Source organism: Camponotus vicinus, unplaced genomic scaffold (assembly GCF_025532165.1).
Source record: "Camponotus vicinus isolate PSW18456_S1 unplaced genomic scaffold, iyCamVici1.0 SCAF_3, whole genome shotgun sequence".
In the NCBI taxonomy this organism is placed as follows: Eukaryota; Metazoa; Arthropoda; class Insecta; order Hymenoptera; family Formicidae; genus Camponotus; species Camponotus vicinus.
The window spans coordinates 3,483,708-3,700,255 of NW_028141967.1; the positions used below are offsets into that span (position 1 = coordinate 3,483,708).

Consider the following 216,548-nt stretch of genomic DNA (forward strand, 5'->3'; position numbering starts at 1 on the left):
CCAAGCATTTTTCTAATTACCCTAATTAAGTATTGGTATACGTATATGATTTCTTAAAAACTAAGCGTAATAAAAAAAATTTTGTAATTATTTTATTTGTCAAAGATTTTTATTTTGCGTTGACCATAGCTATTACACGAGTAGAATAAATTTTTAAAATCATTTGTTTCTTTATAAGAAAAAATACTCGTTTAATGCTAATAATAATAATAATAATAATAATAATAATAATAATAATAATAATAATAATAATAATACACGACGTGTTGCTGCATGTTCGCAGTAAAGGACAGAAGGAGATATTGGGAGATATATTGAAAACGTAGTAAAAAAAAGTACTCTGTGAATTTTTTTTAAGAAAAACTTGATATTTATTATTACATTTTATCGACGTACATTTATTGGTTTTCATAAAATTTTCGCTTCTGTAAAATCGCGCGAGAAATTTCATTAAATTTAAGCGAAAGTATCTCTACAAATACAATGCTGAAATATACATCTAAAAATGTTAAATTATTAATTTGAGTTCGGACACTTTGTTCGATTTCTTCATAATTTCCTTTAATTGTGAGTTTTATAATTTCACAATCTATGTACGATGAGGGAAGTTTTAATTCTATTTCGTTTATTATATAGTTAGCACATGTATTGACAGTATCAACGATATTAATTAATTGCGAGAAATGTATCTACGCATTTTATAATATTTTCCAAGACGAGGAAAGTAACTTTCTGCATCATGATAGCGGTGTTATAAGTTTTTCGTTTCTTCAACGGAGGTTGTTCTTCCTTCTCGCCATTAGTCGCTGAATATTCGGTGGTTTCCTTGTATGCCACTAGAATAGCCCTCGCGCCATAAGCGCTGGTAAAGTTGATGGTGATATTGTTAATAATAATCGGATTTAATCCCCCCGTTCTTTTTTGATCCTCGTTCAAATACTGCCTCATATGATCCATGTAGACTTGAAATTGCTGCCACGTGTCGGAGTCGAGACAAATCCCATCGGCATTATTGCTCGTTAATTTAACAATTGGAACGAAGCAGTCTTCCTTCGTCGATTGCAATCCCACTTGTATCTTCTTAGTGAAGGATGAATTAAGTCCATATGTTGTTGATAGCAACAAATGTCGGTTTCTTACACCGTTACCGATTTTATTGTCTCCATTTCCCGGCTCCTTAATATCGCAAACGTGCGCGGATTTCACAAAACTGGCTATTTCCGTCGTTCCTGCCATTACTATTAACTTTCGAGTGCACTATGTAAAAAGTAGTCACAACAACGATAGCGTATTTACGTAGAATTTTCTTCTTCGCTCGAGGCTTAACTTCTGTTAACGACGGAATTCGAATGAATACGCGGCTTGTCCTCGCGCTTATATTACTGCTTCTCCCCCTCAAAAAAAATCTAAAAAAGAGTGGGGAAAATAATATGCGCAGAAGTGAGCATAAATACGTGTTCAAACAAAATATTTTACACAATAATCATAGAAAAAATACCGAGAAACTTCTATAAACGTTTCTAGAAACTTCTAAAAATTTTCTCTAAGCTATATCTCGGTGATTCACCACGGGAAAAATATTTAACGATGTTTTATTAGGGAAGATTTTTTCATCATGAAAATATTTTTCTTAACCTTCTAAAATAATTAGAAAGAGTCTTGTAAATCTAAATGATAGATATTACGTGCGGGGGTATATCCGAATGTTTAATTTAAAAAATGTGAAATCTTATCAGATTTCTTAGTCGATACGGTATATATGCTGTTTCGGCATGAGAAAAAAATAGGTGGATTTAGGATGAGGGTCTCGCTAGGGTAGATTCAAGATGAAAATATTTTCCATATCTTCCTAAATTATTTAGAAAGAGAATTGTTTTCTTAATCACTATTGCAAATATAATAATAATCTATTTTAAAATAAAAACCATTCACGGTTATCTTAAGATGAGATTATTTTATTGGATGTCTCTAATTTTTTAACGTTTAGACTGTTTAGGCTTTTAAGAATCTCTAGACATTATTATTATATCACGAGGGATGATATTTGCCTGAGAGAGCTATCGGCTGACTCATAAAATACGTGTATATACAGGTATTTTATAACGTGTATATACAGGTATATTTTGTAATTTAGACGATACATCGATTTAAAATATATTTTCCAGAATTTAAGCATTTTATTTTTATACTATAAGCGTATATGGATAATCAATTATGAGCTCGTTAGCGTTGGTGCTCGCGAAAGTCGCCGATGCGAGCCTACCCTCGCGCGAATACGTTTACTCGCGGTCGCGCGCGACGTGTATCGGCTAATCAGCGGTGCTTTCCGCTCGCACGTGTAACAGAGAACGCTAGCGCGAGCACGCGGCCGCCGCGGATGGGGCCCCCGTGAATAAGCTTATTTTCTTCTTACATTCCTGCAAATAATATTCGAGGAGCATGCGCATTTTTTACTTAGGTTATTGTTGTTAAATATCATCGTTTACTTTTTTATTTATGAGATTGTTCCTAAACACGAAATCGATTACTTTGTGTAATGAACGTGCGCTGGAAACATCCTTGGACGTCGATCGTCTGCGGTCCTACGGGATGCGGGAAAACAATTTTCGTGAAAACATTTCTTCGACATTTATCCCGCATGTCCGATGTCCGATTCGAGAGAATTTTATTTTATTACGCCGAGTGGCAAGATGCGTATCAGTGCTTACATTGCGACACGGGTGAGAGAGAAGAAGAGAAAAAAAGCGAGAGCAAATATAGCGATAATGCTTTAGTAAAATCGAGGAAAAATATAATCGAATTTCACGAAGGGTTACCGCGCCCGGAGGATTATTCCAACGATCCGCTTTCTCCGAAATTGGTGATAATCGACGATCTTATGAGGGAATCATCTTCGTGCGACGCTATCGTGGATCTATTTACCAAAGGAAGTCATCATAAGAATCTCAGCGTTATACTCATTTCGCAAAATCTTTTCCATCAGGGACGTGGACAGCGCGACATATCTCTCAACACGAATTATATAGTAATTTTCAAAAATCCGCGCGATCGCGCGCAAATTCGTCATTTAGCACGCCAGGTATATCCCGACGATCCAAAATTTATGGAAGAAGCGTACTACGACGCTACCTCGAAGCCGCATGGATATTTATTGCTCGATTTGAAACAATCGACTCCAGACGAATACCGATTTCGCACGTGTATCTTTCCGGAGGATACTCTACATTACGTCTACATACCGCGTAAATCAGTCATTAGGAGCGGAAGCGTATAAAAGAACGGTATTCGCACCCGCGAGTTGTAGTTGCACGATTACGGCGCAATGGTGAAAAAAGCAGACCCTAACAAAACATCATCGACAGCGACAGCGAGGAATTTACCGAATAGCGCAATAAAGACTGCAAAACGTTGCATCGGAGAGAGGAACCTGTGTCTCTTAAAAACTCTATGCTATTTGAAAAAAAATCAAAGAGCGGCGTTCTTACGCGATGCCGACAATAAATTTGTAAAGTGTATTCAGGAGTGTATTTTCAATACGCTCGAAGGTAACGTACCGCTCGAATCTAGCGAAAAAAAGCGCTTGTCCAAGCATAAAACGACTTTACGGCGCATCGCGGCAAAGCGGGGTAATTTGAAGACTAAAAGAAAACTATTGGTACAACGCGGAGGATTTTTACCCTATATTATCGGTCCTATACTCGGAGCCTTTATTATCACGGATTATCGGCGAGTGAAAAGAAATACAATTCTTTATATTCTTTGTGAGGAAAAATAATAATATTTGGAAAAGTATTAAAAATGGAAAAGGCTAAAAAAATGGTTTTAATTTCTACGGAAAATCTCGAAAAAATGCAACGAATGCAGCAGCAGCAGCAGCAAAATCAACAGTCGGAAAATGTTAATAATACGGAAAATGATAATAATAAATCTGTACGGACACCGGAAACCCCTTTATCGCGACTCGATGCGGAGATGTGTCGTATTCTCAATCTCTCGACTCCCGCCGACGAGGGTGAAAGATGGAAAATGTATAAAGAAGTACTTCAACGTTATCTTTACTTTGTTCGGGATGCAAAAAAGCGTTTTCGCAAAGATTCGCGTGGGGCTTTAAACGGCGACGCCGATGATAAAACTGAGCAAGACGAGGACATGTACTTGGAAGATGACGATACCGAAGAATTTACGCGTACTTTAATTAGTAGCGTTGGAGATGGAGGAGGAGGTGACGCTAATAGTTTCGGGAAAAAACGCGATCAATCGACGGAAATGATTAAAAATATAATCGAAAGTGTGCCGAAAACTTATCGCTACAAAGCTCACATGCTATTGAAATATTTACTCGATGCCCCGTCGTTAAAGATCGGTTGGGATAGACAAGGACTCGTAACTATAAACGGTGCGGTTGTAACGGGTTCGAATATTAGCGATCTCATAAATGACGCGATACGCGAGAGAAAAACAGTAAAAGCAATCGGAAGAGTTCAGTTTGCGCGATTACTGCACAATATAAACACACCTTCCAGTCTCAGTAGGAAATCGTAGTTTTTTACACGCGGGCAAAATAGCACGTCGTATTAAAAGCAGCGAATTTAGCACCTGTTACTTCCACTCCGAAAACTCGTCGTTCACGCAGCAGGTTAAACGAGACGGTTGTATCCGAAGGAGATACGGTATTTATATCTGCCGATGAGGATGAGGATGAGGCCGATAAAACATTAGCAAGTAAGGACGAGAATTCCCCGACGAAGAAAGCAAGAGGTTTATTCGGTTGGAGCAAATTCTAATAAGATGGAACTCGAAAAATTATATTACGATCCTTCGCACTACGCGGGTTATTCAGCGACGGTCAATTTATCACGAGCGGCTAAGCCGAATTTCTCGCGTAACGAGGTTGTCGACTGGCTTAAATCGCAAGACGCGTACACACTGCATCGTCCAGTACGACGAAAATTTCCGCGTTTACATTATAACGTGACAAATATCGATGATTTATGGGAGGCTGATTTAATCGATCTTCGTAATCTTAAGAGTTATAACGACGGATATTCCTATCTACTGGTGGTTATCGATGTACTTAGCAAATTTGCTTGGATAGAACCTTTGCGCGATAAAACTTCGGCGTGCGTGATAAAGGCCTTTCAGAACATATTCTCGAGAAACAAAAAACGTTTACCCGTTTACCTACAAACCGACAAAGGTAAAAAATATATAGATAAAAAGGTAAAAAATTTATCGCCAGTGCTGTACAAAAATGTTTAAAAGAAAAAAACATCTGTTTTCGCGTAGCTCGTAATCCTGATATTAAAGCAGCTATAGTCGAGCGTTTCAATAGAACACTTAAGGAGAGGATGTGGCGTTATTTTACGCATAAAAATACTCGTCGTTACATCGATATTTTGCAGGATATTGTTCGCGCTTACAATCATACTCGTTATTCTAGCATTAAAATGCAACCCGCGGCCGTTACGTTGGAAAATGCGCGTATCGCTCGAGAAAATATGAATCGACGTTGGAATATCAATGATGATGATAATGCTGGAGGGAGAAAAAATCGCGGACGCAAACAAAAGTGTAAATGCAAAGCGGGCGAACTCGTACGCATCAGTAGAGCAAAAGCGGCGTTTGAGAAAGGATACGAGGCTGGATGGAGCGAAGAAATATTTCGAATTCATCGCGTTCTCGAATGGAGAAGACCTCCTGTATACGAACTAAGTGATTTACAGGGCGAGGTTATAGACGGGATTTTTTACGAGCAAGAATTAGCACATGTTATTAAAGACTTGCGAGAGGGAGAATTTATCGTAGACCGTGTGATAAAAACCAAGGGACGAGGTAACAATAAACAATTACTAGTTAGTTGGCGGGGATATCCTTCTAAATTCGATTCTTGGATACCAGCCTCGAGTTTAATATCAAAATGAGAGGGGAAGAATTTTACATAATCCTCCCGAGCAATAGTAGCATGCGAAACTTTCCGGAAAATAAAACGTGTTTCACCACCGAATTACCTCAACGTATAAACTTAAGCGGTCGTTGGGAAGTAGCGCTCACGGAGATCCAGTTTCCGTGTAGCTTTTTACATATACGCCCTGGAGAAGGCACATTACAATTCCTCAATGTTAGAAGGAAAAACGAAGAGAAAATTCCTGTAGACGATGCCGCAGTACCGCCAGGCGTTTATTCAAGTATACGCGATATTATAGAAACGATGAATTACGCGTCCAAATTGATAAACTCGCATATCGTTTGGGAATTAAAAGTCGGAGGTAGAGTTGTTATGAAACTTTCTTGTGTAGAAGAGAAGTGCGACATGGTCCATTACGTATATTTTTCCGACAAACTTTGTCGAATACTCGGTTTTGATATAGACGATAAAAAACGTTCACACTTTTGCACTCGAGGATGATATCGAGTATATAATAGCCGACAAACCAGCTAGCTTGATGCGAGGCATTCCCGACAAACTTTTCGTCTACTGTGACATTTGCGAGCTTTATATCACGGGTGATGTACAATCGCCTCTTCTTCGAATAGTCGCGCTCGACGCTCGAAATGATTATTCGTTTGCATCTAGCCAGATAAGCCATTTTTCGCCCGCACAATACATCGCTTTGCGTCAAACATGTTTCCGAACAATCGAAATAGATATAAGAGATCAACTGGGGGAAGGTATACCATTCGAATTCGGAACGTTGACTGTGACTTTGCACTTTAGACGTATCGATTAGATATTATAAAATACACGGAATCTGCGAAAGAGAAAAAGTGCATTTGACCGTTCATTATTATTATTATTAATGGACTATTACTCGGTATATCGCGACGAATTACAGAACGGAGGCGGTCGCGGCGGCGGAATCCCGCGCGTTTTCGTCGGATCGCCCTATCAACGCGGTCACGAAATCGGTAGTTTTCTCGGGGGATTATTCAGACGCGTACTACCATATTTAGGTAAAGCCGCACGAGCTGTGGGGAAAGAAGCTTTACGAGCCGGCGTTAATGTAATCGAAGACGTCGAAAACAATACGCCAATTAAGATAGCGGCCAAACACCGTTTTGAAGAATCGCGAGAAGGACTCCTCAAATCCCTGCCTCGGCATTTGTCCTCCGTCCCGCGGGAAAACCACGGCTCAAAAACCGCGGGCGAGGCAGCCTTCAATTGAAGATTTCTACTTCTGAAGTTTCGGCCAGATCACTCCGACGCGTCTCCAAAATTTTCTTCCCTTTAAATAAAAAACAGTAAAACGAGTAACTAGTAACACTAATTTTCATTAAGTTTCCCTTTTTATCTCTTTCGGGCCTCGGATGTAAAACCATTCCCTAATCAATTTACAATTTGCGAGTCCCTCCCACAATTCTTCGAAGATTACTCAACTATTACAAATACACGAATGCCCCTTACAAAAATATTCGGAATCAATACAACCATTTTCCTAATAAACACTAAAAAAACCGCAACGAATATTGCCGTCCAGGCATTCTAAGAATGAGGAATTACCCTTATTCGAGATACATCCGAGTCCGCACAAATTTTAAACACAACAGCTTATTCTTTAATAAGTTATATTCCGAAACAAAACATTTTTAACATAACGATTTTTTTATAAACCACGCGTGCCGATCTAACCGCGTGAAGCCGCTCTTACAGAATAACAATTATTCATAATATTGGAGCGACTTAGCTGGATCGTTTGCCTCCTCTCCTTCCTTTCTCGGAGCATTTCGCCGCAGCTGCTCCGTATACTCCGTCCGCTGCCGCATTCGTCCTTCACGGAGCGTTGCCATTTTTAACGCCAGGATGTTCTTTTTATTCTCGGGATTCTCAGATCCTTTCACTCCCGGGATTCTCAGATCCTTTCTCCCCGGGATTCTGGTATCCCGAACGAGCCCCCAAAATGTTGCGCCCGCGGAACGATATTTATCGAACGCGCGCGACACAACCGATCGGCACACGCTAATTACGCGGCACCCGCGCACTCGTAAATAATGACACGGTTTAAATGATTAAGAGAACTTTAATAACAGAACACAGAACTCAGAGAATACACAATAACGATATTAATAAGCCGCGGATCGTATAGCTCGACAGCTATTTTCCGACTCAGCTGACTCTCGTTGTTTATAAACAATTGACCACGGGATCCAGACAACGGCAGGGCCGCAACGACTCGGGCACGCGCGTAACAATATATATATATATATACAGGGTGTTTCATTTTAATCCGACCAGTCGAATATCTCGAAAACCAAGCCCGGGAGAGAAAAATATTTCAGACAAAAGTTGTTTGGTTTTGAGGGGGCCATAAGATGGTGACAATGATTTGACCTTGAACAGTCATTTGAAGGTCACATAAAGGTCACCTTAAATTTCTTAAATGGAACACCCTATATATTTTTGCACACTCTTGTAGCTTATCTCGAGAACTTTCCAAAACACTATAATTAAGTACCTTTTCGTTAAGTACTTTTTGAGTTATGAGGCTTGAAATAATTTCTTAATTTTACATAAACCGTAAATTATCTTGTAAAATATTCATTTTTCGATTATCTTACCTTAATACTTTTACGTACAAAATAATGAGAGGAATCAATTGGTGTAAAGAAAATACATAGTTGTTTTGAAGAAAAAATATGTAATTTGCAATTAACAATTCCATATTTTTTCTTAAAAACAACTATGTGTTTTCTTTACACCAATTGATTCCTCTCATTATTTTGTACGTAAAAGTATTAAGGTAAGATAATCAAAAAATGAATATTTTACTAGATATTTTACGGTTTATGTAGAATTAAGAAATTATTTCAAGCCTCATAACTCAAAAAGTACTTAACGAAAAGGTACTTAATTATAGTGTTTTGGAAAGCTCTCGATGTCAGCTACAAGAATGTGTAAAAATATATAGGGTATTCCATTTAAGAAATTTAAGGTGACCTTTATGTGACCTTCAAATGACTGTTCAAGGTCAAATCATTGTCACCATCTTATGGCCCCCTCGAAACCAAACAACTTTTGTCTGAAATATTTTTCTCTCCCGGGCTTGGTTTTCGAGATATTCGACTGGTCGGATTAAAATGAAACACCCTGTATATAGGGGAGACCGGGGACAAAAGTAACATTTTTTGTATTACAGATCACTAATTAATTATTGTTAGAGATATAACCAAAAAGATTATACATATGTTAAAAAACTCTATTTATTGTTCTATTATTATACCTGTGTATCAATCTCAAATGATAGATATTTAAAGAGCTACTATAGCTTTTCGCAAGTACGTTGATTGTTACTTTTATCCTGGGAGCCTGGGATGAAAGTAACATAGTCTGGGGATAAAAGTACCAGTTCTTATTTTCAGGAAAATAAAATAAATATGACTTTTATTAATAAAATAATATTACAATATAATAAAAATATAAAATAATATTACAATTGTACTGTTGTACTTTTGTACTTTGATCTAATTAAATTCACAATTCTCCGATAATGTTCCGATGAATTTTGCACTTACATATGATATATTGATTTAAATATGAAATGTACAATTTATATTGCATAATTCTACCTTGAAAAAGGCAAACATTGTTAGGTCAGTACGTATAACGTACCTATATAATATATGTGATGTATGTAGTATATAATGTATATGTGGTAATAACCATATCACGTTTGATTTGTAGATAGAGTAGTTTTGGACAGAAGAGGAATTTCCGTACGATTAAACATTGAGATTAATAATCAAACAATCAATACTCAATTAATAATTAAATTTAATTATGTATTGCGTTTGGGAATTGCGTAACATCTCTTGGAATATCTCTCCTCGTCGCGCATCTATTCTCGTGGATTTTTGTTAATTAATTTCTCATTAATTATTTTAAAAATCGCACAAAACGGTAGAGAGCTTCCTTATTTGATTTGATCCACTCTATCTGCACATGAAAGGTGATATGATTATTATCAGACATGTATGTGTACAAATAGATCTATCTTTTGCATTAAATGTTAATTCAATATTTAATGTAGAAAATTAATTTTGGCTGCTGCGAATTTCAAAAAGGTGTTTTACTTTTTAAAATCATTTTTTTTTAATTATATTATTATTTATAGGTATGTTTATATATTTTTTGATACTTTACATTTTACAACTGTACATATAAATTTGAATATAAAATTCATCTCGCATTTGAATATATTTTCTAAAAGCCGCGAATTAGTACAACGTAATAATCGCACTAGTATATTTTTTAAACCGCGTTTAAAACACTAACGTATTTGAAACTATAGCATTGCATAGTTCTACTTTGTGCATCCGTTGAACTTTGTGACATAATGCACGTGTTGAGTTCATTTTAATTGTAAAATTACACTGATTATACAAGTCTTTATTTTCCGGTCAGACTATTAAGATTATAAAGCTTATATATTGAATGGTTATCACACAGTTCATATCTGATTTAATAGTAAGACACGTTTTGCTCTATAATATGAGGTAGCCATTGTGATAGTCAGTTTTATAAAGTTGTGTTTTTATTAGAGTCACCGCGCGCTGCTAGTTTCATAAAAAAATTTTTTTTAATTTTTGAATGTGGTGAGTACAAATTCTTTTCTTACTCTTTTCTGTATACATTCTTTTTCAATTTTTGAGTAAATTATTTCGAAGATTATTTCTATATGACAACTATAAATTTCATTCTCTGTCTTTCTAATTATACATATATAATTCTGAAATAAAGTTCCAATATCTTTTTTTAGATTTATTAGAATTTGTAGAAAATGAATAATAATAAACGGTTCAATCCATATGTCAGTGTTGATGCAGAAGAAGAAATAGTTATCTCTGGTATCGCTGGACGATTTCCTAATTCTGATAATATAAAAGAATTTCAGGACAATCTTTTCAATAAAATGGATCTTGGTTCGGAGGATCACCAGCGCTGGAACAACTGTAATAATATATTTTTTCAAATTTTTTTTCTGTCTCGGGAAAAAGGTCTACACAATAATATATAATAAATAAAACAGATTAAAGTATATATGAAATATATCGATCTATGTTTTTATTTTTTTTTGTAAATCCTTATTTCTATATACAAAAATGAAGAATAAATTAAAAAATAATTATGATTTTTACATAAAAAATAAATAAAATTGAAAGAATTAAGGAAAAATGATCTATATATAATTATATAAAAAGAAAAAGAAAAAGTTGACTATATATGTGGGGACTTTTTTATTTCTTCAAATTTCATTTTTTCTAAAAGAAACAATGAAAAAATTATTCTTTTAATTATTCATCGATTATTCTCTTTATTATTTTTTCTATATATGTATGTTCGAGTTATCAAAAATCGATTTTTTGCTTTTAATTTGCTAGAACTATTAGTATATTTGATACAGAACTGCAGAACTATTGTAAAATAAACTACAACTCCGAAGAATAATTGATTTTACATAATTTGGTGCGATGCATGAACTTCAACGCACCATATTTTCGGATTCGATTTTTTTTGTATTTAATCATCAAAATTATTTTAAATGTTTACATACAACTCTAAAACTATTCAAAAGAATGTTAAGAATTCGAAAAAAAACTTTTAGATTTTTAGATACGGTGTTTACAAGTTTATAAGAATCATTTTTACTTCGTTTTTCGCTGCCACCCAATCTTCACCGTCGCGAGCAGTCGCAGGCGGTGGGCCGTCCTCGTTGGAATGGCCAACTGCCTAGCCACGTGGATCGCTCATTTATTGGCCGATCTTCTTTAATTAATACCTCGAAATTTTACATGGTTTTGTGCAAAATGGTGCAGGACTTTAATTCAGTTTAGCGAGCTCTACTTATAATTTTTTTTGGACGGAAGATACCTGGGACACCCTGTATATATATATACGTATATAAGTATATTTTATACATAATTTTATATAATTATATGTATATGTAATCTTTTTTCCAGGGTAAGAATACCATTGTTCTTTATATTTAAAAAGATAATACTTATTATTAATATCTCGTAAAACATATAATAATGATACTCACGAATTTGCAATATCTACGCGATTTACTTATAAATATAACATTAGAATTGATTAATATTCTATGTACAATTTGTACTTAAATAAATCATTTTTATTATAACATGTTCGCAAGTTTTTTGCGTTTGATGTTAAAATGAAAAATAATCAAAATATCGTCTATCCTTAAAAATATCTTGCCCACCTTTATGAATGCAATTCTTATTTATAATTTAAATATATGTTATTTTCATATAAATCTTTTTAAATTTTTTATTATTTAAATGTGTTATTTTTATATAAATCGTTTTAAATTTTGACAGGTATCTATAAAATTCCTCCTCGAATAGGAAAAATGAATAATATAGAAAAATTTGATGCAGAATTTTTTAATATATCGGCCGTAGAAGCTCATACGCTCGATCCTGGAATTAGAATATTGCTCGAAAACACCTATGCAGCAATTATTGACGCAGGTGTCAATCCCGCAGAACTGCAGGGAACAAGGACGGGAATTGTCACAGCAATGACAATTTCTGATACATGCATTAATATAATATACGAAAAGACTCATGTATGTTAATAATTTTATTATTCCAGACTCATGTATGTCAATAATTTAACTATTCAAAATCGATAAGAAAAACATGCATTCTTAAAACTGTACGAACATATTAATATGTATATACAAGGATATTGTAAAAAAATATTTTTAATATAAAAACTGTATCGTAATTAGATTGCTGGATTACCCATTCTTGGTTGCTTTAAAAATATGATGGCAAATAGAATTTCTTACTGGCTCAACGTTACTGGACCATCGTATAACATCGATACTGCATGTAGCTCGAGCCATTTCGCTATGGTGGAAGCTTACAATTTGATTCGATCTGGAATTTGCGACGCAGCTATTGTCGCTAGTGTCAATATATGCATTCATCCTCTTGTGACTCACCAGTTTTATTGTCTGGGTATGTGAAAAATAATATTATGTTCAAAAATGTTGTATTCAAGATTGTTAAATGGTAAAACTTATTTATTGATGCATTAATTAACACAATATTTGATCTAATAGTTTCTGAAAAGTTAAAATATATCAATATAATTGATTCGTTTATTTAATATATTTATCAAAGTTTTCAAATATTTTACATATTTATCAAAGTTTTCGCCAAAATATAACAATATAACTGATTTGCTTATTTTTTATACAGGGTGAGCCATTTTAATTAACGCACGCAATTATTTCGGAAACAAAGCATTTTAGAGAAAAATGTTTCAGACAAAAGTTTTATGGTTTCGAGGGGGCCATAAGATGGTATCATTGGTTTGACCTCGAAGAGTTATTTGAAGGTCACATGAAGGTCACCTTCAATTTCTTAAATGGAACCTACTATTTGTCATTGCCTATTCTTGTAGCTTATCTCGAGAGCTTTCCAAAACACTATAATTAAGTACCTTTTCGTTAAGTACTTTTTGAGTTATGAGGCTTGAAATAATTTCTTAATTTTACATAAATCGTAAAATATCTTGTAAAATATTCATTTTTCGATTATCTTATCTTAATACTTTTATGTACAAAATAATGAGAGGAATCAATTGGTGTAAAGAAAACACATAGTTGTTTTTAAGAAAAAATATGGAATTGTTAATTGCAAATTATATATTTTTTCTTCCAAACAACTATGTGTTTTCTTTACACCAGTTGATTCCTCTCATTATTTTGTACGTAAAAGTATTAAGGTAAGATAATCGAAAAATGAATATTTTACAAGATATTTTACGGTTTATGTAAAATTAAGAAATTATTTCAAGCCTCATAACTCAAAAAGTACTTAACGAAAAGGTACTTAATTATAGTGTTTTGGAAAGCTCTCGAGATAAGCTACAAGAATATGCAATGACAAATAGTAGGTTCCATTTAAGAAATTGAAGGTGACCTTCATGTGACCTTCAAATAACTCTTCAAGGTCAAACCAATGATACCATCTTATGGCCCCCTCGAAACCATAAAACTTTTGTCTGAAACATTTTTCTCTAAAATGCTTTGTTTCCGAAATAATTGCGTGCGTTAATTAAAATGGCTCACCCTGTATATTTATCAAAGTTTTCAAATACTTGATATATTATTTAAGAAACCGAGAATAAACAAGTAAATTACACTTTTTATATTCAATTGTAATAAATTATTGATATTATTTTAGGAATTTTATCTGAAGATGGCTACTGTAAACCCTACGATGAAGAAGGTGCCGGTTACATGCGTAGTGATGCGGCTGCAGTAGTATACCTGCAGAAAGCAAAGGATGCAAAAAGAATCTATGCGACTTTTGTTTATGGTAAAACCAACTGCGATGGTTTTAAAGAAGAAGGAGTTACTTTTCCATCATTAGATAAACAAAAAATATTATTGGAAGAATTTTACAAAGAATGTAACGTTTCACCTCTTGAGCTATCTTACATAGAAGCTCATGCAACTGGCACTCTAGCCGGCGATCCCGTGGAGCTTCAAGCAATCGACGAAACTTTATGCATCAACAGAGATTTTCCTCTATTAATAGGTTCAGTAAAATCGAATATTGGACATTCCGAAGCCACCAGCGGTCATTGTCAAATTGCAAAGGTAAAGTTTACAAGAAAGATTTAGAAAATAGAGTTAATACACTTATGTAATCTAATGCTATATATAAACTTATATATTTTTTTATGTAACTGTCATTTTTGGTTATAATTATTTATTATAATTATTATATTTATTGATTATTTATTACAATTGTAAGATATTATTATCTATGTGCAATATAACAAATATATTTTTAATAAATATATTTATCTTGTAAAGGTTTTAATAGCGATGGAAACTGGTGTAATCCCTCCTACTATACATTTTAAACATCCACGAAAGGATCTGACTGCTATCATTGAAGGAAGAGTAAAAGTAGTCACTGAGCCGACAGAATGGAAGGGTTGCTACATCGGTATTAATAATTTTGGATTTGGTGGTGCTAATTGTCATCTATTATTGAAATCAAATCCGAAAATTAAAGTCAATGAAACAAATAATAATTTACCTAAGCTTGTAGTCATATCTGGACGTACCGAAAAAGCAGTTAAATTCATATTAGATGACGTAAGTATATTTTACTACTAAATAACTTAACGCAAAGAATAAAAAATATATTAATATGAAATAAAAGGTAAAAATGATTTAAAAGATTGTTTAATAAAGAATTTTAAAATATCATTGTTATAATTTAAATTATATTTAATTATAGCATATTAATCATATTAAATTATTAATTTTAATAATGAGATCTAGATATAAAAATTATAGAGATAAATTCAAATTGGTTTTAGTCAATAAAAACGAAAAAAGAGTAAAATATTATATGCACAGGTCTAAGACATATTAAACTCGATTGTTCTCGAAACGCATCTTTTAATATATCTAGTTGGATAAAGTGACTAAATAATATCCAACATGGCAACGAAATAAATTATAGAATATTTTAAAAGAATTCAGATTTTTCAAAATCAAATATATAAAGCATTTGCTTAATTAACAATAAATTTTTAATTATAATTAACTTTAAAGAAGAATAATATATTAGAATGTTATAAGATAATTATGCTTTTATATAAAAGTATAATATTTAATATTTTTATTATTTTATTATTATTTTATATTATAATTATTTTTATATAAACCTTATCTTTTATTATTATTATTTTTATATAAAAGTATAATTATATTAAAGATATATTATAATTAATATATCTTTATAGATACAGAGTCGGTCAGTAGATGTAGAATATATATCTCTCCTGCATCGTATTCATAGCAGCAATATAAAAGATCATTCCTACAGGGGATACATAATTGCTGGATCCAAACTAACTGATAATGCAGTAATTAAAAGAAGATGCAATTTATATACGAAAAGACCGATTTGCTTCATATTTTCTGGAATTGGATCTCAGTGTTTTAATATGGGCAAGTAAATCAAATATATTATAATGTAATAATTATTATTAATACATACAATAAAATTAAAAATTAAAAATACTTATATACAATAAAATTAACAATTATAATATTTCCAGTTTGTAAATTTTTATTAAATAATTGCTTAAGTTACATTTAGATGTAAAAAATCTGTCCTATACGAACTAAACTAAAATATTATATAATAATATACTCAGAGTTGGGAAAGTTACTTTATAAAAGTAATTAGTTACAGTTACAGTTTTTTTAGTAAAAAATGTAATTAGTTACAGTTACAAGTTACCGATTCTGAAAAGTAACGCGTTACAGTTACAGTTACTTAAAAAGTAACGAGTCGTTAATTTGTAGTTACTTCCTTGGAATGGAAATAAAAATATTAAATCTGCACGCAGTAATAAAAATTTAATGACAATCTTATAAGATATTAATTTAATTCTTGCAAATTATAGGGAATTTTAGAATGGCATCACTTTAAAGAGAGAAATATATATTTTATTTTAATTTAAAAACAGCTGAATAAAAACAAAAATTTTTATTTAATGAAAAAGAAAACTTATAAAAAATATAATTTTATTGCATCGCTCTTATAATTTCATTATTTTAAGATAGATAGTATATGTATATAATTAATCTTTACTTTTTTACTATATTTTTTATATATGTATATATATATATATATATATATATATATATATATATATACATCACGAATAATCCAAATTACAAATATTTATTATTATATTTTTTTAGTTAGTTTTTTAATATTTATAACATACATGAAATACTCTACATATTATAATGATTAATACATATGTAACACATATCATGAAATACTAAGATATGTAACACATATTAATACATATGTAACACATATCATGAAATACTAAGATATGTAACACATATTAATACATATGTAACACATATCATGAAATACTAAGATATGTTAAATAATTTAATATGTTTAAAATTTTTATTAATAAAAAATGAGAGCATATGCATTGAATCATAAAGTATAGATAAAAGCGTTTATGCGCAAGTGCAAGGCGGTCCAATACGATTTGCAAAGATTTAAAATATATATATATATATATATATTTTAAATCTTTATATATTATATATTTTATATCTATTATATATTTTAAATCTTTATATATTATATATTTTATATCTTTATATATATTATATATACAGGGTGTCCTAGACCACACGTACACCCCTTTTCTTTCAAAAACTAAGCATTTTAGAGAAAAATGTTTCAGACAAAAGTTGTTTGGTTTCGAGGGGGCCATAAGATGGTACCATTGGTTTGACCTTGAAGAGTCATTTGAAGGTCACGTGAAGGTCACCACAATTTTTTTAAATGGAACACCCTATATATTTTTGCACATTCTTGTAGCTCATCTCGAGAGCTTTCCAAAACACTTTAATTAAGTTAGTTTTCATTAAGTACTTTCCGAGTTATGAGGCTTGAAATCATTTCTTAATTTTACATGAACCGTAAAATATCTTGTAAAATATTCATTTTTCGATTATCTTACCTTAATACTTTTATGTACAAAATAATGAGAGGAATCAACTGGTGTAAAGAAAACACATAATTGTTTCGAAAGAAAAAATGCAATTGTTAATCGCAAATTACATTTTTCTTTTCGAAACAATTATGTGTTTTCTTTACACCAATTGATTCCTCTCATTATTTTGTACATAAAAGTATTAAGGTAAGATAATCGAAAAATGAATATTTTACAAGATATTTTACGGTTCATGTAAAATTAAGAAATGACTTCAAGCCTCATAACTCGGAAAGTACTTAATGTAAACTAACTTAATTATAGTGTTTTGGAAAGCTCTCGGGATGAGCTACAAGAATGTGCAAAAATATATAGGGTGTTCCATTTAAAAAAATTGAATTGACCTTCACGTGACCTTCAAATGACTCTTCAGTGTCAAACCAATGATACCATCTTATGGCCCCCTCGAAACCATAAAACTTTTGTCTGAAACATTTTTCTCTAAAATGCTTTGTTTCCGAAATAATTGCGTGCGTTAATTAAAATGGCTCACCCTGTATATATATATATATATATATATATATATATATATATATATATATATATATTGATTGATTGTTTATTGCTGCCCCTCAGGGATTACAAGGCGCTTTTACAAGGAGCGTTCCCGAACCTTTCACAATCCAAAAAATTTACATCCCTCCGACCTGGCCCTTGTGCGACCGCTACATTATAATTTCCCACACCCTCCCTGCGTACCCTCCCCTTCCTTTCTTTCCATCCCTCACCCCCCTTTCCACTCTTCTGACTTTTCTCCTCCCAATCTATGCTTCCTCTCATGCCAGCACCGCTTTCCATCTTCCTCTTCCTCCTCTCCTTTTCTCCTGCGTTTTGCTTTTCCTATCCTGCCTTTCTTCCTTTCCTGTCTCCGTTTCCTTCTGCTCTAATCCTTCCTTTCCATTCTCCTCTCTTTTCCTTTTCCTTCCTGCACCGGACATGCCTGTACAAACTAGACAAAACAAAATTAGTCCAAAAAACAGCGGATATCAACTCCTCCTCTCTACACCCTCCCCTTCCACCCTTTCCCTACAGCCTTCTCTCCTATTTGTCCCCTTCCTCCCTTCTGTTGTATTTCCCTTTCCTACCTTTAACTCCTCCGCCTTCCTATCCTCCCCCCGGCCCTTCATTTTTCCGTCTATCTCCTTCATCCACTTCTTCTCCCCCCGCTTCCTTTCTTTCCCCCCCCTCTACACCTCTTCACACTATGTTCCTCCTTCTTTCCCTCCTCTTCTCCGCCTCCACCTCTCTCTCCCTTTCCTTTCTCTCTAACTCCTTCCTCTCTCTTTCCCTCTTTTCTTCAAATTTCCTCCATGCATCCTCTCCGGCCGTCCTCTTGCCCTCCCCCCGTAGAGCCTCTTCTTTCTCCCCTCCTCTTCCCTCCTCCGCCTTCTTCCTCTTCCTTCTCTCCTCCTGTTCCTCTTTCACCATCTTCCACCAATCTTCTTCTCTCTCTCTGTCCTCTGAACTCTCCTCTCCTCCACTTTCCCTTTCCTTCTCTACCCCCCTCTCCCCCTCCCTCTCTCCTGCCTCTTTCATCCTCTTCCCCTCCTCCCGTTTCTTTCCTTTCCCCCTTCTCTCCTGTGCCTTCTCCTTTTCTTCCTTCTTTTCTGTTCCTCTTCCTTCCTTCCCCCCCTCATTCCACTTGTTCCTCTTCTCCTTGTCTTCCACCCTCCCTCCGTCTCCTTTCTTCTCTCTTGCCTCCTTCCTCCCCTCTGATGTCTTCCCTTTCTCCATCTTCGGCTCCTCCACCTTCGCATCCTTCTCTCTTCTTTCTTCTTCCACTCCGCTTCCTTCCCCTCTCTTCTCTCTTGTCTCCCTTCTCCCCTCTGTCATCTTCCCTTTCCCTGTCCTTGACTCCTCTGCCTTCCTAACCTCCTCTCTTCCTCTTCTCTCTTCCTTTTCTCTCCTTTCTCCTTCCTCTCCTCTCTCCTCTCTCACACCTTCTCTCTCCTTTCTAACCTCCTCTCTTACGTGCTCACGACCGGCTTCCTCTCTTCTCTCCATCCCCCTCACCATCCTCCTCCACCAGCTCTCCACCTTCTGTCTTCCTTTCCATTACTCACTGTGACCCTCTATATATATATATATATATATATATATATATATATATATATATAAAGTAACTATTAAAGTAATTATTAAATTAGTTACTAGTTACCGAAAATATGTAGCTAAGTTAAGTTACAGTTACAAATTGAAAAAAAGGAACGAGTTAAGTTAGAGTTACCGAAAAAAAGTAACTATAACTGTAACTTCGTTACAAGTAACGAGTTACTTCCCAACCCTGAATATACTATATATATATATATATATATATATATATATATATATATATATATATATATGTATAGAAAGCGTGTGCAAAACAAAGATAAATGATTTCTAGAGATTTCATTTATGTATATATATATATATATATATATATATATATATATGTTTAGATAAATTATATAAAAATATTACATTATTTAAAATAATTTATCGACTACGTTATGTAATATAATTATATCCTTTTAAATATTAATACATATATGTATATAGGTCGAGTTTTAATGGAATTTCCAGTATTCGCTAAAGCAATCCAAAAATGCGATACTGTTTTGAAACCTTATGATATATTTGTCACAGATATTATAATAAATAAAGACACATATATTCTCAATAACGTAGTCAACTTATTTGTAGGCCTTATTGGATTACAGGTATGAAGAAAAATATATTGTCTATATATATCGCGGAATTATTTTGTATTATCTAATGAAGCGTCGTATTTTTAAAGTGCAGTATTTCATAAAAAATTCTAAATTCTTGTAAAAGAATTGAAATTAAAAAGAGCCTTTTATAATAGTATGCAGAAAGTTAAATTTGTGACCTTTTATAATATTACTTTTTATTTAAAAGAAAAATAGAAAGTATTGAAATATATAAAAAAAATTACGTATATTACAGATCGGAATAGTTGATCTCTTAATAAGTATTGATATCACTCCTGATATTATAATGGGTCATTCCATTGGCGAATTGGTTTGTGGATATGCCGATGGATGTTTGACAGCCGAAGAAACCATTATGTTGGCTTATTATGTCAGTTTAGCATTTCTTAATTCAAAAATAATAGGTGGTATGATGGCTGAAATTAATTTAGATTTTAAAACTATGAAGAATATGTGTCCATCGGATATCGATGTAGCTTGTTACAATACTTCGCATAATTATATTGTGAGTGGGCCAACAAGCTCTGTGAGAGCATTTCTCGCTAAGTTACAGGTTTGAAAACACTTAAGAAGTACAAATAATTTATATATGCTTATAATACGTTGAATTAAATAAATGAATTTATTTAAAAAATTTACTTCTGTTTAGAATGACAACGTTTCTGTAAAAGAAATTTCCTGTGGACATGTACCTTTTCATAGTCGTTACATCGAGCCTGCGAGAGTTAAACTTTTGGAATACTTGAATCAGATATTGCCACAAAAAGCCTCTCCGAGCTCAAAGTGGTTGAACATGTTGAACGAATCCTATGAATGGTTCAGCACATCTCCAAATATCTCGTATCTAGCAAAATATTATACAAATCATTTGTTAGCTCCGGTAGTATTTTCAGAAGCTGTGCGTTTTATTCCAAACGATGCGGTGACGATTGAGATAGCTCCGCACGACATTCTACAATACATTCTTAACGATTCGTTAAAGGAAACTCTGACAAATGTCGCGTTATACAAATTCTCTCACAAACCTAATGTTGAAATATTCTTACATGAAATTGGAAAACTTTATAATGAAGGATTACAGCTGCAAATCGCAAATTTATATCCAGAAGTTAAGTTTCCTGTGAGTCGTAATACACCGATGATTTCTCATCTTATAAGGTAAATTTTGCTTAATATAACATAAGATTCTTCAACGTTATGTTTATTACAAAAAAAATAGCAGAATTTAAAAAAACGGAAAATTAATTTGCATTATTTCTAACGACGTTAAACGCTAATAAGGCTAATGTTTTATATATTTTTAAATTAATAACACGTTTTACAGATGGGATCATTCCGAAGATTGGTATGTATACCATTATTTCGGACAAGGAAAACTTCACATTAGGGAAGCAAGTGTTACCATTAATTTACTCGATGAAGAATTTACATATATGACCGGGCATATTGTTAATAGAAAAAATTTATTACCGGCTGCAGGATATCTTTTCCTGATGTGGCAAATGATCGGCTGGTTAAAAAAGCAAAATGTTCTCGATGTACCAATTGTATTTGAAGATGTTAATTTCCTACGTGCTATAGTTCTGTCAAAGCAAAATCCAGTCGATTTAATTCTTATGATCCAAAAAGGTAACTTGTACAATTAAAATAATTTTGTGATCTAGAAATATAAAAAGATAAATGTTTTTTAAAACAAAATATGAATAAGCGAAAAGATTAAATTGAAAAAAATAAATTACGAAAATATTTGTATCTAATAAACAAATAATTAACAGTTTGCCAATAAAATAGCAGCAGATTTGGACAAAAATTGCAGTATATTGATACTGCATTAAGCTTGTATTCTGCTGAGTAAATAAACATAATCAAAAAATCTTAGTTTCTATTGTCAATTTACAGTAAAAAATATATTGTTAATTTTGTTGATTTGTTTGATTTTTATACATCTCATTTTTATTTTTAATTTTGCTATTTTAATTAATGTATTGCTAAAATCTATGCTCGAAAGATTGCAATTTAGAGATACCATAGCTAAGTTAATTTTCTGTAATTCATTAAAACTATTGGTTACTCAAAATATCTAAGTTTCTGACGCAAATGCATATCAGATCTACCGCGTATTTAATCATTAATAATGCTATGCAAACACTTTCATTAAAATTAAAATTTATTTTTATTCATTTAACTTGCAAATTGTATACAATTATTGGTATTTCCTTTCCACACTATTTCATTTCCACGGTTGAAGGCAGGCTGGAATTTATTCTTCGTTAAAAACATCCTCTCGTTATGAAACATAGCATAGAATTTCGTTATAAAACATGGAATAATATTCCCGTTTGTAAATTAAATATTCATACAAGGAATTGATAATTGTATTGTTATAGGTAGTGGTAAATTCGAAATAATCGAAGGGGACAATGCTGTTGTCACTGGAACAGTACGAATTCCAGGTAATATTGAAGACGAGAAAATATGTAGTACATTTGTTGATCGAAACGATAATGATAAAGAGGAGATGAATATAAAAGATATTTACAAAGAATTGAAACTTCGTGGTTATCATTATACCGGCCAATTTCGTGGATTAAGAAGCGCGTCAATCACAGGAAAGAATGGTCATATTGTCTGGACTGACAATTGGGTAACATTTATAGACAATATGTTACAGATGATGATTTTAGGGCAGGATTCGAGAAGCCTTTTTGTACCAACAAGAATTCGTAAAGCGGTAATCGATCCAAAATCTCACATAAAATATATTGAAAAATTTGCAAATAAAGAAAACCGTAAGTATACAGTATTATAAATGTAATTATATACATATTTAATCGAATATTATCTTTCGAAAAATATATATTTGATATGCTATTGTCTTTATATCCGCAGAAATCCTTATACAAAATTATAAACACTTAGATGTTTTGATATCTGGAGGAATAGAAATACACGGCCTTGTAGCTGCAGCTATATCTCGTCGACAAAATGTAACCAACCCCGTTTTCGAAGAGTATAAGTTTGTTGCTCATCGAGATCTAAATGTGATACCTTTGCAAGATGCAATAAGAATGTCGATGCATGTTGCACTTGAGTGCTACAACATGATAAACGTAAAAATCATCGAATTTATTGAAAATAGCGATCATGTGATGCCGGAGAATTTAAGTTCTTTACATGTTTATAAAATTTTAGACGACTTACCACAAATTAGTTACAATATCAAAATAGTAGCGATCAACGAAAGATTCAAAGATATCTCCTTGCCCAATAATATTTCTAGGATAGAATTTGAAAAACTGACAAAAAATGAAAATTGTTTGATGATCATAGGTTTCGGAATTTTAACAAAAAATAGAAACGATTTATACGAACAATTGTTGTCTGCTATAATGCCAAAGGGATTTCTTCTGACATTGGAAGAGTTAGATGCTATTTACGATTATTCATGTCTGGACAAATATGAATTAAAAGTAATTTTGGAAAAACGCACCAACGATAAAACAATTGTATTACTAAGAAAAATGCAAGATTTTAAAATGAATCAGCAGATTGTGCATGTAAACAATTACGAATTCTCGTGGGTAAATAAGATCAAATCATTCATGAACGTAGAAAATGACAACACAAATACGAGGATTATAATCGTCGCAGAAGGGGATTTTGAATGCGGTCTACTCGGCCTTGTCAATTGTTTGCAAAAAGAACCGGGTGGGGAAATGATTAGAAGTGTATTTATTCAAGATGAAGATGCGCCTGCCTTTTCATTGCAAGAATCGTTATACATGAGGCAGCTACAGCTGAATTTACCAATCAATGTTATACGTTCCGGCATTTGGGGATCCTACAGACACTTTCCATTACCATTATTAGAACCAAAACTGGTAGAGAGTGCTTATGTTTCTCAAATGGTACGATTTCAAAAAGATTCGGTATTTAGGAAAATTGAAATAGTGATAATTTGTGATACTTTCCTTCATAAATTAAGTAATAGTTTTTCTTAATGTAACTTTAAGGGGCTTAAAAAATAACTTGTCATATTTATTTATTTTAGGTGCGTGGTGATCTGAGTACTCTTTGTTGGATACAAAGTAGGATATCTTTCGTCAACAATAATGAAGAAAATCTAGTAAGAGTAGTCTACGCATCTATCAATTTTAGAGATATCATGATAGCTAGCGGTAGACTCACCACTGAATCTATTACAACCGAGCGAAATAATAATTCTTTAATTGGAATGGAATTTACTGGTTTTAATAAAATTGGGCAAAGAATAATGGGATTATGTTCAACAGGGTAAGTGAATATCAGATAAAAACTTCATAGTATCTTAATATGTATGTGAATAGAATCTTAATATACATATGTATGTGAATATATTCTTAGTAAAAATAAACAATATAAATTTCTTATATTTAAATTAGAAACATTTTTGATGAAATAAGAAATGAAAAAATTGCTTAATTTTACATGCTTCTTTTCATTCTTAACATATTATTCACAAAAAATATTTAAAAAATATTCCTTCGACTTAATTTTAACATAATATATTTTTATATGATTTTCTAAATTATATTATTTTCAGAGGAATGACAAATATTCTCATAACTGACAAATATCTTAGTTGGATTATACCTGACATGTGGACGATGGAAGACGCTGCGACGATTCCTTGTGTATATAGCACGTGTTATTACGCTTTGTATTTAAGCGGTAAAATGAAAAAAGACGATAAAGTGTTGATTCACTCTGGTACGGGAGGTGTTGGTCAAGCTGCCATTTATCTTGCCCTTTACGAGGGTTGCGAAGTGTTTACGACGGTTGGAAGTATCGAGAAACGAGACTTTATAAGAGAAACGTTTCCCTCTATTCCCGAGGATCACATCGGAAATTCTCGTGATACGAGTTTCGAACAAATGATTATTCAGGGAACGAGAGGTCGCGGAGTGAATATCGTATTGAATTCTTTAGCTGAAGAGAAACTGCAAGCGTCCGTCCGTTGCTTAGCAAAGGGTGGTCGTTTTCTCGAGATTGGAAAGTTTGATATGGTCTCCAATAGTCCTTTAGAAATATTTGCATTTTCAAAAGGCATTAGTTTTCATGGCATCTTATTGGATAAGTTATTTTCTGCAGAACCAGAGCGTAAGGCAATAATGTGGAATAAATTAAAAGAAGGCTTAAAGAATAGCGCCATCAAACCATTATGCAGAAAAGTCTTCGAAAAGGATGAAATAGAAACTGCTTTTAGATATATGGCTGCTGGAAAGCATATTGGAAAGGTATGATAGTTTCTTAGTGTACGTATAATGGAGCAAGTATAATTACAATTGAAATATTAAATTCTTAAAAAAATGCACACACTTTTTGTTTTCTTTGTATTATCTTTAATATTAGAATTATTTTAATATAAATAAAAATCACTCCTGTGTTTATATTTTGAAACACAAACATATCTATGCTAAGAATACTTCTGTCTATTTTCCTTAATTAAAATTTAATATTGAACATAAGTTGTGACGCAAACTTTTCCACTTTAAGTATTTTTATCAAGAGATTTTAAAATAAAAAAATTAAATAGCTTTTTCTGATGTATCTTCTTAATTATGTTGTAATATGTAAAAGTTATCCATTGTACTTCTTTTCTCTTTATGTTTGTTCCGTATGTTCCGACCGGAATCTAGATCGCGGAAGCCACCTATCGATCACGCAAGCCTCAGATGCTCGCGCGACCCCTCCGAAAACTCTATCATTCTTATCGTGATACATACAATTAGCGCCATCCCTTCGTCAACTGAAAAGTCCTGCGCCGTATTCTAACTGCGAGCTTGCGCCTAATTCCGGCGCGCAGGATCTATCGATCTGCCAATCCGCGATCGATTTATAACGCGTCAACAATTAATTGGTCCACGCAAGCAGGAAAAAAGCTTCCACCTTCTGCTCCGACTTGCGTGCCTTCTTCTTGTTCCGCCGTTCGTTGCTCCAACATCGCGCCGCTTCTCGGTGGTTGTTTTCTCGAAGTACCGCGAGTGAAATTTGCTGTGAGAGTTTCACGTTTCGCGTGTAATTAAAGTCGCAAATCAAAGGCGAGTTTCGTCTTGTTGATTCCGCGCGTGGTCAAATAAGGAAATCTTTCTCGCCGCGTGTGCGGATTCTCTGCCATCTTGGCCATCGTGGCACCGGCGAGAAATTCACGAGAGCATGTGCGAGAGAAATATTTTCCAACGGTCCGCGTAAGATCAATTGACTGTCGCGTGAATAATCAAATTCTGTGAACATTGTAAGTACGACTCCGAAATATATTTGTGACTCTTATAGTGAGAACAACTCTGATTCTTTCACGCCTTCCGCGTATCGGTTCCCAGTCGGGAGCGATCCCGCGCCTGATCCTGATTAATTATCCTAATTCCTATACAATGTTCATTTGGTAAAACTCTCCTTCTTTTAAAGATTTTTTATCAATTCTTTTAAATCTCTTTACAAATACATTTTATTTGATAATTTATTCATTTTTATAGGTTCTTATTTGTAATCTTCATTTTTCCTAATAGCTTCTTGTCTTTTGTATATTCTTCTTATTTCCTCTTTCTGACATTTCAAAATATAATATAATATTATTTACAGATAATGATAAAAATTCAAAAAGAAGATGAACTGGATGTACCTATACTTGCACATCCCCGGTACTACTGTCTGGAACATAAATGCTACATCGTTATAGGTGGTCTGGGTGGTTTCGGTCTAGAATTAATTGATTGGTTAATATTACGTGGCGCAAGGAACCTAGTGTTGACTTCGCGAACTGGGATAAAAAACGGTTATCAACGATCAAGAATAACGTTATGGCAATCCTACGGTGTGAATGTTCAAATCGTTGCAGCTGCTGATACTTCGAAATACGAAGACTGTAAATCTATATTACAATTTGCCGAAGAACAAGGTCCCGTGGATGCTATATTCAATCTCGCAGTTGTGTTAAAAGATGAAATATTCAAGAATCAATCCCCACAAACATTCGAAGATTCCTTTATATCAAAGGCATGGACGACGAAAAGGATGGACGAATTATCCAGAACAATTTGTCCCCAGCTCCGACATTTTGTCGTTTTTTCTTCCGTTTCATGTGGAAGAGGTAACGCGGGCCAAACAAATTACGGAATGGCAAATTCCGTAATGGAAAGAATTTGTGAAAGAAGAATGAAAGAAGGTTTACATGGTTTGGCTATACAGTGGGGCGCGATTGGTGACGTTGGACTTGTCGCAGATATGCAAGAAGACGACAAAGAACTTGTTATTGGTGGTACATTGCAACAAGAAATATCCTCCTGCTTGGACACATTAGAAGCATTCTTGCTACAAGATCGGTCAACCGTAAGCAGCATGGTTGTTGCTGAGAAAAAAAGAGATTCTGGCGAAGCAATGAATCCATTTGAAATGGTTGCATATATTATGGGTGAGTTTATATGTGTTATGTAAAAGATTCGCTTATACCAGAGCTGTCCACGTTTTGCACATTTCGGCCGATTTCCGTGAGTCAACGCCTATCGCCGCCCCCCTCCCCCCTTACCTCTCGAGATCTTAACAACGAGCCAACTAACAACCGTAATCAAGACGCGTGACACTTTACTTCAGGTACGATTCATCTATAACGCGATGTTGTTCCCTACGCCCCGTCTACCAAATGTTAATACTTTAAAAAAATACGCGAGTTCTTTAAAATCTTTTTAGATAATTAATTCAAAATGTATAACAAAGTTTCAATTTAAAGATTATTAATTACATTAATAATAAAATATTGACATTTGGCAGACGGAGTGTAGGGAACGGCATCGCGTTATAGATGCGCTGTACCTGAAGTGTCTTGGTTACGATTGTTAGCTGGCTCGTTGTCAAAATCTCGAGACGTAAGTGGGGGGCGATAGGCGTTAACTCACAGAAATCGACCGAAATGTGCAAAACGTGGACAGCTCTAGCTTATACAAAATAAATTTTTATTGCAAAAAATGTAAATTTTAATAATTATTATATTGCAGTTTTAAGATTAAATAAGATCCGATTAAAATCATGTGTAAATATTTAATTCTTTTTCTAACTTTTAAAATAGGATTGAAAAATTTAAACATGGCAGCGCCAAACATGTCATTAGCTGAACTAGGCATGGATTCAATGATGGCAGTGGAGATTAAACAGCGATTGGAGAGGGAATTCGATATTTTATTGACAGCACAAGATATTCGAAATCTCACTTTTGCAAAACTTAGAAAATTGACAAATACATCTGAACAAGAAAAGATGAACCAAAAAGATGACACGGAAGCTAATGTAAATGATTTGGACGGTTTAAAAATGTTGACTCGAAAACTTAACGATTCAAATTTTAGTCCAGACATTTATATAAAACTCGCTACAGAGAGGAAAGTTGCTGGGAGTGAAATATTTCTTATACCAGGAATCGACGGCTTTGCAAGTGTATATAAACTGATGGGATCGAAAATTAAATCTTCGGCAATATGTTTGCAACACGGTGTACTTAATATGCCAGGTGTTACTTCGTCAGTAATGAAATCAGCAGCATATCTTCTGCCTGTACGAAATTATAATATAATCTATTTGAAATCTTTATTTTAATTGCTGTATTTAAACTTTAAACAATGATATATATTTAATTATGCATACGCATACGCGCATGCATGCATGCGTGCCATTTTTACGTAGTTTCATACATGTTTGCTTATTTTTTTAGCACGTATTGGAGAAAATACAAAGTCAAAAAGAATTTCTAATTGTCGGTTATTCATTTGGATCTTTAATTGCCATCGAATTAGCGAGATTATTAGAAGCTAAGAATTTCTTCGGACGTTTAATACTTATAGATGGAGCTCCTGATCAAATGAAGTTCTTGCTTGAGAAATTTTTTTATCATACTACCGAACAAGAGCTACAAAATATCGTTTTACTTCATATAATAAGCTTGTATTTTGACTTTAACAATAAATTGGTTAGTCAATTATTAAAAATATATTATGACTTAATTAAATAAATAACTTTTTATTGGAAAAGTTACTTATATTTTTAGTTACTTATACTTTTAGTTACTTATTTAATTGAGTTTATATATGTACAGTTAATAGAATAGTATATAGTTAATAGAATGAGAGGAAAAATTATGAAATAATTTGTTAGAATATGCTTTAAAATTATAAAATAAACTAAACTTTTTTATTATATTATTTTATTATATTATTTTATATAATCTAAATTACAAAGTTTACAAAAAGGATTTTATAAAGTTTCTTTAACGTAATTTAGATTAGATGAAATAAGATAACATAATATAAGCATATTATTTTATCTCAGTTTAAAATGCAGATTGTCATTTTGTTATTATCATTTTGTTGTACTAATACAATATTATTATTTCCAGCTTACATTAGAACTAAATAAGTTCAATACGTGGGAAGAGAAATTTGAATTTCTTTCTGCTCGCTTTTCAAAGAATATCAATGAGTTAACTGTTGAAAATCAGAAATTGTTATGTTCGACGGTTTACGATCATATAATCGCTATACGAGATTATAATATAACATCATTGCCACGTCTTAAATCATCTATAACCTTATTAAAACCCACAATTACGTCTATCACTTTTACTGAAGAGGATTATGGTCTACATAAGGTAAATTTAATTAGAACGTAATATTTTGTCGTTTTTAAGATTATTTTTATAAATAAAAAATATTTTTAGATTACCGAAAGTGCAGTACAAATACATTACGTGGAAGGTACTCATGTCACAATAATGGATAATGACGAAGTAGTATCACTTATTAATGAATCATTGTAAATTATAAAAATATGAATAAGAAGAAAGAATGTATGTTTTCTTTTATTATTCTATTCTAACAATTAAATTCTTTTATTGTTGGAATGGAAGCTGCAAAAGATATACGTTCTATATAACGAACTTTATAATCTGTATATTTAATTTTTATTTTGTCATATTGGTATATTGTTATGGTATATTATGATATATTATGTAATTTTTATTATTATTTTTCTAATTTATGTTTATTATACATAATATATATTTTTTATGAATATATATATATATATATATATATATATATATATATATGTAGATGATAAAGTTATTTTTTTGAACATATATTCTTAAATATTTTCGTCATTCTCTGGATCCTACATATATAAAATAATAGATCAGTAATGCTAACAAATATTTCTTTTCAAATATTTCTAGTTATTACTCAATGTACAAAGAAATGAAAACTACGGTTATTTTTTCCAGAATTTCACTTATTCACATTTATTATCAATATTCCTCAAATTCTTGGTATTTAATTTCTGCAAGATGCTTTTAAATTTTTTTGCTAACATTTTCTTCAATAATCGTATAAAGTTATTTTTTTATATGTATAATGGCTTTATATTCATTTATTTTCCATATATGTATATATATATATATATATATATATATATATATATATATATACTGCTGCTTGGAAAATAAACGAATATAAAGCCATTATACATACAAAAAAATAACTTTATACGATTATTGAAGAAAATGTTAGCAAAAAAATTTAAAAGCATCTTGGAGAAATTAAATACCAAGATGACGAAAATACCTAAAAATATATGTTCTAGATAACAGATAAAACAGATATCCTAGTACACTAAATTCTGTATAATTTCGACGAACGCCATTTAAAATTTGTTTAGCTGCTTCTGCGGCAGACATTATACCTCGATGAAAGTAACTTGATATTCTGTGGAACCTATTTTAAGAAATTAAAAAATTAGAAAAATAATACAATATTTTTCTTCAGCAGGAATGAGAATTTATGTAACAAAAAATATTTCATTATAGAATATTACTCTGATTCCAATATATATTTTTCAACTGAAAATATTCTCCTCTCATCTTTACTTCTCTCATAGAAAGCCTTCAATTTAAACTAATAATTTATTTTTTAAGAATTTATTTAATTAGCTTAACATTGCAATTACTTGCTTACAGCATGGTTTCCTGCTTATATTAAAATTGCAGATACGACGCTATATTTGAATCAATAAAAGTAAAAAAGACTAATTAAATCTACTTAAAAAAATGATATAATTTCTAAAAACTTATCTTTTTAAAAATAGGTAAAAAAGGCGCAAGTTTATGCGACACACACAACAAATTATTTTAATATAATTATAATATATCCTACAAAACTAATGATATAAAAAAATTGCGCCAACTAAGGATGAAAACTTGCTACAAGTTTAAATAGAAATATTAATCGAAAACTCTGTTATACAAAATGGTTGTTTTAATTTCCAAAGATAATAATATTAACAAATTAAAAATTTATGTATAAATTGAAAACTAGAAATTAATATAAAACAAAAAAATAAAAATTTTCATTAAAAAAAATTTTAATTAAAAAATTTGGCGCTGCCAATAAAATATTGCATATTGTAATTAAATACATATTTAAAATTGGCACATATTCTAATTAAATACATATTTAAAAAATTGACATATGTATTTTAATTATTAATTCTAATTATTAGTCTAACATTTAAATTTAATTATTTAATTTCTTTAATTAATTTATGTTGATTTATATTTGGATAATTTTCTACGTGGGTTAACGTCTCATAGGAGCGGCGAGTGACTAAGGTGGCAAAGTATTTATCTGCTATATAAAGGATCTCGGATTCAAGTCCCGATATAGCATGAAGGTTTTTCTGTGATATAGCCACTTCACCTCCCCTTCCTCTTAAGAAGGAATAAGCAAATGAGTCAAAAACAGAAACACGTCTGTTTTAAAAAAAACAGGAACATATTCCTTATAGAAATTTTAAATCCTAATTTTAATTCTACATGTTTCATATAAAATTCTGTAAGAAACATGAGGACATGAAAAACCTCATGTTCCATATAGAATTTAGAATCTCTATAAGGGATACATGTTCTTGTTTTTTTTAAAACAGCTAAGATAACAGTATCAAGATTTGTTATTGATTTGTTAATATTTTTTGTTATGTAATTCTGACAGCTTTTTCAATTACTCGCATACCCTTATAAATATATCTTAAAATGATTAACTTATTCATTTGTCACAATTTGTCATCGGCCGCTTGCCAGCGGCAGGCTTGATAACGAGATGAGCATGACAGTATATGAGTACATAAGAGCGAGTGAAACAATAACAGAAGCGAACGAGATAGTAATAGGAGCGAGCGAGAGAGAAATAGTATGCCAGGCTGGAAGAAAGACTCGATTTCCGAGTCTTCGTTGCTCGTGCTATTGCTATCTCGCTCTCTCTTATTACCTTCTCGCTTGCTCACATAACTCCCGTATACGCTACACACACACACACACACGCACGCACGCACGCACGCACGCACGCACGCACACATATATCTTTGCTCACTTGAAATATCTACGCTATTTTTACAGATATGAAAAAATTGTAATTACGAAAATTGTACGATTAAAAGGACCATGATATGCTAGTAATATTGTTTTCGTAAGTGGAAGCGTTTCAGAGATTTCAAGATTATCTTCATATTTTTTAATGGAACCATCCTAATTTTTTTATATAAATCGATTCCTCGCAATATTCCGTGTAAAAAGTTATAAAGATAGGATAGTCAAAAATTGAATAGTTGACGAGATATTTGATTCTTTAAGTTGACATAATTTTATATAAATTATAAAATATCTGATAAAATGTTCATTTTTCAATTATTTTACTTTAATAATTTTATGCATAGAATAATAAGAGGAATCAGTTAATGTAAAGAAAACATGATTGTTCTTAAAAAATATGTCGCTGCTCATTGTATTTATAAAAAAAAATAATAAAATATATATATATATATATATATATATATATATATATATATATATATATATAGAGAGAGAGAGAGAGAGAGAGAGAGAGAGAGAGGATCGCAAATTCGGCATTTCTCATTTATATTAAAATTTATTTGATATACGTAAGCACCTTGCTGTACAGCACTGGTGCTACCGACATTTTGTGCACATAGCACGGAATAGAACCAGAAATTGTGCACCTTATATGTTACCCTCTGAGAACATTCGTGCACCTTGGCTTCGTAGTTTAGGTGCACGTTTTCAAGGTCCAGAGGGCGTATCGCTTTTAGGATCACCTAAAAGCGGGCCGTGACACCTCTCATTCTTCTCTCTGCCTACACGAAATATGGCTGCCATCCCCACCACCATTTGCACCTTGCATCACTTTTTCGAGTCATTTTATACCATGGACCTAAGAAGATATGGATGGAGTCTAAAGCGCTCATATGAGCGAGGGGGCTGTGAAATTTGCGGTAAGGGAGGTGTATAGCTCTGTCTCTTTCCAAAAGCAACCTTCGGGTGTTTCCGTCGCATATCCGATAATTCCCGAAAGGTTATATATCCCATATTAGCTAACTTTCGAATACATGTATTTTATGCGACGGAAACACCCGAAGGTTGCTTTTGGAAAGAGACAGAGCTATATACCCCCCTTACCGCAAATTTCACACCGCTCCGGCTCTAGACTCCATCCATATCTTCTTAGGTCCATGTTTTATACAGATGTTAGCAGTCTAGTATATTATAGAAGTCTGTGTTTTATACAGATGTTAGTAGTCTAGTGTATTATAGAAGTCTGTGGTCCCATCCCTCACTTGAGGATCCCTATTTACGATTTGACAACAGCGCCTCTTGCGACGCAATTGTAAATTATTTTATTTAGTAATTTGGAGTATTCCCCTCTTTATATTTTATCATCCCTGCTTGAAATCAAGCCGCATAACCTCTATAAATTTGTTTTGCTCCTTTTGCTCTTTGTTATTCAATTCTTTGCGGAAATTCTATTAAATAAAATTAAGATATACAAGTACATATAATTTCAGAAAAATGTCCTTATTTGCGAGGCGGATATTTTCCAATCGTAATTGTTTTGTTTTATTTTAAATTTAATGCGAAATATCATTAATTAAATTACGTATTTAACAATATTTTTTACTTGCAGTTTTGAGAGATTGGCAATGTTTGCAATCTGTCACCTGCAATTCCTATCTTCGATGCCAATTATCGACTCAGTCTCAACCGAATGTGAAAGAATCTGGTTTGTAGAAATATTTTTGCTCTGGTATTGTATTTTTCATATATCACATAAATCATTTTTATGAAGATATATCTCTATAATCTAACATGCTTTATTTTGTATACATAGATCTGTCCAATATTTCAGAGAACCCAGTGGTCACTACGTTAGATCCGCTAAAACATCCAGATTTTTTCCAAGTTCATAATATGTTCACTGTGAAGGATCTGTATGATGCAAGGGTACACTATGGCCACAAAATAACTTCAATGAATCAACACATGGAGACATTCATATTTGGTTCCAGATTAGATCACTTAATAATCGATTTAGATCAAACCGCTGAATTACTCAGACAAGCATTGAACTTCATCGCCCATGTCGCCTTTAAGGATGGTATAATTCTGTTCATTTCACGAAATCCTCAGACTACATATTTAGTGGACAAAACTGCCAAAGAGTGCAAGGAGTTTTCACAAACGAGATACTGGCGGATAGGCCTGTTTCCTAATTCGAAGAACCAGTTTAAGACCATGACACGACTGCCTGATCTATGCATCTTTCTTAGTACCCTTGACTCTGTCTTGGCTGAACATCCAGCGGTTAGACATTCGGCGAAGATGTGCATACCCAGCGTAGGTATAGTTGACACGAATTGTAATCCGAATCTTATAACATACCCTATCCCTGGAAACGACGACTCTCTATGTGCCATAGGACTCTATTGTTCATTATTCAAGGAAGCTATTCTAAGAGGTAAAAAAGCTCGAGAAACAATGAATTTTAAAGAATCGATATAAAACAATCTAGCAAGTAATTTGTGATATTAAACAAATATCATATTATATATGTACAAAACAGCAGATCGAAATATACATTTCTTTCTCTAAAATAAGGATATTATTATGAATAATGTAATGTTGTAAAAAATAGGTAATATAGACATATATAGAAATATTTAATATAACCATAGGAAATATACTCCTGGACAAAATTAACGCATAATTTTTTTTTTCGCTTTTTCTTTAAAATTTTTCGTTAAAATTTAAATATCAGCTTTTAAAGAAAAAGTGAAAAAAAATTATGTGTTAATTTTGTCCAGGAGAATATATATTAATACATTTTAAAGTATAATAAATAATCTCATATTACTCATAAGAGAAACTTTAGCAAAATACATAGAATATGAAAATATAAATACTAATTATCATTACGCTATTTTAAAGATGGCAATTAGTTCTGACTGGAAACCTTAGCATCCCGTAGTTTCATTAGATATTTTGCGCCTAGAGTCATCACCAACCTTTGTGGAAAATAATTTTATGCAATTATTAATTTAATGCAATTATATTAAAATCGATCAAAAGATTCATTTGGTTTTGTTTTTCTTTTTTTTTTTTTGGTTTTGTACCTGCAAATTTATTTTAAATAATTACTTTAATTGCAGTGTAATTCTATTTACGATTTTGTGCTATGTATTTTAAATATATTCATATTCTGCTTCTTCAAATGTTTTTTATATTACACAGCACATGAAATTACCAATAAAATTTTAAACCAAGTTTTGTTAGTAAATGAATAATCTAAGAGTAAGATTTAAAAACCGAATGAATTTTTTGATCAATTTAATTACATGCAAGTAAAATAATTATAAATGAAAGGGAGACATATATACCATTTTCCAACATTTGGGAAACAATAAAGTATGTAGAGCAATCGCAACACGGCCGGTTTGGCGATCCATACTTCGTCCAGCTTATTCGCAATCGCTACGCCCATTAAAGTTGCGCAACGTTTTGCGCTTACTTTATTTTTGTCTATTTCCGTCTTTAAACCGTATTTCTAAAAAATAACCAGATTACAACAATTGATTAAATATGTGTATACATTGTAATTAATTAACGCAAAACACGGAATGTTTCAAGAAACTCGAGAGAGAGCTTCACTAAAATACTTTCAGAAAAACGAGTGGAATTGTGAGTTTTATTCACTCTTTTTGTGCTATTATTTTTTATGGCAGTTACACCACCGTGATGTATTTTCGCATCTCGAATTTAAGATATACTCTCATAAACTTTGAAATGTGTTTCATGTAATACATACTACACCAGATTGTTCGGTAAAGCTTTTGGCCAGAAAATTTGTCTGTACCGGACCCGGACAAACAATTGTCACATCGATATTCCTAAAGTGTTCTAGCACTAAGGATTTAAAATAGCCCTGCGAATAATATAATGTTACTACCTACTTCTTTTAAAGATTTTCACAAAATTATTGCATTCGTTACGCCTTAAAAGTACTTACGTGTAACGCATGTTTAGTACCACTATAGGAACCTGACATAACTACCGGTAAAATTCCTGCGACGCTAGAGTTGATGACAATTTGGCCATTGCCTGTTTGTAGAAAATGTTTAACTGCTAGTCTACTTAAAGATACAATGGACAATACGTTCAATTCAAACATTTCTCTATCGACTTCTACTTGAATGTTTTCCCACTGCGCTCGTTGACTTCGACCAGCATTATTAACGAGGATATCCAACTGAAATGCATGTCGTAGTAAAATTCTTTTTTGATCAAATAAAAGCTAATAAGTAAAAATAGTTAAATAATAAATATTAATAAATATTATAATAATAAATATTAATATAATAAAAAATGACAAACATACATAAAAGAATCAATATGATTAATCATAAATACGTGAAATGTACTTTGCCAAATTTGTTGATCACGTGTAGGAACGCTTTTTCATGCGAGTCCAGATTAAGCACATCCAAAGGGTACACTTCCACATCGTCGTCGTTCAAATATTTGTTTTCTGAAGAGAAGAGAGTGAAACTTTTATAAAAATCTCAGCATATTTTTATACAATTTAATTTTAATTCTTTATACAATTTAATTTTAATTTTTAATATCTCAAATTATATGAAGAAAAATCATCGATTTATTGGAAGGAAATGTTCGATCTACCTTCCAGACATCTCTTCTTCACTTGTTCCAATTCAGCGACCCTTCGAGCGGACAAGATTAATTTACAGCCAGCTTTGGCTAACACGTAGGCTAATTGCTCTCCGATACCGCTGGATGCACCTGTTATCCATACGACTTTGCCTTTCAAAGAAGCTGTGGAACAAAATAAATTAATGTAGATTCATTTATATATTTATTACTTTATAAGCTTCTCTATTTTACACGATCCATATAAGTTACAACAGATTTTGCAATTTTTTTATATACAAAAATTTTTTTTAAATTTATGTAATTATGTTATAAAATATTATATATATAAAATATATAAAATGTTATAAAATATTATATATTATAAAAAAAAGAAAAATCTCTCTGGAATGCTTCTATTGCCATTTATATAAATTGTGTGCACAAACTATTCTTCTTTATTTATTTCGTCTAATTTACGTTATTTGAAGGAAAGTTTCTTGCCGCTTTTTATACTTTGTACTAAGTATAAATTTACTTACATATTGGCTTGCCGAGTATCTCCTTAAACCTGAGCAACAGGTCACAGTCCAAAATGGAGGAGAAAATTAGGTAGGCGATATAGTAGAATATAGTTAACAGTCCAACAGTTGCGAGAAAAGCCATATTATACGATTCGAAAAATAATATCTGTCAATAAACAAAGTGAAGTTATTATTACATGTATAGGTTACATATAGATTATATAGATTTTAAAATGTAATTGCGTTTTCTTGATCAAGAGACGTCTCGCATTTTTTCAATGTGTATTTCAATTGATATAAAGACTTTTATTATTCATTACAAACTCCTGGGATTTATATTCTTGAACAAGAAAATCATTAGTTGCGGAACGATATTATTATCTTATTTTTTTTTTCTTTTAATTTAACTTTTTCTTTAAATTTAATTTTTTTCTATTTTCGTAAGCAATATATAAATACATAAATATAAATATATATACATATATATATATATATATATATATATATATATACATATTACCGTAATAAATTATAATCACTATTTGCAAAGTCAGATCTAAAATTTCATATGATATGTACATATGAAATTAGAATTACGATTCTGAATAATCTTTAAAAGCTTTTAGTTATCGCTTATTCATTATTCATTATTCACAATTCATGTCATTATTTATTAAAAATTATTAACAAATAAAATTTCATCTTAATCTTCAATAAACAAAATAGTTTAATCAATTTTTCACACGAAGAAATAGTCTTAGATTATTATAATTTTTTTCGGGTCAAAAGTAAGTAGAAAGAAAAATGATTTTTAAACAATCGGTAAGATGGACTTTGTTCACGCGGACATATATGAAATTATATATTTATAAAATTTCATTAAAAATACGGGCATCTCTTTATATGAATAATCGCAAACAAATGCGACATTATATATTTATAAATTTCATTTATTAGTTTATTTTTTGTTCATTCTAGAGAGACAATATTCAATCAATCTTTTATTTGTTAATAAATAATTTATAATTCTTGACACTAATTTTTCGGAATATCACTTATCTGTTCTATTTTTATTCATGCGATATCTCTAAAAGTGACTATCACATTTTTACATTTTAATTTCAATAATCTGTCATGTATGTCCAATAAACTTGTTCTGATAAGAATATTCCTACATGAATTGCGATATTCTCTTTGTTTTTTACATACTTCGCGTTAAATTCAATATATCTTCAAAAATTATTTTATTTAAGTAAAAGTAAAATTACTTTCTTTCGATTTACCTCTGTATGTATTTCTCTTCTTTAGTACATCACTCGCTCTAATTAATGAAAAACCAATTCACTAAATGTGTGGAGGAGACACGCGATGCGGTGCGTGATCACTTCGTCGCAGGCCTTGGCGAGAATAATGCAGGAGAATCGAGCACGCTGAATAAGAATGGCAAGCGTGTGTTGATTTCAGCCATAGACTTGTGAAACTTGTAGATGGAGGCTTATACGCAAAAAAAATGACACTAAAATGCAATGTAAGCAAGACAAATATATTGACACTTCCAGATTGCTCTCCAAAATTTACTCCTTGAAATAATATTTAATTTACCAATCAGAGTAAAAAAATTTTTTTTTGCCAATTTTTTCCTTTGAAAATTTTTTCTGACTGGTCAATCTAACGTTCTCTAGTCCAAGAAATAAATTTTGGAACGTAACTCGATAATACAGCCTCTTTCGTATCTCGAGTTAAATTAAACTAAATCTTGTTGTAAACAAGCGAAAATCAACAGGTTTGACGTGATAACAAACTGAACTCAAGATGCATAAACTTTCGGGTAAATTGTAATAGTAACAGTATTGTAATTATAATAGTATTATTAACTCCCCGAAGAAAGATTTCAATTAAAAAATTGAAACTAGAAATCCTATATATCATTTTTCATTCACAACTTACATTATAGATTAATATCTTTTTAATTATAATATATTTCGTTGATTAAAGCAAATTCTTTTCGAATTATGCGATGTCGTAAGTGTGTTAAAATAATCGCAACGCACATACAGAAAGTTGCTAGCGTCGCACTTTATCGCGGACAATTGATAAGAATATGCAAAGAGCGACATTATTCTGAAGTCAATAGTTTTTGAAACAGAAAAGATTTGTTTTTTTTTTTCGTCCCTTAATATATTATTTCAATCTCTGAATTATTATATATTTTATTATATACGAGTATATAATATTCTCTGTAAAATCTTCCATTTTTCTAATAATATATAGTTTTTATTCTACACAGGAATTTAGAATCTAATACAAATATATGTGTATACGTAATTAGCAAAATCAAGAAGCGATATAATAAAAAATCGATCATTAATTATCGAGAATGATGTGCAGAGGAGTACGCTTTTCAATTTCACGTATTTATTGGAAATATGAGCAATAGAATATAATCGACTGACAAGTGGTTCTATTGATATATATATCAACGATACAACCTTGGCGCAATTCATCTAACGATATTAAAACAGAAAAAACGCACAAACATAAGTAGATATAAGAAAAAAAGTATTGATATAGTATATTCTTTTAATAAACATACATATATAAATTTATATATTTTTTTTCTCTATCATTTATATTTTATAAAAATGTTATATAATGTACATGTTATATATAATAATATTATATTTTTAATAAATGAAAAATACTAAAATAATGCATAATACAGAAATAAAAAAGTATTGATTGATTGTGTGTAGGATTTCAAAATATTGATGCGTATTTTTTTACGCGGATGATTTATTTGAAATTACGCTTCTTTATACATGCAACAGCCGCAGATATTGGATTGGTAGATATTACAAAGATTCCTTGACTATAAAATATATCGTATTTCAAAATTTGGTCCCATTAAACTAAAGTTTTCCTCCGCTATATCTATAAATAATCTATAAATGAAATTTAATATTATAATATTAATCATATATATTTATATATTTATTTAATATTAATTATATATATTCATATATTTATTTATTTATTTATTTATTTTTATCTTTCATAAGACAAGATTTTTTTTATTCATTTATATACATATTTTTTTCCCTCTTTCTCTCTTTTTTAGGCGATAAATTGAACACACATGCGTTAAATAACTATGAGTATTTAAATCAATTTAAACTGTTCGACACTGGCCAAGAATTGCGTATCAAATGTCGCGTTAAATTGTGTTCCTAAGTATATCGAGAATCCAGTCCACGGTGTTTGCAAGAGCGCTACGATAGAGCGTAATGATACGAGTGTAAATAAAATAAAAAATCGTTTGAAATGAAATGCACGAACATTAATCCAGAAATTGATTTCGTCGTGTTGCGGAACGAGACTCTCGTTAATCCATCAAATCCATAATTATGTAAAAGAAATTCAATTAATTAAATCCATAATTATGTAAACTATGTAAAAGAAATTCGATTAAACTATTATTGTTTCTATATCATTCTATATTAATTCTTGCAATTCGAGCAACGCTTTTGTCAAATGAAAAACGCCGATTATCTCGGCGTAAACTTGAAGATAATTATGCTCCTTTGGTCGATTATGATAACAATATAAATTTGACTAAAATACTATAAAGTGAATTACAAAATTTTCATTTATAAATATACATGTTCGAATATATCAATTGCGACGGGAATATATTATATAATAGTATAAAATAAGATAAACTGAAATAAAATATATAATTTACTACTTTTCTTTCTCCATTTAGTCGGTATAATCGACACGAATTACGATTCAAATCAATATAATCAACAGGAAAACAATCTCATGTTAATTTATTTTAATAATCTATAATTGCAGCAGAATTCTATTTATAATTTTATATTAATGTATTCTGTATCTTTACATGTTCCGTTTCTTTAAATGCTTTCTTATATTATGTTTTTTACATTATGCAATTATCAATAAAATATTAAGCTAACAATAAGTTTTGTTTGGCGAATAGCAAATCTAAAAACAGAAGAATTTAAAAAATTTAAACAAGAAACCGAATAGATATTTTGATCAATTTAATTATATGCATATAAAAAATTAAATGAAAGATATTTTTACTATTTTCCAAAATTCGAGAAACAGTAAAATATATAAATCAATCACAATATAATCGATTCGCCGATTTCGTCTAACTTATCGCATGCAATCGTTACGCTATTTTATAGATTCATATAAAAATAAATGAACTTATACACCTTAAAAGCGAGTAATAAATGACAGTCTAAAATTAAAGAAAAATCAATACAAAAAATAATAAAACTGAACAAAATTGTCTACCAAGTATTCTTTACAATTGATTATGCTGAATTAAATATTTTGTCACGTATTTGACGTCTCTTTCTAGCCAAAGGAACTAATTTTTATTTTACTAATAAAATTTTTACTTTTATTTTACTAATATAATCCAAAATTATCCCAAAGGAGTCCCACGTCAAGTTGAACCATTGACCAGCTTCAGCAGAACAATTATTGAGTAGTCGTCTTGTCAACACTCGACATTGATTTGTTGGTTCTAAAAGTAAGAGTCAATCATGTTCGAATTTTAGTCGCCCTTTTTTTTATCTGTATGTATTCTTCTTTTTTAATATACATTCGCTCTTCTAATTCGTGAAAGACCAATGCATTAAATATGTAGAAGAGACTCACACACAGCGAGTAATTGACCGCATTCGACGAACTCAATAGTTTCATATAAAAATGTAACAAATGAATTGTTGTTTATCTAAGATAAGATTGTCCAACTATCGAGTCCGCTGAATGCGGTCAATGATTCGTTCCGTTCTCCAGCGAGGTGAACGTAAGACTGGCCTGAAGAACCTATCCTACGTTCGCTATATAAGTGTAAAGGGAATTGTCCGAAGGAATTAGAGGATGCTAGTTAGAGGAACGAAACGAATCATTCAGCAAAACAAGCCGATTTGATAGCGATCGAACGTGATTGGCTTTACTTTTAGAACCAACAAATCAACATCGAATGTTGATAAGACGACAACAATTGTACTGATTATGCCCTCCACTAAAGGTTAGATATGCTATCGAGTAGCAGAATGTGGGCAGAATCAAACACAATTCGAAATATGGCAAGAATGTATTGACTTAAGACATAGACTTATTAAACTTGTAGACGGAGTCTTGTAGTAAAAGTAAAATTATAATAGCGGCAAAGAAGATAGTGTATTGACACTTTGGGATTACATTCCAAAATTTATTTATTGAAATAATATTTAATTGAACAGTCAGAATTAATTGAACAGTCAGAATTAAATTTTTTTCCTTTGTAAATTTTTTCGTTAAAAAAATTTTTTCTGGCTGGACAATTTAACGCTATTTTACTCCAAGAAGTAAATTTTGAAACGTAATTTGGATATACATTTCGAAATACATGCAATGTTCGAATTAAAACACGTATATATTAGATAAATATTGTTAAGTTTAATCGAAATGAATCGAAAACAATGGTTTCAAAATTTATAATAAAAATCAAGATTCCTTCTTATGCAATAAGGAATTCCTCTGTATCTGCATTAATACTATTTTTTTTTAACTGTAATTTAAATCCAAATAATACATAAGAAGAAACATATAATACATGTGATAATAAATCAAATAATAATATTATAAAGTTGCTATTTCGAAATTTAAAATTTTAATCGATCGATTTCTTATTTGCTTAAGTTCCCCTTCCGTCGCCTCGATGCAAATTCTTCCCTTTTTTTATTTTATTTTTTTAATATTTGATATAAATTGAAACAGAGCGTCTTCTGTCATTACTTTTCATTTTCTTTCATAGTGAAAGAGACAGAAGAAACGAATCGAAATAAGACCCGTGAATATGTATATCACAATTGAATATATGACTTTTAAGGGTATCTTTAATATACCCTCTTTTGCATCTCGAATGAAATTAAATTAAATATTGCTGCAAACAAGCGAAAGTCGACAGATTTGAGAAGATAATAAACTGAATTCGAAATATATCAATTTTCGGATAAATTAGTATTTTGTTATCTTCGAAGAAAGATTGGAAAATTAAAAAATTGACTACAAATTCTATATATCATTTCTAATTCGCAACTTATTTTCACGTTATAGTTTCACTAATCTTTTTAATTATATTATATTTTATTGATTGAAGCAAATCTTTTTCGAATTAAATCACATTCATAATTTAAAACTATCGCGACGCACGTTTATATATAGAAAATTGCTTATATTGTACTTTAATTCTCTCTTTAATTCATTCTTTACAAATACTTTATAATAGCTTCTCTCTTCTTTTAATAATACATAATTTTTATTTATTAATAATACATAATTTCCTGTGCGTATAAAGGAACAGATAAATCTAATACAAATATAAATATGTCTAAAGGAGATATGTGTTTTGAAGAGATTAAACTATTTGGACGTTTTTAGGAAAGAAATTTGCTTGTCATGCGAAATTTTACTTTAAAAATCAAAATTTTCCCATTGCTATTTCCTATTTTATTTTTATTTTGCAAACATTGCATTCGCATAGCAGACATATGCATATTTATGACGAGTATTTATTACATATACCCAATAAACACATGATGGAATATTAAACATTTATTAAACGTAAAGTTAGTATAAATGTGGTATAAGTATATCAGATAAACGTTTTAATTTTTATGATTTTTATACAATCGTATAATATACGATAATGATATCCGTTTTTATTATATTTGCAAAAAACAAAACGGATTTTATGCGTTGAAAAATATTATATAAGAATACGAAAAGAAACGTTTAATTTCTAGAATGTATCTGCGTCTTTTTTATTTCTTAAAATCGTATATTTATGTAATCGAAGAAACATTTATTGAAAACGTATATAATTTATGAGAAAAATCTCATTTATAAATGTTTACAAAATTCTATTCTATAAATGGTATAATCTAAGTCTATAAAACGTTAATAAATTGTTGCACGAATAATATATACACACCTGATTTTACAACTAAAATATTATACGACTAATAAACATTTTATTATTATATATATTTAACTCAAAATATGGTCAAATATATATAATAATAAAATATGTTTATTAGTCGTATAATATTTTAGTTGTAAAATCAGGTGTGTATATATTATTCGTGCAACAATTTATTAACGTTTTAAAGACTTAGATTATACCATTTATAGAATAGAATTTTGTAAACATTTATAAATGAGATTTTTGTCATAAATTATATACGTTTTCAATAAACGTTTCTTCGATTACATAAATATACGATTTTGAAAAATAAAATAGACGCAGATACATTCTAGAAATTAAACGTTTCTTTTCATATTCTTATATAATATTTTTCAACGCATAAAATCCGTTTTCTTTTATGCAAACGTAATAAAAACGGATATCATTATCGTATATTATACGATTGTATAAAAACCATAAAAATGATAAATTTTCAATATTTATAATAATTACACGAACTTCCTTTTATAAACGTATCAAGATATATATATATATATATATATATATATATATATATATATATATATATATGTATTGCATTATATATACAATAATTATCTCTATAATATACGTGCATGTTATATTGACATGCATATTTTGAATTTTGATTATAGTATTTAATAATTTTATGAATATTTTCCTTCCCCTGAAACTAATGTGACACATAATTTTATTGTTAGAATAATAATAGTAACGAAATAATAACGTCTTTATTTAACCGAGTTATTACAGTAAAATGATATACTCATAAGTATATCAGTACAAATTTTACTCATTGACTCACATGCTGGTGAATACATATTCTAATATACAGGGTGTTGAAAAAAAGGGTCACATATTTTGATAGCAGGTAGTATTGATCAAAACAAGAAGAAAAGGTCTAATTAACATGGGTCCTAAGACTAATATTTTCAAAGATACAAGCTATTTTGTTATTTGAGCTCTTTGTCATTTTCTTATTAGTCGTGTCATCTTTAGAATGTAATGAACAAAGGAGTAGGGGAGAGTGGGGTACAATGGGGATATCTTTTTTCTAGGTGCCTTAAAAAATAAAAAATAAACAAAGAGAGATAAAGAAACAATTTTTATTTTAATATGAAATGTAATCATTTATCTTCCATAAAAAAACTGAAGTAAAGAAACTGAATGTACTTCAATTTTTTTATGGAAGATAAATGATTACATTTCATATTAAAATAAAAATTGTTGTTTCTTTATCTCTCTTTGTTTATTTTTTATTTTTTAAGGCACCTAGAAAAAAGATATCCCCATTGTACCCCACTCTCCCCTACTCCTTTGTTCATTACATTCTAAAGATGACACGACTAATAAGAAAATGACAAAGAGCTCAAATAACAAAATAGCTTGTATCTTTGAAGATATTAGTCTTAGGACCCATGTTAATTAGACCTTTTCTTCTTGTTTTGATCAATACTACCTGCTATCAAAATATGTGACCCTTTTTTTTCAACACCCTGTATATAATGACTGTTTTACAGCTTGATAAGATATATTATTGCATTAAAATATAAATATTTTGACGATTTATAAAATATATTGCATGGCTTACATGCAATTACAGCTTATTGGAATAATCATTGCATTTTAATGTGTGTAAGTGTATTCTGAAGTGTATATGTTTCATTTTCTGTGAAGAAACATAAATTTATGGTTTAAGTGCATACACACACACACATATATATATTCAACGGTAAGTATTATATATAAATTTTAATATCAAAATATATTAAAATATTAATTTATTACTATACATACTATATAATATAAATTGTAAAGACGTCATTAAGATGTCTTTTATAGTATTATAACAGGTCTTTATTAAGAAGTCTTTAAGATATCTTTAAAACGTCCTATTATCCGTTTGTTCTGTTTGGAAGTATTGCCAGCATATGCAACAAAGAACGTTAATATTCGTCTTTTGTTAAAACAAACGCTCTCTCGACTCCGCGGTGAGCTGCTGCCGCGCCGTTGCTACATCACTTCACAGTGTCGACAGCTCCACACGGATCATAGCGTTCCTGCTTACTTATGCCGAAGCTAATACTCGTCTGGTCCGAAAGCTTAAAATCTTGTCGGATTTTAATATTTTACTTTAATTAATTATCGCGCAAATGTGTTTGTACGTTGATGGTGTTGTTGATCATTTCTTTTATTGACGATTCTGTGTGGCTTACAAAAATTGAATTTCGACAACGTTTTCAAAGGTAAAAATTTTATTATATTTTTATATTTTGTTTCTCTTCTTTTTTTCTATTCTTTGTGTATTTGCAGTAAAAGTGTTTATACATTAGTATTTCATATTAACAATTATAATGGTTTTAAGGTTTTCATTGTATTACATAAGAGAGTTTTTATAATTAATTTTTTTTAATAATTTAAAGATTTATTAGTTAGAAAGACTAAAATGTTTATTATGTGCATGTGCCATATTTGATTAAATTTTAAACATTAAAACACATTTACAAGTTCGCAGAAGATTAATGTAATAGTTTTTTTTCCTTTATCTTAAAATTATTGTGTTGCTTACAAATAATATGTAAATTGATTTTGTATTATTTACAGCTATATTATCTATAGTATTATATAGCTTTTCCTAAACAGTCTTGCTTATAATCGCGCTTTTATGGCCTCAATATATATAATTCTGTATTAATAATAGAGATTTTATATCTGCTCTTTTATTACATTTACTATTACATTTTGTTTTATTATAGATATTTTAAAAATTGTTTAGAGACGTAAATGTTACATTAAAAAATATCAGATCTCTTATTTTCAATATTTTATAATTGTTATTCACCGTTACATAAATCATTAAAATTAAAATTAAAATTAAAATTAAAAATGTGTGAGAATACGAAGCTTCTGAGCAATCGAGAGTTGCGTCGAAAGATAAATAATGCAGTGCAAAACATATTATTGTCTTTGTGCAAACAAATAATTCTAATTTAACTTTTACAAATACACAAAATTTATGTTCACCTACATGCTATACAATTGGGAATAATGAAAGTGTTGAAATCGCTGTAGATACAGTAAATGCTACTAATAAATCTCCTTCCACATCAATGCTCACAGAATTAAATTTTAATAACATAAATGATGAATATACATTATACATTGACGACAGTGACAGTTCTAGTGCTGAGAATAATGAAAATAATGATAACAGTCTCATAACACATACATTTGTAGTAAATCCAGTCAATTTTACAAATAATTTGCATAGGCTAGCAATCAATAATAATTTAACACACGCAGCGTTAAATATGATTTTAGAATTAATTAATCCAGCCTATCCATTTTTAACGCGTACTGTTAGAAATCTATTACGTACTCCTAGGAAATTGGAAACTATTTCTTTTGATAATGGCGAAATGTATTATTACGGTATTCAGACATGTTTGACACGTAAATTACAGAATGGCGGATTGAGGGGCGAAATTTCAATAATTAATTTAATTATAAACATTGATGGTTTACCCATATTCAAGAGTAGTAGAACTAATTTGTGGCCAATTTTAGCTCGTAGCGATGATATCGTAGATTCATGTCCATTTATGATTGCATGTTTTTGTGGCGAAGGAAAGCCAAAAAATCTTGAAGAATATCTAGAACTTTTCATTAAAGAAATAATTTCTTTACGAGAAAACGGGTTTCAATACAACGGGAAAATATTCTATGTTGAAATTGAGTGTTTTGCAGCTGATGCGCCCGCAAGAGCCATGCTGAAGATGATCAAAGGGCATACAAGTATGTACGGATGCGAAAGGTGTACTATTAAAAGAATAAAAAATCGAATTTTTTTCCAACTAAAATAAGTAATTTAGTAATTTTGAGAACAAAACACGACTACATAGGTGAAGAGACTAATAATGATCATGTAAAAGGAAAATCGCCATTACTTGCTTTAAATATAGATCTCGTAAAGCAATTTGTATTGGATCCTATGCATTTAATATATCTAGGTGTTACGAAGCGTTTGCTTGTGAAGTATTGGGTAGAAGGAGGGCGTCACTGTAAACTTTCTCGACATAATCTTACAGCAATTGATTATAATATACAAATAATACGTAAATTCGTCACGCCTGATTTTTGTCGAAAACCTCGAGTTTTAGTAGACTTAAAAAAGTTTAAAGCAACTGAGTTTCGATTCATTCTTTTATATAGCGGCGTAATAATTTTTTACAATATTCTTGACGACGTAAAATATCGACACTTTTTACTATTTCACGTAACAGTTACTATTTTATCTAGCGCACCTTTGATCAATGCTTACATACATGTAGCTGAAGAAGCTATTAAAAAGTTTGTTCTCAAAGCTGCTGAAATATATGGTGAAGATTTCGTCGTGTATAATGTACATTCATTACTGCATCTTTGTGCAGACGTACAAATATACGGTCCATTAGAAAGATACAGTTGTTTTCCTTTCGAAAATTATCTTCAATCTCTAAAAAGACGAATTCGCTCTAAAAAATTATCTTTGCAACAAGTGTGCAATCGAATTGCAGAAGAAGAGAATATTGATGTTAAGATTAAATCTTCTGTGACTCCAAATTACCTTCCTAAGCAACTTTTTTTCCCTAATCCAAATATCATTAATCATTTCACATGTGGAAAATTAATTTACAAAAATATGAAAATATCAGTTAAACTTCCCGATAATACTGTAGCAGTAGGCAATCAAATATATGTTATCAGAGAAATTATTTTCATTGACAATAAATATAAATGTATAGGAACTACATTTAAATACGTCGATAATTTATATCGAAATCCGATACATTCATCTAAACTGGGAATTTATTATGTAAAAAGTATTAACATTAATACTTCTACTGCATTTTTTGTTGATGACATATCTTATAAATGCCTTCGATTACCTTTTAAAGAAGGTTTCGCGGTTTTTCCTATTATTCATCAAGTAGCGTAATAATTTGTTAAAACTGTTATTATTATATATTCGTAATAAATTAATATAAATACTGTTTAGTTTAATATTGTTAATAACAGTTCAAAGTATCAAATAAAACAGTGAACAATTTTTGAATATGAGTTAAATACAGCTTTATGTTACAGTCTTTGTATATGTAAAAAAGCGGAAAATTTTCTCGAAAATCAATAAAATTCTATTTCAGTTATTGTGCGGAATCTACAATGAGGAATTATTTTTACATTAAAATCGCAATTGATTAAAATGTATTTAAATAAAGAAAACCTTTTTTTAAGCCATTTATCGTATTTATGTATGATCGAAAATTTGTTTAATGTGCTTTCTTATGAACAGCAGGTATTGCCGAAAAAAGTAAAATATGATTATATAGGTTAAGTTACAAAAAATCTATAGGAATTATGTCTCTAAACAATAAAAAAACATATGCCCTTGTGGAGTTTTTAATTTAAAAAGAAAGAATGTGCCGTCGTCCCATTGATTTGGCTAATAGATGATCGAATGAAATGCTATTGGTCAAAGACTAGATCTCAAGAAGTTTTTGATTCGCTGATATTGGAAAATGAACCATATGACGCTACATGGATGAAATACAAAGTTCACCGAGTGTTAAAGGTTTCAGGTAAGGATTAGTGTAAAGGAGAAAAATATAGACTTAATCAATTTTTATTTTAATTTATATATTGATATTTTATATTCATTTTTATATTTCCTTTTTTTAAATATAAATAACTGGAATATTTGTTTATGCTATTTTGCTTTTTTTATAAAATAAAGATTCTTCATTCCTTTTACAGTTTTTTTTATAAAATAAAGATTCTTCATTCCTTTTACAGTTTATTCTTTTACGTTTTAGCATTCAATATATTAGATACGTAAAATACTATTGTAAATTATATGTTGAACATTTTTTCACTAAAGTTATAATTAAATATACATATATCTTACTTTTTAATGTAGTAATTTAACATATACTAATTGATGTATTTTCTTGTTCTAAATAATTCTAATTTGTTTAAGCTTTTATATAAGCATTAACAAAATAAAGCAGCAAAAAGAAAGTTTATCCTTTTTTCATTCTGCAATGCAATGTAAAATTAAATAATATTCAAAACTTTTATGATTTTATGACTTTTTAACTTTAACCAACACTTGTCTCTCGATAAACTGTTCATATAATACACAAATATTATATTTTTTATTATGAATATAAAAAATGATATTGAATCTCTCTTATTCTTATATTTCTACAGTATTTAATAAATAATAATTTAATTTTAGTATTTAAAAACTTATTTTTTTTATAAGAGATTTTATAATACAACCTTAATATAGTATTGAGTCTCATAAATTCATTCATTCTACACTAATGTTCTTACGTGCTTAAACCTACATATTTTTATAACGTTCAAATTATTTAACTCAGATGACTATAGCGATATAATGAAATATATGGAAATTATTTTGGAACACGGTTCAACAGAAGATGATGGACTGAATTTTGACATTTCACAAAAGAAACATGTTGAACCATCTGATAACCAAGAAGAGGAGAATTCGTCTGATTCATCTAATTTTCCCAAAAGAATGACTACCAAAACTAAATGCAAAAATAAAAAAAATATGCAAAAAAGTATTGATCATGGAGAGTGAATTGTCCCATTCAAGCGACTCAGAGAATGAAATTAACAAGCAAAAAAATTTAAATTCTGACGATTCTCAAGAACATGAATTGAGCTTCAGCGAAATAAATGCTAATGATAATTTGAAAAATAAAAATGCATTTATATCTACTACTTTACGTAGAGAGAAAATTGATGGCAGATGTAATAGTGGAATTATTCCACGTTCTGAAAGTGAGTATATGTAATATATATGTAAATTAATATGTTTAGTCTAAAATATTTATAGAAAAATATATATTATATATTAAAATGTAAAAAAAATAAAATAAATATATATAAATTATATATTATATATTAAAATGTTTAATATGTAGGAACACATGAACGGCAGTAAAGAAATTATTCTAAGTCCCTCAGTGAAAAATAAGATAGAATATATTTGGCTCAAGATACAATATAATTTGACAATGTCAACGGTATTAAATTCGAGCGAGGACTGTCCCTTCCGACAGTTAATCGGCTGTATTTATTTCTTTTGCTTAGACTTCTAGATAATTCTAGACTTTTCGGTTATTGCTTTGTCTTACGACCTCGTCAAGGTAATCGGAGATATTGTTTTTACTTGGCTGTCTCACGAAACAATCCGAGTCGACTTACACTGTTTTGTTTGCGTCCTTATTATAATACCGAGTTTGTCTCGAGTAAATATAACAGTCGAGACAAATACTTTTATTATCGATTCGCAATATCTAAGAAAAATTATTTACGCGATATAATATTATAATTTAAAATAATTCCAATCCTACAAATATATAATATATAAATATATTATATAATATATTATATATTAAAATTATAAATAATAAAGAACAGGCAAATAAAGAGCCGAGCGCGGTAAGTAGAGCGCAATAAATTAAGATATGTGAGTTAAAGCAGGTTTATTTCGTACGTTTCGGTCGTTAAATTTGGACCATCTTCAGCATCTGGTAAACAAAAAGTACAAAAAATATGAAAACGATGTAAGAATCGATGTAAGATACACATATTATAAAAGAGACGCATATAGAAAAAGGAGATATAAATTTATTCTAAGGAAATTCCGTATGTAACCGTTTGCACTAAATCTCATTACTTTTATTATTATTGTAGCTATACAAGGTATCCCATTTTAACTTACACAGCACAATATTTCGGAAACTAAGATTTATCGACAAAAATGTTTCAAACAAAAGTTATAATGTTTTAAAATATCCTTTTACTGATTTTATTACTTTGATCTTGGGTAGAGTTGTCAAAGTCAGGGCAAAATTATCTTAAATTTTTAAATGGATCATATTTTTTTGGAATCATATTTTTTTAATGTAAACTGATTACCCTATCCAAACGTCAAAGTGATAAGATCAATAAATAGATATTTTTAAATCCTACAACTTTTGTTTGAAACATTTTCTTCGATGAAGCTTAATCTTCGAGATATTTTGTTATGTAAGTTAAAATGGAACAACCTGTATAATTGTATATAATACGTTTATTTAAAAACAAAAATCATTTAAAAGTATAATAAAAATAACGTATTTTAAATAGTCATTGCAATACATATTTTAAATAGTAATTGCAATACGTATTTTAAATAGTCATTGCAATACATATTTTAAATAGTCATTGCAATACGTATTTTAAATAGTCATTACAATACGTATTTTAAATAGTCATTGTAATACGTTTATATAGGTACTCGTAATTCGTAAAAATTGTGTATTCATAAAACGTAGTTTATTAGTTTATCAAATACGATTTTAATTGGTTTGAGAACAGCATTAAAAAACGAATAAATATAGTTTATGACAACGTATATCAGTCGGACATCACAACTAAAATTATACGCAATTGATATACGTTAAATCTAGCACATTTAGACCTCCCGTAAATACTTGATTTAAACGTATAATATACCATCATGTGTTTATTGGGTATGTATATAACACATACACTCTGATTACAATATTGAATAATTAAGTGATCTCCGATCGATACGTTTGCTATTTATACGTTATAACATTTTTATCAAATAATTTCTATTAATAGTGAAAATATATATAATTTTTTTCTCAAAAGATGTGTACTCTAGCGTAGAGAAAAATTACGATACTCGGCTAATACTTTAAATTCTAAATTATTTATAATTATCCCAGATATCACACGTTCATAAAAAAGAACTTAAAATGCCTTATTGTCCTTTAGACATCTTTAAGATGTTTATTAGCTTTTTTGTGCTATTTGGATCTATTCCCTGGACGCTTTCCTTATTCGTTGAAAATATAAGTATTCCTGGAACACAAGATAAAAATGTAAAACGTGGTGTGGCAATTACAATAATCAACATAATTGTGACATTTAATTTTTTAAATATAATATATTATATTTATGATTAGAAAAATCAGAAAACTATTATCGCGATATAATAGAAAATCGATCGCTTACTATCAGAAATGATGCGCCGAGGAGCAGGCTTTTCAATTTCACATCGGTATCTATTGGAAATGTGAGCAATAGAATATAATCAACCGTCAAGTGGTCCCATTGATGTATCAGCGATGCGACTTGGCGCGATCCGTCTAACGATGTTATCTAAAATGAAAAAAACGCACAAACACACATATAGTAAATAGATACAAGTAAAAAAATATTAATATAATATAATTCTTATAATAAAAATGTACATATAAATTTATATAAATGTACATATAAACTTATATACACACATTTTTTCTTCTCATGTATGTAAATGCACAGAAAATTATGTATTATTAATAAATAAAAATTATGTATTATTGGAAAAAGAGAGAAGCTATTATTATAAAGTATTTGTAAAGAATTTTATGGACTCGTATATAATAAAATTTATAATAGTTTCAGAGTTTGAAGCAACATCATATTTCTAATAAATGAAAAATATTAAAATAAAGAGCGTAAATAAAAAAATATTGAAGCAAAGATTCCATAATTATGCTTTTGAATTTACATCTTATACATATAATGTATTATTCATAGTAAGCTTAGATGATTGTTTGCTACTTTCAATGCGGCATTTTTACATCCTTTACACACGGATGATTTATTCACCTGGAACTGCGCTTCTTTAAACATGCAACAGCCGCAGACGCTGGGTCCGTATATATTACAGAGAGGTTCCTTGAATGCGTCGTACACCGTAAAGCTCGCTCCCATTAAAGTAAAATTCTCCTCCACGCTACCAATGAGATGCGCGCTTTCCACTGTGATTTTCTACGCAAATATTTATTTGTTTTTGTTCCAATTTATGCGGCCGACAATCGATGATCAATTCTGCTTTTTTCATTGGTTTCAGTTTAAATAAATATCTCTATGTGTTTTAAAATGGAATTTATATAATAATAAAATTTACTTAATTTATTTAAAATTTATTTAAAATTTATTTAATAATAAAATTCTTTTATTATTTATTATTCTCTTATTTTATTATATATATATATATATATATATATATATATATATATATATTCTTTTATTATTTATTATTCTTTTGTTATATATAATTTTTATAAATATTTTGTATCTATACTTTTTGATGCATTTTCGAATTACGTGATTTGACAGTTAATACGAGGCTTATCGCGTTAACTTACCTGTCGCGATCCAACCACGTGCATCCAACTGGGTTCCTTCCGCATAATGAAAGCTGTCTCGCCGCATTGATCCAGGACATTCAGCACGAAACCTTTGTACCAGCCGCACATCCGCGACTGCGTTTCCGACTTGGACTCCGTGGCAAGAAACAGCGTTTCCGCCCGTGGTACTTTCACCCTGTACTGAGTCACCCTATCCGTTCTGCCGAGTACTACCGAATATTTCGCGTAAATCGTATATATACAGGGTGTCCTAGACCACCCGTACACCCCTTTTCTTTCAAAAACTAAGCATTTTAGAGAAAAATGTTTCAGACAAAAGTTGTTTGGTTTCGAGGGGGCCATAAGATGGTACCATTGGTTTGACCTTGAAGAGTCATTTGAAGGTCACGTGAAGGTCACTTCAATTTTTTTAAATGGAATACCCTATATATTTTTGCACATTCTTGTAGCTCATCTCGAGAGCTTTCCAAAACACTATAATTAAGTTAGTTTTCATTAAGTACTTTCCGAGTTATGAGGCTTGAAATAATTTCTTAATTTTACGTAAATCATAAAATATCTTGTAAAATATTCATTTTTCGATTATCTTACCTTAATACTTTTATGTACCAAATAATAAGAGGAATCAATTGGTATAAAAGAAACACAGTTATTTTTAAGAAAAAATATGTAATTGTTAATTACAAATTACATATTTTTTCTTCGAAACAACTATGTGTTTTTTTTTACACCAATTGATTCCTCTTATTATTTTGTACATAAAAGTATTAAGGTAAGATAATCGAAAAATGAATATTTTACAAGATATTTTATGATTTACGTAAAATTAAGAAATTATTTCAAGCCTCATAACTCGGAAAGTACTTAATGAAAACTAACTTAATTATAGTGTTTTGGAAAGCTCTCGAGATGAGCTACAAGAATGTGCAAAAATATATAGGGTATTCCATTTAAAAAAATTGAAGTGACCTTCACGTGACCTTCAAATGACTCTTCAAGGTCAAACCAATGGTACCATCTTATGGCCCCCTCGAAACCAAACAACTTTTGTCTGAAACATTTTTCTCTAAAATGCTTAGTTTTTGAAAGAAAAGGGGTGTACGGGTGGTCTAGGACACCCTGTATATATATATCTTATTTGGCTGAATTATATATATATAATTCAAAACAATATAAATTACGAATTATATTTACAATAAAAAACGAAATATCTATTTATGTAAAACAATAATTATTTAACTTTAAAGTTCTCTCGCTATATCTATAAATAAATCTATATAAATGAGAAATTTAATTTTATAATATAAATCTATATAAATGAGAAATTTAATTTTATATTAATTTATATTAATTTTATATTAATTAATATATGTAATATATTAATATATGTTAATATATGTAATATAAAAATATATTAATTTATTTTTATCTATTGCAAGAGTTGTGGCATTTATACTTTTGTTATTTATATATATTTTCTCTTTCTTTTAAAGCGATAGGTTGGACACACGTGATGTGCGTTAAATACGTACGAGTACTCAAATCAATAACCTGCTGAATCTCCAACTGTTCGACGCCGGCCAAGAATTGCGTGCCGGATATCGCGTTAAATTGTGCCCGAGGTGTCGAGATCCAGTCCGTGCTGTTGATGGGAATAGGTCTTCGTGGAAATCGAAGTTCGCCTTCTGCAAGAGCGATGTGACGATATGCGCGCGAATAAAATAAAAGACCGCTCGGAATTTTATTAAATGCGCCAGCAGTCGCATTAATCGAGGAAAATCGATTACGTCGAGTTACGGAGCGAGACTCTCGTTAATCCATCGAAGGCCATAATTACGATGTATAAGAAGAAACCCAATTAAATTATTGTTCTTTCTATATTTTTTTTCTATCAATTCTTATCTTTTTATTTTTTATTATCAATTCTTGCAATTCGAGCAACGCTTGTGTCAAACGAAGAAAAAAAACGCCGATTATATCAGCGTAAACTTGAAGATAATAATGCTCCTTTTATCGATTATGATAACGATATGATAAACTTCATTTAACTTAGGAATTTCCTTTTACACACAATACAATGTTCCAATATCGATGAGGACATTTAATAATGTCAAATAAGAGACAAATTGAAATAAAATAATATACTATTTTTCTTCCTCATTTGAATCCATTCGATCCCTTTGTTCCTAAGCCATAATTATTTTTATGATAATTTTCTTAGTTTTTTTAAATATCTTTTTTTTTTAAATATCATATAAGAAGAGAGAAGAGTAAATTTGATTGAAATCACTGGCGTTAAAAAACTGGCATTATCTTACTTCCAGCGAAGGCATATATGTATTCACCTGTCGGTTGCATCGTGATGATGTTGCTGTTGGAGTAAACGATTGGCGCGTTCTCCTGCATCTCTATCGTCTGCGTTCCTGTGCTCGACGTCGCTAAAGGATCCGAAAAGAAAGAAGTGTCATGTTTACGATATACGTCTTCTAAAAGATAACGCCGTGTCTATGATAAGAACACGATATCGCTTATTATCTGGTACCAGTCGCCGGCGATTGTTCGTTGCTCGACATCTCGTTGAGCTCTTGCGCGAAACTCCGCTCCAACATCGGTTCCGCTTCCGTATATCGCATTACGTGAAAAATCCCACGAGATTTGCGACAGAGATAAGAGCGAGATGAGAGCGATCGATATCTCTCCCTCTTATTGCCGAGATTTTTACTGAAATTATTTCGATTTCCGCGATTTCGGCGAATCCGCGTTAAACGTCGAGCGAAAACTGTTGGCTTATTCGCGATTTAATTCTTACTAGTCTACCTTGTTATCGTCCCTGATAAATCGATTATTTATCTTTGACGCGGATAAGAGATATCTCACGTAGATATCGATAATAATACGTTTGGTCGAAACAAAAATGCTGACCCGACGATAATCGAGAGCCAAAAATCACAATGACGAGTTCGCAAAAAAATGCGGGAACGAATGTCCCTCTTTTCTCGTCCATGATAAATGTTCAGCGATGTGTGTGATACGTCTTCTTTTATATATTTTACTTTTTAATCAACTATTCGTAATCTTATTCTTCTGTGATTAATTTTATAATTTTGCAGTTTATTAATTATGATTCATTAGTCGCGCAAAGTATTTTTTTTACAACATATATGTGACATCCTCTCTCTTCATTTTAATCTTGATGATATGATTAAGGAACATTTTGAATACCTAAGAAGGTAAATACTTTTATTGATCAGTATCTACGAAAAAATAGATAATTTATGACTTGAAAAAATGTAAACACGCATTTTAATGCATGTAAGCACATAAAGAATGTTCAGTATAAATTACGATACAATATACATAATATTACATAATACAGTCAAATTATGAAAAATACAACCGATGAAAAAAAATGAATTGTTTCTTATGGAAAGAAGAAATAAATTAAAAATATAAGATAAATGATTATATAATTTTGATGAAAAATAATTCGAGACATAAGATATATTTTCTAAAAACGATAATTTTTTTTCGTATCGATTCTTTAGAGTCATTTTTCCGGTTGTATCGATCTATTGAATTTTCCGTCTTCTTAACATTATGCGCGTACTTTAATGCGCGTATTAACATAATTGCATATTCATGTTATTTTCTTATAATTACGTATTAATCGTTACATATTCATAAGCCATTGACGATTTTTTATGCGTAAAATCGTATCGTAATTCTAGATAAAATATGCAATATTGCACTTTACAAATGTAAATAATTGGCATAGTATTTATATGAATAGAAAGTGTGCGTCTTGCACTGATCTTTTATGCGCTTTCTGAATGGAATTCTCCTTCTTTGCGTGTACAGTAAATTAATTCATTAGATTTAAGCTCTCTTTTCGTTCCAATTAATTTCGCAGAGAACGAAATGATATTTCCATTATCATCGGGCTCTTATTCTCGAGACGCACGCGATAAGATTTTGCCTTTAGGATTACTTGTATCTCGGTTAAAAACATATTTACATGTATAAATAGATTGCACGCGCGGAGAAGTTCCATGTAAATACATAATTTTATATATATGCATAAAATGGAAATATACAAAAGTCATAATTAGAAAGCGTGTTCTCTGAAGAAGCTAGAAGTAAAAGAAAAAACAAGATCTCGACTATCTCGTAAATTGAGTAATTTGCAACTTTAAACTCTAGCTTGTATCTAGTAATGTTACGTCTTTCATACAGTTTCTTAACTAATTTTTTTTTACTTCTAATTAGCTACTGAAGAAAGTGAGCATAAAAATATGTGCGGCCTCCAATGTTAATTTTTTTCATCGACTATATTTATCTATGTCTTTATGACCACATTTGCATTTGAATGGCTTTTTTTATTTCCGAGTGTCAATTGATTTTATTACTTTGATGTCCTTTTATTGTTCGAAACGGACTCAATGAAATATTCTGCCGCAGTTTTTCGCCTCTCCAAGCATCCCTCCCAAAGCAGACGCACGATCGCTAATTGCAAGCTGCATTTTTAAAATTGTCACGAATAAGAATTTTCCAAACTGGCAAAAATCGATAGTTAATACACCTACGCCGAGATAAGATGAAAAAAAAAATACGTGGTACTATTTCATTCGTCGAGATTAAGCAGAAAAATTAAAGATTTCCAAGGAAAATTCAATACAAAATTTAAGCTCATTTAATTTGCTTGCTGCCATAGGAATTTCTTCCGTCTTAGACAAGTTCGCGAAGCGAAGCAGCATAGAATTTTCCAATCGGTGTGTTTTTTCTCTTCATACTGCACACGACACACCTCGCCTATGCTCCCTTTACTTGTTGCTGCCGGTAGCTGTCAAAGTACCATGCGCGTTTCTATCGATCTCGTGCCCTCTCGCCCTATATAAAAGCCGCCGCCATTGGCGGTTCTCCTGGTCGAACAGGACGGGATTCCATGCACATCGGGGGAATCGTCGTCAACGATATTGTGACATAGTAAAAAAAATTAAAAAAAAAACGAAAAGAAAACTTGGTTTATCGAAGGGTATCACGCGGATGAGACATTAAATCGACCAGGTACGTCCCATCATGAGTGCCGAAAGACTTTCGATTAATTTTCAGTCAATTCATTTCTCGCTCGACAGTTTTTGATCGTCGTCGTCGATTGTAATTCATCTGTGTGTTCCTCGTGCAACGCGATTGAAATTAAATTAACGCACCTGAAATTAAATATCTGATATAATTGTACACCAAGGGAAATTCTATCGTTGCTGGTCGCGATATCGCCCTTGCGGTTTCGAAAATAATCTCGGAATGCCGTTTCGTTTTTCCGGAGGCAAAATTGTGAAACTCATACTTCATATATTATTTCCTGTAATATTGTTTGCGATGAAAAAATTCGATCGTTGTTCGCCGATTGCGAAACATGACTCAGGCAAATACGCGACTGTAATCACAACGTCGAATCGTCATCTGATAATTTAACTCGCACCGCAAATATTTGAGCCATTCATTTTAACTTAAATATGATATAATTTACTTAATGTCATGATTAACGATTTATTTTCATAATATAAATTTTGAAAACATCAGGAAATTTGTATACATAATCTCTCGCTTAATAAATGATTACATTATATGCTACGCGCATTAACGATATCAAAACACAGATAAGATATTTCATATCGATTATTATTTATGAGAATTACATATAATTAAATTATATATATATTTAAATATTTAAATTATTTTACTTTAATGTTTAAATTATTTTATTATCAAATTATTTTATTATCAAAATTATTTTATCAATATATTATATAAAAAAATTTACAATTTATAAATTATATAATTTTTTATTTCAGCGACATGTAATTTAATCCGTAATCTGTAGTAGGTTGATCTCTAGCTTTATTTAATGCAATGTAATGTAAATTTTATTAACGACATTTAAACGCTATTCAGAGTGAAAATGTTAAATGTCACCTCAAATATTTGCGAACCATATATGCGACAAATTTGCAATACATTACAATTTATGTGTAATTTCAATTCAACGAACGGTACGTTTATCGATCCCGAAAGAGACGTTTATACTGCGCGACGGTAGCTTGTATTTGTGTGTATTTAATTGCTTCGTTACAGTTTAATTACTTAATTTAATATAATTTATATATAACTCTTTTATATTTATTTAACAAACAGATACACTCAACTCTTTTTCTAATTACTCAATTATACTAACTATGTTTGAGGAATTTTTTCGTAATAAAAAAAATTTATCTCCTTTATATTCTATATTATGTTCTTTTACATTATTATTATTTTGCTTACAAACTTACATTATAATTTCCAATTATATACAAAGTACGAAGAATTTTTTTTACGAGTATAATAATTGGATCGTGATCTTGTTTTGTCTTACGCAGTTGCGTTACATTGTCCCCGATACATCTTCATTCGCGCGAAGGACATCGCTACCCTATTAACAAAATCGATATCAGCTTAGTGCAGTATGTAAAATAAATATATTCAACATATTTATATATATTTATTATATAGAATTTATTCTTACGATTGAAGGGTCTAATAAAAAATTTAATCTAGGAATTTATTCGTGAAAAAATGAGATTATAGAGATTATATAACGTAAGATTCTTTTTACTAGAGAGATTAATAAAGATTATTTTTCAGTTAAAAAATTTTAAAACAAATTAATTAGAAATTCAAAAAGCCTGTTTTTGATTTTCGATTTGATTTAAAACAAATATAAAATAATGTAATCTTCATTATTTTCACATACATATAAATTAAAGCTATTTATGTAAACTAATATAATTTTTGTACTAAAATATAGATAAAGAAATATGTGTAATAAAAAAATAGGTTTCCTTTTACAAGAGAACGTTAGAGAGAAGAAATAAATTCGTCAATTGTGGAAAAATTATTAAATGATCTCGAATATATATCGATTGCATAAAACTACGTTTCTGCCGGCCAGTTCGAGCATCAATGGCATCGCGAAGGTGGATGCTGACGCTTCTGATCCTGGGAGCCAGCGCGATCGCGTTGGTTCCCGCGGCTCGTCAACCAAGCCGAGAGTCTCTCAGAAGCGCCCTGGATGCTGTGGCGCGAAAGCAGAGATCTCTGGACGCCGCAGACTCGCCGGAATACTATAACGATCTCCATTCGTTCAAGTATCACGGCGGTGGCGCCGATCGCAAGTTCGATCGCGACTTCGACGAGGACGACGAGGAGATCGAGTTCTTGCCCGGCGGTAAGAGCGGAAATGAGAGGCTTTAAGAGAAATTTCTCGTTACGTAAAAGTGAAGCCCGCCAAAAATCCTCTTCTATCGATCTTAATATATTTATATAACGCGACTAGAAGCATTTTTATGAATTTTTATATAATATTAAATTATATAAAATATAATTTTATATAATATTATATAATATAATTGTATATAATATTGAATTTTTATATAATATTGAATTTATATTTTGATTAATTTCATCGTGATTAACAGATAACGGTCAGCTAGAAACTGCGGGGGAGGGTCTCCAAGGCCTGAACAACAAATTGTTCGAAAGAGCTCTGCTCGATTATTTGGAGAATCTACCCGAACAGGTAAATTATTTCATTTGTCGAGTAAAGAAGGCGGGTAATAATAGAAACGGTCAAATTTTTTAATTCCCAAACCGCGAAATTAGATTGAGCTAATTTCTAGATAATTGGTCAGGATAATTAACATTTTTACAGGAAGAGCCGGTAGCCTCGATTTTTCGCGAACGCGAGCGAAGTGGCAGCCGCAAACGAGGCGGCGCCGGCGATCGATTGAATCTGGACGACAAGGATCTGGCGAGGCTATTCGTGGAGGAATTACAGAATGGCTCTCCGTATGATTCGCTCGACGAGATGGATGACGACAAATATTTAACCGCTTTACAAATGCTTTACGACAGATACGGAGCTGGTAGAGGGAACAAAATATACGAGTGAGTCGGATTCCCGATCGGTGTTGCAAATTTCTTCGATCCAAAATTATAAAAATTATAAAATTATATAAAATAATAAATTTAAAAATAAAAAACTTTTAGTTAATTTAATTTAATTTAATTTTTATTCATGTAAAATAATGTAATTAATAATAATATGAATTCTGAATAAATTTTAATTTAATTTCGAGTCACGCAATTTTTTTTTTTTTTTATACCGAAAAAATTGCACTTATATCGCCAAAATTTCATTGTTTTCGCAGTAAGATTTCTATCTTATTAGGGAGATAGATATTAATAACACAGGCCTGCGAGAGTTAGTTACAAAAAGCAGAGTAGGTGAATCTGATAGATTTTTTTGGCGCTGAATCTGGTCGCACAATTTTCCCAGCACGTCAGGTTTTCACGTAATTTATAGTTGAATAATCCAAAAATGGCTATTTCGGTCAATTTCATGAATTTATTGTAGAAGAACCTAATTTTTTGAAACATTGCTGCAAATGGCATCGTACAGTACTAGTCTTCACCTTTCAAATCCATTTTCGATCGTCGCCGCACGATTTTTTTTCGCTGAGATATACAAGTATGAAGTCGTAAGAAAATTTACAAAGGCATCAATATGGCATATTGATCTCTATGGCAAATCCGCCATCTTGAAATTTGAAAAGGCTTACATCTGTCAGGTCAAAAAGTCCTGTAGAATATATCTAATACAATTGTTACACATTGTGATAAATGTTTTTAAATTTTATATATTTTTATTATAATTCTATCCGCCATATTGAATCCGTCATTTTTAATTTCAAAAAATGACAGGCATTCAAACATTTATGTTTTTATCCAAATTTTGATTCCTAATAAGAGGTAACACAATTGATTTGGAACTTATTGGACGATTATGCATGATCAGTCTTATAACTTGTATATCTCAGCGAAAAAAAATCGTGTGGCAACAATCGAAAGTGGATTCGATAGGTGAAGACTAATACTATATGATGCCATTGGCAGAAATATTTCCAAAAATTAGATTCCCTCATAATAAATTCAATGAAATTGAAATAGCCATTTTTGGATTATTTAACCACAAATTACTCAAAAATCTGGAGAAAATTTGGAGAAATTCTGCTGTCAGATTCGTTTTCAGCGTCAAAAAATCTATTCACTTGCTCTGCTTTTTGTAACTAACTAAACCTAAAATTTCGCAGGCCTGCGTAATTGTTAATATAATTTTTAAAAAAATGATATTTTTATTCGACAGAACGGCAGGACCAATGTCTTGGGGCGAACTGCTTAGCAAAGACTCGTCATTAAGGAAGAACGACGACGAAGAATTCGCGGATCAGAATCAGAATATCCTGTACTTGTCGCCTACGTTGGAGCGTAGGAACGTGAACGGTCGATATCCTATCGGTCGCGAATTCGGCAACTATCGCAGACTGACGAAGCGCTATCCGGTCGCTAAGAGAAGCCCCAGACCCACCCAGACTAAGCTAAAGACCACGGATCCTAAGGTGATACATTAAAAAAACAGTATATCCTATACTTCGTTTAAGGATAAAAGGAATAATATTACTTATAATCATTGAAAAATTAATTTGTCCCTCCCCCCTCAATATATAATAAGTTCATTAATTCCTGAGTCGTTATTCTGCTATGACGAAATTTTTTTTAATCGCAACACCCTACATCAACATATATTTTCAAATATATTCCTATAAAGATGTAATATATTAATATATTAAAAATGTAAAATATTATACAATTGCGTACAAATACACATTTAACGATACATTGCAAGGTTGCTCAAGACCTGGGAGCTCTATTCGGCACGCAATCCACGGACGCGCATAATCACACTCATAAATCCGATCACGATCACGAACACGAACACGATCACGAACACAATCACGAATATGATCACGAACATGATCACGTACACGATCACGAACACGAACATGATCACGGGCACGAGAGTACATCGGAAACGCCGCCGAAAATGACACCGTCTCCGAAGGATCAAAAGGAAAACACTACGAAACAAGCCAAATCGAAATTCGTCCAAGTCAGAAAGAAGAGTGTCGATTGGTCGCAATATTTCGGCATCGATCGTAGAAAGAAGAAGGCTACTTTCACGGCTGGACAGGGCACGCAAAATCAGGACGACGAGTGGATGTTGCAGCGCTATTACGAGGTATATATCGCAAATATTGCAATTTATTATTATTAATAATAATAATATTATTATTATTATTAATATCCTTTCTAAAGAAAAATATAAAAATGATTTATTATGTATATTATTAATTTATTTATTAATTTATTTATTAAATTATATTAAAAATAACAGCTCGCGGTTTTTCTTATGGAATAAATGATAATCAAAACGTTTGTAAATCTCGACAGAATATGGCTGAGAATTTAAAACCAAAGGATGACGAGAACGAAGAAAAGGACAAACTTGAGCAGATGGATTCGAAATTGAAATATATTAAAGACTTGATCATCGAAGAAGCTTTGAAATACGCCAATTTGGAGGACGAGGCGGATTTGCAGAAGGTAAGGTTTTGCTTTATATTTTCGCGACGTAATTTTATGTGACTATAGAAAAAAAATAAATTTAATTTAATATATGTAAAAGAAAACGTGAAATTTTCTCAGTGAGAAAATCTCTCATTTTCAAAATTATTAATAATTTCACAATTTAAATATCAACGTTTTCAGAAAGCATAATTACAATTAGATTGAATTAATTAATATTCTCTACATTATAATAATATGACTTGAATGAAAAATATAAAAGAAAGATATATAAATTATTAAAAATTGATAATCAATGATTATCAAAATTAAATCAAAATTAATCAAAAATTATATCAAAATAAAATAAAATTAAATTAAATTAAATTAAATTTATAAAAATGTTTAGGTAAAGGATAAGTTAATGGCGCGAATGGCAGCGGCTTATTCGCTGCAAAAGATGCGTAAGGCGCTGAATGAGCTCCGAAATAACGTCGCGGCTCAGAAGGAGGCGCAAAGAACGCAGAAGGAGGCGCAGAATAATATGACGTCGAGTTTCCGCGAGAATAGCAACGGCCCTAACAGTAACACCGGCAACGGGGGTAGAACGGATGATAAACGGAGCGGCATCAATAATAATATAGACGACGGCGAATGTAAGTGTGCGAAAAAAGATTAGAGAATCTCGTTCAGAAAATTAAAATGTAAATTGGAACAAGAAGCTCCGAACCTAACTCTAACAATGAGAGCACTCACAGAACATCAGGTTTTATCAATTTGCTAAATTAAAATTTTCACGAAGACTTTTTCTGTAAGTTTTAATCTCTTTGAACTACTTTTCTACAAGTTTATATATTAAAAAACAACTACATATAAAATATTTATAAGTTTGACGATATATTCTCCTTCTTTAAAATCTTTGAATTTATATCTTCTTTGACTTTATATCTTTATAATTTTATGATCTATAATTTAAATAATTTAATAATAAATTTAATAATAAATAATTTAATAATAAATCTATTTAAATAACAGTTTTATAGATTTGTATGATATACAATTGTTTGGATTATACAGCCATCGAGGAACCTAGAAGCTGCCCGGAATTAGAAGCCATTGAATGGCGATGCCGAACCGTGGACACTCTCACCGGCGATACGTCTCGGATGCTTTACGTGCCCTGCGTAAAGCTACAGATCTGTAAAGCTTGCGTACGTATATAGAATCTACATTTTTGCATTTCACAAAATTTCAATGATATAATATTGAGAGATCATAAATTTAATCCAACGGCCCAAAATTTCATAAAATAAGCGAAAAATATCGTTTAAATTCATAATTCCAAGAATTTGTCTTCAAACATTTTTTAAATATAATAGAATAAAAATAGACTATATCGATGAAATACAAATTCCATGCTCTGCGAATTTAATTTCTCATATGAGAAAAAATTAAAACGGTATTTTGATTAAAACAAGTTCGCACAGAATGGAATGTTCATTTCATCGATATATCCAGAGAAAATTTATTCAATATTACAAAATATATTAAATATTACATATTCCTTTTATAAAATATTAATGTAATATAATGATATTCATTATAATATTAATATTTATTATTAATTAATATATTAATCAATAATATTAATTATATTAAGAAATTATTAATAATGATTAATGTAGTATAATATTTAACAATAATTAATAATATTTATATATTATTAATAATATTTATTACATTTTTTTTCAATAAAATTCTCGCTAATATTCTAGTACTTTTTTCAAACATATTATAGATATATCAAAGATGTTACACTTAATATAACATCTCTGATGTATCTATAATATATGAAGAAAGTATTAGAATATTAGAGAATTTTATTGAAAAAAAAATATAATAAATATTATTAATTAATATTAAATATTATAATAAATTAATCATTATTAATAATTTCTTAATATAATCAATATTATTAATATATTAATTAATAATAAATATTAATATTACAATGAATATTATTATATTACATTAATATTTTATAAAAAGAATACACAATATTTAATATACATAATTATACTATAATTTAATATATTTAATATATATAATTTTACTTTATCATTACAGGCGCAGGACGAGGAAGGGTTGCTACCCTGCCTCGCGAATTACGCGTCGGAGGCCGGCAAGGTGTGCGACGCGTTGGACTCCAGGAAAGGACAGTCGTTGGGCCGATTGACGGCGGCCACGACTCACGACTCCGTCGAGCGACAGTCCTGCGCGAACGCCGCGTTGCTCCTGTCGCAGCTGCAACCGCCCGCAAGCGCGGCTGCGCAGTGTCGCGCGCGTTCCGCGCGCGACTCCTGCCTGCGACGTTATCACGCGCGATACGAGCACCGTTACTTCCGCGCGTCGCCGGCGTACGAGGCGTCGGCGCCGGGGCGCCGTCCGCACCACGCCGGCGCCCTGGACGCGCTCCAGCAAACCATGTCCGAACGATAAGAACGAGACCCGACGACGGGGAGGCTTCGGTCCCGCGCCGGTGATACGGCCTGACCGCCAATTGTCCGGATGTTGCCGAAGGATTCGTTTCCTCTCTGAATCATCTCCGAGATGTCAATATCCGGAGAGATCCTTTACGATTTTTATTGATTTTTATCAAGACACCTTGTTGTTATATATTTGTATCGTTTGACAACTGGTGCTTTGAATTTACCTCTTCGGTTCCCTGAGAATGTTTCTTCCGGATAATCGGCGGCTCACCGTAACAGCCCATACAGCACAGAACATTGTAACATTGCAGCAATGTTGCGGCAATATTACAATGTTGCTGCAATATTGCTGGAATGTTACAGCAATGTTCTGTGCTGTATGGGAGGATGTTTGTAAGAACGAACCCATACAGCACATTATTGTAACATTACAGCAATATTGCAGCAACATTGTAATATTGCCGCAATATTGCTGCAATGTTACAAGAATGTTCTGTGCTGTATGGGAAACATGAATCGAAAAATTAACTCTCAGCGGATATCATAAATTATTTATAATATATAAGTTTGTCTCTGATCATGAATTATCATAAATTACGACAGGTTTCTGTGATTTAATGACTACATTTAAGAAAAAAATTATTCAAAGATCGGATTTTAATCATATCATCTTGTATGTATGTGTGCGATATGTAATGTAAATATATGCGTGGAAGGCTTTTTTTGCATTTTATATTGCCGTAATGTTTCATTTTTAATTAATTTAATACCAGGCTTCGAAAGATCCCCGGTATCCGCTGAGAGTTAACGGACTGCACAGAAAGGTTGTTCTCGAATCGAAATAAATTGGATCGAAATAATTTTAAATTAGTAAGAATTATATTATTTATTGGAAGAAGAATCGGGAAGGAGATGGTAAAAAAAATAATAATAATTCGAAACGTCCATTTTCTCTCGATTCGAGACCGCCGAGAATTCAGGTCTCGAAGAAATACGACTCGACTTGATTCTGACACCTCCTTTTGCACACGACGCTCCTTCATGATTTTACATATAAATTCTTTGTCGACAAATTTCCAGAGAATCCCGAATTAAAAAAGAAAAGGAAAAAAAAGAATTTCAAAAAATATAAAAAATATCTATCCAATTAGCGAAATAACGTTTATCTGTTAAGAGAAAATTGAGGAATCTTGAAAATTTGAAAAAAACAAGTAGAGAGATAATATATTTAATTAATTCAACAAGGCGTTTTATCTATATGCGAGGTGTATTCATTCGCGCGGCTTTTCAGACCAGGACCTCCTTTCTCTTCCGCTGAACTGAACAACGAGATTTAATGAATTATAGGGACAATAATAATGAGACCCGCAACACACAGATACACAGTCCACGACGACACCGAACGTGTCGTTTTGCGTATGTTTGAACGACAGTCTGGACGAGCGTCTCGCAAATGAAACTAGGCGCACGAAATCAAACACGGAGAGAGAAATACAAGTATATGTGTATAAATTAAGTATCTTAAGTACCTTAAGAGCAAGAAAACGAAAAAAAAAGTATCCTCTAGCGCCTCCATACTTCGCGCGCGTAACTTCCGTATATGTGTAAAAAGAAAAAAAATTTACTCGCGTCGAGAAATTTCAGCGAAGATAAGATTAGCGCCGATTTTGTTTGTTTACATGATAAGTTTACGCACGCTCTGATATACGCGCCGAGATTCCCATACAGCACAGAACGTTGCAGTAATATTGCGACAATATTGCAATGTTCCTGCAATGTTACAAGAATATTAATAATATTGCAGTAATATTGCGGCAATGTTGCTGCAATGTTACAACAATATTAATAATATTGCAGTAATATTGCGGCAATGTTGCAATGTTGCTGCAATGTTACAACAATATTAATAATATTGCAGTAATATTGCGGCAATGTTGCTGCAATGTTACAACAATATTAATAATATTGCAGTAATATTGCGGCAATGTTGCTGCAATGTTACAACAATATTAATAATATTGCAATAATATTGCGGCAATGTTGCAATGTTGCTGCAATGTTACAAGAATATTAATAATATTGCAGTAATATTGCGGCAATGTTGCTGCAATGTTACAACAATATTAATAATATTGCTGCAATATTCTGTGCTGTACAGTTGATAGATGAAGAGGGAAACGCGAGGGAGAAGGGAAGGAGGAGAGAAACGAAGGGAAATCCCCGACGCAGCTTCCATCGAGAAAGTCTATCTTTTCGCGAAAATCTAATATCTCCATTACTGTCTATTGTATCAAGCGTTTACGTTATTAACGGATACACGGTCGATGTGTCAGTCCTATATTCAAAGTGTAATAAATATATTTCAACATAAATACCTTCTCGTGATTGACGCGCGATCCGCCGATGACGTCATCATCAAAGCCGGGAGGATCCCCAGGCTCGGAAACGGTCTGCAACATTTCCAGTATCTCCAGACATTGTGGCTTGTAGAGCTTTAGTAATTCCAGTTGCATCCTCGCGCAATCAACTGCAATAATCGTTCTTAATTGAAATTGAATTTTTTTTAGAATAATTAAAATTAATTTTTTATTAAATTTTATTAAATATTAATATATTTAATATTAATATAATTAATTAATTAATGATATTAATATTTAGTAATATTTAATAAAAAATTAATCTTAATTAAATTAATATTAATATCATTAATCTTGATGAAAGCCTGAAAATATACTCACTCCTGAGCTTCGATATCTGTTCGAGCTTAATTTTCAATTCCATCTGCGCTTTGCTGATCTCATCGAGCATCTCTTGATAGAAATTCTCCGACATAGCTGCGAGAATGAATTAATTAACTTAATCAGACAGATCGCGATTCACTTGCCGAAATTTATGCGAAAAAGAACCACGATTTCCCGACTTCTAAAAAAAGAAAATGGCTGATGTTGCCGCCAACACGTGACTGTGACGTATCAGAATGTTGCGTTCGAAAAATCTCCGTCGACCTATCGTCGAGTGCAGTGACGTTTGCTCGACCAATCGGAAAGCTTGGCTTCTCCCGTCCTGATTGGCTAATCAAATCTGACTGTCTTCGACGAGTAAATTTTCGAACACGGCCTACTCATTCAATCGCATGTCACGTGCGTTGTTTTTGCAGCTGTCTTTCAAAACATGAGACTTTAAATCGGCAATTTTCTGTCATATTTAATCAATTGTCAGGATCCGTAATTATTGGAAAATTACCAACCAGTGCATCGTCCTACTTAATTTTTCGCGCAATCCAGGAAATTCCTTTGAATTACACTTTTTTCGCAAATTTTTAACCTTCAAACGAATACTATTGCTGGAATATTAATGAAATAAAATGCATTAACATGATAAATAAACCTACATAATTAATCGTTTACAATCTAATCCCTATAGGTCGATACGTCGCACATTTTTCAAGAAGAAGATGTACCGTCTCTGGTGACGTATAGACCTGCGCGATGACGATTACGAAACGACGATTACATCATGACGCGTCTCGTCACTCGTCGCATCGCCATCAGCTGATTGTTACGTCGCTTGTCAAGACGCGCAATAGCAGTAACGGAGGAAGGGAAAAAGGAGGGGAAAGGAGGAAGAAGGAAGGCAAGAATAGGGTCCAAACTCTAGACCATGCGGATTCCCGCCGCGCTCGTCGCGCTCTTCGCTCTTCGTCCATCAACGTTGGAGGAAGTCAGCGTTGTAGGTCGAGTTTCTCATGGTCGCGATCACCACGTGTCGCGCCGCCGCGGTCCTCAGGGCCGTGATACTCGGCGCGCCGGCATCCGGCAAGGGCACCGTGTCCGCGAGGATCGTCCAGCAGTTCGGCCTTGCGCACATCTCCAGCGGCGACAGGCTGCGTCTCCACGTGTCCACCGGCACCGGTTCGTGTCGTCAGTCCTCGCGATGATACGTGCTCGAGGCATTAATTTCGAGAAAATTAAAATTCCAGATCTTCCTCTTCTCTTCTTCATCTCTTCTTTTCTCATCATCTATCTATGATAATCTCAATAGCACATGTCTTTATTATCAAACTTTTAATTTAGGTGAAAGATGAAATCCTATTTAATTTTATAATTAATTAGAGAAACGCATTGTACTTAGATTGTACTCTATTTACAGGTCTAGGTAAAGAGGTAAAGAGATACATGGACAGTGGCAGCTTTGTACCAGATGATACAATGATATCTCTCATCAGCGAGGAGATCGAGTCGGTGGCGGATCGGAATTGGTTGCTGGATGGTGAGTGAGGGAAATGACGCTGTTGCATCTTGACCGGCATAGTAAAGGTCATCTTGGCTGAGTTTTTTAAACGTAAACATAAATATCTTGGCATCGGTACAGGATTTCCGAGAACGTTGACGCAAGCGGAACGGTTGCAGAACCTACAGTCGATTAATCTCGTGCTGAATCTTGTGGTGCCGACCTCCGTCATACTAGACCGCGTCAAGAGTAGGTGGGTTCATTTGCCCAGCGGCAGGGTCTACAATATCGGCTTCAACGATCCACGAGTGCCAGTAATTAAGTCATAAATATTATCGTCTATTATATTTTAAATATGCAAAAAGAGTATAAAATAAAGCTATATAAGCGACCTAATATTACGCTATTATATTAATTATAACATAATAGAACTTGCATAATATTTTGAAACAATAGTCTTCTATTATGCTATAAAATAATGGACCTCTATTAATTTACAACGTAAACAATCGAGCGTTTTTTTAAATGCGTTAAAATCTTTCTGTAGGGCAAGGATGACGTAACAGGTGAGCCGTTGAGTCAGAGAGAGGATGACAAGTCGGAAGTCGTGCAGAAGAGGCTGCAAGACTACGCGACGAAGACTGAGCCGGTCGTCCAGTTTTACCGCGAAATTGGAGTATTGAAGGACTTTCACGGTAACACTACAGACGAAATATGGCCGAAAATCAGAAATTGTATAGCACAATATTTTTGAGTTTTAGATCAATTTTTTAGGCAAATAAATTTAAATATAACACCATATTTTTGAGTTTTAGATCAATTTTTCTAGGCAAATATATTTAAATATAGCGAATGATTGTCTCTCGGATAAATTCTCCCTCTTTCTGTCCGATCCTTAAATAGGTCTATTTAGAATTTTAGAATTAGATCTGATTGTAAAATATCCCTTCTTCAATCTAATTCTTGTAAAGCTTGGCAATTCAATATTATACCCAATAAACATAGATATGTAACTGTTACATAACATGTAATGAACATATACATTTACATATACATTTATAACATAATGTTATATGTTACATTATAGTTATATCCCAGTTATAGCACAAATAAATCTGTGTTCATGATAATAATCAAGAAATAATTTTTATAAATTTGTTTTATAACTATACTTTCTTCCTGTTATGTGAATAAAGATTTTTCGTTCCTCTTTAAATATATTCAAAATTCTTTGAGAGTAAGTTTTACAAAATATAATTTTTAATGTTTATAATATTTAATATTTAGAAATAAATTAGAATTTTATATTCTATATTCTGTGATAGATTGCTATAATAAAGCTAATGTTTATTGAGAAACAAGCAGAAATTTTTGAGGGATCTGAAAATATCTTGAATTTTATATCAAATTTATACTAGATAATGATTTTTATATTTTAACAATATATGCGAAAATATTGTGTCCTGAAATTTATCTTAAATATGAAGAACTAGTTTTGCATGTGTCAAATAAGCGGATCATTTTCGCATTTATTTGTAAAAAATAAAATATATTCTTACATATTATTATTTATAGAAAATAAGTGACACATTATAATATTTTATGTAATGTGCATTTCTTCCAATATTTTAATATCTTATGAGCAACTCTATTGTGATGTTTGTGATGATTGTGATAGTTGTAACAATTCGTAAATCTTGAAAAAGTAAAATTAGCGCGAATAATTTTATTTTTATTAGGGATGAAATTTTTATCTCCTCAAAGGAGAAAATGAATTGGAATTTATTTTTCCCAAATTTGTCTAATAATAATGTGAATTTTGCGATATTTTAACGTGATCATTCTATATATACGCGAAAAATATAATAAAATATTGTGTTTTACAGTGTTAGTGAAATCTGATATTATTTTTATTTAAATTATGAATTAATTATAACTATCTATCATAAAATATATGTTACGTCTTGTTATATAATCATATTTGTTATTCATTAATTATTGTTATTCATTAAAGCTCTATTCTGTTATTTTAAATTTGTACATTTTATTAAATATATATATTTTTTATAATGTACTATTACTGAACTTTTTTTAAATAAGTTATGTCTCTATAATCTTATTCTTAATCTGCTAATTTTAAATTTTATTTTAATAATACACACACACACACACACACACACACACACACACACATATATATATATATATATATATATATATATATATATATATATACCCTGATATTTAAAAAAAAATATCAAGATGTAACATTTCTTATATAGATTATTTTTTAATTTAATTTTAGTTTATTTTTATTAATTTTGATTTTTAATTTTAAATTTAGATGATGTGTTTGTTACTTTTATTTATATGTATCTAAACTTTTTATTATGGTATACAATTTATGTATATATAATTATAAATAATTTTAAAACCGATTGTTTTAGTAAATTCGTGGTGTAACGTGTTTCTATGTTACACTCAAAATGCAAAATCCTTCCATCGATAATACTAACATTTTTATTTAGGATTTCTTTCCAATTTGCGCACCATGCGTATGATCTCAAATAATAAGCACTCTTATCATGTAACAACACAAAGGGGACGCGTACTATTACGTTACGCGCAATTTGCATTTTTATTTACACGTATCAACGCACACACGCGTAAATCACATGACTTGCATATACGCAATATCGTATTGACAATAATAATAGATGTTTAATTGAGAATAAATGCATGTTTTTGATGCAATATCGAATTAATGCAACAGAATAAAAATGCAACGAGATTTTGCAATATGTTCGAATGCTCAAGGATAATTACATCAATAACAAGTGTACTTAACGCGTGAGAGAGTTACATATATTATTATAAATTCACTTAAAAATAGTAACAAATATACAGTGTCCCAAAAATATGTAAATTCCTCTAATAAAGGCATATTTTTTCCTTAGTGAGAAATTATCGAAGCATAATTTACGAATGCTTGAGAAAGATTTTTCGTAATATTTATTTAAATACTTTCAAGATATCCTGTATATATTTACTGTGTCGTGTTAATTTTTAGTTAGTTTTGCAAAGTATGGTGAAACAAAATTGAAAAAAATATGAGCTGTTTATCGATTGATCATTTTTTTTCTCATGAATATAATATATATTTGCGAGCAACTTGCTTGATCAAAATTCATATAATACACTATATCAAAGATATAGGTAATTATTTTAGGATTAATCGCTATATAATCGCCACACATTTCTCATTTTATTTCCAACGTATACAGTATTATCGATGTAAGAGAGATATATAACAACGTTCGATATTACGCGTACATCTTTAACAATATGAGTAAAATATTTGCATATACATATACATATATATACACATATGTATATGCATATACAGGATGAGGCATATCTTTCCAATAGAGTACACATCTAAATAATTTACACTAGTCCTTTTTATTTTTACTTTTATATATATATTTATTTATTTGATATTTTACTTATTTATTTATTATATATGTGTTTAGAATTATAGAATTTTATTTGTCATCACATTTGAGTATATTCTGCTTACTTTTCTTTTCCTTTTAATCCTTGAATAATTTTGGAGCACGAAAAATTAATAATTTTCTATTCTATCCTATTCTATTCTCTTCTACTTTGAATATTTTTGTCACGCTATCGAAAATTTGCGGGAATATTTTTAAAGATAAAATAATATTTAAAGATAGGATTATATAGTAACGAGGAAAACATTCGCCCAGAGTTAAAATGTTTGAAATTTCAAAAATTTCATCGAGATCTCGTTAAGTATGTATTTTTAAATTTCAATTCTTTTATTTATAGATATATAAATAGATACAGATGTCAGATCTTTTTTAGACGGATATTTAGGCGTACACTATTAGCTGCTTCACCCTGTATGTATTCACATTACTAACGAATCCCTCGTTATTCCTTTCTCAAGGCAGAAATTACTCAGGACTTATTCAGTCGTAAAAATAAATTAATTAAATAATTAATGCATTATTATATTTTCCTTTAAGTAAATCAGACTTGTGAGAATTGTCACATTGAAATATCCGCGTGGGATTTTCGTTTCATATATTTTAGAAACAATTTAGTATAAACTTGTTACAAACTTAAATATCACAAAATGTGTTCGATTTAAATTAAATACAATTTGTGATGCGCATCTTCACAAAATTGTTTCAATATACAATCAAGGAGTTATGATCTATGAACATCGTGCTTAACACGAAATTATGCAATGCGAAATAAATAAAGATGATTATTAATGAATTATTATGCGATTAATTATTAAGTTATATCAAGTTAATTATTACTAAGGAGTAATAAAACGATGAATGAGAATTTCGACATTGTGTATAATCGGATGAGAAAAATTGTGCATTCTCATTGCGCATAATATATACATATTACATGATCGAAAAAATATACAGTCAGCTTAATCGATTAAGTTGTACTAGAATCATCGTCGGGAATAATATCTTGCTCTTTCTTTTTTATCTCGTAAATAACAACTGGTCATTGCGTGAAACTAGAATCTTATCTTCAAACACGCATTGAGATCTTGGAGATGCGCTGTTCTTCGCATGCACTTTACCTTTCCGACATAATATATTCGACTCGCGCTTACTACGATGTTTTCTTACATTCGCTATAGAGGAGCGGATATATAAAGAGCATCGTTGCGAAGAAATGTTGGACGCTTATGAGTAAAGATATTTTCGCGAAAGTATCCTCGATATTCGTTTAAATATCATTTGTTTGTTCTCTTTCGCTCCCTTCTTTTATCTTATTGCAGCAACTCAAACTCTTCAGATTCGTACAAATCGTCCTCCAGTGTTTCGCGATCGACGAACGGACTCGTTGACGGCAAGAGGCCTTCGACGACCTCGATACCATGCTGGAGATCCTTGCCGCTTCCCTCGCAGAACAGAAACATTGGATAGTTCGTCTTCTGATTCGGTATCACAAACTGTAATATATTAACCTTGAGATCTCTTTCCCGTTCCACTTGATACCTTGTTATCTTTTCTTGTAAAATTAAATATAAACTCTACCTTATCTCTTTATTTACCTTGTTCTTATAGATGGGTTTATTCGACTTATTTTCTATTTTTAAAACATTATGACTCATACATCAAGAAGAGATATTGGGATCTTATCTTATTTGCTGTATTAAATTGCATTTGAACAATCATATTAGGATTAAAAATATGCACACTTACTCGTTGAATCGTTTCCATAAAGTCGGTGAGCGATTCCTTATTGGGAAAGTAGAAGCCTACGCAACAACTAGGATCCATTTTCGAGAGCAACATCTTTCTTGGCGACGTGCAATGGAAGCTTGTCAATGAAAAATCATTTTTCCACACATCTACGGTCTCCTGTATGAGTAAGTGAACGAGTGAATGAGCAAGCAAGTAAATAATATCCAATGTATTCTAGGATAAAATGTTTTCCGAGCAATTGATAAAGAGTGCTAAAAAAGAAATACAAATAATATAATTACAGAATGATTCAACATGATAAATATATGATATTTAAAGTATAAATTGAACGATACAAAATAAAAAATAATTAAATCTAAAAAAATTTAAAGATAATTAAGTGTAAAAAATTTAAAGATAACTTTAGCGAAAAAATTGTATTTAAGTATCTCAAACATTAAAATGTGATATTTATAAAGTAATGTTTTAATTTGAAAGATTGAAAATCACCTGACAATAATGCGGATCTAGATGAATCAATTTATCGTCCTGATAGCCAATGAAATAGAGCGAGTGTCGCGGTCTACCGCCAATCACGCCGATGCACGTATCCAAGGTTAGCAACGATGTTAGACAGGGTGCGTAGACGGGGTTCAACTTGTCAGCGCCAAGTCGTAGAGGCACCAATAGCACCAGCGCCTTCCATTTACCATCGGAAGTGCGACAAATATTCTCGACGTCTTGCAGATATACTAGAAAATGTTTAATTTAATCGTTAATTTGATACAGCATTTTTCTATTAAATTTGACATAATGTAAAATTGATATTGTGCGCAAAACGAATAATATGTGTTTTTATTACATTTTATATATAGTTTTCTCTTGATTAATGCCAACCTGCACAATCCTGAGCAACGTATACCGCCAAGTGATCAAAGTTGCTATTGGATTGCTTGCTAGCGCATTCCACAGCCTGACTCAAGAGATGCGCGACCGAGGAAGGGCCATACCAGTCGCCCGCGCGTTTTCCCGCAGAAGCACCCAATAGTACCAGCCTATGTATGGAAAACGGAGATTCTGATTGATCGCCGAACCATTTGATAATCATTCGATGATTGCGGTCGTCCAGCCTCTGTTGAAGAGTCTCAACCGGTTGTTCCGGCCGCCATCTCCATTCTAGAATCAGAAAGTTATTTAGCTCTATATAATACAATAACAGTCAGATTGCAAGCTATTTGTTGCATTTATCGAATAAAATCGAGAGATAAAAAAATTATCAAAAGAATTACAGAATTTAAAATTCATAATAACCCTTATTTATAATAATATAATTTAATTGATTTTCATTTTATTTTTTAATTTGATCTTTTTAAATTATATAAAAGAAGTTATCGTTAATTCTGATAGATTTGATTAACGAAATAAATTTTAAAAATAAAAATAATCACCTCGTCCGAGGAAATGACAAACCAACGCTTGCGCTAGCATCATTTGTCCGCTGCGCAACATGCAGCCCCAGCCGCAGTCTGTGGTGAAAGTGGAGCCGTTCAATATCTGAAATTCTCGCCTGTATGTTAACCAAATACGCGATACAAAGTCTCTCTTAAATTCCTCTATCGTGTTCTCGAAATTGGTGGCGTCCATCGCCAAGGAAACCTGACTCCCTGTTCCAACTGGCTCTAAAGCTTCCGACGCCCTCTCCAAAGGATCCTCCGATTTTTTCAGATAACATTGACCTAGTAACCATACTGGAGATTCCTTAGAGAAGTTTGTCTTTATCTTCACAGTCCATCCTTTATTACAAAAAGAGAGTTTTTATATTAGAACTTTTATGTTATAAGAAAATTTATATATATTTTATATATATAATATAAATTAATATTATACACAATCTAATCTGTCTTTCTTTAATATAAGATTATTATTATAATTATATTATTATAATATTCAATATAATGTTTTAAAACGTACAAAAGCTTGAAATATAAAAATGCTGTGAACAAAACATAAACTTTATTGTGTCTGATCAAACATACAAACCATATTTAACATTGTTCCACATGGAGAGCAATTTAGTCTTGACTTTGCTGTCGACCTCTGTAGCTGCCATGGTGTCGTCCAATGGCATCTCGGATGGTCCGAAACTTCGGTCTGTGATGGGAATTTGCATAGCCGGTACACGGTCTGGGATCATCCCGGAAAATAATCCAAAACTCGGACCGAAACCACCTAAGGCATAACATCCGGTGTTTATATTAGTATTCTATGCCTGATATCTTCAATATTGTTATCTTGAGATAAAGACAAAATTATTTTATATAATACATTAACTTACAAAATTATTTTATTTAATACATTAAAGAAAAATAAATTATGATATCCTAATAAGAGATAGTAATTTATAATTTTATAATAATTAATTATTAGTGATATAGTAGTATTAATAGTGATGGTAATATTATAATTTGCACAATAATATTTTACTATATATTACTATACTATTTACTATATATTATTTTATTTTAAAAAAATTAAACTTTTTATATATTAGAGTTATCCTTTATTAATTATTTTAATTTCTCCTAATTATATTTAATATTGTTATCTTTATTTTATATGAATTACTATTCTATAATTTTTTATTTTTTATATACATCATTTTATTAATGTTATTATTATTCTGTGTGTTAACGCCTGGCCTTATGATTTAAATAATCCAGATAAATGGCTCTGAAATTAGCATTAGCAGACTGTTACAACACGTAAATCATCAAAGTAAATAAATTAAAAATTCTGCCTGTTGCCATTTCTGCATTCTTATCTTGTTTGCAAAGCACTTAGCATGTAACTGTATCCAAGTATAGGTGTCAGTGGATTATTTAGCCTGCAATACTATTAACATGGAGTCAAATATTTCAACACACAAAACAGCTAATATTAGTAGGCAAATTTATCTCTCTTTTTAGACAAGGAAGCACACATTCTTTACTTTGTAAAGGAAAGAAAATAGAAGGCAAAGGCGATACTGAGATCTAGTAAAGAGCTAGATATTCATATAAAAAAAATGTGACAGTGGAATTTATCCATTAATATTCTGATTATGACATGCAGCTAATTAACTTCTAATTTCAGTTTCCCTTTGCGTTGTCACAAGTGTGTTTGTACTATACGTCTAAAGAATTTAATTTACACTCATTACGTTGCATTTAATCGAATCAATTGTCCATTTGTATCCGTTAATTAATTCCTGTTTAAAACAAACGTAGTAAATTCTGCAAAACAGCCGCATGAATAAATTAAAAAAAAAAATTAATAAAGTATATAAAAATTTTATAAAAAATTTTATCAAAGTTCCCAAAAAAAAGCTGTACCTTAAAAAGCAAGGATGATCAAAGCTTCCACACAAGATTCTGTCTTATCGTCGACAATCATCTCCTGACGCTTATCGTTTAATTTTGCAATAAGCATAACATACATTCAAGCACACAACACGCCCTTCGCGTCTCGTTGAACTTTTGCATCCAGAATAAGGTAAGCATACAACACCCTGGCTGTCGGCGGTGGACGGAGAGGAAGCTGGGAGAAAAGTACAGAAATATCGCGGCCGAAGCGGCGAAGACCAACTGCCAAAATCGAGTAAACAGCATGACGTTTGCTCACCTAACCTCTCCCGCGACGAATGCACCTGGCCGTTCATGCTTGAGGATAGAAGCGATGGGTGCGTCGAACGGGAGAGTCGCGGAGACGACGCTCCGCGGTATCTCGTTGATAAAAGGACACGTGCGAGCGAGGACGAGCGATATATTACATCTTCCCGATCGAGGTCGACCCGCCGCGCGCGCTGCCGATTGATTCTACGAGACGCCAGCAACAGCGTCAGACGTCAAACGCACTTGCCCGCTGAAATTTCCCATTGGTTCCGCCATCGCTGGTCGAAAGAGTGTCGGCCAATCAGCGACAAGTCAGCCAGGATGCAGAATTTAACGCCGCAGTGGCCTATCTAGGTCGAACGGCGCAGTCGCGGGGCGCGCGCATGCGCGCCGCGCGGCGTAACCGACCGCGCATGCGCGTCGATCGCGCGGTGCGGCCGGCCGCGCATGCGCATCAATTGCGCGGCGCGCGGTGTAACTGGACGCGTTTTTTTTTCGAGCGATCTCGCTAATGTTATCTTGCAAAATCACAGCGGGAGCGACGATAAGACGAATGCGAGGATTAAGAGGCGATCGACTCTTCGAGGAACCTGATGAGAGGAACGTTAATCACGTCTCCATCGTCGCGTTGCGTCCAATTCAAAGCGTTGAATGATCGAGGTTGAGATAGCTCGAGCTGCGAATGCGATGCATCGAAACTAATCGATCAGGAGGTATTCTTTATTTTTTTTTAAATAAAGTGTTTTTAAACGAATTATTCTTACTTTAAGAGACGCGGGAAATTTAATTGATTTTTTTATTACACAAAATCCACACAGCATGCATATCTAAAAGACACCCAGAAGATATCCTGAAGATATCTTTGGGCGATTGGACATCTTGAAGATGTCTTCTGAATGTTTTTTGAACATGGATGCTATATGGGAATGTACGATGTTGGTCTTTTCATTTATTCCATAGAATATTATTTTAAAGACCCATACAGCACAGAATGTTGTAGTAATATTGCGGCAATATTGCAATGTTGCTGCAATGTTACAACAATATTAATAATATTACTGCAATATTCTGTGCTGTATGGAAAAATAATAATATCCCAGCAAACACAAGTAACAGTTATATAACTGTTAGTTATAATTTCCCACTCAACAATATAACTGTTACATGTTATGTAACAGTTATATTGTTGAGTGGGAAATTACAACTAACAATTATATAAATGTTACTTGGTGTTTGCTGGGATAGATGATTTTATGGCAAACAGTGACATCTATATATCTATATATTCTATAAAATTATTTATACACAAAATATTCTCCCCCTCCTTCCTCTCTCTCTCTCTCTCTCTCTCTCTCTCTGATCACATTATTTTTGAATAACACAGCACAGTGTTGCAATATTGCCGTAATATTGCTGCAACATTAGGATTATATAATCTAGAAACCTATATATGACATATAATTATTCCGGAAATCTGAGATAATATTTTTGATATACATGTTTCATATCTCACTTTGCATGCAATATAATTATCAATATTGATCGCTGCTATAATATCTCAAAAGATATTATATATATAATTTCATATCGCGTGTTTGGATACCGCATTTTTTTACGATATTCCGTACGATTCGCGTTCGAAATAAATTCCCGCGGTGCAGTCATGCGATTCTATTTGCCTACATTTGTTCCTGTTCAAACTAATTTTTTTTTTTCTTATTATCAGAGCGAGGCACACAATGCAACTTGGACGTTATCTTATCGGTCAACACACGCATGGACGACTTATTGGCATCTCAAGGCGAATTCGCGAAGATGAGTCGAGACACCTGGGTACGTCGCTGTTTACACACTTTTTCTCTCCTGGAAAATAAAGAAACTCGTTCGAAGAAACCGATGTCGTGCGATCGCGCGATATCTCCTGTGCTCGCTGTTATAGAAACGAAAATCAATAACAAGATCGTCCCATTTATTCGACCCACGTTCTCGCATCTCTCTCCCTCTCTCCCGATTCAATTCTGTCGTTCTAAAAAGATAATCAGATATCTCGGGAGTATAAAAATCCACTGCTAGACGCTCACGATTCAACTCCACGTGTGCCAGGATCAATGATCCCGAGACAAAGGAGCAGGATTGAGAGATCGCGATGCAACTTATCGTACCTAATTCAAAGTTAAAACAAAATTCACGATCAAGCGTCTTTATATCTTTTTTAAAAAAAATAATCAATATGTTATTCTTCATCATTTAATATGTAATAATTAATTTTTGAATGTTATTTGCGTCGTTCTTCAACGCTTGTGGCGTTATTTGCCTTTTGTTAAAGTTTTTTATGACTAAAACAAAATGTCAGTTTTCGCTTTAAAGTGAAAATTTTCCTAAAATGTAAATTTCTTCATCTCTTTAAAATCATCCTCCTTATTTAGGGTGGAAGATAATTTCGCGGGTCGATTATATAGATTATATCCTGCATCGGATATAAAATTGGTCGCAAAGTCGCGACTTTGGCGGTTCAGAAATCGATCGACGCAAACGCTTATAACGGATCTATCTTTCGTGGAACAAACGACGGCGACGCTCGCAATAATTATACGACGAGAAGCGATTAATAATCAATGCGTGATATTGATCAATTTGAAGACACGGATTAAGAACGATATCGCGATGTAGGTCGACGGCTTAATTACCAGGGGCTTTTTTTATTTTCATAGAATCGATGATGGTTCTCGCGACAAATCGGAATTCTCCGATCTCGATTAAATCCCTGAAGGGTCAATATTGATGCTCGGCACGTATATCACGTGTCTCGGACATGAAAACACATCCCCCTAACAGTTAAACGGATCTCTAGCGAAACATTTAATATAGTGAATTTATAATAAAATAGAATTTTTCCAACGCGTTAATAATAAAAAAAATATTAAAGTATAGAAAAAAGATTTCTCTCTTTTTTTTATCTCTCTCGTATTAAAAAAAAAAGCAACACGAGGAAAATTATTCTCTCCTTCGGTAAAGTCTTTGCGATAAATTTTTATGAATTTTTTTATCGATATTTCTAGTATCGAAAGCTCTTAATAGAATTAACGACGCTTGCTGGAAATGAATCGCGACAGGAAACAGATACGCGATAGAACGTGATTGAATCGTCGATTACGCGAATCGCGCTCGAGTACGAATCAATGTTTCATCCGGATAATAATAATAATAATAATAATAATAATAATAATAATAATAATAATAATATTAATAATAATAATAATAATAATAATAATAATAATAATAATAATAATAATAATAATAATAATAATAATCGCAGTTTTTAAGTTATATAAGCGATAGCGACTCGTTTGTCTTCGATCGCGCAAATCTGGCGCGAATAATATGCTTATTTCGCGGGATGCAAGAGAGGGACGATTGTCTAAAATTAAAATTGATTCGAGAACGTAACATAGGACACACACACACGCGCACATATGAAGTACGAGAAAACGTCATTCTCCTTTCTTCGATATTCCATGTTGCGACGCAATCCTAATTATGGCGCCGTCGATATTTTCTCGCGACCTAATTCCGGTTCCGGCTAAAAGTATTATATCTGTACGTGACGTATCAGTAAGGAACACGTAACATGATAAGTTACACGATTGTACGTCGCCTAAGAATAGGGATCTATTCATCCTCTCTCTCTCTCTCTCTCTCTCTCTCTCTCTCTCTCTCTCTCTCTCTCTTTCTTTCTTTCTCCGAGGTTTCGTAATAAAACCGGAAAATCAGGATAGGATGAAGAGATTTGCGTAACGGCGTCTCGCGATATGCGTTTTCTTTGCATCCGCATTAAGTGAAATAGCTTCGTGCCCCGAGCCAAAAGAGCTTTACATGCCAGAGCTTTCTCTCTCTCTCTCTCTCTCTCTCTCTCTCTCTCTCTCTCTCTTTCTCTCTTTCTCTATTTCTATGGGTCCATTGTCGTATTTGCCCCGCCGTTTCATTTCCTACCGTCAATCTTCCTCTGTATAATCCCTCGCGAGCCCCGATTCGTGTTTCGCAACAGAAGCTCCTCGCAACAGCCTCGGAAATTTCGGACGCGCTAAACACCCTGATAATATCCCGTAAAAGGTCCGATCTCTGATTTTCAGAAATGTATAAACTAACTTCGAAAGTCGTCCAAGACCGAACCTATCTGGGAGGATTTAAGTTAAATCGAAATACCTTAATGTGTTCTCTGAAAATATAATTTTGGAAAAACGCAAGCTGATACGCGGATTGAAGTTTCGCGACAAGTTTATACGTGCTATAAATTTTAAAACTTTTCGCGATATAAGAGGGAGAGTGAGGGAGAAAAAGAAACTTACTTACGACAAGTAATAATGAATAAGAAAATCACAATAATGGAAGATCGAATATAAATTTCTCGAAGAATTTAAAAATTTATTTAATTTGTTAGAAATTCTATCGATAAAACATTAATGGAATTTTAATTCAAAGTTCGATTAAAGAAAATATAAATTAGGCAAAACAAAAAATTTATAACAAATAATAGAATATTTAAAATAATGAGAGATTTAAAATAATTTAATTTATAACAAATAATGAAATATTTCAAGTAGAAAGAATCTATCGATAGAATAGAAATTTGAAAAGAATTTTAATTAATAGTTTAATTATAAAGACAATATTGGAAAGTAGAGATCCTTTAATAAGTAATTAAAAAGCCAAGATTCCCGATTTGTTGAGGAGATTCTATCGAGAAAACTTTCGTAGGATTTAATTCGAGATTTAATTACAACGATTTGTAACGCGAGGAGGACCGAAAGTTTACAATAAGAAGTGAAAAATCGACTATAAATTCGCACTCTCGGGAATCCGTCGAGAATAAATTTTAAGGTCACGAGACGCTCCGTGTATTTTACATAACGCGATTCATAATCGAGCCTTCCACTCGATAACGCGAAACGAAAGAGATGAATGGAGGGCTTTGCGCATAGCGTGCCCCGCATCCAAATATTTCAGCAATATTCAGGAATATCGGAAGCGCGAAAAGAGTCGCGTGGAAGACGCGGATCGCGTCCCATTGCATATTGACATTTTCATTATCTGTCTTTTACGTTTATTCGCGCGCGCGAGCGATACCGTACGATATGCCATACATACACGCATAGAAATACACGTACACATACTTTCGCGTATATATATATATATATATATATATATATATATATATATGTATACATATATATGTATTTCCACCGTGAAAAGAGAAAACTCAGCAAGCAGAGCGGGTAGGTAGCCTACGAGCGCGATATTAAGCCCGGATCAATAAAATGACTTATCCCTATTGCCGGACTTTGTGCAGCATGACGTTCCTATTTGCAGCACGCAATGATCCGACGACGGAGAGAGATATGAGATCGAGTCGATTTCGAATTTTTTCAAGTCGATACTTTACAGGAAAAAAAAATGTAAAGATTCCAAACGTATGTTTCTATGAAGAAGACTCGAAGACTCTGAGAGGAAAAATCGATTTCTTCAGAATTCAATAGTTGCTTGATTTATCAATTTTTAGAATTTTAGAAACTAGAATTTCTAGATTTTTCCGAAAATTAAAAAATTGTCCTTGAAATTTTAATCCTCGAAAGCATCAGAAAATTTTGTTTATACTTAAATTGACTATTTTCTTTCTCAAAGTTTAATTTGTCAGAAAAATTCCATAATTTTAATCGTTATATAATTACTCGAAATTGTTAATTATTTAAAAGAAAAAAAGTCTCAACATTCTTGTTGAAAGAAAATTAGTATAAAATTGACTAATATAAGATATATTGGCACAATAAAAAAAAAATTCTGTTGCTCTCAGAAGATCTTGAATAGCTTATATATCTGAACATCATTGAAGAATTTGTATAAAATTTAAAAATCAAGCATAACGGATGTATTGTAAAATTAAAGGTTCATATAACATCAAAGCATATAACACTATTATTTTATATTTCTCTCGTAACAAGAGAACGATGATTGATTCGATTTGTAAACTTCTCTTTCTCTCTCTAGCTTTCTGGGCAACGCGATTGCAGTTTTCTCTCTTTCCTTCGTGCACTTCTGTCTCTTTTTTGCACAATACCATACTGTTTCTCTTTTTTCCTTTTTTCTCCAATATTATATTTCAGTTTTTCAAACTGAATTGAAAAAAATCGACCGTAGCCGCGCGCGTGATGATACTTGACACCCTGTCATGTCAAAATTCAATTTTCTCTCCGAGAAACGTGTTATTAACAAAGACGAGGGAAATTCTCGTGTTCGCGTTTCGAGCCGAAACAGTGGGGCTCATTCAGCATATGCTTCAAGTAAGGTTCCCACTTCTCGATTCAAGAGAAAGAAAGAGAGAGAGAAACTGCAAAAGGGGGCGGAAGGAAAAATCTTAACGACACGAAACGGACGAGAAACGCTCTTCACTCGACTCTTGTGTCTCGGATGACGACTCGCGACGAGGCGAGGAAAAGGAACGAGGAGTGGAGAAAAGGGCGGCTCGAGAGGTCGACACGTGCCTTTCACCCCCGGAAAATTTCACCCCAGAGAGAGAAAGAGAGAGAGAGGACGAGATTCCGGGTTCGCGACTCGGAAAATTGCGGGCGGCGAAGGAGAGAAAAATTGCATGAAGCGTGAAAATTATACGTACGGCACTGTCGTCGACGAGAAGCGGCCAAAGAGAGAGAGAGGGTGGCGGCTCGAGAAGGGGGTGGTGGCCCGCTCGTTCCGGCCCGTTCGTTCGGCCAGTCGTGCTGTGGCGGCTGCGATCGCGCGACGTCACCCCCGCTCGCTCGCGCGCTACCCTTTCGCTACCCTGCGACTTCCGGAAAACACGGGGGAGACGGTCGTTCCACGCGAGGAACGACGGAGGATCTCGCGCCTCCCGGAAGTGGTTCCGGTTGTCGGAATCGATCGTCGATCGACGAAGGGTGGGAGGGAAATCGGGATCAGAAGCGAGACGCAAGGGTGTCTCCGGGTTACATCGAGCCGCTTAAAACGATCCTCCCTCTCTCTCTTTTTCTTTCTCTACCTCTCATTCGCGAATTCGAGAGTTTTCGCAGGAAATAATTCGCGAAGAGCTCTCTCCTGTCTTTTCGACACCCGGGATAATAAGAAGTGCGTTCTTCTCTTTCTTATCTGGTTTTTGTGACTCGAAAAATTTCGGGACGATCTGTCAAACCGCGAAAAGCGTCGAGACGCAAAGTCGCGAATTCGAAATGACGGAAAGAAAGCGTCGATTCTCGCTGATCCTGGCTTGACGTTCCAGGTATTCGCGAGGGCGGGAAAACGCAATAACGAGACTCGACTTTTCACGCCGCCGGGATTTGCACGAGGACGCGATAAGAAGGTGCGGATAAGGGTCCCTCCGATTTCCATTCGACTGGCGACTGGATTTACGCGGGCGACTTGCGGAGAAAGTAAAAGACGAAGCTCAACGAGAGGGAAAGTCGCGAAGGGAAGGACGTGCCGCGTCGAGGATTCGTTGTTACTCGCCCTTGTCGAAAATCGATCGCGGCTGATTAACGCGCGACGCGGTCGGAAACGAAGCCTCATGAGAGGATTCGACTTTGATTTGTGACTTTCAAGTTTGAACGCCGAAAACGGCGAGGCGATCGATGATTGAACGATTCGCGACGTGAAAAAGATCGTATTGTTTGCGAGAATCGCTCCCTAAAATCAAGGGTACAAAGCGAAATCTACCGGTTCTCTCTCTTGGATCGCTGGACTCCGAATGGATCGATTAACATCTTGTCATAATGAAGAACTTCACCGAGATGCGGCAATTATCGGTACGAATATCAAGTTAACACTATCAAGTTACAAACAAGTTATTAAAAAGAGGTGTTATCATTATATTCCAGGAGAAATAATACTTGACATTTCTCGAAATTTTTTTATTAATTTATTAATTTTATTATTTATTAATTTTATTATGTATTAATTTTATTAATTTTATTATTTATCAATTTTATTAATATTTTATTATCTTTTTATAATTCTATTTCATATATGTTATGTATAATATTTTAAATTTATATATATATATATATATATATATATATATATATATATATATTAATAAAAATTCATTATATAAATTTTTTATTAACTTCATTTATAAAATATAAAAAAATTGTGTAAACGTATTTTATGAAAAAATTATCAAGCTATCATATTAAAAAGTTCACATTATATGTTTTTAATTTTTTATATATGCATATAATATTTAAATATTAATATTGAATAAATATCGGAGTTGAACGATTTATTATTTTTTTTTTTTTCGAAGATGGAAATTCAATTATTAGGTAAATGTATATTAATATGTATTAATGCAAAAAGAAAAGTAAGCTTATGTCTCTGTTATGCATTAGTATCTATTCGTTCTTTTACTCTACCTCTTGATCATCGAGCCTTCTTCATATTTTTATGGAAAAATAATTAGCGAGAAGTCTCATAAAATCATAAAGAATTAAACTGAATTTTCTCTCCATTAAATTTGCAGCATTTTCCAAACAAAAATTCCTCCAACCTATGATTCTTAAAAAAGAGAGTAAATAGAGTAAATAGAGTAGATGATGAATAAAAATAATTCAAAAATTGGACATTTTAGAGAGGGGGAGGCACACACGGGTCGCTTCTCGCTTTAAATATCGTAAATTCGCGTTAAAATCCTCGCGTAACAAGATAATCAGACGAGATAAAACGAGTCAATTTAATTTCTCCCGCCGCATTTTCGCGATTTGTCTAACATCAAAGATGCTCGTCGATTAGCGACGATGCACAGCCGGAAGTAATCTCGGTGCGCGCTTCCTCCTGCCACGTCCCGTCCCCCTCCCCCCCCCGCTACTCCCACGTTATATCCACGCAATTATTCCTCGAGGAGGACTTTTCTCTCCGCGCGTGCATGCTTCATCGTCAAGTCGAACAATCACGGGATTACGGAGGCAATCTCGAGTACGATTCGCGATATTACGTATGTTTACATAATCACGCCCCCGTATTTGCGAGCACTTCCACGCGGTTACACCCCCGAGAGGGGGTGAGACGAGGGGAGAGATCTTCCCGCGTTTCCCCTTTCCCTTGTCGAATCGCTCTGGGATTATCGAGGCGATCTCGATAGGATTCGCGATGTTACGTGTGTTTACATATTCGTGTCGTTGCATCTGCGAGCTATTTCCGCGCGGTTACACCCCGAAAGGGAAAGAAGAGGGCGAGTTCCCGTCGAACGCGATTACGAGATTATCGAGCAATCTCGAGATATGCACGTTTTAGTGATATATTAACCCGGCAAACACCAAATAACAGTTATATAACTGTTACGTAACATGTAACAGTTATATTGTTGTTATATAACAGTTATATAACTGATATATTAACCCAGCAAACAGCAAATAACAGTTATATAACTGTTATTTGGTGTTTGCTGGGTTAATATATTAGTTATATAACTGTTATATAACAACAATATAACTGTTACATGTTACGTAACAGTTATATAACTGTTATTTGGTGTTTGCCGGGTTAATATATCAGTTATATAACTGTTATATAACAATAATATACCGGTTAGATGTTACGTAACAGTTACATAACAGTTACATAACATGTAACAGTTATATTGTCGAACGGGAAATTACACCTAACAGTTATATAAATGTTACTTGGTGTTCGCTGGGAAGATATATTCGAGGGAATATCCGCGCCCTTGCCCTTGCCCGATCCACCCACCCCTCCTCGATGTCGCCACCCCTCCCCCCCCTCTCGCAGATTGCATGTAGGGCGTGCGCGTATTAGCAGTTTCCTAGGCAATCACAGGCCGGAAGTTGTCGGCGAAATTATTAGTCCGAAAAGCGGATACGCGAAGGAGAGAGAAGCCGATTCTCCCGCTCGCACGGAAGTCACCTACATCGACTTCGTCGATGATTTCCCTCGACGAGAGCGAGGGAGAGAGGGAGGTATCTCGTCTCGAGCTCCTACTCCGGAAAGTTTGCGCCTCCAACCCCCAACCCCCGTCGTGATCGATGTACTCGATAACTTTACACACGCGAGGGACTAGTTAGCGTAATATAACGTCATGCGTGTAAGTGGATCGGGAGATCTAATCTGGTGAAATCGAATTTTGCAGGATCCTCGCGGAAAATTTCTTCGCGCGATCCCCACGTTCGACTTCCCTGATCCCGAGTCCACGTATGCGGAGAATGAAGATCGAGAGCAGCGAAGCGATCGTGCCTCGTCGTCCAACCGAGTCCTCGTCGCTTTGAAATTCAAAACAATATCAAGCCGATACGCCTCGACTTTAAAACCGGACCATCATCATCAACCTCGTTAAGCTCCGTCTCGGTGAATTTAAACCCGTTTAACGAGCCAGAAATTTACTATTTGAAAAAGGTACGAGCCGGAAAAAGAGCGGTACTCTCGATAGGGGCAAAGGGAACACCTGTAAAACAAGAAATCGTGTGTCTTAATCGGAGTAAAAAAATGTGACATGATAATAGAAGAAGAGGAAGAGTTTGTTTCAGTAACGACAGAAGGAATATTTCAGAAAAGAAAAGCAAGAGTCTCGATAAAAGAGAAAGAAATAGAGAAGGAGGCAAGAAACAAAAAAAAAGAAGAAGAGTAGGAGATTCCAACTCGAAGAGGAGAACCTAGTTGGCTCCGACACGGACGCCGAATGATTGTTCCGGAACCCAAGTCTTCCGATATTCTTCCCCTTCGATTCCAGAATTATCAGAACAACAGACGCCAAGAATAATCTCATCGGATGCAAAGCTTAAAGCCCTCTTTAAGAAAATCTTAGGAAGGATTTGTGTAGCTTCAATGTTGGCGTTTGAGTGAAGAACGAAGAAACTTGGCAAGAATCCAAGAAATAATGCATACGATGTAAGGAATTTTCGCAGCGAGAAAGCGAAAGTGATTGTGAAAGGGAATCGACGTCGATTCTCCCGAGACTATTAGCTTGCGGAGAGGGATGCGGCAAAGTGCGTGTTGCCCGAGAAAAGGTCAAAAAGCAGAAGTTCGCGGTCGGTGTCCACATATTCGGAATCGATGGCGAGGAATCCGACCTCTTCCGCGAATCGACGATGCGATGGACCATCGAGGATTCCGTCTGCGGGGAATACGGTAAGTACCAGAGCAGAGGGTATCTGTCTCGACCTAACTTTTTAGGATTTTAATCGCACCGTAATTGGGCCGTAATCAAGCTGCGAGGATTCAACTTGTTTGTAAGGAATGATAGAAGAGAGATTCGATTGACGAGAAAGCACTCGGACAGAGAGCTGTTTCATCTTGAAATAGGTGCTTGGTTCGAGATAAGAGACTCACCTTGACAGATGTAACGGGCGAGGTGGATCGAAGATCCTAGATTCCGACGAAGCGAGGATTGCCAAGGGCAGCGTGACACAGGCAGACCACAGCCGGCGGTTAAGATGCGCGAGCGCGTGCCTTGGCCGTTGCTGCTCCTGACCTTGTCGTTGCAGCGGTTATCGACGGTGTCGTTGATGCAACCGAGGATGCACAGCAAGGCGGTGCTGATACCCGGCGACATCGTGCTGGGCGGACTGTTCCCGGTGCACGAGAAGGGCGGCGGCACCGCGTGCGGGCCCAACATCTATCATCGGGGCGTGCAACGTCTCGAGGCGATGCTGTTCGCTGTAGATGAGATCAATCGGAAGGACAAGGTGCTGCCGGGGGTCATGCTAGGGGTGCACATCCTCGACACGTGCGGCCGCGACACGTACGCGCTCAATCAGAGCCTGCACTTCGTCAGGGCGTCCCTGTCCAACATCGACATCAGCGTCCTGGAGTGCGCGGACAGGTCGACGCCCAGGGTGAAGAAGACTGCCAGCGCGGGGCCCATCTTCGGGGTCATCGGTGGTTCCTACAGTTCGGTATCGCTACAGGTGGCCAATCTGCTCAGGCTCTTTCACATTCCTCAAATATCGCCGGCTTCCACGGCCAAGGCGCTCAGCGATAAGACCAGGTAGAGCTCTCCCTTTCAAGTTAGAAGCTCAAGTTATAGTATAGTTTTTATTCGGGAATTTTAGATAAATTAAAAAAAAAGAATTTAAATAAAAAAAATTTTTTAAAAATAATTTAAATAAAAAAAATTTAAAAAGAGAATTTAAATAAAAAAATAAAAAAGAGAAATAACCCATCGTGCCCGTCGAGTAAAGTGAGAAAATAAAGTTGTGTAGAAATATACAGAGTGTTCTCGTTGAGAAATAATTTTCTTTTCTCTCAATATTCTTTCTTGAAAATTCAAATTAATAATTGTATATAAATAAAACAGAATTGAGAGAATAAGGAACAAAATGTAACAAACGTGATAAAAATAATAAAACGACAACTGAATCATTTTGCAGACTACAATTGCGACAGAGGGCGTAATTAATTATACATTAATTATATAAATTTGCATTCGCGTGGCTCGTATTATTGGAATGCATATTTTGCGAATTTCTATTTCACGTTTCCGTCTCTTTAAAATTCATAGTTTCTGAATAAATTCTGATTCTGTCGGAAAAATTCGTAGCTTGATGAAGATCTGCAATTGAATTAAATATAAAATCATAAAAAAAATAAGGAGATAGTATTTCACGTGCCGATGAAAAATACTTGTATTAAAAATGTTTAAATCTCCAGTCCTGGAAACACAAATTCAAGAGAGACACACTCTGGAGATAAACTCTTCAATCATTGGCTCTGACAATCGTTGATTCATCAGTAAGACGTTGACTGTAATTAATGTGAACTTCTGACATTTCTATCAAACGGTTTCTGACGTTGTTTGCCGACGTCGTGTATGAGTGTCATTAGAAGACTTTCAAGCCCTGTTTAACGTTCTATGTGACTTTAACAAGTACATATTTGAAGATACAACAAAAGCGTACGATGGGAGGAATCGGACAATATTTAAGAGCTGTGAATTTTCATAATTAATCCTTTGGATTCCTAATCATTAATCTTCTAGAGTAATAACTAATCTCTTAATTTTAACCATCACTCTAAAGAAGCAATTGTCAATGATCCAGGATTAAGGAAACTAAAATTAATTATTATTTGATCAATGATCCAGGATTAAGGAAATTAAAATTATTATTTGATCAAAAAATTACTATTAATTTGTCAATGATCCAGGATTAAGGAAATTAAAATTAATTATTATTTGATCAAAAAATTACTATCCTCTTTCAAGTACAAATATCAAATAAAAATATTCTTGAATAATGTAAAAATTATTTTGTAACAGCTTCATGAAAATCCACGATTACTTATGAAATCGATCATGAATACCAACTCGAATAGAATCCAGTCGAGTTCTGAGTGTGTCACGTTCGCCGGTGATTCCTCAGGTTCGACTACTTTGCGAGGACGGTACCGCCAGACACCTTCCAGTCGATCGCGCTGGTGGACGTGGTGAAGAGCGCCAACTGGTCGTACGTGTCCACCGTCTACTCGGAGGGCAGCTACGGCGAATACGGCATTGAGGTGTTCACGCGCGAGGCGACGGAACGGAACGTCTGCATAGCAGCAGCGCTCAAGGTACCTAGTGCTGCGGATGACAAGGTGTACGACGACATCATCCAACGTCTGAGCAAGAAGCCCAACGCCCGCGCGATCGTCCTGTTCACTCGAGCGGAGGACGCCCGAGGTATCCTCGAAGCCGCGAAACGATTGAACCTCAGCCAGCCCTTCCAGGTCAGATATGGGGAGAAAAACTCCCCCGGGTAGCCCTATAAAATTTCTTTCTTCTTAAACCATGATAAACTACCGATATCTCTACAGTGGTTGGCCAGCGACGGCTGGGGTCGACAGAGCAAGCTGGTCGAGGGCCTCGAGGAGGAGGCCGAGGGCGCCATCACCGTCGAATTGCAATCGGAAAACATCCCCGGCTTCGACGAGTACATGGCGTCGCTCACCCCCGACAACAATCGACGGAATCCTTGGTTCGGGGAGTACTGGGAGGAGGTGTTCGGCTGCAACCTGAGGAGGGACACGCCGAGCATGGAGCAGCGTTTCGGTCAGCAGGTGGGCTGGAGGAGCGCCAATTCCGGCAATCAGAGCCTCGTCCCGTGCTCGCCCAAGTTGAGGCTGACGGCGGCGAGCGGCTACGAGCAGGAATCCAAGGTGCAGTTCGTCGTGGACGCGGTGTACGCGTTCGCCCTGGCCCTTCATAATCTGCGCCGCGACCTCTGCCGCGACCGCGTCAAGGGCCTGTGCCCGTCGATGGCCAACTACGACCGCGGCGCGTTCTATAGGAATTATCTGCTGAACGTGTCCTTTATAGGTGAGTCCGATGAAACGACGGAATAATCGGGGACGGCGCGACGCGCCGTTTGTTCGCCTCCCATTGTTCGCCGCCTTTTGCCACCCCCGCTCTTCTTATCGCTCTCTGTTGAGAGCTCTAGAGAAGTGCCGGGAGGAAAGAATGCTAAGGAAATATTGAAGGAATGACATAATTGATCTTAATGTAAAAAAATTGAATATTCATCATCAATCTTGAAGAGTGAAATAACACGACGGTTAAGCTTTTATATCGGGCGTAAAAATGACTGCTTGCTGGATCAATACTCGGCTCCCTCCTCACTTTTACCTTCGAAAACTATTATGATTCCACGTTTCACTTGTACATTTTTAAAGCAACTTTTGCCCAAGCTTTCTGTTACACACGACCCATACTTGACGAGCTATCGCCTCTCAGATCGCGTCGTTAATTCGGTTCGAGAGCCGAATGTCGTTTCAGGGCTCGCGGCTGAATCCGCGGTCATCACGATCGTCACGATTTTGCAGACGACGCCGGCAGCGAGGTGAAGTTCGACGAGCACGGGGACGGTCTGGCGCGATACGAGATCCTCAATTTTCGAAAGGGGACGAACAACAATGGCACCAACGGCTATCACTATCGGGTAAGGTTCATTCGGAGGGCCGTAATCACCGCGACACGCCGTTATCGCTCTCCCTCGCCCGTTGCATAATTGAACAAACCGTCTCCTCTCGCCGGGAGCGATAAGTTGAATTGAGACTCCGAGGAAGCCACTTCGACTTCTATAAAGTTTCCATTTCCACGTCATCCCTTTCGCGGATGGGATGAAATTTTCCGGCGGTCGGGCAATTTCAACTGTTCGAGGCTCAAATTGGTCGGATCCCCTCGGGTCTGAAAAATTTATTTCCAACTCTTTTCGAGTATACAGCAAAGTCGTACTTTATTTCGATGGGATTTTCGAATTCAAAATTAAAAATCTTAAAATTCAAAGCTTTAGAGATTTAAATTGGAATGTCATCGGAAATACTATATCGATTTCTTGCATAATAATAGAAATAATACTTCGATTTAAATAAACGTCGATATAAATAAATTCTATGGCGATCGATTGTTTTAGTTTTTCTGCTATTTAATGTTTGTTAATTAAAAAAATAGCGATATACATATATGAAAGTGCTTAAAAGTCATTTTGGATATTGGTTTTTACACGCCTGCTTTCGATAATACGCGTGTAAAGTCGGCGCGATCGATGATGCGACGCGGAATCGAATAAAACGAATGCGCAAAGGGGTGGCTCTGCCTTTTTAACGAGTAATTAAAGTTGCACCGTGACTGCACTTTCGAGAGCCCTGAAAACTTGTGAGAAAACGCTTTCCACCAAGAAAAACCGATGCGAAATTAGATCCTCGAGCTCTAGGACAAGAAAAATATGAGGGTGTTTAGAGTGAGAGAGAGAATCGGAAGTAATTAGCCAGTAATTTAAGTTTAAAAGTAAAAAAAAATCCAACGATGACAAAAATGTTCGAAAATTGCACGAAATTTTATTACAATTTATAGGCAATTATACCCAGAAGTATATTTATATTATTTTTTAAAAGTATATTTATATTATTTTTTTTACTACTGTAATTATAACAATTAATTGTGCAAATGTCATTTTGAAGTTGCACATTTTAAATATAAAATATTCATAAAAAAATCTTGGAAATTTTTTATTTGATTCTCTTTCGACGAAATGTAATTTCTGTGTAAAATATATAAACGCGAGGAAATGTTTTTATTACATTATTCCATCGGAATAAACTTTTTCCGTCAGGCGCGTAATTAAAATTAAGCACGACAAAATTAAAATCCCTCTCTGTCTCTTTTTCATTGGCGCGATTGGCCGAAATTCGACGGGAGGTTTGATCAGCTGCCAAATCTCGCGGGCGGAATAGTCGATCGAAAAATTTGCGTATCGGAAGCGAGCGAGGATACATGCGACATACGGTGACAAATCTGGCCGACAGGTGGTGGGCAAATGGTACAATTCCCTGGACATTCGCACGGGGGAGATGGTGTGGGCGCGGGGGACGAAGGACATACCGATCTCCGCGTGCTCGCTGCCCTGCGAGCCAGGTATGATAAAGAAGCAACAGGGTGACACTTGTTGCTGGGTCTGCGATCAGTGCGAGGCGTACGAGTTCGTCTACGACGAGTACACCTGCAGGGACTGCGGCCCGGGATACTGGCCGCATCCTGACAAACGGGGCTGCTACCAGCTTCCGATCAAGCATATCAGGTGCGCGACTTCATGTCCTTTTTTTTCCTTTATGAAGCTTAAACACTTGACGTTGCTATCGATCCTAAAATAAATTTTACTTCAAACAGTATACAGATTTTTTTTAAAAGAGTAGGATTTATAGATATTGATTTAATATTATAATAATATTAATTTTAGGGACATTTTTTTCGAAAATATACAAGACCAACTCATTTTAAGGCGATTATTATCCCATTTGAACCAAAAGATAATTACTTATGATTCATTAATGAAGAATTCATCTTTCATCAGGTGGAGCAGCGCCTTCGCCATCGCGCCCGCGGTGATATCCTGCCTGGGGATCGTGACGACCCTGGCGGTGGCGTGTCTGCTCTTCCAACATCGCGACACCCCGGTGGTCCGTGCCTCGGGACGAGAGCTCACCGCGATCCTGCTGGCGGGCGTCCTCGTCTGCTACCTGAACACCTTCGTGCTACTCGCCACCCCGACCACGGCGATCTGCGTCCTGCAGCGCTTCGGGATAGGTGTCAGCTTCAGCGCCATGTACGGTGCCCTGCTCACCAAGACCAACAGGATCGCCAGGATCTTCGATTCGGCCTCGCGGTCCGCCGTCAGGCCGCGGTACATCAGTCCGACGTCCCAGGTTTGCATCGCGGCAGCTTTGATCGCCTTTCAGGTAAGTGGATCCCGATCCTGATGGGATAAAGTTTCCATTTCGAACCGAGCGCTCGTTTAAAAGAACTCTGCGTCTTCTCCAGCTACGGTAGCCAATTTCCTTTAGTTTACGTTTATTTACTCGTTTATATCAAACATGAGCTTGTAATGCGTAGCAGGAAATGAAATTAGCACGAGATTGTTAATTAAAACGAGTAATGCGAGCTTAAATAATTATAAGGCAATTAATTGTTCGGAGTTAAATCATCCATGCAATTTAATGAAAACCTCTAGTGAGATTATACCTGTTTATTTGTTTATTTATTTATTTATTTATTTACTGAGTGATATATGCTGCATGTTGAATAAAAAAGGAAGTGAAATATATGATTATTAGCACAATTAATCAACTGATTGTAATAAAATCGTCAAATTAATTAGGAGATATAATACACATTTATAAAGATTTGATAGAGGGAAACATCGAGCAATCGTAAAAAAAGTTTAAAAAATACAAATTTGCAATTTTAAAATTCCAATATTCGAGGGCAGTTTCCTCAGAATAATTTTTAATAAGAAAAGACTATAATCGCTCGAGGCGAAGGATATCCCAACACATTCGGTTCGAAATAGGCGCTTTATCTTCTCGTCCGTCGCGAGACATAGACACAGACAGAGATGACTTTTCCGAGGTGGTGCTCACGCTGATCTGGATGATCATCGAGCCGCCGGGCACCAGGTACTCGTACCCGGATCGCCGCCAGGTGATCCTCAAGTGCAACATCCAGGACATGAGCTTCCTCTTCTCCCAGCTGTACAACGCCCTGCTGATCCTCGTCTCGACCGTGTACGCGGTGAAGACCCGCAGGATACCGGAGAACTTCAACGAGAGCAAGTTCATCGGCTTCACCATGTACACCACGTGCATCATCTGGCTCGCATTCGTGCCCATCTACTTCGGCACCGGCAACGCCCACGAGACGCAAATCACCACGCTCTGCGTGGCCATCAGCCTGAGCGCCTCCGTCACCCTCGTCTGCCTCTACTCGCCCAAGGTCTACATCATCGTCTTCCAGCCAGACAAGAATATACGCGGCAAGGTTTGCATGGGCAGCACGTTCAAGAAGCAGGGCAGCAGCGCCGGCGCCTCGTCTATGACCAAGTGTGAGGGTCTCCAACAATATGATCTCTCGAGTTACGTGGTTTCCGCCCAGGGGAAAGGAAGGGAGAGGCAAGGGAGTTTCTCTCGTAGATCTCCTCTTGGCGAAACAATTTGCCGCGCAGCGCGAATCGATACTACGAGAAGAGAAAGACCCTTTCCTTTTCCTCTCTTATCCTGGAAACCCGACAATCGATCTCTTATCTTTCCGCTACATTCGATATATATCGTCTCGTTTGATGGCGCGTGAATAATGTGCGTGATAATTAGATGCTTCAAATCTATAAATCAATTTTTTTGCTCTCATTTTAAAAAAAATTCTCGGGAGAAAATAGCGGAAGAGATGATGAAGACGCCAAAAAGGCAGGAACGATTATATTGATTGAGGTGAATTTTTTTTATATGAATTTAATTAAGTTTCGTCTGCGAACTTGACAATTGCAGGATCACGTGCGTCGCGTTTCTCTCTTTCTCTCCGCAAAATAATGATATGAAAATGACATTTCACCTTCAAGGTACCTAGCTTTAAAGGGGACCTGTAGCGTCGATCCGGCTTCGGAATTCGCGACGCATCCGAAAAATCCGACATGACACGATATGACATCCGGAGCCGACGACGACGAGGACGATGTCGATGAATCGCCTCATCATCCCATTCGGGGCTTTCGCTCGAAAGAAAGTAATCGATACGCGGGAGACGCAACGGACGGTTTGATATTCGATAGCGTGACGGCGGCTGTGGATGTAACAGCTCCTGGCTGGAATCTGGGCCAATCCTGGCGCGGATGTAGAAGCGATTTTCGCTTATTAAACGTTTTATTTATAACGCGGATCCCCGCACATTTATTTTTTTTTCTCTTCCTCGGGAGTTTCATTCACGTTCTTTCTGAATTCAATTGATTCATTCAATCAATTCATTATTCACGCGCTATAAATCATTCGGTTCCTACCGTTGCTTTGTGATTAACAATCGTTGATTATTACGCGGCAGCGGCTACGCAATCGTGAAAGGGATTACAGAGCGAGAGCTCGCGCTAATGGTTGGCTAGGACGATTCCCTGTCCCATAAGCGGTACTAAATTATTAAGTTAATACCGCCGCTCTGCTTCATCCCTTGTGTAAATTTATAGGTGGATTATTCCGGGGAAATTCGGGAAATTTCGTATCACGACGCGTGACTGCATTATACGAGCATTACATCTCACGGCTTGTATTATGAGACAATGATTACGTAGGTCCTTTTCCTCATCCTGCGAATGGAGTGAGAAAGAGATGTGCAAAGATACTCGAGAAAATTTCCGTTACCGATATATTAAATTAATATACCACGTATACGTGCTCGTGAAACAATTATTAATCCATATTATTAATTTAACGTTTCAAGATACCAGACAATTCAAAGGAAAATCACTCATATTGCTAAAGATATAGAGATACGTATTAAATGATATTAATTGTTAAAATTTAATTTAATTCTTAATTTTTCAAACGAGATTTTTGCCTTCAAACGATGGAAAATAATAAAAAAAAATTTTAAATAATATGAAATTAAAGAAAAGAGGTTCATACGATATAAATCAAATGAGATACAAAGGCTAAGAATCAAACGCCGGTGCAAAAGCGCAAACAAAATTATTATTATTATTAGCAAATCACATTAAATGTTAACAAATTTAGATAGAGAAAAAAAATAAAAATAAAAATACATTAAAAAAATTTAAAATAATATGAAATAAAAGAAAAGAGGTTCATACGATATAAATCAAATGAGATACAAAGGCTAAGAATCAAACGCCGGTGCAAAAGCGCAAACAAAATTATTATTATTATTAGCAAATCACATTAAATGTTAACAAATTTAGATAGAGAAAAGAAAAATAAAAATAAAATACATAAAAAAAAATTTCCTTCTCGCTTATCGCAGTTGATTACGTTTTAATGAAGAGCCAGGGATGAAAATCCCAAGGGGAGGGTAGCAAACGCGTCGCGGTTCCGTGCACTTACAATTAGCCTAATATAGTTCACTCTTCTCACGACTAATGGCTAATGAAATTTTCATTTTGCAGACACAGGCTGCGAGTCGGCGAGTGAGAACGTGCCCTTGCAAAGCGCCCTAACCGCGGCGGTGCGGACGTCCGTGGGAGTCACCGAGATCTCGCTAACGTCCAGCACCACCAGCAGAACTAATAACGAACAAGTGGCGCAATTGTAGACTCATACACACACACACACACACATACATGCGTGCACGGCCTTCGTAATTATATAAATCGTTGAACGCCGAGGTGCATTTGGAAAGATTAAGATTGATAAAGAATTATACACTCCCGACCCGTTGATGCTTCAACTTTAATTTACTTATTAAAGAGATTAATAATTGAATTAAAATTTGAAAATCGACTTTGAAGACGCTGAGCGTCTCGCGATCATCATCGTTATCATTCATAGCATTCTATTGTCAATCGAGAGAGAGAGAGAGAACGAGAGAAAGAAAAAAGAGAGAGAGAGAAATGTCGAGATTATTGATCGTTATCATGATCGCTGTTGTCGTTATTGTTACTGTTATTGTGCATAAATTATACGCATACACATAGGACATACACATGTACGTGCATTTATCGATCAAGCTGATATACCAAGTGATCCACTAATTCTAGTCGAGCACCTCACAATATGTATGATTTGGATTGCGCGAGATGTATACATAAATGTGGTTTTCCGCATCGATTTCTTACTTATTTGTTTATCTATTTATTTCTTTATTTATTCGAGAAAGAACGTTCAACGTTCTCCGAGAGAGCGCCTTTCGACGAGATAATCGTATATACAGCGGACAATAAATAAATGTATTTAAAGCGAACGCATTTATCGGATGGATACCCCAGTATCGAGTGTATTAATCGAGAATACATTGTCCCCACCCGATTGTTTCTCAACCTCCCTTCGTACTTGTTTTAATAATCGCGACTAACAAAACTTGATCAAACGTATTTTAAAAAAAAATTCATTAAAAAAATTATCTGGAGGCGTAGTATTTTGGGAAAAAATATATATATAATTTATCCTCCCCTACATATAATATAAAAATAATATCATATATATAGCCAGATAAATGTGTCAATCATATTGATTAATCATATTGCTGTCATGTTGCCAACAATTATATTATTGTAGACAATTACTGGCAATATGACAGCCGACAATTGGCTCTATCTGGGTATTATATCTCTGTGTTCTCTACCTTCTTTCTATTAAATTAAAAAATTCTATATAGAATTTTGTTTCAAACGTTTGATCAATTTTGCGAGTAATTGCAAGAGGAGCGTTATTATTGTATTATCGACGATTAAATCGCTCGACTCCCGCGGCCGCTGAAGCCAAAGCGACGTACCAAAAAAAAAGAAAATAAAATAAAATAAAATAAAAATAAAAAAAAAGATATCTTTTCTATTGTAACGAGCGCGCGCGGTGCGAGAGAGAGGCGGAAAAATCGAACATGGAAAATAAAACAATTATTGAATGGCGTATCGAGAGCGTGTATCTATTTCCACCTGCTATCCATCATTTCTGGAAAAAGGATTTGAAATCCCGCCATGATGATAATTCCACGAAATTCAATTTCCCGTGTCCTGCATGCAAGAACAATAAACATTCGCCGCTACTCGATTATCGTATGATACACAATCGGTCCGACGAATAAAATACAATTCGAGTACGTGATAAGTAATATAAAAATCGAGTATATGTAAAATCAGTGAAAATGGAAAATATATATAAAATAAAAACTAGAAAATATAATAAAAATATAAATAATAAATGTAATAAAATAAACCAGATACAATAATGTGTGTTAAGCGGTGAATGTGAAAACGAACATGGAAATTTTCGCCTCTCGACGCCTATGACGATTTCCTCTTCCATTATCTGCTACATTCTTTTTTCTCTATAAGAGAACCTCGAACCGGTATTTGATAATCATATCTTGAGAAGTAGTTTTGGTGTTACTATCAGAGCGTTCACATATTTTACATAGCCGCTCACCGAATTGTTTCAAAGCAAAATATTTCAGACATAAACTATTCATATCGTTGTGCTCTCTTTAATATATACGCAAAGTGTGTTATAAAAATTTCTTTTTCCGTGTCTATTCACGCCTGCTGCTCTCGTCTTGTCATATTGAAAAGGATCTCGCTTAATCCAGTTGTCCCACATCAACTTTATTTGTATTTATTTCATTAATTTGACTTGCATTAATTTTAATTGCAAATATCGAGATCATACGATGCTCGAAATGCGTAAGTAGAACACATGTCTACTGACTCGATGATTGCATAATTTTGATTCGTAAATAAACATGCTTCCTCAGAGCGTATCGGGTAAATGATAACGCATATTTGATAGTCACGAGCATTATAGTCTCGCGAGCTATCGTGCGTCTCCTCTTCAAGCGGATTGGATAGACATCAGCTGATGGCTCTCCCTTGGCGATTATTGACGGTCGCACGACTGGTAAATATTCGAGTGAGTTTACGTTTGCCAGGTGAAAAATTCCAAGTGATAGATTCCAGGTGAATAAGCGCGAAGTGACTCGCCAAAACTTTAAACGCACTGCCACGTGCCAACGTCGAACGTCAACAAGCCGCGAGTCGGATTGAACTCTGGCACTCTGCCAACATAATCAGAGACCTCTAAATACAACGAGTCGATTGCGTTTGGAGCCGATGGGCGATCGTGAAGTAAACAATGTGCAATCTGTTGATTGCATCACGAAAATGGAGAATGAGAATTTCGTGCTTCCATCGAACGATTACTTTTTAATGATAATGTTTTCAATTTGAAATTAATTTTCGAGAATATACAGGATGTCCCAGACTTAACGAATCAGCCGTTAATGGTAGGTTCCTGAGATCATTTGGAAACGAAAATCTTAATACCAAAATGTTGAGGAAGATGTAGGTTCGGCGTTACAAAAGATTAAAGATTACCAATCGACGCGTTACGTTCCCCTGTGCTCAGGGACATATCAAAGGGCTCGTACAGTGCGATAATATCGATATCGATAGAGGGATCAATATAAAATAAAAAATATGACAAGTCAGTAGTTTGAACATTTTTATGAAGTCTTCCTCAACATTTTGGTCTTAGAATTTTCGTCTCCAAGTGATCTCAGGAATCTGCTGTTAACGGCTGATTCGTTAAGTCTGGGATATCTTGTATACACTTGAAAAGCAAATATGTTTCTCTCTAATTAAATTTCTCTTTCGATTGAGAAGATAATCGATTCCAAATTATCTGTCATTAGAGATGATGTAAAACATGATACAAGTAAAGAATACAATGAAAATGTATTGCTACAAAAGTAAAATACGTTCTCCTCTGTATCTTCGAATCAATCAAAAGCTGTTTGCAGCTCCAAAATCAAATCCACGGATTATAAATTGTTCTTTCACATTACTTTATCTTAATACCCTTCATTTTATTGCACAATCGTTGATTCAAGCTTTACATACCTGTTTTATAATTTTGCAAAATCCTAACGATTACGACTTTAAATGTCAGACGTATTTTACTTATAGTGTCGCTCGATAAAATTGTTGTTATCATTGTACTCGCCAGCGATGAAACTTCTCTGTTTGCACAGGCTGAGAGATCGCATAGTCCGATATGCCGCTTCTTGTTCACCAGCACGGTTCATTCTGGCAAAGTGGTGCCCTTTCAACTGTCAGACATCGGCGAAGGGATTCGGGATGTCACCGTGAAAGAATGGTACATTGCGATCCCGTTTCTTCCCTCTCGTACATTTATTCGGATCCAGCGACGATGCACTGTGGAATTTAATATAATATATTAGAAAAAATCTTCTAATAATATTTTATTTATTCTCGCTTTCTTTCTTTTAGAGAGAAATATATTTATATTTTTTTTTTCAAAAAAATAAAACTCCAATTCATCTAACTTTTTATAATTAAATTACTCTACCATTTCGAATATATTTAATTAGAGTACTAATATGACACTTGATAGCATGCGGAATATTTCAGGTTCGTGAAACCGGGTGACCGGGTGAGCCAGTTTGACGAAATCTGCGAAGTGCAGAGTGACAAGGCATCGGTGACGATCACGAGTCGCTACGATGGCCTCGTCAAGACGCTGCACTTCAACGTGAACGACGTCGCCATGGTCGGGACAGCGTTGCTGGATATCGAGATAGAGGACGATTCAAAGGATGCCGAGAAGGATTTGGAAGGAATTAAAGAGGCCAACAAGAACCAGGCGATTGACGGTTCCGACAAGAAGAAGGAGACAGAGGAGACGGAATCGCAGGATGATATCCTAGGGAAAATATTGGCGACCCCGGCGGTGAGGAAAATTGCCATGGAGAACAATATAAAGCTGAAGGACGTGGCAGCGACCGGCAAAGATGGTAGGGTACTCAAGGAGGATATACTGGCTCATCTGCGGAAGATTTCCGCGACTCCGGATGTTCGGACGAAAGTTTTTCCGGGAAAGGACATGGCCGGGAAGACGGTAGAACTGAAGGGATATACTAAACACATGTGGAAAACTATGACGAGATCTCTGGTAAGTCATCGAGGTATTAAAAATATCTAAACTGTTTACAGATAAATTTAGATGCTATAATTTTAAATTCAATTAACGTTATAATTATTACACTTGAGATAAAAGAGCATCTTGTTTCTTTTAATATTATATTAATAAAATTTTAAATTAATATTATATATTAATTTAATATTCCTTTAATATTAATATTTGACAATTTTTTAAAATTTCTAGTGATAGGAAAATTTATAAGAAAATTATTTTAATCTTCTTTTTTATACTTTATATGTTTTATTATCAATTACAACAATGTAATTTTTTATCGCGTCTAAGATTCTAGTATATTTTAATTTCAATCTACATTTCTTCATTATTTCCTTTCATATAATTTCAATTTCTAATGTCAAATTTTGGCTATAATTTTTATCTTTTATTTAATTCAATAAATTAATGAACTTTCTTCAGACTTTTTATAAAAAAAGAAACTTACAATTTTCGCGAATTTCTTGCAGAGTATACCACATTTCGTCTACAGCGACGAGTGCAACGTGGACCAGGTGATGCAGTATCGAAACGAGGTGAAGAACTCATTGAGGGATGGGGGTGTCTCTCTGACTCTCATGCCGTTCTTCGTAAAGGCGGCCTCGCGAGCGCTGGAACGCTGTCCCGAGTTGAACGCCTGGTTGAACGAGGAGGATGAGACGCTGCGAATCCTGGACAGTCACAATATCGGCGTGGCCATGGACACATCGGAGGGTCTGGTGGTGCCCAACATCAAGAATGTGCAGAATCTCAGTGTTCTCGCGATCGCGCGAGAGCTCAACAGGCTCCAGGAGCTCGGCAAGAAGTCGTCGATACCGCTCGACGATTTGGTTGGCACAACGTTTACGTTATCAAACATAGGTGTGGTAAGTCCAATTGTATTAAACGGAGAAATTATTGCGACCCCATCGAGGGTCATTGATTTGTCATCCTCGTTGATACCAAAATTGGAATTTTAATTACACTGTAGCTTTTTTTAGCTTCGTTTAATTTACATCAATCAGTTATAATCAATAAAAATGACAAAATGATATAAATCATGAGAATCCTGATTCCTATCAGAAGTTAAAAATCGAATTGCATTCTGGCAATTAATCATATTGATTTATAGGTCGGTGGAACGTACACGAAACCGGTGATCCTGCCGCCGCAGATAATAATCGGAGCTTTTGGAAGGGCGCAGAAGGTGCCACGATTCGACGACGATGGAAAGGTGGTTCCGGCCCAAATAATGTCCATCAGCTGGGCAGCGGATCATCGCGTTGTCGACGGTGTCACGGTGGCAAAATTCTCCAATCTGTGGAAGCATTACGTGGAGAATCCAGTGCATCTGTTGATCGGCGCATGATGAGGGATCTAGTCTCGGAGTCTCGCTTTAAAAATTCGACGACGTGTTTCTCGGGTGCCATTCTTACATTCTTCTAATGTCATTTTACGATAAGGTGTTTAGAATAAAAATATAACTGCAAAGAAAGAAAAAAGTGTTAAGTTTTTGTTAATTTTTTTGTAAAGAAATGAAATTCCTCCTAGGAATTTAGGAATAATGGCGAGATTTTCCATGCAAATTTACTCGAGAGATCGCGAGCGTAAGAGAATCGAGGATACTTTTGTAAAAGTATCACATCACTCGAGCACGATACTTAAGATTCGATCAGAAGAGACTTAAGGGCGTATCGTAAAACTGAAGCTTTTAGATGCGACATTGCATATGCAACGATCCGAGAAAAAGGAGGAGGAACCACACTCGGCCACTTTTTCGAAATGATTAATGTTGTTACATCGATACGTTTCTTGATGCAAAGTAATAACATCGTAAGATGAATCGCGTTTAAATCGCTTTGTACGTAAATATTAATTTATTTATTGCTGCACAACCAACTAGGACTTCTCGTTAAAGATCAGACATCTTTCACTAACATATTCAAAATGCATAGTAATTGTATAATAGAAGACGACGTCCGGTAGAGAACGCGAGTAATTTCTTTGTACATCGATCCGTTACAAACTATAAATTATTCATGTGACAACCATAATTGAACGCACGCTAACGAAGTGGTTGTACCGCGATAGAAAGATATTACAAGAGCGACAAATCGTTCCCCGGATAAACATTAATGAAATATTACAATAATTAACATCATCGAATTTTTGAAAAAAAAAAAAAGAAAAAGAAAAAGAAAAGAAATATCTGGCAGGAACAAAATTCGCTTTAAAAGTTCCTTTAACCGCTAAGGGCAAGTATAAAAGTGAAATGAAAGTGAAAACACCAACGTATCGCAAGTAAAAGGTACAACCACTTGATTGCTTTCGCAAAGTTTGCTTACATACGATTAGTCGCTTATCAATATATACATCCATAGGTACAACTTAGAGTTTCGTTTTACTCACACGCGCAAAATTTTAGATTCGCAATCACTCCATAACGATAGCGAGAAGCGAGTTCGAATCGCGCTAAGAATCAATCGGTCAACGACTTTCATCTCGATTCTAAATTGCCCAAGAAAAAGAAAGCTCTAAATAAGAATGAGATAAACTCCAAGAGCTCTTTGTCCGGTCGAATTTGCGAAGAATCGAGCTCAATTGGGGCGATTCGAACGCGCTCCGATCGATAAACGCTTCGCTAAACACGTAATAGGTATCCAAAAGGTATAGTCAGTCTGTTTAGTTTACAATAGTAGAAAAGAGTACAATATGTGCTCGTGGTCCATGAAAGTGGAAACTTCTCCGTCAACGAATACATATTAATCACAATCAATCTCCTCTTTTCAATCAGTCCAACCGTTTCTTCTAAAGAGTCGTGATTGAAGAAGAAAATGGAGATCAGCTTCTTCATCTAATACCTTTCACCGCATCTTCTCGCGAAATCAAACGCAGTGGCAAGATGAGAAGAACGAACGACGAGCTAAAAGAGAGTCAACTATCGAATATATTTATGAACAAGAAGAAAAGAAGATAAAAACAAAGAAACCGCTTTTAATAAAATCTTCAGGTCGTCGCGACGTTAATAGAAGAATGAAGAAAAAAAAATTGTCGACAGAATCAAGTCGATGAAAAATACTAACGCGTTCCTTATCGGATCTGACTAGGTATGAATAATTCTACTTTGACATTCTCTCGATACGCGAAGTTCTAACAATACCAAGGCGGTTTCCTCGATCGTAAACTTACCGTAAAATCTTATACATCGTACGTAACATCGACGAAGAACGAAGATACAAGAACAGACACTAACTTAACTTAATAACAACGAGTAATTAATCTAACGCGCTGGCGCCTCCAGACCTTCCAACATTTTTCCTTCAAACAAGAGGTCCTTGATCCTCAAGATTCTCGATCGACATTTTTCGGGAACCAATATTTTAGCTCTATATATCTTTGTAATTAATAATAATAAATAGCTCGACATTAACTATGCAATATCGCTAAATTACAAAGTCAATTATACAAATGAAATTAAGCGAATTGGAATCATGTTTGCACAAATATTGAAATATGTAGACTCGATTTTTGCGAAGGAAAGATGCGAGACGTCTGGCGCAGACGTGGACAGCTTTTGCGTCCACGTCGACTTGAATTATAACAATGCGCACAATATATATATATACATATATAAACGCAACATACATATATATGTAACCGAATAACGATTTCATTTGTGCTACCCATTTTCAGTCCTCCACGTTTCTCTTTTTCTCTCTGATATTCCCTCTATTTGCGCGTCATCCTCTTATCGCGCAAAAATCTCCATTTATTTTATCTCGCTTGTCGATCGACAGTATCACTCGTGCGATCATTAATCGTCACGGTTGTTCCTTCAACGGGAAAAAAACAATTCGGCGAGCAATTGCCGAAATAATCGCTAAATCAGTCGCACTCCGGAAGACCTTTTCATGCGTGGTCTCGAGATAGCATATATAATCTAATAATATTAATAATATTAATAAGAAATCAAATAACATGGTACACAAGTGTGAGACGCACGAAGCTGATGCGGCTTTATCCTTAAGCACTGGCACAATGAAACTTTTCCTTAAAATTTACATATTCATTATACATGTATAAAATAATCAAAAATTTGCATATATATATTATATATATTTTATAAAATTTATAGACGTTATATAATGCGTCGAATATATATTAACCTAATTATTAATATAATTTTTTACCAATAGATATATTCTATGTAGTGTCTTCAATTAGTAATAATACATCTCGTATACTGATGTAAAAGCATTGAGATATAAATGAAATATCGTCTTTAATATTTAACACAGTAATGAAAGGATGGAGGTGCATCCTTCGTTAATGTTATAAAAATATGCGCCAGTGTTGAAGGATCCTAGAATGACGGTTGTTCTTCGGTCGCTCAAAGAGTGAATTTTCGAAAGGGGCCAAGTGCAAGAGAGAGAAATCCGTAGTGGATAATCTGCATCGCGACTGTTGAACGACTCTGGGGAGACTCTGAGACACTGACACTGAAGTATAAACATTATTATCGATATAAGTACGGCACATAGAAGAATATTTTCTTTTCTCTTCTACTCAGACAAGCACGACAAGGATCCCACAGCAAAGAGAAGCGTCTCTATTATTAATAATAACCCCGAATGTTCAATTACACCAAAATAGTCCGACTCGAGTAGCTGCGTTTTTTGGTTTGTCGCCTCAAAGGGAATAATAATCGAACATTCGATTTAAATGTAACATCGTGATTTTACTCTCATCTCCCCCATCTTTGCAACGTCGATCGAACCATAGAATTTATAGCTTTGCCGTATGCAATAACAATTATCATAGTCTCAACAACTGATCGCTATACATTCGAATCACGTTAAAAAGGATTCGATTACAATGAAACGGAGTCCATACGCTCCTCCAAAAGTATGTAGCCGAATCTCGTCTGTAGGTTCCTCGAGGGATTCGAAGTCGGTTTTCTTCCTTGGCAGAAAATTTGTAATCAATATTAGAGATATGAAAGACGTAACAGATTAATTTTACTTGGTACCTTTCGGTCGACTTTCTTTAGTTGACTTTAGTGAGAAGAAAACCAACTTCAAATCGCACAAGGAGAAGTGTGTCGGCAAAATAGCCTGTAGAACTCTCTTTAACAAACACTTTGACACGCGGGGATAATTGGGAGCTCTATTTACACCGCTGGAATCTGTGGGAACCTTGTCTAACTTTCCTTCTCTTCTACAGATATAAATTTGTTTATATATATATAATATATGTATATGCATATATCTTTTTTCTCAATATATGTTATGTATATGGATAATAAATAGTACTTTGTTTTCTGGCACATTGTCGGCACTCTCGTCGAAGAGAGAACGCACAGATATAGATATAAATCAACTATTCTATCAACATCATCATCCGCACACGCGCGGAGCTAGAGATTTTGGAAAAGACATTATTGTTCTAGTCGAGGAGGAGCTATGATAACGGATAGATTGCTCATTTAATTTGTCCGCATAGATAGTGTTTGAAAAATAACATACTCTATGATATTATATCCTCACGAGGATCATCACACACACCTTTCGTATCCTGCGTCGATCGCGAAACAATCAACGGCAGTATCTCAGCTCGTTTACAATCTTATTCGACACAAATATATATATATTTATGTTTGTATACAGAATGCCCCATTTTGATCGATGCACACAAATATTGAAATATTATTGAAAAATGTTTCACATACCTAGGAAAGATTGGAGAATTTCAATATTATTGATAATCTCAAATAAACTCAAATCTTGTTTGGTACTCATTTAATGATTTATTTTTTTTTTTTTTTTTTTGTAAAACTAATACGTTTCAAAGAGATATGACTCCATCGAAAAGATGAAGATGATTTTTACTTAGTGAAATAAAAAAATTAGATATAAATAAATCATGTTTTTATCACATATAATCTCTTCCCCTCAAAATCCTTAAGTTTCACTTGAAACATTTTTCAATAGTACAAATAATCCCAATAATTGCAAATGGATCAATAATATGGCAGGCGCTCTATATATCTCTCTCATTTTCTCGCGAACGTGACGTGTTCATCGCGCGATTCATGGATTTTTATTAAAGAATATATTTAAATATATGTATATATATGTTAGAGCTATATAAAATGTATTCAGTCTGAAGTATGTAAAGCGATCGTACGTCATCTAAAAGAATTAGAAAAAGTTTTCCCCTTTGTGTTTTTTTTCTTCGAATAACTTACAATCATTGGTGGCGACTTATCATCATAGAAACAACAGCACCGGTGGCACGCAGAACGGCGACGGCGTTATTGTGATCAGATTTGGTGAAATCAATACCGTCTACTTCCAGGATCTTGTCTCCCGGTCGAAGAGTACCCTGAGCTGGCCCGTCGGGATTCACCTTCGTCACGATTATTCCCTGCAAAAGGGATATATATCGGTCTTTAACGCGAGAATAAAACTCGACATTGAAATTAATACGTATATTATTCTTCTACTCACGGTCTCTGCACCCGCTACCCCACCAGCTATGCTGAAACCGAGACCTGGATTCTTCTTTACTTGAACAGGCAGCTGTGGACAAATTTAAAAAATTATTTAAAATTCAAAAGCATTTAAAATTATTATTATATTTTTAAAATTGTAGAAAGAAATTTTTGAGAAAAATTATTTTTAATAAAGAGAAAACTAATTCATTAATTAATATTTAATAAAATATATACCACATTTGCGTTTCTATGAGGACCGAACATCCATTTGAACTTTGGCTTTTTCTCCGAAGCAGACATTTCGCTCAACTCAAGACTCGCGTGTTCTTTGAGGCTCTCGACGTTGCTCGTGTCGCCCTGAGATTTACTACCCGTATTGAGATTCGGCGTGTCTCGACCCGAGCTTGTCTCGTTCTTAGCGACAGCGGCAGCAAGAGCGATGCTGGATTCGTCGGCGACGCTTCTGCTCGTTTGAACGGGAGTGACGACGTTTGCTCGACCGACATTCGGCGCCTCGGCTAAATTGACGTTGTCGCATGAATTATTGTTCGTGACGTTCCCGTTCTGCAGCTTCCTCGATCGATCGAGCGCTTTCGCCGGCGCCGATAACGGGCAGCGATATTTCTTTCCCGTTACCGGCGACGTAGGGATGCCAGAGTAAGCCACGTTTAACGTTCTGTTCGCGTCGTATTCCTCCGGAACCTTGATCGAGTTGGCGTCGTTACTCGAGTTTTCCACGTGCTTTGTTTTGAGAACGGGAATTTTGCTCGGTTTGAAGGCCCGATCGTTCTGCTCGGAATCGACGCTGGCATCCAGATTCGGCGTGCAAGTTTGATCCGCCGTCACTCGGTCGAGAGGATCCATCCGTCCGTTATCCACCGACGCGTTTGAATTAGCGATATTCGTCGAATCACCTGATATTATGTATTCCTCGGCCTTTACTAAGTCCGGATTCGTATCAAGGTTCTTCTGTTTCGATGCGTCTGGAAACACCTCGGCCGAGTTTAACGACGAGTTGAAAGGTAACGAGAGTGGAGCTAAATGCGGGTCCGCTTCGATCGCTGGAAAGATAAAGATTCGTGTCCAAAATCTACTTTTTTCCAGAGTTTTAAACTTTTACAATTCACTGCATTCGAGAGAAAACAAATAGAAAGACGGAAAAATATTAAGACTCTTTAATTCCCGACGATAACGTACGATTGTTGAATTGCTGGAAAAGAGCGGCCTTCTTGGAAAACGCTGCCGCGATGTGATATGGCGGCGGAGCTGGAGGAACGTCGCACGATTTCGGCACAACGTTTATCCGCGCTGTCTGCTTGCCGTCTGTCGCATCGACTGCCGTCTTGTAGGGTTCAATAAACTTCTCAGACTCGACTATCTTGGCCGTATTCGCCTTGGAATACTCGTCCGGTTTCCACGTGGAGTTCACGTAGTCGGATACCGTTGGCGTTTTCGCGATATACTCTGACGTGGGATTGCGAATGTACTTGGCCTCCCGGATATCCGGGCTCTTCTCCTTCGCCAACACGGTCTTGTTCGCCTCGTCGGACGATTCCTCGGACACCGAGTGTTCTGCCGTTCCAGGTTCAACCGGTCTGTTGCTCTTACTGTAGCTTTTCGCCGTGTTACGATCGATAGAGATTATAGACGAAGGCGTGTTCTAGAAAAGAAGTGATCAGTATTGACAGCGACTAGATTAAACACACAATTCTTATCCTATGCAACAACTATTTGGATTGTTTCATTTTTTAAATCTATTGTCATACATAATATAACTATTACATATTGTATGATATCATAAATGTTATACTATATTACTGAAATTGTTTATAGCTAAACGATTTTAAAGTGTTTATTGAAAAAATACTGTCTTGCTATCGTGAAACGACGAATAAATGACAGACTTACTCTTTGATCGTGAATGGACTGATGATGCAGATTACGAGCGTGCCTAGCGAGGTTGCGTAGCTCCTTGGGGTAAGGGGTTGGTGCTCGATGAAGTTGTCTGGGGACTTCGGAATCTACCTCAGCAGCGAAACATATCCTCTTGCCGGTTCCGATGATTGAACTCGAAATCGGTCCTGCGGTCTGCGCCATTTCTAAGGATGCGATTAAAATTATAAATGTATGATTAAAGACACGATTAATAATGAAAATTATTTGCTGGGTATTCTTCATATTCGAAAATATTTCTTATTATTTTCGATTCCTCGGTATATATCTTTCTCTCACCATTTCATTCCTCGTCTTCGTGTTCTTCTTCCACTAGTAGCGTGCACATAAATATTGCATCTTATCGTTACATGAATGTAATGTCAAACGAAGCGTGCAATAGTGTAAACAAAGACAAGCAACTGCATCAATTTTGATATTTAATTTAATATAATATGATAAATTAATTTAAATAATTATACATATGTATAAAAAACAAAGTAAATTATTTTTTATAAGTTATTGAAAAGAAATTTAAACAAATTTTTTTAATAAGAACGAAATATGTGAGAATCTATGCTAATTATAAATAAAAATATTAAACCAAACTATTTTTTTCACTCGTTCCAATATCCTTCATAGAAAAGAACAGATAGAATACTTACGTTCCAGATCCTGCCGTGGTTTCTGGGGCAGCATGAAACAGCTCAGCACCATCATGTCCTCTTCGCAGTTGAACTCTTGTTGCAGTGGCACCAACGGTTGACTCTGATTGTCGCTCAGCCACAACGCTTTCAGGTTGCTCAGATTGAGCATGGAGACCGGTAAAAACTTGATGCAGTTGTTGACAAGATTAAACACTCGCAACGAGGACAAGTGGCCGAGCTCAGGCGGCACGCGAGTCAGATTGTTCGATCGCAGGGAGAGTAGGGACAACGCCGTGCAGCTGCCAATCTCGGCCGGCAACGCCCGCAGATAATTATTGTCCGCGTTGAGACAGTGCAACTTGCGCAACAAGCCTATTGAAGATGGCAAGTACTCGAGAAAGTTCTTAGTGATTATAAGCTCCTCTAAGCTCGACATCTGGCCGATGTCGTTCGGCAGTGCGTTCAATTGATTGTCGTCGATCTTGAGGGTGACGATCGTGCGCAGGTAGCACAGGGTGTCGGGCAGCTCGTACATCTCGTTCGAGGACAGATTCATGATCCCGATGTCACGCCAGCCACGTATCTCCAACGGGAGCGCGTGTATCGCATTCATCGTGCAGTCGAAGTGGTTCAAGCGATAGAGCTGCTCGACGTTCGCCGGGACACGCCTGATATCATTGCCATCGATCCACAATTCTGTGAGATTGATAAGATCCCCAACGACTTCAGGCTGTTACAAATAATACATACATTAGTATCGCATATTTGTATCGTCATATGCTTCTATGAAAGATGCAACATCAATTGGAATATTTTATAAAATATTTTATAAAACAAAATAGAATTAATATAGTTCCGTTTCTTAAATTTTTTCTGCTAAAGCTTATTTTTGCCAATAATATATTTATCAATAAAACATCTTCATTAACTCTCTATTCTGTACAAATATTTAACTAAAATAAAATTTTATGATTTAAAACAACTATAATAATAGAGAAAAAAATAATACTGCATAATTTTACCCTGAATACTTTATTCATTCAGATAATTTAATTTTTATATAAATGAGGTATTCCAAATCTAAATTTGAAGAGAAAGAATTGATGACAGAATTATAAATTTCAAGTAGACTTTACTTTAATAGAATTTTAATATTAAATTTAGTTATAAAGACTTAATTTTAAATTTAATATTAAAAATAATAAAGCTTTAATAAATGTTTTTTTCCAAAATATTCTGCAATTTTGAAATATCTTACAAATAACATGTATATAAAAAAGCAAACAAGCAGAATTTTAGTTTACTAAGAAAATTATTCATAATCTTACCAACTCTGTGAAGTCATTGTTGCCGATATCGAGCCTCTGCAAGTTGACGAGACGGCTCATACTCTTAGGCAACGTCATCATGTTATTCTCCCGCAGCTCGAGCGTCCTCAAGGCTGACAGTCGTCCAAAGTTAGCCGGCAAGTATTCTATATACGCGTCATTTATGTAAAGCTCGCGCAAACCAACGATATGCGTTATAGCGTCCGGAAAACGGTCGAAGGGATTGACACTGATATCTATGGAGCGAAGACTCTTGCATTCTTTGATACTGTCTGGCAAGTCCTTTATACCTACGACAAAAATATTCATGGAACAAAAATATCAAACCTAAAGAAATACAGATTAGACAAGTGTTTTATAAAACCGAGAGTTTTGAAACATAACATAACGATTCAATGAAGATGTACTAACTGTTTTTACTGAGATCTAAGTGTTCCAGGTTGATTAACGACGCTATGGCGGGTGGTAACGTAGCAATCTCATTATCGCTAAGCGAGAGCACTCTCAACTCGTGGCACTGGAACAACGGCCTGGGAAGATCTTTTATCTGAAATAGAATCACCAGAAGGAGATACTAGGTATCGTCTGTCGTAATTAAACATACTCTATCTCTCTAATAAAGAATACTATCGAATACTCACTCTATTGGCGTCGAGATACAACTTTTCCAATGTTCTTTCGTAAATGAACACATCGGGTGGTACATCATAGAGATTACAGTGATTCAGTTGCAGCTCGCAAATGTCCTCTTCCTGCGTTCTCAGACAAGCGGCGCACTGCCACCAAGCGCTACCCATTTCATGTGCGTACAGCTACACGGAAGACAATTGCATTAAGTACATTCTACCCACAGTTTCATCCCGATTATTACTATCCAAAATAAAGAAGAGATATACACAAATTTTTATATATATTTAGTATATTTATATATTTAATTTATATCAATATATTTAATATAATAATTTTAATATATTTAATATAATAATTTTAATATATTTAATATAATAATTTTATATATTTAATAACATTTTATATATTAGTGTCAAACTTTTATCTTCACTTTCCATGAACGTCAGAAGCATCCGATGTCCCCAACCACGTAGCCTCATCGGTAAAGCATATCTGTCAGACCTGTCAAGAGATACTTGGAGCGATCTACCTGTGTGATGCTCTGAGGAACGATCCGGCAATCCAAAGGCTCGACGCCGACGATCATCCGCGGGGACGAGGAGCCGCCGAGGGTCGTCCTGTCACCGCGTCCTGCCGTCGCGGCGAGACAACGTAACAACGGCCGGGGATCGGCATCGCCGGCGACGGAGGCGTCGTAGGGTGCTCCCGGTCGACCTGGTGAGGATGAGGGGAGAAACGTCAAGAGGTGTCGTTCTTATTACGGCGGCTCACGCTGATCATCCGTCGCGACGCCGGCGCCGCTCTTCCCATGCGCATATCTCACTCCCTCGTCATCGCGCGTCGTCGCCGCGGACTCCCCGGGGAAGCGAGAAACCCGATGCACGCGACTCCCTCCACCCTGCCTACCTCTGCCACCCTCGGGAGATCCCGCGTCCGCGAAATGGGACAAAGAACCGCGAAACAAGCCCTCGCGAATCCTCTCCTCAACTGCCAGTGTTATCGGACGGGTTCTCTCTCTGTCGCGCATGCGCCTCGAATGCGATGGCAGCGAAGTAAAATATTCATATTTAAATATCCATATTTCATCTTAAAGGTACAAATAGAGGTCCTGCGTAGTTTTTCCTCGTTTAATAATTTCGAAAGATTATTTCCAAATTTTTGGAGTTAATTAAACGTGAAGTACGTTAATTGATTAACGTAAAGTGAGAAAATAATATGCGCAAATTATATCGACTTATTTATTTATTTAAAGCTGTCCACTTGAGCCGCTTCGTCACGTGATAGATTCTGATTGGCTAAAAATCTGGATTTTTAGCGCTACCGAATATAGTTATAAAATTTTTAATTTCTTTCATTGGTTCTGCCATTTTTCGTCGTAACCAATCGGCAACGAGTCGACTTGAATAGTGTCCAGATTTTTAGGGTGGGTTTTCATTTGACGCTCGACGCTCATTTTTAGCGTCAAAAGACATCATGGTCCATATTCTGAATCCTCTTTTATCGATAAAAGAGGATTCAGAATATGGACCCATGTGATCAAAAAATGACGAATTAGTATCTTTATTTTTAGGTCCATATTCTGAATCCTCTTTTATCGATAAAAGTGCCTCTAAAAGTGGCTTATAGCCAATGGTCCATATTCTGAATCCTCTTTTATCGATAAAAGTGCCTCTAAAAGTGGCTTATAGCCAATGGTCCATATTTTGAATCCTCTTTTATCGATAAAAGTGCCTCTAAAAGTGGCTTATAGCCAATCAGAAGGCTTATAAGCCACTTTTAGAGGCACTTTTATCGATAAAAGAGGATTCAGAATATGGACCAATCAAAAGGCTTATAAGCCACTTTTAGAGGCACTTTTATCGATAAAAGAGGATTCAAAATATGGACCTTAGTCACGTGATGTTTTTTGACGCTAGAAAATGAGCGTCGAGCGTCAAGTGAAAACCCACCCTAAAAACGGGCTATGACACCTCTCAGCTCGAGGTTTCTAGTCTAGATTCTAGCACTTTCATAGGTAGAATCCCCCTTCTCCCCAACAAGATCAATTGGTTGTTGATCTCTGTCGACGCTAGTTGACATGTGGTTCTTGAGTCTGTCAGAGGACGAAGGGAAATTTAACGAGGAAAAGAGAAGATTCGTAGCGTGCATGATAATAAATGTAAAAAATATGGATACATTGAATTTGAATATATCATTGAACGACTGTTGAACAGCTGTAAAGTGGAAATAATTGTAAATGCTCATAAATTTTGCTAGAATGAAAAGTGATGTGCGTTTGCGTGAGATAGCATTAATACGTCAAGTGTTATCAGTGAGTAAATAAGGAGGTTTCGTATATATCTTTAAATAAGAAAAATCTCTATCAGAAATAAGATCGATAATATTGTAACATTAATTTTTTTTTCTCTATAAAAATCTTCCCGATAAAAATCGATGAAAATCGTGAAATTTTCGTGGGATTTTTGCACATTTCAAATAAATATTAAATCATGTTTTCTTAATTTTTTTAATGAATATATCAATTTGTCTTGCAATTGCAAATATCTAATTGTCAGTTTTAGCAGAGTTTGTGAAAAAATTTTCAATTATTATTTATTTTCAAAAATTTTCAATTTTCATAATACATTGTTTAATTATATAATTAAATCTATATAAACTATATATTATTATTATTATTATATATTATTATATATCATATTATATATTAAATATTATTGTATAATTAAATATATATAAACTATATTAATGTAGTTTATATTGTACAATTTATAACATTTAAGTTGCATTGCAAGATATAAAAGATGTAAGAAATCTTTCTATTGGCTTTTCAGAGATATTGAAAAAGAAGAGAGAGAGAGGGAGGGAAAGAGAAAGAGAGAGACAAAACAAAATACTTTTGTAAAACAATCTCTACCTACTAGTTGATGGCCAAATTAATTTTATCCTTATCTCTAATTGGGTCAGTATAGGCCATTATAAATTCAAAGAAGAAGAAGAAGTGAAACAATCTTGCATGCAATATGAATTCCTTGTATCTGCGAAACTGGCCAATCTTCAGCTTGCTGGAGCCAGATACTATCTCGCGAATTCATATGGTCATGGTATATGGTAATATATGGCACTTTTTTTGCATCCTACTACTTGTTGCTTTGGCAATATCATTATTTTGTCACCTTTCATATAGGTACTTTAGGTAATGAGGCTCTACTTGTGATGAAAGACAAGTCTGTCTATGGCTTAGGCAACAACATTGCTGGATGTCTGGGAATCAGCGATGCCCATAGCACATTGTATCCAAAGAAAATAGAAATCTTGTGCGACAAAGATATAAAGACATTTGCCTGTGGCAGTGGACCTCACGTTTTGGCGCTCACAGAGAAGGGAGAGGTATAGTTGGAAAATTGCATATTTGTTAAACTGAATACAATACAGATTCTAAAATGTAAATTCAAACTAACTATATGATTTTTGATGATTTTAGAAGTAAAGCATAATATTAGTATTCTTATTTTGTACACACTTGATATATGTTTAATATCATATGGTTACTTGTGTAATATTTTATACATGTGCAAAAACATTTGTCGACATCTGCAGTGATTCTAGATAGAATGACAAAAGTTTTACGAAATTATCAAATATTAAATACATAATTATCAAATATTAAATACATATAAAATGTGAGATATCAATGTCAGTTAAACTAATATTTTTGACAGGTATACTCCTGGGGTCACAACAGTTACTGCGAATTAGGAAACGGAACATGCAATCAGGGTCTCACACCAACTCTGGTGAATATACCCACCTTAGGAGCTGGATTGAATATGAAATGCATTGTGGACGTTGCGTGTGGGAGCCATCATTCTCTCGCTCTCACTGAAGATGGAGAGGTGAGCGATGATCAAAAATGACAACTACAATCTATCATAGTTACAAACTGGAGGATCGTTTAATCTAGGTGTATGCCTGGGGACAAAATAATTGTGGACAAGTGGGTAGTAATATCAGCACGAATCAGGGCTCGCCGCGACAAGTGACCTCCAATTTGGCTGGGAAGAAGATTGTTCATATCTCCTGTGGCCAGACCTCCAGCATGGTGGTAACCGACAACGGCGAGGTATATGGTTGGGGTTACAATGGCGTCGGCCAGCTGGGGATAGGCAACTATGTGAACCAGATGACCCCGAGTCGAGTCGGCTCGTTGATAGGCGTCGTAATAAGTAATCATACGTTTTATTCTTTCAATTTATTTCTTAGAAGAAAGACATCAGCGAGCAATTGACGTTAACATTTCAGTCAAGGTGGCTTGTGGATACGCGCATACGTTGGCGCTCTCAGACGAGGGGAAACTCTACGTCTGGGGCGGGAATAGTTATGGTCAATTAGGCATCGGCAACAAAACGAACGCCTGTAACCCAGTCTTGGTGAGCTTTACATTAACGTAATAAATAGAGAAAGAGAAAAAAGTGTGCGATTTTGTAATCGACAATTGAACTGTCAGGTCACGCACGAAATGGGAAGGGTCTCCGACATTGCTGCCCTGCACTACAATCACATAAGCACAGCCGTCGGCCTAGGTGGACGTGTCTACATGTGGGGTAACTGTCGCGGGCAGAGCATCTCGACTCCGACTCCTACTCCGTTTACGGATATGCACGACACATTCGCGTGCTACGGATGGCCCAGCGTCATGCACAAACCACTGATTCTGCATGAGAACGAGGACTCGGGCATATTGGAGTGTCTGGGAACTGCGTTTGACGATTCCGTACGTTATGTTTTTTACTCCTCCTATCTGTTTTGCGCTTCTTTGCATTCTGGAAATTATGAAAATTAAATAAATATAACAAGGAACATGAGAGAGAGAAAAGGAACAGAGTTCAAAAAGCCTAACTGAGAGAGGAGAACCCAACAGTTGACAATATCTTTTTTTTTATATGCATAGTTATATTAAATATATATATATGATAACATTTTACGCTTATTATATTTGTTTATAAGATTTATTGCGCGCTTTGAGACTTATTTTCTTATTGAATTCTATTCTAAAATATAGTTGACTGATTTGTATTTTATTGTAAAGCGGAAAAATTTCTCTAGGTGAAAGAAAGATATATGATAAAAGAAAATGAGTACACGTGCGTGTGTTTTAATGTGAAATTATTTAAAAAATTGCATATATATATTTTTTTTTCGTAGATTTTAGTCGATAAATATGATAAATCTCTTTTAGGCATTGATCTAATTATATCTATCTCTAATTATTAAATCTAATTATATGTATTTGTCTCTAACAATTCTTTTCTCTCCCACAGTCGACGAGCGATCTCACGATACAAGTGAACGGGCAAGCCATCCACGTCCACAAGGCTATTCTGAAGATCCGTTCTTCATACTTCAGGACCATGTTCCAGCATAATTGGGCGGAAAACAATCAGAGGTAATTATTTATTTGTAAAGGGAGAATATCGCGACGTTATTCCTCATAGAACCAATATAAAGAATATCTCGAGTTTATTATATCATATCGCGTGTTTTTCCCGACAGTATCATTGAGCACGATCAATTTTCCTACGTCGTGTATAAAGCCTTTCTGAAATACTTGTACACCGACATGATCGATCTACCTGCAGAAAAGGCGTTAGGTAAGCCCGAGTCATAAATACGCAATCCGCATATATCACCTCGCAATCGATTAAAGCAACACCACATTACAGAGCTCCTTGATTTGGCGAACGCGTACTGCGAGAACAATCTTAAGAGGCATTGCATCCAGATGATAAAGCAAGGGATCACCATATCCAATGCGGCATATCTGTACAGCGTCGCGATCGAGTACAATGCAAAGGTAGCTATCGCCTTTAATTTTACACTGAATTACGTCAATCGATGATATTCGATAAATGCGGCGAGTGATCTTTGTAGGAACTCGAGGAGTTCTGCTTCAAGTTTGCCTTGAATCACATGACAGCCGTGACGCAGACGGAGAATTTTGCCAAGCTGGACGAGAACACGGTAAAGACTTTTATCATTAAAGCGGGCAAAGCCGGCGCTTTTAGGACGTAATTCGTCTATTTGCCTCAAGGATAATACATTTCGACGGAAATGGACGGAAATCGCCAAATCTGTCTGTTGCTGCACGAGTATTCGCGACACGATTCCTAATAGTCGCATAGACTGACGAACGCGAAGTCGCGTTTTAGCGACTCGCTTCCTCTCGCATTTATCTCGTAGCATTTCTCGCGTAAGTAATAGAAATAAATTGCGCACTTTTTAGCCGTGCACTCTAGTCGGCGCATTCCGACAATAAGTCGCGAAAAACAATGCCATTTATCTCACATGAGATTTTTTTCGTGATACCTACTTGGATAACAAAGGCGATCTTTTATAAGATACTTTAGATTATTATATTGGAATCTGTTTGTTTGGATAAAGAGACAAGACAGTGTTTTCGTATAATTAAAAATTAATCTCGCCAATTGATTAATTGCGTGTCAAATCTGTGCCCAACGAAAATTCAATTTTATTTATTATAAAGCAGGTGGTCTTTTATAAGATATTTGAGATTATTATATTGGAATTTCTCTGTTTGATTGAAGAAGGAAACAAGACAATATTATTCGCTGTTGCAGCAATTGAGAATTAATCTCGCGAATCGGTTAACGACGTGTCAAATCTGTGTCCAAAGATTGCGAAAACAAGATTTTATTTGTTCCTGATATAGCGTAGTCGTTCCATTTTACAACGATTCTACATAAATTTTCTGTTTTTTTATCAGATGCGATTTTTAATCTCCTACATCTAGTTGTATGTATCTGAATAATAATAAACATTTTCAACACCGCCAAGAAAACATTTTACCATGTTATCCGTCAATATCACATCTGTCGCTCTAAATAGTAATAGCAAAAATGAGGAATGAGAGAAATGGAGACTCGGATTGGAAGAAAATAATCTTTGAAGGAGAAAGAGAGAGAGAGGGACACAGATCTCGTCGTTCGTACATCATTTTATTATGATATTCTCAGTATATACAAGCGATAGATTTTGTCGTTCGTATAATACGTATGTATTCTACTTGATTATAATAATCATCATATGTTTAAATATACATACATATATACCTTTTGAAACGGGAACGATCGGTGTTTATGTTTCGCGACTCGGAGAGGGATAAATCTCTGATAAATCTGTACAATCTGTGCGGCTCCCTTCTCCTTTCCCTCGCCTCCTCGAGATTCCGAGTCGCGAAACGTCGTCGGGACGATCGTTCTTATTCCAATCTCGTATATAGAAGTATACACACAAGATATACATATATACGGAGTGTCTATCTTACAGCGGCCACCGCAAAACGGGCGCTCTGTATATATACGTCTCTCTCCTTCCCATTAATTTTATATTTAAATATATTTATATATGTATAAGTAATTATAATTATTATTAAATTAGGTGATCGGTCGTTCGCCGCGACCAGAGATTTCATCATTCGTCGCAACCCACGCGTGCAACGGCGAGCGAGAGGTGTTTCCGTCTCTCTCTCTCTCTCCCTCGATCGCGACTCTCGTTTAAAAGATCTACAATATTACCGCGAGATAGTTCAACGTCAGCTTTTCATTCGGTTTGATTAATACAAGCTATTCCGATCGACAATAACGAGCAGGCAATTGGATTATATCTTACGTGAAGCGTCAAGTGTCGAATTTTTTTATCGCGTGACCTACTCGCGAGATAATGAATAGATTGTAATATAAAATAGATGATAAGAGTGTATACTTGTGTGTGTGTGTGTGTTTGCGTGCGCGTGTGTATGTGTGTTGTAATAAATATAAATAGATCGTCGTAGAGAGTAGAGATAATAAATTATACTTCCTATTATCGATATAAGAGGAAATGTAAAGAGATATTATCTTACACTTTGCGTTAGTTATATTTTTTGTATTTTTTTTTTTTTTGCTTTTTTCTTTTCCGGCGAAAGGAATTTGCGAGTAGCAAGACGTATTTAGCGAGCGGTTGCACGCGGTGGTTGCACATCGCTGATCCGATCCTCGATACGACGCACCCCCCCCCTCCCCCCCGGGGAAGATGATGCGTTTCCTCCCCCTGGTGAATAAGAGGAGGCGCCCTATCGAAGCACGACCGGCCGTCGACAGCTGGAGACAACGATTCATCGTTTCATTAGTTCATTTATAATAGTTAATCGTTCTCCTCTTCTGTATCTTGGAATTTAATTAGAGCATATTTAGGCCTGCGGGCTACTTTTCTTCAGCAACGCGCTGCGAGTCCCATCGACGACAAAAGCGAGACTTCTCTCCCGAGAGCCTTTCGTTCCGACCGGCTCTCCATCCTTTCTCGAAGCACTTTGAAAACGGAGAGAGAAAAAAGGGAGGGCGACTCTATATACGTCCCAGCAAGCACCAAGCAACATTTATATAATTGTTAGTTGTAATTTCCCACTTAAAAACATGTTATGTAACTGTTACATAACACGTTATATACAATATAACTGTTACATAACAGTTATATTGATGAGTGGAAAATTATAACTAACAGTTATATAACTGTTATTTGGTGTTTGCTGGGGTGTATGCATTATATAGAGATTTATCCGTCTACTTATCCAAGGTTTCGGGTCCTCCTGAAGCCTTCAGCGTCCAAATCAACCGTTTCTTCTCGGTGCTTAGAGCCCGATTGGATGCAGAGGACCTCGTCCTCTCGCGTCTGTTCGCTTTAACGTGTCGATTTTTCTCTTTTTTTTTTTCACAGAACCAAGGGTGGATTGTCCGCGGCGTTTCTCGCCTTTCGCTCTCTTCCTTCTCCCCCTCTGTTGTCGACACACTCATCTTTATCTCCTTTTTCGCGCTACGCAAGATTATATATATATGTATTATATCGTAGGCTAAGAAATTTATACAAGCAGCGAGATTTTTGCTTTTTCCTCGGAAAGAGTAAGCTTCTTATGTGACAGCTGACTTATCTAAATGGATCGCTTCGACACTTTCAACTTCGCCGTTCTCGCGATAATCGCTATCCCGATACTTTTCTCGCAAAGTTCCTCTTGTTACGATTGTTGCTCTTACTTTCTTTTCCAAGTTGCGCCGATAGATTATCCGTCGTTCGACACGTGCACGTTCAACGGCATCGATAAAAAATACTGTACAACTAACTTTACAGAAAAACTGTTACATCATTTTTTTGTTTATATCATTCATATTTGTATCATTCATATTTATATCCACTATTTATATTATTCATATTTTTCTTATCGAAGAGAGAAATCACTTTGCAATATTATTTATAATTTATTCATAATTTATTCATAATATTTATAATTAATATATTTATAATATATATATATATATATATATATATATATATATATATATATAAATTATATAGATATTAATTTATATGTAATTAATATATGTATAATTATAATTATACAGCTATAGAATGTTAAACGTAAACTTGCATGGATTAGATTATCAGGACGAGATTTTTCGAAGGCTTATCACTGATAAAAGAAAGTATTGAAAAGTGATTGTAATCTCGAAGATACAGTTGCATTATTTTTTTTATCGATGTCGTTGATACGCACACACGTAGACAACGCAAGAGAGAGAGAACGCGCAGACAACACACGCACATATATAACACATACAACATCGACGCGAATTCTCGTATGATGCCATTAGGACGCTAAAAATACGAATTTGCTGATATTCTGATTTCACTATAATACGCGAAACACGCGAAAATATAAATAATACAGAAAGAGAGAGCGTTCTCCTTTTACTTTATTTTCATCTTTCTCGCGTCTCTTTATCGTTGATTTAATTATTTAATTTTTAATTAATTAATTTTTAAATAATTAATTTTTTAATTAATTAATTTTTTATTAATTAATTTTTCGATTGTTACTTTTTTAAATAAATTTCTCGACTTTTACGCACTGTGCTCCGCAATCCGACCATTTTGTCCGATTTGCCATAACGTAGCGAATAATTAGTATAGGATCCGCGAATTGACTTATTAATGATCCGAGTGAATTTTTCGCGGATAAATCCGACTCTTCGGATATATAGATTCCGATAATCCGGATGTCGGGATTCGTAATAATCGGATATAGCGTGCAATTAATTTCGGATATTAAATTAACCGGATATTTGCGACCTTTACCGACAGGATATCCGATTCTTTAGTTTTAGAATAACAGAGATAAGTATAGCTTGGCGTGTATTGCGTATTTTTCGCGAGGACTTTTCCGTCCGAGTTTTCCCGATTCGAAGATTTGGGAAGATTTTACACTCGATTTTTTGATTGTTCGGTGACTGGGTCCGGATTTTTTCCTCAGAATATCGCGTGAAAATGTGTGCGATCGTTATATATTTTTTTAATATTTAATATATTAAATTTTTTATCTCCTTTCTTCGCCGATATATTTGTGCAGCCTTAACACGACGATACCGAGATGGAAAATTTCGAAGGTATCGACGCGAAAACCGAAGAAAGATCGATCTCAAAGTCCCTTTTTTTTTTTTTTTTTTTGATACTTCCTTTCGACCTCGAAATCGATTGTTTGATTTATTTTTATAATTTCTCGTCACTATTATATATATCTAGTACCGTTATCGCGCTACTGTTTATTCATTAAAATTATCATTAACATTATCTTGTTAGCTTTACATTTATTATCATAATTATTATTATTATTATACGTTATCACCATCTCATTATCGTCACTTTCCACCGTTGTTATTATCATTGTTGATATCATCTCGTCTTGTTTGTTATCACTATGTTATATATTTTTTAATTCTTAATTATTCTTATATTATTATTATTATTAGCGTGATATATATATATATATATATCAGTAATTCTCCGCGTCTGTCAATAACGTGTGGTCTCCGCAGCGCGTATTTTTGGTTTTTCGTAGGACAAAAGACGAGTAAAAATGACGCCTAATGAATTATCGATATTTCGTGGAGAACCGGCGAAATAGAGTGTAATCCTCTCGTTTTATTATACACATCTTAAATTACGCACACAGAACCAATCAAGGCGATCTCTTTCCTATCCTTTTTATTTTATTATTATTTTTTTTTTTAATTTTTATTTCCTTTTCAATTGATGTATTTTAGCTTCTCCCTTTCTCTCTCTCTGTCTCTTTCTCTCTCTCACGCATACATACACACTCTCTCACTTTCGCTATAATGTTCGATCGATCTCGACGATCCTCGGGTCCGTCGAAGCTCGAGTTTGTCGTGGACAACGCGCATGGCGCCGGTGCTCATCGTCGCGCGTGGGATTATAATCGTTTAGAGTCCTTTGTACAGACTTCTTGATAAATCGTTCTATAACTTCTTTTTTTTTTTTGCCATTTGTCTTATGTGTAATAACTTTTTTTTTTTCTTATCTCTTACTGCGAACTAGCGAGTACTCTCTCCTCTCTCCCTCTCCCTCTCTCTCTCTTTTTTACATGTCTACTTACGTTGTAACGGGTGCTTGTTGTACAGCTAAGTTAGCTAGATGTGGGCCCAAGGGGTCCCCGGGAATCACGATGGAATCCGGCTCTCTTTCGCGTCTTGGAATCTCTAGAATTTTCAGGGGAATGTCAAATCTGTCGACGAGAATTCGACTCTGGACCGACGATCGAGGGCGACCCTCGGAGCGATTAACGCGAGAGATGATTTATACGAGACCTTCGCGATGGCCTAAATTAATGTTCGAGTGCGTAAAAGGAATCATTTAATTCTAAAAGCGGAATATTTGAAGCTCAAGACTCTTACGTCAACGATTGCGCGTGAATTTATTCGAAAGGACAAAATCGGATATGGGAGCGAGGATTTAAAATTTCCTATCAACAGAGGGACACTCTGATGCGCGTCGGTCTCCGGCAAAAGCGGAAATAAAAATCAATAGAGAGAGCGAGCTTCCTGGAAATACTCCAGCTGGTCACTCAGGTATACATTGGACACCTTCCTGGGACGAGGATTAATTATCATTGCCGTTTAATCCTCGTCCATCTTGCCTCGAACGCGCAAAATTCCGAGCTTTTAGCATCAGGGTTGAAAAATAAAAAACATCGTTTCCTCTCCTCCTCTAATTTCCCTTTTTTTTCTCTCGTACACGAGGATGGAAACTGGATCATTCGATTCGAGTTCGCGTGGCTTTAGGACACGATACAAACGAATTTGTGCGAAAGGAGAAGGATATAACGCGAGAGATGGATGGAATTATTTTTTTCCTCTCGTTCCTTTTACGAAAGCGATGCGACATATGGGAGAGTATCGGGTCGTACAGATTGAATTGCCCACCCTATTGCCACTTTTCTGCGTACATGTATAGGTACATGATAGATGCGAACGCGAAAATGCTGAGTCTGTCGATCTGGGGGGAAGAGGGAGCAACGGCAATTTCACGCGACGTCGCGCTCATCTTCGTCGGCTGTTGAGTACGAATCGCGATAAGCGACACGCGGTGCATCGGTGCACATCGTGACAAACGAGGGGAGATAATTCTTACTCTGTTAGATAAATCCTTTAATAGAGAGTTTTGCGATTTTTCACATCCGCAATCTCTGCATCGGGGATTGAAATCCGTGATTTCGCGATAAGAGCAGATCGATTGTTATCTCAGATACCGATCGATAACGAAACAATGCTAATTTGAGATTGAGATTGATACCGATACGAGGTGCAGGATAATATAACAGTCATGTCAGATTAGATATGTGATATTTACGAAGCAGAAATGCGATTCGCTTTATATCGATTTGAGCCGATCCCCCATCGGGGAGAAACTGATACCCTTTTCGAACAGAATCAGACGCATCGATAAGAGAACAGAGTTTTTTTTTTTTCAAAAATATTTCAATGCAGATCTCGTTATATTGCAAGGGAAGCTCTGCAGGTCCAGTGAGACTCCAGGCGAAATTGCAGAAGTCTCTCTCCGCACGACTCTCATTTCGATCCAGGTCTGCATCCGATATATGCAAGGTGTCCCATATAGATGGGTATCATATAAAATATATATAGACATGAGCATCTTTTTTTCTTTGTGAAAAATAAATTTTTGATAATTCTATTTTAATAAAAAAAAAATCTGATTTTTACAATAAAATGCTTGGAGAAAATTTATTTTCAAATTGATATAAATAAATTCCCTTACGTCAGCAAAGTGTGCTTTCCGGCGAGGAGCTAAAAAGATTTCCAACAAAGATTCTTTATATTATTAAACTATTTGACGCTAAACATTGTAAAATGTTTAATAAAAAAGAAAATAAATGGTAACTTTTATTAGCGATTGAATCTCTTTGCAACAAGAATATGACGTGAAAAATAAAATACCTCAAATACAATTCATTTCCGGAAATTTTGCCAAAGATGCTAATTTTTTTATAAGGGATATACTGGTCTATATCCCTCTAATCTATATGAAACACCTCGTACATCCCTATTCCACGGGATAATGTCCCAATAAACGCGACGCGATGCGGCGATTCTTGTTCATAAAATCCCCGTATGACCAGGGTGACCCACATAACGATATACGACGGGGGTAGTGTAAAGGAAAAAAAGCTCATCTCTCTCGGCATCCTGGATAAGGCGAGACCGGGACTGACGGAGGCATGATATGTCGGTCGTAACGATAGTTTTACGACGCCACGAGAATTCCCAGCGCGATATAACTTCCGGTAACTCGAGTCTTCGCACCTCGAGTTCTCGTGAATCCTCAACGTCCTCTCGAATTCTCTCAAATCTTTCAATTTTTTCAAGCTTTTTAATTTTCGCGAACTTTAAGCCCCCGAATCCTCGAATTCACGTGCATCTCCGAACTTCCCTCGCTCTATTTGAAACCGTCAAGTCTTGGGGGTGACTCGCAGGAACTTTAATGAGCGCAATTAACCGCGTAGCGTTTCGCCAATAGTTTCGCTTAGTTATCATTTCCTTGCTATATCGAATCGATACTTTGCGTTATTCTCCTTCTCTTACCCTATCGTTTAGCTTTCTCGGATCTCTCGATCCTCCCCTTTCTCTCTTCACTGATCCGCGCCAAGAAAAGTCGAGCTCCGGATTCCACTGGGTTCCCCAGGGTCTCTCCCCATAGTTTTCCTGATCTATCTCTCCCTTCCTTTCTCTTTCACAGACGCGGGCGTGTTTATTTTGCTTTATTCATCGTCGATCCCCCGGCGATCGAGCACTCGTCTACTATTGATATGTCTGTTTCTCGCGCGGTACCGTCGTCTTCCCGATCGTTCGTTCGTTCGTTTGTTTCGTCTGTGTGTTTGCTCGCCTTCCTTCCGTCCATCCGTCCGTTCGTCCTCTTCTTCAGGGAGAAAACGGGCCGCCGCTGTTGATGCTGCTGATGCTGCTGCTGCTGCTGATGCTGCTGCTGCTGCTGATGCTGTTGCTCGACGGGGCTAGGACGGCGGCTCGACAGCCGACCACCGATCCGGCGGCGGCGACGGCCGGGAGCTAAACGATGCCTCTGACGTCGTGCTGGATGTGAGGCAGAGTAGTGAGGCCGGTCAATAACAGGCTCAAGATCAGGAGTATCCGGGTCGCGCCGGAGTCGGCGAGGCTGGTGCCGCTGCAAGTCTCCTTGGACCCGACGTCCAGTTTCGCTGCAACAAACGTCTCTGTCTTAGAATCATCACTGCCGATCTCAGACTTCTACATCTCGCGCGTTTAAACTATGCAAACTGCTTCAAATTTCTATATTCAAGTATATACACTTGTATTCCAATAGTTCGAGCATCCTTTTTTTGTTTAGAGTCTATAAATAATCACGAGTGAAAGATACTTAATTATGAGCAAGTGTAATGTTTTTTTTTATTTTTTTTTTTAAGAGAGAAACGATCAAAATTTTGCTGCCAAATATGAGAGATGAGGGCATCAATCTAATTATATAATATTTATATAACAATTATTTAATAATTATATAATAATATAACAATTATATAATAATTATATAATATAACAATTATTTAATAATTATATAATAATATAACAATTATATAATAATTATATAACAATTATATAATAATTATACAGGGTGTATCAAAAGTCTGGATACACTCAAATATCTCGTAAACGTTGCATTTTAGAAAGAAATGTTTCAGACAAAAGTTGTATGGCTTGAAGGGGGCCATAAGATGGTGTCATTGGTTTGACCTTGAAAAGTTGTTTGAAGATCACGTGAAGGTCACCTTCAATTTTTTAAATGGAACCGCCTATTTTTTATTACATATTTTTGTAGCTTATCTTGAGAACTTTCCAAAACACTATAATTAAGTTAGTTTTCATTAAGTACTTTCCGAGTTATGAGGCTTGAAATCATTTCTTAATTTTACATAAACCGTAAAATATCTTGTAAAATATTCATTTTTCAATTACTTTACCTTAATACTTTTATGTACAAAATAATGAGAGGAATCAATTGGTGTAAAGAAAACACATAGTTGTTTCGAAGAAAAAATATGTAATTGTTAATTGCAAATTACATATTTTTTCTTCGAGACAACTATGTGTTTTCTTTACACCAATTGATTCCTCTCATTATTTTGCGTCAAGCCCAAATTTCACATTGATCTATATTCGGATCGAAAGATCTCAAAAAACGGAGTCCACGGGGTATACATTGGTAGCCCTTGGAAGATCCTTTCCTCTCTCGGATCGACGTGATAGGCAAATTTTCGCATTGTGCGTCGCAAGATCGACGCGCCGAGGAGGGTGGGGGTGAGGGGGTGGGGGAGCTTCTCGATCGCGCGCGCGTTCTTGGCGCAGCGAAACAAAACGAACAAGCGCGGAGCCGAGTAAACGGGGGTAGTATATCGGACCAGCACACTTGCCGAGGGTGGCGATGGGGGGGGGGGGGGTGGCGGCGGTGATGATGGTGGTGCTGGTGCTGGTGGTGGTAGTGGTGGTGGCGGCAGCCAGGCAGGGCGCGGATCGATGCCGCGGGTAAGTAACTCGCGGCGCGTCTAAACCGCGTCGTCGCGAATCCGCGCGAGTTTGCACGTGCGACGAGCTCACACACGTCGCCGAACAAACTTCTCAACATCGGGTCGCGAGAACGCGCCGGGCGTTTAACCCCCTTATCCCACACACATCCCCCTCTCTCTTCTCTCTCTCTCTCTCTCTCTCTCTCTCTCTCTCTCTCTCCTTCCTTCCATCTTCGAGACGCCAGACCGCGAAACCGCCAACTGATTAACGAAAGGTATCAACCCGTATAAACACTAGCGGCCGGAAAATCTCGTTTTCGATCCTCAATTTTGTATACATCGACAGCCTGTAAATGGATTTTATTAAGGTTCTCATATTTTATTTCTTGACAATATATAATATATTATTGTAAATATGAGAATCTTAAAAAAAAATCGTCCTCGTGGGAGTTTATCCCGTTTTATATATTTTATATATTTATATTTAAAAATATAAAATGTTTTTATATTTAAAAATATATATATTTAAATATAAAATATTTAAAAATTTTAAATTTTATGTTAAATTTTAGATATCTTATTTATTTTTTTAGAAAGTGGAAAACTTGTTCGAGAAATTTTCCTTTAGTTTTCCTTTATTTATATCTAACGTACATCTCCTTCTCTCTGTTCTAATTACATGGAACACACAATGGTGTTTTATAATTAATTCGTGTAGATAGGCTTTTTATAATTAATTTTATAATGAATTTTATAATTAATTCGTACAGAGAATATATGTACTTTTTATGCATTTAATTTGTACTTGCACTCTGTTTTTTTTTTTTTTTCTCTTTGATAATCAGCGGAAACGAATGATTCTCGTGGTCTGAAACTAATATGCGAGTGAAAATAGATTTACTTTATACAAATACATACAGCGAGTGTTCATGTGGTTATTTATTATTAACGAAATTAACGTAGAAGATGATACTCAAAGGAATTAAATTTCATTGATTTACCGCTTTAAAATTTTATCTACAGAATAGCGTTTGCAGTTTACACAATGTTTCGGAAAAATAACATTTTGTTCGTCTCTCTATGGCTGCGTTCAGCAGGAAAAGCTGCTTTGCAACTGTTGTAAAATTCGTGAATCTGATTGGTGTATGCTCTTAGATTCAGTCAAAATTAAGAGCATACACCAATCAGGCTCACGAATTTTACAACAGTTGCAAAGCAGCTTTTTCTGCTGAACGCAGCCTATGTTGCACGCGCAAAAATAGAAGTCGATAACGAATAAACAAATGTAAATTAAATTGAAGAGAAAAGGAAGGGCAAAACACGAGCGAATAAAAGTACAGTTGTCAACGTGAATGCATAATGTAACATACGAACCAACAAATTATGAATCTTTTTATTTTTCTTGCTTGTAAATTCCATTCCACGCACTCACACTGGCAGCTATATTTTTATTCGCCCCTTTTTTTGATCTCTCTTCTCTCCTTAATTTGATTTATATCGTCGAATCTTTATTCTTTAATTTATTAGTAAATATACTTCATAGCCCGGACTAGGCTGTAGACGTTCTGTGTAAATGAAATTAATTATGTTTGCGAGCAAATACCTTTCTCTCTTTTTCCCTCGGAATGACAAATTTAACATTTCGTAGCGTCGGTGACGCATTTCTTGACATTTCTCGCGCGAGGGTACTTTCCTTCGTCTTAACGGGCGCTTACGGAGCTTATTTCCAAGTTATACGTACAGTAGAAATTTACGAGAGTTCGTTATCGCGATCCTCCCTCGCCTGCCCCATCTTTCTGTCACGGTGTGTGTCGAGAAAACGGTGAAATTCCCTGACGAGAACGATTTTCGAGCGCGCGAGAGAAAAAGGAACTTTCAGGATATGTATATACTTATAGAGGGTGTCCCAGACTTAACGGATCAGCCGTTAATAGAAGATTCTGAGATCATTTGGAGACGAAAATTCAAAATGTTGAGGAAGACTTCATAAAAATGTTCAAACTACTAACTACTGCCGTATCAAAGACACAATCACTGCAGAATCCTATTTTTTATTTTATATTGATCCCTCTATCGATATCGATATTATCGCGCTGTACGCGGGCCCCTTGATGCGCTATGTCCCTGAGCACAGGAGAACGTAACGCGATTGGTAATCTTTAATCTTTTGTAGCTCCGAAACTACATCTTCCTCAACATTTTGGTATTAAGATTTTCGTTTCCAAATGATCTCAGGAATCTACCATTAACGGCTGATTCGTTAAGTTTGGGACACCCTGTATATACATCTTTCTCTTTCTCTCCATGGTCTTTGTAATACATTCGTCGTATAAAAACGGCGAGCGACATTTCTTTCGTGACCGCGATGACACGCCACGCTATTTAATTCCAGGCTGGCGTGCGAGAGATCGGGGCTTTATACCGTAATCGTAATAATTATCATATAAAGCGACGCCGTTTTGCTCGAGCAGGTACAAATTTCAGGCTGTTATCGCGACCCACGCGCGAGCCGGCGATAAAAATCCGTTAATGAATCTGCCCGCGAAGACGATTACCTTGCGCTACAAACGTACGCGAATTAATTAATTCGCGAGGCTCTCGGATTCCGAAGTGCATCGTCGAGATTTATACAAGAGATCCTTCTCTCTTTGTACTTCCTCCTTTTATTTGAAATTAATTATTAGGAAACCCTCGTGTTTGCATTTCATTCAGAACTCTTATCTCGAGGAGTCCCTTTTTCTTCTCCCCTCTTAATCGTATTTTTAATTAAGAAAATTCTTTCTTCTCTCATACGTTAGAATTCTTTCTCCATTTCGATCTACAATAACAAATAACTGAATTGTATCTTCGAAAGGAGGAGATAATTTGTCTTCGTTCGTTAAAATTTCTCGCGATCACATCTTGCAGCTTCGATATAATCGCGATAATCGTACGTGAGATACCGCGATTATTATTATCTGTCAAATATCGGCTGCCCCTCCTTCAGCTGTCAAAAACAGAAAATGAAACTGACGAAGAGATGGACTGCGTATGCGTCTCGTAAGATTTCCTCGCGAGATCTCCCGTCGTCGAAGCCGCAACGAAGCGCGAGTGCCGTCCTTAAGTGGGACACTTGGCGAAGCGCACTTGATAGCAGTTCTGAATAAATGATGTAAACTCGAGCGTTGGCTCGCGTCCTAGTGTGCGTCGCTTCATACACACAATAGTGTGCCTTTACGCGATGTTTCACCCTCTCTCTAACGTTCAAGAATGGAACACGCGGAATTTTTCCTCTCCTCGCGCTTCTTTAGCAACGTGGACCCTTATTTATGTCCCATGAGAGCTGATCAGCGATCTCTCGCATCGCGATGACGACGGAAGCCACTCTCTTTGGCCGCTCGTTTCGAGAGGAGAGAGAAGGGAGCAGGGAGTACTCGTGTTCGACGTGAATTACCCAGTCCTACGTCGAGGAATGCGATTTCTCCGAAGCAGTTCCCAAGCGTGCGAGAACAATCAAACGTACTTGGCGCTCAACAGGTGTCATACACAAGACAATCCGCGCGGTAAGTAACGCAGTGGAGGGCCTCGATGGTTCGATGAATCTCAACCCCTGTCATTCCCGCTTGCATCTGTGATAGGTAGGGTCTCGCGCGCGCACGTGATCGATTATTCGATCCGGAAGAGATCACCGGTTGCGTTTAAAAGACGCAACTGTCGGTCGCCTGGCATGATCGGTACGAATAGTTCTCTCTACGTTATTTATTTTCCAAAGGATCAATCGCCTTCAATAGCCTAAATTTTTCTAAATTGATACAGGTTGTCAGAGATGATTGCTTATGTATGGTACTCACACGTAGCGCCGAGCAGCTGCGGCAGGTACTTCTTCCAGAAGGCGCACTGTCTCACCCTGGGCCCGCTGCCGATCTCCGTGTTATTGATGTCCAAGGTCAGGTACTCTTTATTAGTGACGGTGTGCTGGGGCCAGTAAGCCGACGACCATCCCCCGGCGTCGCCCACATTCGGATCCCTGGTCGATCACACAAATCACACGTCTAAATATGTCGCGATTCTGACGCGGCGCCGAAATATCTCCGAATAATGGAAATTTCGAGATATTTCGATAACATGTATGAATCGACAATTGCTAATTAATCCACGTTGTTGACAATAATGAAATTAATCTGCACCTCGTTATTAGATTGATCAGAGAGTATTTGCTCGTATTTTATCCGTATGACTCTGGTTAATAAAAAAAAAAAAACAATAATTCTCTAATCAATCCGATTATGTATCCAGCTTCAAATTTTCGATATACCATAAATATATTTGTAAAATACATTTATTTATGACGTATTATATACTTAAATTTTATACTGATTTTATACATTGTTACTTTTCCTAAATTAGGATATAATTGTATATATTTTTTTTATTAAAAAAAATAAAAAACTAAGAATGAAAATCAGATGAAATATTATATTATGCATTTGAAAATGTTACCCCGTCTTTGCAAAGTTTGCCCAGTATCTCATCATCCTCTTTGAGAGATGTATCTCCTCTTGCGTGAAGTGTTTGGTTGGATCTAGAGGTTCCCCGAAGACATAATTTATCTCGTCGGCGTGCATAACTCCAGTCCACCGTGGCCACGGATTGTTCCTAGATCTGGTTAAAATTGTACTTTTTTAAATTACATGTATGCGATTAAAGAAGTAGATAAATCTTTGTCGACTGAATAAATTTATTTAAAACAAATTTATTCTTATTTTTTTTATTTGAGAAAATTTTTAACTTTTTATCCCCCTAATTTATGTCGTTTTTTATTTAAAATGGTTTACGTAAACGCATAATACGATTCAATTTCATATTAAAAAATTTTATTATATTAAAAAAATATATCTATTAAATGATTGCGCGTCTCGTATTAAACTGAAATAAAATAATTTCTGGAACTTTTCAAAGCGACCACGCATAACCGATGCCTTGCGAATGGAGTTGCGAATCGATCTTTTTACCTGTGTTTGAAGTAGTACATGTAGACGGTGTTGCCGGTGTCAGCGTAACGGCCGGCGAACTCGTTGACGTTACAGGTGAACTGGTAATCGCCGACGATCTTGTCGAGGGCATCGCGATTCGCGTTGGGATCGTCCGGGTACAGCCAGTTTGTGTACTCGTAGATGATGGCGTGTCGACCGATCTGATTCACGTAGGGATTCAGTTCGGACACGGCGCTGACGAACTGATCGCGCGTAACCTTCACGTCCTCGGTGCCGTCGATGCGAAACAGCTCCGTGAGATAGTAGATTATGAAGTAGAAACCCTCCTCGGTGTTGGAGCCCATCAGGATGTTGGCCTTCTTGAAGGACGTCGTGGCGAGGGAGCGTTGGGGGGTCTCGTCGAGGAACGCGCCGTCGATCACCGGCACGAACGGGAACTCGCAGATCCCGAGGGTGCCCCACTCGTTCTTCACCAGCTCCTCCGCGTCCTTTTTCAGCAGGCAGTCGATCACCTCGCGGAGATTGTTGCGATCGTGCGGACAACCGACCGCCTCCGCCAACCGGATGCCGCGCACGATCGACTCTTCGCGCGAGATTATCGCCCACGGCGTGGTCGGCGAGCCCGATTGCATGATGGCCTGATTGAACAGGTGCCTGGAATCAAAAATCGAATGGGTTTCTTTAGCGATAATTGAGACAAAAAAGAAGAGGTATCCCATGAAAAAACATATTATTATAATAAAGAATCTTAAAAACTTGTACATTTTTTATGTGTATATTAAATTTTACACAATTTGTACAAAATTAATATATAAAAATGTATAAAAAGTAGGATAATAAATATAAAATATTGAACAGGAAGGAATTAAAGATAATTTTATTTTTGCACTCCTTCCCAACTTTCAATTCCCGTTTGCTGCCTGGTTAAAACTGACCTGGAAAGCGGTGAAAGGAGGTGCATGGAGACGGAGACCGCGCCCGCGCTCTCGCCGAAGAGCGTGACGTTCTCGGGGTTACCACCAAAAGCAGCGATGTTGTCGCGCACCCACTGCAGAGCCATCATCTGGTCAAAGAGACCGGCGTTACCGGGCACGTCGGACGTGCCAAAGTACAGAAAGCCGAGACTGGCCACGCGATATTGCATCGACACCACGATCACGTTCTCCTCCGAGACCAGGGTTTTGTGATCGTACACGTCGAGGGTGGCCGAGCCGGAATAGAAGCCACCTGAAAGAGAGGTCGCAGATATCCTTGGGTTTATTAATATATATTTTTTTATATTATTTATATATAATATTAAAATTTCTTATACATATAAATTAAAAAAGCAGAATTACATAGTTAATAATTGATAAAAAAACTTTATATAATATTTTTTTTATCTATCATTAATCGATCACGTTTTATTAATTTTCTGGCGTAATAGTAGCTTCAAAAAGTTGCCAGGGTTGATTGATACAATTTACGAAAATTCCCTCGAATATTTTGCGGCATCACTCATACCTCCACGATGCAAATAGTTTCCTCTAACAGCATAATAGCAATTATCTTCACGTCACAATGGAAAATATCCTATAATCGAACAACTTGCAATTCAACAAAAATCACTAATTGAAACGTTAACACGGCAAGAATATACATAATGTAACAAGGCAATAAAAAAATCTCTTTATGATTGGCATAAAGGTAGCATGACGTTGCTGACGTCATTCGAAATGCGATTGTAAAGCTTAGGCAATTTCAATAACACCTCCGACAGCTTTATAGTCGTTGGTACAGAAGACTACTTCGAAGGAAAGGCATCTTGAATGATTATATATTATATAAGTCGCTTCTTCAGAGGCTTCTGAAGCTACCGCATATAACAAAGAACAAAGCTACGACTGCACCAGGAACAAAGACGGTAGACTGATGATGGATTCTCGTCACTGGGAACTCACCACCGAATATCCATACCATGACAGCGGCGTTCGTAGGCCTGGGCCGCGGCACCACCACGTTCACGTACAGGCAGTCCTCGCTCAATGGCGTGTTCGGGTTCCACATGGTGGCGCCGGAGAAGTCGCCGAACACCGTGTCGAGGATCTGGACGCAGCTATTCGGCAAAGCGGTCGCGTTTAACACGCCCGACCAGCGTTCGACCGGTCGCGGGTGGCGAAACCTCAGAGAACCTGCAGAACAACCAGGATCTCGTCAAAGAATGTCTACTTGAAATTAACCCCTCCCCTCAAAAGTATTATTTTATCAGTCATTTTCTTTTTCCTCAATTTTTTATAAATTACACACTTGAATTTGATGTCAAAAAATAATTATATAATATTAATATTTAATTAATGATAAATTAATTTTTAACGATTATATTATATTTATTTATATAAAATGTTGATATCAATATTTATTTATATAAAATGTTGATATCAATATATATACCTTTAATAAATCAATAGCTTATTATTACAATAATTTATAAATTGACGACGACGATTGGAATTAACTGTCTGCGAGGAAGAAAATGGAAGAAAGGATTTTTTTTATCCTTCCTCGCAAGATATTCAATTGACTTAATTTTTTCCCTCGCAAAACTTACCGAGGGGTTTCTGGGCGTAAGGTATGCCGAACCAGGCGTCGACCTCTTTGCCGGTGGTGGCGGTCAGAGTCCTGCCGCGGGTCATACCCTTCCTGGTACGTACGACCAGCGGATCGTTGCCGGTGAAAGCGGACGCTCGCGGTAGCTCTTCGGCGATCCTGGAACTCCTGATGTCGAATTCCTCGCGCGACGACGACGACGAGGATAACGACGCCGACGACGATGCCTCCTGCGCGACGTGCAGCTCGTGCTCGTGGTGCCTGCTGCGATGGGACGGCGAACCGCGGCAAGGATCCGGCTGCAGGACGAGGAGCAGGATCAGACTCAGCGCCAAGAGGGCCTCCAGTCTGCCGGGGCCGGTTCGCCAGGAACTTTTGGGATTTCTCGACATCCTGCCTGCTCGGCTGCAAGAGAGAGAAACAAATCGTTAATATCGATCACGCGTTTAATTAATAAATATATTGTACGAAATTACAATCAAATTTATACATCGTAATCATAAAACACACGTCTGTGAGCGTTTATTTTTGCAAGACTATTAATTATGTAGATGTAATTAATTTATTTTTCATCGAGTCCCTCGTGTAAGGTATATTCAGATTCATGAGTTTGTTACGTACGTACGATGAAAATGGACAAATTACTTGGTACACAAATGTTTGAAGGGACAATTCTGCGTGTCACGTTGCTTCCGTTTTACGATCGGAAATGTTGCGATGAAAGAGTGCGAGGGATTAATCTATCGGAGACTGCTCATTTTTCATCTGACGAATGATAGGGAGACTCGATTTTTAAGAGTAAAAATGTTACTCGCATAATTATATATAAATAATATTTTTACTATTAATATAATATACAGGGTGGCCCCGGACGTTCCGGCCAGACTTTGGGATCTTATAGGAAATTTAATTCTGAACAAAAAATTTCATATAAACATGGGTCGAGAAATGCTTCCTTAAGAAGTTATTCTTAACTATTCGTTGCTCTATAAGTTTCAAATAATTTATTAAGTTTTTTTTTATTTCATTTTCTTTTCACTTTCTACTCTTCCTTTCATTCTCCTATGATAATTGATTTAAACAATACTATTCAAAATATCATTAAACACAGTCAAAGCGAATCTTCTGCATTAACTTGTGCGTTAAATCAATCACGATAAAATCCGTAACACGGGTATGAGAATTTGACTATTGTATGTATTCTTTCTACCATGCAAACAGTCAGAAATTTAAGAACTCGAACGACAGCCAAGTTCTAATACAAAACAATAAAAGTCACCTCCTCACGACTCGACATCGCGTTCTCAAGATTTCCAGAAGTTTCGAGAACACTGCTCTTATAAAATAACCGCGCCTGTGGAACGTACAACAATCATTTTTATCTCATTTGAAAGATAATATAATTTTCTACAACTTTTGTTTCGGTACTTTTTGTTAAAAGACGCATATCTTCCATGATATTTGGAAAAATGTGTAAAATAATCACGATTTGAGATTTTTGAGCGATAACTTCTTAAGGAAGCATTTTTCGACCCATGTTTATATGAAATTTTTTGTTCAGAATTAAATTTCCTACAAGATCCCAAAGTCTGGCCGGAACGTCCGGGGCCACCCATAAGTGATATTTTTAAATTATTTATATTTTTATCCCACATATGGATTATGTAATTATATTATAACATTTTTTTACTCTAATATTCTAATACTTTAACACTCTAATACTCATATAATACTCTAATCCATACATATGAGATAAAAATATAAGTAATATTTTTATATGTATGTTTTAAATATGTTATATATATGTTATATACATGTTATATAACATATATAGATAATAGATAAAATATATTAGATAAAAATATAAATAATATTTTTATATGTATGTTTTAAATATGTTATATATATGTTATATTTGCATATTTTTCTTTTGAAAATCGCGTCTTTATTGTCAGATACGAATATATATTTCGCCCAACATCTTGATGGAAGTGGATTTTACACATGTCGAATATCGCGAGCAAAACTTATTTTCAACCAGATGTGTTACGTTCCACACGGTTGACGCAAGCACGGTTGACATGAAAGATGCAAGCACTAGAGAGAAATGCATCAATGGCGGTGCATAATTGCGAGTGCATTAATTTCGAAACGATATGGAAGGAAATAAATCTTTTAAATATTGTCGGACGATTTAAAGGAAGAGAGGCCGGGGATAATTTTCAAGGGCTTCGTCCAAGTGTTATGATAGAGTCAGTTTACATTCTGCCCTTGCGGAGAAGTGACTTTCAAGGGTTTTTTTTTTTAAGAAGGCGAGTTTAGAATCGCGTTCGCACGTAAAGCATTGACGGGATAATCGACCAGCATCGAGAAATTACTAGATTAATTTTCTTCCTTAGATATTCACTTTCTCTATCTACCCCTCTCTGGCACCTCCCTTCGCCGCAAACTCCCTTTGGTGCAAAGTTATCTCTCCGTAGAGACAAAGTAACCCTATCCGAGGCGATAATTGAAGCTGCCTCGTGGTGAAACACGAGACACTGCGGTTTTCAGCATCCGAAACCACGATAAAATTGACTAATATTTAATTTAAATTAATTTAACAAGTTTATTATACTCTGCTAATTAATTCAAAATATTAATTCAATATTAATTACAGATATTTAAATAATTTATTAATTATTAATGTTAAATTGGCACCTTTCAATATTAATTTACACACCAAGGATTTGACTTAGGTGTCTGCTGAGAAAGCAAAAACCTTTTGGCACATTTTATAGCAAAAAACATATTTTTTATTTTTACTTTCTCTCTCCAAAGAAAATATATCTTATATTTAAATAATAATATAGGATATATATGCGTTATTCTTACCGGTTTTTTATCGCAAATAAAGATCGATAATTTTGTTTATCAGACAGGTATAAAGAGATTCACGTCGAAGCTATTGTTGCGCGATCAAAAAAAACTTTGGTATCCTTGGATAGAGGCAGCTGTTCTAAATATTACAATTGATTTCGTTTGAATAATATTTGGACATGTTTCTTTCTATTCTGCTGCGACTCGTCCATCAAACATTCACGATATTGTCGTGGTAAGGCCGTTATGTAATTGACGGACAGATGATACGCGACCTTACTTATTCTCCTTAAAGTATATTTTTGTAAGTTGACGAACATTGAATCTCCATCATTCTTGTGCGCATAATTACAGTCCCCAAATGTACGTTATTATACTTTGTTTAAGTGTTATTTGCAACATTCGATTTTCCATTAAAAATTTGAAATAATTAAGTATTTTTCGAGCGATAATTTTCGCCGATAATTTTCCATTTTTGAATATCAATTAACCTTTTACATGTTTGTATATATGTTCCCATAGAGCTGAAAACTTTTTTACATGCGCCGTGTTGATATTCTCGATATATCGAAATGCACAGCGAGTGTCGTGATACACAGAGTGTCTCGGAATTACAAACTAAAGCGGATCCTGTTTTAATAAAATCTACAACGCTTTAAACGCAAATTTTCGATAGTGACCAGAATTATTCATTCGACAAAATACTCTAACAATGTTACAATCTTGTAAATCGTAATGCAATGTTGTAGAGACATTGGCGAGATATTGAAAGAAAGGATTTTGACTTGTAGCGTATTAAAAATAAAATGAAATTTACATCGCGCGTAATATTACCTTCTTCCTTTATATCGAGAGCCTAATCTCCTAAAAAAAGCGTATAAAATGATATTAAAAAATCACGAAAAATAATCTTGCAATTAATTACCGATTTTAATTCAATGAAATCGAATAATAGATTTGAAAAGTGACACGAGAAGATATTTACAGCATCGCTGCATCAATATAAATATATTACATCGCAATATTGCAATTATACATTTCAATATTTTTTACAACTTTTCTACGCAAATAATTATTTTTATTAATTATTTTTCTGCGATAAATAATTTTTTCCAAATTAATATTTCTTCAGCGAAATTATTTTGAATGCTCGAAAAAAGCTTTCTATTCTTTTTAACATAACATATATATAACATATATAATTTTCTCAAGCCAATTCTGATATAATAAAATATATGCAACTTTTGTAATATCACTAAATTTAATTTCAACATTGACATCGAAAAGTTTCTTTGCCAGTAACCCAAATATTATTGGTGCCTCGAGATTTTTGCCAAGAAAATTTCGACTTGAAATTAGCCAAATTGACCATCGTTAAAAAATAACGCGCAACAAGTGTAATGCCTTCGATGCGTTTTCGATAGAAAAAGAAATATATATGCATATCGTGAAGAAAGAGCGCATATGTAACAAGTTTCCAAATGCACTTTCGCACACCGAGACGACGACATACACGCTGTGCCCGATAACACGCGTCGATTTCGTCCCTCTCTCTCTCCCTTTCCCCGTCTCACATACGTTAGGAGGGATTAGTAGGATGATAGTAGTCTCTAGTTACACCACACGAAGGTCCACGTTGATTAGCAACTTCCTTCTACGTGTTCCGAACGCGCGTTCGGTCACACGCAGCGCGTCCACGGGAACGTCGTCGCACGCGGAAGTTTACGCACGAGGCCGCGGCTTTAACGCGTCGTCAGAAATTGGAATTTATTAGTTTAGCACGTTACCGAGCGTAGTCGCTCGTAACGAGACTATCCATGAGAAAATTGCGCGGCGGAAACAATTCTTTTGCGATTTTCCATCACGAATTCGCGATCGATCTCGCCTCAATGTTTCATTTAATTAGTCCAATAATTAATGTATATTCCGTCTAATGTGCTTGATCTTTCCCCTCGTGTCCCAATCATTCAACTTATCCCAATAACGTCTAGTTTTATCAATTTAAAAGCTTCACATAGACTTGGTAAATTAAAGTTTAAAAGAAAAAATACAAGAGAAATGAGGAGGAAGGTGAAGGGGTGAAGCGCATGATTAGGGTCTTTTCTTCAGACTCACCCCGAGATCTGTCCCAAGGAAATTGGTCGCGCGACACTTTCCCGGCCACTTTCCTCCTCCCACTCAATATCGATACTTGTGATACCTAGTTGTTCGATTAGAGTCGCGCGATCGCGTTGAGGGTCGCGAAGGGTTATCGCGATGACAATGACTATTTCGGCGCCCTGCCGACGAAGCACTGACGGCGATGATTGGCAAACAGTCACGAGAGTGACAGCGCGAGGCCGTCGCCGCATTAGAGTCACGAAGCCGACTAGTTACTTCCCTTGGCACACTGCGGCAGCATTATACATGATGCTCGATGTTGCATAAATGGATAGGGTCGTGATCCATAGTAGCGTAGCTGATGAAACTGTGCGTAGATCGATCGAGCGAACTTCGCTCGTCGAACCTGCCGGGGAGCCTCTCCCCTACGAGAGTAAGTTTTTTATCTATTTTTTGTTATTTTTAATTTTTTCGTCCAATTGTCAATCGTTACTGACGTTAATTCCTTTTGAGTTGAACTCTATCTCTTTACCACTTTACTTAATTAGATTAAAGAATCGTTTTTCGATCAGAGTGATAAGACAAAGGGATAAAAAGTATCGCTCCTCCTCTAAATCACACGCTCTATCCCTGATAAAGTAACAATTGCCCTCGTATCCATCTGGAAATTGAATTCCTTTTGAAACCCCGGTTTTTACCTTCATTCTCTTTAAAATCTCTTGTCAGTTTGCGTTTCTGACTTTGCTTTTTTTCCCTTTCCTTCTCCCTTCTTTTTATTTCTCTGATACTTACAGCGAGGAAAACGCGAGGAAGGTGCTCGATTAGATTTCAGACAGCGGCGATGTCCTCCTCCGAATCCGCGACAGGCAGATCCGCTCTCTTGCCCTGCTCCTCTTCGTCTACATTCTTCGTTCGTGAAGCATCGTGCGTCCCTGTAACAGCACAATGTAGACTGAGTGATCGGAGAAATTGAACGAGGGTGTGTCGGAAGCGAAGGGGTGAGACACACTGACAAACGCCCGGGGGCCGAGGGTTCATTATTTGGGGATTATTACGTTGGAAGGAGGGGAAGAAAGAGAGAGAGAGAGAGAGAAACACGTTTATCGTTTAACCCTAATGGCAATAGAGAGAGGCATACACAGATATAAATGTATGAAAGTGTATGAGAGTAAAAAGAGAGGAGATAAAGAAAAGAGAATAAATAGGAAAAGAAATAAAGCTGCATTTTCACGATAAGACCGGTTCAGTCGAAAATGCTCGATTACCGAGTTTGCTCGCGTAGCGAAAATTCTTTGTCTTCGTGTTTTCTCCTCACACGTATCAAACCTGATATTTCCTTATTCCAACCTTATTCCGATCCGCGGGCGATCTACGATTTTTCGTTATTTCACGTATTCCGTGTAAGTCGCTCGCGAAAGAGCGAATGTCGAAAGGCGCGCGTGACGCGTTTATATACATATACAGGGTGTCCCAGACTTAACGAATCAGCCGTTAATGGTAGATTCCTGAGATCATTTGGAAACGAAAATCCTAATACCAAAATGTTGAGGAAGATGTAGTTTCGGAGCTACAAAAGATTAAAGATTACCAATCGCGTTACGTTCTCCTGTGCTCAGGGACATAGCGCATCAAGGGGCTCGCGTACAGCGCGATAATATCGATATCGATAGAGGGATCAATATAAAATAAAAAATAGGATTCTGCAGTGAGCGCGATTGTGTCTTCGATGCGACAGTAGTCAGTAGTTTGAACATTTTTATGAAGTCTTCCTCAACATTTTGGTATTAGAATTTTCGTCTCCAAATGATCTCAGGAATCTACTATTAATGGATGATTCGTTAAGTTTGAGACACCCTGTATATATATGTATGCTTATTAGAAATTCCAGTCGTCCGTATATTCGCTCCCTCCCCCCTCCGACAAGCGACATGGAATTCACATATAAACGGGAAATGAAAAGCGAGATGTGAATCTTTTGTGGGGGGATCTTTTCTCGTGCTTTCTCGGGGATGAAAAGACCGAGCGAAATTAAAGTTCATTTGGAGGGAAATTTTACAAAAGCCACAACGGCCGCCATAAGTCGATAATTAAACGCTCGGCAATTATAGAATTGGAAAGTTCTTGAAAATGATTCGATTAGCCCGAGATAGACTCGAAATAGGCACCTCGTTCTATTCTCGTAAATTCGCTCTCCCCGTTAAGGTCGCCCCGTTAAATTGAACTGTCTCTTTAAGGATAACCGAGGAGCGACAGCTCGCCGCCGCCGCCGCTCTCGGTTCGACGATATCGGACGAAACGTCTGCGAATTTTCGTTACACACACACACACACACACACACACACACGCGGACACACACGGGCACAGGATGCAGACACACGGACGATCGTTGACCGAGAAACGAAAGGTCAGGGCGTCACTGCCTCGGCTTGGCTGGCTGCACTGCGGCTCGTTGAATTTTGCGACGCGGACATTTAGGAAATCATCCCCCGCGCGCGGGGGGTGAACAACGAGGACCGGCCGCTCCACGAAATATGCATCGACAGTTTCTCTATCGGGTGTTTCAAAGAAAGAAACTTTTTTTCACGTCTCTTTCACTGTAAAGGTCGAATTTTCTTTCGTTTGAAACACCCTTATTATGATTCTAGAGAATAAAATCGAGAATTTTTTTAGCGAGGACAAACTGCGTGAACCAAGTTCCAGGGGAGAAAATTTATGAAAATAGATATTTAGACAATCTACCTAAATAGAAATTCATCTTGATGCTCGTACACGAACGCAAAAATTACAAGGATACGAGACGACGAGCATCCCTGAAGATCGCTGCAATAAAGGGAAACAACTCCTGGTTTCGGGGACACCCTGTAGAGAGGACGGTACCGGCGTTTCTCGGGGAATTTCTGCGAAAATAACGCGAACGAGCATTCTTCTCTGGTGACGCGGAATTTTCTATTGCGTCCGCTCGAGGATGAATCGGGACCGCGACCATTGTTTACGGGCTCGTTCATCCGGATGAACGATTTGTACTCCAAGTACTCGTCCCTTCAAGCGTCCACGCTGGAATAACGCGATAATGGACGGTGGGCGATGTGTCCTTTTTGAAATTTTTCGAAAATAATCAACGATCGCCAACCCTTTTCTAATTATTATTCTCAACCCCAATTATACATCATCGTCCTTCCTCGTCTTTCTCCTTCTCCTCGAAGACACCCAAGTGTCGGCTTGCATATTTCGCTATTGCAGGTAGGAAACACGCGAGCGGGTCAGTCGGACCCGCAGTCTCGTCCCTATGACAGGGTAAAAGCGAGCGTGTATCGCCGGGTATCATCGGGGAAGAGGGATGAACGGGGGAGGAGTTATGGATGGCCCATGGACACGCTAACCCAGTGACATCTCTAGGTCAGCCCGACCGCTCGCTATCCTCCACCACCACCGCGTATCATCAGACCGGCTTCGATTGAGGCCGAAAGAGGTATCTCGGTCCCAGGGACCCATATTATTTTTTAGGACCCATAGATAGGACAGAGACTCGCGTCAATTCAATATCCCGAAGAGAACGTAAAATACACCAATGTGTACTTCTCCTCATCGATCATAGCAATAATAACAATATTAAACTTTAAATTCGTAAATTTGATATTCGATTGCAAGATTAAGATCCTTGCTTGAATAATAAGATAGAACCCTGGATAGGGTTGAACGCTTATCAAGCAAACCACGAGTCAGCCAGAGGGTGAACGAGTTTCGAAAATTGCAAACGAGCAAAGAAGAGGCAACATACATTGATAATACACGTTATCGAAGCGATAGGGACGCATTCGGCGACGACGAGCGGTAATCCTTGACCTGGTTACCCGCGTAAGCGAGCCAAATATTGACCTAATCTAACGACTCGCCGCGCCGAAGCCTGCTGCGTTTTTTGTAGTCGGGGGTTGGGGCAGGGGGTGCGCATCGTTAAAACTAAAGGTCTCCCGCCTCGTTAACTCTTTCTCTCTCTCTGTTTCTCGCTCAAGTCGACAATTTCGAATATATTAACGATAATAAGCGAAGCGGGCGACGCGCCAACTCCGTGAAAAGTAATCGAGATTCATCGATAAGCCTGTGTGTGTGTGTGTGTGTGTGTGTGTGTGTGTGTTTTATGAATTTTATATACGAGAACCTTTTCCTCCATTTCTCTCGGTTTGTCGCGGGGTGCGTGTACAGCTGTAAATGAATCTTTCGCGAAGAGGTGAGAAAGAGAGAGAGAGAGAGGAAGAGAGGGGGAGGGGAGGGAGAGAGCAGATGGTATCGGCCGGTTGATATTTGGCGGGCAATCGGAAATTTGCTCGTTCGTGTGGCATGCGCGATAAAACAGCGGCACCAGAATGTACCAGGCACCGAACCAGACACCGAGTCCTATTTTCTCTCGCTCTCTCGGTCTCGTTTCTCGACGTTTCCACCCCCTCTCTCTCTCTCTCTCTCTCTCTCTCTCCCCATCTCTCTTTCTTCACCTTTCCTCAGTTTTCCTTCTTCGGGCGAATCGCGGGACGGATCTACCCTCTCGGAATGGAATTTTCGTGGGGTTTTCTTTTCGACGCTCGACCCCTGCTCCCCTTCCCCGAGAGCGCATTTATTCGGGGGGAGAAGAAGAAAGAGCTGGCTCTCGACGATTGAAAAAAATCGGAGTACATTAGGAATAAATGCGACTCGAACTCGCAGATATATATATATATATATATCGTAGCAAATGAAAATTCGATAAAATATCTCGAAATCGTGAGGAAGGATGTTTTTTATTCTTTTTATATATCTCAAGCTCTTCACAGAACCTGAGGGCACGTAAGAGACAAAATTGACAATAAAAAATTGATTACAAAAGAGAGAGGACAATCTCGACGATTTCAGATATCAGACCACAAACACGTCCCTGTTTCGCGCGTATTTATTCCCGGGATCAATTCTTCGGAGCAAAGACGAGAATAAAATTACGAGAGTTATGCATATCGGGTGGGAGACCACGATATAATCGATAAAAAGGTACCAACATACTTATGAATTACACACGACAATGAGACAATTCTTAATAATAGAGACCCACCCTCTCTCTCTCTCTCTCTCTCCCTCTCCCTTTTAGCGGTCTCTTATCCGGACTCTTGCACCGGGTCTCTATTCGACTCGCGTTTGCCGAAATCGCTAGATTTGCGGGGGCGCGTCTCTCGCCCTTCCCCCTTTCCGAACCCCGTGCGATCAGGTGGTTGACGATGACGGTACCGCATTTTCTCGAGCGACGACACGGCCATTGCGTCGCATCGCGTCGCGTCGCGCCGCGTCGCAGCCGCAATGCAGCGCGATGCAACCCGCCGAAGAAAAATCGTTCGCCGGCCGAAACCCCTCGGTACCTTCCTTCCTTCCTTCCTGACTTCCTTTCGCGGCTCTTCGCCTCCCCCCGATTCGCTCGCCTCGCACCGGTTGCTCCCGCGATGACCGTCAGCGCGATCGACCTCGCACGATCGCTCAAACTTAATAAAAAATATCCTTCCAATGGGAAAAGAATTTTTTAAATTCAGATGGAGCTCTAGAAATTTTTTCGACTTTACATAAATCAAAAGGGGAAAAAAATAAAATCCCTTTTTTTTATTTTAAAGTTCTTTCAGATTCTAATACTCGGAATTTTAAAGTAAAGAATTCGAGTTTCAAGACAACACATTTGTATCAATTTTTACGTTTTAATACTAGTATCAGTATAAATTAATTAAAAATATTATTATCGAGAGATCGTTTATTAATAATAACATTTTTATTAATTATTTTTTAATTTTTATGAATTTTATTTTTATTAATAATAATATTATTATCGAGATATTTTTTTATTAATAATAACATTTTTATTAATTATTTATTAATTTTTATGAATTTTATTTTTATTAATAATAATATTATTATCGAGAGATCTTTCTCCATCTGTGGTAAAATAAAAATCTCCATAGTAAAAAAAAATATTATAACAAATTTATGATCAATATAATTATATCATTATTTTTTTTCACATAAAGACAAGCCGATCACGAGCGATAAGACACAATGCAGATCGGGAGATTCGCCGAGAGTTGTTATTTGAAAAATTCCGTGCTTCGTCGATCGTTTATCACTTTAAGAAATCGCATTCATGGCAACGCCAACGTAGGGACTTACGTAGGTACGTTCTTGAAACGCGGCTGCTCTTAAGCGCTGATTTCATCAACGCTGAAACGTGACTTTGCACTCGCGAGGATGCCTCGGGTCTTTATCTACAAAAGATTTCCGAGTAACTACACATTTATTCGCGTTTAAAGCGAAATGCAATATTCTTAAGTAACGCGATTTCTTTAGGAAAAAATATTTGCGTACGTATTATCGTATTTTTTTAATATTATTAACATTCTTAAATCTATAAAAAAGAATCGTCGACAGACGATAATTACACGTGGGACGACTCTTTGACCTATTTAATATATATTTATAAATCTCTGGAAAAAAACGCGTATTTTTTCGAAAACAATTTACAGCGACATTACCTATCTGCAAATGCGAGTAATTCGATTGTGTGACCGAAATGGAAGTAATTATAAATTTCAATCTACGAAATAATGGATATTCGACGGCAATGCGATAGATGATATAATGCGTACGATTCGTCTATAAAAAAATGTATCAATATTATTAATATTTTTAAACAAAAAAAAAATAGCGAAAAAATAGTTGTAATATAATAATCCGCATAAAAATTTATTTAAATTTTTTTCGATTTCATGTGAATCGAAAAGGGAAGAAAACAAAACTATCTCTTCTATTTTAAAGTCTAGATTCTAATTCTCGGAAAAATAAAGAGTTTCAAGATCAAACTTTAAATTCTTTGAGCCTGAAAAAAATATATATTTATATATATAATTAAATTTATTTGAATTAATTTTTTTAGACTACATATGCATTACAAATAATTAATAGATAGAAACTGCTTATCTTCTTTTTCGTTTTTTTTTTTTCACGAACATTATTTTTGCTCGAGTTCTCTTCAAATCGTTTAGAATTGTCGATCGAACCCTTCAATAAAATAGATCGTGGCCATTGTTTTCGCACGAAGCTGTCCTTGGTCGAACAATTCGAGTCACTGCGATTTGCTCGAATCTTTTGCGCCGCCAGCTTCGAGCCGGACTTCCTATTAATTAACGAAAGCGAGCGATCGACGGCGAATTTCTCGCATCGCGTCTCATCAGTCCTTGTTGGAAAAAAATAACGGTGACTGTCGGCGAGAGGCGAATCGAGGAAATGTATAATTGTGGAATCGAGCGTAGAGCCGGTCCGGTCATGGCATTCCTATTTTTAGTCCGATCCTGATTGGGTGTGCAAACGGAAAGCAAAGGCCAAACCCCCGCGCGTGTTTGCGCGTCCAACGTTTGCTCTCCGCGTTCACGCTCCGTTTCTTCCTTCCTGCCTCCCCCTTCTCGGCTTCCGGTCGCTTTCCAACTTTTCTCGCTTCTCGCAGTTAGGTTGATTTTCGCGCTTTACTGAGCTTTCGACTAACGTTCCTTCACGTGGCACGATCCGATCGTATCAATTCCAACCCCCGGTGTCGATCGTGAAAAAAAATCGACTCGCGGTGAAGATGAATTATCCCAGCAAACACCAAGTAACATTTATATAACTGTCAGTTGTAATTTCCCACTCAACATGTTATGTAACTGTTACATAACATGTTATATACAATATAACTGTTACATAACAGTTATATTGCTGAGTGGGGAATTATAACTAACAGTTATATAACTGTTATTTGGTGTTTGCTGGGATGGATCCGTCCAGTTACCCAAAATAATATTAAAAAAGAAGCTTGACGGATCGACTTTCTCATCGCGAGAATTTCTGGCACGATCGATCGAGACGGAATCGGATCGAGATCGAGAAATCTCTCTTCGGTCCAGGTCGAGCGACACGCTTAATGGATCGCGAATCCGTGAAAAACCTCGACGAAAGCGATATAAATTATCCCGATTATCCCCGGTTATAACTTTAGATAAAAATAGAGAATCGCTTCTCGTTTATATAGCGAATGTGTGTTAGTAAATAATGGCAAGACACGATCGAACGTAACGTATTAAAGTATTTACGGAGGCCTCTACGGTAAAAGAGCGATACGCTCGCGACGTTGTTTCGCCGAGGAAACGTGCGTTTCTCTTCGCTTCTAGCTTCTGGTCGGGGAGAGCTAACTTTCTGGTCTGGTTTGACAGATGTGACGGATCACGACGACGACGACGACGGTGTCGTATCGTGGCACAAAGCACCGTAGCGCAAATTGGACAGGAAATTAGACCCGATTCTGCCAATGGAGCGAAAGGAAAGGCTCTTTGACGTAAAATGTTTTTCTTTCGACATTGGCGATACCTCGTCCCGGGCGACATTACGACTAAGAAAGGGCAAATAACGGGCCTAATGGCAAGAGAACCTTCGCTTGACAGAAGTACCGCTCGCTTTTACCCCATAATGACTAGCGTTAACTTGTGAAAAATACCCCCGAAGCGTCGAGAGTCATATTTATCATCAAAGAGTATCACACAGAAAAAGAGAAGGAGAGATGGCTCTCTTTTATCCTCTTCCTCTCTTTATTTTCCAAGATTATTCACGAGTAAGCGCTGAATTGAAGCGCGCCATTATTGGCGCGCAATTAATTATTACGGTACTAACTTGTAAAAAATATTTAAAGAAGAAAAAACGCCAAACGCACATCACTCTCGCTCCACTTGGGACGCCTGAAAAAAAAAAGGCACCTAACTTTTTCGCTCAATAATAGGCCGGGACGACATCGTCGCTAGGGTTGTCCTTTGTCGTCTTCGTTTCCCCGGTACTGGCGTCATTGTTTATCGCTGTCGTCGTTACTTATCATTCTGTTGCAGAAACTAATCGGATTACGGGCGAACGATCGTGACCTAAAATAGATCGTGTCGTTTCGCGGTACGTTGCTGCATAGCGGTTAATTATTCCACGAGTAAAACCGGGGAGAAGGGGAGGATGGCCGGAGGGGGTGAATAATGGTGCGGCCTTTAATCGACACATTATCCAGTATATGCACAGAAAAAAAAAATAAGTGTCAAATCAAAACTTATATACTTAAACTAACGCGTTCGTTGTTTCGTATATTTCGCAACAATTTACAATCTTCTTAGAAGAATTTAATAATTTTAAATTTCAACAATATCATAGTCTTATTTTAATATTGTAATTGTCACCTCAAGAATGTGTAATTATTTAATTCTATTTTAAGAAAATTATAGTCTTTGATTTAAAAATGTTATTTTTTATCTAACATTGTTTCTTTTCCACTCGAGAAAATTAAATCTTAAATCATAAGAATATATTTTTCTCGATTGAACTACGTAAAATGGCTTCATTCAAGTAAGCAATTATTCAAGCAATTATATTTTTCTTTAATTAACGTAATATAATCTTATTTCAAGATTCCCATGTTAAAACTAAATATATTTCCAAAACAAGAGTGTCCTTTTTTTCTGTGTGCCTTGCGCGTGTAAAAAATTTATCAAAGTACGAATCGACGATCCTTTTTTTTTAAGCGAAGGATGTGTGCCGTACTTAGTGTATTCGGTAAGGAAAGAAAAAAAAGTGACAGAGTAGGGTATTGAAAGCCTATAATTTAAGGAAAAAAATCGACGTCTCTCTCGTTTTATATCAGAGACCCGCAAAGTAAGAACCCGAGTTTTTTTTTTTAGATAAGAAAAACCTGTACCTACTTAAAATATATATACTTGATGAAAGAAAGAGCCAGTCTACTTAAAATTTATAATTTTTTATCATATTATGCAGAGCTCTCTCTTTCTCTCACAAAAATCTACGGATCGAGATATTTCGATGAAAAGAATGTGTACAGTTACATTTGTATTTTCGCAAAACAAAAATGAATAAATAACGCATTGAGGAAAGTCGAAAAATTTGCAGCAACGATCGCAGAAAGGGGTTTAGCGTATATTTTTGTAAGTATATCCTATTTGAAAACTCATCGCTTTTCTTGCAAAACTCATTTTAGATTCAGATCTGCAATTCGTGACCAAACGTGTAATTTCGTGCACCCTGTGTTTAGATAATACATGTCTGCGTGTGCGTCGTATCCTGCATTTTTGTGCTTGGAACGTTTTCTGCTCTACAATAATTTTGTTGCGGGAATTACAGTTTGTTCAAATTCAATCATTTAAAAAAAAGAAAGAGAGAGAGAGGAAGATTTATACAAAGCAATAAAGGTTCGCGAAAAATTCGAGGGGGGAGAATTAAGGTGGAGGGAAAGTTTCGAGGGGTGTTATTATGAATAAAAACTGGCTCTGTCCTTCCGGACTTTGATTTTGATCGCGAACAAACGATCCGGGCCGTGGATGCTCCGAGTCAGCCGTCAACCGTCACAGGCCACCCCTGCCGCCTGTCATCTACGCAGCCCCACGCAGATCCACGCAGCTCTCTCTCCACGCTACAACCCGCCGTCGCAGACATTCACGGCCTTCTGCGTCGCGTTTCGCCGGGGGCCGCGCGGAGAGGATAAACCAACATAATAAGGAATAGAGGGAACAAACGAGAGAGGAGAAGAACCGAAGTAAGCGAGGCGAGGCGCGAGACGTGCGCTTTTTTTTTTACGGGAGGCCGCGTAATAAAACGAGAGAAACAGAGAGGGAGGGAAAGAGAGAGGGGAATCGATCTTCGGTACACAGTGTACAGGAGAGAAGAGGGAGAAGGAGAGAGATAAAAAGAGATAGACACTTACCGTTGTGGAGCGAGGTAGCGTCCGTTCGTCGTCGTCTGTTGGCGAAACGTCGTCGTCGGCGTCGACGAGGAGGTGAGATCGCGTGCGAGGACGATAGGGAAACGGAGAGCAATCTCCCCCGAGAGTGTCCTGACGCTCTCCCCGCGATACGTCGACTCTCTTCAGCGAGTGATGGTCACAGTCTCCGACACCACCGCGCGAGAAAAAAATCACTCATGAGCGAGAACAACTACCCTCCTCTTCCTTTTAGGCCGGCTGTCCGCAGCGGCGAGCCGCCGCGGAGGCTGCGAGCTCCTCGCAGACGGGAAGAGAGGCAGAAAGAGAGAGAGAGAGAGAGGGAGGGAGAGAGAAACGGAGTTCCTTCTGCTAGGATCTCTTGTCTCACATTTCTTCTCGCGATGTTACGTTCAGGTTGAATACAACACCGCTCGGCCAGTCCCGGTGTTGACGGTGATGTCGCGACGAGGACGCAGAAGACGGCGACGACGACGACGACGACGGCTACGACGACGACGACGACGACGACGATGATAACAACGACGGCGATGACGACGACGACGACGACGACGATGATGACGAGAACTGGCAGCGCCGGGACCAAAACGGCGGAGCGCAGGAAGAGAGAGAGAAGTAGGCCGGTTAACCGTTCAGGCCGCACTGAAGAGTCGAGCGAGCCGCGGGTTAGTGAGGGTGAACCGGCGGGCGGCCTGGCATCCCTCCTCTCGCATCCCCGACACGCACCCCGCCACCGGCAACGAACACCCTCGATCCTCTCGCCACCCCGTCGGCCGCCCCGCTCTCGCTCCCGTTACGTCGCTCTACTCCAACCCGCTGGCACGACGAAGAGAGCCTGGAATTTAAAGCAGGATGGTTTATAGCACAATGCTAGTGTAATAGTGCAAACTGTTATATCTATATAATGGCACCATAGTGTTAGATGGATCTTGTAGCAACTATAATCTAGATGCTACGTAGGTATAAATTATGTGCAGAAATTAAAAAGGATGGATAGAATTTTTGCAACATATAATATACAGTAATATGTAATAATAATTATATAATATATATAATTGTTATATAATTATTGTATAACATATACAGGGTGCGCCAAAAGTCTGGATACACCTAAATATCTCACAAACGGTGCATTTTAGAAAAAAATGTTTCAGGCAAAAGTTATATGGTTTCAAGGGGGACATAAGGTGGTACCATTGGTTTGACCTTGAAGAGTCATTTGACGGTCACGTGAAGGTCACTTCAATTTTTTTAAATGGAACACCCTATATATTTTTGCACACTCTTGTAACTTATCTCGAGAGCTTTCCAAAACATTATAATTAAGTACCTTTTCGTTAAGTACTTTTTGAGTTATGAGGCTTGAAATAATTTCTTAATTTTACATAAACCGTAAAATATCTTGTAAAATATTCATTTTTCGATTATCTTACCTTAATACTTTTATGTAGAAAATAATGAGAGGAATCAATTGGTGTAAAGAAAACACATAGTTGTTTTTAAGAAAAAATATGGAATTGTTAATTGCAAATTACATATTTTTTCTTCAAAACAACTATGTGTTTTCTTTACACCAATTGATTCCTCTCATTATTTTGTACGTAAAAGTATTAAGGTAATATAATCGAAAAATAAATATTTTACAAGATATTTTACGGTTTATGTAAAATTAAGAAATTATTTCAAGCCTCATAACTCAAAAAGTACTTAACGAAAAGGTACTTAATTATAGTCTTTTGGAAAGCTCTCGAGATAAGCTACAAGAATGTGCAAAAATATATAGGGTGTTCCATTTAAAAAAATTGAAGTGATCTTCACGTGACCTTCAAATGACTCTTCAAGGTCAAACCAATGATACCGTCTTATGGCCCCCTCGAAACCAAACAACTTTTGCCTGAAACATTTTTTTCTAAAATGCACCGTTTGTGAGATATTTAGGTGTATCCAGACTTTTGGCGCACCCTGTATAATTGTTATATAGGGTTTACCAAAAGTGTGGAAACCCCTTAATATTTCGAAAAATACGCATTTAAAAAAAAAAATGTTTCATACTGTGACGTGACGCCTTTTTGCGCTCCGTCACAGTGACCCCGCCGGGGGAGGAAGCGTACGGAGGGTCGTTCTTAGCACCTGAGGGGGGTCCCTTATCCGATCTCGTGATATATCTTTGTATAGATTTCTGTGTTTGAGATTAATTTTAAGCGAGCAGAGCGCGGCAATCTTAGCGAGCGGATAATAAGTGATGTACAGCAAGATCCCGGAGGGTGCAGTTACCGAAGAAAGGAAGAGGAGAGTAGCGGACCAATGCCTCCACCCCAAAGGAAGGTCGCGTATCGAGATCCCGCTCCGCCGCTATTCATATGTAACCATTATATTAATATCCGCTAATTTTAGAGAAACAACGACGGGGAAATCAGGACGAAGGAACGATCAACACTCTCCCAGGCTGCAGACTGAGGAGAGGAGATGCATCCGGAGACGGACGAGGATACGGCCTGGCCAGCCCAAAACGTCCGATCTACCGAGAAAATACAATCGTCCAGAATACCGTCAACGTCGGATTTTGGCTTCTATCGAAGGGCAACCCGCACTACAGCAGGACGAAATTTGAGAGGGCGGAGAATGTCGACCCCTTCTCATCGAAAATCGACAGGATGCGCGGAAAATCGGCGCGGGACTCGAGGGCCTTGCGGAGCATTTATCACAAGTCACTGTTCGACGAGCTACAATAACTGGATGATTTATAGCACAATGCTAGTACCAGGGCGATTCTCCGTACGAGCGATACCGAGAGAACGACAGCCAAGCAGCGAGGACCCGGACATCGGAGATAAACTGTAAGCCGTCGCTCAGGTAGCCGTAGAAATATTCCCGGATACAGCTGGCGACGGTGAACTCGTTACCGAATTGTTGTAGAAAGCCTGCGTGCTTTTCTCGCGTTTCGTTACCGGACGCCAGTTGGGCCCCGGGTGTCGCGGATTTGTCCCTCTCAGGGGGTTCGTCGCCGACAGTCATTATACCGTATCGTTAGCGCCCTATCGTATCGTATCGTATCGTATCGTTTCGTTTCGTATCTCGTTATATCGTTGCGTGGAGCGTCGAATTGTGAATAGTAATAGAGTCACGAGATTCCGATGCTATCGTATTGCGTAAAGAATAGCGGGGGTTTGCGTGAGATCGTTCTTCGCGAGTGAGAGTTACCGTATATCCGAAATCCACTCAGCAAGAATTGGATAATTCGCGAAATCTCTGTTTAAAATTTATGCCCGTTACCGTTCGTGTTGTTTGAAATTACGTGAGGGTCGAGTTTGTTTTCGTCGAGAGTGAAAGGTCGGGAAGATACCGGATAACATTGCGAGATAATACTTGTGCCCGCTGACGTGGAATTACCGTTACTTAGAACCGTCGTTATATTTGATTTTTTTTCCGCGAATTTCTTGCGGACTTTACTCATCGCGGTCTGTGAAATTATATTCGATCTCGGAATTATCTGTTAGTCGCGCGTATCATATGTATTCGTTCCCGTATAGATAATAATCGACTTTCGTATCTGTCTTATAACTCTGATGTTTTTTTCTTTCGAAATTTATATTATCGATTTCGTTACTTGCGTATCCTCTGCATGTAATCTTTGCTATTTTCTCCGTACCGTTAATCTTTTCTACTGTATTCATATCGTCTTTGTCGTATACTTTGTTATAAACTTTGTCCATATACTATAATTGTTAAATATATTTATAATAATAATTGAAGGAGTGTCGATCATTTCTCTCTCCCGGAAGTTATTTAGTGCTCTCTCTCTAACCTACAAAGAATCCTGCCCCTCTGTCATTTACTGAGCTCTGGATTATCGAACCCTTCCGTTACCGTAACGATATCGTGGCGCGGGAGACCGCGCCTGGCGCCCAATACCGCTCTCCTTGTGAGAGCTGCGAGATACCGTACGCTACCGTACTCTGAGATACCGTTTTTTTTTGTAAATCAACTATTTTCTTTATCGGCTAAAATTGCACGCCGCCTCCTCCGGATCGGCGTTCCCGAGGCGGACAAAGGCGTTGCAATACAAAAGTTATAGGGTTTTATATGGCGCATTACACAGCAACATTCTTATGACCTCGAATAGCGTTGTCAAGGTTATGTGAAGGTCAGCTTCAATTTTTTAAATGGAACCCTATATTTTTTATTACATTATTTTGCAGCTTATCTTAAGAGCTTTTCAAAACACTATAATAAAGTATTTCTTCATTGAGTACTTTTCGAGTTATGAGGCTTGAAATAATTTCTTAATTTTACATAAACCATAAAATATCTAGTAAAATATTCATTTTTCGATTATCTTACCTTAATACTTTTATGTACAAAATAATGAGAGGAATCAATTGGTGTAAAGAAAAAACATAGTTGTTTTTAAGAAAAAATATGTAATTTGCAATTAACAATTACATATTTTTTCTTACAAATAACTATGTTTTCTTTACACCAATTGATTACTTTCATTATTTTGTACATAAAAGTATTAAGGTAAGATAATCGAAAAATGAATATTTTAATAGATATTTTATGGTTTATGTAAAATTAAGAAATGATTTCAAGCGTCATAACTCGGAAAGTACATAATGAAAACTAACTTAATTATAGTGTTTTGGAAAGCTCTCGAGATAAACTACAAGAATATGCAAAAGCATATAGGGTGCCCCATTTAAAAAGTTGGAGGTGACCTTCACATAACCTTGACAACGCTATTCGAGGTCATAATAATGTTGCTGTGTAATGCGCCACATAAAACCCTATAACTTTTGTATGAAACATTTTTTTTTAAATGCGTATTTTTCGAAATATTAAGGAGTTTCCACACTTTTGGTAAACCCTGTATAATTATTATATAACATAGATAATAATTATTATATGTAAAATATAATAATTTAGAATGTAACAATATATTGAAATATATAGATGCTTTACATAATTAAATAAAAATGTGTGGGGAAGAGGAAAAAGATAGCTTAATAATGTAATATACCGATTAGATAGCTAAATGACAGAGTCCGACTCTCCTCAGTACTTTTCACTAATATGTTTGCGTTCCTAAATATGACTGAACAACTGTCGACAAAGAATTCTCTACGCTTTTCTTTTTAATCCCCCTTAATTCGCTGATCATTTAATCCCTCTGGCGTTCTTCTTTTCTAAATACAAAGAAGATATGCGCTATATATCGTTAATCTTTATAATAAAAAAATAAAAAATCTGCATTCGCTGTCTTCATGTTCGACATCATAATCGTATGTTTAATCTCGATGAACGAAGAGACTGATATGCAATCACCCTGATAAGCGAAGAACTCTTCGTGCGTGAGAAATGGAGGCAGAAGTGCGTCTCAGAACAAGATAAATCGTAATTAATGTCGCGCACCCCTCGAGCACAAACGAAGAGTAATCTATCATCGCTGAATTACGTCATTAACGTCATCCTCAAGATCCAAGGATGATCTGGATAATTTCCCGCGGATAAGGAAGGTATGCACGCGCGATGTTCGATTTTTGTCAACTAATCAATAATCATATCGTACAAAGTCCGATATCGTCCGTCGAGATAAGAGATCTCCAGATGGATCTGATACCCCGACGACTTATATATATATAACGGTTGCGGTAAATTTTTTTAATTGCAATTCGCGCAGCTACTTATCTGCGTCCCACAACTCGACTTACGTCAAACGACTTGTAATTAGTGCGATATATATAAGAGCCTCGCGAACGCAAATTACCTGCGAGTATCGAGTAGACGAGTAGACGTTGCAGAAACACCATTGACATTCGTGTTATTTGCATTGATAATAATTTTCGCGACCGCGGCCAGTGATAACAACACAGTGGCAGAGGTCTTGTTGACCTCCTTCCGAGAAGGCTAGCTAAATCGACTATATTTTCTATTTTCCGCAGAAAAATGAAGCTCGTAGTGCTCGGGCTTACCCTGATCTGTACCCTTGCCTCGGCAATTAAGATGGACGGTCATCGTAAGTTGATATCTATGTATTTCGCTTCCAGTTCTCTCTCTGGAGTATCTCTTTCTCTCTCTCTCTTGCTCTATCTCTGGAAATATATCTCGTTTATACCATCCTTTACCCTTGCCATTTATCTTTCAACGGTATACTCCTTTCAGTCTACTTTAATTTTTGATCATCTTATTCTTTAGTTATCTCTACTCTCGAGCACGTGTTTTTGATAGAGATGATTTAGATGAGAGAGCTACAGAGTGTTCCAAAATTAAATAACCAAAAAATTTGCCAGTATATTTTATATAAAAATGTATTTTATATAAAAACATTGGTAGGAGAACGTTTTATTGAAAAAAGAAAATACGTTTGTTTAATTTTCCAAATGTCGTCCTTCGGATTTTAATGCAAACTTGACATCGTTGAGAAATTGAATCTAACACTCCACGAATTTCACGTCCATTTTGCTTTAACCTAAATGAATACCAAACTAATCTTCTCTTAATCTTATCACAAATTGACTCTTGTATTATATACTTTAGCTTTTTTGCAGTTTCTCATAAATAAAAATCAATTTATAATAAGAGATAACTAAAATCAATATTTTCATATGAAAATATATCATTATATAAATAAGTAGCGTCAATTTATTTTTATTAAATAGTCAATATATCAATAATATTAAACATATCATATTAAATTTAACAATATCATCATACCTTCATGTATAATATTTTTATTATAATTTTTAAATTCATTTTTAAATTCATTTTTAAATTAATTTTAAATTAATATTTAAAATTTGTTTTCTTGTTTCTATCTATAGAATATATTGGTAAAATTTGATCGTTTAATTTTGGAACATCCTATATATACAAAGTAATATGTATAGAGATCTATTAGATCTGTGTTGCTTTGTTTATAATGTCTTTAATTCCGGATACCGTATTCTGTCATCGTTTACATTGTAATTTTGTCTCAACTGGATATCTGCTTTCAAAATTCTCTTCTACTTCTTAAAATAAAATATAAAATCGCTTCGCAAAATTACGTCGTCTTCTTTCATACTCTTTACATTATTTCTTTTATATTTTAGGCTATAATTAAAATATGATCTAATTATAATATAAAATATAGATATAATATTAGATATAGAAATATATCTCTTACTAGATATGGCATATTATATATTTAGAATATAAATATAATATTAGATGTAATATATTTTATTATATTTTGGAAATGTGTATTTTACCATTATTATGTCTTTATGATTTCGTAGAGCACTCATTTTGGTTGTACATCATACCGGTACTAGTGTCGTTGCATTTCCTTTATTATGCGTTTCCCAGCTTATGTATCTGTTATTATGTTATTGTTTATTACCCATATCGTGAGTTCAGTATCGTTTTATGTTTGATTTTAATTATTGCGTTAATCATATATCGCGTAAACTTTTTTGAACTCACTTCTCTTTGTAGACGGGGGATATAAAAATATGCTTGAAGATTTCCTCGAAAAATTCAAGACCATAATGCGGATCGGAAACGACACGCTCGGACTTCCAGTCCTCGATCCGTTCACCTTGGATCAATTACCGATCGCGATTGATGAAGAAACAATAAAGTGCATATTGATTTGAGTTTTTTTATATCTAAGTGACACGTTGACCGTCAATGCTTTAAATTAATATACACGTCTTCAGAAAAAAATATTCTTGCAATTACACATTTTTAATTAATGTATCTTATCTTATATATCGCTATTAAAACTGATATCGCGTTATTATAATACATAAATTATATACAATTTCTAGCAAGAAAGAGGAAAGGAAAAAGATATCATTTAAGAGGTATTTTTCGATTTTGTCAAATGATAAGTGGATTAACTTAATGTGATGATCAACGATATTTCATTATTAATTATTATAATAAATGAGAAACTACAAAATTCATTTAACGGTGACTGATAATTTCTTATGTTTCCGGCATATCCTTTAGATTCGACGCTCTTTTAACAAATGTCCGAGTGGATGCTCTGTCCGGATACGATGTCAACAAGGGTGATCTCGAAATAATTGGTCTGAAACTCATCCTAAACATTTCTTGGCCATTGATAGCCGCGAGTACAAATTACTCCATGAAGGGTAAAGTCGAGAACTTTGAAATTTACGGCAATGGCGAGATGAAGTGAGTATCGGCGAATATTTCTTTGAAATCGATGTCACTTCGACGCAATAAAAAAAAATCTAGTTTTCGATATTTAAAAAACACGAAAAAGAATTTCACCCTTCTATCAAGTTTGTGTATTCATTAATTTGTATATTAACATGTATATAAACATAGGAAGATTATTTAAACTAAATCTGCATTTTAACGAAATTATGCCAGTTTTAATATAGCAATTTATTAATTAATTATAGTAATTTTAATCACAGTAATTTTAATCATATATGCATATTTATATCTCGCAACAATAATATTTTATTAGAATAATAACTAATATATAATATTATTATAATTATAAAATCATATTTATCATTTTACAAATATTTATTATCATATGACATTATTACCATTATTGCTGATTCTTTCTCGTTCGTGGAGAACCCTTGTTTTCCATTTCGTTTCATTTATATTTAAATACAATGCATGAAACATATCCGCGTGAAGCAAAAAAAAAAAAAAAACGAGAGCTAATACGTTTGATAATGAATCAGCTGTTTTTCATTGAGTGCTTTCCTGATGTTATCAAATAATGTCAACTGCGATAAAGCGCGTTATTAAATCGTAACTGAATTTATACATGCTTCACGTGAAACACGCAATCGCATCGTTTTTTTCTTCCTACGGTGGTCAAATCGGTTTTAGGAAACGCGAAATCCAATTGTGGAATGCAAATTTTCCATTTCTATTTAAGACAATCTACCTCTCAATATCATTTAATATTAATATCTATATTTTCATATCAAAATACAAACATTAAATTTATATTTAAACACGTTTCTTTTGCACGCATAAAATGAGGAAACAAAATTGAACGAACTGGTCAAGGTAGAAATATTTCTAAACTTTAAAATAAATAATATTTCATAGTTAAATATTGTATTTTTTTAAATAATTAAATTTCCATTTTCCTAATTATAAGTAGACGTCTTATCAATATTGATTTAAAAATTCAGGTCATGAGAGATTAAGGGATATATGTATATATTCAATTTCCAGAATATCTCCACAAGGCTTTTCTCTCGACACGGAAATTAGTTTCACAATGAACGGCAAATATCTTAAAATAAAGGACATGAAATTGAACATTTTCTTGAGAGCGCTTGAGGTAAGTAACTGTCAATTCTTTTCCTTCTCTTTTCTTGATTATAATCCTCAAGATTCGGAAATGGAGCAAATATTAAATCGTTGCACATAAAATATCGATTTCGCGCGCGCGTTAATAATTTTTTAATAATTATTAAGAAAAAAACAAAAAATATACATAATTAAAAACTTTTCAATGTTTTTCACATTTTGTATAAATGAAAAAAATGTTGTAATCTCTCGTTTCGATTAAATGTAGGAAATGTACGTATAAGTTGAGGATGGAAAAAAGGAATAAAAATTACAAAAACATTTTTTCAGCTTCATATTCCGGATATTAAATTTTTCTATACTGCAAATATTCGTTTTCTTCTCTTTTGCATTGATATCATCCTGTAAAGAGTATATTACAAATTTTTTTACAATTTTAATATCATGGAATAATGTTACACGAATTTGTTATTGAAGTCACGAAAAAAGTCACTTTTAAATTCAGTCACCACGTGATTCATTACCACCTCGCGAAATGTACATATATTTTCAAAGATATTGATTTCATTTACAAAAATACATTTACAAAAAATTTCTGAGAAAAGGGGAGCCTCATAATTAAAGATAATTATTACCAGGTTTTTAAAAAATAGCACTTTTTAAATTGCAATTAATTATTTATATTTTTATATAAACAAACAGTACAGTAGTATAGATAATATATGCTATAAAAAATAAAATTGGAAAGGAAAAGGAATAATTTTTTGTGATTTTTCAAAAAGAATTGAGAGGATCAACACGATTCAAATCATACAATTGAATCAACATGAATCAACATCTTTGAGAAATTTATTGTAATTGACAATTTGCAAACACTTCGCAAAGTCTGAAGCATATCTGTGTGTGTATGTTCCATCACAGAGTAAAAACTATCAAAATATGAAATTTCGTATGCAACGATTCAATAGAAAAATCGACTCAAGTCATTTATATAATTTTTAAATAATTCTTCTATTTCTCAACCGTTATTTTTCTCGACTAAAATTAATTTTTTGTTATTATTCACTTTTGCTGCTTTTAATTTTTTTAACGGAAGATTAATCCCTTTTCTTATTTGCAGTTTCACGCGACAGGACTTTTCGATGATAACGATCTGTCCGAATTTCTAAGCAACCTGATCTCTGACATGGTGCCTCAACTGATCGAGGATTATCATGACACAATTGTGAATACAGTTATTCCTATCGTCATGGACAAAGGCAACGAGTTTCTAGCTACTAAGACGTTAATGGAGCTATTGGCACTATTAGGTCTTTAATACTTATAGGTCTTTAGTTTTTTCGTCATGTGTATATCGATCCAATTGTCATTCGATCAATCATTTATACAGTCGCGTTACTTGATCGATTAGGCGGTGAAATGTATGATAATGTGTGTGAATAGTATTTACATTGATAAGAAATAAAAATGTATATTAATTTTAAAAATTTATTTTTTAAACAAGAGAATAATTATTAAAATTGTTATTAAAGTTAATATAATTATTAATGTAATCGTTAATAAAAAAACCTAGTGAGAGATTTTTGTCTTTTATTGTAATTTTTTTTTCACTCTTTGCTACACGATATATTATTAGAAATTTTAAAAGAACATGTCTTGTAATGTATATAAAAAAAAAAGTGCGAAAAAAAAGTGTATATTATATACTTTATTATCTATTTACAATTTTATTACCTATAGTACACTAATTTTACACAAAATTATTTTAATTTTTCTTATTTTTTACAAAATTATTCTAGAAAAACACGAATGTGCACATATTTTCTTACTCACCGTATATGTTAAAGAATGAGTTTTAGATAGTTATGAGGTACATACTACGTGCATTAATTTTGAAAATCTTGATAACATGATAAACTGCGTTTGCATATAAGATCCTCGCGACAGTCGAGATGATACTAATTGCAAGCGAGACAATATTTTGAAGAATATGTAGATCATACGGTAAAGAGAAGAGGAAGAGTGGGGTTAGCGAGCAAGGTCGCGCTTTGTCTATAATATATTGTAAACAGTAGGGCTCGTTTGTGTATCCTCTGTCTCTTACGTTGCATATTGCACGATGTTTTACGCGTATTTCAAGATATTTTCTCACTTTATATCATGAAAGTTTTATATTATTTCAATTATCAAAATTAAAGTTAAAGAAACTTATAAATTATTGATTGATCTATTTTATTTTATGCAAACAAATAATGTTGTAAATAAAATCTATGAATTTATTTTTATTTATTAAGAAATAAAGAGAGAGAAAAAGATAGAATAAAAAGACGATTAGTAAATTATCAATCTAAATAAATTTACTAATCTTTAATTTATTAATTAAATATAATTAAATTAAATTATTAATGAAGTTAAATTAAATTAATTAAATTTACTAATCTATTTACTAATCTTTTTACTAATTTATTAATTATTTATGAATCATGATATATAAACTAATTATTTCTTTTTCACCATTTTTTCTTTCTCGATAAGAATCATTTTTTATTATCAAAATTCTGAATTTTTTACGAAGACTCGAAAATCTGATTTTTTTTAAATCTATGCAAGTGCGTCAAATATTTAAAAAAAACTCTTTTTCTCTCTGTCTCTCTTAGATGAATACAAAAATGATTAAAAACATTACTAGATAAAAAATAAATAATTATCAATGACAATATAACAAAGATATAAGATATTTTTTACTGGATATATTATACGCGATTTATGACTACATTAAATTCTTAAATTATTATACCTTACAACATTTCTACATTACTCCAATTAATTGCGTTATACAAGCTCCTATAATCTAATCTGATTGTTGCGATAAGACGCGAGACTCGCGATGATACTAAACAACATCAAATAAACAAAATGATTTCAAAACAATTTCGAAACAAAATTCATTGAAATTATATTATTACACTCGATTAATCTCTGTAAAATCGTGATCAAGTCATCAGGAGACTTTTGTCAACGTCAGTTTCAAGATCGCAATCAGCCCGTCACAATTTTTTACATGAAAATGAGAATGGATAAATCGTCCGCGCGTGTCTCCATCTAATTTTCCGGAATCAGATCCCTTTGTCGAATTGACAAGGATAAAAATCGAATGTATGTGATCGATAAGAGATCTTAATATTAGGTGGATGCCTAATCTCGATACCGAAATGATATATAAACCAATTCCTATAAATATGTCCACATTCTTTCCGAGTCGTAGTTTCGTTCGCATCATTTTCTTAATTATAATACAGCCCGATTTGTATCATCAACGCTCAACAAGGATTTGTACGTATTTTAATTATTATAATACATAAATTATTTTAATGTTCGCGGATATAAATACTCATAAATACTATTAAATATCTCGAATATGCATCGATATATACGCGATATAATAAATTTACAGTAAATTTATTAATTTTTCTCTCAAGCATTTACGTCTCACGTGCGAATATTAACTTTTCTTAATTCTAATTAAACTCGGAAATTCGTAATCTTGATGTCCTCGGAAAATTCATTAACTCTAAGAATGCAATATCTCGAGGGAAAGAGACTGTTTTCTATTTCGCGTGTTCTACTTTTACTATTTGTGCAGAGAAATGAAGTACATAGCGTTTGGGCTTATCCTGATCTGTTGCCTTGCTCGAGCAATTGAAACGAATGGTTATCGTAAGTGAATATCGATATTTCTTTTCTCACTCCTCTCTTGTGTTCCAGTAAATCTTTCTTCTCGAAAAATATATTGAATAGTATCTTTCCAAAGATACGTCATATTCTCTTACATTTATTTTTCTTTGCATTATTATCTTTAATTTATATTTCTAAGTTGACTTTGGTTTTATTTGGTTTTATTTTATTTTTAGTTATCTTTTTTTGATTTATTTTCTTCACAAGACATACAGTAATTTTGAATAATTTTAATAAATTTTTTTAATAAAGACACAATAATTTTGAATAATTCTATTTATAAATAGTTCATTTTGAATTTATTCTTTAATAATATCAATTACCGATTCTACAGATTTTGTAGTTTATTTCTCGCGTAATTTCGTGTAAAATATTTTTGGATAATTTCCAAGAAATCTATTATATTTTTCTAGAACATTTTTCGTAAATATTTTTGGAAATTATATTTTTTTAACCACAAAATTATTATTTTTGTGTTCACAGATATATTTACAAAACATGTTACATTGGAGAAGTTAATCGAACGAGTTAAGAATGTATTAAAGACTGGAAACGAGCAACTTGGAATTCCGGTTCTCGATCCATTTTTCGCGGAGCGAACACAGTTCAAATTAAAGCAAAAAGAAATAAAGTGCGTGCTGATTTAATTTTTTCAATTAAATGATATTTATACATTCGGTGTAAAAAAAAATAAAATCATATTTATTAATAATTAGAAATTTGGCTCAAATAAATAAATAAAAATAAAATCATATTTACATGTATTATAATGATCTCGTTATCATTTTTTCTGTTTATCATAGCTTAGAATCTTAAAATTTACGATTCTCATTTATCTTGCTGTTAATAAGAGTATTTTCTTTACGCTATATTTTTTGCTAATTATCATAAAGTAATTTAATATCTTAATAAGATCGCGTTGAAACAGTAGCGCAAATTTCGATTATAGTAATCTACAATATTTTATGTTTCTCCGATACTTTTTCAGCTTGCATGTACTTTTGACGAATGTCAACGTGTCTGGTTTGTCAGAGTTCAAAGTCTTGGACGGAGATATCCAATTGATTCCAACTGACCTGAAGTTCAATATAAATCTTACTTGGCCGTTGATAATCGGGAGTACTAATTACAATACAACAAGCTATATCGACGCTTACTCATTTCACGGAGATAGTGATATAAAGTGAATATTTGTTCTTTTTTTTTTCTTCCGAGAATCGAACGCATAATTTCGGCAAATTCAATTTAAGTATACGTTCTTTCACAGATACATTTTTTATTTATCTTATTTATTCTTTTTTTTATATAACGATTTTTTACATTTAGTATTTTAATAAGTCTTTCTATCAATTCTCTGATCCAAAAATAAACATAAAGGTCATGAAAACTTGAAGCTAAGAATGTATTTTATGTATTCTATTTTCAGCCTGTCCGCACAGAATTTCACTTTGGAAACGGAAATTACTTTCACAGTAAGCGAAGAACATCTCAAAGTGAAAAATATGGAATTGAAGCTTTCTCTGAAAAAGCTAGATGTAAGTATAATTCTATAAAATTCAAACTCTTGGACGTTTTGTACGCGATGTGGTTCGATAGAAACTATTGATGAACAATTTCTTCAATAATTATAAATGCTAATAAATACTAATACTTTTGTTTACTTGCTTTCTTCTTATTTTCAATTAATTTTTCTCATTATTCGCAGTTTTACATAAGAGGCTTTCAGATAGCTTACAATTACGAGGTGGCCACTTTACCGGATGACCTACTGAGTGAATTGATATCTGAGGTAGCACCTGAGTGGTTAGAAGATGAGACATTTATAGACAATTTGAAACTTTTCGCGATAAAAAAAATTGACGCTTTTCTCTCTATTAAAACGGCCGCAGAAATATTGGAATTTTTAGAAACAATATAAAGGATAGCGTCTTCTCGTCGGTGTTGTATTTATGTTTAAATTTAAAAAAGTTTGATGAATTAATTATACAATATAATACAATAATTAATTTTAAGAAATTAGTTGGTCTACTTCGATTCTTGAAATAAAGATTATTGTTCATAGCATAATTGAGAGATTCACATCAATGCATAATTTATAAAGTTATTTTATTAAATCGATTTTTTTGCTATCTTTAATTATTCTGTATTCAATTTTAACAAGTGCCTCTCATAATTTGTTAAAATCTAGTTAAAACCAAAAAAAAAAAATACTGTGCTTAAATAAATTTAGAATAAATTAAGTTCAATTTTTTTTCCATCGGATATTTCGGAATTAATAAAATTTTATATATAATAAAATATCAATATTAATATCAATATTATATAAATATATTTATGTTACACTAGTTCTAGAGATTTATAAATTAAACTAAATAAATCTTCAACATTCAAGTATATATTTGTATTAATCCTTTCTGTACAAATCCCTTTATTTTTAGATATGAGATGTGATATGTAAGATTGATTCTTATTAAAAGTCTAAGATTTAATTAATTCTTATAAAAGAAATTCCGAGAATTCATAGCTGAATATTCGAAAAAACAATTTATCCGCTTTATTGTAAAAGAATAAACGCACTGCCAATACGTTTTTAATGCTAATTTCATAGATTATAAATTGCGATTACGCCGATACGTTAATCTCCCGATAATAGCGCGGGGTCTCCACATTATTAAACATATTAAATCTTTGTCCACGATATAATTAATTATTATCGCGTCTGCAACAAGTGTTCGTAAGCGCAGATTTATTGCAAAAAATGCAATTTATGCTAAAAAGCATAACATTTTTAACATTATAACATTTTTATTTGCCGATCGCAAAGAATTAAAGCGCGAAAATGACTTATTAAATTTGACAGATAATTAATACGGCTGGATCAGTGTAAAGGCACAATCCTCGACTTAGATAGAGGGTCATCGAGTGAAAGTATCTATAATTTCTTTTGATTTTTTCGCAAATAAATCGAGAAAAAAAAGAAACAGCTCTGCATAAAAGAACTGTTGAGCAATATAGTTGCGATTATATGAATATTCAGTTCAGTCCGCGATTATCCATGTAATCCAATGTTTAACTGGCCAAACACACCCTATAATATTATAAATTTACACTATAATATTATAAATTTACAATATTATAAATTTATGGAATAACGAAAAAGAAATATATATATATTTTTCCATCACAGATATATTTTTTTGTAACAATATTCTGTATTTTTTCCTGATATTCTATATTTTTTTCTAATTTTACAACGATTTTCATAGGAACAATGCGTTCATCGAACTGCTCGCGATGAGTAATGAAGAAGCAATAATTTACTAAAGTAAGCAATAATATTTACCAAACAAATATAAACAGTAAATTTACTTACCGACACAACTGTAGTACTGCTGTTGTATTGCCAGTAGATTGCAGTTACATTTCTGTCACGTTGAGCCATTTCTAGTTCCTGGATATTAAATTAAAACGTTATTAATGTCATATTAAATTAGAGAATTTTGCTAAATATTCTTTATAAAAGGGAAAATCATATTTACAATTAAATTTTTATATACTTTGAGTAAAAAAAAATAAATATATAAATCTAAATTTTTAAATGTATAATATTTAATATTATAATTTAATATTTAATTTTATTTAATATTAAATATTTAATTATTTAAATGTTTAATTATTTATTATTAATATTAAATTATTAATTTTATTTTAAATTATTAAATTATTAATATTATTAATATTAATTTATTATTAATATTTAATTTAATGTTTAATATTTAATTTTTTATTAGTATTAATATTTTTATTAAATTAATCGTCTCTTACGTGCTTTCCTTCCCAATATTTAATATAAAACATGTATATGTTCTAAAATGACAAAATATTATTGCATCATCGATATAATCGATATCATCGATTTAAATATTTGCATAATAACGACAATCAATATAAATAGATATTACGCGCTTACTCTTAAAAACAAACTACATATTTTTTTATTTATTCTCACGCTTATCAGTTAACCTTAAATCAACTCGGACGCGATTCTTAGGATATATAATAAAAAATAATATTGTGCGACGATATAAATTATGATTGTAAAGTTGATTACAATTCTTTCCGATTAATCGATTCGTTTTTCCTTCGATATATATTACTTACAATCTATCCAGGATATCTTCAGCACAAGCTTCCTGACCTCACAAATAACCGCGCTTAATTACGTTAACAAAGGACAAGGAAACGATTAAATCTTCGTCACTTCCGGTCACGTCAAAACACCGCGATTCGATTCCAGATTCCTTGTGTCACGCGAATTAAATATGGTTCTCACTCACTCGTGCCAACTTTGACATACGAGTCAGTTATTTGAAGCGCCAAATTTCTACTAAACTTGACATTTTGGATCAAATCGAGAAAAGTATTTAATTTAATTTAAAGCAAATTTATAATAAAGGAAATTTACAATAAAGGAAATTAATTTTCATCGATTGAACGAAACGCATTCGTTTTAAAATATCGAATATAAACCTGATAAATTAAATGCATATCAAATATTAATAAAATATCGTTAAACAATTTTCACTTACCAAAACAAAGTTGCATTGTTATATTCGGATGATGATTGATTTGACGTCGTCGATATATTTAGAAATTGCTTCGATGTCAGTGAAAATCACGAAAATTCAATCTGTCAATAATCAAGACAGTATTATTTATTTTATGAGATTCTTTGCACTACGCGTATTAAATTTGACACTTTGAATAATATGTGATAGACGACACTTGCTTATAAGAATCTAATCCTCGCGACAGTCGAAACGATGCTAATTGTAAACGAGAAAATATATTTTGAGGAATGTGAAGGACGCGCGCGCGACAAAGCGAGAAGGAAGAGGGGAGAGGTCGCGCTTTGTTTATAAAACGTTGTACGATGGGCTCGCTACCCCCTCCCTCCTATTTTGCGTTTTACAAGATGCGTATTTCAAGATACATTTTCTCGCTTTATATTATTTCAATTATCGCGAATATTAAAATTCAGAAATTCCCATACACGTTACATTCTTTGATTGATATATTTTATTTTTAATTTTCTCTCCACTTTGACGTTCGAAATATTTGCCAAAATCGAATTCACGAATCTTCGAAATTTTGTATAATAAAAAATTATTCTGACTGAGGGGAAAAGTTGCTTATAAAACATTGTAAACAATAATACGCGATTGTGTATTTTCCCTCTCTCTCTTTCTCTCTCTTACCTTGAGTATGGCATTTCACAGTTTGAGATATATTTTTTCGCTTTGTATTACTTGAGTCATCGTTAAAGCCATTTTTTCGCGATTCTATAATATTATCAATTTTATATTAAATATTATAACACGTTTGATAAAATTATTTCCACACACGAACCTATTATACTCACTCGTAGCTTATAACAATACATCGAAAGTGGCATATTTAAATCACGAGTATGTAAGGAATCGGACCGCGCGCGATGAACCGGAAGTGACGAGTCAATAATTATCCCTCGCGCTCGTTTCAACAGCATATTTCTTTAATTTTGCGAGTGAATAAATATCGAAAAAACATGTCAAAATATATTATCATATATTATCAATTATTGGGGATTTATTTTCTATAATAAAAATCTCCCAGCAAACACCAAATAACAGTTACATAACTGTTATGTAGTTAAATAACAGTTATGTAACTGTTGCATAACATGTAACAGTTATATTGCTGAGTGGGAAATTACAACTAACAATTATATAAATATAAGGATTTTAAATTAATTTAATATAAAGATATAAAGATTTTAATTAATATAAGAAATATAAAGATTTTAAATTAATTTAATATAAAGATATAAAGATTTTAATTAATATAAGAAATATAAGGATTTTAAATTAATTTTAAATAAATATGTATAATATAATAAATAAGATATTAGATAAATACAGGGTGTCCCATTTTAAAAGTTCCACTAGATTATCTCTTTAGGAAAGCATTTAAGAAAAAAATGTTTCAAACAAAAGTTGTTTGGTTCGAAGGGGGACATAAGATGGTGCCATTGAGAAAAGACATAAAAGAAAACACATAATAGTTTCTAAAAAAAATATGTAATTTGCAATTAACAATTACATATTTTTTCTCAAAAACAACTATGTTTTTTATTTACACTAATTGATTCCTCACATTGTTCTATGCACAAAAGTATTAAGGTAAGATAATCGAAAAATGAATATTTTACTAAATATTTTATGGTATATGTAAAATTAAGAAATTATTTCAAGCCTCATAATTCGAAAAGTACTTAATGAAAAAATACTTAATTATAGTGTTTTGGAAAGCTCTCGAGATAAGCTACAAGAATATGCAAAAATATATAGGATGTTCCATTTAAGAAATTCAAGGTGACCTTCATGTGACCTTCAAATGACTCTTCAAGGTCAAACCAATGGCACCATCCTATGTCCACCTTCGAACCAAACAACTTTTGTTTGAAACATTTTTTTCTTAAATGCTTTCCTAAAGAGATAATCTAGTGGAACTTTTAAAATGGGACACCCTGTATAAAAGAGACGATCGAATTTCTCCGCGAAATAGGAATCTGACTTATCGACGGCGGCTCGGGTGACAGTCGGTCCCTTCTTTATGGACGGAGCGCGTGCGATCGGGCGGGCATTAGTCAGTCAATGCGGATGACAAATCTGTCGCGATCTGTCCACGGTGCCCCGGATTATCATTATCGCAACGCATCGGACGCGGCTCTTCCTGCCAGGCGTAGCAATCATGATCCTGCTGGAGATACACAACAGGATACTCGAGGAAACGTTGACGAACAAAATCAAGCACGTCCTATCGGGGTGAGGACCTCGCGTGCGAGCGCGATTCCCTTCCTTTTCCCCCCCGTTGGAGATCCTTTAGGGCCCGTCTTATCTCCTCGTATAACCTCCTTCCGGGAAATGTGGCGCCGGGGCGGTGTCCCCCGCCGTTATTTGCCTCCTCTTGTGTCCGAACAATTTGTCCGTTATTTGCCTCCTCTTGTGTCCGAACAATTTGTCGAACCTAGACCGCCACCCCTTCGAGTGGCATTACTTCTTAATCACGTCAGTTCACGCCTTGTCCCACTTCTCTCCTTCCAAGTCCCATCCCAGGATGTGACCTTTTTCAGCTTTAATTAATCATAATTTTCAATCCTTTAGAGATGTTGAGATTTTACCAAGTCAATGGTCTTGCGATTAGCTTCTTGTGACACTGTGTGTTTTGTTTGTAGGCACAAGCCGGAGTCGACAGATGTTGTCATAGCGGACTTTGACGGAGTCTTGTTTCACATTTCAAACCTCAGCGGAGACAAATCGAAGCTTAGAGTAAGCGAGTGCTCTCTGCGATAATCTCTTGCAGTATTTTTATATGAATTCGATTGAATTTTTTAATTTTACGGACTTTCTTTTTCCACAGATAAGTATTCTGCTCAAATTTTATAAACAGTTGCAAGAGTATGGCGCGGATGAGTTGCTCAAACGAGAGTACGGATCCCATCTCATTGCGCCAGAGAGCGGTTAGATATTTGTTTCATGCAAACTTTTACACTTAGGAATAAGAGAGTTTGATTAAATAATTGATTCCATCTATTGTTTCTACAGGTTACAATGTATCGGTGTTCATAGATTTAGAGAAGTTACCAGAAGACTGGGAGGCACTAGTGAGGAAAGTTGCCCTGTTGAAGAGACATTGCTTTGCCAGTGTCTTTGAGAAGTACTTTGATTTTCAGGAGGAATATTGCGATTCTCCGGGTAGGCCACTACAGAAGAGGGCTGTCATCCACTATCGAGATGAGGAAACAATGTAAGAAAGAAGATTTTGAAGAATTTATAGGATTCTTGTTGTTGTTACTATTATTATTAACTGTCTTGTTAATTCTAATCAAGGTATGTAGAAGCCAAAAGCGATAGAGTGACAGTGGTATTTAGCACAATATTCAAGGATGAGGATGACATGGTCATTGGCAAACTGTTTCTTCAAGAATTGAAAGAGGGCAGACGGGCAAGTCATACCGCTCCACAAGTTTTATTCAATCATCGCGAGCCGCCGTTGGAACTACAAGATTCTGAAGCAGCAGTTGGGGATTGCATTGGCTATATCACGTTTGGTAAGAAAGATTGATTTATACTTTTTAATCATTTTATTGAGTCACTTAATATTATTCATATTTAATCAATTTATTGAGTTGTCAATTTCATCCTAATACATATGATTCTCCCTTATTTATAACAAAAATAAGTGATATGCAGAATCTATTGTTAAAGCTTAAAACTTATAAATTTAAATGTCAAGAATTTTAAGGATTTAAAGATTATTTTCATATATGAAGCTTTATAGTTTCTATTTTAAATAATTATTAGATCCTTAAGTTCTTTTTTTTGCTAACTTTCTGCTACGCTGATACTTCAGGATTGATGTGTATGATGATTTTTGTAAAATTTTTTATAAAATTTTACTTTGCAGTGCTATTTCCACGTCACACTAATCGAGAAGCACGCGATAATACCATCGATCTGATACATATGTTTAGGAATTACTTGCACTATCACATTAAGTGCAGTAAGGTTTACATTCATTCGAGAATGCGTACTAAGACGACGGATTTCCTTAAGGTGCTGAACAGAGCGAGAGCTCAATCTAAGAACACTGAGAAGAAGACTATCACGTAAGTAACTAAATATTCAATGTTATAAAATAAAAGTAAAAATACATAAAAGTCACAGTTATGTGGTTATAACATGGATTATTTATTTACATTATTACATATGTAAGTGATTTAGTATCTTTTATATTACATAAAAATATTCTAAAATATTTAATAAATCCATAACATTCCTAATTAAAAAAATATATATATATTACATTAAACAACTTGTTTCTTGCTTTATAATCATCTTTAAATTATAAAAGAAATCCATCGCAATTTATTTATATAAACTTATCATTTTTTACAGAGGACGAACATTTATCAGGAAAGAATGAGTGTTCCGGAGGAGCGAAAGTGCTAATACTTCTTAAGGGGAAAGAGCGAAAGATTAGAGTGCGTGGTTAGAGTGCGGTCGGAAAGGTCCTGCAAACAAGATTTCCCGCGAAGGTATTCCTTGATTCGCGCGATATCGGCGAGTAAAGTGCTTCGGACCTTTGAGTTTTAATCTGTATCACGAACAGTGCCCTATATTAGGAAAGACGTAGCGTCGCGTTAAGTGAATAAATGGAAGGAAAGAAGAATCACAGTTTGACGTCGGCTTAGTTAAGCCGATGACGCCTCTATTATCCAGAAAGAATATTCAAAGACGCTATTGTTACATCTGTGTACTGTGGATTAATGACAGTTAATGCTATTACGAATATTGCTCGTTATGCAAAACGTTTTGTCGATTTTTACAGTGTGATCTAGGATTGGAATACAATACCGCTGAAACTTCAAGAAATTTGGATTCCATTATATATTAAGCTGGTTGTTACATGAAACAATTTATTATATGTTACATTCTCAACTGCATTTGGCTCTTTGTGAACGAATACAATGAATGCACAGATTAGTCTTACAGTGAGATTCTTAAAAATGAAATCATGAGGTATCCTTAAGAAAGAAAAAAAAAACAGGTAAAATAATGTGTTTAAATTTTCAATCTGTTGAATTTGTGATTTATTTATCGTGACATTTTTGGGTAACATTATTTAAGTCGTCAGGATTTAAACTATAAACTAAGAAAATTAGTAAGAGAAAAATGACAATTAACAATCTTACCTTTCACATTTCACGCGTTCCAGCTCGGTCGTCGGGCAAACAAAAATATTGTTAAATAATTTTCTTTTTTTCGATACTACTTTTACCGTCTACCTTATGACTATACATTCGATTATTGTGAAAGATAATAAAACGACATTAACAATCTACAATCTTCCACATCTAAGTATTGATCTATAATCAGTAAATGGCGTAAAATAGGGAGTGTCGGAACATGTCATTTAATTAAGCAACCACACCTTCAGCCTTCTGACACTGCCATGAGAATTTCTCCTTCAGTCAGAGGTTGTCTTGTTGAGAGTGAATATTCGTCGATACGTGCTCGACAATCCACTCGACAAAATAATTAATGTTTTTCATGTAATTAAATAAAAATTACAGATTATGAATTTCTAAGTCGTATACTTTTCGATTCTAATATATTAGAAGGAATATTTAGATCCGAACTTGATCGAAATTTCACTTGGAATCTTCGAAACTCGGATTTAAGCGCAATGGAAGAGACAACGTTACCAAACACTTTACCCTTCTCGGGCACCTCGTCCGTATCTCCCTGCTCGTCCAACGAAATTTCTACCAAGATGGAGGATTGCGCTGAAGATGCGGTGGAACAATGGCTGGAGAACGAGGCGTTTTCAGGATTTCGTGTCTGGCAACTCGTCGGCATTATTCTCTCCATTCTACTGAGCATCATCGTCGGATTGTGCTGTTGCATTCGTTTCCGCGTGCCCAGAACGAAGCAGGAAATCGAGGCAGATTACATTCGCAAGAGAATCACCAAGAGTTTCCGCAACGAGCTTTCAAAGATCAGCAACACCGAAATGGACGAGATGGATCTGCAAAAAGGTAGCACGATTTCTGTTACAAAGATTGAGAATAATTATACAAAGACTCGGTATGAGATTTAATTAATCAAGAGGAAAGAAAAGGGAAGATATATGGAAAGAATAAATATCTAAATTTTAATCCAAGTGTAAGTTAAACGTGAAAAAAATGAGAGAAGAGAACACATTCAAAAAAAAAAATAAAAAATTGAGATTAATTAAAAATTATTTGATATCGATTAATTTATTATCAAGAAACTTTTCTAGAGATGAAGAAGTTTATTTTATTTTAAAATAATGTATGCTCTCTGTAATTTGACTCATACATGCCTTTTTCTTTCATCTTGATGAAAGCACTTGAAAACACTTTGAAATGGAAAGCTAAGTTCTCTTTTCACATTGCAGCTCTGGAAAGGATCCGAAGTGATTTCGAGGGTCACGAGTCTGCGATAACAAAGGAATGCGTGGAAATGGCGCAGCAGAATATCCATGGCTTTCGATCCAGATTCAACGCCGTGTTCGGTGGAGCCCGTGTGCGTTTCAATCAACGCGAGCACGCCAAATTGAATGCCACGATCTAACGACGGCTTTTTAGTGATCAAAAAAATATTTCCTCTTCCTCCTAACAAGTATATTTCTACAATTTGCTTGTCGTACTTGCAATTTTAGGGATATCGAGAGAAAAAGAATAACAAAAATAACAAATATAAAGAAAGCAAATTAATATATATAAAACACCCTTTTTTATAATTTCTTTTTTTTGAAGAAAAAAAATTGGATGGTTTAAAATTTGAAAACTTTAAAGAAAAAGAATATCACAGTCAATTTTTTACCAAAGCTAAAGCACGACGGGGGCTAATAAATTTATATAATACTTTCATTGACTAAATATAATTTTTATTTCATAGATATATTTTACACAAATTTATTTACTTTAGCATGCAACAGTGATCTATGTAGCAACGAATAGTAATGCTTCAGAAAGCACTCCACGGTGTGTTATAATAATATTCTTTTTCTATCGTGTTAACATTTTGCTATCAATTAAATTTTTTATATTGATTAATTATTTGTACTCTCTTTAACCGCACTTATCGTACATCGATTGTTTTTTTTATTTTATTTTTTATATTTAGTAAAACTTGTTGAAACATAAATTTAATGATTAATCACAATATATGAGATAAAAGACGAAAATTATTATTAATATAAAATTAACATAATTTTAAAAATTATAAAAAAAATATAATGAAAAAAATAAAACAAAAAATGATAAAGAAGATTACAATGTATAACGAAAATTGACATTAGTGTGAAATCAATCTTGAGATTTCTGGTCCCTCACTGACTTATATTGAATTATGATATCAAAACCGAAAATGTGATTTTTTCTTCTTGATTTTAATGTCATAATCCAAGTCAGGCGAGGTAAATAAAAAAATCTATTTAAATCTGTTCAAACAATATTATAATGATTTTATAATTACTTTACATAAATTTATTTGTTAAAATAAATTAAGATAAAAAAACAAGAGGAGACTCTTCTTCTTAAAAATATACGTAATAAGTTTTTATATTAATATTAAAGATAGGAGAAGAGAGAGAAAATATTTGAGAAAATAAAAGACAATGGCATGCGTTTATGAAAATGATTTATTAAAATCAGAAAAAAACATACACAAGAGACCGAATTGTTGCTTCAAACGATAACTTTGACGATTCCGCAGCAACAGCAATATATTTTTGCGTACGATTTCGTATGAAAAAAGGAAAAAAAAAGAAATCAAGTTTATCGATTCGACGAACAAAGGACCGCAGCAAGAATTAGATTGTTGATCCAGATGTAAATTATAACAGTCGGAGTAACTCAGTCGCGAGAGCTAGTTTGTCATTAAAATTATTCTCGAGCGAGCGAAACAAGTAACGTGCGTATGCGCAACCTGTCATCTCTTTTCATATATTTTATAAATAAGGATGATCACTATATTAACTAACTGAACATAAAGTAGGAACAAAAATGCTAAAAAAAAAAGAAAATCTGATATCTTCCATTTTTATCGCGTCAACAACTGATAATGTTAGATCGATCTTATATTTCGCGACAATTTCATCGATGGATACGCCGATGTAATACTGTTTCTAAGTATGATCCAAGGAAGATTGATAAGACCGATCATCGCTCTCTTCTCGCGTATAATTTTCTATAACGCGATATTAATGATCTTAACAAAGTAGACGACAAAATCTGACCTCTCAATAGTGCCTCGATAGATTCCTTTGTCTTAATAGAGAATTTAATTCGAGGATTGATAATCAAGATATTGAAAAATTTCCTTGTCTCTCCGCTATGGACTTTAATCTCACATTTGAAATCTCCTCATTTTTTTCACGCTCTCGAGTACATGTCCCGAAAATTAAAAGATTAATAACAATGTTCGCCTTTTACACTTTTGCCGAAGAAGAATCCAATTTATATTATATTCGAGATATTGTTAAATACTTAAATTTTATATTTCCTTTCGTTCGAATCCTTACATTCTAGAATCTCCGAATGTTCGATTTTATTTTCAGAATCTCGCATTCTGCGAAATAGCCTGGATCCTTACACTCTACGATGTGTCGAAGTGTTTTCTTCTTAAGCTTTAAGATCTCTGAATCCTTACATTCTAGGATCTTAGATTCTAAGGTCTTTGGATCGTTAGGTTTTAGATTCTAGGAACTGTGGATTCTTAGGTTCTACGATCTTTAAATTCTTGAATATTTTTGCGCCACTTATAGATATTCTAGAATCTTGGAATATTTTTATATCTCTGGTAGAAAAAAAAAGAAATGTGTGAGCGCTGATACAATACTTGAGTCGTATATTTCAATATATATTTAAATTAACATGAAGTGAAATTTCAATTTAGAAGCGGAAAATGTATAATATCTTAAAAGCGCGTCGTATAAGAGAGGAACTTCGATCGACTAGAGGATCTGTAACGACACGCCAACAAAAAAACGTCTTATACAAAAATATAATAAACACACAAAGTCGGTATATTTTCTTCTTCCGCAGGAGAAAAATTTGAAAGATTTTGAATATTGTTACAAATGTTACAGCGCTCTTGTAGAAAACCAAATTTTAAAACCCAAAACTGAATAATTTAGATCTCAATATACACTATGCAATTCACATTTTAAACATTTAGCATCACGAAGCCGAACTTCGTGACAGTTTGTTAACAAAAACTCATCCGAAAGCCATCTCAAAAAACCGCCATGCATTTAAAAAATGCATTATTTATCATGCATTATTTATTACTGTGGCATGTATTTTTTTTTTTTTTTTTTGCTTTTTCGACAGTAGGACCTTCGGAAAGTTACAACTAATGCGCGTGCGCGCGAATGTCTATAGATGGATTTACGAGAGATGATACCTTCCTCGGGATTTCTTTAATCGCTGAAGATTGGCCCGAAGTGATATAGAAATAGAGATAGAGAGATACAAGCAAAGAAAGATAGACAGAGAGAGAGAAAGAGAGCTCGCTACGAGGTAAGAGAGGCGTGTCTCTTGATAAAACGAGTCGGAGTGATGTCGCGACGCACAACGTCGGCGGCGACGACGGTGGGCGTCTACGCGTGCCTTCACGAGATCTTGTTCCGCCACCACGAGAACTTCATCTTCGGGCTGAGATACTGGAAACTGATGACCGAGTGCGGGATCAGGGCGAATATCGGTAGGAAGCTGCCGCAACTACGGCCCTTCGGCTCTTCGTCGCTCTCCGTCGTCGTTTTGCTGGGAATAGTGGTGGTAGTCGTCGTCGTGGTCGTTGCCGCTGGCGTGGAGTACGGGTACGGGGTCGATAGCGGATTGCACGTGATATGGATGTCCTCGAGATTCCACTTGTTCTCGCTCCTCGCGTCCGTCTCTCTCTCTGCGAGGCTCCTCCTCTTCTGTTTCTTCTCCTGGGCAGCGGCACTTGTGTATCGCACGATGCTTTTCTTCTCGAGAACGCTGCCACCGCCAATGACGATCTCACAGTTGAGAGACGGGCTCTTGAGGGACGTTTTACGGTAAACCTTGGATCGCGGTATCTTCGTCATCGTCGTCGTCGTCGTCAACGTCGTTGCCGTCATCGTCAGCTGCGGCAACGATGCCGATCGAACTGCATCTACGCTATCTCCACCTCTCGAAATCGTACTGGAGATATTGCGATCCGGAGAAGCGGATGTCTGCGAGGGAGGGGAATACTCTTCGCCTTCGCTCCTCGGGGTCGTCACGCTCACATTGCTGTTACGACGATCGCAAGGAGCGAGGCAAAGAGGAACGGAGATTTTGCGCGCTTCATTGGTCCCGGGTTGCGGGACGAATGAAGCGTCCTTGAACCCTCAGCTCGGGAAGCGCGAGAAGAAGGCGCAAGTCAAATCGTAATTCGGGAAGCGACAATATTGCACGTCTGTGCGCAACCAATCGCCGGAACGGTTTAGATAGTCGGATCGCTCCTCGAGGTCACGCGGACAATTGGCCGCCGCGGATTGTTTGTTGGCGAACATGGTCACGACGAATTTCCCCGGCTTGAAGGTGTTCAGCACGCGACGAATTATCTCGTCGTACGACGTCTCGGAGACATTGCACTCGAATGACACGTATGAGAACTCGGGCTCCGGCGTGATGTGGATCGTCATGTAGCTGCCCTGAAGAGAAACCGAAAAGATTAGTATTATTCTGGCGTATCGTAACGAATATTGATAATTAAAGCTCTCGCATCCCTTATTGCGACATTAGAACCGTTAGATTGTATGAATTTTTTGCAATTTGTACTGAATATGAGGCAAATTTATAGGAGATCCTTTCAAAGAATTATTTATAAATTATGAGTCAAATAATTGTAAATCTTGATTAATGTATAAAAAATGATGAAAAAATCATTGAAAAGGGATCTTACATTTATACCATCAAATGCAAATAATAGCATGAAGGAAAAACTAATTTATTTTAATATACATAATAAATAAAACTTTTCGTTTCTGATGTCATGCAAGGAAGAAGCTTTAATTAGAACAGCAAGAGAGAAGGAGTGATACTATATATAAAACATTATTTATATATATTTTATAAGAGGCATTTTTTCCTTATTTATATTTATTTTCAAGCTCGACTTACATTCTTAGACACGCCGTTCATAGAGTATCCACATGGCTCGAACAAGAAGTCGTCTATAATCATGTTGGGAATGAGCTTATCGATCCCAGACTTTACCGTCGCCTCGTCAGCAGACGAGCAAACATCCCTAGTAAAGATTGACATTACGTCAGGATCTAGCTGGGTCATGAGTATCTCCAGGGTCTGATCGGGCTCTGGCGGATCTTGCAGTGGCTTATCGCGGATAAGAGTGTAGAGATACCAACAGTCTGTCTCGGGTGAGCCCATACAATAAGCCTCACCATCTGAAATACGAGGTAAAGCTACATGATTGAATGTTTTTAAATTTTTTCGAAATTTTCATCTTATCAATGGTCAAATAAGATAAAGAGAGTCCAAGAACTCGAGAGAACTTAAAACTTTATATATCCTCATTTTTATTTTTTTTATTTTTATCTTTATCTTTTTTTCCTTCTCTGATTTTCTAGGAATAATTGAAGGAAATGCCTGACAAATAAAAAAAATAATAATGAGAATATTATTTTAAATAGTATGAGATCCAAGAATTAAAATTTCTCAAGTCTCAAATCTGTCAAAGTTTTCGATTTCGAACGAAATGAAATATGCGAAAATTTAAAAACTCGCATATATAACTGTCGATGATTACCAGGGAAGAGGGAATCCAGGAGAGCAACTTCCTCCTCGAACGTCTGATGCGGAGATATCTGGAGCTCCGGCTTCTTGTAATTCTTTCGGGAGTAAAAAACATTCTGCAACAAGCGCGAAAGGATGCGATTAACGACGATATTTGCAAAAAAATAAGAAAGAAGCGTGGTCAACAAAATTCAAAAGCGAGAAGCAACGAATGATGGAAAAAAAATGATTACTCCTTGAAAAATACATTATACTTGACTACGTAATGAGATTTTTTCCTCGACGAATTCGAAATATTGCTCGTTATAATGATCATTCTCCGATTCTACAATTTCCGAAGATTGATAACTTTTTTTTGGAAGGGAGGCCTCCCCCTAAATTGCCGTCCGAGGGAGAGGAATCCGAAATTCTCAAAGCCACGAAGAAAGAGATCTCTACTCGTCCGACTGCTTATTCGCAGTGCGAGCGACAGATAGCGCGAGGGGAAACCACGTTTCGAGTAAAGGCGCATATCGCGAGGAGAGATAGAGGCGAGATCAATAAACCAGGAGGCGGCAGAGAGACGCGTCTCGCGGAGGGACCACGTATAATGTCGCGTTTCTTATCCGCGCGCACTAGGTCAAGTTATATAGCTAAGCACACTCCTGACAGGAGGAGAGGAAGGAGCTGATCCCCTTTTACTGCGCGTTTGGTGTCGAATTTTCACAGCCACCATCGTGTCTCGAGCGACGTGGCCTCAGGGATGAATCTCTTTGCTTTTATCTGTTATAGATAGAATTTTTTTCCCGGTAGAAAATATTGAGAAAATTAAATCCTATTCTTTTTCGAAATGTCTCTGGTACCCGCCTCCTTTCTTTGAGCTCTCCTCATAATTTCGTGGGTTGGAGAACGGATAGATCTACGTCGATTCTTCGCTTTCAGGGGCATCCTTTACCTCGACATCGTCGAAGCCTGTGTACTCCTCGACGAACTCCAGGAGAGGCTCCAGACACTGCAGCGGCGTCGTGGTACCACAGGTCTTCAAGATGAGCCTGCGCTTGGACACGAACATACTGCTCTCGCTGCGGATAAGATAAATAATCGCACGATTAGCCATTTTTCTCAAGTACGTGACTTCTGTTAATCTTCAGCATTCCTCTAACAATCTACGCAATAATGTCATTCCATATTTATTTGAGGCATAAATTTTGAAAATTTTATTTTCTGTCAAGAGGAGGAAATCAAAAGGAAAAGAAACTATTCTAGGATTAAAGAAGGTTCAGGAGATGATTTTTTTTAAGGACGAAAGCTCTTGTTTGATTGGACAATTTTATTTAAAAATTCACTTAATTTTTATTCAAAATTTGACGTGTATAAATTAACAGCACCTGGCACGATTTTTACAGGATCGTAAACCAATATCCTTGACTAATGACTTGTGTGGTTGCGATGGAGCAGAGTTCGCGATACTTGGAGTTACACCATGCAAAGTCGCATACTTGTACTTAGAATCACTCGTAATGAAGGCACACTCTTAATAGAGTGAAGAGCGAATCCTCTTCAGCAAGTCTATATGAATTAGTTTCTCTTTAATTTTAATTATTTTTGTATTTTCGTTAATTACAATAATTAATTATTCATTATCCGGGAATAATATTGCATGGGTTATCCAACGAAGGTCATCAAAAAGAATGAAGGTTATTAAAAGATATTTGCTTGGCTGTCGTTGCCGTTGCTATTTTTGGACTCTGCTTTACTATTAGAATGTTGAAGACAACTCGTGGAAATATCGCGGATACACGTGAACCTGAATCCCTACCATTACGTCAGAGCCGCGTCAGTATCGCTGTTATGTCGACATATTATCGTGCGATAATTCATTCATTCATTCAAAGATATAATTGCGTTCGTCTTGATTACGCTATCACGAATCGAGGGACGATAAAAACCTGCTTTATCCGCGATAGTTTATTCAAGTTTGGAATTAATTACACCGATCCACGAAAAATAGAAGCGATATTCCACTTATCTCTATGATTATATTAATTTTCAATAAATAGATCGAACGAGAATCATTTGAGATAAATTTAAAATGTTAATTTATACGTTTTTTTTTTCACTTATAAAATTAATTAATTATCTGTCAATTAGTTTATTTATCAACAATCTATCTAAGCTATGTTACTTCATTTGTGCTGTTTATACATTTAGCATCATTTAGAGTGTAAAATAATTTTTCGCTCCGATATTTTTTGCTTTTTTTTAATCGTTCTTTTCTTCTTCATTTTTTTTAATATCGCGAATTTTTCACGATTTATTTCAAATTTTAAACTCCTGGATATAGGAATATTTATTTGCAATATTTGCTCCGATTTGCAATTTTTATTTGTTCGCGATCAAGTGAAAGCCGGAAAGAAGTGTCGCAAAAATTGTTTTAAAAATAGATCGTCAAAGGTTATCGGCGATAGACGTTGACCCTAAGATTCTCGGTAAAGACAACGAGAGCGGTACCGCAAATCTTAACGCAAACTTGTCTTACGAGTGTCTTAATAAGAATGTACACGATAAACGGGCACCGAACGTAATTGTATGGTAGTATGTATATTTTGGATTGATACGAAGAAATTCCACGGATTTTCCGGACGGAGGAAAAACCAAAGGTTGAAAGGATTCAGACGTGCGAGGAATGTTTATTATTATTCGAATGTATCTTCGACAGGAAATGTGAAAAAAAATTACATGACGAGTAACGTGAGCGGCAGAGGGTTTGTTGGATCCCATAGGATACAGAACATTACAAGCGATATCATCAGAATATATTGATTTATAAGTGATCAATAAACTATAAATTAATATAACAATTAAAGCAAAATGAGACTTTTTTTGCTTTTTTATTTATTATTTATTTATTATTATATTATTTATTATTATTATTATATTATTTTATTATTATATTATTTATTTATTATTATATTATTTTATTATTATTTATTTTATTATTATTATTATTATTATTTATTATATTATTTTTTATTTATTATATGGTAAGTAAAGTTTTATTTGCGTCTACATAAAAAATTACAATGACTGGGATCTAACAGACCCTACGTCCCTTGTCGAAGATGGTGTATTCATTTATCAGTTTTTAAAAAAATTTAACAGGAACAGTCCTTCTTGCTGATACAAAGATAAAGAAATGTCAGAATATGATATTAGCGTCACTACTACGATTAGAAACAATGGCAATAAAAATCGGAGTAAAGATAAAGCAATGATAATAACGTCGATAAAAAACTAACGATAGTAATCATAGCGAGTTCAATTGTATTCTTCTCGACCTCGTTCCCATTATAATTAGTAATGCGCGATATTGCCTCCATTTAACTCCAAGAATCGTGAATTCTAATATTGCAATTGTAAAACATGATAAGTACATATATTGATTGACGATCGGTGATTATATGAATGCAAAATGCTTCTGTTTTTCCTTCAAGTTTTATGTAAGACAATAATCTGAATTTTTTCAGAGAGGTAGAGATAAATTTAAAAAAAATTCAACAACTTTTCTCGGATTGAAAGAAAAAGTATATAACGAATGTTTAAATTGATGAAAACTCTCGCAATTAAATTATCTCGGAAAACTTGAGATATATCGATATGAAATTAAATAACAAATTAATTTTTTCATAAAAATTCAAGTAAGAAAGCGTAATTAAATTAGTGTAACTGAACCAAGTAGAAATCTTTAATTATAATAAATGTTTCTTAGTTTTTTCTTTGGACCAGTTTTAACAAATTCAAAGAATAACAAAACAACATATAGCTTGAATTTCAATTCTCATTGTCATCGACTTTCGTCTTTGAAATCTTAACGGTTGGAACCGACAGGAGATTTACAGTCTTCCGTTAATGGAAATTTACAATCTCCACAAATAGAAACTTATAGTCTCGTATCCATCAATAAAGATTTAATAGTAAATTAAAATTTATTAATAGAAACTTATAAGCTTATATCCATTGATGGAGATTTATTGATAAATTAAAATTTATCAAAGACGAATAAGTCGATAAAAATGAAAACTAAAGGTCAAGATACATAATCTTTGTAAGAAGAGAAGATTTCTACATAATTTAGTTGTGCCTATTTATTGCGCTTGGCTTTTATTAGCACATTTTCTACTCGAATTTTTATATTTAATATATTAAAGTTTTATGTGTTATATTTAATAGAAAATAAAATTCTGTTATATTCTTAATTATATGTTATATTTAATATAAAATATATTCTTAATATATAAAATTTTATTTAATATAAAATTTTTATATTTAATGTATATTAGAGCTTTTTCGTTTTTGGTTAATAACGTTTTTTTATTAATTATTCTTTTTGTTGTATAAATAATGAAACATAATAAGGTGAAAATTGTTTCGAAGGAATTTAAAAAAAATTTCATAAAAGTTCTACGAAAAGTCAAAAGAAGCCGAAGAAAATTAAAAAAAGATAACTTAAAAGCATTCAATAGCACATCACATTTTTCTCTTTCTTGAAAGAGAAGAATGGAAACCCAAAGAAAAGAAACCTAAAGAACCTAAGAAGAATGGAAACCCAAAGAAAAGAAACCTAAAGAGAATCTTTTCGTTTCATTTATTTCTTTTAAATATATTCTCTCCTTTCTCTTCGTTTTACTACATCATTTTATCACAGTGTCTTTTTTACTATCAAGATTTTTTTCGCATCACGTTTCTCTTATCAATCTTGACTGATTTTGATAAGAGACACTAGTCTATTCATAGCAAAATAAACTAGTCTTGACGCTAGTTTATTTTGCTATGTATATACAGGATGTCAGGGCAATCTATTCCAAAAAAAAAACTCTTGTAGCTTACCTCGAGAGCTTTTCAAAACACTATAATAAAGTATTTTTTCATCGAGTACTTTTCGAGTTATGAGGCTTGAAATAATTTCTTAATTTTCACATAAACCATAAAATATCTAGTAAAATATTCATTTTTCGATTATCTTACCTTAATACTTTTATATACAAAATAATGAGAGGAATCAATTGGTGTAAAGAAAACACATAATTGTTTCTAAAAAAAAATGTAATTGTTAATTGCAAATTATTTTTTCTTCGAAACAATTATGTGTTTTCTTTACACCAATTGATTCCTCTCATTATTTTGTACATAAAAGTATTAAGGTGAGATAATCGAAAAATGAATATTTTACTAGATATTTTATGGTTTATGTAAAAATTAAGAGATTATTTCAAGCCTCATAACTCGAAAAGTAGTGTTTTGAAAAGCTCTCGAGGTAAGCTACAAGAGCTCACTTTTGGGGAAGAGCGCCCTGACACCCTGTATATTCGTAGCAAAATAAACTCTAGTACTTCTATTACAATTTTCGAGCGAGAAGAGAAGGAAATTGTGGACTCGGGGAGCGCGATTCGAGGCGGAGGACCCGCGCCACGAGGGTTGATCCGCGCGAAAGTGTCACCTTGACTATATTTATTCCTCGGGGTAGATCGCGACAGGAGCAGAGAGGAGAGCGGCACTGGGTCGACCCGCGCACCCTCGAATATTCTGGAACCGGGGCACGTCGCACCCCATCCCGTCCCACCCCCGTTCAACCCCGTGGCGTCGCGGCCGGCCGGGCCGGACGGTACATCTCTCTTCTCCATCAAAACAATTCGATATATCGATTATACAGCGCGCGGAGGGTGAGGGCCTCTCTCTCCCCCTCCTCGGAACGCCCCTCGAAGCGCCAACCCGCTCTCGACCTGCCTCGCGCGTCACGAAAAATTGCGCCGTTGCACCCCCAACACACCCGCGCTCGCTTCCTACCCCTAGGTGCCTCGACGATTAACCCCCGCCGTTGGTCCAATGAAAATTTCGCGTACCGTTGTTAGAGTCTAACGACGCATTTTTCGACCAAAAAAGCGACATGAATTTGATTGCCCGACTCATCTATCTCAATATCGATAACTCTAAATTAGAATATTAATAAAGAGCCCCGAGCGAATTCTTATCTCCTACTTTCTTGATAAATTTTCGATTTAATATTCATTATGATACTTTAAGCACAGTCAGATCTCAGAATTTTTTGAAACTATTCAATTTATAATTTTCAAAAGTTTCTTTTAAGCTTCTAAATGACACTGTTTATCAGCTATTTAAGGTACAAAGCAGGAGAGAAAGAGCTCAAGTTTTATATAAATTAAATTATATTAAATTAAATTAATATAATTTAAATTAATATAATTTAATATAATAAATTAATATAAAATTAAATTAACTCTCTAAAATTCATATAAACGAAAAAATTGAGATTGAAAGTAGGAGTAGACTTTCGATTCAAGGCACATCACATTTACTAAAAAATTTAAAGTCAATAAGATTCAGACGAACGCGGAATTAAATTCGCAAATAGATTTCTTGCTTCTTGAATCTTCCTAGCGTTCGAAAATGTTATTTCCTTTCGGAAATGTCAGACGACGATTTTTCACAAGAGTGAAAAATTATTAACGGATTTTTTTTTAAGAAAAATTTCTCCCGATATTGATGCAGGTATCTTGTTTTGAACGAACAAAATGAACAAACTCATTGTTTATCTTCAATTATGATTTAGATAAAATTATGATTCATACTTTCTCTTCTCGCCGAAAACGTCTTATTTTTATTTTAATTATTAATTACACGAAAATATTTTGTAAGAATGTACTTTGACACATTTATCTCTCGTTAAAATATCCGGAGAAATAAAAACGTGAAGAAATTTGATAAAACGAACAAACGTGACGGATTTTAAGTGATATAAGCTGAGTTTTATCGAACTTTTCAAGTAATTTTCGACGAGCATATATCGATTTTAAAAAAAAACATCGCTGAAATAAGTATGTAAATAAACGCAAGAACGTTAAACTCTCAAGAATATTCCATTTCAAGGAAAAAGACTTCAAGGAAGAATTTATATCGGGAAGAATTTATATCCTTTTCAAGGAAAAGCTTAATTGTCAGACACAATCGCGTATCTATCTTCTTGTGTATAAATATTAAAGGGGGATTATTAATCCGAAGCCTTCTTAATCAGTGCGATTCTACGTCGTTATTTCATATTGGATATACAGTTGAAACTTTGATAAGATCTACACACATTCGAGATTAGATTAGGGTAAGAACGCTTGCTTATCAACGATCCCCTGGAGTTTCGAGGGAAACGATATTTATTATTTATTTATTTAGAATAAAATTAGGAGAGTTATAAATTTATTTATAACACTCGGAGTCATTTACGACTCGAAAATCAGGCCTTGAAAAAATTCCCTAATGATTCTCATGGGTTCCTTTACGAGGATCCGACATCGAATTTGTTACCTGAACAAGGATTTCGTCAACTTTTTAGACAAAACGACTTACCTGAGAACATAAGCGTCTACTTGATCGCTGCGACAGAAACTGATGATCTCGCAACGGACCATCTTCAACAATGATTCCCATTTTTGTCTAAAAACAGAAAAAGAAAAAGCTCGGTCAGCTGGATAAATTGTAAAGTTTATTTAAACGATCAGACTTATTATTGTTCACGCACGTGATGAGTTTCTTAAAATTATTTAAAAATTAGATTAGAGAGATACGCAATCTTTCTCTCCGATAAATTGGAAGAATTTATTTTTATAAATAGCTGTGCTCTATATATGGTACCGAAAAATTGATAAAAATTGGTGCAAACGCTCGATTTATTTTATGGCTCGACAAATATTTGATAAAATACTACTCTAATATTTAATACTAATACTTTTAAAATATTACTCATAATATTTAGTAATAATAAAATAATGTTATATAAAAGAATATATTTAATAATAATAAAATACTAATATTTAATAATAATATATTTAATAATATTTAATAATAATATATATTTACTAATATTTAATAATAATATATTTAATAATATTTAATAATAATATATATTTACTAATATTTAATAATAATAAAATACTAATGTTACTAGAAGTAAATTAAATTGCGAAATCGATCTTTGTATAAATGAAACCCTTATTACGAATTTCGTTATTATAATTCCCTCAAATATATCTTTAGAGAGAGATTCGCATAATCATAAATATACAAAAAAATTTATAGGAGAGAAAAAATAGATACATAAAGTTTGATTTTTTATTTTACTATTTAATTTATAACTGAATTCTTGCTAAATCAGATGTTCCACGACGTTTGTTTATCTGACTTGCAAGACCTTGACTCTCTAAACTGAAACAATTCATTTTTTTTCTCAGCGAGTCATTCAAGCGACGGCATCAAGGGAACCTCGTCGTCGACCTGATCTCCCGTCAACGTCGAAAATCTCGTCGGAATTTCGCGCTCTCGAGACCTCCTCTCATCGGCCGGCGACGACGACGGGCTTCTAAATTTATTGTCTCGCCGCGATATGCAGAAATAAACGACGATGGTCGGCATTGCCGGCCTACTCGTCTAAGGCGCACCTTGCGAGGTTCAATGACACCCCCGACGTCGCACGTAAACAACCGCGACAATAATCGGCCCCGTGGATCGGTTACGTCGTTATCAATCCGCGGTTACGTAATACATCGCCAACGTGACCGCCACATGTGAAGTTGAGCAATTCCTCGTCATCCACGCGCATTATCGATTACTTTAATTACTCTACATCTCTCTCCCTCTCTCTCATCATTCGAATACATCTTTCACGGTCAAACGTTTTCAAGAGTGCTCTCTTGACGCATATATTTTTTTCATCGTCCAAGATAGACGCTTCCCATACAGTACGGAATATTGCAGCAATATTATTATTATTGTTGTAATATTGCAGCAATATTACCGCAATATTGCTGCAATATAATTCTGTGCTGTATGGATTCAACTATCTTAGGACGATACCCATACAGCACAGACCATTGTGTTACATTGTAGCAACATTGCAATATTATCGCAATATTCCTGCAATGTAATTCTGTGCTGTATGGGTTCAACTATCCTAGGACGATACCCATACAGCCCAGATCATTGTTGTTACATTGCAGCAATATTGCAGCAACATTGCAATATTATCGCAATATTGCTGCAATGTAATTCTGTGCTGTATGGATTCAACTATCCTAGAACGATATCCATACAGCACAGATCATTGTTGTTACATTGCAGCAATATTGCAGCAACATTGCAATATTATCGCAATATTGCTGCAATGTAATTCTGTGCTGTATGGATTCAACTATCCTAGGACGATACCCATAAAGCACAGACCATTGTTGTTACATTGCAGCAACATTGCAATATTATCGCAATATTGCTGCAATGTAATTCTGTGCTGTATGGATTCAACTATCCTAGGACGATACCCATACAGCACAGATCATTGTTGTTACATTGCAGCAATATTGCAGCAACATTGCAATATTATCGCAATATTGCTGCAATGTAATTCTGTGCTGTATGGATTCAACTATCCTAGGACGATACCCATACAGCACAGACCATTGTTGTTACATTGCAGCAACATTGCAATATTATCGCAATATTGCTGCAATGTAATTCTGTGCTGTATGGATTCAACTATCCTAGGACGATACCCATACAGCACAGACTATTGTTGTTACATTGCAGCAACATTGCAATATTGCTGCAATGTAACAACAATGGTCTGTGCTGTATGGGTACTTATTAATGAGACAATTGGCTACTGATGACGGGAAATGACGTTAGAACAGGACATGTAGAAGGAATATTACAATATATGTCTAGTTATTTTTAAATTTTGACAACTCGACAGCGATAACCCTATCTTTGACACCCGAGAAAGTTCTTTTCCAGCGATCCGTCCCAGCATCTCGCGACCTTTGCAAACGCGAGTATAAGGTTCTCGAAAATTTGCCACCCCCTTACATCGCTTTACACATCATCTGTCATAGAAGACTTCTCGGTTGCTCTTGTCAAGCACGTCGACGTTGGTGGCTGGGTCATTCTCATCTTCAGGATTGTCAAAAGTGCGTATACACGCGACATCGACCGGGACGACGTGAACGATCCAACCTAGCTTACTAGGTAGCTTCCAACGGCGTCGACGCCGGCGCGACTCGTCATCGTTCATCCTGGCCGAGACCGGCGTCGACTGTCATCATTCTCGCGGGGAGAAGGAGGAAGAACACAGCAAGAGAAGAAGGAGGAGGAGGAGGAGGAGGAGATGAAGGAGAACGAGCGAGACGCCGGCGGGCGGCGTACTTACCGCGGTATCTGTCGGAGATCACCCTGGTGCTGCTTGAGGCCCTTGGAGCTGGTGAACCAGATCTCGAAGAGCTTCTCGACACCCTCGAAGAACTGCACGTTGTCGGCGCAGTCGTCCTTGGTGTCCGCCATCCTCGTCGTCGTCGTCGTCGTCGACGTCGTTGTCGTCGTCGTCGCTCGGTGCCCGAAATTGCGGAGCGGCACGCAATTATTCTCCCTCTTTCTCTCTCCCTCTTGTTTCTCTTCGCGATCTCCTTCCGTGTCTCTCGCACTCGTTTCTATGGGTCCTACGGATCGACCCGCTCGAATGAAGTTATACGCGGAGCGAACACTCACAAAAAAAGCACTCTATTCCCGGTGACGCGCGCTCGTAGACTGACTTGACACACTGACCACACACCAGAAGCACACACTGATTGACTGATTGACGGACGGGATGGTCGCCGGTGCTGCCAAGGCATGCCGCTGCGCCGCCGCCGTCGCCAGCCAACCGCCGCGCTGCACGGTTCGCGCGCTTCTGCGCGCGCTCCCGCGCCGCGCGCGGCGCCGCGCCGAACCGCGCCCGGCACTCGCGCATGCGCGCGCGACCGACCGTGGGCGCGAGTAACGGAGAGCTCGCACCGCGCCCGACGTTTGAACGCGACGCTCGGGAGCCAATAGGAGAGCTCGTTTCCTAGGGACAAAATGTCGTCGCCTGAAATCCGCGGTTTTCATTGGACGAGCGCAACGCGGGATGAATCCTTTGTAAATTCTTTCGGAGCCAACGTGATTCCGATTGTTGCTTATAATAATTAGATACTTTTGAAGAAAGAAAATTTCGCGAGAATAAAATTATTAAAATACACAATAGTAATTTTAATTGATTTACATTCAATAAAATATTATTAATAATTGATATGAATTTTTAAAGAGAATATAAATTAATAATATTTACAGAAACACTTTTCGGTGAGAGATAAAATTGCGCGATTAATCATTTCGATTAATGATAACAGATAATAATAAATTATGATTTATATTTAATTTGTTGATTCATGTCAATGAAATCGAACATTTAGTATGTTGATAACTAGTAATATATCACGTGTTCGTAATTAAAATGTCATTTAGAAAATGAGAATTTTTTTGTTTCAATATATGACAAGTTCTTAAGAAAATGAAACTTTCTTATTAAATTGTCAGATATAATCAATAAATAAAATGTAAATAAACAAAATAAAGAAATCAGATTTCTTATGATAAAATATAAAATAAAATGAGTAAGCGAATCTCTCTCTCTCTCTCTCAATAAAATGCACGATATTTATTTATTTTATAAGAAAAAATAGATGCTTATAAAAATTTCTTAATCGCTTTGATTATTGCAATTAAAAGTAAATGCAAATTTAATTTCTTCTCGTTAATTTAGGAAATATTTGTCTTATATTCTTCCTTTAAGAATAAAAAAGTCAAACCATTTTAAAAATTACTTTAAGAAAGAAATGTGTAGAAGTTATCGATTATCTCTATTTTTCTATGTATTTTCGAAATGGCAAGATTTATATTATCAAATTTTTTGCTTGTGAGAAATTTGTGCCAATTGTTTGCATTGTATAAATAGAGATTGCATTATCTTTATTTAAAAGAAAAAAAGGGGGAGAGGCAGAGAAACAACAAAATTTTTACAATAATTTGAACACGGTAATTAAAAATTTATTGAATAAATTGAACATATGCTGTCAATTTATAATCAACAAATGTTAAATATTATGTTATCAATAATGGTTTATTAAGTGATAACATGGGAGATGCAAATTTTATCTATAAATTAATGAAATGTACAATAGTACAATTAATCTTATTGTGCACTTTCTTGGTTTGTGTCTTTTACTTGGTTTGTATCTTTTACTTGGTTTGTGTCTTTTACTTGGTTTGTGTCTTTTACTTGGTTTGTGCCTTTACTTGATTTATGTCTTTTAACATTCCTCGCAGTAGTTTTTTTATCGATACGTCGTTTTAGTGATTTCTTCAATGACGGCTTCTTCACCAGCACATCTTCATCCATAGGTTCAATCACTTGCCCAAGCTTGGTGTTGACTGTCGGCTGTATTATCTGCAAATGAGCATTCATCGGGACGAAGGTCCGACTGATGGGAGCTCTGACGTTTGCTTCGTAATCCTTGACTCTGGTGAATGGATATGGTAGCTCGCTAACGCGGTGTTTCTTCAACTTTTTATCATCGTTCTCAAATATAATGACTTTGCCCTGGTTTTCGGGTCTGCGCGGCGCTTCTTTAGGCATGTTCAATATAAATCGTTTCTTTTTACGACGTATTTTACTCTTCTTGATGTTTGGCCCCGTCCAATTCCCCCATCCCGGCAAGCTCAGATCAATGCTCTTTGGCTGCGATTTTTCCATCTAAAATCATTTTACAAATGTTAAATTGCTAAAACAGCTTCCGTCAATTCTTCAGAGAAACATAAAATTTTATTTGACATCTATGACCGATTGCAAACAATGATATTGATTTTACCAAGAAGGAAAAATGTGCATGAACAGTTTTATGTGAAAGCATGAGTGTATATTTGTGTCAACAAAGTATATCATATTTTTAAAAATCTTTATTTACCTCTTCCTCCTGTTCTTTCCTAAATTCCTCGACAACATTGTCGTCCGCAAATGCCTCGCTCATTATTTTGTGCATTTCCTCTTCTTGATCACAGTTCTCCTCTTCGCCTGTAACTATATCTGGTATCTGTGTCCTTAAATATCTTGGCTTCATATTTAAATATTTTTTTGGATCTATTTCTGCATGGCTATTATTAGTCGGTTCCTGTTCTGCACTCGCTGTTTTCAAACTCGTTAAATCTTTATCCGCCTGCGCGTTTTCCCTAGAAGTCGTTTCCTCCAGTGGACAATCCAAGATAGGTTTCTGTTTGGTATTTTTAAATTCGAGCTTCGATAAATCATCCTCGTTCTCTTTCTCCTTCTCCTCTTCCTTTTGTTTTTCCACATTATTCTTTATTTTAAATTTGTTCTTCACTTTTTGCAACTTTAAATCTACTTTATGCTTTAATTTTTCTTCCATGGAATCAAAGATTTCGTTTATGTCTTGTGATCTGTATTTCTTATTACATAACTTACTTTCTGTTTCTTCTGTTTTATATTCTTCAATCTGCCATTCAGATGTAGCACCTATAATGTTGCATAGATTTTCGCTCTCCGCATCGTTTGTATTTTTGCTTTCCACATCATTTGCACTTTCTTGTAAACTATCATTACTTTTCTCTACATTTATTGTTTTGTGATGTACTTTATTATTACATAATGTCACTTCTTTCTTTTCCGATGTAACTTCATTCGAAGTTTCGATATTTTTTTCTTCTTTGTCCTCTTCTTTTTTCTGATGCTTCTCGTCCCAGTATCTTCGATACTCCTTGATGAAGTCATCAACCTCATTTTCAGTTTTCACATTGTTTTCATTGTCATTTTTTAATATTATCTCATTTTCATCTTCCTTTTCCTCCTCCTCATCATCACTATCTATTCTCTTTAATTTTTGTGTCAATTCTTTGCTAATGGCCAATTGATTGGCAAGTACCTGTCGAGTCTAAAAAAAAGAACATATTATTACAGTATTATTGATTTTTTATACATTATTATCAAAACATCTAATTAAAATAATACTTACTTCTTTGTTATATTTGGCTCTGATCTGTTGATTCTTAGCCCATTGGCCTGTGTTCTTATGTCTTAACGACATTCTCTCTTCTGCACGAGTCTTATCTAACTGTTCTAACTTTGCCAAAGCTTCTTCTGGATCGGTATTTTGCAATTTCTCAAACTCCTTCAGTTGTTGCTTAATCTTATCTTTTTTTTGAATGCGATGAAATTTCTTGCTTTTTATTTTACGCTGACGACGTGCCTTCGCCTCTTGATACGACTAAAAATGTAAAGAAGTCAGAATCAATATCTCATCAGTATCTTTTTTTTTTTATCTTTTATTAATAATCTTTTAAAAAATGCATATTATTTATATTATGTATTTACCTGCTGTGCTCTGAACTTGGCAGCTTCCATCCTCCTTATCATCATTTCTTCCATTGTCATTTTGTATTTATTATCTTTCTTTTCTTCCTCAGCAGGAGGATATAATAACGATGGATCCACTTCCTCAAATTTTTTCATTAGATCAGATTTTGTCTTGAATCCTCTCAAAAATTGAGGAATTTTTGAAGCATCTTTTATCTCTTCTGTTCGTTTTAATGGAAAAAATAGCCGATCCGCTGTTCTATTCCTAGCAACTATGGCATTCCATTTGTTTAAATCCTTTTTGACATTATCATATCCAACTGTCCTTTTTACCTGCAAATTTTAGACTCTTATAATTTTTGTTTTGCTTTTGTCTTATTTATAATTATATTTTTATAATCAAAATTCAAGAAAATTAGTATTATATACTTCAAATTTTTATATTATTAAGAAAATACTTTAAAATAACAATATATTAAAATCTAGAGACAGTTTTACTCAACTGTAATTTAATTATTTCAGATTGTCACCAAGATCAAGATAAAATGGATTTTAACGAGAAATTAAATTATTTTTAAACAAGATAATTTATTAAAGGATTCTGTAAGATAACTAACTCTTTCAGCGGATAATTTCTCCAATACTTTAGGAAAAACACTCTCTTTTCTCTTTCTTTTTTTCTTGTGTAACTTATTTATGTTTTGATCTTTTTTTTGACTTCCCGTCAATTTTTTTACATTCTTATGTGTCACTCCACTTCTTGGTAAAGAGTTTTCTGTCGCTTGTATAGTAGGTTCGATTTTTTCCGCCTTCTCTCTGCAAAGGAAAATAAGGATGAAAACCATCAACAAATTTAATTAGAATTTCAAGGCTCGTTTAATAGTATCGTAATCTCATTAGTCCTTACTTTCGACATGTATCGAGCTGTCTCACAGTTTCGACAAGTTTCGAATGATGTTGGGAAACGTCATCATCGTTGACGTCTAAAATCTGATCGATTTCGGCGTCACTCATTTTTGCACAAATTTTTTCTACTAATCAAGCTTTGCCGAAAACGTTCAACTAACCACGTGCTAACCATACATCTTCTATCAAACTATACTTATTAGGTTAAGTTATGGCTCATGTGAGTCATAAAGTACGAGAAATTTAGATCGCATCGATGCACGTGCAATGTGCAATTTCCCTAGCGTCGACTTGTAGAATGCAAGGAACCAGAGAGCCTCCTTTTTCCACTATCCACGAATGTTTTCAGTGGGTAACAAATAATGGGCACAATTTCGGGTTGTGCTACGTGCACGAAATGTCAGTAACACGAGTGTTGTAAACGCAAATATACTCCTGGACAAAATTAACGCATAATTATTTTTCACTTTTTCTTTAAAATTTTTCTTCTTTAAAATTAACTCTCTCTCTCTCTCTCTCTCTCTATTAATAATATAATTAATTATTAATATATTATCTGATACATATTAATTTGCGCGAAAAAAGCGCAGAATCTAGCGAGCCATTTTCTCCTATTATTTAAAATATTAAAATTTGATTTTCATGCGCAATAACTCTCTGCATCTTTATTTTTAAATATTATTATTTATTTCTATTTATTTTAATAATTTATTTTTATTTCAAACTTGTATAATGACTCAGGAATGTAGTAGAATTATTCGGGAAAATGTGCTCGCCAGATTACTGCGAAATATAGCATTGTAATATCTGCATATTGATTGTGAAATGATTTATATATAATTTCATATATGTTATTGTCTAATATTTTTTAACGCGTAATAAAATAATGTTTCGTTAAATTTTCTTTTTTAGACGTGATCGCGATTAACCGGAAAATTATTTATTTATTTTAATTACTTTTACATAATTTTATAATTTTAAATAACTGTTATAACAATTTTAACAATTTAATTTTTATACCAATTTTAATCATTTTAATTAACTTTTACAAATAACGCATAACTAATACTTATACATATCACAATGAAAATTCTCGAATGCATGTTGTGCGTAATTTATACATTTGATTTATTTATTTAATCAACTAAGAACAGATAGTAACAGAAATCTAAAATAATAAATTATTATTTCGATATGAAATCGATTTTTACGAGCACAGAAATTATTTCTTTTATATTTATAGATATTTATAGAGTCTCGAATATAATGTCTGCGACGTTTTATCGTTCTATTTTTTCAATCATTGAAATATAATTCGGATTTTGAGAACGCTCAGTAAAATAATGGCTGCGTTCAGCAGAAAAAGCTGCTTTGCAACTGTTGTAAAATTCGTGAGCCTAATTGGTGTATGCTCTTAATTTTGACTGAATCTAAGAGCATACACCAATCAAATTCACGAATTTTACAACAGTTGCAAAGCAGCTTTTCCTGCTGAACGCAGCCATTATTATTCGCGCGACGACACTCAAAGGTCCATATTCTGAATCCTCTTTTATCGATAAAAGTGCCTCTAAAAGTGGCTTACAGCCAATCAGAAGGCTTATAAGCCACTTTTAAAGGCACTTTTATCAATAAAAGAGGATTCAGAATATGAACCAAAGAGTAAATTAGTGGTGCGAGACGCTTAATGGTGGCTTATTGGCGCTAAAGGTTTATGCAAATAATATAAAATTTAAATAAGCCAATATAGAGCCAAAACGGCGAATGATTGCGGTAATTCATAAATCTAGTAACTTTAAGCGTCGACATGAAAAGGCGCCTTAAGCGCCTTAAACATCGTTTCCCCAGACGACGACCGCCAATGGCGTCGCGCGACGCGAGTTTCGCGAAACGTCACTTTGCGGAACAGTCGGCGAGACGAGAGCGGCCGCGAACAGCTGATCCCCGGTCCTCGCGATACGCCATCACTCGAGCGTTGCGGGAGCACATGTTCGTCGCGCGATAAGTCCACGCCAGCAGTTTTTTCCCTCTCGCCTTCTCGTCCCTTTCATCCCGAGCCGCTTCCGTCGCGAATTCGAGCGACGCGACTCGCGTGGCAACCAGGCCGGCGGAAGGCAAACGCGCGCGCGACCCAGTCTCCCGGTTGCTCGTAGATGTGCGATGAGCAGCGGCCGGCGATAACCGGCGTTACCGATCCTCCCCGTCACCGTTGCCGTTGCTGAGGTGAACATGGCCGATCGCGATAGCGCGTCCGAGAGCGACTCGAGCTCGATTGACGGCGGGCCGATCATGATGCCGCCGTCGCCGGTGACGCGCGAGCAGCTGCAGAAGCGCATCGAGTCCCTGCAGCAGCACAACCGCGTGCTCAAGGTCGAGCTGGAGACGTACAAGCTGCGAGTGAAGGCTCTGCAGGAGGAGAATCGCGGACTGCGCCAGGCATCTGTCATCATAGTGAGTGCTCTTATCAAGGATTCGTTCCGTCAGACGAATTTTTTTCCTTGCTCGGAATGTCAACGAAATGTCATTCCACCTTGCGTTAAGTGTCCGATGTGAGATTCACGTTTCTTGTTATTTGCAGCAAGCGAAAGCCGAGCAGGAAGAGGAATTCATAAGCAACACGCTGCTGAAGAAGATTCAAGCCCTGAAGAAGGAGAAGGAAACTCTGGCTCATCATTATGAGCAGGAGGAGGAGTGCCTGACTAATGATCTATCGAGGAAGTTGAATCAGTTGAGGCAGGAGAAGTGCAGGCTGGAACAGACGTTGGAGCAGGAGCAGGAGTGCTTGGTGAATAAGCTGATGAGAAAGATTGAGAAACTGGAGGCGGAGACATTGGCCAAGCAGAGCAATCTAGAGCAGCTGCGGCGTGAGAAGGTCGAGTTGGAAAACACGCTGGAACAGGAACAGGAAGCTTTGGTCAACAAGCTGTGGAAGCGAATGGACAAGCTCGAGGCGGAGAAGCGGATGCTGCAGATCAAGTTGGACCAGCCGGTCTCAGATCCCACTTCACCCAGGGAGATCAACAATGGCGACACGGCCACGAATCTGAGCACGCATATTCAAACCCTGAGAAGCGAAGTCGCTCGATTAAAACACACTCTGCTTATCTCGCAGCAAGAACGTAATTATCCCCTTTTTCCATTTCTGATTTGTACTGAGAAGTTTAGTGACCTTAATTTAGTATTGCTCGTTTATTAGATACGGAAAAAATGAAGCGGTACGTTAACGAGGAGAAGCAAATACGCGAGGAAAATCTGAGACTCCAGAGGAAGCTGCAGCTCGAGGTGGAACGTCGTGAGGCTTTGTGCAGACATCTCTCAGAGTCTGAGTCCAGGTCAGTATCAAGTTTCCTTAATTATATTTTGATATTTGCAATATGATTTTCATGGCAATTTAAATTGCAATTTAAGTGAGCAAAAAATTATTAAAGATACATTTTTTGTTATTTATATATATAATTAATATATTATATAATTTAGAATATTAATATTATATTTATATTCATTATTTTATACTAAGCACATCTCGAGTTAAGCTGCTAAAATATACAAATTTTATTCATACTTGAACAATGAATAATGATCTATTATTTATTAACACTTCCAGATAACTTCCAAAGTACAATTTATTTTCCATGACTTGTGTAAACTATTATTATATAATTTTTTTTTAGTAGAAAAAAGTTTTTACAAGAAATTTAATAAATAAAATAAAAAAAAGCTTTTACAAGAAGTTTAATAAATAAAATTATTAGCTTAACAAAATTAAATGTTATTGCTTGCAACAAATTTTACAATTACTGTGAAATTGTTTTAAATTTTGTATTATATGAATATTAGAACTTGAAAAAAAGACATACTTTACATATCTTGTCTTCAATTTTTTTAAAGAAATATTATATATATCTCTAGGTATTCTTTTTTAATTACGTCGAATTTTAAACAATTACAAATGACATAAAATGGATATATCTCTTTTTTTGTGACACAACTGAATTTTAGGTACGATTGAAAGATATTTATCATTCTTAATTTCATAGACATGATGTGATTTCACAGTTTGGAGATGGAAGAAGAACGGCACTACAATGAAATCGTGATGTCTGGAGGGAACATAAGGACACGCACTCTGTCCAGTCCTGTGCCCTACAATCCTTCGCCTAGTTCCTCAAGGCCACTAAGCCCAGGTAAGTTCTTTCATGTTTTTTTAATCCAATTGTGTTGTATAAATGAAACTGCATGAATAAGTAGATAGAACATATAATTTATACATGAATAGAAAATGATACATGTGATATATAAGTGACTAAAGTCTGCGCTCTCTTCCCTCCGGATGCACGTTTGGTGTTTAGCGAATTCATGCGAATACGCGTTTTATCATTAGGTATTAACGTGCTAGGTTCAACGTCCAGAGAGGGCTTCAACGCAAACCGGTGCTACGCCTGCGGCCAACCGACTGCCTCTCCCTTTGCGAGCTCGTCACCTCCTTCAGGGGTAAACTATCACGTAGAAAAACAATGTTAACGCTGGAAACTAATTGATTATTCTTTAAATACGGTAGTCTTTCCTTAGATAACTCCCCTTCAATTAGTATCTAGCTCGACAACTGCGAGGAAACGAGCTTCCTGGCGAGAATTATTATTTATCTTTGTTTGCACGAAACAGGGACATATCGTGGCGCCGTCCAGCAGACGCACATCGGATCGTTTCGTGAAACCGGCAATACCGCCCACCATCGTGAGCCCCGGCGGACCGCCGACCATCGCTCCCAATCCTACGGCAAATGTCGCTCCTCATCCAGGATCACCGATGGACATCGCGAAGACATAAGTCGTCTACTCGAAGAGAAAAGGGCTCTTTTTACGGAAACTCTTTTTACATAATTACGCGCGCAAGGTACTTCTCTAAACGGTTTGCGTCCCAGTTAAAGAGGATACGCAGTTTGATCGAGACACACCACCATCGGCGCTTTTTCTCTTCGAACATCTCCGTTCGTAAACTACTACTTCAGCTCTAATATAACACACGGGCTACCGCTAAGACACGGGACTTAAAATAATTTCGATCTGAATGGCAGTTATAGAGTTTAAATGATGCAATTGCGAAGCCTCTCGGTCGCGGGGCGCTTCTCCTCGAGACGCCCCGCTTCCTCAACGATTCCTTTTAATGCCTGAAGTACCATTCAGACCGAGCTATTTATCATACTACGCAATTAATATCGTTTGAGTGTTATACATAAGAAAAAAAGAAACATTGACATGTTGCTTCCATGTTCCAAGTAATCATAATATAAATGTTGAGCGCGAACGCCGGATGGACACCTACACGGCATAATTGCGATATTATTATTGTATCTCACTGTGCGTTTAAGAACATAAACGAAAGTAAAACTAGCATGTAGTGTTGCGATGTTAACATGATTTAACAGATATGCATTTTGTTTAGCTTTGAGCCTGAATAATTATTTAGCGCGCCACGGACTTTTATATATTTTATTGGATCACTAACACAACTAAGTCAGCCATTCCTAAGTAAAATTCGATATGCCGTATCTTGCTAAGATAATGAGCATATATATTAAAATTAATGTTATAATAATATTACAATATTATAATATTAATTAATATTATATATTATTAGTTAGTGAGCATATATATTAAAATTAATATTATAATAATATTATCATATTATAATAATATTATAATATTAATTAATATTATATATTAAAATTAAAATGAAAAATATCAAGTATGCGTATAGTGCATATATAAAAATAAGAAATATGTTAATACTTATAGCATACACTTGATTGCCTTTGCATCGCTGTTATCATCAAAAAGTTAGCGATCTAGTATAATATATAAAAGTCTGTTTTTTAGCGCATTTTACTAAAGCGGAAGCATAATTCTATTAGAGAAAAGGTTTGGTTAGTTCCCTCGCAGAGATTATATCGGATCTTATGAATACACAATAAGAAAAAGTTAGATTTCAGAGAGATTGAAAGTTTTGAGAATTTTTAAATTTTTTCAATGATCGCGAGAATCTGACAATTCATAAGGCCTTAAAGTTCCAAGGATTCCAAACAGTCCAACGATCTGAGAATCTAAAAGCAGACTCGTTGATCTAAAATATATGTATTCTTGAAAGTGCTTAAGCATCTAGGTGTCTATAAATGTACAGACATATAATATTTAAAATAAATATTTAACGCGACCATGGAATATTGCAAGTTCAATAATCCAAGTATTTGCACAATCACAATAATTTAAAAACTTTATTTATTTAAGAAAGATCTATTCATTGTAAAAAAGAGCCTAAAAAGATTTTTCTTAAATCAAAATTTTTAAATCGTTAGCTTTGCAAGCTTGGCGTTTTTGAAATATCTGCTCTCAGAATTTTTCTAGATGTCTTTTATCTCAGAATTTCTAAATCTTGAAACTTTAACACTTAGAAAACATGACGCATTCAAAGCCTGAAATCTTTGACCTCAAATTTCTGAGCTATAGAATGTCAGAACGTTGGAATTTAGAATCTTGAAGCTCTGATATGTTGGAACAGCGAAGCCTGGAATCACGATATCGAAGAATTAAGCACATAGCATATGAGAGAAGCAGAGTTTGCATATAATTAAAAAATCTTTTTGTTCGCTAATAAATTGTTTTTTTTATATCAATGATAATATGCTTTAGCTTGATATGTGTTGTCTGTTATGTTACACGAAATCAGACTTGATAGTCTTTGTTCTTTAGAAACGTTATTTCGTAAATTTGTAAATTTGGAATTCTCCTTATTCCTGATACATTTTAACATTTTTACACTTTTAACAATTCTACCATTTGTGCGAGTTTTGTTTTTTAAAGTTTTTACCTCGATACTTTATTTTTTAAATCTTTGAGATTCTACTGTCTCAAGATAGTGGAAATCTGGAGGTCCTGAGATTTTAAGGAATGTTATAAAGATTCAACATATTAAAAGATCGCACGCATTTTTTTTAAAGCTTCTCGATAACTGTTACTATGAATTATGACGTGAGAAGCAGAAGAATTTGAAAGAGATGTGCGACATTACAAAGCTTGTTTAAACTCGCATCCGTACGAGCGATTTTCTCGCGTTCCTTCCCTTCCGATCTCGTAATACAAGATAACTAACATTTTACAATGAGAATACCTGTTTATTAAAACAGGTGCATTATATATAACACATACACACAAATTAAACACAAGTAACGGCGTTGTTTATTATGTTATATTGAACGGTACATATATATGAACAGTCGTATATATGATATAGAAATTTATTATAACGTAAAAGGTTCTTACCGATAATTGTGTAATTACGCAGATATGCTTCACAGCTGCATAGTATGTATTTTATTCAAGCTTTTATGAAATACAGTCACGTTTTTGCTATTACACGTTATCTACCCCTTTTCGTTATATAAAATTAATTATTTAATAATAAAATTTATTTAATAACAAAATTATTTATTTAATATGATTAATTATATAATATATATATATATATTAATTATGTAATAATTATATATTAATTATATATTAATTTTATTATATATATATATATATATATATATATATATATATATATATATATATATATATATATATATATATATATATATATATTAATTATATAATAATTATATATTAAAATTATATAATATATATATAATATAATATTTATATATAATATTATTTATGTATAATTTATAATATTAACGTTTATTAACGCTTATAAATATTATTTAAAAACATACTTTATAAAATTGAATCGCTCTATCGGTAATGAAGATGTATCTCTTTATCGACGGTTTGCGTCTCGGATTAAATTACAGTGCTCTGCATTATCGAGACATGAAATTACAGAGTCACCTGCATTATCAGTAATAGCCTCACGATTCTCTGATTCGTACCTGGTTCAATTTTCGATGCACGTGCTAAAAGAATAGACGGTTTCGCAATGTGTTTTATGTGTTAGAAAAATGTCACTCGTTAATCGTCCTTGTATTCTTTAAAAAAGACCCCTTATCTCGTAAGTACGTAATATATTTTTCAAGTTTCTCGGAATCTCCAAAATGGAGGCTTATCAGTCTCGTACACAAACATTTTGCATCAACTAATTTTAATCGCGCGTATTATTTGCAGGATATAAACAAGATAGAGTTGATTTTTTGTTGCTCCGAAATCGTTAATTTTTCGCTGCCACACGCAATTAAAGAGTACTTAGTGTCCACGAGACGGATTGCCGGTGATAAGAATCTTGATATCGAGACACTATGAACTCGTGCAGTAAGAAGAACGAGGATGTATTGGCGCGAGTCCTGGATTTGTTTCTCCTGCCAGATTACAACGTCGTCTCGACAACCTATCTAGATCACTTGCTCAGCCACATTGCGGAAAACATAAAGGATTGTAAGCGAAGAGCATATTCTGTAATTTTATCTTATTCCGATGTCTATCTTCCAATGAATAACATGAGATGTGAGTTTTGCAGGTGACACAGTCGATTATGAATACTGCGAGGTCTTTCAAAAATGGATATCAAAGGCATTGACGGTATGGGAATCTGGACAGAAGGTTTCACAGCCTGTGATTACGTTTACGCTGAAACTTGTGGGGATTATCTCACGGCACGAACTACGTTATCACTATTGGCAATGCCAGGATGTGTACAACAGGCTCTACAAAATTCTGCAATTGCATAGAGATGACTTGCCTGCGTCTGTTAAAATGGCATATACGACAATGTTGTCAGACTTGATTGTTCATCGAAGTGGCAGGCAATGGGTGATAAAATCTGGTAAGCATTTGACAAAATTGTGATTAATTTTCAAAATCTATTTAGAATCATATTGCAAGCATGAAAAGGATACAAAAATTATTTTTTCGAAATGTGTGTATATATGCATTATATTTTTATAAATAAAAATAACATGCAAAAAATTATAAAAGCATTTTAGTGTATTCTAAGCACATATATTATTTTCTTTTATAAAATGGATGTAAATTATTATTATTTTCCTATTTAAACGCGACAGGCGTGTGGAAGGACGTTGTAAAGTGTGCGCATTGGAATCACACGATGTATGTTACAAGGGAGAGCCAGAAATTCTTATCAACGTTGCTGCTGCATGAACAAAAAAATATCGAGACTTGTACAGAGATCATCCTGGAAGTTGCTGCTCCTTTAATGAACAATACTGTAGATGCTCAGCTACATCAAGCGCTCGAGGAAACATACCTGGAACAGAATAGATTGTTATGTGCCACATTGGATCTATTGACAAGTATCTTGGAAAATACACTGTTTGTGAGTCTGGACAACAGCATTCCTGAACTGCTCGAGAAACTCGTAAATCTCGAGATGCGGGTGAAAGCGCTATTCGAGGCATGCATCAGCACCCGTTTTCTCCAGCATGTGCACAAATTGTTGCTGCTGTTGCTGTTCTTAAAGCTGAAACAAGGAATCAAAGAACACACTGATCAGATTGATGCTGATGCATGGCAAAAGTTCTGTTATGGTTTGTGCTATATTTCTATGATGCTACTTTCGAAGAAGTACATCATAGAGTTAGTGAGGAGTAACAAGTTTGCCATGATATACTGGAAGAAGCTGCTCGCGTTACGGGAAATTCTTTTGCCAGAGGAGCACAAGTTTGAACATCAAGCTATTGCTCTCATGGTACGTAAGCCATTGTTTATTCACACATATCCGTGCATATGCAAGTAGGTGTATAAATGTTATTATGAAGAACAATTATATATATATTTTTTTATTTGTACAAACAGATATTACCATTGTGCGTGTGTATAAAGAAGAATCATTTAAACCACGATTTTTTTGATATGTTCATTAATAAACTTTTTGATGTAACGTGTACCACCGTGCAAAGATTAGCATACAATATGAGGGATATCATACGAAAGGAAGATCTTCCAATGGAACAAATTTGCAAAGTGTCTATTGATCTGCTGCTTGAAATATTAGATATAATGGATAGAGTAAGTATCTTCTTGAATTATTTATATAATTTATTATTTATTTACATAATTTATTATTATATATTTAATTTTTTATTTTGCAATTTGTACGATATATATAATTAAGATTTACAATTATTTTATTTTATTCTATCTCATGTATATCAAATTTATGTATGACTGTGAGATATGCAATATTAATTGAGTTTGTAACACAATAAGTATTTCATATTTAAAATGTCATATTTGAATTATTGCATAGTAAGGATTATAATTATTATAAGTAATTATGCACACATCCACAATTATAAATTTTAAGTTTTTATTAATTCCTCTTTGATTATTCTAATCTTTTCCAGGATGTAGCAGTGATCGCCTTTCAAGCTTTATGCCACGTTTTGAAAAGTTACTTGCCACACATATGTGAGGAAACAAGGAATAATGTATCATCGAATATGAACAATACTTCTCCTTCGGAGCATCTGCAAAAGTTTCGCTACAAATCGATATTGGAAGGTGATATAGCCCAATATCCTACTTTACTGGCATCACTGCTCGACGGATTAACCATCATGACAGAGAGATTTAAATTGAAGTGGCAGGAATGCGTAGAAACGATATGCGTATTATACCTTGCGCAAGGAATCCTCAATCATTCTGGAATACTACCACTGGTAAGAAGTCTATCGCCGAAATTGTATTGATAGATTATTGTTTTTTTTTCGTGCAAAAGGAATTTAATTGTAAGTAACTGTTTGAAAATTTAGGACAAAAAAAGGATGACATAAGTCTTTCTCACAAAAATGCTCAATTCCTACTTAGATTTGCGTGAAGGCATTGAAGCTATGCAAGCTCGCCATCCATAACTTTATGCCGCCTAATTTGGCGTTACTCGTGGACTCGGACAGTCACATGAACGAGATAGGACCTCTGCTCTTCAAGAGGCTGCACGATCCTAATTGGGAAGTAAGAGACAGCGTTCTCGAGGTACTCAATACCATTGCAACGATTTCTGAAGACAGTAAGTGAAGCAAAAAATAGGATAATATAGAATAGTACATTTGTACATGTGCACATATGAATTCTGTAATTATTTGTATTTCAAGTAATATAATTAAAACAGCAATGAATAATTATCATATATAAAATACACATACATACTCTAGAAATACTGTATCTTTCTGTTGCAGCATATCCAGCGTTTCAAGACTTCTTGTTGGTTAATCAATTTCCAAAAGTGACTATCGAAATTGTCAAAACGGATGGCGAAAGTTATGTACGAGCATCGGCATTAACGTTCATCGCGACTATCGTACGCATCAACAAACTGTGGAATCAACAGTTATCACAAGTAGATTTAACTGTAAGTATTATTTCTTATTTATACATATTTTTTCAATGTGTTATTGAGAAAGACGGGAGATTAATAAATTGAGATAAATAAATTGATTGTTACAGGAAATGGCGATTTATTTACTCGAGAACGAGAGCGAAGCGATAGTGAGAAGGGAGGCTGTGAATCTAATTAAAGAATTATATGTCCATCAGAAATGGTCGTACGTAGAATTTTTAAATTTATGGATTAGATAATGGTTGATATATTAGACAATCAATATCATCGATTCGCAGAAAGGAAGTTATCGATTCGATGTTACGAGCGATGTCGATGGCGGCTGTGTTTGATCTGCATTGGGAGGTGAAAATAAATGCTTTGATGTTCTGGGATCATTTCGTCAAGTCGCATTTGACGGATCAGGGGATGCTCGACGATTCGTTCCCGAACGTAACGTTCTCCAAAGAGCACAGAAAGATTATGGCGTTGAACGAGACAGAAATTAAGAGGAGGTTAAATAAAGCGCTGGACGAGCTAGCGAGGCAAAGTTGCTTAGGTGTAAGTAACGGCAATTCAACCTATGAATAAACTCCCTTCTTAGATTATAAGCTCTATATCCTTAAATCTCTTTGTCGATCTCTACATACAATTCACAAAATAAATGAATGGATTTAATTCATGAATAAATATTAATAGTAACAGATATATATCTTTCAGGTACTCCTAGTCACTCTGAAGGACGATAGCGACTTTGAGGTGTGCAAAGCATCTGCTACGATAATCGACAAACTGAAATCTTGTCTAATCAAGTACAAACTGGACGAACCGTCGTCACCAGTGAAAAACAGCGCGACGATAGATACCGTCTACATTAAGGAGACATCGCCGGTACCTTCGCCTTCTTCCGATAAAGAAATGAGAAACTCTTCACACGTCATCGAAGAGATCGTGGACGAGAATGACACTAATCTATTGGCGGCTATCTACAAGAGCTCCATGAACATGGATGGCGAAATGACGAAGGAAGAGGAGAAGAAGATGTTCGATTACATCTCGTCCGTGACACGCCAGGACTTTCTCCGTGCGATTTTTAATTGCGATATCAATGCTTACATCGAGGAGAAGAATCGTTGGCTAAAAACATACACTAGTAGCTTCGAATCGATTCTGGACGACATACTGACGATGTACAAGCAGAAGAACATTAATTCGATGGACTGTTACTAATGCAATTAAAAGTCAGAGTCGTTTAATTTGCGCATATAATTGGCATTCCTTTTCTTACCCTATATCAAAGGTATTTAACGAATGCCGCGCGCGCATGCGAGTGTCAGCTGTATATTTATAAATATCACATACTTGAGCATAAATTGATATATATTTTTAAATATGTATCATTTAATTAAAATTCAACTTGTAAAATATATTGTCTGTAATAAAAAAAGTTTCTTAACGCGAGAATATTTTGCAAGCCGATTATTCGACCACGCCATTTTGTTTTTCATGTATATTCTTTTAACTTTTTGACATCCTTTGTTTTTTCAATACGACATTTATATTTTTTTAGAAGCATATATATATCGTATCTAGTTGTATTGAAAAAACAAAAGACCTCAAAAAAAAGCTAAATTCCAAAAAAAAACATGATTACATATATCTATATTATATATTTCTAATCTATGTCTATATGATACATACAAAATCATCTGCATACATGTATATGATAATTTTTTTTGCTCAATTGGCAGTTTTATCTTGGATAAAATCTTATCTGGATATTAAGGCAATCTTAGATACATTGATTAATGCGAAATAATGAAGAAAGAGAATTTTCGATGTATTTCATTAATTCTTACAATAGCAAAATGTAAATTGTGACGTATGTGAAAAAAAAAGCTAATTTTATACTCTATTTTATAGCCAGAAAAGAATCCTTGCTTCGCTGAGTGTGATTCAACTTTGAGATAATAGATCTGTTTATATTGCTCGCACTTTTTACATCTCTCTTTCTTTAACGAATATATACATATAATCGTTTTAAATTTTTAGGAAGTACAAGCAGCATAAATAAATAGACCTAATATCCAGATAACTTTTTCAGTTCGCTTTGGAAACAAATCGCATATATGAAGGGGTGGTGAGTGGCTGAGGCGGTATTTGCCTGCTGAATAAAGGATTCCGCTTCGATTCCGGGCCTAAGCCATTTCATTTTCCTTCCTCTGTTCGAGGAAGATGCACACAGATGAATACGATTCCTTTGATTTGAGATACTTTATTGATGAAGATGCTCTATGATTTCTTTTTCTTTGATTACATTTCCTTTGAATTTAATTACTCTACTTTATCAGTTAATAGCTGAAATATTTAAGATTCTAACAAGATTAACGTGGGCCAATAAAATCCGAAGACAAGCATACATGAAGTATACATCGCCTGCGAGTTCCTTAAATTGGAATTAATGGGTGTTTTTCAGCAAGTGACACAGAGGACACAGCGTAACACAGTGAATCATTTCACTCTTGTTTAAATTCGGCAACCAACAAGGATGAAGTGATTCTGTGTGTGTACAGGGTGTCAGGGCAATCTCTTCCCAAAAAAAGCTTACCTCAAGAGCTTTTCAAAACACTATTATAAAGTATTTTTTCATCGAGTACTTTTCGAGTTATGAGGCTTGAAATAATTTCTTAATTTTACATAAACCATAAAATATCTAGTAAAATATTCATTTTTCGATTATCTTACCTTAATACTTTTATGTACAAAATAATGAGAGGAATCAATTGGTCGAAAAAAAAATATGTAATTGTTAATTGCAAATTACATTATTAGTTTTTCTTCGAAACAATTATGTGTTTTCTTTACACCAATTGATTCCTCTCATTATTTTGTACATAAAAATATTAAGGTAAGATAATCAAAAAATGAATATTTTACTAGATATTTTATAATTTATTTAAAAAATTAAGAAATTATTTCAAGCTTTATAACTCGAAAAGTACTCGATGAAAAAGTACTTTATTATAGTGTTTTGAAAAGCTCTCGAGGAAAGCTACAAGAGCTTTTTTTGGCAAAAGATTGCCCTAACACCCTGTATATTCCCCACTACTAATCTTATCGTTTTCCGCTTTTGCAGATAAAGAAGAGATAACAACAGTTTTTGTATCACTTGCACTACATCTCTCTAATGGTCAGATGACTTTCGGCAAATAACTGATTGTGAGAAGAATAAGTAGTACATAAAGGAATAGTTTTTCATTCAATTATTTATTTCAATTATTTTTTAATTATTTTTATTATTATATGGGGTGGCACCCAATTGACCACGTCGCCAATTGGCCAATTCAAAATAGAACTCTCTGGTCAATGGCTGCGTTCAGCAGAAAAAGCTGCTTTGCAACTGTGTAAAATTCGTGAGCCTGATTGGTGTATGCTCTTAATTTTGACTGAATCTAAGAGCATACACCAATCAGATTCACGAATTTTACAACAGTTGCAAAGCAGCTTTTCCTGCTGAACGCAGCCAATCATTGCTGGTTACCTTAGGCACAGGTCAATGGGTGCATCCAGAAGCACAACCGCTCACTGAGCGGCTAAGTAGCACTCGAATGTGATTGGTGAATTCAAAGATAGAAACCAATCACATTCAATGGTTGCGTTCAGCAGAAAAAGCTGCTTTACAACTGTTGTAAAATTCGTGAGCCTGATTGGTGTATGCTCTTAATTTTGGCTGAATCTAAGAGTATACACCAATCAGATTCACGAATTTTACAACTGTTGTAAAGCAGCTTTTCCTGCTGAACGCAGCCAATTACTACTTAGGGCCGGTTTCACAACTCGAGTTAACCCGAGTTTAATACGTTAAACTGGGTCCTGATTGGTCCATTCGCCACTTAAACTCGGGTTAACTGGATTGTGGAACTAGGCCTTATGCCCGATTTCATCAACCGCGTTTAACTTTAATCTTAGTTCAACTCACTCTTTGGTCCATATTCTGAATCCTCTTTTATTGATAAAAGTGCCTTTAAAAGTGGCTTATAAGCCTTCTGATTGGCTGTAAGCCACTTTTAGAGGCACTTT

At 34.8% G+C, this 216,548-nt stretch overlaps 23 protein-coding genes and 1 long non-coding RNA gene across 51 annotated transcripts; 15 read left to right on the plus strand and 9 right to left on the minus strand.

Moving 5' to 3' along the window:
* The first annotated feature begins 10,465 nt into the window (after positions 1 to 10,465).
* Positions 10,466 to 30,771, plus strand: LOC145967771 (fatty acid synthase-like). The gene is made up of 20 exons (XM_083092706.1): positions 10,466 to 10,587; positions 10,752 to 10,944; positions 12,334 to 12,584; positions 12,750 to 12,981; positions 14,215 to 14,633; positions 14,853 to 15,140; positions 15,797 to 16,004; positions 20,129 to 20,289; positions 20,537 to 20,854; positions 20,951 to 21,459; positions 21,626 to 21,930; positions 22,689 to 23,090; positions 23,191 to 24,209; positions 24,353 to 24,594; positions 24,884 to 25,577; positions 26,920 to 27,748; positions 28,400 to 28,881; positions 29,039 to 29,293; positions 29,720 to 29,971; positions 30,041 to 30,771. Exons 2-20 carry the CDS (start codon positions 10,773 to 10,775, stop codon positions 30,137 to 30,139), a joined length of 7,137 nt encoding a protein of 2,378 aa, XP_082948832.1. The 5' UTR covers positions 10,466 to 10,587; positions 10,752 to 10,772; the 3' UTR covers positions 30,140 to 30,771.
* A 3,336-nt stretch (positions 30,772 to 34,107) lies between these two features.
* On the plus strand, positions 34,108 to 35,444 carry Mrps2 (mitochondrial ribosomal protein S2). 2 transcript variants are annotated; one of them, XM_083093926.1, is made up of 3 exons: positions 34,108 to 34,268; positions 34,350 to 34,445; positions 34,554 to 35,444. In XM_083093926.1, exons 1-3 carry the CDS (start codon positions 34,235 to 34,237, stop codon positions 35,222 to 35,224), a joined length of 801 nt encoding a protein of 266 aa, XP_082950052.1. In that variant the 5' UTR covers positions 34,108 to 34,234; the 3' UTR covers positions 35,225 to 35,444. The 2 variants fall into 2 exon arrangements, with proteins under 2 accessions (XP_082950052.1, XP_082950053.1); XM_083093927.1 differs by having other exon boundaries at positions 34,110 to 34,268; positions 34,572 to 35,443.
* Positions 35,364 to 39,325, minus strand: LOC145968462 (dehydrogenase/reductase SDR family member 7). The gene is made up of 8 exons (XM_083093925.1): positions 39,174 to 39,325; positions 37,909 to 38,056; positions 37,400 to 37,552; positions 37,141 to 37,247; positions 36,729 to 36,968; positions 36,528 to 36,644; positions 36,100 to 36,266; positions 35,364 to 35,727 (listed from the first exon to the last, which is right to left on the minus strand). The coding sequence occupies exons 2-8, from the start codon at positions 38,030 to 38,032 to the stop codon at positions 35,658 to 35,660; spliced, it is 978 nt and encodes a 325-aa protein (XP_082950051.1). The 5' UTR covers positions 38,033 to 38,056; positions 39,174 to 39,325; the 3' UTR covers positions 35,364 to 35,657.
* A 7,609-nt stretch (positions 39,326 to 46,934) lies between these two features.
* LOC145967942 (uncharacterized) lies at positions 46,935 to 53,051 on the plus strand. Of its 4 annotated transcripts, XR_014437621.1 has the most exons (4): positions 46,935 to 47,166; positions 48,548 to 48,715; positions 51,343 to 51,772; positions 51,916 to 53,051. XR_014437621.1 is itself a non-coding variant. In XM_083093052.1 (3 exons), the coding sequence occupies exons 1-2, from the start codon at positions 48,031 to 48,033 to the stop codon at positions 51,567 to 51,569; spliced, it is 912 nt and encodes a 303-aa protein (XP_082949178.1). In that variant the 5' UTR covers positions 47,826 to 48,030; the 3' UTR covers positions 51,570 to 51,772; positions 51,916 to 53,051. The 4 variants fall into 4 exon arrangements, 2 of the variants coding, with proteins under 2 accessions (XP_082949178.1, XP_082949179.1); XR_014437620.1 differs by lacking the exon at positions 48,548 to 48,715; XM_083093052.1 differs by lacking the exon at positions 46,935 to 47,166 and having other exon boundaries at positions 47,826 to 48,715.
* On the minus strand, positions 51,959 to 58,005 carry LOC145967944 (phospholipid scramblase 1). The gene is made up of 7 exons (XM_083093054.1): positions 57,752 to 58,005; positions 57,555 to 57,647; positions 56,742 to 56,894; positions 55,207 to 55,418; positions 54,665 to 54,826; positions 54,023 to 54,169; positions 51,959 to 53,869 (listed from the first exon to the last, which is right to left on the minus strand). The coding sequence occupies exons 1-7, from the start codon at positions 57,840 to 57,842 to the stop codon at positions 53,825 to 53,827; spliced, it is 903 nt and encodes a 300-aa protein (XP_082949180.1). The 5' UTR covers positions 57,843 to 58,005; the 3' UTR covers positions 51,959 to 53,824.
* A 2,119-nt stretch (positions 58,006 to 60,124) lies between these two features.
* On the plus strand, positions 60,125 to 70,570 carry LOC145967941 (uncharacterized). 2 transcript variants are annotated; one of them, XM_083093051.1, is made up of 11 exons: positions 60,125 to 60,273; positions 61,626 to 61,709; positions 62,198 to 62,473; positions 62,724 to 62,824; positions 62,957 to 63,192; positions 64,451 to 64,703; positions 64,991 to 65,383; positions 65,596 to 65,748; positions 66,119 to 66,365; positions 66,787 to 66,920; positions 67,837 to 70,570. In XM_083093051.1, the coding sequence occupies exons 3-11, from the start codon at positions 62,209 to 62,211 to the stop codon at positions 68,206 to 68,208; spliced, it is 2,154 nt and encodes a 717-aa protein (XP_082949177.1). In that variant the 5' UTR covers positions 60,125 to 60,273; positions 61,626 to 61,709; positions 62,198 to 62,208; the 3' UTR covers positions 68,209 to 70,570. The 2 variants fall into 2 exon arrangements, with proteins under 2 accessions (XP_082949177.1, XP_082949176.1); XM_083093050.1 differs by lacking the exon at positions 61,626 to 61,709.
* On the minus strand, positions 61,507 to 72,453 carry LOC145967946 (uncharacterized). 2 transcript variants are annotated; one of them, XM_083093058.1, is made up of 3 exons: positions 70,937 to 72,453; positions 70,574 to 70,725; positions 61,507 to 61,678 (listed from the first exon to the last, which is right to left on the minus strand). In XM_083093058.1, the coding sequence occupies exons 1-3, from the start codon at positions 71,028 to 71,030 to the stop codon at positions 61,631 to 61,633; spliced, it is 294 nt and encodes a 97-aa protein (XP_082949184.1). In that variant the 5' UTR covers positions 71,031 to 72,453; the 3' UTR covers positions 61,507 to 61,630. The 2 variants fall into 2 exon arrangements, with proteins under 2 accessions (XP_082949184.1, XP_082949183.1); XM_083093057.1 differs by lacking the exon at positions 61,507 to 61,678 and having other exon boundaries at positions 70,372 to 70,725.
* On the plus strand, positions 71,324 to 73,281 carry Ak3 (Adenylate kinase 3). Its single transcript, XM_083093055.1, has 4 exons — positions 71,324 to 72,109; positions 72,348 to 72,467; positions 72,570 to 72,742; positions 72,976 to 73,281. Exons 1-4 carry the CDS (start codon positions 71,944 to 71,946, stop codon positions 73,180 to 73,182), a joined length of 666 nt encoding a protein of 221 aa, XP_082949181.1. The 5' UTR covers positions 71,324 to 71,943; the 3' UTR covers positions 73,183 to 73,281.
* A 2,968-nt stretch (positions 73,282 to 76,249) lies between these two features.
* On the minus strand, positions 76,250 to 81,556 carry Atg4b (Autophagy-related 4b). 4 transcript variants are annotated; one of them, XM_083093920.1, is made up of 8 exons: positions 81,332 to 81,551; positions 81,043 to 81,247; positions 79,712 to 79,900; positions 79,120 to 79,464; positions 78,569 to 78,847; positions 78,182 to 78,423; positions 77,690 to 77,848; positions 76,250 to 77,436 (listed from the first exon to the last, which is right to left on the minus strand). In XM_083093920.1, the coding sequence occupies exons 3-8, from the start codon at positions 79,863 to 79,865 to the stop codon at positions 77,254 to 77,256; spliced, it is 1,362 nt and encodes a 453-aa protein (XP_082950046.1). In that variant the 5' UTR covers positions 79,866 to 79,900; positions 81,043 to 81,247; positions 81,332 to 81,551; the 3' UTR covers positions 76,250 to 77,253. The 4 variants fall into 4 exon arrangements, with proteins under 4 accessions (XP_082950046.1, XP_082950045.1, XP_082950047.1 ...); XM_083093919.1 differs by lacking the exon at positions 81,043 to 81,247; XM_083093921.1 differs by lacking the exon at positions 81,043 to 81,247 and having other exon boundaries at positions 77,426 to 77,495; positions 81,332 to 81,553.
* A 6,523-nt stretch (positions 81,557 to 88,079) lies between these two features.
* On the plus strand, positions 88,080 to 103,122 carry Mglur (metabotropic Glutamate Receptor). 6 transcript variants are annotated; one of them, XM_083095457.1, is made up of 10 exons: positions 88,080 to 89,129; positions 91,469 to 92,463; positions 92,544 to 93,322; positions 94,695 to 95,040; positions 95,128 to 95,629; positions 96,133 to 96,248; positions 97,615 to 97,886; positions 98,160 to 98,544; positions 99,215 to 99,686; positions 101,748 to 103,122. In XM_083095457.1, exons 3-10 carry the CDS (start codon positions 92,769 to 92,771, stop codon positions 101,891 to 101,893), a joined length of 2,793 nt encoding a protein of 930 aa, XP_082951583.1. In that variant the 5' UTR covers positions 88,080 to 89,129; positions 91,469 to 92,463; positions 92,544 to 92,768; the 3' UTR covers positions 101,894 to 103,122. The 6 variants fall into 6 exon arrangements, with proteins under 6 accessions (XP_082951583.1, XP_082951582.1, XP_082951584.1 ...); XM_083095456.1 differs by having other exon boundaries at positions 92,570 to 93,322; XM_083095458.1 differs by having other exon boundaries at positions 92,579 to 93,322.
* Lap1 (leucine rich repeat containing protein 7 lap1) lies at positions 101,484 to 118,338 on the minus strand. Of its 3 annotated transcripts, XR_014438074.1 has the most exons (14): positions 118,203 to 118,338; positions 117,826 to 118,010; positions 117,308 to 117,478; positions 117,078 to 117,213; positions 116,667 to 116,956; positions 115,357 to 116,068; positions 114,668 to 114,858; positions 113,957 to 114,419; positions 112,994 to 113,820; positions 112,773 to 112,844; positions 112,511 to 112,689; positions 106,733 to 107,747; positions 105,295 to 105,506; positions 101,484 to 104,347 (listed from the first exon to the last, which is right to left on the minus strand). XR_014438074.1 is itself a non-coding variant. In XM_083095453.1 (12 exons), exons 1-11 carry the CDS (start codon positions 118,321 to 118,323, stop codon positions 112,513 to 112,515), a joined length of 3,345 nt encoding a protein of 1,114 aa, XP_082951579.1. In that variant the 5' UTR covers positions 118,324 to 118,338; the 3' UTR covers positions 108,130 to 110,762; positions 112,511 to 112,512. The 3 variants fall into 3 exon arrangements, 2 of the variants coding, with proteins under 2 accessions (XP_082951579.1, XP_082951578.1); XM_083095453.1 differs by lacking the exons at positions 101,484 to 104,347; positions 105,295 to 105,506; positions 106,733 to 107,747 and adding an exon at positions 108,130 to 110,762; XM_083095452.1 differs by lacking the exons at positions 101,484 to 104,347; positions 105,295 to 105,506; positions 106,733 to 107,747 and having other exon boundaries at positions 108,130 to 112,689.
* On the plus strand, positions 103,671 to 108,465 carry Dbct (Dihydrolipoamide branched chain transacylase E2). 4 transcript variants are annotated; one of them, XM_083095464.1, is made up of 6 exons: positions 103,671 to 103,976; positions 104,048 to 104,417; positions 105,323 to 105,447; positions 105,723 to 106,263; positions 106,755 to 107,150; positions 107,396 to 108,465. In XM_083095464.1, the coding sequence occupies exons 2-6, from the start codon at positions 104,403 to 104,405 to the stop codon at positions 107,630 to 107,632; spliced, it is 1,314 nt and encodes a 437-aa protein (XP_082951590.1). In that variant the 5' UTR covers positions 103,671 to 103,976; positions 104,048 to 104,402; the 3' UTR covers positions 107,633 to 108,465. The 4 variants fall into 4 exon arrangements, with proteins under 4 accessions (XP_082951590.1, XP_082951587.1, XP_082951589.1 ...); XM_083095461.1 differs by having other exon boundaries at positions 104,048 to 104,202; XM_083095463.1 differs by having other exon boundaries at positions 104,048 to 104,190.
* Positions 118,339 to 119,321: 983 nt separating the features above from the next.
* LOC145968667 (RCC1 and BTB domain-containing protein 1) lies at positions 119,322 to 124,281 on the plus strand. Of its 2 annotated transcripts, none has more exons than XM_083094323.1 (11): positions 119,322 to 119,607; positions 120,128 to 120,404; positions 120,490 to 120,683; positions 121,016 to 121,189; positions 121,258 to 121,519; positions 121,596 to 121,723; positions 121,801 to 122,067; positions 122,615 to 122,739; positions 122,847 to 122,944; positions 123,017 to 123,147; positions 123,225 to 124,281. In XM_083094323.1, the coding sequence occupies exons 2-11, from the start codon at positions 120,317 to 120,319 to the stop codon at positions 123,363 to 123,365; spliced, it is 1,608 nt and encodes a 535-aa protein (XP_082950449.1). In that variant the 5' UTR covers positions 119,322 to 119,607; positions 120,128 to 120,316; the 3' UTR covers positions 123,366 to 124,281. The 2 variants fall into 2 exon arrangements, with proteins under 2 accessions (XP_082950449.1, XP_082950448.1); XM_083094322.1 differs by having other exon boundaries at positions 120,481 to 120,683; positions 123,225 to 124,277.
* Positions 124,282 to 124,290: 9 nt separating this feature from the next.
* Positions 124,291 to 173,035, minus strand: LOC145968666 (acetylcholinesterase). Of its 4 annotated transcripts, XM_083094321.1 has the most exons (10): positions 172,958 to 173,035; positions 156,538 to 157,387; positions 146,559 to 146,698; positions 140,809 to 141,212; positions 140,162 to 140,392; positions 139,157 to 139,448; positions 138,240 to 138,875; positions 137,728 to 137,889; positions 137,079 to 137,254; positions 124,291 to 131,928 (listed from the first exon to the last, which is right to left on the minus strand). In XM_083094321.1, exons 4-10 carry the CDS (start codon positions 141,197 to 141,199, stop codon positions 131,780 to 131,782), a joined length of 2,037 nt encoding a protein of 678 aa, XP_082950447.1. In that variant the 5' UTR covers positions 141,200 to 141,212; positions 146,559 to 146,698; positions 156,538 to 157,387; positions 172,958 to 173,035; the 3' UTR covers positions 124,291 to 131,779. The 4 variants fall into 4 exon arrangements, with proteins under 4 accessions (XP_082950447.1, XP_082950446.1, XP_082950444.1 ...); XM_083094320.1 differs by lacking the exons at positions 146,559 to 146,698; positions 156,538 to 157,387; positions 172,958 to 173,035 and adding exons at positions 143,682 to 143,805; positions 143,942 to 144,198; XM_083094318.1 differs by lacking the exons at positions 146,559 to 146,698; positions 156,538 to 157,387; positions 172,958 to 173,035 and adding exons at positions 141,453 to 141,572; positions 143,682 to 144,198.
* LOC145968673 (uncharacterized) lies at positions 136,058 to 137,592 on the plus strand. Its single transcript, XR_014437823.1, has 3 exons — positions 136,058 to 136,790; positions 136,866 to 136,961; positions 137,044 to 137,592. It is a non-coding gene; the product is annotated as an uncharacterized LOC145968673 (long non-coding RNA).
* Positions 162,212 to 167,429, plus strand: LOC145968670 (uncharacterized). The gene is made up of 5 exons (XM_083094326.1): positions 162,212 to 162,568; positions 164,029 to 164,173; positions 164,548 to 164,736; positions 165,772 to 165,880; positions 166,970 to 167,429. The coding sequence occupies exons 1-5, from the start codon at positions 162,499 to 162,501 to the stop codon at positions 167,165 to 167,167; spliced, it is 711 nt and encodes a 236-aa protein (XP_082950452.1). The 5' UTR covers positions 162,212 to 162,498; the 3' UTR covers positions 167,168 to 167,429.
* LOC145968827 (uncharacterized) lies at positions 169,117 to 171,631 on the plus strand. The gene is made up of 6 exons (XM_083094641.1): positions 169,117 to 169,182; positions 169,493 to 169,566; positions 170,068 to 170,215; positions 170,573 to 170,767; positions 171,011 to 171,119; positions 171,290 to 171,631. Exons 2-6 carry the CDS (start codon positions 169,497 to 169,499, stop codon positions 171,500 to 171,502), a joined length of 735 nt encoding a protein of 244 aa, XP_082950767.1. The 5' UTR covers positions 169,117 to 169,182; positions 169,493 to 169,496; the 3' UTR covers positions 171,503 to 171,631.
* Positions 173,036 to 176,251: 3,216 nt separating the features above from the next.
* Positions 176,252 to 179,769, plus strand: Arpc2 (Actin-related protein 2/3 complex, subunit 2). The gene is made up of 7 exons (XM_083094325.1): positions 176,252 to 176,450; positions 176,861 to 176,954; positions 177,046 to 177,145; positions 177,231 to 177,432; positions 177,516 to 177,736; positions 178,093 to 178,294; positions 178,584 to 179,769. The coding sequence occupies exons 1-7, from the start codon at positions 176,377 to 176,379 to the stop codon at positions 178,609 to 178,611; spliced, it is 921 nt and encodes a 306-aa protein (XP_082950451.1). The 5' UTR covers positions 176,252 to 176,376; the 3' UTR covers positions 178,612 to 179,769.
* On the plus strand, positions 179,651 to 182,240 carry LOC145968671 (uncharacterized). Of its 2 annotated transcripts, XM_083094328.1 has the most exons (3): positions 179,651 to 179,740; positions 179,820 to 180,226; positions 180,610 to 182,240. In XM_083094328.1, the coding sequence occupies exons 1-3, from the start codon at positions 179,730 to 179,732 to the stop codon at positions 180,783 to 180,785; spliced, it is 594 nt and encodes a 197-aa protein (XP_082950454.1). In that variant the 5' UTR covers positions 179,651 to 179,729; the 3' UTR covers positions 180,786 to 182,240. The 2 variants fall into 2 exon arrangements, with proteins under 2 accessions (XP_082950454.1, XP_082950455.1); XM_083094329.1 differs by lacking the exon at positions 179,651 to 179,740 and having other exon boundaries at positions 179,843 to 180,226.
* On the minus strand, positions 181,840 to 184,468 carry LOC145968672 (uncharacterized). The gene has a single exon (XM_083094330.1). The coding sequence runs from the start codon at positions 184,321 to 184,323 to the stop codon at positions 183,832 to 183,834; it is 492 nt and encodes a 163-aa protein (XP_082950456.1). The 5' UTR covers positions 184,324 to 184,468; the 3' UTR covers positions 181,840 to 183,831.
* Positions 184,439 to 196,731, minus strand: Samdc (S-adenosylmethionine decarboxylase). The gene is made up of 6 exons (XM_083094324.1): positions 196,227 to 196,731; positions 193,379 to 193,465; positions 186,918 to 187,044; positions 185,997 to 186,099; positions 185,351 to 185,634; positions 184,439 to 184,881 (listed from the first exon to the last, which is right to left on the minus strand). The coding sequence occupies exons 1-6, from the start codon at positions 196,355 to 196,357 to the stop codon at positions 184,576 to 184,578; spliced, it is 1,038 nt and encodes a 345-aa protein (XP_082950450.1). The 5' UTR covers positions 196,358 to 196,731; the 3' UTR covers positions 184,439 to 184,575.
* Positions 196,732 to 197,895: 1,164 nt separating this feature from the next.
* On the minus strand, positions 197,896 to 201,557 carry LOC145968114 (U3 small nucleolar RNA-associated protein 14 homolog A). The gene is made up of 6 exons (XM_083093362.1): positions 201,145 to 201,557; positions 200,855 to 201,053; positions 200,256 to 200,570; positions 199,897 to 200,148; positions 198,835 to 199,815; positions 197,896 to 198,623 (listed from the first exon to the last, which is right to left on the minus strand). The coding sequence occupies exons 1-6, from the start codon at positions 201,249 to 201,251 to the stop codon at positions 198,063 to 198,065; spliced, it is 2,415 nt and encodes an 804-aa protein (XP_082949488.1). The 5' UTR covers positions 201,252 to 201,557; the 3' UTR covers positions 197,896 to 198,062.
* A 1,492-nt stretch (positions 201,558 to 203,049) lies between these two features.
* On the plus strand, positions 203,050 to 208,552 carry LOC145968281 (coiled-coil domain-containing protein 6). Of its 3 annotated transcripts, none has more exons than XM_083093659.1 (6): positions 203,051 to 203,594; positions 203,722 to 204,262; positions 204,340 to 204,475; positions 205,200 to 205,327; positions 205,540 to 205,634; positions 205,806 to 208,552. In XM_083093659.1, exons 1-6 carry the CDS (start codon positions 203,373 to 203,375, stop codon positions 205,968 to 205,970), a joined length of 1,287 nt encoding a protein of 428 aa, XP_082949785.1. In that variant the 5' UTR covers positions 203,051 to 203,372; the 3' UTR covers positions 205,971 to 208,552. The 3 variants fall into 3 exon arrangements, with proteins under 3 accessions (XP_082949786.1, XP_082949785.1, XP_082949784.1); XM_083093658.1 differs by having other exon boundaries at positions 203,052 to 203,594; positions 205,525 to 205,634; XM_083093660.1 differs by lacking the exon at positions 205,540 to 205,634 and having other exon boundaries at positions 203,050 to 203,594.
* Positions 208,553 to 208,933: 381 nt separating this feature from the next.
* On the plus strand, positions 208,934 to 213,932 carry LOC145968112 (integrator complex assembly factor Brat1). Of its 2 annotated transcripts, none has more exons than XM_083093361.1 (11): positions 208,934 to 209,193; positions 209,303 to 209,569; positions 209,652 to 209,957; positions 210,196 to 210,839; positions 210,947 to 211,159; positions 211,498 to 211,812; positions 211,961 to 212,159; positions 212,329 to 212,501; positions 212,597 to 212,694; positions 212,768 to 213,029; positions 213,189 to 213,932. In XM_083093361.1, the coding sequence occupies exons 2-11, from the start codon at positions 209,434 to 209,436 to the stop codon at positions 213,696 to 213,698; spliced, it is 2,856 nt and encodes a 951-aa protein (XP_082949487.1). In that variant the 5' UTR covers positions 208,934 to 209,193; positions 209,303 to 209,433; the 3' UTR covers positions 213,699 to 213,932. The 2 variants fall into 2 exon arrangements, with proteins under 2 accessions (XP_082949487.1, XP_082949486.1); XM_083093360.1 differs by having other exon boundaries at positions 208,934 to 209,189.
* Positions 213,933 to 216,548: the final 2,616 nt, after the last annotated feature.

Bases quoted from the DNA above. Each gene is read 5' to 3' on its own strand.
- LOC145967771 (XM_083092706.1), top strand. From the start codon at position 10,773: ATGAATAATAATAAACGGTTCAATCCATATGTCAGTGTTGATGCAGAA. The intron at 16,005-20,128 runs GCAAGTAAATCA...ATATGTATATAG, and splicing joins ATCTCAGTGTTTTAATATGG to GTCGAGTTTTAATGGAATTT. The intron at 24,595-24,883 runs GTAAGTGAATAT...TATTATTTTCAG, and splicing joins ATGGGATTATGTTCAACAGG to AGGAATGACAAATATTCTCA.
- Mrps2 (XM_083093926.1), top strand. From the start codon at position 34,235: ATGTCCTTATTTGCGAGGCGGATATTTTCCAATC. The intron at 34,269-34,349 runs GTAATTGTTTTG...TTTTACTTGCAG, and splicing joins GAGGCGGATATTTTCCAATC to TTTTGAGAGATTGGCAATGT. The intron at 34,446-34,553 runs GTTTGTAGAAAT...TTGTATACATAG, and splicing joins ACCGAATGTGAAAGAATCTG to ATCTGTCCAATATTTCAGAG.
- LOC145968462 (XM_083093925.1), bottom strand. From the start codon at position 38,032: ATGGCTTTTCTCGCAACTGTTGGACTGTTAACTATATTCTACTATATC. The intron at 37,248-37,399 runs GTAGATCGAACA...TCTTCTCTTCAG, and splicing joins GAAGAAGAGATGTCTGGAAG to AAAACAAATATTTGAACGAC. The intron at 35,728-36,099 runs GTATATATGTCT...TTTTCCACAAAG, and splicing joins TTCCCAAATGTTGGAAAATG to GTTGGTGATGACTCTAGGCG.
- LOC145967942 (XM_083093052.1), top strand. From the start codon at position 48,031: ATGCTCACAGAATTAAATTTTAATAACATAAATGATGAATATACATTA. The intron at 48,716-51,342 runs GTATGTACGGAT...TATTTAACTCAG, and splicing joins GATGATCAAAGGGCATACAA to ATGACTATAGCGATATAATG.
- LOC145967944 (XM_083093054.1), bottom strand. From the start codon at position 57,842: ATGCGATATACGGAAGCGGAACCGATGTTGGAGCGGAGTTTCGCGCAA. The intron at 55,419-56,741 runs GTACGTATTTAA...AATATTCGGTAG, and splicing joins GGTTATTGATTTGAGTACTC to TACTCGGCAGAACGGATAGG. The intron at 54,827-55,206 runs GTAAGTTAACGC...ATATTTGCGTAG, and splicing joins ACGTGGTTGGATCGCGACAG to AAAATCACAGTGGAAAGCGC.
- LOC145967941 (XM_083093051.1), top strand. From the start codon at position 62,209: ATGGCATCGCGAAGGTGGATGCTGACGCTTCTGATCCTGGGAGCCAGC. The intron at 62,825-62,956 runs GTAAATTATTTC...ACATTTTTACAG, and splicing joins TGGAGAATCTACCCGAACAG to GAAGAGCCGGTAGCCTCGAT. The intron at 66,366-66,786 runs GTAAGTGTGCGA...TGGATTATACAG, and splicing joins TAATATAGACGACGGCGAAT to CCATCGAGGAACCTAGAAGC.
- LOC145967946 (XM_083093057.1), bottom strand. From the start codon at position 71,030: ATGTCGGAGAATTTCTATCAAGAGATGCTCGATGAGATCAGCAAAGCG. The intron at 70,726-70,936 runs GTGAGTATATTT...CGATTATTGCAG, and splicing joins ACAGATATCGAAGCTCAGGA to TTGATTGCGCGAGGATGCAA.
- Ak3 (XM_083093055.1), top strand. From the start codon at position 71,944: ATGGTCGCGATCACCACGTGTCGCGCCGCCGCGGTCCTCAGGGCCGTG. The intron at 72,110-72,347 runs GTTCGTGTCGTC...CTCTATTTACAG, and splicing joins CCACGTGTCCACCGGCACCG to GTCTAGGTAAAGAGGTAAAG. The intron at 72,743-72,975 runs GTAATTAAGTCA...ATCTTTCTGTAG, and splicing joins TCAACGATCCACGAGTGCCA to GGCAAGGATGACGTAACAGG.
- Atg4b (XM_083093919.1), bottom strand. From the start codon at position 81,368: ATGAACGGCCAGGTGCATTCGTCGCGGGAGAGGTTAG. The intron at 79,901-81,331 runs GTGAGCAAACGT...GTTATGCCTTAG, and splicing joins TTCGTCGCGGGAGAGGTTAG to GTGGTTTCGGTCCGAGTTTT. The intron at 79,465-79,711 runs GTTTGTATGTTT...TTTGTAATAAAG, and splicing joins GTGGAACAATGTTAAATATG to GATGGACTGTGAAGATAAAG.
- Mglur (XM_083095455.1), top strand. From the start codon at position 92,769: ATGCGCGAGCGCGTGCCTTGGCCGTTGCTGCTCCTGACCTTGTCGTTG. The intron at 95,041-95,127 runs GTCAGATATGGG...ATATCTCTACAG, and splicing joins ACCTCAGCCAGCCCTTCCAG to TGGTTGGCCAGCGACGGCTG. The intron at 95,630-96,132 runs GTGAGTCCGATG...ACGATTTTGCAG, and splicing joins GCTGAACGTGTCCTTTATAG to ACGACGCCGGCAGCGAGGTG.
- Dbct (XM_083095461.1), top strand. From the start codon at position 104,152: ATGGCTCTCCCTTGGCGATTATTGACGGTCGCACGACTGGTAAATATT. The intron at 104,203-105,322 runs GTGAGTTTACGT...CTGTTTGCACAG, and splicing joins CACGACTGGTAAATATTCGA to GCTGAGAGATCGCATAGTCC. The intron at 107,151-107,395 runs GTAAGTCCAATT...ATTGATTTATAG, and splicing joins CGTTATCAAACATAGGTGTG to GTCGGTGGAACGTACACGAA.
- Lap1 (XM_083095453.1), bottom strand. From the start codon at position 118,323: ATGCGCGACAGAGAGAGAACCCGTCCGATAACACTGGCAGTTGAGGAG. The intron at 116,069-116,666 runs GTAAGATTATGA...TATTTGTAACAG, and splicing joins ACAATGACTTCACAGAGTTG to CCTGAAGTCGTTGGGGATCT. The intron at 112,690-112,772 runs GTGAGTAGAAGA...TCCCTTTTGCAG, and splicing joins GGGTAGCGGGTGCAGAGACC to GGAATAATCGTGACGAAGGT.
- LOC145968667 (XM_083094322.1), top strand. From the start codon at position 120,317: ATGAATTCCTTGTATCTGCGAAACTGGCCAATCTTCAGCTTGCTGGAG. The intron at 120,405-120,480 runs GTAATATATGGC...CCTTTCATATAG, and splicing joins TCATATGGTCATGGTATATG to GTACTTTAGGTAATGAGGCT. The intron at 122,945-123,016 runs GTAAGCCCGAGT...ACCACATTACAG, and splicing joins ACCTGCAGAAAAGGCGTTAG to AGCTCCTTGATTTGGCGAAC.
- LOC145968666 (XM_083094317.1), bottom strand. From the start codon at position 146,017: ATGCGGCGACGGCCTCGCGCTGTCACTCTCGTGACTGTTTGCCAATCA. The intron at 141,213-145,781 runs GTGAGTCTGAAG...TCTCTCTTGCAG, and splicing joins TCCTTGGGACAGATCTCGGG to CCGAGCAGGCAGGATGTCGA. The intron at 140,393-140,808 runs GTAAGTTTTGCG...GTTGTTCTGCAG, and splicing joins TTACGCCCAGAAACCCCTCG to GTTCTCTGAGGTTTCGCCAC.
- LOC145968670 (XM_083094326.1), top strand. From the start codon at position 162,499: ATGAAGCTCGTAGTGCTCGGGCTTACCCTGATCTGTACCCTTGCCTCG. The intron at 164,737-165,771 runs GTGAGTATCGGC...TTCAATTTCCAG, and splicing joins TACGGCAATGGCGAGATGAA to AATATCTCCACAAGGCTTTT. The intron at 165,881-166,969 runs GTAAGTAACTGT...TCTTATTTGCAG, and splicing joins TTTTCTTGAGAGCGCTTGAG to TTTCACGCGACAGGACTTTT.
- LOC145968827 (XM_083094641.1), top strand. From the start codon at position 169,497: ATGAAGTACATAGCGTTTGGGCTTATCCTGATCTGTTGCCTTGCTCGA. The intron at 170,216-170,572 runs GTGCGTGCTGAT...ATACTTTTTCAG, and splicing joins TTAAAGCAAAAAGAAATAAA to CTTGCATGTACTTTTGACGA. The intron at 170,768-171,010 runs GTGAATATTTGT...TTCTATTTTCAG, and splicing joins CACGGAGATAGTGATATAAA to CCTGTCCGCACAGAATTTCA.
- Arpc2 (XM_083094325.1), top strand. From the start codon at position 176,377: ATGATCCTGCTGGAGATACACAACAGGATACTCGAGGAAACGTTGACG. The intron at 176,955-177,045 runs GTAAGCGAGTGC...CTTTTTCCACAG, and splicing joins GAGACAAATCGAAGCTTAGA to ATAAGTATTCTGCTCAAATT. The intron at 178,295-178,583 runs GTAAGTAACTAA...CATTTTTTACAG, and splicing joins ACTGAGAAGAAGACTATCAC to AGGACGAACATTTATCAGGA.
- LOC145968671 (XM_083094328.1), top strand. The intron at 180,227-180,609 runs GTAGCACGATTT...TTCACATTGCAG, and splicing joins CGAGATGGATCTGCAAAAAG to CTCTGGAAAGGATCCGAAGT.
- LOC145968672 (XM_083094330.1), bottom strand. From the start codon at position 184,323: ATGACGGCAACGACGTTGACGACGACGACGACGATGACGAAGATACCG.
- Samdc (XM_083094324.1), bottom strand. From the start codon at position 196,357: ATGGCGGACACCAAGGACGACTGCGCCGACAACGTGCAGTTCTTCGAG. The intron at 187,045-193,378 runs GTAAGTCGTTTT...TCTTATCCGCAG, and splicing joins GTAGACGCTTATGTTCTCAG to CGAGAGCAGTATGTTCGTGT. The intron at 186,100-186,917 runs GTAAAGGATGCC...CGCTTGTTGCAG, and splicing joins CAGGCTTCGACGATGTCGAG to AATGTTTTTTACTCCCGAAA.
- LOC145968114 (XM_083093362.1), bottom strand. From the start codon at position 201,251: ATGAGTGACGCCGAAATCGATCAGATTTTAGACGTCAACGATGATGAC. The intron at 200,571-200,854 runs GTTAGTTATCTT...TAAAATTTGCAG, and splicing joins AGAAATTATCCGCTGAAAGA to GTAAAAAGGACAGTTGGATA. The intron at 198,624-198,834 runs GTAAATAAAGAT...AAATGATTTTAG, and splicing joins GGAAAGAACAGGAGGAAGAG to ATGGAAAAATCGCAGCCAAA.
- LOC145968281 (XM_083093658.1), top strand. From the start codon at position 203,373: ATGGCCGATCGCGATAGCGCGTCCGAGAGCGACTCGAGCTCGATTGAC. The intron at 203,595-203,721 runs GTGAGTGCTCTT...TGTTATTTGCAG, and splicing joins GCCAGGCATCTGTCATCATA to CAAGCGAAAGCCGAGCAGGA. The intron at 205,635-205,805 runs GTAAACTATCAC...TGCACGAAACAG, and splicing joins GCTCGTCACCTCCTTCAGGG to GGACATATCGTGGCGCCGTC.
- LOC145968112 (XM_083093361.1), top strand. From the start codon at position 209,434: ATGAACTCGTGCAGTAAGAAGAACGAGGATGTATTGGCGCGAGTCCTG. The intron at 210,840-210,946 runs GTACGTAAGCCA...TTGTACAAACAG, and splicing joins ATCAAGCTATTGCTCTCATG to ATATTACCATTGTGCGTGTG. The intron at 212,160-212,328 runs GTAAGTGAAGCA...TTTCTGTTGCAG, and splicing joins TGCAACGATTTCTGAAGACA to CATATCCAGCGTTTCAAGAC.